The sequence below is a fragment of the Mustela nivalis genome, assembly GCF_964662115.1.
Source record: "Mustela nivalis genome assembly, chromosome: 17".
Classification (NCBI taxonomy): Eukaryota; Metazoa; Chordata; class Mammalia; order Carnivora; family Mustelidae; genus Mustela; species Mustela nivalis.
In genome coordinates, this window is record NC_139036.1 from 41,012,910 (window position 1) to 41,257,652 (window position 244,743).

A 244,743-nucleotide genomic window follows, 5' to 3' on the forward strand; every position below is an offset into this window, starting at 1 on the left:
GCAGATGCTAGAAGTGACTTAAGAAGGCTGGGGAGATGGCCGTTGGGAAATAACTGTTGGTAGTTGGCAATACTTCATTCCAGGGAGGTTGTGGCAAGAACTCCCTAGGCAGCAGACATCATGGATTTTCCTCCCTCTGGGAACCAGAGGTCCCTCCGTTTCTGGTCTGGATCCCTCAGAGACAAAGAAATTCATTCTCTCCCAGACCAGAGTGGGGCTGGTGGGGAGTGGAGGGGGTGGAGGGGTTAGAATTCTACCCCCAGGAAACACCCACAGGCTCAGACAGGAGCCCGAATCCTGACTCTGGTCCAGGAGGCTTGCGGGGCTGCGGGGGCCGAGGGGCCCCTCCGGCGAGGGCCGGGCAGGCCGCCAAGGTGCCGGGGGAAGGGACCGGCCAGCGGAGGCCGGGTACGTGGAGCGCTCGCTCGGTCCACTGCCCCGAAGGGCGCGTCTGCCTCCTGAAGCCCCCTGCCCTCTTCTACGCTCCATTCTCTCGCTCTCCTTTTTCCCGGCGAGCCTCCGCTTTCTCCATCTGCCCGTCGCCGCCCTCGCCCTTTCTTCCCTCCTCCTGACCCTCCCCCGGTCGCCCCTCCCTCGGCAGCCCACCTTCGCCGCGCTCCTCCGCGGGCTTCTCGGTCCTCGCCCCTCATCCCTGGCCTCCCCTCGCCGGCCCCCAGCCTCCAGGGCCCCCGAGGCCCCCTCCCGCCCCCCTCGAGGCGCCGGCGGCCCCTTTCACAATAGCGCGGCCCGCCTCCCTCCTCTCCGCTCCCGGTTCGCTCCCGCCCGCTCCCCGCCCGGCGCATGCGCCCTCCGGTCAGCGGCGGCTGCGGCGGTGGCGGCTGCGAGCGGCTCCGTTTTTTTAAAGGGAAACGCTGAGGCGCTGGGGGTGACTGTGGGGGAGGGGGACCCCGAGCCGCGGAGACCCCCAGGGGAGGCGACAGACCCCCTCCCGGAGTAGGAGGGCTTTGGGCGGACCCATCCCTCCCACCCCTCCTGAGGAGGAGCGGGGGGAAAATGGAGGCTCGGGGCGGCTGAGGCGAGCTCCGGGGCGGGGGGCCGGGGCGGGGAAGGGGGGGTGTGGGGTGGGGAGACGAGGCGGGCCCGGCCGGGCCAGGGGGGGCCGAAGCGAGCTCCGGGGATGAGCTCGGGGGCGGCTGGGTGCGAGCTCCTGCCTCTGAGGCGAAGGCGGCGGCGGCGGCAGCAGAGGCGGCGGCGAGGCCCCCATGGGCCGGCGGCGGGCCTCAGCCGCGGCCTCCACTTCTCCGCACGCCGGCGGGATGGCGCCCGGGCCCCGGAGGAGCCGCGCTAGCCAAGGCCTGCTGCCGCGCTGCTGAGGCGAGCCCGCCAAACTCCCCTCCCCCTCCTCCGTCCTCGACCCCCCACACCTCGCCCCTTCCCCACCCCCTCCTCCGTCTCGGTCCCCGGCGCTGCTCCGGACCACTATGACCATGAGATCCGCAGTGTTCAAGGCGGCCGCGGCCCCTGCCGGCGGCAACCCTGAGCAGCGACTGGACTACGAGCGGGCTGCGGCGCTGGGCGGGCCCGAGGACGAGCCCGGGGCGGCCGAAGCCCACTTCCTCCCCCGGCACCGTAAGCTCAAGGAGCCGGGGCCCCCGCTGGCCTCTTCCCAGGGCGGGAGCCCCGCGCCCTCCCCGGCCGGCTGCGGCGGCAAGGGCCGGGGCTTGTTACTCCCGGCCGGGGCGGCCCCCGGGCAGCAGGAAGAGAGCTGGGGCGGCTCGGTGCCCTTGCCCTGTCCGCCCCCGGCCACCAAACAAGCCGGCATTGGGGGGGAGCCAGCGGCCGCGGGAGCCGGCTGCAGTCCCCGACCTAAGTATCAGGCGGTGCTGCCCATTCAGACGGGCTCTCTCGTGGCGGCGGCCAAAGAGCCTACGCCCTGGGCTGGGGACAAGGGTGGGGCGGCTCCCCCAGCTGCCACCGCCTCGGACCCGGCGGGACCCCCACCACTACCTCTGCCGGGGCCGCCACCCCTCGCGCCCACCGCCACCGCCGGGACCCTGGCGGCCAGCGAGGGCAGATGGAAGAGTATGAGGAAGAGCCCTCTCGGGGGTGGCGGCGGCTCGGGAGCCTCCAGTCAGGCCGCCTGCCTCAAACAGATTCTTCTGCTGCAATTGGACCTCATCGAACAGCAGCAGCAGCAGCTGCAGGCCAAGGAAAAGGAGATCGAGGAGCTGAAGTCAGAGAGAGACACGGTACGGGAGGGGTTAATTTACGTTCGGGACGACGAGCGAGTTGTGCGCATGCTCGGGGGAAGGGGCTGTAGGAGGTTAAGGTATCCCTTGGTTAGGGGTAAGGGGGTTGGCCACCAGCAAAGGAGTATCTTAAGTGTCGGGTCCTTGGGAACCAGGCTCACAGACACGTCTGATTGGAGGGAAGGGTTAAAGGGCAACCTCCCAATGGGAGGGGGAGGGGAGGTTTCAGGTGCCAAAGGGTTAATTTAAAATGACAGTCCCAGACTTGTGGGAAAGACGTGGAGAGTGGGAAAAGACCTGATTTGTGAAGGGTTAAATATGTAAAGGTGGGATGCATATGTGGTGGCTTTATGGAAGGGGTTAAATGAAAGAGCTTTTGCGTTAGAAATGCATTTTTAGAGAGGGACAGAGCAGCTGTTGCACTGCTGTAGCATCTTTAGATAGGAGGGCAGTAGGCCTTTTAACTGCCAGAGAGGTAGAGGTGATCCACAGTGGAATTCTGTTTTAGTTTTCTTAAATGATATGAAGAGAACCACCGCCTTTGATTTCAGACAGTTTTGAATAAGAATCTGAGTTATAAAACATGACCCACTGACTAGCTAGCTCCCTTGTATAAGCATGGTGTTGAAGGGCTGGTAGATTTTAAGGCATCAGGGGAAAGTGAGTTTATTAAATGTACTAAGTAGACCCCCTCCCTCCAAAATCCCTGTTTTAGAATCTTAAGATAGTAGGGCAGTAATTTATTATTTCTTTGTAGTTCTGAGGAGCATGGCTATATAGGCTTGTTTTCACTGCAGCAGTAGTCAAGAGCACCTTATGCGTTAAAACATAACCTTTCAGGTACCAAGAAAGCTGTGTGTATGTGGGGGGGGTGGCGGTGGGTATTACTGTGCTAGCATACCTCACAGCTGCCTAAAAATAAACATGGTTTCTACAATTGTTGTGTTCAGGCTGCAGCAGTCTCTCTCTCTCTCTCTCCCTCCCTTCCTCTCCCCTTTTCTCTCTCTCTTTTTGGCGTTGTGTGCCTGCGCACAAGGGCTAAGCAGGGGAGCAGAGGGCTATTTATTTTCTTTGCTTTGCAAATGAATCGCATCAGCCATCGGGCTCTTTTATTGGAGAATGCATTCTGCAAGGTGGAATGGGAGCTGGGGCAGGTCTCATCAAAATATCTCATGGTCTTGATTTGTGGAAGTTACTCAACATGGAGGTGGCACTGCTCAGCTACTGTACTGCAGTGTAGGGGTGTGATGGTACTGTAATTACAACACATCATATCCTTACATGGGAAGGGGGGAGAGAGAGAAGGACCAGTGAAGGGGAAGAAATCAAGGAAATGTCACCCACAGACCATGGTTAAGTAATGTTAAGGCTGTGAATGAAAACAGAAGATGAAATGAAATGACAGTATGGCTGACAGGGGGGCTCTCTGCTAATTGTGGAGGTTTCTGCTGAGTTCCTGAGGTAGTGACCCCTTTGCAGACTTCCCCAGGCAGGAAAAGTGGGGTGAGTTAAGGATAGAGTATCAGTCTGAACTTGGCATTCACTGTTTCTGTTGTGTATTGCAGTCTTAGCATTGCTTAAGCTTGTTTCTCTTATTCCAGTTGTTGTTTGGCCTCTACTGAAATCACTGCAGCTAAGTAGATATAATGAAGAGAACATTAATATTGCTGTCTACCCAAATAAAGTTCTCACAGTAGTGTTTTAAATAGCATAGTTGGCACCTTTTCTCAGAACGTTCTAAATGTGAAGTTTTCAATGCTAAAGACGTCCATTTTCAGTTTGATTATGTAGTTCTCCTTTAATTAAAGTTAAAAGATTTGGCTTAATTAATATTTAGATAAATAGGTAGATTTTTTTCTCAAATGCAAAGAAATACGCATATTTCATGATCAGTGGGACTATGGGAACTGGTTATAATTCTTCCAGATTGAGTGTTCATTGTTTAAATGCCCTGTACACCCCTTTCAAATAACACTGCAATCCCTCATGGCACTATGACTGTGAGCTTTTCATTCCTTCTCAATATACTGTTTGGACTTTGCCCTTGTGTATAGCATTTTGGAGTGAAAGTAGAAAGGATAGGATTTGGAGAAACCTAGGGCCTCCTAAAAGAACATAAGGTTAATTCTGGAAAACTCCCAAACTGACTTGGAGCCACATGATTAGCAGTAGAGAGACCATGCCATTTGAAAGGCATGTTGTGGCCCCTCCCAGAGAAGAGGATCTTCTTTCAAAAGAATGAACTACAAATTCCCCCATGCCCCTCCTCAGTTAGGTTAGCCCTAAAATTAAGCAGAGTACCTCGTCTTCTGTATCGTGTTTAAGGAAAAACTATTGAGATTAATGCCTGTTAAAAATAAGTTGAATTACTATGGTCTAGGGAAAGAGGCCGAAGACCATACTGATGCCTAAATGGGGCTAAGTACCTGGGTATAATTTTTTTGTGTTTTAAGTCTGCATTTTGGCACTCTTTCTTTTAGCTCCTTGCTCGGATTGAACGTATGGAAAGGCGGATGCAGCTGGTAAAGAAGGATAACGAGAAAGAAAGGCACAAGCTGTTTCAGGGCTATGAAACTGAAGAGAGAGAGGAAACGGAGCTATCCGAGAAAATTAAACTGGAGTGCCAGCCGGAGCTTTCCGAGACATCCCAGACTCTGCCTCCCAAGCCTTTCTCTTGTGGGCGGAGTGGAAAGGGACACAAAAGGTGTGCTGATCACTTTGTTACACTGTCTGGACATGATGAGGACATGTGTTTCCAGTAACTAAGAGAAGGGGATTAGGATTTATGAATTAGTTTTAATACCACCGTATCCTGAATTATGAGGTCTTCCATTTCTGAAAAACTATCTTGAAACATTCTTGTAGGCTATAAAAATCTGTTAGGAACATTTCGGTCACAGTAGTAATTACAGAATGTAGAGTACATCATAAAGAGAATGGGCAACAAATGTGATGGCTGAGTTTCTTAAAACTATAGCAGTTCACTTCAAATTAGGAAGTGTTAAATTCCTTCATCATGTTAGGTAGTAGTGGATAAAGAAGTAAGATCTGACTGTCCTTGGACCCAAAGACATAAGTCAGACTAGTTGTGAAGGTGGTGTAAACTCGGAATTCAGTTGCAATAAAATAGGAAAGTAGGCAACGGTGATATAAACTGAGTTTTGTAAGATTCAGAGACATTAAAGATTATTCATTCTGAGGTAGAATAGTGAAACTTTAAGGAGGAGATGGATCTTGAAAAAGAAGTATAGAATTTAGGTTGGTAAAAAGAAAAGGAGGTGGCATTCTAGGAATAGTGGTGGAGGGAAGGAGATTGGTGGGAAAAAGCCAAAAGATAGCAAGAAAAAACAAATAGAGATTATAACTAACATGGTATAGAATTTGGGGGAAAAATAAGAGACTGGTCTCTGGTTGATAGGAATGAAATAGGCCACAGAGTAGTGGCACCTAATGTTAGCTAAAGGGTCTTGAATAAAATAGGAACCTTCTTAGATTTAGTAGGCAATAAGATACTATTAGAGGTTCTTAAGCATGGAAACTCACTTGTTCAACAAACACTTAACTGAGGGCCTGTTACATATACTGGTAAGCATGAGGCTGTTCCTGCTTGTGACTGCCAACTGAACCAGATGTTTAGATATTTAGATACCTGAACTTGTTTGTTCTCTTGCCCCCAAATGTAATCAAATAAGATTTTATCAAGAGTTAATACATTTTATAATGTTTTCTTCCCTATCTAATAGGAAATCCCCATTTGGAAGTACAGAAAGAAAGATTCCTGTTAAAAAGCTGGCTCCTGAATTTTCAAAAGTCAAAACAAAAACTCCTAAGCACTCTCCCATTAAAGAGGAACCCTGTGGTTCCTTATCTGAAACTGTTTGTAAACGTGAATTGAGGAGCCAAGAAACTCCAGAAAAGCCCCGGTCTTCAGTGGACACCCCGCCAAGACTCTCCACTCCCCAGAAGGGACCCAGCACCCATCCCAAGGAGAAAGCCTTCTCAAGTGAGATAGAAGATTTGCCGTACCTTTCCACCACAGAAATGTATTTGTGTCGTTGGCACCAGCCTCCCCCATCACCGTTACCATTACGGGAATCCTCTCCAAAGAAGGAGGAGACTGTAGCAAGTAAGGCATAGAGAACACTTGCTCTTATACCCTAGTGGTGGCGGTCAAGCTAACAAGTGTGAAAATGCCTTTGGCATTTTTAAAAAAGTGCAATCAATAAAGCAGAGTTCTGTCAAGAATGAGTAAGTTAACAGCCAGAGACAGACACTGTGCAGGCATTGCAAATAGATGGAATTACAGCAAAATGTGCTCAATGTATTTGCCTGCTTACAACACTGGGAGATGTGTTTGCCAGTAAGTTGCTCATCACAAGAGCACCAGACTTGGGGGTGTAATCTCCGGCAACTTGCATGCCCTCTGAAAGAAGGGTTTTCTGTGCTGTGAAATGCATAGAACTTATACTTTGCCATGCACGACTGTTCCTGCAATTGATATTGTGTGAAACCTGGGAGGGTGGTCTTTGGGTGTTCTCAGGGGCCAATGGTAATTTTTGGGTTGGGGAGCCAGCTTGGGGTGGGGAATTTCACCTGGGCCTCCGCTCTTTAACTTTATAAACATTTATCTGTATCTCTATGTCCCGGTCTGGGGGGCAGGAGGAATCTGCCAAAGACCAACAGTCTTACTTTATCTTACTATACTTCACAAAGGTTCTAAATGTGAAGAGTTTACTTGGATTGCAGTAGCCCATTGGTTGTTCATATATTTAAATAAAATGGTCTACAAACTATTTTTCAAACAATAAGGACTATCTTGGGATATCTGAGCTGCTTGGGGAGGGTGTCGGGTACGGGACCTTGGTCTTCATTCCCTTTTTTTTTTCTTTATGGCTTCCACACAGAAATGCTCCCCTATCTCCTACATCAACCAGTAACTGCAATGTGCCTTCAATTGTGTAATGTTAGTCTGTGACAGTCACTGCGGGCGCTCCGGGGTGATGGTGGGGGAAGTCTTCTTGAATAGAGCCACCGCCCCAGGTTTCTACCACTGTGTCTTGCCCTAGCAGGGATGGGGATGGGAATCCATTCCAATAAGACAAGAGCATTCTCCAGGCTTTGTTTGGCTGTTCTGATGACAAAATTAAGTGGGGGAAGATAGATTACTCTTCTTAACTATCTAAAATTCATTAGGCCTCACACTTGAATACATGAGCTAGACCAGGATCCTGATCTAGGTTCAGGTTTTTTGTTGGTTCAGTCAGTTGAACAGGTTCATCCTTAACGGTTAACTTTCTTGCTGCCATGGCAATGCTGTGTAACAACTTAAGAGAAACTGTGAAGCAACTTCCCATCCGGGATTGGGAAATGGCTTGGTCCAGAGCTGTTCTGTTTGACTGGCTGTTTTGAAAACCCTCTCTGCCCTAGTACAGAAAATCCAAACACTTCTGAGATTGTGGGGATAGCAGTACAGAAGGAGTCTGATTGGGGGGAATCCCAGCCCTTTGAGGAGCCTGAGTTGTGAATAAACGTGTGAATCCTTATTCTTGCTGCCCCTATCTCAAGAGGAAGCTCAATGGCTTGTTCTAAGGAAGCCAAAGTCTTTGTGCATGTTGTTCAGGCTGGACCAGCAAGGTAGTTTGTTTGGAGGGAGGAGGGAGCTGTTTAAGAAGACTACATATGTAAGTTTTGAGAACACTGATCTTTTATTTGAAAAATAGGGTCAACTTTTACTCACCTGCCATGTTCTGAGTTTAAGGTTTGATATCCTTGGCCATCAACTGTTGCAGGGAAACCACCCTAAATAATGAAGAAAAGAAGTCGTCTCAGTGTAAAAAAAAAAGTGGTGGGCTTATTTTCTTTTCTTTTGTCTGTTGTTCCCTCTTCCCCTCCCCCAGAGAGAAATTCTCAAAAGAGCAACTCAAAAAAACCAAAATGGCTTCCTAGTGAGAACTTCAGTGATGATCCTTTCCTCCATTTTGGGTGTGGGCTTTTTTTCTTTTTACACTGAGATGATTCTTCTTTCCTGCATTATTTAGGGTGTCTGATGCCATCAAGTGTTGCAGGAGAAACTTCAGTCTTGGCTGGTGAGTAGAATAGGAATTGTGCTGGCTGGGCCTGGGGTGGGGGTCGGTGGGATGGTGGATGGTTGGGAGCTGTGTTTCCCATCAGCTGGATGTGGGAGAGTGAGATTCTTTGGTGTATGATTACACTATAGACTTCAAAATGACTACAAATTTCAGTTGTTTTTCAGGAACTGCAATAGCATCCATTATATGAATTGTCAGGTATTGGCTTAGGGTTTTTTGTGCTCCTGTGTGTGGCAGACTGCAATGGCATTTTAGGTTCTTTTATACCATAGCGAGGACACTGAATGTGGCTTCAGGTGAGGCCATAGAATGGATTCCTATCACTTGGTAACTTTGTCCTATCTGGGAAGAGGCCTCTTGTCCTAGTGAATAGTAGGAGGGTTGTGTGACTTTGGATTTAAGGGTGGTTCCACCCCTCCTCCCTTTCTTTTTCTTTCTTTTTTTTTTTCCAGTTCCTTCTTGGAGGGACCACTCAGTAGAGCCTCTAAGGGACCCAAATCCTTCAGACCTTTTGGAGGTAGGTACCCAAGACCTGTCAGCAGAGGGAAGTGAGAGACAGAATAGAAATGGAGGTTTAACTTGAATGTGTTATAGTGACAGGATGGATGGGTTAAATAACTCTAAAGCCAGAACGGAACTTGAGCAATTATCTAGCCCAACTCTTGTTTATATAGAAAACTGAGTTGCAGAGTGGCTAAATGATTTATTCAAAAAGAAATAGCTAGGCATTGTTCAAAACAAAGTGAAATTTCATGCTAAGTAGAAAAGTTAGAATGTGCCACTCAGCAACAAAATTATGTCTTTCAGACTCATTTGACTCTTAAAACTCAGACTCTTGCAAGGCATGGAGGTAGGAAGGATTGCCTCCCTACCTCAAGCCTCTGGGGTTGTTTCAGTTTGACATGATTTTCACCTTGGAAAGTTAAAGAAATAATTTTTAAGTTTGGACCATCTGCAAGGGTGGGTGTGGGGAGAAGAGTATGTGTTTTGTTGATTCCGTTACCAAGAGGTTCCCATGACATCCATAGAACTTACAGACTCAGGTGGACCTGCAGGGAAAAGATCTGACATTCCTGGAAGCTGGAAATGAGTTCGTATACACATGTGTCACATGATGATAAATTGTTTATCAGCTGCTGTTCTTTACACAGAACCTGGATGACAGTGTGTTTTCGAAGCGGCATGCAAAACTGGAGCTGGATGAGAAGAGAAGGAAAAGGTGAGACGAGATACTCATCCTGGAACAGCTGAGCCCTTGGACCCTAACTTCTCTCATCCATGCTCTGAAAAGTCCTGGAGCCCTTAACACACTTAAATTACTGCCATCGCAATTGGTTGAGTATCTTCGTTTGAAATGGTAGTTGTAAAGATGTTTGGCTTCTTAAGTAAAGATGTTTGGCTTCTTTTTCTTTGTGTATGCCCTTCCTTAGTTCCACTCTCTGTGGAACATCAATGCATGATTTGGACTGCTGGACCTAAACAGCTCTTTCCTGACCTGGCAGCCAGTTCACTTTACTACCTCCACTCTCCCTACCCCATTAAGAAGAGTAAGCACAGGGGCTCTTGGGTGGCTCAGTCAGTTAAGCATCTGCCTTCAGCTTGGGTCCTGATCCGAGTCCTGGAATCAAGTCCCAGTTCAGACTCCCTGCTCCGTGGGGAGCCTGCTTTTCCTTCTGCCTCTTCCTCTCTGCCTATTTGTGCTCTCTCTGTCAAATAAATAAAATCTTTAAAAAAGAAAGAAAAGAGTCAGCACAGGTCTCCCTAATGTCTGGATTGTGTTAGTTGCTTTTATAGAGCAGGTTTTCAGTAATACTGGGTTTGTTTGTTTGTTTTGTCTGGTTTGTTTTTCCCAGATGGGATATTCAGAGGATCAGGGAACAAAGAATTTTACAACGACTGCAGCTCAGAATGTATAAAAAGAAAGGAATTCAGGAATCTGAGCCTGAGGTTACCTCATTTTTCCCTGAGCCAGATGATGGTAAGTTTTGTCTATCTAAAAGAGTAGGTCTTTCAAAGAAGGAAAAGGGTGCGAGGCTCTATGGTACAAACTTGCTCTGAATGAATGAACAGCATTTTGGAGCAGGTGTAGTTGCCAGACATTTCCCCTCTGTGTCACTAACAAGGTCCCATTTGGCTTTCTTCCATAGTTGAAAGTTTGATGATTACCCCCTTCTTGCCTGTTGTAGCATTTGGACGACCATTACCCAAATTAACTCCACAGTAAGTATAAAAGTTTCCACCCCCTCCTCCCTTCTCAGGTAGCCTGCACTTTATCTCCTTTTTAGAAAGGCTTTTATGAAAAAGCCTAGATATTAGGTGGAACAGGTGGCTCAGGAATAGCCATGACTTTTTGTCAGAAGAGTCTATCTGGGCAACTAACTCTTGCAGTGATAAAATAATTAGAAGGATTACTTTTTGAGTTAGAAAGAGATTATTTAGTCACTTTAATAGCACACTGTTTCTCTGGCTTTGAGACAGGAAAGACATTCTAAATTTGGAACTTGACAGTCAAGGTTAGGAGTGGTGAGGGGCAGAGTATCTTTTTAGAGTTAATCTTTTGTCCACACAGAATCCCTTCTTGTCTTCCAAGTTGATTTCCTTACCCTTTCTTTGCCAGGAATTTTGAGCTGCCCTGGTTGGATGAGCGTAGCCGATGCAGGTTGGAGATCCAGAAGAAGCAAACACCTCACCGGACGTGTAGGAAATAGCTGGGCTGGCAAGAACCTTCTGTCTTCAGATAGTTGTAGCATGCCGTTCCCAGAGAATGGCAGAGACCTGTATATGTGACCTATGTCCTCATGTATGTTATCATTCGCTGATAATGCCCTTCCATATTCCCTTGATCTTGTTTTGTTTTCATCGCTCTGATTTCACAAAAACTCTTTCATTGGGCTAATTGTGAATTATGGACGGTGATTGGGATTTCTTTTCCCTTTTTGGGGAAATGAGCTCTCAAGCTAAATCTATAGGATGGCAGATTCGGAAGCCTCAGGGGTCTGCTTCTATACATTTGCCTACGTTAGAGGGGTAAAAGGGCTCTCTTCATTAGACTTGTGGAAGATGAAGCAACCCCTGCCTTTAGAGCTGTGCCTGCATGGCACTCTTCTCGCCCTGGTATACCCTACCTTAGAGTCTGAGTATAGTGGTGTTTACCCTAAAACAAAACAAACAAACAAAAACTCACCATGAGCTTAAGGACCGGATGAGGAATAAAAAGTGAAGTGATGAAGCAAGTCATCTTCACAGGGTAGAAGAGAGATTGAAAAGTTGGCAGATAAATGTCCGAAAAGACAGTTATTCTCTTAAAACTATTCTGTGATAAAGCCATGTGGGAAGGGATTTGGGCTGTGATTATTTTCTTAGTTAATGGGCAACTGAATTTCTTCCCCCATTCCTCAAGAAATAAAATCCTTGGAAAAGAGAATGGGGATGGTTAGTTCAGGGCAAGTTATGACTCTAAACAAAAGCAGTTGACATTTGAGGATGGCATGCCAGAACCTGTATAGATGTCCTTGTGTCACATCACTTCTCAAGTATTCCTTAGTTGGGCTTTATTCTTTTAGCTGAGCTCTTGGTGGTGGGATAGAGATTTAGGGAGGGTGGGGGGGTGAATGTGGAAATATGTGCTTCCTTTGGCTGGCAAATGTCTACATCTTGAAACAAACAGATGTACCTAATGAGCTTCTCCATTCACTTTGTAAAAATAGATTTGTATGTATATCATCTTGGTCCCCCTTTCCCATTTTGTTAAAAAATTTCAGGACAGCACTTCAGGCCACTTTGGTCTCAGTGTAAGATCCCTGTAACTATCTGGAAGGAAAATAGAGCCAAGACCTCTGGTCTTAAATATATAGGAATTGCCTTTCTTTAGTCTTCATGACTATTGTGTGAAAACAAGTAGGGGTCTAATCTCCTAGAAGGTAGGGGCTTTTATCCTTGAAGAGAATATGTCCCCCAGATTATTAGCACTTTTAGAGGAGAAGCCAAGGTATGTAGGGTGTGTGGCCGGCCCATCAATGGAGCATGAGAGAATGGGGATACCATTGTGGGAAGAAAAGAAAAGTTCCTCAGGGGCCTCCCACTGCTAAAGATTTTTGTGACATGTTGATCTGTGCTCCCTGGGTTTGACTTTTAAAGGAATTATTCCGGCAGCACATGTAGTATTCTTGGATGATCTTGCTGCTTTTATTTCTCCTTTTGTGTGTGTGTGTGTGGCTATGGGTTTTCATTTGTAACTCCATCTGCTTAGGAGAGTGGGCTCTCCACAAGGGAACCTGCTGTGAACTTCACTGCAGTAAGAGTGTAGAGAGAAATAGGACTTACTCCACTAGGGGCTCTCATCTCACACCTTAAGGGGAGGAAGGAGATTTCTAGAAAAACTGGGCCAGATTTTCTTTGTTCTCCATCATTTTAATATGGCAAGCTGTTTGGCTTTCCTACTCTGACCTGTATTATGTTCCTTTATAATGTGCCCAAGAAGAAAAAAAGACCAATCAGTGTCTCTTTACATTGTTCCTGATTCCTCTCTTTCTTCTTGATTTTTAGCATTTGTCGGATTCCTAATTTGGATATGGGTTCGCAAATTTAACCTTTGTGCCCTGCCCAGGGGACTCCCCAGATTCTGAACTTGAGCTAAACTAAGAGGAATCCATGAGGTGCTATCTGGCCAGACTTAAGTGGATTCTATTTCCTTGGTTATCCCTCTACCTAGGACCGTTCATTTTATTGTCCCCTCTTCTAGATCAGTTCTCCTTTGATTTGGATATGTTGAGGTTTGTTGAGGAGGTTGGAGAGTAGATTAGCAAAATTCCAAGAGTGAAATTACAGTGTGTTAGAGTGTGGGGGGAAAATTAGTCTTATTTTTTCCCTACATGGGATACAACACTGTGAAATTCAATCTTCAGCAAAGGCCCTGCAATTCTCCTAAAACATAGTTCTTTGTTTCTTTCTTTAACAAAGTTTAAGCTAGTGTTAATAAATTAAAAAGAGAAATTGCTTGTCTGTCCACTTCAGCTTTGTTTTATGCCCATTTCATATTGTTGTCTGTGTTGTAATTCATACTTTTGATACCATTTCTGATGTGTAAAATTGGTTGTCTTGTAAATATCTTATAAAGAGTTCAATTGTAAATAAACTATTGTGGCTGTTAATTTTTGAACTTCTGCTTCAATTTATTAGATTTATTGGGAAGCATTAAACAGTTCTTGTAGATACTAAAAGATTAGAAAAAAAAATCATTTTCACAAAATAGAGAAATACACCATTTTCTTTTTTGTGTATGAGCACAACATATGTTTTTCATCCCTCTTTGTTCTGTGTTCTCCCTTACATATATGGTAAGTGGCAACTTTAAAAACAATATCCTAGGATAGGATATTCGGTGCCTGGTGTCTAAATGAATAAAACCTCATAGTTGAAAAGACCTTGGAGGTCATCTAGTCTGACCCTTAATACATGATTTCCCCTTTACAACATTCCAGACAAATGAAGTCCAGCTTTTGTTTTAATTCTTCATTTTTTTTCTATGCATTTTTTTTGAAGATTTTATTTATTTGACAGAGAGAGAGATCACAAGTCAGCAGAGAGGTAAGCAGAGAAAGAGGGGGAAGCAGGTTCCCCGCTGAGCAGAGAGCCTGATGCAGGGCTGGATCTCAGGACCCTGAGTTCTTGGTCTGAGCTGAAGGCAGAGGCTTTAACTCACTGAGCCACCCGGGCGCCCCAATGTATTTTTTCCTAAATGATAGAAAATCCTTTCTCACTGATAAAATCTAACTTCCTATAACTGCAACCCATTGGTTCTTGATTTGCCTTTCAGGGAGATGAAAAAAGATCCAATTCTTTCTCGTTGTCTCTTGAATAGTTAGATTGCTGTGGCTATCTCAAATCTTCTGTTCATGTAAACATTCAGAAAGCTTACACTTGTTCCTCAAAAGCAAGGATATTGAGTTTTTCAGTTCCCTCGAAGTGAACAAGCTTGCTCATGTTCATTTAAAAATTGAACCCAGACCAAACAACTGAAAGGTAAAGCATCAGATTATCACTTTCCTTATTTAGACACTAAACTTGGTGGCTTCATTTGCATCAATTTACCTTGAAAAGATCCTCCAGATCTTTCTAACACTCCATCCTCCATTTTGAACTCAGGCAGCTGGGTTTTGGAGCTGGATTTACAAGTTGTCACATTTGGCCATTTGTTTAACCAGTTGAGATCTTTTTGGATCCTGAATCTATATGAAGGCATCCAAAATGCCTCCTAGTTTCATATTGTCTATAAATTTGGTCAACATCAAATCTTTAGCCACACAACTTGTAAAAATAGTACAGAGGGCAGAAATCGATGCTATGCGATAGTTACCTTTCACCGTTTTATATATATTATTAACGTGCACTCCTATAGGCAAACTAATAACTTATCTTATTATGCATTTTGAATGTACTTGTTATGGTCCAAAGAAAAGAGACCTTTTTTTTTTTTTTTTTTTCTTCATTGCTGACAACCTCTTGCCAAAATCAAAGCATTCCCCTCATCTACCTGTCTGGTAACCCTTAAGGAGAAAATCATGCCAGAATATTGAACCAACGCCAGTTCCTATGATCATCTCTTTTAAAATCGGTTCCAAAATCTTCGTTAAGTCTAGCATCATACCAGCCTGCACTGTGGGAGAGATGACAGCCGGGGTGGGAGGATACAAGGAAGAGGACATGAGAAAACACGGTAGCGCTGCAACACTAAGTCCTCGAGCTTCACTGCAGACAACTCGCTTTCCCTTCACTCTTCAACTTCCAATGGGCTGCTGTGGCAAATGTGATGCAGCACAACAGCTTTAGAGGTTTACCTTGGCTCGTGATTTTACCAAGCAATGGAACGCAGTAAAATGATCTGCTTCAAACGCGGGTAGAAACGAGAAACGGAAACAGAAAACTATGAAACAGTCCCAATGCCGCAGTGAAGCTGTGACAAGTGGGCTCCTTCCCCTCGGAAGTCCCAAAATGGCTGGGCGAGGAACCGGGGCCTCAGCTCTCCTCGCCCCCGGCCCACCCAAGGGAAAACAGGGGTCGCGGCACGCCCCCCGTACGTCACCGGTTACGTAATCCCGTTCGCCGGCAAACGTGCCGCAGGGCGGCCGCCCCGCCTCTAAGCCCCTCCCCCTGAAAAGCGCGGCGGCTAGTGTTGCACGTGAAGCATGCCGGGACTAGCTCCGGAGCCTCCCGGCAGTCCCTGCGACGGGCGCGGTACGTCAGGAGCTGGCCGGCGGCGGCCGTTCTTCGTAAGATGGCGGATCGGCGGCGGCAGCGGGCTTCGCAGGACACGGAGGACGAGGAGTCTGGTGCTTCGGGCTCGGACAGCGGCGGCTCCCCGGCGCGGGGCGGCGGGAGCTGCAGCGGTAGTGCTGGAGGCGGTGGCAGCGGCTCTCTGCCTTCCCAGCGCGGAGGCCGAGCGGGGGCCCTTCATCTGCGGCGGGTGGAGAGCGGGGGCGCTAAGAGCGCTGAGGAGTCGGAATGTGTGAGTACGCGCGGGTGGGGCGGGCCGGGGGGCGGGGTGTAGGTGGTGATGGGAAGCTAGGAGTTAATGGTAGATGCTGGGGCATATTAGATGTTAGGGAAGAGAGGTACCCCAGTGCGTCTGGAACCCCAAGGGAGGAGGAGCTGTTAGGGGTTTCTGGGGGAAGGGCAGAGCCGCTGCACGAGAAAAGCGGATGTTTATTCAGGAATTGGGGCTGGAAGTGAAGGGGCCGGACCTCCCTTGGTTGCTACTTGTTAAAGATGTACCTTTCCTCATCTCCCGTTTCAAACATTCCGTGTTGAGTCTTCAGCTCCCCGCCCTTTGGAAATCAGGGAACTAACCCATGTCGTCTTCTTTCGTTCAGGAGAGTGAAGATGGCATCGAGGGCGATGGTGAGTAGCATCATTACAAGTTTTTTGACCGTAAACTCAGATCACCTATTTCCACCAATTGACATCCTCTCAAACTTAAGGATTTGGAGGAAGGTGCCACAACGCGGCTCTTTGTCGCACAGTGACAAAGACCTACGTCTTAGCAGTATGATCTTGGGCAAATCACTCTTTGACGCTGTTCCCCATTTGTAAGTGGGGACTATAATTTTATCTTTCTGGTAGGTTGTTGTCAGAATTGAATGAGAGTCTTAACTTGACTTAAAAAGCAATCAGGAAATGTGTTTCGAATAATTTCTGTTTATTTTCTTTCTTTACATATTTCTGTTTTCTTTCAGCTGTGCTGTCGGATTATGAAAGTGCAGAAGACTCTGAAGTGAGTGTGATGGGTTCTTTTTTGTATGGTATACAGGTTGGAAATTTTTACATGTGTTTTAAAAACATGGACGCACCTGTGGTTCAAAAGTACCCATGACCTACTTGTTATTTCTCCTGTGCATTCTTCATTTATGCTTTTCAGAAACTGTCACAAAAGGTCTTGTTTACTTAGAGTGAGGGAAGTTTGGTGCATGCCTCTTCAGGTTTCAAATATTTTTTTAAGATTTTATTTATTTATTTGACAGAGATCACAAGTAGGCAGAGAGGCAGGCAGAGAGAGGAGGAAGCAGGCTCCCCGCGGAGCAGAGAGCCCGATGTGGGGCTTGATCCCAGGACCCTGAGATCATGACTTGATCTGAAGGCAGAGGCTTTAACCCACTGAGCCACCCAGGCACCCCCAGGTTTCATATTTTTTAACCCTGTTAGTTCACTTTTCACCCTGTCTGAAGAAAATAAGGTTCTAAATAGGATGAGAACGTTCTGAAGCCCTTCACAGAATGACAGTTCCTTTTATGCTGCTTAGGGAATGAAACCAGCTAGTTGGATATTTTTCCCAAGTATATCTGAAAACCTTAAAAGGGCAGGATTCTGAGTGGTTTGTATCAGAAACACCCCTCAGTTTATAGGGAGCTTTCTCCCTCTTAAATTCAGGAGAAATTTTCCATAAGCCAAGCTTTTGTGGTCTTATTTGTGTTGGTTGGTGCACTACTGGAGATACTATGAGAATGGCTGCTTGTTTCCTGGAGTTGTTGAATAAAAAGGCCTGAGTTCTGGAATTTGGGTCATGAGTTTATGGACAGGAGGAATTGGATTTTATATAAACTTTATAGAACTCTTGGTACATTTTAGATTTCCATTAAGTTGTAGAGATGCAACAGTGAACGCTATACTACAATTTCTGTGTCTAGGAATGACTTAGGAAGTGAGATAAACATGCAGACAGTTATATGATGTGACAACTGCTTGGGGTAGAGTTAAGTAGGGTATTAGTGGCTGAGTACTGAATCTATCTTAGGCAATCAGAATAAGTTGGAGTCAGGTCATGTTATAGGCAGAGGGAACAACAGCTGTGAAAGTCCAGACATAGGAGAGAAGACTGATTATTTGGAAACTTGAAAGTAGTTTGGTGTAGCTGGAACATTGTTGGGACAGGATGGATACCAGAAATAAAGGCAAATCAGTGAACAGGGGCCAGATCATGAAGGGGTTTACTTGTTCCTTTTCTTCATTATGTACCTGCTCTGTGCCAGGAGTTGAACTAGGCCCTGAAATAAAAGACATGGTTCTCCCCTCCTGGAATTTGCATTTTGGGGGAAGACAGACAATTAAACAAGTTATTATAGTAATGTTTGATAAGTGTCACAATATCAGAAGCATAAAGTGTTTTGGGAGCACATGGCAGGGGTAGCCAACTAACTGTTTGGAAATGCTTAGAGGATGAGATGTTAAAATAGAGACTTGAAAGGTGAGTGGGCGTGAGCAGAGGGAACACTGTCTGGGAAGAGGGTCTTGAAGGGATGGATGGCATGACAAGTTGGAGGATATGAAAAGTTTGTGACTGGTGCTAAGTGATGGGTCTGAGTCCAAATCTTAAAATACATTGTGAACCCAATTAAAATGGATTTGTGTTTCTTCTAGTTTTATTTTTTAAAAAGATTTTATTTATTTATTTGACAGAGAGAAAGATCACAAGTAGACAGAGAGGCAGGCAGAGAGAGAGAGGGGGAAACAGGCTCCCCAGTGATCAGAGAACCTGATGTGGGGCTCAATCCCTGGACCCCGAGATCATGACCAGAGCTGAAGGCAGAGGCTTAACCCATTGAGCCACCCAGGCGCCCCCCAGAGTAGCTTTTTCTAACTTCATAGAGCTCTTTCTTCTGTTGTTTTCCTGTAGTCTTTAAAAAGAAAAGAAAAGAAAACATGGCTTGCTTTCTGAGATTTCCTGCTCTTGTTCCCTTTCCCAACATGTTTTGTAGCTTCTCTTCATTCCTCTTGCCCCCTCCTCAATTTGATCCTTCTCTCAAGTTTTTCTTTGGTGTGGGACCCTATCTAGAAGAGAGCCCTGTCAGTTGCTGTCAGTTGAAGGGAGCTGTCAGTTGCAAGATTTCAGAGGGGATAGACAGCTCTAGCCCTTTCAGAGCTTCTTACTGGAGGGGTCTCACATTCAAATGCTATTGGAGATACTAAGATCCGTCCTAGTTGCAACCCTTTGTCTTAGTTTAGCTTTCTATCAAATACCTGTTGATAAGTTCAGGCTTCTCCTGTTCTCAGTTCCATTTACTACCTGTTCTCAGGTCCATTTACTACTCGTCTCTCTTGAGTACGGACACTAGTCTGATGCAGGTCTTATGGGTCTTGGTGCTTTATTCCTGTGTACTCATATTTTGGCATCTGGGGGATACTTTGTAACCTAGTTTTGGTATAAATGTTGTTTTTAAAGGGTTTAAATGGGGTCACCTAGGTGTCTCAGTGGGTTAGGGCCTCTGCCTTCGGCTCAGGTCATGGTCCCAGAGTCCTGGGATTGAGCCCCGCATCAAGCTCTCTGCTCAGCAGGGAGCCTGCTTCCCTCTCTCTCTGCTTGCCTCTCTGCCTACTTGTGGTCTCTGTCAAGTAAATAAAATCTTTAAAAATAAAGGGTTTAAATTAGGACTTTGATTTTGCTGGCTAGAAGCCCTCATTTCATGTGGAGATTTGAAGGGGTCAGAAACTATGCTGCTCACTCTGGAAAACAACATGGAGGTTCCTCAGAAAGTTGAAAATAGAGCTACCCTACGACCCAGCAATCGCACTACTGGGTATTTACCCTAAAGATACAAATGTAATGATCTGAAGGGGCACATGCACTCAAATAGTTATAGCAGCAATATCCACAATAGCAAACTATGGAAAGAACCTAGGTGTCCATCAACAGATGAATGGATAAAGAAGGTGTGGTGTGTATATATACAATGGAATACTATGCAGCCATCACAGGAAATGAAATCTTGCCATTTGCAACGATGTGGATGGAACTGAGAGGGTATTATGCTGAGCGAAGTAAGTCATTCAGAGAAAGACAATTATATGATCTCCCTGATACAAGGAATTTGAGAGGCAGGGTAGGAGCTTGGCGGGTAGGGAAGGAAAAAAATGAAACAAGATGGGATCAGGAGGGAGACAAACCATAAGAGACTCTTAATCTCACAAAACAAACTGAGGGTTGGTGGAGGGAGGTGGGTATGGAGAGGGTGGTTGGATTATGGACATTGGGCAGGGTATGTGCTATGGTGAGTGTTGTGAAATGTGTCAGCCTGACGATTCACGACCCATACCCCCGGTCTGTGTTTTTGTGTAATGTGTATTTCCTGGGGGAAATAATACATTATATGTTAATAAAAATAATTAATTAAAAAAAAATCTATGCTGCTGCCATTTTCCCAGAATCTTCCAAGAGGATTTTTTTAAAGAGACTTGACTGTGAAAAGGAGGCTAGAGAGATGGTGGCTGGAAAAAAGACTGAGGTCAAGAGAGATTTTGGTGGTTATTTTTTTCACATTGGAGAATCAGGTATGGTTAAAAATTGAAGGAAGGGAGTGGAAAGGGAAAGAAAAGAGAGGCAGTAGATAATAAGTTTACTGGTGTCCTTGATTGGCTTTGTGAAAGGAAATAGGAAACAGCCAAAGGAAACATTTTCTTTGGTAATTATAGAGAGGTGGGAAGGAAAGGAATGGAGGAAGGAAACTGCTATTCTCTTCATTTTGTTTTCCTTATGAAATAGAAGGAAAGACATCAAGTAGGGAGGTTAGTGGAGGGAGGATCAGGGGAGGAATTTTCAGACTAAAGGAGGTTTAAGTAGTTGAGGTTGGAGGTGGCACTGATGTGTAAGCTTATATGACTTTTTTTTTTTTTTAAAGATTTTATTTATTTATTTGACACAGAGAAATCACAAATAGGCGGAGAAGCAGGCAAAGAGAGAGGAAGGGAAGCAGGCTCCCTGCTGAGCAGAGAGCCTGATGGATGCTGGGCTTGATTCCTAGACCCTGAGATCATGACCCGAGCCGAAGGCAGAGGCTTTAACCCGCTGAGCCACCCAGGTGCCCCTATATGACCTTTTTTAAAAATCCCTTCTTTGATGATTATTAGTCTGGTTGTAGACAAAAAAGGCAGACATTTTAAGTTGATCCGGTCCTTGGCACAGGGGAGTGGCAAGGTACTTGGTGATTGGAACTTATTAGTGATTGAAGTGAATAGGCCATGGAGACTGAAGAGAGAGGAAAGTTTTAAAAAAAAGAGAGGAAGGTGTGGAATAAGACTGGTAGGGAGAAGGTGGAAGGATCAAAGGAATGGATATCTTAAGTTGGAGATGAGAGGATAAGCGAATAAGAATAGGAGTAAAAGACTGGGGTTTTTTGGTGTGTTTTTCTTGTTTTTTTTTTTGTTGTTGTTGTTCGTTTTAACGTAAACTCTAGGGGCTTTTGGGTCGCTCAGTTAAGCATCTGCCTTCAGCTCAGGTCATGATCTCTAGGGTCCTGGGATCAAGCTGAAAGTCTGGCTCCCTGCTCAGCGGGGAGCCAATTTCTCCCTCTCCCTCTGCTGCTTCCCTTGCTCGTGCTCTCTCACTCTCTGTATATCAAATAAGTAAATAAAATATTTTAAAAATAAGATAAAAAAATGAATAAACTCTACTCTCCCAACACGGGCTTCCAACTCATGACCCTGACATTCATTGTGCTTGCTCTACAGGCTGAGGCAGCCAGGGGCCCCTAGGCAGGTTTTTTTTTTTTTTAAGCAGCTTTATTGAGATATAATTCGCATACCATACAATTTATTTAAAATGTACAGTTCTGTGGGGTTTTTTGTATATACATAGATATATGCAGTTATTACCACGATTAGTTGCAGGACATTTTCATCACATTGAAAAAAAACCTTGTATCCTTTAGCTGTTATTCCCCCTGCCCCTTAGTTCCTCCATCTTCATCCCCTGGTCCCTAAGCAATTACACATCTACTTTTTGTGTCTAGGAGTTTTCCTATCTTGGCCTTCCATATGAATGGAATCATAATATATGAATTTTTGTGACTGGCTTCTTTCACTTAACATTATGTTTTCACAATTTTCATCCATGTTGTACCATGTATCAGTACTTAATTCCTTTTTATGGCTGAGTAACATTACATTGTATGGGTTTACCACATTTTCTTTATCAGTTCATTCATTGATGGACATTGGGTTTCTATTTTTTTATGTATTATGAATAATGTTACTATAAATATTAGTGTACAAGTTTTTGTGTGGATGTGTGTTTTCATTTCTTGGCTATATATCTAGGAATGGAGTTGCTGAGTCATGGTAATTTTTTTTCTTTTTTTAAATGTTTTTTTTCCCTCAAAGATTACTTTTTTTTTTTTTTTTTTAAGATTTTATTTATTTGACAAAGAGAGACACAGCGAGAGCAGGAACATAAGCTGGGGGAAGGGGAGAGGGAAAGCAGGCTTCCTGTCGAGCAGGGAGCCTGATGTGCAGCTTGATTCCAGGACCCTGGGATCATGAACTGAGCTAAAGGCAGTCACTTAACAACTGAGCCACCCAGGTGCCCCAAAGATTACTTTTCATTTATTTATTTGAGAGAGAGAGACAGCAAGCATGAGAAGGGGGAGGGGCAGAGGGAGAGGGAAAGCAGATTTCCCACCAAGTGAGAAGCCTAAAGCAGGACCTGATCCCAGGATCATTGCCTGAGCCAAAGTCAGATGCCTCATCCACTAAGCTACCCAGGTGCCCCATGGTAACTATGTTTAATTTTCTAAGGAACTGTCCAACTGTTTGCAAAGCAGCTGCACCATTTTACATTCCCAACAGCAATATATGGAAATTCCAATTTCTTCATGTACTCACCAGCATGTAATTTTCTTGCCTTGACTTTTTGATTCTAGCCATCCTAGTAAGTATGAAATGGTGCCTCATTTTGATTAGCACTTCCCTAATGACTAATGATGTTGAGCAGTTTTCCTTATATATTTTCCATTTGTGTATCTTCCTTTGAAAACATGCCTAATTGGACTCTTTGTCCATTTTTTGTTTTTTTTAGATTTTTATTTATTTGACAGACAGATCACAAGTAGGCAGAGAGGCAGGCAGAGAGAGAGAGAGAGGAGGAGGCAGGCTCCCTGCCGAGCAGAGAGCCCAATGTGAGGCTCGATCCCAAGACCCTGGGATTATGACCTGAGCCAAAGGCAGAGGCTTTAACCACTGAGCCACCCAGGCACCCCTCTTTGTCCATTTTTTAATTGGGCTGTCTTTTAATTGAGTTGTAAGAAATTTTTTTAAGGTTTTTATTTATTTGAGAGAGAAAGAGAGAGAGAGCATGAGAAAGGGGAGGGTTAGAGGGAGAAGCAGACTCCTCCCCAAACAGGGAACCCAATGCCGAACTTGATCCCTGGACTCCAGGATCATGACCTGAGCTGAAGGCAGTTGCTTAACCAACTGAGCCACCCAGGTTCCCTTGAGTTGTACGAATTCTTTATAAAATATTCTAGATTAAAGTTCCTTATCACGGGGCACCTGGGTGGCTCAGTGGGTTAAAGCCACTGCCTACGGCTCAAGTCATGATCCCAGAATCCTGGAATAGAGCCCTGTATCTGGCTCTCTGCTCAGCGGGGAGCCTGCCTCCTCCTCTTTCTCTGCCTGCCTCTCTGCCTACTTCTGATCTCTCTCTGTCAAATAAATAAATAAAATCTTAAAAAAAAAAAAAGTTCCTTATCAGATACATGATTTGCACATCTTTTTTTCCCCTATTCTTTGGGTTTTCTTTTTACTTTCTTGATGGTGTCAGGTTTCAATTTTTATAAAGTCCAGTGTATCTTTTTTTCTTTTTGTTCTTGCTTTTGATGCCCTCAGAAGGCTTTTCTGAATCCTTGCCAAAACCAGAGTCGTGAAGATTAACTCCTATGTTTTCTTGTAAGAGTTCTATAGTTTTAGCTCTTATATTTAGGTTTTTGATCCATTTTGAGTTAAAAAAAAATTTTTTTTGAGAAAGAGAGCACAAATAGGAGGAGAGGAAGAGAGAGAAGTTGACTCTCCACTGAGTGGGGATCCTGACGGGCTCGATCCCAGGACCCTGGTATCATGACCTGAGCTGAAAGCAAACACCTAGCCTACTGAGCCACCCAGGTGCCCCAATTTTTATTAAGATATATTTATTTGAGAGAGAGAAACAGCATGGGTGCACGCAGTAGGGAGTGACAGTGGGAGAGAGAGTTTTTTTTTTTTTCAGATTTTATATATTTCTTTGACAGAGCACAAGCAGGGGGAGGGGGGAAGCAGCAGGCAGAGGGAGAGGGAGAAGCAAGCTTTCCACTGAGCAGGGAGCCTGATAAACTGGGCTTGATCCCAGGACCCTAGGATCATGACCCAAGCCAAAAGCAGATGCTTAACTGAGCACCACCAGGGAGAGAGAGGCTTAAGCAGACTCCTCACAGAACATGGATTCTGAAGGAGGGGTCAGTCTCACAACCCTGAGATTACCACCTGAGCCAAAACCAAAAGCTGGATGCTTAACTGACTGTGCCACCATTTTTTGAGTTAATTTTTGTATATGGGGTGAGGTAAGAGTCTAAGGTCAGTTTTTTGCACGTGGCAGTTTTGATCAAAGGAGTATGTAAGAGTTTTTAAAGAGAAGCAGGTCTACTTTTTAAAAAATGTACAGCATAAAAATGAAATGTATAGGGGTGCCTGGGTGGCACAGTTAAATGTCCTGACACTTGGTTTCAGCTTGGGTAGTAATCTCAGGGTTGTGAGATGGAGCCCCACATTGGGCTCCATGCTCAGCATGGAATCTGATGGAAATTCTCTCTCTCTCCCCCTGCCCCTCCTGCTTGTGCTTTCCCTCTCTCTCAATAAATAAATCTTTATAAATAAATAAAGTAAGTTAAGTAAAATGTACAGGATGGTTCTCCTGGTTGACTCAGTGAGCAGAGCATGCCACTCTTGATCTCAGGGTCATGAGTTCAAGCCACATGTTGGGTATGGGGCGTACTTTAAAAAAAAATGTAGGGGCGCCTGGGTGGCTCAGCCTCTGCTTTCGGCTCGGGTCATGATCCCAGGATTCTGGGATCAAGCCCCGCATCGGGCTTTCTGCTCGGCAGGGAGCCTGCTTCCTCCTCTCTCTCTCTCTCTCTCTGCCTGCTTTTCTGCCTACTTGTGATCTCTGTATGTCAAATAAATAAATAAAATCTTTTTTTTTTTTTTAATGTATAGCAGTTCCAGATTTGACTTGTCTGGAGTGTGGCTATGGAAGCAGATGCCTGTAGCAGAGGTGAAGACTGAGCACCTTGCCAGTCTTCTGGGTCAGTGGCAGGGTGGGCTGATGCAAGGCATAGAGGTGTGGCTAGGTGACAGGAGCTTCACGGGATTAGGAGTTTAAAGTGAGGCTGGAGAACTTAGATCTAGAAGAGATACTGTGAATGAGGAAGATAAGAACTCTACCTCATACCTCATACTCTTGAGATATGTAGGGAATGAAAGAATGGGCTAAAACTTCTGTGTGAGAATGCTACCAGGGAAGCAGTTGCTTTAGGGGAGAGCATTCATTGAAGGTAAAATCAGCAGTAGAGGAATTTGTCTCTGGAAAGGATTTTGGTGTCAGCTCTTGGCCAAAGCAGTGTGATCTTGGGGTAGCACCTTTTGGCTTCAGTAGGTGCCAGATTTTAACTCTAATTTGTAGTCTCCTCAGCATTACCCTGTTTGTATCTTTCTGTCCTTCCCTGGAAATAAAATTAGTTTCTCATTTGGAATAAAAGAGTTGCCTCATTTGACATTCCACCATGGACTGGACGGGGTAGAGCATAAAACAAAGTTCTTTCATTAATCATGCTAATACTATTTTAAGATGTTTGAATTCAGTCTGTGTGTGTGTGTGTTTGGTGGGGACTAATGAATTAAGGTCACATATGCATATCGAACAGGACTTGCAGTCTCGTCTTCAGAACATGCTGGGAACATAGAATCAGGGAAAGAACTAAAGGATTACTACCCATCTATCGCCATGTCCAGGAGAAGGATAACTCTTGACTGAGGGGACATGGGAAGAATCAAGGGTGCTTGGTTATTAAAAAGCTATGGGTAACGCACCTGGTGGCTCATTTGGTTAAGCAACTGCCTTCATCTCAGGTCATGATCCTGGAGTCCCAGGATCGAGTCCAGCATTGGGCTCCATGCTTGACAGGGAGTCTGCTTCTCCCTCTGACCCTCCCCCTTCTCATGCTCTCTCTCTTTCTCTAATTCTCTCTCACTCTCAAATAAATAAATAAGGTCTTTAAAAAAAAATCTAAAAAAAAAAAAAAAAACGGTGTGGGTAGGGCTTGCCTGGGTGGCTCAGTCGGTTCAGCATCTGCCTTTGGCTCAGGTGGTGATCTCAGGGTCTGGGGATCAAGCCCCACATTAGGCTCCCTGCCCAGTGGGGAATTCACTTGTCCCTCTCCCTCTGCCCCTCATCCCTGCTCGTATTCTCTCTCTTGCTTGCTCTGCTCTCATTCAGATAAAATCATACAGGGGCGCGTGGGTGGCTCAGTGGGTTAAGCCTCTGTCTTCGGCTCAGGTCATGATCTCAGGATCCTGGGATCGAACCCCGCATTGGGCTTTCTGCTCAGCAGGCAGCCTGCTTCCCCTGCCACTTCTGCCTGCCTCTCCTCCTACTTATGATCTGTTTCTCTCTGTCAAATAAATAAATAAAATCTTAAAAAAAAAAAATGTAATCCACTCTTTCCTTATTTGAGAGTAAATAGTGCCTTGAGAAATCATAGTGTTATTACAAAGAGTTTGCAAGTTCAGTAGTTGAGCTTATTATTTATAGACTAAGTCTATATTTCCCACCTTTATGTAGTACTGTTTTTGAATATATAAATTAATGCAATGTAAATTTATTTTGATGTATTGAATGTATAGTAGTTGTTTGTCATACGTTTTTTCAGTCAGTGGATATTACACCAAGTTACTGTCTAATGGAAATCCATGAAAATTAGAGAGCCTAAAAAGAAGGTCCACATAATCTAAAAGGTTGAGAATCTGCCTAAACCATTTTGAGATGGGAGAATTCACAACTTGAGTTGAAGTGTAATTTTTAGGCCCTGCATGTTTAAGAAACAATCCATGAAGATGGAGAGAAATTATTAACATCTCCTTCTGTATTCTAGGCAGTTTAAAGCCTCCCTTTCATATTTCCTGGGCTCCTTCCCCAGAGGCTACCAATGTTAACATTTCCTTCCATATCCTGGAAAACTTACATGTATCTGTATAAATGTATGTGCATTTATTTTTTCTATTGTGCTTTTTTTAAGTGCCCCATCCTTCAGAAATTTTAGTAAGGATATTGATATGTTTGTTTTTAATCCTTACATTATATTAAAATTTCATTAGAAAATGTTCACTTAAAGAATGGGGAAAAGCACCGTTTTGAACTGACAGGGTAACTTTTTTCAGGGTGAAGAAGGGGAATACAGTGAAGAGGAAAACTCCAAAGTGGAGCTGAAATCAGAAGCCAATGATGCTGCTAATTCTTCAGCAAAAGAAGAGAAAGGAGAGGAAAAGCCTGACACCAAAGGCACTGTGACTGGAGAGAGGCAGAGTGGGGATGGACAGGTCAGTGTTCACCAAAGGCCTCCACTTTGGGGGTCAGAATAAGGGCTCTTAACCTTGGAGAGAATAAGGAGCCCTTTATCTGTCTTCTAGGAGAGCACAGAACCTGTGGAGAACAAAGTGGGTAAAAAGGGCCCTAAGCATTTGGATGATGATGAAGACCGGAAGAACCCAGCATACATACCCCGGAAAGGGCTTTTCTTTGAGCATGATCTTCGAGGACAAACGCAGGAGGAGGAAGTCAGGTAACAGCCTCTTGGTGCTACTGTGTAGTACATATTTAGTGCTTACTATAGGGCAGGCACTTTGCTAATTTACTGCTCACAATACTTTAAGGTTATTATGATTATCATTTTTGTACAAATGAGGAAAGTGAGGCTTAGGGTCTTTGGTAACTATTGGTGGAGGAGCTGGGATCTGAATACATACTTCACTGTCTTCTTTAGTCTGAGGCTCAAGCCTCTGGGACATGAAGTACTTGTGTAAGTTGCTTTACAAGCAAGAGATGTTTTCAGGGTGCCGAGTAGTTTGAGGTAGTCTCCCCGTATTTCTGTGTGTGTTCTGTTTGAGCCCAGCAGGCCCTGCAGTGCTGTGATTCACTCTTGGTTTTGTGCGCTCCATCTGGGAAGATGGGGAGACCAGTGAAGTTCTTCCTGTTTCTCTGCCCAGCCTTCTTTTTTGTGTGTGTGTGTCTTTACTTGGCAGAGTCTGCCTACCTAAGATACTTCTCCCTGGTTTTATCCAGACCCAAGGGGCGTCAGCGAAAGCTCTGGAAGGATGAGGGTCGTTGGGAACATGACAAATTCCGGGAAGATGAACAAGCTCCAAAGTCCCGACAGGAGCTCATTGCCCTTTATGGCTATGATATCCGCTCAGCTCACGATCCCGATGACATCAAACCCCGAAGAATCCGGAAGCCTAGGTGAGAAAGTTTTGGTTTACACTGTTTATATTTGTAGAAAGAACTCTGCTATTTATTTATTCATTCATTCATTCATTCATTCATCCGTTTGTTTGTTTATTTATTTATTTACTTTCAAGATTTTATTTATTTATTTGACAGAGAGAGATCACAAGTAGGCAGAGAGGCAGTCAGGAAGAGAGATGGGGAAGCAGACTCCTGGCTAAGCAGAGAGCCCAATGCGGAGCTCGATTCCAGGACCCTAAGACCATGACCTGAGCTGAAGGCAGAGGCTTAACCTGTTGAACCACCCATGCGCCCCAGAACTCTGCTTTTTAAAATGCCATTCCAGCCTGTAATTCAGTGGATGAGGAATATGGGAAGTCTCCCTGACCCTCAGTTTAGATCTTTAGTGGTCTCTCTTATTATTATTTCTTTTCTTAAGACTTTGTCGTTCCATTTATTTAGGTTTGGGAGTCCTCCGCAAAGAGATCCAAACTGGATTGTTGAGCGACCAAACAAGTCCCATCGCCACCAGGGTCCTGGGGGCACCCTACCACCAAGGACATTTATCAATAGGAATGCTGCAGGGACTGGCCGAATGTCTACTCCCAGGAATTACTCTCGATCTGGGGGCTTCAAGGAAGGCCGTGCTGGTTTTAGGCCTATGGAGGCTGGTGGGCAGCATGGTGGTCGGTCTGGTGAGACTGTTAAACATGAAAGCAGTTACCGATCACGGCGCCTAGAGCAGACTCCTGCACGGGACCCATCTCCAGAAGCTGATGCTCAAGTGCTTGGCAGTCCGGAGAAGGAAGAGGCGACCTCAGAGATACCAGCTGCTGCTCCCGACACTGTACCACCAGCCCCTGACAGGCCTGTTGAGAAGAAATCCTACTCCCGGGCAAGAAGAACCAGAATCAAAGCTGGAGATGCAGTCAAGATTGCAGAAGAGGTGCCCCCTCCACCTGAAGGGCTAAACCCAGCACCTCAAGTCCCAGAAACGACCCCTCCTCCACCTGCTAAGACTGGAAACTGGGAGGCTCCGGTGGATTCTACAACAAGTGGACTTGAGCAAGATGTGGCACAACTAAATATAACAGAACAGAATTGGAGTCCCGGGCAGCCTTCATTCCTGCAACCACGTGAGCTTCGTGGTAGGTACTTTAGGGTTAGTGACTAGCTTTTTACCTTGTTCATCATTGGGTTTGTGGGTATGGGATTTAGGTCTCAGGGATATGGGGTCTGACAAATATCTTTGTTCTCATTGAAAGAAACAGAGGGATTCGTGGGTATATTCATCCAAAGACCTCAGAGAAGTTTTATCTGTTACCCAAGGCTACCCCTACTACTTGGCCTACTATTACCTGACTAGTCATTGATACGGAGCTCCTGCATACAGAATCTTTTACCCATTCTCTGTAGGAAAAGTTGGAAGATGGTGGCAGTAGTCTTATTATATGAGCTAATGGTTGAATGTTTGAAGGCAGAGACAGACTTACTTGAATTTGGATGAGAATTGTCTAGTCTCTTTGAAAGGAAAGCCTAAAGAAATTTCTTAATGGAGAACTAGGCTGCCCTATAGAACTTTCATAGTGTCAGAAGTTTTTGAATATTTGTATTGTGGCCAGAGTGACTGAGGAACTGAACTTTTAATTAATTGAGATTTAAATAATAATATGTGGCTACTGGATATCACAGTAGACAGCATAGTTCTAGAAGCTGGGACCTATTTACCATCGTTCTTGCCCATCTGTCTATGTCTCCCTCCAGTCAGGTAGATAAAAGGATTCTTTCCTTAATTTCTGAAATCTGATTTGAATTTAAAAATTGATAATCCTCATTTGGACTGGGAATTTCTTTCTTTCTCTCTCTCTCTTTTTTTTTTAAAGATTTTATTTATTTATTTGACAGAGAGATCACAAGTAGGCAGAGAGGCAGGCAGAGAGGTGAAGGGGGAAGCAGGCGCCCCACTGAGCAGTGAGCCCGATGTGGGGCTTGATCCCAGGACTCTGGGATCATGACCTGAGCCAAAGGCAGAGGCTTAACCTACTGAGCCACCTAGGTGCCCCTGGGACTGGGAATTTCAGCATCCTTTTCTGGTGTGCATGATTTTTGAATACCAAAAACCCGTGTAGCCTAAACTGGACCTGGAGTTAATCATAGGATGAGGACTATACCCTTCTACAGATACCTTATTGCCATTGGAAGACAATCTCTAAAATACCCTTTTTTTGTCGTGAGTCATTTTCAGCCAGAGAGGAGTGTCTTCCCAGACTTCCAGCCTAGAACTCTGTGGCCAAGAACAATTGGGCACATTCACAGAATGTCCAGTTGTTTCTCAAACTAGGGCTGAAATTTTTTCGATATGTTTGATAATGGACTGTGCTGATTATAACCTCCCAGAGTCTGTACTGGGAAATATTTAGTGGGAAAATTGCATTTTCTCATTGAAGTCCTTTTTTCCCCACATTTAAAGGCTTTTTATTGTTGTACTCAGCTTGCATACAAGTAGGGGCAAATTTCCAAATGCTATTGACAGGAAGCAGAGATACTTTATTATTATTTTTGTTTCTTTTTTTTTTTTTTTTTTAAAGATTTTATTTATTTATCAGAGAGAGAGGGGGGGAGAGAGCGGGCACAGGCAGAGAGAATGGCAGGCAGAGGCAGAGGGAGAAGCAGGCTCCCTGCTGAGCAAGGAGCCCGATGTGGGACTCGATCCCAGGACACTGGGATCATGACCTGAGCCGAAGGCAGCTGCTCAACCAACTGAGCCACCCAGGCGTCCCTCATTTTGTTTTTTAAAAATTTTTTTTATTTATTTGACATCATAAGTAGGCAGAGAGTTAGTGCAGGGAGAGAGGGGGAAGCAGGTTCCCCACTGAGCAGAGAGCCCAATGTGGGGCTTGATCCCAGGACCTTGAGACCATGACCTGAGCTGAAGGCAGAGGCTTAACCCACTGAGCCACCCAGGCAACCCACAGAGATACTTTAAAAGGAATTTTGTCAGTTTAAAAGAAGAAAGTAGTTCCCCATGTTGTATTCTTTAACTTGTCAGTTTTCTTGATGTTCTCTTTAGTCCCACGCATACCTATCTGCTCTTAAGCCGTGAATTTTGTTTTGCTGTGTCACAGGTATGCCCAACCACATACATATGGGAGCAGGACCTCAGTTTAACCGGATGGAAGAAATGGTACAGAAAGGGAGAGGGAGTAGTTGGGGGAGGGGGCTGCATGGTTTAAACTAAGCTAACATTTTGGGAGTCAGTGTTTCATTGATTTACCCATATTTTTTTTAATTTGGCTCTCCAGAAAGGGTAGCAGGGCCCAGGTTTAGATCTTGATGTTTCTCGTTGGTTTTTCAATTCATTTTGCAAATCCTCTTTTCTTTCCTCTATTTTTTTTAGAGAGAAAGAGTGCTCAGCAGAGGGTGGGGGAGCAGTGCAGAGAGAGACAGAGAAGGAGAACCTAAGCAGTTCCCCATGCTCAGCTCAGCACAGAGCCCAGTGTGGGTCTTGATCTTGTGACCTTGAGATCATTACGTGAACGAAAATCAGAAGTTGGACGCTTAGCCTACTGAGCCCAGGCGCTTCTACTCTTTCTTTCTTTCTTTTTTTTTTTTTTTTTCCTTTATTTAAGTAATCTCTATACCCGTATGGGGCTCAATCTCACAACCCCAAGATGAAGAGTTGCATGCTCTTCTGACTGGGCCAGTCAGGTGCCCCTCATTTTGCAAATACATATGCCATGTACCAGGTGTGTGTTTTGTAGCATCTGAAGGAAGGTGGAACTTGATATGAGAGTCAGCTCTCTTGGAGTCTTTTTGCTCAGACCTCTTTATTTCAGGGTGTCCAGGGTGGGCGAGCCAAACGCTATTCATCTCAGCGGCAAAGACCTGTGCCAGAGCCCCCTGCTCCTCCTGTGCACATCAGTATCATGGAGGGACATTACTATGATCCACGTGAGTTTTTTCTTATTATTGGCACACCTTTCTTGGCAGCCCAGAGTGAACTAAGAGACCAGCCTCTTGCCTTCTGAGTTTGCCTTCTGACTTCTCACAGTGGTTATCAGACATTGTCTGGCTGCTGCTTTCTTCACTTGGAAAATTGAGAACATCTTTTAAAGGGTTTGGGGGACAAGGAGATTTGTCCATGTGATATGAAGAGTGAGGGTTTATGAGAGTCCCAATGTGATATCTTACAGTGCAGTTCCAGGGACCAATCTATACCCATGGTGACAGCCCTGCCCCACTGCCTCCCCAGGGCATGATTGTGCAGCCAGAAATGCACCTTCCCCACCCAGGTAAGCTTTGCCCCTCTGCTTGTATTTTTCCAGTACATGAGGATATGTGTTGGGGGCTTCACAGACTCCATCGTTCTGAGCTCTATGCTGCTTGCTCACAAGGCTAGCCACTCTGGCTGCTTGGGCAACAAACTCGTCTTGAGTCCATCCTGAGGACTTCCATCCTGAGTCTGTGCTGAGCAGGGCAGCCAAGCCATCCCATGGAAATGATGCTGTTCTCTGTTTCAGTTTTTGTTTTCCTCTTCCTGTGCAGGTTTACATCCCCACCAGACTGCGGCACCTCTGCCTAATCCAGGCCTCTATCCCCCACCAGTGTCCATGTCTCCAGGGCAGCCACCACCTCAGCAGTTGCTTGCTCCTACTTACTTTTCTGCTCCAGGCGTCATGAACTTTGGTAATCCCAGTTACCCTTATGCTCCAGGGGCACTGCCTCCCCCACCACCACCTCATCTGTATCCTAATACGCAGGTGAGATGGCTAATGAGCCGATTTTTCTAGGTACACATCCTTTAAATCAGATAAGCATGTGGTATGGGGAGAATGCTCAATTTGAAAGAACATTTCATTGCCACTGATTTTGTGTGTGGCGCCAGGATGCCTCTTGGTGGTCAGGAGCTGGAAATGCAGCTTATGTAATGCCCATCATCTGTTTATTCTCTTTTGTTTGTTTGTTTCTTTCTTTCTTTTTAAAGATTTTATTTATTTGCGAGAGGAGAGAGAGTGTGTGCAAATGTGAGCAGGGGGAAGGGGAAGAGGGAGAAGTAGACTCATGGGACTCGATCCCAGGCCCCTGGGATCATGACCTGAGACAAGGCAGTTGCTTAACAGACTGAGCTACTTAGGCGCCCTCTTCGGTTTCTTTAATGGTGTTTCATTCAAGTGCTTCGGTATGTCTTAGGTGTCCATGTCTGCTCTTTATTCAGTTGAATGGAGAAGCTGTATTATCCTTACACTCCCTGTACTGCTTAACTCCCAACAGGTTGACACCATCCGGTGTGTGAAGTGTCACCATTGAGCTCAGCCTCTTCCATTTTTCAGTTGATGGTAGGAGTCAGAGAAAGCTAAGTAGTACTTTGAAAAAGTACAAACCAGAACATAATTAGGATATAGTAAGGCAGAAATGAATAATCACTTATTTTAAAGGGGAACAGCTTAGAGATTTATAAAATTCCTGAGTTCATTTTTTTACCTGAATAATGTTTCCTGTTCATCCTAGTTTAGGTGAATTTATCCCTAACTTTTTTCCTTCTACCTTATTGGGGTCACAGGCCCCATCACAGGTATATGGAGGAGTGACATACTATAACCCCGCCCAGCAGCAGGTGCAGCCAAAGCCCTCCCCACCCCGGAGGACTCCTCAGCCAGTCACCATTAAGCCCCCACCACCTGAGGTATGAAAGCTGCTTCCAACATCAGTGTGCTTTCTTTTCTCCTAGTTTTCTCTCCTTTTCTGGGTGTGTCTCCATGGTTGGTTGGTTGGTTTTTTTAATGACTGGTAACAAATTCGAAATTTCTTATTTCAGGTTGTAAGCAGGGGTTCCAGTTAATAGGAGTTTCCAAGTATTTTAAATCAAACATCATACAAAAGTAAGTATATGGGTATTACGATCTCATAATTTCTTTTTAGAGATTTTATTTATTTATTTGAGAGAGAGAGAGGGCAAGCATGAGTGGGGGGAGGGTCAAAGGGAGAAGGATAGTCCCTGCTGAGCAGGGAGCCCCATGTGGGACTCGGTCCTGGCACTCCAGGATCATGACCTGAGCTGAAGGCAGTCGCTTAACCAACTGAACCACCCAGGTGCCCTGCTTCTTATAAATTCTTAAAACTAATGCTCGTGGTTACTTGCTTAACAATCCCCTAATTAATGCTTCAAGTTGTAATCATGAGATATCTTATGGGGAAGCTTACAGGAGTCTCAAAATTGGCCAGCTGCTTTGTTTTGCAAATGCACTGAGCAGGGTTGAAGCAGAAATCATTGTTAACTTGGCGGAATTTCATTTGGGAAGCTGCAAGGAAAAAATGCAGGAGGATATTCTTTTTTAAGGAAAGGGGAAATACAAATTTGAGATGTTCGTAGCAGAGCTAATTTTAAAGGTCATAAAGAAAGACCATGGGGGTTTTCTGTTGATTTGTTAGGGACTTTATTTTAAAACACATTATTTAGAAAGGTGGCTTTTTGAAAATAGCTAATGCTTTGATGATTCTTCCCTTTTCCCCACCGCTGTTAGAGAACCCAGGAAAGAAGAGAAATACAGCTGGCTGTGTACTCCCAGGAGGGCTTCAAAGATATAGGGTGGCTCCTACCAGCAAGCAGCTGAATGAGAAGGAACCCTGACCTCCTCTGAGGACAGGCTCTGTTGGAGAAAGGGACAAACAAGTGGACTTCCTCCCCTCTCTACTCTTTACTGGAGTTGGCTGTGCTCAGAGGAGCAGAGACCCAGCCAGCTTCTGGGTCTACATCTAGAAGTCCATGTCTTTTACTCTTCATTTTTTCCTGGGAAATTGAAGTGTCTTCTCCCAGGGAAGCTCATTCCTGTTTGTTTTGTTTCTTAAGATGTTCGTTTTTAAAACCTGGCTTGCTATTTATTCATTTAGTTTCTTTATCTCTCTGCCTTTAAATGAGACAGGTTAATTCTTCTTATTTTCTAGCTCCTCTGCTTTCACTTTTGGATTTTCCCTGCATCCCAGATAATTGAAATTTTACCAGCCAGTTTTCCTCTACCAAGCCTGCAAAGAGGTGGCCTTTCATTTTTGGCCGTCCTTTGTTGTTGTATACTTGGATTCTCTTAATTCCTCTAACCCTGTGGAAGCAGAGCCGTCCACAGAGTGTTGTGGAGAAAAGCTCAGAGTGTGTGGTAGGAGCCCAACTTGACTTCTGTTTTCAGGAATCTGAGCCTCCATCAGTCCCTGTACTGTGGTAGGCATCAGTCCTCTACTTGAGGGCAAAGTCTCTACAGTGGAGAGAGATGGCAAACCAGATGCTTTTGTGAGAAAGGGAGAGTGGAGTAAGCCTTTGCCTTTTAGGGGACTATATTCATATAGTCCTCAGGGCTCAGTCTTTGAGGTAAGTGGAATTAGAGGGCCCTGCTTCTCTTCTTTCCATCCCTCCTATGACACCCCCTTTCCAGTTGCTATGGACCAATGCATCTCTCTAGAGGCAGATACTGTCCAGCAAGCTACCTTGTACTTTACGGTTGCTCTTCTTGTCTTTCCTGCTACAAGTGTTTTAGATGTTACTACCTGGTTTTCCCCAAGTTCTGCTCCTATCCTTGCAAAACATCTGGGCTTCAGGCCTAAGGAAACCAGTCACTTTCGGGGCAAGGGTTCCTCCCTCTTCCTCCCTATCCACGGCGCTGAACCACTCCCCTGCTGCCTCTGCAGGAGAAATTCCTGTTGCTGCAGCACTTGCGTCTGCTGGGAGTAACTTGGCCACTGTCCCAGTCCTACAGAACGTGAGGGAGATGGTGGTGGCTATGTCTCCCCAGGTAATGTCACTGTTTCTATTCCTTCTCTCCAGCAGCTAATCTAACCACTCTTTGAGTCACAGGTGTGGGGTGGGGAGTGGGGAGAGGCACTCAAGCTGTAGACTCCAAGGAGGAAATAACTAAGAGATTCTTCCAGGGGTGGCTGATGGTTGTGCCTTTTGTAGGCTGTCCCCTTTGCCTTAAACCTGAAGATGTCTCCACAAGCCTGTGGGCAGCATGCCCAGATTCCCAGACCTTAAGACACTGTGACAGTTGTCTCTGTTGGTCCACTGTGTTTCGTTGCAAGAATTTCTCCATGTGTGTTGTTGTTGTTGTTTGTTACCGTTTTAAAGGGTGCACATTTGTGATCAGCATTGTGACTTGGAGATAATAAAATTTAGACTGTAAACTTGGCTCCTTTGCCAGTGTTTTGCATGAGTCTTGATTTGGGAGGGATAGGAGAGGTCTTGCTGGTTCCCCAGAGCCACAGTCACAACTCCTGCCAACTCGGGATTTGTGAAATGGAAGCCCCGAGAGGTGAGGAGCCCACAGGTGTGTCTGTACTCCCCACTGGTTATCTTCTAACTCCATCGCCTCATAGACCCAGGATACCATGCAGTCCCTTAGATTGGAGGTGTCAAGGACAGAAAAACGAATGAAATGTAGTTATCCTTTTCACCTTTGTTAGTGTTTGGCCAGTGAGTAAATGTGCAACTGTACCAGGTCCTAAATGAGGGAGGCACAGGTGGTTAGCTTTCTTCTTGAAAAGTAAAGACACATTGGCACTAACGTACCAAGAACCATAGCCTAAGAGTGAGGCTTCGCTCAATCTTCGTCGAGGTAAAGAAAAGCAATTGAGACCATCAGCTGTCGCTTATCTTACCAAGGCCACTGGCTGGGCCTCTGACGTGCACAGGTCAGCTCCAAGCTTTGTTTCCTTTCAGATCCTGGGTAGGGCAGAAGTTTACTACAGAGGTTGATCCCAGTGTGTGTGGGGGGGTGCAGTTAAATTTTAATGTGGAGCTGGTGGCAACTGTTCTTGGGTACCCCAAATCCTTGTACACTGAGGGCATGGACATCCTAGTGTCTACCTTAAAACAGTTGGGACTCCCCCTACATCCTTTGGTACTGCTGCTTGAGCTGGCGGACCATGACTCTTAAACCCTATCCCTAATTCCTCTTCATGTCCATTTGCTTTCCTCCACAAGGTGATGGGTAACTATGGGCCTGATCTCCTGGGGTCATGCAAAGAATGCCAGCCAGTCTTGGTAGGTTACTGGGAGCAGGAATGACTGTGTTAAGATGCTTCCCCTTCACCCCTGCCTCTTGCTTCCCCGGTCCTACGTTAGATCCCATTGAGCTCTGTTGCCCTGGTAACAAGCTCAGGGAGAAGAGAAGAAACTCAAGCTCAGCAAAGCCCCCAGTTTGTCTACCCTACCAGCTTGCCTCTCGGTGGGCAGAAAGGGAGTATAAAGGGCAGACAGATCAGCTTTAGGTAGCCTTGCCCCATCCCCTTTTAGGGACTCGGAGTTGCTTTGCCACCCTCTAAACAGCTGTTAATCGTACCACTCTCCCACTATTTCTTCCATGCCAACCCCCATCCTCTGTGAAGTCAACACATAGGCCTGTTACCTTGTGAGTGACCCAGAACAGTAGGAACTTCAAATCTTGAAGTTGTCTCCCTGCATTGGCAGCCCACTCAGGTTGGATTGTCCCTCTGGGGCAGTGATCCTCAATCCTAGCTATTTGAATCACTTGGGGATCTTTTACATGTCATCCTTGTGCAGGGACCAAGCTAATCTATATAGTTCCAACTTCAGTATGTGTTCTGCTGAAGCAAGTACCACTTGGGGATCTTTAAAAAATGCCAGAAACATTGGCCTCGTTTTAAAGATTTAATTGCTTTAGAGTGTGACCTATGCATCAGTATTTTTGAGAATTTCCCCTGGATTCCAATGTGCACCTAGGGCGAGAACCACTGTTCTAGGAGGGCCATGACTCAATGCTGACTTTCCTTCCAGATTCAAGTCCTTGAACTTAGTCTCTGTCCAATATCCTTGAGTAGTTGCAGGGGTGGTGGGGTCCTAGTCCCCAAGCTTTCAGTTCCCAGAAGTGTCTCTGCCTCTTATTTCCAACCCCCACACCCTCCACACTCCCCAATTCTTCCCCCTTCCTAACCGACAATCCCAAATCCTGCCCAGAGAGGAGGTTACCAAGGCAACCAGCTTAATCTGGTAACTGTGGCATGTGCTGGGAGTGGAGCCCTCTCCTCTTCTTATTTGGTTCGCAAAATGCCTGGGGAGCTTGTAGCCACTCCAGCCGGTTTCTCCTCTTAACCCCAGGGATAGTGGGGTGTCCAATAAAGGGAACCCAGCAAACCAATACTTGGAGCTCTATTCCTGCTTCCTAGCCAAAACTGCTCTCTCCTTTTTACTGTTCCCTTTCCAAATCCACAAACAGATGGGTGTGCAAAGCTTTAGTTCTGTGAACACATGCTCTAGCACACATAGGACCAGATATGCACACATAGTGACATGTGTGTAGTACACACCCTGTTCAGTTCAACCACCACTCCCAGCCTTTAGCATTCCTGTCCCTGCCTTGTCCCTGCACAGTAAACAGGGGTGGGGCATTGTCCAAGGAGCTTCAATCCCTCTGGAACCTGGTGCCACTTCTCCACCTTGTTACTTTAACCTTGATGTGTTTACACTGAGTGTGTCTCTACACCCACCTCCTCCTTCTGGGGTAGTGTAGCCTTAGGGACAGAATGCTCCTGGCACAGGCATCAGGAATAAAGATCATTTAGAGTGCAAATTGGCACCACTTTCCCTCCTTCACGGCCATGTCAGCTCTGGAGGGGCGCTCTATGCTTAATGATGTTGGTTGGAAGTTCTAGAGCTTGTCACTCATCTCCATGACCCTGCCCTCCCCTGCTGCCAGGTGGGCTCAGGTGCCCTTGTACTCCTCATCTCCTCCCCACTGCCTCCTGTCTTTTCTCAGCCCAACTAGACCTGCCACAACCTGCTGCTCCCTGCCTGGCTCCTACCTGCCTGCCAGTACCTGCCTCTCGCAAGCCAGGCCCTCACCACCTATTGTGCCCTACCAGAAAGGGCAGATGGGCACCGCCCCCAGTGCCAATGCCAATTTACCCCAAGCCTTTCCAGCCCTTCTTATAGAAGGAACATAAAGACCACAAATATGGCAACAGACCATACTGTTGGGGTTGAGAGTGATGGACACCCAATCAGCAATCTTCATAAGCCTCACCTGGGTATAGGTAAACCCAAGCTGTGCAGGCCACATACCTGCCCTACTTCTTTGAAATGATACTTAAGAGCTCCTGTTAGCCCCCAAGCCAGGACTCACTCTCCGTTGGTAAATCACTGCATCACCTTTGCCCTTAATTCCTGCGTCTGCCCTGAAGCCAATCCCATTCAGCCCCTTACTATTTTCCTCGAGGCCAGCCCCAGCGCCCAAGTTCAAGCCTCGCGCGGCCCAGGGGGCGGGTCCAGAAAGGGCAGGGGCGGGGACTGGGCGGAGACTGGAGGAGGGGGCGCGGTCTCAATTCTGCCACCTTCCCCCGGGCCAGGAGCGCAGCCGCCGCCGCCGCCGCTGCTGCCGCCGCCGCCGCCGCCGCCGCCGCCGCCGCCGCGTCCTCTCTCAGCCTTGCGCTCCGCCCGCTGTCTCTGCCGCCGCAGCCCGGCCCAGGAGCGCAGAGCCCGGGGCACTGGCCCCGCAGCCTATCCGCCCTCCGCGCCGCGTGCCGGCTGCGACCGACATGGGGGGCCACTAAAAGCGAGCACTCTTTCCGTCTGGCACCTCCCCGGGCCATTGGCCACTGGACCCCGGCCAGCGAGCCTCGGGCACCTCTGGCCCCCAGTCCGGCGCCTGGCACAGCCCTCCGCTCTGCCCCTCCGGCTCTGAGCATCGTGTCCCCGCCCCCCCCCCGCCCGCGCCTGGGACACCTGGGTCCCCCGGCGGCCCCGAGGAGAGGGGCGGGGGGGGGGCATGAAGCCGTTGGAGAAATTTTTGAAGAAGCAGACGTCGCAGCTGGCGGGGCGAACGGTGGCGGGAGGTCCCGGCGGGGGTCCGGGAAGCTGCGGCGGCCCTGGCGGGGGCGGGGGACCTGGCGGGGGCGGCGGTCCAACCGGGGGACTGCGGCCGCTGCAGCGGCGTCAGAGCGTGTCTCGCCTGCTGCTCCCCGCTTTCCTCCGAGAGCCCCCAGCCGAGCCGGGGCTGGAGCCGCCCCCTGAAGAGGAAGGGGGAGAGCCGGCGGGGGTTGCGGAGGAGCTTGGCAGCGGGGGACCCTGTTGGCTACAGCTCGAGGAGGTGCCGGGGCCCGGGCCGCTCGGGGGAGGGGGGCCCCTGCGCTCCCCTTCCTCGTACTCCTCTGACGAGCTGTCCCCGGGTGAGCCCCTGACTTCCCCGCCCTGGGCCCCCCTGGGCGCCCCCGAGCGGCCGGAGCATCTTCTGAACCGGGTGCTGGAGCGGCTCGCCGGAGGGGCCACCAGGGACAGCGCCGCCTCAGGTAAGGCCCATCCATCCCGGAGTAGAGGGCTGCCACAGGGTTCCTCTTCCTTGCCCTTGGACAGTGGGGGGTGGGGTGGGGGCGCTCTTCCGGGAGCCTCGGTGTGGGGTTGAGTGGTCAGCTGAAGTGGGGCAGCGGCCTGGGAGGGGAACAGACCCTTATGCAGAAGGGAGGCGGCAGTGCCACCTTCCTCCCTGTAGCAGCCTCACCCACCAGCTGGAGAAGCTGAACCTCTTTCTCTCCTTAAGCCACCCTTCCCTTCTGGCTATTTTACCCACAGATTCTCATGGGTCCCTGATGTTGACTACCTCCTTCTTCGGTGGCCCCAAATTAAGGCCTGAAACACTAAGATGGAAGCTGCCCAGGGCAGACCCAGCTCCACCCCCCAACCCCCACCCCAAGAGGTGCTTTCCAAGACCCGAAAGACCTTCTAGGAGTCCCTGATTCTGTCTAGAAGCCCCAGAGCACAGGACTGGCCCCCTCAGTGGGGCAGTGCCAGGCAGGCTCAGGGCCCAAGCTGCCTTTTGGGCTCGGGCAAAGGGATGCATTGTCCTTAGCAGCTTGTGGGGAAGGAGGTGTTCTAGTTGGGGGCTGGTGCAGAAGTTGTTTGTCAGGGGAGAGGTGGCTGGACAGAGACAGACATTAGGACCCTGCAGCATCCCCGGGGAGGGGGGGTTCTGAGCCCCTCCAACTCCTGCCCTTCCCAAGGCAGGCCTCAGCACAGGCCTCTTTTAAAAAATAATAGCCACACCCTGAGAAACGTATTCCCTAAATGATGTTGCTATTTCACCACTCCCCACCAGCACCCCTACTAAGGGGACTGTGAGGAAACTGAGGCCCCAAACTGCTGGTTAGTGGTGGAGGTAGAAGAGCGATGACGGGTCTTTAGGTCTGCCTCTCTGCATTTCATTAAGCCCAGCAAGGTCTGGGGAGGGGATCCCTGCTTAAGGGCCCAAAGATGGGGGTTTCACACTTTGCTTTAGACCTCTGCGGGGAGCCTGGACCTAGGCTTATGGAATAGGACACTGCTCCCCTAGATTTTCCTCAAGACCTGGGTCCTCTTCTTGGCTCAGCTGTCGTTGCCCTGGGGAGCTGACACCTTTTGGATTTAATTAGAAAAATATCAGACACACACAGCTCTCCTAACCATAACTTCCCGCCTACACCACACACCCTGTGTCTCTATGACACATTCCCTGGGGAGGCTGTGCCTTGGACCAGAGCCTGGCTTGGAAGAGACAGACGCCAAACTGTAGCCCCCATAGCACCATCTCCCCCACTCTGCCCTGTGTTCCTCTTCCTTTGCTCTGGCTCCGATCTCCCATGAGATAGATGGGAAGGATATTGGGCAGCCCTATACCTCATCACCACCTTTGGAGCCAGGGGTCACGGCTGGGGCTCTCAGACTCACTTTAAGAACATAGCAGGGTAGCGAGGCAAAGAGGAAAGGGAGAACGTGTCCTTCCCCTTCCAGAGGGACCTGGTGCCATACACTCTGCCTGGTCTCTCATGGGGAAGGACTCTTGAATTGCTCGCCACCCTATTACCTGGGCTGGCAAGCTAGATCTGCAAAGTAACTGCTTTGGGGAACCTCAAACCAGTTCCAGGGTAAATGAGGATCACCTTAACATGCCACTCTGATATTCTCCAGTATAACCAATGTTCTCAAACCATCTTGGCTTCCTCCCAGAGTGCGTGGGAGGAGGGGACTTATAGAAGTTATCCTCAAACCAGTCCAAGGCTTGCAAACATCTAAGTAGCCCAATCTCACCACTGTGCTCTACCCTGACACGCTGCTTGCCTGGGGCATACTGAGAAAAGAACAAAGACTCAGGAGTCTGGGTTCCTACTCTGGTTCCAGGCAGGTGCCTCTCAGCTCTGGGCCTCAGTTTCTCATTGGTGAACTGCAACAGTTCAGTTAGAGGATCTGGTGTTGGTTCTCCTCCTCTACTTTCATGGCTAGAACCAAATGCCAGGGAGCCAAGGGACGTCAGAAGCCTTGGTTTTGTCCTGGGGCAGTGCCTGGGGACCTGGCCCTAACCTGTCCTGGTCAGGACACCTGGCTCCTGGCTTCCTCCCTGCTCCCTGCCTGTCTCCGTGTGTCAGGCTGCCCTGCCCCACCCCAGGGCTGGCTGCAAGTCAGGGCGACCTTGTACCTGGCTGACTGGCTGAGCCAGGCCCAGATGGGGGAGTGGAGGGGAAAAGAGTGGTGAGAGCCACTCCCCTCCACCCTTCCATCATTAACCCTTCCATCTCTGAGCATCCAGAGGACACAGGGCTTCTATTTAAAGGCTTTGGGATCAAAGAGATGGCAGTCACTCCCTCTCCTTTTTAATGGGGCTGGTTCTCACCTGCCCAGTTGGAACTCAGAGCTGTTATGTAGGGAATAGGGAGGGGAGGAGGGATACAGACATAGACACACACACACACACACACACACACACACACACACACCCCACTGAACTTAACCTCTGTGTTTGGAAGTTGTTTGTCTAGAGACACTTCTGTGTTCGACCTCTTTTTGGGGGCAGATCTCAATCTTGCCATATTATCTGACCAGCTTCCCACATACATTGAAGAGTAGTGGGCGTGGCCATCAAAGGGCGCCCCCTCCTTCCCTCCAGCTGCCTTGGCAGCTGCCAACCCCACCCCCGCAGCGGCTGCCCAGAACCTTCACACGTGTGTGTGCACGCGCTTGTGCAGAGCATGACGGGGCAGGTGGCTAGGGCTCCAGACTGGCAAAGGAGAACTCCGTCTAGGAGGCAAGAGGGGGCCGGTAGGGAGTGTCCAGTCGGGTCCTGGAAGTGCCCGCCTGACATCAGTGGCACCAATTGATCTCTACAGATATCCTGCTGGATGACATCGTCCTCACCCATTCTCTCTTCCTCCCCACGGAGAAATTTCTGCAGGAGCTACACCAGTAATATCCTTTTATGGAGCTTGCAATAGGGGAGGTCAGGAGGAAGCCACTCCCCCTACCCCACCTGTGATAGGGTCCTCAGCGCTTCCCTAGGAAACACACCTGGGTTTCAATTCCAGGGGTTTTACTCACCCGCTGTGTGACCTTGGGCAGACCACCTAACCTCCTGGGGCTTCAGTTTCCTCTTCTGTAAAAAGGGGGTAAACAGCACCTGCCTGCCTCCCTATGGGGTTGCTGGGGAGATGAATCTGATAGTAGATGTGGGAGCGCTCTGGAGACTGCAGAGCCTTGGGCCAACATAAGGTGTTATTATTCTATTAAGAGAGCCCTCTCCCCACTGAACTGTTGCTCTAAACATCTGGTTGCAAGTGGGTTATTATAGGGTCCAATGTAAACATCAGGTCAAGGCTGTGCTTCAGTGGGGTCTGCTAGAGGCAGGCCACAGGCCAGGCTCTTTGTAGGGTCTCATGTAAGCACAGGGCCTCTCACTGAGTTATTTTAGGATCTAATTGTACATGTCAGGCCACTGAGTAGAATACCATAGGCTCTCTTAGAAACACTAAGCCTTACACTGAGGTATGGTCAGGTTTGTGGTAAGCCCCCCTGGCCTTTATCGGCTCCAGGTTTTGGGCTGGTCAGGGGTTGGGTGGGTCCCGGAGGGATCTCTCCAAGTGAAATTCAAACAGGCAGGATGCTGTCAGATGGACATGGTCAAGTTGGGGCCATCCCTACCTACTCTGAGCAAAATCCCAGGCTGGGACATAAAGGGGTCTTGTCTCTAGGGACCCCTGCACCTCCCTTGTCCCTGGCCCCAGATTAGAGAATATTTGGGGGGGTTTAACCACCCACCACTTCTCATCTCCTTTCCCAGTTTCTTCTGGTCTGCCTGCCCAGGGATTTTTCTTAACTAAGGGGTCAGTTTTGTTTGGGCAGGAGGCATGGAGGGCCCCGAGGGGCTGGGCCGGAAGCAGGCTTGTCTAGCCATGCTCCTTCATTTCCTGGACACATACCAGGGGCTGCTGCAGGAGGAAGAGGGGGCCGGCCGCATCATCAAGGTGGGCCTGGGAAGAGAAGGCGGGTGAGCAGGCTATTAGAAGGGGACTCCTGTGAAGGAGCCATACTCCTCAAGCTGGGTACCTGGAAGGAGAAGATGCCAGTGGACCTCAGTTTATATGGTTCCTCTATGTTTAAAGACGTGGAGATGCTGCCCCAGCCCTTGCCAATAGCGAAGCTTGGGATGAGACCCCTGCCTTCACCTTCTCTCTCCTCTGCTCCCCAGGATCTGTACCTGCTGATTATGAAGGATGAGTCCCTTTACCAGGACCTCCGAGAGGACACATTGAGGCTGCACCAGCTTGTGGAAACAGTGGAGCTAAAGTGAGGGGAACGGGTTGGGGGAGGGGATAGGACAGAAGTCCCCCATGTTCCTCTGTTGTGGGGACTGCCTCTGGCCTTTTGGCTCCAGTGTGGTTTTATTTCAGCAGCTTTCTCTTGCTAGAGGGTAGCACAGAGCAAAGCCTCCAGTTACTGACTTGTCCATTCTCCTACCCATTTCTTTGTTAATCCAATGGTGTATGGGGACATATTTAACAACCAGCACTCTGGGGGTGGGGAGAGCCCCTATTTGTAGCTTTTGCTGATTCCCATGATGTAAATTCTCTCGCTGGCTGATTTCCAGCAAGGTCCTGTGAATGTGAATACTGAATGTGAACTTGGGAAGAAATGGGCAGTGGCGGGCCATTCCACAGTATTTTCAGCATACAAATACACGAGAGGAAAATAACACCGAGAGCATAAATAAGAGCAGGGCACCTGGTGGTTCAGTTGTTAAGCATCTGCCTTCAGCTTGGGTCATGATCTCAGGGCCCTGGGATCGAGCCCCGCATCAGACTCCCTGCTCAGCGAGAAGCCTGCTTCTCTCTCTCTCGCTTGCTCGCTCACTCTCCCACTCCCCCTGCTTGTGTTCCTTCTCTTGCTGTGTCTCTGTCAAATAATAAATAAAATCTTTAAAAAGAGCATAGATAATAGCAAAATGTAGTAAAACAGGATGCTACCTTTGGGGTGATAATTTGGGTAGATGTTCATAAAACATTTCTTTATATTTTATACTTTTTATATTTTATATGGCTATTTTAAAACCTAGAGGCAGAATCTCCCCAAATTTCACAATCTCTTCTCATGAGCCAATGTGAGTCAGCTTCAGGACTCCACTTTGTCCATCTGTCTGTCCATCCATCCATCCCTCTGACCATTTCAGTCTCTTTCCTCTCCATTCCCACCAGTGCAACCCTTGTTTCGACCTCATTAGCTCTCACCTGGATTATTGCCACAGCCTCCTGCTCAGGGCTTCAGCTCATGGTCTTGCATCCTCTCCTTCTTATGCTGACACCAGAGAGATCTTTCCAGTTTGACAACATCACGCTCCTATTCCAAAAACATCCAGGGCTCCCTATTGCCCACAAGACATAATTGCAACCCCCCCCTTTTTTTTTTTAAAGATTTTATTTATTTATTTGACAGAGAGAGACAGGGAGTGGGAGACGGAGAAGCAGGCTCTCCTGTGGAGCAGGGAGCCAGATGTGGGGCTTGATCCCGGACCCTGGGATCATGAACCAAGCCAAAGGTGGACGCTTAGCGACTGAGCCACCCAGGCGCCCTCAAATTATAACACCCTTGCAAGCATTCAACACCCCCGTCTTTCTGCCAATGCTTCCTGCCTCATCTCTCACATCCCCCAGCCCCCATGACACTCACTATACACCCCACCATTCCCTGAACTCCTGGGCATTCCCAATTCTAATTTCTTGCCATCATTTACATGGTTCACCCAAGAAGGACCACCCTGTACTCACTTCTCTTTCTGTTGTCCTTCAAGACCACGGTCAAAAACATCTTCCTGATGAAAGTTCCCCCTCCCTCTTGCCAACAGAACTCTGCTTGTACCCTTGTTATATCACCTAACACCTCCTGTCTCGTGTTAGAAGTAGCTGTATCCATGTCTGTCTTCCTCCCAGGCTGTAAAGTCCTTGAAGGCAAAATTCAGGAAACAGAGGATGACCTACGCCTACCATGTGCCAAGTAGTGTGCTAGGCCTGGAGGGTGGGGAAAAAAAAAATCTAAGAAGAAGTAAGCCCAGCCCTCAAAAGCTCTTAGTCTTGCAGAAGAGATAAGATACACACATGAACAAATATTAGCCCCGTGTCTTAGAGCAGTTGATGCCAAAAAGTGACCTTTCCTGGTGGGTGGGGTGGATCAGAGAATTCACGGAAGAGGTGGCATATGATCTGGGTCACTTGGACAGTCGTCCCATGCTGGTCACTGTCTCCCTTCTGACCTCTTTTACCACTTTCTGAACCTGGTGCTGCTGCATCCTTGACTCAATTCTGATAATCCCTTGCTTGGTGTTGCCTGCCTGGCGCTCCATATGCGTGACAGGACTTCCTGACGCCCAGCTGTGTCCATGCCAGGATCCCAGAGGAAAGCCAGCCACCCAGCAAGCAAGTGAAGCCACTCTTCCGTCACTTCCGCCGGATTGACTCCTGCCTGCAGACCCGAGTGGCCTTCCGGGGCTCTGATGAGAGTGAGTGTGGGCGTCAAGCGGGGCAGAGCTTCTGGAGCGGCTCAGAGGGCCCTCTGGGGCGTCTGGGTTTGAGGGCACCTTCAGCGGAGTCTCCTGGTGGAGTGGAACCTGTCCTTTTGACAGCCTCTTGCTCAGAAGCCAGCTGACTGAAGGTTAGGGGTGAGATGGGCTGGGAAACCGACATGCGCTGAGGGGGCTGTGTCTGTGCTGCCCTTCTGCCTTCTTATGCCAAGCCACCTCCCTGTCTCTGCCCAGTCTTCTGCCGGGTCTACATGCCTGACCACTCTTACGTGACCATCCGCAGCCGCCTCTCGGCGTCTGTGCAGGACATCCTGGGCTCTGTGACAGAGAAATTGCAGTACTCAGAGGAGCCTGCTGGGCGTGAGGACTCCCTCATCCTGGTGGCTGTGGCTTCCTCCGGAGGTGAGGCTTGGGAAGAGCTGGGTTGGGTGGTGGTGGGGGCCATCAGGAGAGGAGAAACTCAAAAGCCTGGTGCTCTGGGGCGGGGGTGCGGCCGAACTCTAGGCCCTGGCTTCTGGAAGTGTGGTTCTGGGACCAGTCACATGAGCACCACTGACCTGGGGGTTTATTAAAAGTGCAGTACCTCAGACCCTGCTCCAGACCCACCGATTCAGAATGAGCATTTTAACCAGATTCCCAGGTGATCCCTATGCATATTAAAGTTTGGAAAGCACTGGTCCAAGACACTTGGATTTGGATTCTGGTGCTTGCCTTTCCTCACTTTGGGATCTGGTTCTTTAACCCCCCAGACCATCTGAGGATGCTGTTTTTGAGGCTAAAAACACAGGGTGGGCCTCCAACTTCTATGGGAGGCAGGAAGCCTGCAATGTAGCCAAAACCTTCTCTTCCTTTGAGGCAAGGGGGGAAAAAGTCCTGGTGTCCCCCAGCTGATAGAATGAGAGAACTGTGGAAGAATATTGGGTCTAAAAAAGAGCTATGACTGCAAGAGAATTCATTATTTGAAAAATGTCAGGTAAATATGGCATAAACTGATGGTAACCTAACATGAGTCCCATTAGTCTAGAATGTGTCTGTGCAGGGTTAGGAGTTTCCAGGTGGGATGGCGACCGTGGCTGGGGTGTGTGAGGGTGCAGGTGGCCGGGGCCGAGGCAGAGCAGCTCGTTCTCCTGCAGAGAAGGTCCTTCTCCAGCCGACTGAAGACTGTGTCTTCACCACACTGGGCATCAACAGCCACCTGTTCGCCTGCACGCGGGACAGCTATGAGGCCCTGGTAAGAACTCTGTCCCAAGGCCTTGGCTGGGAGCCAGGGCCCAGAGGGGCTATGGGCAGAACCTCACAAGCCCAGAGTGGAGTCCAGCCCCTATGCCCCTGCCTGCCACCAGATGCCCCTCCCAGAGGAGATCCAGGTCTCCCCTGGAGACACAGAGATCCACCGAGTGGAGCCGGAGGACGTTGCCAACCACCTTACTGCCTTCCACTGGGAGCTGTTCCGATGTGTGCATGAGGTGGGGACTGTAACTAGTGCTGGGCTGGGGGGCTGGAGGGAGAAATGTGCCATTGTGGGGGTTCTGGAGACCGGCAGGCTGTGCAGCTGAACTTGGGGTTAGAAGACTGGCTGGCAGGGTGCCCTTGGGCAGTTCACCCCAACTCACCCCAGACTCTCTGAGCCTTATGTCCCCAATCTGGGAAAACAAAACAAAACAGCAAAGAGAGAGATCCCCTTAGTAAGGTGGGTCTTACATAGAACCTGATCCATGGTTACCCTCTTTAAGCTATTCTCTATTAAAGAAAGAAAATAAGGCAGTCACAATAATGTCTATCAGATGGTTCAAGGACCTGGCACCTAGTAAGTGCTCAGGGGATAGGAGAGTATTATTAATGTTGCTCCCTGCCCCCCATCTCTGTTGCAACCTGTCTTGTCCCTGTTTTCTTCCATTTGCCACCCTCCCGCCCCTGCCCTTCGGCCCTTCCCCCCGCCCTGTGGCCACCCGGCCACTTACATCCCCCCCACCTCCCTACATGCCCCCCTCCGCCCCCTCGCCGGCGGCCCTCCACCACGCCCACCGTGGGTGCAGCTGGAATTCGTGGACTATGTGTTCCATGGGGAGCGCGGCCGCCGGGAGACGGCCAACCTGGAGCTGCTGCTGCAGCGTTGCAGCGAGGTCACGCACTGGGTGGCCACCGAGGTGCTGCTCTGCGAGGCCCCGGGCAAGCGCGCGCAGCTGCTCAAGAAGTTCCTCAAGATCGCGGCCATGTGAGTGCGGCCGGCGGGCAGTGGGTGGGGGGCGGGCGCGGAGGGCCCCCTCGCCCCCACGGCACTCGCTGACTCCGCCTCCCACCCCACGCAGCTGCAAGCAGAACCAGGACCTGCTGTCCTTCTACGCCGTGGTCATGGGACTGGACAACGCTGCGGTTAGCCGCCTGCGGCTCACCTGGGAGGTGATGACACGGCTGCCCTTTCCTCTCCTCCCGCCTGTGCTGGCCCGGCTGGGGCGGGGGGCTGCGGCGGGCGTCCTTGGCCTCCGGGGTTCACCCAGGCGGCCGCTCCTGGCCAGTAGGGAGCCTTTGTGCCGAGCGGAGGGAGGCGCCCTCTTCTGGCAGGTCCAGCCCCCCCCCCCCCCCCCCCCGGGCGGGCACTCAGTTTGGCTAACGGACCCTGTCCTGTGCAAAATAGTAAAAAGCCGGAATCCCCGCCCGCGTGGGGCAGGCAGCCTAGGCCAGATGGCAAGCTTGGACCCTGGATTGCAGCTAGCACTCAGCGAGTCCCCTCGCGCGTGGCGTATACCTAAGCAGAGACTCGAATTCCCCCGGTGTAATTCGTTCCTGTGGGCTCTTCAAGCTCCCGGGACTGCATCAAGGGCTGACTGTATTTCCCCACCCACCAGCTGGCCAGCCCCCTGCAAGACAGCCAGGCCCTTTCCCCCTCTGACACCGGGGGATTAGCCAGAGCTGCCGTGAAACCCAAGGAGCTCCACTCTGACATTTCCTCTCCTTCCTTCAAACTCTCTACAGAAGCTGCCAGGGAAATTCAAGAACTTGTTCCGCAAATTTGAGAACCTGACAGTGAGTGGGTTCAGCTCTTTTATCTGCCCCTGGACTTGTACCCCAGAGGCCCTCTGTCCCCATAAGCCTGTTTCCTCAAGCTTCCCTTCAAGGTTTTTAGTGCCTGAGACTGTCTCCCACCCCCATACTGGGAAGGAAGGGGTGGGAGCATTGCTACCCCCTTTTCCTTGGAGGAGGGAGAAGGGTCAAGCCTCTTCCCTACTTCATCCCCAGCTAGACACCCATATGTATGCTCTCTGATCAGAGATGGATCTAGGGCAGGAGGATGAGGGAGTAGGACACATCTTTAATGTGCACTATCTGCCCCTTTACCTCTCTTCCCTGAACATCAGGACCCCTGCAGGAACCACAAAAGCTACCGAGAAGTGATCTCCAAGATGAAACCTCCTGTGATTCCCTTCGTGCCTCTGATCCTCAAAGGTGAGAGTCACTCCTGTGCCCTTCTGGCCACACTCTCCATGCCCCAGTTCTGGCTCTCAGCCCCTGGCACTCAACTCTGAGTGCCCACCTGGAGAGGAGCCCCCCAGTGAGAGGTTGTAGGGGAGGGGAAAGGCCCTTTGGACCTCCTTCTTCCTCACATGGGTTTCTTTTCCATTCCCTAGACCTGACTTTCCTGCACGAGGGGAGTAAGACCCTTGTTGATGGTTTGGTGAACATCGAGAAGCTGGTGAGTGGCACTGCTGACCGTGGCCTGGGCGTGGAGGCTGGCATCCTTCCCCCTCTCCTGGCAACCCCCTAAAGACAGCAGCCTTTCTCCTTAGTGCCCAGCTTGCCTGACAGACTCCTGACTGTCCCCGGTGGCATTGCCGTGGCAACCCGCCCACGGGTGGCAAAGCTGACAGGCAGCTGGGGAGGGATGGGGCGGGTGTGTGTGTGTGTGTGTGTGTACGCGCGCGCGGGTGCACGCACCTCTTTCTCTCCCCACAAGCCGGTTATACCCCTCCTTTGGTTCTTCTGAGACCCTCCAGGATCAGATCCTGGAGGGAGCAGGGTCAAAGCAGCAGAGCTGGAGCAGAACACAGCAAGGGGAGTATTAGAGGGGGGAGCCTCTTTCTGAGCCCTTTTTAGGGCTCATTCCTTGTCATCTCCCAGCATTCAGTGGCTGAAAAAGTGAGGACAGTCCGCAAATACCGGAGCAGGCCCCTCTGTGAGTACCGGGCTTCTAACAGCCTCCTGGGGAGAGCTCTGCCTGAGCGGGAGGGATCTGGGAGGAATCCCTGCTCACTTCTTGATTTCCTTAAACTTGTCAGCTCTCCACCCTCTCTCCTTAGCCTTCCCCGGAGCCCTCCTGCCCAGCACCTGTCCCAATTCACACCCCTCTCCTCTGGCCAGCGTGCATGGAGAGAGGGAGAGCGAGAACGCGGTGGGTGGGTGGGAGGCTGGGAGCCTGAATGCTTTTCTCTTGTCACACCCCCAGGCCTGGATATGGAGGCATCGCCCCATCACCTGCAGACCAAGGCCTATGTGCGCCAGTTCCAGGTCATCGACAACCAGAACCTCCTCTTTGAGCTCTCCTACAAGCTAGAGGCCAATAGTCAGTGAGAACAGAGGTTCCGGTGGGCGCCCCGCCGAGGTCCTCGGGCACCTGGCACTCAAGCACTTTGCACGATGTCCCAACCCACCCCTGACACCTTTCCGCTGGGGCAACTTCTTGCCCCTCAGGGAAGAGTCAGATGGACTTACCCCTGGACTCAGAAGCCTGTCTACCTTGCTGAAATCCTCTCTCCCTTGCTCCTTCCAGCCCACACCCCACTTGGCTGGTTTCTTCCCTCGCAGGGAAGGGGGCAGAGAGCTCCTTCCTCTGTCCCCTCCCATCAAGGTCCGGTGCAGAGATGGAGCTTCCAACCTCCTCCCAAGCAGGCAGGAAATCGGCCCACCCTCCTGTCTCACAGAGCAGAATCATGGGAGGGGTTGGCAACCTTCCTCTCCAGCCCGGTCTGCCCTCTCCCTGGTCAGAGCCGGGACCCCTGATGTACCCCACTGGAATATCACATCGCCCTTGTGTCTGTGTGCCTGTGTGCGCCTGTCCCCTTGAAGAAGCAGGAGTATATCCGGTAACTGCGGGAGGGTGTTTTGTATGGAGAGGTTCTTCTGTTTGGTGCTGCCCTGGTGTACTGGGCCCCGCAATGGTGTGGGGGTGCTCTCCCCACCCCCCCCACTCCCTGCTCAGCTCCTTTGGGTGCCCTGCATGCCCAAGCCTGTGGGCAAAGCCGTTCACAGGGCAGGGGGCATCCCGTCAGCTCTTGTGGGTCCCCCACTCAGGCCTCCCCAGGGTCTCTGGGTGGGCTCCAATGAGAGGGTAAGAGATGCTCAGGGAAACACAGGCCTTGGCTGCCTACCGGACGCTTCCTCCGCATTGCAGGGTGGGACGTGGCGCCATCAGGAGCCGGGGGTTCTGCTGCCCACACTCCTGCTTTCGGGGAGTCTGCTGCTAAGAAGGGAGCTGTCATCTCCCTTCTGGCTCTTCGGCGGGACACCAACCACATGGTCTCTATCCTTCTTCCTGTCTTGACTCCTGCTGGTCCTCCCCATCAGAGCTGGGGTGAGGTAGACCCCTGTACCTGGGCTGGCAGCGCCCGGGAGTGAGAGCAGAGGGAATGGCCAAGGCTGTCAAGGCAAAACCAGACTGTGTTGATGCCTTTCGTACCTCTCTGTCCCCCCACCCTCTCCCACGGGGGCCTCCAGGGCAGAGGGGCCCAGCGCTCCTGGGAGCTACTGGGAGAGGTTTCTGGGCACAGCCTCGCCCCCCCCCCTTCTGACACCACCTCTTCCCCTTCTGAAGAGGCAGCGGCGGCAACAGCAAAAGCAGCTGCTGCTCCTGCTCTGAGGGTGTACATATTTTTTACCAAAAGCTCTGGAATTGTAAATTTATTTTTTAAAACTCAAAGAGGGGAAGAGCCTTGTATCATATGTAAACATTGTATCATAGGTTATGTTGTACAGTCCCTTTTATACAGCGGTCTGTCTGGTTCCTGCCACAAAACAGTGTATATGGGCTCCCTACCCCCAGCCTCACAGACACAGGCACTGTGTCCCGCCTCCTCTATCCGCCCCCACCCCCCCCAGACAGTGACCACAGCCCGCCCCCGCCCTACTTCCTCCCTGCAGCTGTCCACGTGCCCTCCTCTCCCTGAGGCCACCTTTCCTCCTAAGCCTGCTTGGCAGCCTCCTCTTCTCAAGCACTGGGGTCCACTGGTCCAGCCTCATCTGCTGCCCGCCCCTAGCCTTGATGCCTGCCCCACTGCTCTCCAGCTTTGCCAGCGTGAACCGTGTGGACCGCAAATAGGCTCGGTTGTCTGCAGAAACTGCTGGGTGGAGAAAAAGCTGATAAAGTCTATGAATCAAGCTGCTTGCTGTTCTCCATTCTGTTCCTCTGAGGCTAGGGCAGGGGGTGAGGGAGGGAAGAGGGACCCCCCCCCTCTCACTGCACTGGGTCCCTCAGCAGGCTGCTCTGGAATGACTGGAAGTGTGAATGAGAGGGAAAGGTGCCAACCTCATGAGACTGGTCGCATGGTGTCTGGGACACAGACAGGTGCCACGGGCACGTGAGCTCGTTAAATGCTAAAGCCGTCAAGGCAGAAGGTGGAAGCTGGGAAGTCCTAGCAAAAGGGACAAGTCACAGGCGAGCGAGGGGACAGAACTGGGCCCCTAACTGAGATATGTCACTGCAGGCAGCGTGCACATCCCACCAGCCACTACTCAGACAGTGTGCACTATTCACACAACCGATGTCTACCACTTACAATAAGATGGGGAGCAGCTAGAGCCTAGTGTTCGGCCCTAAGGAGAACCTAAGCTTCAGGAGATGATACATATTCAAAAAGCCACACAGGAGCCCTCATCTTCCCACGTCACACACCTGTTACTCCCTGTCTTCTGCATCTCAGGAGATGCTCCTCCCATCCACCCAGGGTTTCAAGGCAAGAATGCAGCACTTGCCCCTCCACACCTCCCTCTCAGCTCTCCCTCATCTCATCGGCCTGTCCTGCTGGCTGCAATTCCAGAACATATTCTGATTGGTCCACTTCTCTGTGACTCCTCTGTGACCCCCCTGGTGCAAACCACTCGCCATTCTCCCCTGGATGACCACCCCAGTCTCCCACCTGGCGTCTCAGCTTCCTCTGTCCAGCTCGAACCTCATCCCTCCACTTGGTTCTCACACCGTAGCCAGGTTGCTCTGTTAAAAACCTGAATCAGATCATGAATGGCTAAAATTAGAAACAGTGAGGGATGCCTGGGTGGCTCAGTCGGTTAAGCATCTGCCTTCGGCTCAGGTCGTGATCCCGGAGTCCTGGGATCCAGCCCCACATCAGGCTCTTTGCTCAGCTCAGAGCCTGCTTCTTCCTCTGCCCCTCTCTCAGCCCCTCCCCTTGCTCTTTCTCTGACAAAATGTTTTTTAAAAAATAAAAACTGGGATGCCTGGGTGGCTCAGTCATTAAGCGTCTGCCTTCGGCTCAGGTCATGATCCCGGGGTCCTGGGATTGAGCCCCGCATCAGGCTCCCAGCTCAGCTTCCTCTCCCACTCCCCCAGCTTGTGTCCCCTGTCTCACTGTCTCTCTCTCTGTCAAATAAATAAATAAATCTTAAAAAACAAAACAAAACAGTGGCAATACCAATATCCGTGAGAATGTGGAGCAACTAGGACCCTTATAGGCCACTGGGGGGAGTGTGAATTGATACAATCACTTTGGAAACCTGCTTGGCAGTGTCTACCAAAACTGAATGTACACCTAACCTATGACCCAGAATTTCCACTCCCAAGAGAAATCAGTGCTTGTGTGTACTGAGAGACCTGGACGACAGTGATCAGAGCACTTTCATTAATGACAGTGAAACCGGAAAAAGCTCAGAGGTTCTTGGATAAGTGGAGTGTGCTATCTTCTCACAGTGGAATACTACATAGCAATAACAAAGAACAAATGCTACTGGTGTGAATGAAGCTCACAGACATAATATTGAGTTAAAAAAAAAAAAAAAAGCCAGACACATGACACTACAAATTGTAGGATTCTATTTAAGAGAAGTTCAAGAGGGATGCCTGGGTGGCTCAGTTGGTTAAGCAGCTGCCTTCGGCTCAGATCATGATCCCAGCATCCTGGGATCAAGTCCCACATCGGGCTCCTTGCTTGGCAGGGAGTCTGCTTCTCCCTCTGCTTCTGCCTGCCATTCTGTCTGCCTGTGTTCTCTCTCTCTCTCTCTCTCTGACAAATAAATAAAAAAATCTTAAAAAAAAAAAAAGAGAAGTTCAAGAGCAGACAAAATTAATCTATAGGGAGAGAAGTAAAAATAGGGATTACTTGATGGGGATGGGGACTATTGACTAGGAAGGGGCATGAAGAAGCCCTTTGTAGTGATAAAAATGTTCTTTTTTTTAAAGAAAAAAGATTGTTTATTTATTTGACGGAGAGAGACACAGCGAAAGAGGGAACACAGCAGGGGGAGTGGGAGAGGGAGAAGCAGCCTTCTTGTCAAGCAGGGAGCCCAATGTAAGGCTCGATCCCAGGACCCTGGAATCATGACCTGAGCCGAAGGCAGATGCTTAATGACTGAGCCAACCAGGCACCCTGATAAAAATGTTCTAGATCTTGACCTAGGGATGGTTGTGTGTGTGTGTGTGTGTGTGTGTGTTTTCACTGAGTTGTGAGATTTATACATTTCACTGTATGTATGTTATATCTCAACTAAAATAATTCTGATCATAACACTCCTGTTTCCGATAACACGTTAAAAATCAAAATCTTCCCTCTCTGGCCCCCCTCCTACCCCCTCTCCTCTCACTCGCCCTCCAGCTGCCACATTGACTCCCATTCCTCTCTCAGGGAAACACCTTTCTCTTTCCTGAGCTTTTCCCTGACCACGCTGACCCCACCTCGCCCACCCCTTCCTCTCTGTTTCCTGCCCCCTGTATTGTCTTCAAGGCTCTCATCAACCTCTGATATAACTGGGCTCAAATTCTTTTTTTTTTTTAAAGATTTTATTTATTTATTTGAGAGAGAGAGAGGGATCACAAGTAGGCAGAGAGGCAGGCAGAGAGAGGGGGGAAGCAGGCTCCCCACTGAGCAGAAAGCCTGATGTGGGGCTCAATCTCAGGACCCCGAGATCATGACCTGAGCTAAAGGCAGAGGCGTAACCCACTGAGCCACCCAGGTGCCCCAGGCTCAAATTCTTGCTAGATATGAGATTTGGCCTCTCTGTAGCTCTGATGAGAGCCTCCATGTATTTTCTTCATGCCTCCGCTCCTACAAGAATGTTAGCGCTTAGCTCTATGCTTGTTCACTATCCAGAGCCTAGACAGTACCTGGCGCAAAGAAGGCACTCAATACATGTTTGCTGAGTGAATAAATGAGGTTGGTTGAAATAGGAGCTGTAAGAGCACACAAGGCACAAGATGACAAGTGCTCTAGGAATGGAGCCAAAGAGATTCACAACTGGTCTGGGGATAGGGGTAGGGGACAGGAAAAGAAAGCTTCTTGAAAGAGATGATCCAGGACTTAAAGCAGTTTTGACGGCCGAAGTGTGGAAGTGGGAAGTCAGGGATGAGGTACTGGGAGGCACTGGGAGCTGTCCCTGCCCTGTGAACTGATCACCAGGGGAGCCAGATGTGTGGAGGCTGGACAGGTTCTGTTCTCCTCACAGGGTGCTGGTCTCACTCTGGAGGACTCCATGCCCTGGCCAGGTTCATAGGGGCCAGTCCCTTCTGTCCCTGCTCCTCTACCCCAGGAAGGGTAGGGAAAGCGGTATGGGTTTTTCCCCTTATCCCCATCTTGGCCATTTTCAGACCCATCAGTCATCTGCTCCCTTTCAGGGGTGATGATGAGAATTGACATTTGAAAAGGTGTCTTTTACCATTCACTATGCTTGCTTTTGTGTGCGTTCTTTCATTTCGTCTTCCTAACGAAGAGGTTGGCTCTATCAGTCTCACTTTCCAGGTGAGAACTGAGGTCACGAGGAATTTCTCATTAGAGCCACAGAGAGGCCAAGTCTCATATCTATCAAGAATTTGAACCCTGTTATTCTGACTCCAGAGCCCACAGTTTAAGATCTGCACAATCCTCACAGTTTGAATAACTAAGAAATATCTACCTTGTGTTTACCAGACTGCAGTGGCCACCTGACTATAGCTGGGGGGTGGGGTGGGGAGACTGTTCTTTCTGTTCCCTTCCACCACTCTGCCTGAATTCTGCCTCCCTGCGTGGAGAATGGCCAAGACGCAAGACGGGGTCAAGGGCTGTGGTCTGTGTGGGTAGAGGATGAACTCACTCAGTAGCCTCGCACAGCCCAGGCTGGTCTAGCAACGAAAAGGGTGAAAATCATTTGGACTGGTCAGAGGACCAACACAATCATATGCCCTCCTGATCAGGTGTGCAGAGAGGAGAGTGAAGAATTTAAGCAGTACCCCTTGAATCCACTAGGTGTCACCACCAAGACTACATTCTCTTCACACTTGGGGATAGGGAGGAGGGTAGAGTATTTCTTGAGGGAATAGTGAATCTCTCTTATGGTTTATCTGCAGGCAGGAGTCAGAAGTTCGACCATCCCTGACTTCCCATTTGTAGCTTTCATTCTATCTATCTATTTATTTATTTATTTGACATGGAGAGTGCGCAAGTTTGTTTGTTTATTTATTTATTTATTTATTTATTTATTTATTTGACATGGAGAGTGCGCAAGTTGGCAGAGCCATAGACAGGGAGAGGAAGAAGCAGGTTGCCCACCGAGCAGGGAGCCCAAGGTGGGGCTCCATTCCAGGACCCATCATGACTTGAGCCAAAGGCAGACGCTCAACTGACTGAGCAACCCAGGCGCCCCTCATTCTCCTCTTTCTGCTGGCTTTTTCCCATTTAGCATTTAAACCTTCTCAATTCCCCCATTAAAAAAAAAAAAAAGATTTTATTTATTTGACAGAGAGAGACACAGAGAGAGGGAACACAAGCAGGGGGGGACAGGAGAGGGAGAAGCAGGCTTCACTTCAAGCAGGAAGCCCAATGTGGGGCTTGATCTCAGGACCCTGGCATCATGACCTGAGCTGAAGGCAGCTGCTTAACAACTGAGCCACCCAGGTGCCTTCAATTCCCCATTTTTTTTTTTTTCAATTTCCCATTTTTAAAAACACTTTCCTTGACCCTACATGCCTGCTCTGGCTACTGTCTCCTCTCTCACTTCCCATTCAAGGCCAAACTTCTGGAAAAGATTGTCTCCACGTCCTCATTGCCCTTTCATTCTTTTTTATTTTGTCTTGTTTCCCTAACTTTTCATCATGAATCAACTCAAACACAGAAAAGTTTAAAGATTAGGACAGTGAATATCCTTAAAACTTTCTAGATTCTATAATTACCATTTTGCTAAATTGCTTTTGTTGATTCTTTCCCTCTTTTTCTCCCTTTTCTCTCCTTGCATACACACACACACACACACACACACACACACACACACACACACTTTTTCTTATGCTAAGCTATTTGAAAGTAAGTTACAAACATTATTATAATTTCACTGCTAAAAGCCTCAGTGAGAACCTCCGAAGGATAAGAACAAGTTCCTACATATCCACTACAGCATTATCACACCTAAGAAAGTCAGTAGGAATTCTACAATTTCACCTAATATCTTATTTGATTTTCCCTGGTTGTCTCAAAAATATCATTTTTTTAAAATATCTTTTTGGGGCGCCTGGGTGGCTCAGTGGTTTGGGCTGCTGCCTTTGGCTCGGGTCATGATCTCAGGGTCCTGGGATCGAGCCCCGCATCGGGCTCCCTGCTCCGCAGGAAGCCTGCTTCCCTCTCTCTCTCTCTCTGCCTGCCTCTCTGCCTACTTGTGATCTCCGTCTTTCAAATAAATAAATAAAATCTTAAAAAAAAAAATTAATTAAATAAATAAATAAAATAAATATCTTTTTAAAAAGTTAAAAGAAGAGGGGCACCTGGCTGGCTCAGTCAATAGAGATGTGACTTTTGCCTTGATCTTGAGGTCTTGACTTTTACTTTTTAAAAAATTACATCTTGGGGCGCCTGGGTGGCTCAGTGAGTTAAGCCTCTGCCTCGGCTCAGGTCATGATCTCAGGGCCCTGGGATTGAGTCCTGCGTCCGGTTCTCTGCTCCACACGGAGCCTGCTTCCTCTCTCTCTCTCTGCCTGACTCTCTGCCTACTTGTGATCTCTCTGTCAAATAAATAAATGAAATATGTTTTTTTAAAAATTACATCTTAAAAAAAAAAAAGGAAAGAAATCCTGATCCAATTAGGGCTCATGCTTTACATTGGGTTCTTACATTTCTTTTGTCTCTTTTAATCTAAAGTAGCTCCTTTGCTTTCTTTTTTTCCCCCAACAACATTGACTTTTTGAAGTCTAGGAGAAATGTCTTGTAAAATGTCCCATTGTCTGATTGTTTCCCCCACGCTCTTGTTCACTTGTACTTTCATCCCCCCTAGTGTAATTTACATTTTTCTTTTTCTTTAAGATTTTATTTATTTGACAGAGACAGAGATCACAAGCAGGCAGAGAGGAAGGCAGAGAGAGAGGGGGAAGCAGGCTCCCCGCCGATGTGGGGCTCAATCCCAGGACCCTGGGACCATGACCTGAGCTGAAGACAGAGGCTTAACCCTCTGAGTCACCCAGGCACCCATAATTTACATTTTTCTAATAGTCACACTTAAAAAGCAAGAAGAGGAGCGCCTGGGTGGCTCAGTTGTTAAGCATCTGCCTTTGGCTCGGGTCATGATCTCAGGGTCCTGGGATCGAGCCTGCTTCTCTCTTTCCCACTCCCCCTGCTTGTGTTTCCTGTCTCGCTGTCTCTCATTTAGTCAAATAACTAAAATCTTAAAAAAAAAAAAAAAAGCAACAAGAAACAGATGAATTAATTTTAATAATATATTCTATTTAATTCAATGCATACAAAATATTATTTCAACATGTAATTGATATAAAAAATACTAATGAGATCTTTCACTCTCTTTGTAGTAAGTCTTTGAAACCTAGTGTTCATTTTATACTTGCAACATATGTCAATTTGGACTAGTCATATTATTTTTTAATTTTTTAAAAGATTTTATTTATTTATTTGACAGACAAAGATCACAAGAGGCAGAGAGGCATGCAGAGAGAGAGGAGGAAGCAGGCTCCCTGCCAAGCAGAGTCTGATTCGGGGCTCGATCCCAGGACTCTGGGATTCTGACCTGAGCCGAAGGCAGAGGCTTTAACCCACTGAGCCACCCAGGCGCCCCAGGACTAGTCACATTTTAATTGTTCAATAGCTATATGTGGCTAGCGGCTCCGAAATTGGACAGCATATTTCGTTCTCAGGGATTTCTAGGGTTTAAATATTTTAGAGGAGAGCATAGGTGATGCTGTTAATAGCATTATACCAGGCTGCAAATAGTTCCAGGTTGGCTTGCATTAGTGAAGGCTGAGTTTGTCAGGGAGGGATTGCCAGATCTTGCCAGATCTCTCCATGAAAATGATACATTTGTTCTCTCTCTTTGTTGTAAGTATGTAGTGATTTTTGCATGTTGCAAATATCCTGTTTATCCCAATCATTCATTCCTGTTAGAAAGTTATTTTTAAATGCATCATGTAATTTTTCAGTGCAAAACGTTTAAAGACTAACATAATGAATACCCACGTCTCCACCATCCAACTTAAGAAATAAAGCTGTACCCTGCCACTGAGGCCCCAGGTGTCTGTCCCCAATCCTATCCCCTTCCATTCTCCCGAGAGACAACCGCTTTCCTGTGTGCAGTATCTTTTCCTTGTGTTTCTGTGAATGTTTACTGTGTACATAAACATCTCAAAACAATATAGTTTTTGCATTCTGGGGAGTAACAATTTTATTGAGATATACTTCACATACACTAAACTAAACTAAAGTGCACAGTTCAATGACTTTTAGAATAACCACAGAGCTGTGTGACCATCACCACAATCAAATTTAGAACATGTTCATCACCTCAAAAAGACATTGTACAAGACTGTTTTTTTTTAAATTTTTTTTATTTGTTTATTTGACAGAGATTACAAGTAGACAGAGAGGCAGGCAGAGAGAGAGAGAGAGGGAAGCAGGCTCCCTGCTGAGCAGAGAGCCCGATGCGATGCCGGACTCGATCCCAGGACTCTGGGATCATGACCTGAGCCGAAGGCAGCGGCTTAACCCACTGAGCCACCCAGGCGCCCCTGTACAAGACTGTTTTTAGCAGCATTTTTTTTTTAATCGTCGAAAAGTGGAAACAACTCAGTGTCCATCAACTGATGAGTGGATAAACTAGAATGTGGTGTATCCATAAGATGAAATATTATTTGGCCAGAAAAGGGAGTGAAGGGCTGATACTTGCTACAACATGGATACACCTGAGGGTGCCTGGGTGGCTCAGTGGGTTAAGCCTCTGCCTTTGGCTCAGGTCATGATCTCAGGGTCCTGGGATCAAGCCCCACATCGGGCTCTCTGCTTAGCAAGGAGCCTGCTTTCCCCTCTCTCTCTACCTGCCTCTCTGCCTATTGGTAATCTCTCTCTGTGTGTCAAATAAATAAATAAAATCTTAAAAAAAAACAACACAACACATTGAAAACATTATGCTAAGTAGAAGAAGCCAGGAACCAAAGCCCACATATTGTATGAGTCCCATTCACAGGAAATGTCCAGCATGGGCAAAGCCATAGAGACAGAGAGGGGATTAGTGATTACCAGAATATGGGAAGAAGGCAGCACTGGGAGAGGCTATTAACGGGTATAGGGTTTCTTTTTGAGGTGATGAAAATGTGCTGGAATTAGATTGTGGTGATGGCTGCACAAAACTGAGAATATACTAAAACCTGTTCACCTGTCTACTTCATTTTTTTTTAAGATTTATTTATTTATTTATTTGACAGACAGAGATCACAAGTAGGCAGAGAGGCAGGCAGAGAGAGAGAGGAGGAAGCAGGCTCCTTGCTAAGCCGAGAGCCTGATGTGGGACTTGATCCCAGGACCCTGAGATCATGACCTCAGCCGAAGACAGAGGCTTTAACCCACTGAGCCACCTAGGTGCCCCCACCTGTCTACTTTAAAGTGAGTAAAATGGTTTCCAGTTATGTGAATTTTATTTGCTTGCCTTGTACACAAATTCCTGCAATCTCTGTCTCTGTCTTCACATGGTGTCATCCCCGGTGTGGGTGTGTGTCTGAGTCCTCTCCTCTTCTTGTAAGGACACTAGTCATTGGATTTAGGGCCCACTCTAATCCCCTCCACCTCCTCTTGGTCTGCTTGACTTCAACTTAACTAAGTTTATCTGCAAAGACCTTATCTCCAAGGAAGGTCAACTTCTGAGGCTCCAGGTGAGTGTGAATTGGGGGAGGGCACTGTTCAATCCACTTCAAGATCCTGTACCTATTGCTTAATTCGGTTGTCTTTTTATTCCTGAGTTTTTAATATTCACACCTTTTAAAATTTTATATAAATACTGTCCTTCCAGGTATAGTGTTCCAGCAACTTTCCCCCCTCAACATTATGCTTGTGAGATTTACCCAGGTAAACACATGTAATTATTTTTATTTTTAAAAAGATTTTATTTATTTACTTGACAGACAGAAATCACAGGTAGGCAAAGAGGCAGGCAGAGAGAGAGGAAGGGAAGCAGGCTCCCCGTGGAGCAGAGAGCCCGATGTGGGGCTCGATCCCAGGACTCTGGGATCATGACCTGAGCTGAAGGCAGAGGTTTTAACCCACTGAGCCACCCAGGAGCCACAAAAGTTGTAATTCTTAAAAAGAAAAAAACAAACAGACAAAACCCAAAACAAAAAAACCAACAAACCAAACAAACAAACAAAAGAAAACAGAAACAAAAATCAGAACTCCAGTTTGGTTTTGTTGCTTTTCCATTCTTCAATACACTGCATCCGTGGCCCGCCCTCAGGACTCAATGAAACTGTTCTTGTCAAGGTCACGGACACCCACGTTACCATACTTATCTATCTAATCGTTCTTTTGCTGGCATTTGATATTTTTGACCACTCTTCCTGCCTGAGCACTTATCACCGCTTATCCTTGACAGGATTTCCCTCCATCCCGCTTATCTCCATCTCCCTTGCGAGCCTTCTCCCTCAGCTTGGTCCTGGCACGTGGGGTGCCTTCGCTCTGTCTTAAGCTCTCTTCTCATTTCACTCTACACCTGGGCTTAGAGTTCATCCATTTCATTCTGCTCAGGGATCTATCACTGCCTATCTATCACTGCCCAACTGACTATTCTAAACTTAGTGGCCTAAAACAACCACTATTTTATAACTTCTCATGATCCTCCAGGTTGATGGGGGCTTGGTTGGACATTTCTGCTGTCTTATTTGGGGTGTCTCATGTGGCTGAAGTCAGAAGGTAACTGGAACTGGAACGTCCATTGACAGTTGGTTCGCCTGTTTCACACTCTGGTGGCAACGACTGGAATGCTGGGATGTCTGGACCTCTCTGTCTCCATGTCAAATCTTTTCTCTCCAGATGATCTCTGTAGCAGAGGAGCTGATTTCCCACATGAGAGTGGAAGCTGCTGGGTCTTCTTCTTCTTCTTCTTTTTTTTTTAAAGATTTTATTTATTTATTTGACAGACAGAGATCACAAGGAGGCAGAGAGGCAGGCAGAGAGAGAGAAGGAAGCAGGCTCCCTGCTGAGCAGAGGGCCTGATGCGGGGCTCGATTCCAGGACCCTGGGATCATGACCTGAGCCGGAGGCAGAGGCTTTAACCCACTGAGCCACCCAGGCGCCCCGCTGCTGGGTCTTCTTAAAGCTTGGTCCTGGACCTGGTTCAGCAGGACTCCTGCTGTCACAGGTCAGCCCAGATTCAATGACTACAAGGAGTTCTGAGTGTAAGGGCCATCTTTGGAGAGTAGCTACCCCAGTTTAGGAGTCCCAGATTGCTAGGATTTCTCTTCTAACTTCCAGCCCCAAACATGCGGCGGCCTACTGGACCTCTCTTCCCTCCCTCCTCACCAGGCTCCTCAGGCTCATTCACAGCCCTGGTCACTCCAAGCTAAGCAGCTAAGTGTCAGTACCACGTGCACATAGGAGGTTAGCCAGAAGCTTGGGAGTCATCTTTGGCTCTTCCCTGTCCTTGGCCCTCACATTCCATTCCACTTCTTAAGTATCTCTAGAATTATTTCTCTCCATCTCTACTGCTCATACGTAATAATGATCATGGCTAAGATTAATGGGTGCTTTCCAAGTATGCACACACTTTGGACACATTCCACCCAGTCTTATCTCCATTTCATAGATGAGAAGCCTGAGGGTGATAGAGGTTGAGTAACTTGCTCAAAGTGTCACCCTATTCAGGAGTGGGGGAAGACCTGAAACTTGAGCCCTTTGGCTCTGGAGACAGGAAGTCTTGCCTCCAAAGCCTTTGTGTCTAGCTGGTGCCCAGCTGCTACTCAGCACAGGCAGCCATCATCTCTCACTTAGATGTCCACAGCAGCCTCCCAACAGGTGCTTCTGCCTCCAGTCTGGCCCCATCTAATCTATCCTCCATCGTGCAGAGGGATTTTTCTAGAAGGCAAAGGGGGTCATGGCACTTCTCTCCTTAAAGCTTTCAATGGTTTCCCTCTCACCTGGAAGATAAAACTAAACTTTTCACAACAGATAATAAAGTGCTTCACAAATTGGCTCCTGTGAACTTGAGAGTGTGCCTTGGGGCAGTGGTTTTTCATGGGGGCATTCTGGAAATTTGTGGAAGCTTTTTTGTTTATCACCACGATAAGGATGTGCAGTATATTAGGCTTCCGGTAAGCAAGAATCAGGGATGTAAGAGTGCCACAATGCAAGGGAAGGATCCATGCAACCAAGATCCTGGGCTCCACGTGGCTTTCATTTTTTTTTTTTTTTAAGAGTTTATTTATTCATTTGACAGAGACAGATCACAAGTAGGCAGAGAGGCAGGCAAAGAAAGAGGAAGGGAAGCAGGCTCCCTGCTGAGCAGAGATCCCGATGTGGGGCTTGATCCCAGCACCCTGAGATCATGACCTGAGCTGAAGGCAGAGGCTTTAACCCACTGAGCCACCCAGGCACCCCTCCACGTAGCTTTCAATGTCTGTTTGGACACTCCATGTGAAAAATTCATGTATTAAAAAAAAAAAACAACACCTTTCTAAGCCTATAATCTATATCTCCATTAACACTATTCCCAAGGAAGGAGGGGACAGGCTTATTTCTGATTCACCCTTACCAGAAATAGAGCCCTGTATTCCTTTGGGGGTCCCATCTTTAGGACGGAGAATCTTTTGTTAAAACTTCCCGGATGAGGAGGTTCTGAGGTGTTTCCTTTTTCCAGGAGACACTGACAAAAGCTCAGGTTCACCTGGTCAGGCAAATGTCCTCAGCAAAAACCTGTCTCAGTGTTTTGCTTTGTTTACTTTGTTTTGCCATCATTCCTTAGTCTTTCATCAAAGCATTTAAGATGTTTTTCAATATTATTCTTTTGTTGTTTATTGGGAGGTCTCCCAGGTCCTATTATCGAAAAGGCAAACTACAAACATGGAATATTTTTTGCACAAACTTAATATAACCTCTCTTTTTAATGAATACAACCACTGTGTTGTTTTGTGTTGTTCAGAACTTGGCCAATTCTTTCGCCATTTTGGGAAATCACATCACAAACGACAATGCAGGGTCATTTGGTATGGGCATTAACAGCAGACTCTGGAGACAGTTCTATGTTACAAGGTATGTGACTTTGGGAAGGATGGTTAATCATGCTGTGTCTCCGTTTCTTCATTTGTAAGATTGGGGGGAATACTACTTACCTCAGAAAGTTATTATGAGGCTTAAATGAATTATGACATGTGAAGTTATACCCATGTTACATAGTAACATGATGTTAATTAAATGTCAGATGTTACGATGACTTCGTTGACCTAATTTCTGATAATTTTCCCTATCTCATAAGTTCTAGCTAGAGCTCTAGCACATCAAAATGCTTTCAGTTTTTGGAATGTGCCATGATTCTACCTTCCCTCTGCTCTGGAATGTTTTTCTCTGTCTTCTGCCTCTGCCCAATTCTTATTCTCCCATCAGGCCTCACTTAAATGTCACTTTTCTTCATGAAGCTCTCACCTAGTTCCTCAGGTGAGATGTCCCTGTATTCTACCTCTGTGGTTGCCTTTACCATAGAGTGATGTTATAGAGAAGGGCCGGGGGAGCTGACACAAGCTACAGTGGGCAGGGAATGCCTCTGAGGACAAGACATCTGAATGAAGTCTTATAAGATAAGAGAGGGGCAGAGGAGAGCCAGTACAAAGGCCTTAAGGAGCCACTTGGTACATTGCAGTGATAGAAACCAGGTCCACGGGGCACCTGGGTGGCTCAGTGGGCTGGACCTCTGCCTTCAGCCTGGGTCATGATCGCAGGCTCCTAGGATCGAGCCCCTCATCGGGCTCTCTGCTCTGCGGAGAGCCTGCTTCTCCGCCCCCCCCCCCACCTCTGCCTGCCTACTGTGATCTCTCTCTCTGTCAAATAAATAAATAAAATCTTAAGAAGAAAAAAAAAAAAAAAGAAAGAAAGCAGATCCACACGGTATATGGTGAGCAAGGAGGAGACATGATGTACATGAAGTTGAAGAACTGGGAGTTTGGGTCTACCATCTCCCTGATCCAATCAACCCACCTTTAGACACGCAGGACTGCATACCTGAAAATCTTTACCTTCGCACCCACTGATCCCTATGCCTGGAATGTGTTCCCTGCCTTCTTTGGTAATAAAATTCTACTCATCCTTCAAGGACCAGTTCAAAACCACTTACGAAACCTTCTCCCATTCTTCCGCAGGAGTTAATCACTCCCTCTTTGACCTCTCACAGCACATATGTCCCCATGGCACTAATTACATGCTGACTTGTATCTCAGCTAGCTGTTTACATGCCAGTCTGCCCACCACACAGAGAGTGCCCGGAGAAGATAGGCTCTTAGTCACCTCTGTAACCATCTGATGGTGCCTAGCCCACAGCAGGTTCTCAATGAACGCTGTGACACTGACTAGTGGATGCTGCCCAGCACTACTCATGGCAGAACAGAAGGAAAACGAAAATAAAACACCTTATGAGTTATCACGTCTTCGCAATTGTTACTTGATTTGAGCCCTCCAATAACTCTATGAAACAGCTGAGAGAGGCACTATGCCCCATTTTACAGATGGTGCAGCTGAAGCCCAAGGGCACACAGCTAGTGAGTAGTGAAAATTAAAAATCCCAATCCTGTCCCTTACTTTATATTCAACTCAAGGAAGGATGACAGAGAGACGCAAAGAGCGTTTTGAGGATATAAGGCAATGGGGTTAGCAATAGTGGAAAAGAGCTTCCGTGAGTGGACTAGGGAGAGATCCTTATTCAGCTGGAAGGAGTTAACAGCAGGGAGGGCACAGTATTCCTCTCCCGAACCCAAGCAGCTGGAGGAGTCAGCAGTACCATCCGCCAGCCCTGGAAGCTAGGGAACCCCCCCCCGCCCAGCATCCCCCAACCTCCCCCCAACCCCCAGGCCCGCGGAAGAGACGGGTGTTAGGGTCAGGTGTCTAAGATGACGTTAAGGATGACATGTTAGCAATGTCTCTCTGTTGCTATGACAACAGGAGCTTGACTACTGGGCCTTGCAGGGTTGGCTGAGGCGAGTCCTTCGTTAACTCTAAATTAGGGAAGGACTTTTACCGGGTGGGTGTGTGCGCGCGCGTGCGCGCGGCAAAATAAAGACGGGAAAGGTATGTTCAGGACTCTAGCTCATTCTCGCAACACGTTAGCTACACCTGCGCAATTTTAAAAGACTCGATGCGTAGGCCATACCCCAGACCAATTAAATCAGAATCTCTAGGCTTCAATATCTGTTTAAGTCTTCGCCGATGACTCCAATTGCAGTCCAAGTTGTAAACCCCGCTATTAAAAGGCAGGCGGAATCCTAGCGACCTTCCCAAGATGGCGGCTACCTTACGGCTTCCGCCTTTACGAGCGCCGGCAGGGGGCGGGCTTCCCAAGGAGCGCATGCGTGTAGTTCTCTTCGCTCCCGGCTACCTCCTCCTCGCTCCCCCGCCTCCATTTTGTTCGCGGACGCTGGGGACGGTGGGAGCAGATCCATTTCCGGGTTGGCAAAAGGGGCGGCGGCGGCGAGAGAGGGAGATTGCCGGGGAGCGAGCAGGACCGGACGAAGCCGGAGCGGAGGTGGGGGAAGATTCGCTCCCGGGGCTGCTGCGGCTAGGTCGGAAAGAGGCAGAGGAGACTGGGTACGTCGCTGAGGTGATCTGTGGACCTGAGTGGGAGGGAGAGCCGCGGGAAGGGGGGATTGGGGCGGGGCTTGAAGAGAGAGGGTATATTGGGGGAGGGGCCTGAGGGAGCGAGGGGTCCTAGGGGGCGGGGTCTAAAGGGTGAATGGAACGGGGGGGCTGGGTCTGAAGAGCCTGGAGTAGGGCTTGGGGAATCTAAGTGGGGAGGAGTGGTCGGGAATTGGTGTGGGGAGAGCCCTGACTGAAAATGGGAAGAAAGGTTATTGAAAGACAGGAAATAAGGGATCCTGAAGGGTTGGGTAAGGTGAGTAAGACGGCAACTCAAGAGTGAGGGACAAGTGACCGTGCGCAAAAAGGGAGATGGGGAGGGAGGACCTGTTGTGGACAGGTAATTAACAGGATGCTCTGAGTGAGGAGGCCCCTGTGACATTTTGGGGATTGAGTTGAGTGAAAACCAATGGCTCAGAGGATGATTCGGGGAAACTGCTTACCGTTGAGGGAATCCAGAGAGCCGTTGGTTGAGAAGGAATCAGAGTTGAGTTAAAGGTTGGATTGAGAAGTGCTGAGTTGCTCACGGGAGCAGCCTAGAGTTGAGGGTTCAGATTGGAGTGGTGTGAAGTGAGGGCAGATGGATATCTTCAAGTCTTCGAGGTGGGCAGTGTGTGGTGTTGAGTTACTGATCAAGAGGAAAATTCTTAGAACACACGGGTGAGGAGCTGGAGGAAGTTGGTGTGTGCTGGAATTCGTATTTTTAAAGGGATTTGAACAATCTGTTACTGCTTTGGACTCCCTCCCCCAACCCCAACCCCCAGGAACCACCAGCTTCTTTTTTTTTTTTTTTTTTTTTTTAAAGATTTTATTTATTTATTTGACAGAGAGAAATCACAAGTAGGCAGAGAGGCAGGCAGAGAGAGAGAGAGAGGAGGAAGCAGGCTCCCTGCTGAGCAGAGAGCCCGATGCGGGACTCGATCCCAGGACCCTGAGATCATGACCTGAGCCGAAGGCAGCGGCTTAACCACTGAGCCACCCAGGCGCCCACCACCAGCTTCTTCATGGTGTTATTTTTGCCTTACTGTTTTTTGGATGACTTACTGAAAGTTTTTACTAACCTTTTTCTCCTCTTACAAACCAAAAGAGAACCTCAGGGAATAAGGACTGTTCTAGCATACCTATGGATTTACTGAGTAACTTTGAGGCAAGTCATTAAACTGTCTCTCTCTCTCTTTTTTTCCCCTCTTTGAAAGACAGGATTGGTTCCTCTCTGCCTCTAAAAGATTGTGTTAACTAAATGGGATCTTTGAAGTGGTTGCAAAGAAGTAATCTTTGAGAATATGATTGGCGTATTGATATTTAGAAGACGTGTGTTTCTCAATTTCTTCTTCTCAGTCTTGCTGCATATGTTCTGCCAGGGAATAGATGATTTTTGATTTTTTTTTTTAAGATTTTATTTATTTATTTGTTGGAGAGACACAGCGAGAGAGGGAACACAAGCAGGGGGAGTGAGAGAGGGAGAAGCAGGCCCCCTGCCGAGCAAGGAGCCCAATGTGGGGCTCGATCCCAGGACCCTGGAATCATGACCTGAGCGGAAGGCAGACGCTTAACAACTGAGCCACCCAGGCATCTCTAGATGATTTTTGATTTGATACATGTTCAGTTTTGTAACTTTTCTCAATGTCAACTTTTAGTAGCCCCAAATTTCATATTATTATGTTACATTGTATTGACTCTCATTCAGATGGAGATAGGCAAGTTAGAGCTGGCGCTGAATGAGGTTGATTGATGTGAGAGAATGCAGTGTTTGATTTTACTTTTGCCAAACACTAACTTTTCTCATGAACCCTGAGAAGTCACTGAATAATCATATTCTAGACATACTCACTGAAAAATTGTATTCTAGAAAAATCATATTCAAGACACTGAAAAATCATATTCTACATATTCTAATTCTTTTTCTTTGGCCCAGGCACATTGGCCTCATTGCCAGGTGGTGGGGAGCAGTGTGTTTGTGGATAGTTTTAGCTTCTTTATTATTATTATTTTTTAAGATTTTATTTATTTATTTGACTGAGATCACAAGTAGGCAGAGAGGCAGGAGAGAGACGGGGATGGCGGGGGAGCAGGCTCCCCACTAAGCAGAGAGCCCAGTGCTGGGCTCGATCCCAGGACCGTGAGATCATGACCCAAACCAAAGGCAGAGGCTTAACCCACTGAGCCACCCAGGCTCCCTAGCTTTTTTATTGTTAATATTTTGAAATCTTGACTATTCCAACTTTCTCTTTGGGCATAATATTCTAAATACTTTGCCTGTAGGTGGACTTATTTAATTTAGCTTAGAAGAAGTGTTCCTGAAAGTCTTGGCATATCTGAGATCTGACGTGGATTTGCTTAGGAGGGGGCAGTTTCCAGTTCTACCTCATACTTGATATGAGAGTAGTGTTTACTTCAGTTGGTACTGATTAGTTATGTGATGTCAGCACAAATTGGAAATGCAGGGGAAGGTGGAAGGTAGTGAGAACAGTGGATTTTCCAAGTTTTATTAATGGCTTTTAAGAGGGAAGAGAGAAGCCCTGTTCCTCTTGAAGAGAAATTTGTCAGATGTTCTTTCTTGACCTCTTCTTTGGGAGAGTAACGTAGTGTACTTGAGTCTGTTTTTCTCTTGCTCTGAAGTGATTCTGAAAATCATGGGCCGCTGGTTCAGACTGTTTGAACAAACCCTAGTCTTCCTCCTAACCCCAGCAAGAGCAGGAAGGGCTTCAGGCTATAGAATATGTACTATATACTTATTTGGGGGTAAAAACCTGCTTAATATTTTGCTGTTATTCAGCCACAGGATCTCTTTTTGGTTTATTTTTCAGAGGGTTTGGGAATAAGTTATGGGGGCTCAGAGGTCTAGGCAGGGTTTTGGCTTAGCCTACTTCTTTAACATAGGATTTTCCATTTTTCCTATCCTGTCACGTTTTTCCATTGATCTATTTGAGCCAGTCCTAGGTGGAAAATGGCAAATTACTATTTCCCCCCTCCTTTTTAGCCTCTGCTGGACATGTTGTCTCTGTCACAGTTTGATACCTCCAAAGTGAAAGGATTCTTGACTGCTTCAAATAGGGAGGGTGACAGAAGCTGAGCCGGGTTTTCTGGGCAAGAGAATGAATTCTGTCAGAGCAAAGAATAGTTGGAGAGACACAAACTGGGACCTTAAGCTGTGACTAACATTTTGGCAACATGCTTCCCTTTGCCAAATAACTTCTTTTCTTCTCGAGTGTGATTGTTGATCTCCTTCTCAAAGTAGTCTCTTGTTGCTACTGTTCTCCACACAGCTCTGGAGCAGAAGTTGGCAGAGTTCCGGTTGACGGACTGTCTCTTGAGGGATATGCCCCGGATTAGAGTAGATGGGGTGTTCCATGTCAAAATGAGGTTCTTTGGCAGATCCTGAGGGCTGCTGTGCAAGGGAATAGAGGCAGTACTCTTTTCTGAGTGTTCTTGCACCCCTTTATGCTTTTTCTAAATTCAAACCTGTTTCTTATTCATCTGCTGATTAAATGCAGAGTCCTTGCCTTTGCCTAGCTTTCAAAGTCCACGGCATTGAGGAAAAGAGAAAGAAAGAATTTACCACTTTTTTTTGTTCCACTCTCACTCCCAAGCCTTTTAGCCTAGGGAGCCACAGGCTAAACTCATGAGCACTTATTGGTAGTATTATAGAGGGGTATTTTATTGTGTTTTTTATTTTTAGAGAGAGAGTATACATGAGTGGGGAGGGGCAGAGGGAGAAAATCAAGCAGGCTCCACACAGAGCTCCAGACCCAATGCAGGGCTCGATTTCACAGGCTTGAGATCATGACCTGAGCCAAAATCAAGAGTCAAACACTTAACTGGCTGAGTGGTCCAGGGGGTATTTTGAAATGCTGAATAGAACTTTACGGAGATGGGTACCTAGGTGGCTCAGTCAGTTTAGTATCCAACTTTTAATTGCAGGATTGTGAGTTCTAGCCTTGCGTTGGGCTCTGTGCTGTGTATCGAGCCTATTTTAAAGAAATAAAACTTTATGGAGAAAAACAGTGTTAGTAGGGAAAACAGGTGATTCATTTGCTAGTGTCTGTGTCAGTCTTAGATCTCTTAAGATTTTGGCTTAACATGCAGAAAGAGCATTTGGAGGCAAGTAAGTTATCGAATTTGAAAGACAGGAATTGGCTCCTAATTTGCCATATACCATGGCAAAGTTATGAGAATTTAGAATGGCTATACTAAGTACTTGGTTCTACTTAGTAAATGCCTTTTCAGTGTATTCTACTTAATAAATTTTTGTTTTTTAAGGGATAATTAGTTGAAGATAACTTTGTCTCCAGTAGGTCTTGGGATGGATTATGAAGATCATTTCTTGCAGTGGCCCTTATAACATTGGAGATAACCCCAAAACAAAGCTCTCTGGAGGCTCTGGATTCAGCTTCCTCCTGTCATCGTTAGCCCAGAGTATTCTGTTCTCCATATTCGGGTTTGGGAAACGAACAGGTTCAGATCCAAAGGTTTTGACTCTGATCCAGGGCTTTGACTGTGGTAACAAACAGGATTATTTGGAGTTGTGTTTAATCTTGTCTCAGATATTTCTTTACTGAAGAATGTCTTGAAGTTTGGCAAGTCTGTCTATCTGAGGAATGTATATTGATTTCCTCACCTTTCTTACAATTGGTTTTCAAATAAATTTTTAGTTTTTTGAACTTTGTGGATTCAGATTAAGCTCCATTTAGATTTTGAGGCCCTCTCTGAAAATAATTTAGTTTTAGTCAGTGTTTATGATACTTCTTCAGTACAATTCATCGACCTACTTTCTAAGCTTATAAAAATGCTGAATTCAATAAACCATTTTTTTCTCCCAGTAATCCCCTCTGACTATGAAAACATTCTCCATATGTCCAGATTGGGACAATTAGTTGCAAAAAAAAGGTGGAAATTTTCTTCTGAAGTGGTATCTAGTATGGGACAGGTTATCTGAGATTTGTGGATAAGTGAGTTTTCCTTCTATTTCCCCCTCCTAGTCGGTGCTCAGCTAGCAGGTGGGATCACAACGTCATTTAAACTCCATCACTGTCTTAGAAATAAGGATAGGACTATCTTCAGCAAATTTTATTTATTTATTGTACAAAAAGCTTAATTTTATTTTTAGTAATGTCTATACCCAACGTGGACTTAAACTCGTGACCCTGAGATTAAGAGTAGTGCACCTTTACCAACTGAGCCAGCCAAGGTGCCCCTGGCAAATTTTATTTTTTAAGTGGATAATACATTTACATGGTTCAGAATTTGAAAGTTAAAGCAAGCATACTGAATAGTCCATCTTTTCTGCTTGTGTATTCATCAGTCCAGTTTGTCTTCTTAGGGACAGCTGATGTGTTCAGTTTCTTAAGATCTTTTCCAGATAATATGTTCATATAAAGTATGTATATGTGTATGTGTACACATTTTTTGCTTTTCCTTATAAACAAATGTAGCATACTGTTAGTACTATTTGCATTTTTTAAAAACTTGCTTTGACAGTCATTCCATATAAGCAGTAAGGAGATTTTGGCACCTGCCCTAAATTGGTAGACATTTTAAATATTTCCAGTCTTATCCTATTACCAATTATGCTCCAGTGAATGACCATATATATTTGGCCCTTAGCATGAGTGACTGTATCTGTAGGATAAATTATAAGTAGAATTGCCAAAGCTGATGTGTTTTTAGCCCTGTTACTCATTTATTTGCCAAGAATTTTTGAGTTCTACTTTGTGGCAAGCATTGTGCTTCATCAGTGAGCAGAACTGACTCAGCCCTTGCACTCGTGCAGCTGTATGGTCTGGTGGGGAAGACGTCCATTAAACGATAATTAATTACTGCTGCTGTAAATCCTGTGGAAACAGCTAATGGGAAGCCTAACGAGGCTGATTGAGAAACAGGGCAATGAGGGAATGTCCTTAAGGAATTGACATTTAAGGCGGAAACCTAAATTAAGGGGGGCAGACCAAAGAGTGTTGCAGATGGAGAGCCTGGCATAGGTGAAGGTCCCGAGGAGGGAAAGAACATGGCTGTTTTGAAGAATTGAAGGAAGTAAGTGCCAGTGTGTCTGGAGCTTGGGGAGCGAGAAGTAGAGAGGTAGGAGGTAAGGCTTCAGGGTTGTGAGGTCTCCAAAAAAACCATGTAAATAACAGTGAAATTTGAACCAGTCTTTACAGGAGAGATTTTTTTTTTTAATATTAACATATAATGTGTTACTGGTTTTAGGGGCACATGTCTGTGTTTCATTAGTCTTAACTCAATACACAACGCTCATCACAACGCATACCCTCCCCGTTGTCCATCACCCAGCCATTCCATCCTCCCACCTCTCTCCCCTCCAGCAACCCTTAGTTTGTTTCGGGAGATTAAGAGTCTCTAATGGTTTGTAGGAGGGATATTTTTTGTCAGGTTTTTTCACAGATACTAGTTTACTAGTGTTAATTCTGAAATCATCAGTATCATAAATCTGATGCCTGTACAATGGAACTTTTTTTTTTTTAAGATTTTATTTGACAGAGAGAGAGATCACAAGTAGGCAGAGAGGCAGGGGGAAGCAGGCTCCCCACTGAGCAGAGAGCCTGATGTGGGGCTTGATCCCAGGACCCTGAAATCATGACCCGAGCCGAAAGCAGTGACTTAACCCACTGAGCCACCCAGGTGCCCCACAATGGAACATTTTTCAGAACTTTTTTGGGGTGGCTAGGTGATGGACATTGGGGAGGGTATGTACTATGGTGAGCGCTGTGAATTGTGTTAGACTGATGAGTCACCTGTACCTCTGAAACCAATAATACATTATATATTAATTAAAAATAAAATAAATGGAGGGGGAGGAAAGAACTTTTTTGAATAAAGGCTATTTTATTTATTTTTGAAGATTTTGTTTATTTATTTGACAGTGATCCCAAGTAGGCAGAGAGGCAGGTGGGGGTGGGGGGAGCAGGCTCCCCACTGAGTGGAGAGCCTGATGCAGGGCTTGATCCTGGGATCATGACCTGAGCTGAAAGCAGAGGCTTTTTGACCCACTGCCCCAAGTGGGTTTAACCACTTTAACCCAGGTGTCCCAAGGCTATTCTTTTAGTCTTGATTTCTTCTAGGTCCAGCAAATTAAATTTGCATGGCTGGGTTAAATCTTAAAATTTTAAGAATCTTCTAAATTGATTTGGAAGTTAGTGATTATTGGGGAACCACTCTGAGATTCTGGGGGATGATGAGTCTATGGCCATACTACCCTGACCACACCCAATCTTGTCAGATTATGGGGGATGATGAGATGGTTAGTTTGCCAGACCTGCTCTTTAGGAAGAGAAAACCTATTTACATCTTGAGAATATTGACTGTTTTTTGTAAGCCTCATACGGCTACAGAGAGAGCACAGATGTTCTCATTATGAACTGGTGACTATAATACTCTGTTGTACTCGTCATCTAGGCCATATGTCTTAACATGATGCATAACTCTTGTTGGGCATGCAAATGAATCAGTAGTCCAAAGGCCATTATAACTCTGAATATATGAAAGCATTTTTATCTGCAAGTGCATTGACTTTTGTTCAGAAATCACAGTACTCTTGCTCAAAGCCCAGATAGCCCTGTTCGATTTAGTACCTTTCTTGTGTAATTGGATCAGCTTGCCCTGTTTTCATAACTTAAAGTAGAATCTTGGTTCAGCAGCCCAACACTAGTGAGCAAGGAATGAAAATGTGCAAATTTTTCTAGCATTTCAGCAAGAAGCGTCTTTGTATCTGCTGGCTTAAGGGCATTAGAGCAGGAGAAGAGACTCCTCAACAATGAAAGTGACAGCTTTGTTATTAGATTATCTGTGGTGAATTGGGACTTAATATATTATCTCTGAAATGAGGTGTGACACTTCTCTCCATGTGAAGTCTGGATCAACGTTTTATGGAGCATCTGTTTAAGTTTTCTTTCAGGACTTTTCTAATGGAGACTGTCATCACTGGATTTGCCTTACTTCTGACTGTTGTCCGTATAGGCTTTTCCACTTGTCTGTCTGGGATGTGCGAAATGAAGGCTGGCACATGGAAGCTGAGGCCTGGTCACGTAAGACCTGGCTGTGCTACAGTGAGAAGAGCTGTTTTATGTCATCATTAACTCGGTTTCAGCCTCCCTTGTAAGCAGCCTTGTAATCTAATTAACAGTTTCTTTAAAACAAATGATTTCTTAGAACTTCTAAAGATTTTTTTTTAAAAGATTTTATTTATTTGACAGAGAGATCACAAGTAGGCAGAGAGGCACGCAGAGAGAGAGGGGCAAGCAGGCTCCCTGCTCCCTGCTGAGCAGAGAGCCCGATGTGGGGCTTGATCCCAGGATGTCCTGGCCGAAGGTAAAGGCTCAATCCAATGAGCCATCCAGGTGCCCCCTTCTAAAGATGTTTTGACCACAGATGTTGGTTGTTTTTGTTTTTCAGTTAGTTGTGTTAAATTGAAAACAAAACCTAAAAAAGGAGCTAAGGTAATTGATTTTAAGGTCTGTCTCTCTGTTTTTGTGCCTACGTTTGAAGTTAATTTTGGTCACAATTTGTTATAGTGGCCTGGAAGTTCCTCACATATCTGACATGTGGTAGAGTAAACTCTGTGGTGGTGAATGTTGTTAGGTGTGACACCATGCTGTGGCAGAGATTGAGGTCACATTAGGCACCCTGCTTTCATTAGAGTTAGAGTTGAATTGGAGGCGCAGGTTTCAGAATTAAGCATAATGGCCTTTTAATTATTTTGGTTGGTTTGGGATTTTCTGCTGTTCTTAGTTACACTGGTAACAGATCCAGTACAGACATTATGTTTTGGAATTGTGGTCAGTCTGAGGTTTGGTTTTGCTTATACAGTGTTAGGATTTTTGGGGTTTTAGTAATTAAATGTTTGGATTTTTTAATTTTCACAGTAAGAATACATAATTTAAACAGTCAATAGTACTAGGAGACAGATTAAGAGAAAAAAATAGCTGCTCCATCTTTCCTTAATTGTCCCATTACTTTTAGTACTTTTTTTTCTAATGCATATTATTTCCATATTTTTACATAGTATGCTTATACTATACTTATACAGTTATGCTTATACTGTTATTTCTTGGTCTTTCCAGTCTTAGGTATTATCTGTTGAATTTCTACTATGGAAGATGATTTGGCATTTTTTTAAAAAAGATTTTTTTATAAAGATTAATGTATGTATTTATTTTTTATATAGCAAGGGAGGGCACACATGTGCAAGTCATGGGGGAAGGGCAGAGGGAGAGTGGGAGAAGCAGACTCCATATTGAGTGTGGAGCTCAACACATGACCCGTGAGATCATGACTCAAGCTGAAATCAAGAGAGGGTGCCTGACAGAGCCACCCAGGTGCCACAAAGATTTTTTTATTTTTAAGTAATCTCTACACCCAGTGTGAGGCTCAGACTCAACCCTGAGATCAATAGTCACATGCTTTACCAACTGAGCCAGCCAGGTACGCCTGATTTTGCATGCTTACACTCAACCCTACCCTTGACCCTTCCTGCTGTCCTCCTAATACAGATCCATCACAGTTTTGATTAAATCAACATTTTGTATGTTTTCATTTTTATTTTTTTATTTTTTAAATATTTTATTTATTTATTTGACAGAGATCACAAGTAGGCAGAGAGGCAGGCAGAGAGAGAGAGGAGGAAGCAGGCTCCCCACGGAGCAGAGAGCCTGATACGGGGCTCGATCCCAGGACCCTGGGATCATGACCTGAGCTGAAGGCAGAGGCTTTAACTCACTGAGCCACTCAGGCGCCCCTGTTTTTATATTATATATCAGAGTTCAGTCAGAGAAACAAACCATTATTTTTTTTTTAAGATTTTATTTATTTATTTGACAGCGAGAGATCGCAAGTAGGCAGAGAGGCAGGCAGAGAGAGAGTAGGAACCACGCTCCCTGCAGAGCAGAGAGAGCCCGATGTGGGACTTGATCCCAGGACCCTGAGATCATGACCTGAGGCAGAGGCCTCAGGCAGAGGCTCAACCCACTGAGCCACCCAGGTGCCCAAAACAAACCATTCTTGATATTTCAAAGAGGATATTAGATGCTGACAAAATTATTGGAAGGTCATGGGAACACCACCTTGCAGGGATTCTAAGAAACTGCTGGTATAAATAATCTTGGCTGTCCAGGCGCCTGGGTGGCTCAGTCAGTTAAGCGTCTGCCTTTGGCTCAGGTCATGATCCCAGCATCCTGGGATCAAGCCCCGAGTCGGAATCCCTATTTAGCAGGAAGCCTGCTTCTCCCTCTCCCAGTTGCCCTGTTTGTGTTCCCTCTCTCACTGTGTGTCTCTCTCTGTCAAATAAATAAAATAAAATCTTAAAAAAAAAAATGTAGTCTTGGCTGTCTTAAATACCAGAGTAGGCAATATGTAGAATATTGTAAACTTGCAAAACCACGTATCTGTCATCTGCTAGAGACCATGCATTTGCTTATAGCTGCTAGAAGAGCGATAATGGCACATACCTTTCTTACATCTTCTAGGTCTTGAGTGAGTGACTGTACTGATGGAATTTAAACTACAACCTCATTGACACAGCATTCTGGGAAATGTAGTTTTCCAGGTTTTCGGTCTCCCCTTCTGTCCCCATGAGCCAGAAGTGGGGGTAGAGATAAATGTAGCCTAAAGAAGAAAAATTAACATCCAATACAGTATCTGTCTGTACTGTGATTATACAGTGATTATACTGTATTTCCTTATATATTTTTCTTTTAAATAATCATTCTCATTCTTTTTTTTCTTCCTTCCTTCTGCTTGATTTATTATCAATCACTAATTCATCCCTAAACTCGACTAAAGTATAAATCTTTTCAGTACAAATACTTTAATGGAGCTTCTTTGGGAGGCTTTATGAAAAGGTTCCATTGGAGGGGGCATTTTGGGGGCCTTGCATGTTTTGCCTGCACGCTGGTTGGACGTTTGACTAGATATAAAATGTTATATTGGTGGGGCGCCTGGGTGGCTCAGTGGGTTAAGCCGCTGCCTTCGGCTCAGGTCATGATCTCAGGGTCCTGGGATCGAGTCCCGCATCGGGCTCTCTGCTCAGCAGGGAGCCTGTTTCCCTCTCTCTCTCTCTGCCTGTCTCTCCGACTACTTGTGATTTCTCTCTGTCAAATAAGTAAATAAAATCTTAAAAAAAAAAATGTTATATTGGTGATGGCATTTCTTTGGAAATTTTAAGCCTCGTTTTGTGGTCTTCTAACTTTTAATAGTCATATTGTGAAGTCTGATTTTATTCTGATTCTGGATTTTTTGTATGGAATTTGTTTTTTCTTTGAAAGATTTTAGGGTGTTGTCTTTACCCCAGGTATTCTGAAATAGAATGATATGTGACTGTGTACTTTCGTGTGACTATTCTAAAATTCATCCGGCTTGGCATTCAGTGGGACTTTTAGTCTGAAGCTTATTTTGATTTTCTTGTGTTATATTTTTGATAATGTATTTTTTTGATGGTTCTCTCCTTTGTCTTTCTGGGAACCCTTGTTATCCAGATGGTGAAATTCCTACACTGGTCCTCTTGATTTTGTTTTTTTCCCCCTCATGATTTTGTCCTTTTATTTCCCCCCTCATTTCGTTTTCAGATATTCTGAGCTTTTTCTTCTAGCTCTTCTGTTGTACTTTTAATATTTGCTATCAATGTTTTAAATTTCCAGGAGCTCTTTTTGTTCTCAGAACTTTAAGATTTTTACACGTTGTTAGAAATTGTTTTGTTTACTTTGATTCCTGTCTTTCCTTGTTAGAGATTTTCTTCAAATGTCTGGTAATTTTTGGCGGTTTACTTTTAGGAATGAGGCACTCATAAGCTCTGAGTGTGGAGCCCTGGCTCATCAAGTGGTAGGCATCACTGTAGGGTGTACTGGCAGCTGGTCATTCTCCCTGGAGAGGACTCCTCCAGTCTTCTGCCTAGAGAAGACAAGCCCAGCAGCAGGTGTTTTGGAGCCAAATGGGGGGAACAGAGCTGGGGAGGGAAGAGGTCTCATCAGTGAGTAGATAGACGTTACTCGATCTCCCTATTTTCAGTATGGTACTCCTGCCCTAGGCTGTAACTGCTCACTTGGTTCAGAGGTCCTCTGCCTGGCAGCATGGGCAAGGGGAAGAGGGGATCTCTTTCTTGTATAAACTTTCATCAGTTCTCCTGTTTTAGCCCCTCCAACCACCCTTTGTTCAGAGGTACCAGGTGCCTTCAGTTTCTGAGTTTTTTCTGAGTTTCTGTGGTGGGAATTTACCTTGTGCTGGAAGCGTTTAACTTTTTCCTTTCTGTGAGGTTACTTGTCACCAGTGCATGTGCCTTCCAGCTTTCCAAAATTTTGTTGACATCTTTCTGCTGTTGCATCCTTTTCCCCCTCCCTCCCTCCTTCTTTGTTTCTTTTTCTTTTTTTCTCTCTCTTTCTTTCTTTTTAAGGCTTATGCCTTTAAAAACCTCCCTTTGCTGTCATTTTAATGGTGTTTCATGAGGGAACACTGATAAATGCCTGCCACACATTTATGTTTAACCAGTATGTTCATCAGCTTTTTCTTGCTGCTCTCCATTCAGTCACAGTAGCCTGGGTGTAATTGAGTACTAATACTCCTTCAGAACAATGTTTTTCAGACTTCCCTAACACCAAGAATTACTTAAGGTGCTTGTTGAATATACAGGTCTCTCTGCTGGAAGATTTCTGATTTTAGTAGTTCTGGATTAGGGCCTAGGAAAGCGTGTTTGTTTTAAAGAGATGCCCTAAGATGTGTCTTATCTTCAGGCAAGTTTGGAAACTCTGTTTTAGAAAGGTTTTCTAAATCTTTATTGCTCCCAAGTCTCTGAGGCAAACTCCTCAGGCTTCAACTAATATTGCTTTTGTATTCAGAATGTGTTTTAGTCTGTCTGGCTTTGGTCTGGATTTCTAAGTTAGAGTGTGTGTCCTTCATCTGATTAACTGCCCTATTCTCTGGTTAAATGCTGGCTGATGGTAATAACGTTGGCCTTATGTGACTTCTTTTTTTTTTTTTTTTTAGCCACCATTTCTAGACCCATTGTGTGGTTGCGTCGTTCCTGGCCTGTGTGGGTGGAGAGGAAATATTAGTTATGAACATTGAGCTACTCTCTGCATCATTTCACCGTCCAAATCCAAGAATCTGGTAAATTTTTTTTTGTGAAGTGGAAAATTGACTCAGGCTTTGAAAACAGTTGTACTAATTATCTGCCTTGGATTTATGCAGCATCATTTTTGGAGATATTAAAGGTGTGATTTGAAGTTTGTTTTTAACTTCCATAATATGAAAGGGCACATTCTCTTCTCCTTTTTGTATTATGGATCCCTAAGGCCCGGAAAAGCAGAATGGTGTACCTTTTACTACCCGTCTGTAAGGCATCTGGAAATGAGGTGTTCGCAGCTTCTCCTTGGTTGCTTTGTGTTGTGTGGCAGTCAGGAACCAAATAGTACATGTCTTATGTTGTAGAGGCCAAGTGTAGGCTCCTAGTTCTTAGTTCTTGGAAATCTTGTGGCTGTTACTAGCTAAAATGTAGCCTGAGGAAGTCATGTTGGCTCTGACATAGAGCTGATTTCCATTCTAAGGCAAACAGCTCCATAGAAACAGCTCTTAATATGTTTTTGTAAGTTCCTTTGAAACAGTTTTGGTGAATGAAGTCACAAAAACAGTGCGAAATCTAAAGTGTTACTGTCTCACAGAGTATTGATTACTCTCCATGTTATGAAGTATTCCTTTGAACTGTTGCTGATTTACTGCAGTTGACTGTTTCTGTACACCTTTCCCCACCTTTCCAATACTTTAGTGTTTTCAGGTTAACAGGATTTTCTCTTTGCTTAGAGGGGTGTAATAGGGGCTGGTGATGTTTGGTGAGGTCATTCCCTGATCTCTGTTTAGGATGATTTTCAGACAGTTAATTTACAGTTACTCTTTGCATTAGTTAATCTGTAGCCATCTTTTTAAAGAAGCCATTCTTTGCAGCTGTGGTTATTTAATTGAACATAAGAGTAGACTTCTCATTGATTTGTCATCATTTTAGATGTGAGGACGTGGCTCCTGGGTATTTGGGAATAACCCATGGTTTCTCATATTTACTACATCAAGTAGTATGTGAATAAGTAGACTTCTGAGTTTATGTTTTTAGGGCTTTATTTATATGTTTGTTTATTTTTTATTTATTTATTTGACTCAGACAGGCAGAGAGCACAAGTAGGGGAAGCAGCAGAGGAAGAGGGAGAAGCAGGCTCCCTGCTGAGCAGGGAGCCCAGTTCAGGGCTCAGTCCCAGGATGCTAGGATCATGACCTGAGCCGAAGGCAGACACTTAACTGACTGAGCCACCCAGGCACCCTATTTATTTATTTTAAAGATTATATTTATTTACTTGAGAGAGAAAGAGAGCAAGCACAGAGGAAGAGGGAGAAGCAGATGCCCACTGAAGAGGGAGCTCAATGTGGGACTTTGATCCCAGGACCATGGGATCATGATCCAAGCCAAAGACAGGCACTTAACCAACTGAGCTACCCACAAGATTTTTTTGTTTTGTTTTTTTAAAATGATCACCTATTTAATTTAATTTTTTATTATTTTTTTAAGACTTTATTTATTTATTTGACAGAGAGAGATCACAAGTAGGCAGAGAGGCAGGCAGAGAGAGAGGAGGAAGCAGGCTCCCCCCTGAGCAGAGAGCCCAATGTGGGGCTCCATCCCAGGACCCCGGGATCATGACCTGAGCCAAAGACAGAGGCTTTAACCAACTAAGCCAAAGAGGCACCCCTGTTTCTAGGGTTTTAAACAAATCTAGGTCAAGAGGAAAGTGTCACATTAGGAGGAAAAGCTGTATCGTTGGGATGTATACTTATGTTTCTTATTAGAGAAATAATATTGAAAGAATTTCATTGTACAGTTACATATCTTTATTCTACCTCTTTTTCTCTTTCAGGGTTGTGTGCTGATTTTAACAGTGAAAAGTTATTGATGTGGAGAGTAAAACATTCAGGCTTAGTTGTAGGAGTTGTAGGATTATCAGTTTAAATATTCATGGTGCATATGTGATTTTTTTTTTTTTTTAATCACCTGTTTTGGGTCATTCAGATTTGCTGCGTAGTTGAATTTCCATGATGGAAAATGCCTGCAGTTGGAAAAATGATTCTTTCCCCTTCGTGGAGTAACCTTGGAGTTTTAATTAATTCCATCTATGCATGACAGAAATGTATTTCACCAGAGGTTTGAGTGAATTGAATTTCAAGGGGGAAGGTAGCACCTTTTCCATTGAGAAAAGAGGGCTGTGAGTTATTTTTAAACTATATAAAGGTTTTTTTGCATGGGTTGAGGAAAGGGTGATGAGATACCTGTAACATGAAAGTTATTGTCGTCTGTTTCTTTTTATGTAGAAAACTAAAATGCTTTAGTGGAAATCCTCCAGTATATTCTTTCCTAGAACACATAAAGGCATGTTCATAATTCTGTGTTGACATCAGTTCCCACGTAATTATAGGAACCTGTTTGGCTCCTTCTGTTTGTTAGTCTCCTCGAGTGGCTGTGAATACTCTTAGGTAGCTTCTGGCACTTCTCCCATGTTGGGTTCTTTGGTTTGGGAACTGGATGCCATTGTGTTTACTGTGGTAATGAACTCCTAACTCGCCATGCTGTACTGCTTTTCAGGAGCAAAATTGAAGGGCAGGTCGGCAGGCAGACATGATCATCAGATGATTTTTTAACCTGGAAGGCTTCCGGTTAGTATCTAGGTCCCTAGCTGTGCTTAAACCAAGTCATCAATGGCAGTCTGTGGGATGAATGAGATAACTGATTGAACTTGTTTACTTTGGGCGTGGAACTGTTAATGGGTTTAAACTTCTTTCGTATAGGCATATTGGATGGGGAAGGATACTACTTTTAAGGGGTTTGGAGCATGGCCTGTAAGGTCTCAGAGTTCATCTTCTACCACTCTTTTCTGTACTCTGTTTTAGCTACCTTGGCTTTCTTACTAGTTCTCTGACTTGTCAAGCTTGTTCCCATCTCGGGCTTTTTACTGGCTGTTTTTTAATTCTTCTTGGAGTGCTCTTCCCCCAGATCTTCATAGGGGTTGCTTTACTCATGGAGAGATTTCTTTGTGAAGAGCCATCCCCCCTCCCTGCAACCCTATCTAAGAGAACACTCCTGGCTCGGCTGGGTGGCTCAGTCGTTAAGTGTCTGCCTTAGGCTCAGGTCATGATCCTGGAATCAAGCCCTGCCTGAATTGGGCTCCCTGCTCAGTAGGAAGCCTGCCTCCCTCTCTCTCTGCCACTGCACTGCCCCTGCTTGTGTTTCCTCTCTCACTGTCTCTCCCTGTCAAATAAATAAAATCTTAAAAAAAAAAGAACACTCCTCCATACTCCTACTTTCACCCTTCATGATTCTTTTTTTTCATTCTTTTTTTTTTTATGATTTTATTTATTTATTTGACAGAGAGAGATCACAATTAGGCAGAGAGGCAGGCAAAGAGAGACAGAGTGGAGGAAGCAGGCTTCCCACCGAGCAGAGGGCCCGATGCTGGGCTTGATCCCAGGACCCTGGGATCATGACCTCAGCAGAAGGCAGAGGCTTTAACCCACTGAGCCACCCAGGCACCCGTTTTTCCATTCTTTTTATCAGTAATTGAGATGCAAGATTTTGTTTCCTTGTTTATTTCTTCCACTAGAATGTAAGCTCCAAGATTGTAGAAACTTGTTCAGCCTCTAGAACTGGGTTTATCAATCTCAGCATTAATGAGATGAGATGATACTTTTTTGTGGGGGGCTGTCCTATGCATTATAGAATGTTTTCTGTTCATTAAATGCCAGTAGCAGGGGCGCCTGGGTGGCTCAGTGGGTTAAAGCCTCTGCCTTCGGCTCAGATCATGATCTCAGGGTTCTGGGATCGAGTCCCGCATCGGGCTCTCTGCTCAGCAGCGAGCCTGCTTCCTCCTCTCTCTCTCTCTGCCTTCCTCTCTGCCTACTTGTGATCTCTCTCTGTCAAATAAATAAATAAAATCTTAAAAAAAAAAAAAATGCCAGTAGCACCCCCCCCAGTCATGATAATCAAAAATGTCTCTAGACGTTGCCAGATGTCTTTTGGGAGACAGAATCATTCCTCTTAGAACCATTGTTATAGAACATTGCTTTGAACCTAGAGCGTGCTTAAGAAAATACTTATTGAGTGGATTAAGTGATGGGTGCTCAATAAATATTCACTGGATGATAAATAAATTCAGCAATGAATTGCTGAATGAATGAATTCAGCAAGTTAAAAACTTTTGGAGCACTAAACCAAGCACATAGCCTCTTGTTTCTTCCTTTCCTTTTTTTTTTTTTTTTTAATTTTAGGTATTTGTCAAAGAGAGAATACATGCACACACAAGCAGGGGGAGCAGCAGGCAGAGGGAGAAGCAGGCTTCCTTGATGAGCGATGAGCCCGGTGTGGGGATCAGTTCCAGGACACTGGGATCATGACCTAAGCCTAAGGCAGACCCTTAAACTAAGCCACCCAGGCAGGCACACCTCATTTTGAACTTGTTTTTTTTTTTTTTTAATGGTTTAGAGACAGGGAAATAGGTTTCTTTTTTCTTTTTAAAATTTTACTTATTTATTTGACAGCGACACAGCGAGAGAGGGAACACAGGAGTGTGTTCTCCTTGTGCGAGTGAGAGAGTGAGGAGTAAGAAAGGGAGAAGCAGGTTCCCGCTGAGCAGGGAGCCGGATGCAGGGCTTGATCCTAGGACCCTGGGATCATGACCTGAGCTGAAGGCAGATGCTTAACGACTGAGACATCTAGGCACCCCTCGAACTTGTTTGATGTGAATATTTTTAGGGTTTGTTGTTTGGTTATGAATATTTGATTCATTAATGGGTTTTAATGTTTATGCTTGGAAAGTTTGCCACCCACCTACCTGAATTATTGAAACCACATTAGGCAAGGCTGTATTAAAGTTCTTTCTGTCTGGGATTAAGTACTCCACAAACAAAAACCTCATTTTGCACCGTGACTTTCTTTGTTCCAGAGCAACTGGCTTTCCATTTCTGCTAAACATTTATGTTCTGTCTCTGATACTATTAGGTTTATTTTGATTTGAACTGTTGAATAAGAATTCCATTGAGGGGAATGTCTAGAATCTTTCCTCTTGAAGACAGAAGTCTTCTCTAGATTACCTGGAGAGAAGCTTAGTCAGAGTTATTGGTCTTTCAGAGAGGATCTTGAAATGCCTCTTTCATCTCTCTCTCTCTACTTTAAATTTATTTATTTGAAAGAGACAGAGCACCAGTAGGGGGAGCGGAAGGCAGAGAGAGAGGTAGAAGCAGACTCTGCACTGAGCAGGGAGCCTGGGGCGGGCCTCTGTCCCAGGACCCCAGAATCACAACCTGAGCTGAAGGCAGATGTTGAATCAACTGAGCCAGCCAGGTGCCCTTCTCTGTTTCTTTATATTGGGGGGAGGTTTAATAGGATATTAAAGACTTGAACGTGGGGGCACCTAGTTGGCTCAGTTGGTGGAGCCTGTGACTTTTGATCTTGGCATTATGAGCTCGAGCCCATGTTGGGTATAGAGATTACTTAAAAATAAAATCTTAAAAAATAAAAAATAAAGAATTGAACATGTATTTCAGAAAGGAGAGAGGGGTGCCTTGGTGGCTCAGTCAGTTAAGCATCTACCTTTAGCTCAGGTCATGATCCCAGCATCCTGGGATTGAGCCCCACATCAGGCTCTCTGCTCATCAGGGAGTCTGCTTCTTCCTTTCCCTTCCTCCTCCATTCATGCTTGCTCTTTCTCCCTCTCTAAGATAAATAAATAAAATCCTAGGGTGAGCAAAAAAAAAGGAAAGAAAAAGAAAAAGAAGGGGCACCTAACCTAGCTGGCTTAGTCAGTAGAGCATGTGAATCTTCATCTCCGGGTCATGAGCTTGAGCCCCATGTTGGGCATAGAGAGTACTTAAAAAAAGAAAAAAAGAAAAAGAAAGAGAGAGAATTTTCTTTTCTTTCTTTTTATTTTTAAGGGAAAGAAAGAGGAAGCATTTTTTTTTAAAGATTTTATTTATTTATTTGACAGACAGATGACAAGTAGGCAAAGAGGCAGGCAGAGAGAGAGAGAAAGGAAGAAGCGGCCTCCCTGCTGAGCAGAGAGCCTGATGCTGGGCTTGATTCCAGGACCCTGAGATCAGGACCTGAGCCAAAGGCAGAGGCCTTAACCCACTGAGCCACCCAGGTACCCTGAGAGAGAATTTTCTTTTGATTGGTTTGGTATAGCAATTTCCTACTATTTTCACCAAATTCATATTCATATAACTGATTCTTTTTTTTTTTTTTTTTTTTTTAAAGATTTTATTTATTTATTTGACAGAGAGAAATTACAAGTACACTGAGAGGCAGGCAGAGAGAGAGAGAAGGAAGCAGGCTCCCTGCTGAGCAGAGAGCCCGATGCGGGACTCGATCCCAGGACCCTGAGATCATGACCTGAGCCGAAGGCAGCGGCTTAACCCACTGAGCCACCCAGGCGCCCCAATATAACTGATTCTTGTAAGGTAAAACTAAAGCCCTTGAGACTTTGCTGAGGGAGAGAGCCTGCTTTTTAAGTCAGTTTTTTTTTTCTCCCCTATGGGATTTTATTGGGTACTTCAGTACAAAAACTAATTTACTTGGTAATCAAAGTTGAGATGAAAGGAAAGTACTGTTACCTAAGGTCTCTTAGCATGAAAGTAGATAGCATTTAGATTTCGAATTTAAAAAATTTTTTTCTTTTAAAAAATAACTTGCAATTGAAACTTGAGTTATATAATAGCAGAATGCCATTTGAATAAAGGCCCCAAATGGTAGTGGTAACTAGTATACTTTTGAGATAATTTTAAATATATGAGAAAAGCAACAACTAAATTGGATTCTTCATTTATCAAATGTGAAAGGTCAACATCTTTGTACTTGGGAAGTCTCCTGTTCTTAAAATGTGGGAATACATATTTGGAATGAAATGTTAGGAAATTGAATAGAAAAATAGGTTTTGTCTTTTGAGGAATAGAAGAGAGTGCTTTTTGAAAGTGCATTGCTTGAGTTTTATGAAGACGTCTCTGAATTCTGTGATAAATTTGACATTAGGAAGATATGAAATAATGCTCTCTGATCTTGCTTTCAAAGAAACTGACTCCTGAGGATGTGAAAAGCTTATTCCATCATGGTTTCTACGGTAGAAGGGCTTAAGAGGGGAATAGGAATTGGTGTGTTGCTGAGCTGGAGGCAGCCTCACAATATTTCTGAAAATCAAGGTCTCTGAAGAACACAGATGGTGAGGTTTGTAGTTCTAATTTAAAAGATCAAAAAGGAAAGACTTAAAATTCTGTAAAGAACCCTTTTCTTTCTTCTTAGGTTTAATCTCAGAAATGTTACTTTTTAAAAATTGCAGTACACAGTGCTTCCTGAAAGCCTGAATTTGTCCTTTGATTAAAAGTAGTCGGTCACAAAATTTATCATTCTGTGGGGTACCTGGGTGGCTCAGTTGGTTATGTGTCCGACTCTTGATCTCAGCTCAGGTCTTGATCTCAGAGTTGTGAGGTCAAGCCCTGCATTGGACTCCATGCTGACCACAGAGCCTACTTAAAAAAAAAAAAAATTGTCATTCTTTTATAAAACTTTATGAGTGTTTTTGGTTTGCTTGTTTTTAACTAAAAGTAGTTTTCAAAGCAGACCCTCTGCTTTGGATTAGTGACTGTATCAACATTAAATTGGTTTGAATAAAGGTTTGGGGATTTGCAGCAGAAGGAATGTTGTATTAATGTAAATTTACTGAAGTTGGGCTGCTCTTGGGAAACACAGAGCTGTTTATATTCTACTAGTAAAATAAAAATTTGGGGTGGGTTGAATTTTCATTTGGTGAAAATAGTAGGAAATTGCTATACCAAACCAATTTCCATCACAAATGTTTTTTTGTGGTGATTAGTGAAATAGCAGGGGATCACAAGATCTAGATTTGAGTCCTAATTCTGCAGTTTACTCCAGAATGATCTTGGGCGGTGCCCTTAGATCATTCTCTTCTCTAGTGTGCACGCATGCAATTGCATTGCACCTGGAGCTTTAGTGTCCTTGCCTGTAAAATGGGAAGCAGTGATCCTCTACCGTAGATCCTCTACCATGTATCATCGTATACACAGTGTCACCAATAGGAGCATGTCACTCATGCAGCCTTTGTGGAGGCAGAAGAAAGGTTGAGAAGCACTGCTGGTTGTTAGCATGAAAGCCTGTCCATTAATGGTGGGTTTTGTGTTTTTTGTTTGTTTGTTTGTTTTAGTGCATCTGTTTTAAAATTAGAGTTTGAATTGAGCCTACTTTAAGAAGGCATCTGTAACTGTGTAATATATTAGTGGACTTTTCCAGTGGATTGCTTAAAAAAAAAAAAAGATTTGCTTTGCTAGAGAATTACTGTTTTGCCTTATTAACGGTGTTCACTGTTAGGCATAAGGTTGTTCCACTAAGTGATTTCGTACTTTGTAGCATATAGGTTGGATCACCCGTGGATAAGAAAAGAATTAGGGACTTACCTGAATCTCTTTTCCTAGTCATTTTTGGAAACAGTTTCAGTCCTGGCAATGGCAAAGGTGTAGGTAGTACTGGAAACTCAGAAAAGACAGGAACTGAGGTGACTGGAATTAGTTGAAAATGTTTGTTTCTGGATAGATTATTATTTTTCCTATTGTTTTCTGCCATTATTTACCTATTTATTTATTTATTTATTTATTTTTAAAGATTTAAAGAGCACACCAGAGGTAGAGAAGGGGGAGAGGGAAAGGGATAAGCAGATTGCCTGCTGAGCATGGAACAATGGTCTCCATCTCAGGACCCTGATCATGACCTGAGCTGAAGTCAGGTGCTTGAACAACTGAGCTACCCGCGTGCCCCTCTGCTAGCTTTTTAAAAAGGTGCTTTGGTGTAACTGACAGAATGAACCCAGAGAATTCAAAAAGAATAAAGTTTTTTATTTTTCTCTTTATCTTCCTTTTATTTTAAATTTGCGTGCTCCTCCATTATAGATTGATCATGAAGATTTACTATTTTGATCAGTTTTTTTCCTTTCTTTCTTTCTTTCTTTTTTTTTTAAAGATTTATATATTTATTTATTTATTTATTTGACAGACAGTTTACAAGTAGGCAGAGAAGCAGGCAGAGAGAGGCGGGGAAGCAGGCTCCCCACTGAGCCCAATGTGGTGCTGGATCCCAGGACCCTGGGATCGTGACCTGAGCCGAAGGCAGAGGCTTTAACCCACCCAGGCACCCCAGGTTTTTTTCCTTCTTAAGATTTTATTTATTTGAGAGAGAGAAAGACCATGAGGTGGGAGAAGTGTCAATGGGGTGGGGCGTGGGGGGAAAGCATGGCTCTATCCCAGGACCCTGAGATCATGACCTGAGTCAAAGGCAGACACTTAACTGACTGAGCCACCCAGGTGCTCCTATTTTGATCAGTTTTTAAAGTCTAGTGTGTTAGATCCCTGGCAAAGAAAAACTAAACTTAGCTTTGAAACCAGACATCAGGAGGTATTTCCTTTAAAGGATGGTCAGCTGCTCAATTTGTGAAGTGAGTTCAGACATCATTCCCCATGGGAACCATCTAGCCGAAGTCTAGTTGTCCGAAGTCTGTTGTCCAATTCTTTGTGATTGGAGCAAAAAGCTCTGTTGGGCACCCAGCTTATAGTGGTATTATTGGAAAGGTTGGGATTGTGAAGGTCTCACAGTTGTGTTTCTGATCAAATTCTACCTGCCTCTAAAGATTCTTGGTTTTTAGAACCTTTGGAATATTTGCCCTTTCCGTTCATCATTGAGAAAGTGTTTAAATGGTTTTGGGAGCATTGAGGGAAATGTTAAAGTGGGTACTCCTTTATTCACAGGGAAATTTTGTTCAGAACCAAACTTCCTCAGTGGATTGCAATGCAGGTTCCATCTTTTAGGCTTGTTTTGGTACACGTGGTCTTTCATTTGTGCTAGGGGCTACCTGTGAGATTTCCTGTGTCCTAATCTCATTAATCACCTTGCTTGGAAGCAGTTCTTCCCTGGATTAATTTGTGAAGTTGATTATCCTGTCTTGAACCTTTCTTGTTGTCTGTAAGTTGCACTCCCAGTGATAATGTTATTTTGGCTTTGATTTTTTGAGGGGAATAGGGGTGTCAAGAAGTGGGATTCCCTTGGAATAGCTTTTTGGATGAATTAATTGTTCTTGACGTTTAGTTTTATTTTTGCCCCCTACTTTAATGTCTTAGGGCAAGAGAGTTCCCTGGTTTTAGTCTCATTTGTAAAGTGAGGATCTCTTACAGACTGTAACAGGAGGACAGCTATAGTTTTTTTTTGTTTTTTGTTTTTTGGTTTTTTTTTTGGTTTTGTGTGTGTGTGTGTGTGTGTGTGTGTGTGGCCTGATAAATAGCTAAATTCTCACATGGTATTTATACTCTGATCAGATTCCAAGGATGTGACTATACTGGGAGTCAGTAAACTATGGCCCACAAGTCAGCTCTGGTCCATGGTTTGTTTTTATAATGCCCATGAACTATGAATGGTTTTACATTTTTTTTTTTAAGATTTTATTTATTTGTCAGAGAGAGGGAGAGAGAGCGAGCACAGGCAGACAGAATGGCAGGCAGAGGCAGAGGGAGAAGCAGGCTCTCTGCTGAGCAAGGAGCTTGATGTGGGACTCGATCCCAGGATGCTGGGATCATGACCTGAGCCGAAGGCAGCTGCTTAACCAACTGAGCCACCCAGGTGTCCCGGTTTTACATTTTTAAAATGTAAAAATGTAGTTTTAAAATGTAAAAATCCAGAGAATGAGAAGATGGGCCATGCATTGGGAGAAGATATTTGCAAAAGACACAGGTGATAAAGGATTGTTATCCAAAACAGACAAAGAATTCTTAAAACTCAACAATAAGAAGACAGTCATATTGAAAACTGCAGAAGACCTAAACAGACACCTCACTGAAGAAAATATACAGATGGGAAGTGAGCATATGAAAAGTTAAACTTCATATGTCATCAGAGAATTGAAAAATTAAAACAGTGAGATTGCACTACTATAGACCTACTAGAATGGTCAAATTCTACAACACTGACACCACCAAATGCTGGCAAGAATGTGCAGCAGCAGGAACTCTCTTTCATTGCTGGTGGGAATGCAAAACCTTACAACCACTTGGAAGACAGTTTGACAGCTTATTATACAATGTAACTCTTACCATAGGATCTGGCAATAAGTACCATCAGTGGTACTTACTCAGATGAGCCAAAATTTATGTTCCCACAGCATTATTCATAATTGTTAAAACTTGGAAGCAACCAAGATGTCCTTCAGTAGGTGAATGGATAAATAAACTGTTGTACCTCCAGACAATGGAATATTACTCAGCACTTTAAAAAAAAGGAGCTGTCACGCCCCGAAAAGGCATGGAGGAAACTTAAACGTGTACTACTCATTGAAAGAAACCAATCTGAAAAAGGCTGCATATTATATGATTCCAACTATGCGACATTCTGGAAAAGAGGAAACTATGGGGACAGTAAAAAGGATCAGTGGGGAAAGGAGGAATACATAGGCAGAGCATAGATATTTTAGGGCAGTGAAGCTATTCTATGACGCTACAACATGTAGTTGTCATTATACATTTGTCCAAACATACAAAATAGAGGTTGGCAAGAGTAAGCCCTAATGTAAACTATGGACTTTAGGTGGTAATGAGGTAGCGATTGTATCAAATGTCCAACCCCAGGATGTAGATAGTGGGAGAGACTGTGTATGTGTTTGTGCAGGGGCAGCAGGAGTACATATGGGTATCTTTTTGCACTTTTCTGCTAAGTTTTGCTGTGAGCCTGAAACTACTTTTAAAAATAAAGCTTATTCTTTGATTTATTCTTTGATTTGTTTTGATATTTTTAGAATAATTTTTTAAAATGTCAAAACAAATCAAAGAATAAAATATGACAGAGACTGTATATGGCCTGTAAAGCTTAAAATATTAATTTTTTTAGCGGGGGAGGAAGAGGTGCAGAGGGAGAGAGAGAACCTTAAGCATGCTCCACACCCAGCACAGAGTCTGATGTGGGGCTTGATTTCACAACCCTGAGTTCATGACCTGAGCCAAAATCCAGAGTCAGACTGAGCCCCTCTGGTGCCCCAGTATTAATATTTATTATCTGGCCATTTACAGAAAAAGTTCACCAAGCCCTGGACTACTATCACAGAGGAACTAGGGGATGAGTTTCTCCTTCATGTCATGCCCAGTCTTCTAATTCTCCTGGGTGTCTCTGATGGCAGAGTTCTCATTGAATTTCCATTTCATTTGCAGGTATATGAGTGACCTAAAGCTGCAAAGTGAAACGGAGAGAAAGCAGTGCCAACTGCGAGCAGGGCAAGGATGCCAATTCCTCCACCCCCTCCACCGCCGCCTGGTCCTCCTCCACCTCCCACTTTTAATCAGGTAGGTAGTCTTCGCACCTGTATCTCAAAACCTTAATGGATACATAGGGCTTCCTGGTGTAGGACATACTGTACTCAAAGATATGTGGTATAGAAACAGAATAAGTAAAGTCTCTCTTCATTAACTAGTTCTGATTTCTGAGAGGTCCTCTTGGGACTTTAATGGCTTATCTTGTTTTCTTGGTCTGATTCAGTCTAAATGGAGATTTGTTCAGGTTACATCAGAGTAGTCTGATGTCTAGTCTTTTGCCCCTAAAACTATTTGTTCTATAAAGGTCAGTACAGCATTTCTCTGGCATCATTGAGGAAAGGGACGGTAAATCCTAGTGGTTGTTTCTTGCTACTGTTTCATCTCCTTCTCTTCTCTTCCAAACCAGTTCATCCTAAAGCCAAGTCTTTGAAGTCTACCAGCCCATCGAAAAAAGGAGTTTCTGGAAAATACTATTAAGAAGACTTAAAGGTTTAATAATGGGAGGGAAAAGCAGTGTGGTTTCTGAACCAAGGAGGCAACCACTTTTACTATATGTGGATTGTGACATCTGGTGTCACATGAGAAAGAAGCAAACTGGGTGCTTTATCGTTCTATTATTTTTTTTTTTTTTTTAAGATTTTACTTATTTATTTATTTAATATTTTGTTTATTTGTGAGAGAGAGAGTAGGGGGAGGGGCAGATGGAGGCAGAGAATCTTAAGCAGACTATGTTGTGAGCACAGAGCCTGACACAGGGCTCGGTCTTGTGACCCTAAGCCAAAATTAAACTGGGCAATTAACTGACTGAGCCACCCAGGGACCCCTTAAGATTTTATTTATTTATTTGTTTGTTTGTTTGTTTTAAAAGATTTTATTTATTTATTTGACAGAGAGCGAGAGAAGGAACACAAGCAGGGGGAGTGGGAGAGGGAGAAGCATGTTCCCCTCTGAACAAGGAGCCTGATGCTGGACTCAATCATAGGACCCTTGGATCATGACCTGAACCAAAGGCAGACGCTTAACAACTGAGCCACCCAGATTCCCCTTAAGATTCTATTTTTTTTTTTTTTTAAAGATTTTATTTATTTATTTGACAGAGAGAGATGACAAGCAGGCAGAGAGGCAGGCACAGAGAGAGGAGGAAGCAGGCTCCCCGCCGAGCAGAGAGCCCGATGCGGGGCTCGATCCCAGGACTCTGAGATCATGACCTGAGCCGAAGGCAGTGGCTTAACCCACTGAGCCACCCAGGCACCCCCTAAGATTCTATTTTTAAGTAGTCTCTACACCCAAGTGGGGCTTGAACTCACACCCCAAGATCAAGAGATGCATGCTTTACTGACTGAACCAACCAGATGCCCCTGTTTTATTCAGTTTTGTAAAATTTAGAAGTGAAAGGAACTTTAGGGAATGAATACCTTGGTGGGGGAATTGTTACTTAACAGATGAGAAGTACTGCCTTACGGGGCGCCTGGGTGGCTCAGTGGGTTGAGCTGCTGCCTTCGGCTCAGGTCATGATCTCAGGGTCCTGGGATCGAGTCCCACATCGGACTCTCTGCTCGGCGGGGAGCCTGCTTCCCTCTCTCTCTCTCTCTCTGCCTGCCTCTCCATCTACTTGTGGTTTCTCTCTGTCAAATAAAAAAAAAAAAAAAAAAAAATCTTAAAAAAAAAAAAAAAAAAAAAAAGAAGTACTGCCTTACAGAGGAAAAGCAACTTGCCTAGCTAATTTATTTTAGAACTTCAGGTCTGCCAACTTGGTTTTTTCTCTAAGTTCCTATTTTTAGACATTTTGTTTGAGGATATATATGAACCCCCTTTCTGGATGAAATTTTATATGGAAGTCCAATAAGTGCAGTAGATAAAAGCAGAGCTGCTTTGGTTATAGTGGGATTCAAGGACCCAAAATATATCCATGGATCTCTTCTGATGATGCCCTGCATCATGCTGTCTTAGTCATTTACTCAGTAGCCTTTTGTTGGGGCTTACTGAGTATCAGAGACTTGATTAGGCATATAACTTAGAAAATCCAGATAATTGGGGCACCTGGGTGGCTCAGTGGGTTAAAGCCTCTGCCTTCAGCTCGGGTCATGATACCAGGGTCCTGGGATCGAGCCCTGTGTTGGGCTCTCTGGTCAACGAGGAGCCTGCTTCCCTTCCTTTCTCTCTGCCTTACTTGTGATCTCTCTGTCAAATAATTAAATCTTTAAAAAAAAAAAAAAAAAAGAAAGAAAAGGAAAGAAAATCCAGATAATTTTACTCTAAATTTCTGTATTTCTCGAGTCTTTCCCAGTAAGCTTTATTTATATAATTAAAGAGAGGCAAAACATGCAGATAAGAAAAAGAAGCAAATAAAAATAATCTGTAGTATCATTGTCCAGAAATGAGACAGTTTTGGCCTTCAAAGGCTTCCAGCACAATGGGCGAGATAGACAAGTCAACAGGGAAATTCCATGCTTTGCAGAAATAAATGAGGCCACAAAGAAGCATGGCTCAGTACTGTCTGGAGGGATTGGAGGCAGTCAGATAAATCTTCGAGCTGTGAAGTGATACTTGAGCAGAGTTTTAATCTATGAGTAGTGTTTAGCCAGAAGGAGAAGACAGAGGGCAGGCACTTGGTATTGAGGAAGTAGAATGAAAGGGTGCTGATTTGTGGGAAAGCATACCCAGGATTGGATCATTGCTTGAGGGGCCTGGTGGGAGATGAAGCCAGAGGCTAAGGCTGAGGGTTTTGGCTTTTCCTCCAGACAGTGATGAGAAGATAGTGTACTTTATGGGGCACCTGGGTGGCTCAGTGGGTTAGGCCGCTGCCTTCAGCTCGGGTCATGATCTCAGGGTCCTGGGATCGAGTCCCGCATCGGGCTTTCTGCTCAGCAGGGAGCCTGCTTCCCCCCCTCTCTCTGCCTGCCTCTCCGACTACTTGTGATTTCTCTCTGTCAAATAAATAAATAAAATCTTAAAAAAAAAAAAAAAGAAGATAGTGTACTTTCAGCAGCAGGAGTCACCTGACAGGGTATGTGTTAGAAAGGTCATCCTTCACAGTGTGGAAGTGGTTTGGGGTTGAGGCTGGAGGCAGGGAAGTCAAGACTCGCAGATAGAAGCCTGTTACAGCTGAAAATCTGAGAGTTTGCACTAAAGCCGTAAGGATGGGAGAGATGTCTACAAGAGACACTTAGAAAGTAAAATCTTACAGAGTTAGTGACTGATGCAAGGAAGAGGAAGGAGGTTGGAACAACTGTAGTTTGGGAGATTGAATGATGGTGCCATTTACAAAGTGAGGTTTGTGGAGGAGGATGTGAACTCAATTTTAGTGATGTTGAGTAATGTTTTAATAATTTTCTCTTTGCAAAAGTAATATATTTCAAGAAATTTATGAACTATGGTTGGGGCACCTGTCTGGCTCATTCTGTAGAGCATGGGACTCGTGATCTCAAAGTTGTGAGTTTGAGTTCCACAGTGGGCATAGAATTTACTTTAAAAAAAAAAAAAAAGAGCTTTATGAACTGTGGGTAAGCATAAAGGAGCAATTATCTGTAATCCAGCCATTCACAGTAGTTTTGTGTATATCCTTCTCCTCCCTTCTTCCTTTTTTTTTTTTTAAGGTTTTATTTACCTAATTATTTATTTGACATAGACACAGCAAGAGAGTGAACAGCAGGAGGAGTGGGAGAGGGAGAAGCAGGCTTCCGGCCAAGCAGGGAGCCTGATGCTGGGCTCCATCCCAGGACCCTGAGATCATGACCTGAGCTGAAGGCAGACACTTAATGACAGAGCCACCCAGGCGCCCCTCCTCCTTCCTTCCTTCTATCTCCTACTTTTTATAAAAAGGAGGCTGTGCCATATGTACCTACTGATTTTTTTTCTCCCCCTCCCCCTATCGCCAGTGCTGCTATGTTATGAGTTCTAATCTGCTTAGTCATTAATACATCGTGAATGGCTTCTTACATCATTAAATGGTTAGTGATATTAAAATTTTTTTACTGTACTAAAAATGTGGCAAAGATTAGAGAATGCCAATAAAAATAGAAAATATTAAGCTATTAATAATTAATCTTTGTTAACATTTTATGTTTTACATATTTATTATAGGAAAACTAGAAAAATAAATATAAAGAATTACTACCCAAGGGGCACTTAGGTGGCTCAGTAGTTAAGCATCTGTCTTCAGTTCAGGTCATGACCCCAGGGTCCTGGGATCAAGCCCTGCATGAGGCTCCCTGCTTGGCAGGAGGACTGCTTCTCCCTCTCCCACTCCCCCTGCTTGTGTTTCCTCTCTTGCTATCTCTCTCTCTGTCAAAAAAGTAAAATCTTAAAAAAAAAAAAAAGAATTATTACCCCAAATTAACTTCCGTTGATATTAGCATATATCCTTCTGGAATCATTTGGTATGTATGTACCTTTTTTTCTTTCGGTAGAACTACTGCTTATTGAGCACCAGGCACTGTGCTAAGTTCTTGAAAAGTGTTGTTTCATTTAATTTTCAGAACTACCCTGTGAGATAGGTTCTGCTTTAATCTTGTTAAATGTTTTGTTTGTAATTTTTTTTACTTGATTGTGTCAGACATTTGCTATCTAAAGACACTTAACTTGCACATCTTTAAGAGCTTAACTGGCATTCCCTTCTGTGCTTGTGCCATCAGTATTCCTTTTGATTGAACTTTTATATTATTTTTAGATAGTTTTATGCTATTAATAACATCTTTGTGGGGTGCCTGGGTGGCTCAGTGGATTAAGCTTCTGCCTTTGGCTCGGGTCATGGTCCCGATCAGGGTCCTGGGATCAAGTCCTGCCTCGGGCTCTCTGCTTGGCAGGGAGCCTGCTTCCCCATCTCTCTCTCTGCCTGCCTCTTTGCCTACTTGTGATCTCTCTCTGTCAACTAAATAAATAAATAAATAACATCTTTGTGTACTTTTCTAGTTGTTTTCTTAAAGTTAATTCCTAGATAGAATTCTTGTGTAGACTTTTTAAAGTTTGATACAAGGGACGCCTGGGTGGATCAGTCAGTTAAGCGTCCATCTCTTGGTTTCAGCTCAGGTCATGATCTCAGGGTGGTAAGATACAGCCCCGTGTCGGGCTCTGCATTTGGTGTGGAGCCTGCTTAATATACCTTCTCTCACTATCCTTCTGCCCCTCACCAGGGTCTCTCTCAAAAGAAAAAGAAAAAGAAAAAGTGGAAGGAGGAAAAGGGTGTTTGATACATAAACTTCTTTCTGGAAAGATCATACTATTTAACTTCCTCTGGATAATACAAAAGAGTATCTGTTCCCTTAAATCCTTATGACCACCATAAGACAGTTATGTATTCTACACATTTTTTTGAATACCCCCCCCGTGTGCTAGGCAGCATACAATTGTCAGTGGACCCTGCCTTTATGAAGCTAAGCAGTCTCCTGTTACAGTTCTAACTTTAGCCAGTTTTATTGGTAAATAATGATACTGTGTTTTAGCCTGCATTTTTAATTTTTTTTCCATATTTGCTGGCTTGAGGATTTCTTTTACACAGTGTTTATATCCTTTGGTTATTATCCTGTAGATTTATAAGTCATCTTTATGTTAATGCTGTATAGAATTAGGACACTGCCTTTGTGTGTCAGATGATTTTTTTCCTTCTGGTTTGTCATCTGCTTATTATATTCCTAAGTAAATAACTTAAAATAAACAAGTCTTCAAGCCTTTCCCTATATTTTAGTTGTCATGTCCTTTACCTTACTTGCTTTTTTCATTTGGTTACTTCTTTGGGTTTTTTTTTTTTTATATTTACATTTTATAACTCAACTAGAATTTGAGAGTAAGCTATAAGGTAGGGATTTAACTTGTTTTTTCTCCACACTTAGCCAGTTGTTATTGGTAGCTTATATTTATTTATTTTTTTGAAATGGGAAGAAGTTATTTTATTTTTTTAAAGATTTTATTTATTTATTAGAGAGACCGATCACAAGTAGGCAGAGAGGCAGGCAGAGAGAGAGAGAGGGAAGCAGGCTCCCCACTGAGCAGAGAGCCGGATGCAGGGCTCGATCCCAGGACCTTGAGATCATCCTGAGCCGAAGGCAGAGGCTTTAACCCACCGAGCCACCTAGGTGCCCCGGTAGCTTATATTTAATGATCTGTGCCTTCTGCACTGCTGAAATACTTTTATTATTTTTTTCTTCTTTTTAAGATTTTTAAAAATTTATTCATTTGAAAGGGAGAGAGAGAGAGAACTAGTGACAACATAGGCAGAGGGGAGGGTCAGAGGGAGAGGGAGAAGCAGACTCCCTATTGAGCAGGGAGCCTGACACAGGCCTTGATCCCAGGACCCCGGGATCATGGCCTGAGGCAAAGGCAGATGCTTCACTGACTAAACCACCCAAGCACCCTCATTTTTATTATTTCTTATATAGATGTAGGTTTGTTTATGAACTTTGTATTTTATTCCATATATCTAGCTGTCTGTCCCTGCGCTCCTGTTGTAGTTGGTCCTAGCTTTTGGGTGGTACTAGTTCCATTCTCTTAGTTTTTCTACTATACTTAATCTTCCAGATAGATTTTAAGATCATTTTTTTAATGGTTTCCAAAAAATTCCACTGTGGTTAATTTAAAAACCTCTACATTTAAAAATTGTGTAAGGTATATGGTATGATGTGTTACATTTTCAGTACATGTGGGATATTCACTTAGAGATGTCCTGTAGACATTGGCACATAGGGGTGTGAAACCCAGGTCCAAGAGTGGCGACGAGATGCAAAGATTGGAGATACTTGGGTTTTTCAGCAGTATTCAAACCCTGTGACTGGTTGAGCTTGCTCAGGGAGATTTAGATGGAGGCTGAGGATAGGCATTTAAGAGGTAGGTGGAGGGCGAAGAACTCAAAAAGAAATATGATGTTGGAAGAGACCATAGGGTAAGTGGGAAAGGCATGGACTTTGACACAATCAGAACAGCTCTGCATTTACTAATCATGTGACATTAAGTTTTTGAAACCTTCATTTCCTCATCTTTGGAATGAGGATAATATGGGTTATTTTCTTTTATTTTACTTTATTTTTAAAATATTTTTATTTACTTATTTATTTGAGTAAGAGTTTGTGCATGCAAGCAGGAGGAGGCGCAGAGGAAGAGGGACAAGCAGACTCTACACTGAGTGTGGAGCATGCCATGGGGCTTGATCTCACAACCTCGAGATCATGACCTGAGCTGAAACCAGGACTCGGACATCTAAGCCACTGAGCCACTCATGTGCCCCAATATGGTCTACTTTGTAACATTGTTTGGGAGATAAAGTAATAGGGAAGCAATGAGGTCTGTTAGTTGAGATAAGGTAGCCATTTTAGAGTCAACTGTCTGGGTTGGGTCCTTGCTTTACTGTTTACTGGGTGCATGGCCTCAGGACACTGTTCAACTATTTGCACTTTCCAAATGGGTAATGATAATAATACCTCTTTGATAAAAATATTTCAAGATTTAAATGAGATAATGGAAGTAATATGCTTAGCCTGAGGCCTAGCAGGGACTCAGTCAGTGTTTGCCTTCACACATGTAAAGCTTCTAACACAGAAGCCCAGCACACAGGTACTCAGTAACTATTAGTTAAGGCCCCCCCACCTTTTTTTTTTTTTTAAAGAGAGTCGGGGTGGGTGGGTGGGGAGTGTGGGGAGGGAGAGAGAAAATCCCAAGCAGGCTCCACACCCAGGGCCTGATGTAGGGCTTGAGCTCATGATCCCAAGATCATGATCTGAATTGAAATCAAGAGTTAGACCTTTAACTGACTGAGCCACCCAGGTGCTCCAGGTAAGGCCTTTCAGAAGCTGTGGACTAGGAGAGGGACCTGAACCCTTCACAAAAGGCACAACAAAAAAAGGACGAAGAAGAATGAGAGCACACATTGGTACTGATACTTGGAGCAGGATCTGATTAGGTTAGAGGGGCATTAATGAAATCCAGCTTGGTTTAAGGTATTAATCCCAAGCTCCTGGTAAAGGGAACTATTTAGGATGAATAGTTACCTTCTCCCCTCTTCCTCTAGGCAAACACAGAGCAGCCCAAGCTGAGTAGAGATGAACAGCGGAATCGAGGTGCCCTTTTACAGGACATCTGCAAAGGGACCAAGCTGAAGAAAGTGACCAACATTAATGATCGGAGTGCTCCTATCCTTGAGAGTGAGTCTGACCTTCATTTCCTAGTGGGCCACCAGGGACTGACTTGGAGACTTGGCTGGCCTGTCATTTTTATTGTTGGGCCTTGAGTGGGAAAATTTTTGTCCTTTAAGAAAGTTTTCTTTGAATACCTTAGAGGTTTCTTTTTGACCTTTGGGATGTGTTCTCTGGGGGAAGATTCCCAACTCCTGCTGTAACTAGTGCTCTCATTAGAGCACATCCTTGGCTGTTCTCTGAGGAGACCATCATGTTACTAAACCTCTAAGCTGAAGCTAGTGAAGATTTTATAATTGCCACAAGTGTCCATTCTGTTAGGCCTCTGGAGAGTTTGCTCATACCTGGATCCCTAAGTCCCTGGCCCCCTTACCGTCTGGGTTTTGGAGAGGAGAGCCCAGAGAACTCTGATGAAGGTGTCTTGATCCTGGTTTTCTCTTTGCATTTTCTTAATAAGGGAACTGTGGCTCCTTGTTGCTTTTGTTTTTTTCTGTTTCATCACAGTGAAGATGTGGAGCTGAGAGGCCTAGCCTTTTCTTGCTTTCTTTTCTTTTTTTTTTTTTAAATGCAAAAGCAAGATTGGTATGTTTAGAAATTAAAGCCCAAGTAGAGGAAGGGTTTCTCCTCAGGATTGACTTGGTCACCAGCTCCCAGCATGTGAAGTGAAAACCCTAATGGTATGCTTTCCAGAACCAAAAGGAAACAGTGGTGGTTATGGCTCTGGAGCAGCTGCCCTGCAGCCCAAGGGAGGTCTCTTCCAAGGGGGAGTGCCGAAGCTCCGACCTGTGGGAGCCAAGGATGTTTCAGGTATCTGATCAGTACTTTCTTAGGCTATTTTCCAAGTGTGTTAATTTCTGACTAGTCCCAAGTGAGTCAGTTAGGGTTAAGGTATCTGGTAGAGGTGGGAGGAAGGAGTGGAAGCAGGGGAGGAGTTACAGAGCAGAATAAAGCCAAAGCTGAGGGATTAAGTAAAAATGTGTTCAACTTGTATTGGCAGTATTTGTCAGTTGGCCCTGAGCCTAAAACCAGAGTAAAATCCAGAACTCCACAGGCATCTAACCTGCTACCATGCAGGTTACACTAAAGAGGCTGGGTGAAGCAGAGGTACTAACATGTATCTGGCTCTGTTGATTGAGTGCTGTCTGGTGTGTTTGTAGAGAACCTAGCTGGTAAGCCAGCCCTACAAATCCCCAGTTCTCGAGCTGCTGCCCCAAGGCCACCAGTGTCTACAGCCAGCGGGCGCCCCCAAGATGATACAGACAGCAGCCGAGCCTCACTCCCGGAACTGCCCCGGATGCAGAGACCCTCGTTACCGGACCTCTCTCGGCCTAATACCACCAGCAGTACAGGCATGAAGCACAGCTCCTCTGCCCCTCCTCCACCCCCCCCGGGGCGGCGTGCCAATGCACCCCCAACACCTCTGCCTGTGCACAGCAGCAAAGCCCCAGCCTACAACAGAGAGAAACCCTTGCCGCCCACACCTGGACAAAGGCTGCACCCTGGTCGCGAGGGACCTCCTGCTCCACCCCCAGTCAAACCACCTCCTTCCCCTGTGAATATCAGGACGGGACCAAGTGGCCAGTCTCTGGCTCCTCCTCCTCCTCCTTACCGCCAGCCTCCCGGGGTCCCCAATGGACCCTCCAGTCCCACTAATGAGTCAGCCCCTGAGCTGCCACAGAGACACAATTCTTTGCATAGGAAGACACCAGGGCCTGTCAGAGGCCTAGCGCCTCCTCCACCCTCCTCAGCCTCTCCATCACTACAGAGTAATAGACCACCTCCCCCAGCCCGGGACCCTCCCAGTCGGGGAGCAGGTAAGTGCCTGGAAGCACCTTTTTTCCCTCTTAGAGAATTGAGTTTATCTTCTCAGCCTTTTCTCCAAAGCCTGCCTTCAGCAATTGAAGGGAAGAATTCACTTATTCATTCAGCAGGTTTACTGATTGTCTTTTTGTGTGTCACACTCTGTTTTTAAGGAAACAGCAATCAATAGAAAAGACAGAAGAGTCCTGTTCTTTGGACAGTCAAGCAAATAATGCAGATGGAGGTATAGGTATATAGATAAAGACATAGTATGTAGATGCTTTAGAGAAATCCAGAGCAGAGGAGAGGAACAGGATATCCAGGGGTGTGGAGGGTAGTGGTGGTATTTTCTGTTGCAGGGATGGGGTGAGAGGAGGGTTAGGGAAGGCCTGACTGACTGATAAGGTAACAATCAGGGAAGACTTGAAGAGAGTGTCGGAGTGGGCTAAGCAGTTATCTCGGAGAATAGCTATTGTAGACATTCAGACCAGCAAATACAAAAGCCCTGAGACTGGGGACAGCAGGACTGGAATGAGTGAGGGGGGAAGAGTGGCAGGAAATGGAAGTCAGGAAGCTAGATTTCCAGAGGAGAACACTGTAGGACTTTGTCAAGATTGGCATTTACTTAGATGCTGAGCCACTGGAGGCGTTGAAAGAAGCTTTGCGTAGCTCTTAAAAGGATGACAAACTTGGGGTGCCTGGGTGGCTCAGTTAGTTAAGTGTCTGCGTTTGGCTCAGGTCATGATCCCAGAGTCCTGGGATTGAACCCCACTGGACTCTATCTCCCTCTGCTGCCCCCCCTGCTTGTACTCTCTCTCTGTCAAATAAATAAATAAGATCTTTTAAAAAAAAATCAAAGGATGACAAACTCCTATGTTGAAAACAGACTTCACAGGGACAGAGGTGGCAAGGGAGACCACGTAGGAGGCTGTTGCAGTCAACCAGGCAAATAGGTAGGACCGTAGCAGGTTTGGGAGAAGAAGACAGGTGTTTGCTTTGAAACAAGTCAAGTTTGACATACCTGTTAGCCAGACACCAATTCATTATTTTCTTTTGGATGTCTGTCAGACCCTGAAGTTGAGGAGAAAAGTCTGGGCTAGAGAAATTTGATACTAAAGACTGTATGCTGGATGAGCTCACCTAGGGAGTCAGTCTAGGTAGAGAAGAGGTTGAGGCCTTTATATTAGAGCTCAGAGAAATGAGAGTAGCAAGCAGGGGAAGCCAAGAGCCCCTAGTGAGGAAGAAAGAAAATAAGGATGCTGGAAGGATGCCAAGATCGAGTGATCGGCTCTCTCCAGGACTGAAAACTGAGAATGACAGTGATCTTAGCAACATGGAGTCCTTTAGGGGAACCCCCAAACAACATGATATCCTTTTGGTAGTTTCAGTAGAGTGGTGGAGGATGAGGGTGAAAGTCTAATTGACATGTGTTTGGGAACTTGGGGATAGGAGGAGAGGAATTGGGATAGCAACGTAGAAGTCTCTGAGTTTACTTAAAGGGGAGTGGGGATGGGGGTGCAGATGAATGGGTGCTGCAGGAGAATGTGGGATTGAGGGTTGGGATCCCTCCTCTCCAAGATCTCTTTGTACACTGAGGAAATGATACAATATAAAGGGGGGAAATTGCCTGAGTTATAGTCCCTAGAAGGCTAAAAGGAATGGAATATTATTCCTAGGTAAGGGGTTGACCTTAGATAAGAAGAGAGGTAGTTCTTCCATGGTAACAGGAGGGAAGGCAGAGTGCCTAGGCATAGGTGCATGTGCAAAGTTTCTTCGTTTTTTTCTTTTTCTTTTCTTTCCCTCCCTCCCTTCTTTCCTTCCAGCCTTCTTCCTTCCTATATTTATTCATTTGAGACAGAGAGAGAGAGAGAACAAGCAGGGGGGGAAGGGCAGAGGGAGAAGCAGGGTCCCTGCTGAACAGGGAGCCTGGACATGGGGCTCTATCCTAGGACCCTGGGATTATGACCTGAGCCAAAGGCAGGTGCTTAACCAACTAAGCCACCCAGGCACCTCTGCTGGTTTGTTTCTTATTGGTGAAATAGAAAGCAAGGACATCTATTAATGAGGGGAGGAAAGGAGAGGGGCAAGAAGTGGTCCTTGGGGAGTGTGGGAGAGTGAAGAGGGTGGGGAGGTGTGCTGGGCTAACCAACAGCACGAAAGGTCCTCTCAGGATTAGGAGCCGTATGCTCAAAGTGAGATTTGCACACTGTCTGTTCTGCATGTGTCTGTTTGCAGGTACTGCAATTTATGTCTATATGTTTGCAGGGTGCTGAGTAGGGACAGCATGGTATTTAACCAGGGTTACCTTTTTTAGACAAATGGGTCACTAAGGGAGAGTGGGGCAGGGGAGCTAAGGGTGTAGGTCAGGGAGTGATTGTAACAGTGGACCATGAGCCTAAACTGGGTGAAGAGGGGAATAAGGAGCTCTAAAAAAGTAGAAGAGGTTGTGTAGTCTTTACAAAATAGCATGACTGAAGATAGAGAGTTAGAGAGACCTGAAGCTCTCTGGAACCTTCTTAGACCGAGGAATTTTGACTCCCATGGCCTCTTGTATCATTGAACTTTGAGCCACATCCTCTACAAATGGCTTTTGAGCTTTTAAATAGTTCTTGCAGGCTTGAATCATTAAGAAATTAAGTCAGTAGGAAACACATATTGAAAGCCCATTAACCTGCGCTGCTACTTGGTGAAGTACATGGGGATTCGTATTCTAGGAGCTGGCAGTTCAGCATACAGCAGTCGTCAGGTAACCTGGTACTTTCCTGAGCCCTTGTCTCCCTGGCTTTAGCCGTAAGAACCCTAGCCCTAAGGTGGCCTTTGCTTCTATAAAGTTTAGGTTAAAAATTATTTAACTTAGGGATTTTTTTTAAAGATTTTATTTATTTATTTGACAGAGATCACAAGTAGGCAGAGAGGCAGGCAGAGAGAGAGGGGGAAGGCAGGCTCCCTGCTGAGCAGAGAGCCCGATGCGGGGCTCAATCCTAGGACCCTGAGATCATGACCTGAGCTGAAGGCAGAGGCTTTAACCCACTGAGCCACCCAGGAACCCCCCCCCCTTTTTTTTTAAGATTTTATTTATTCATTTGTCAGAGCAAGAGCACAAGCAGGGGGAGTGGCCGGCAGAGGGAGAAGCAGACTCCCTGCTAAGGAAAGAGACCAGTGCTGGGCTTGATCCCAGGACTCCAGGATCATAACCTGAACCAAAGGCAGACACTTAACCAAATGAGCCACCCAGGCATCCCAAGGATTTTTTTTTTTTAAAGACTCTTTATCAAAGCAGAACCCAAATCTTTCTAACCCTATCCAAGGAATAGAAGTGGGAGGAAAATGTAATTTCTGTGGGTTTAACTGAGTAGTTTATTTATTTATTTGACAGAGATCACAAGTAGGCAGGTAGAGAAGGGGAATCAGGCTCCCCGCCGAGCAGAGAGCCCGATGCAGGGCTCGATCCCAGCATCCTGGGATCATGACCTGAGCCAAAGGCAGAGGCTTAACCCACTGAGCCTTCCAGACACCCCTATTTTTCTTTAACTAAATAATTTACTATTATTATTATTATTATTATTTTAAACTAAGCTGTAGGCCTTATATGGGGCTTGTAAGTAGCAGCAGTTCTTAGAGTGATAGCACTGAGAGAAAACTGAGATATTTTAATCAGAGATCTTGTCAGTATTAGCTCTCTGACTTTGGGCAGATAGCTCTGATTCTCTGAGTTTGTTTCCCTCATGTGTTCGTAGAATCTTCAGTTGTGGCTGTAAATAAAAGTATGTATGAAAGTGCTTTGTAAACTGTAGTATGCTGATAACTGTTAGTGGTTTTATGCAAGGGTTTCCATGTAGTTCATGGATTATCTCTTATTAAACCATATTATAACAATATTACATGATAATATACTTTTGTTTCTATATTAAGTATTTATATTTGAAAAAGTGTGGAGTCTTTTGTCTTCCCAAGGTGCTCAGGGACCAATTTTATTGGTCCGTAGGTTTTCTGAATTTTTTCTTTGCAGAGTAAAAAACACTTTTTTTTTTTTTAAAGATTTTATTTATTTATTTGACAGAGAGAGATCACAAGTAGACGGAGAGGCAGGCAGAGAGAGAGAGAGGGAAGCAGGCTCCCTGCTGAGCAGAGAGCCCGATGCGGGCCCCTGAGATCATGACCTGAGCAGAAGGCAGCGGTTTAACCCACTGAGCCACCCAGGCACCCTAAAAAACACTATTTTTAAGGGATTTTTTTTTATTTTATTATTATTATATTTTAAGGAATCAATATTACATGCTCAAAATTGGGTTTACCTAGGTTTACAAAAGGTGATCTCCCACCCCAGGTTTCTTTTACAAACTGCTTCTTTCTTATGGTCCTTGGGTTCCAGCTCTGTCACCTGAAACGGTCTTAAAACTGTATGTGACAGGGCGCCTGGGTGGCTCAGTGGGTTAAGCCGCTGCCTTCGGCTCAGGTCATGATCTCAGGGTCCTGGGATCGAGTCCTGCATCGGGCTCTCTGCTCAGCAGGGAGCCTGCTACCCTCTCTCTCTCTCTCTGCCTGCCTCTCCGACTACTTGTGATTTCTCTCTGTCAAATAAATAAATAAAATCTTTAAAAAAAAAAAAAAAAAAGCTGTATGTGACAAAGAGCCCAGAAACTTACTGGAGATGGCAGAACCTTGGGACGAGCATCCCTGGGGGAGGGCCGCGAAGGAGCAAGCAGGTTGCTCTTGGTCCTGCTCTATTTGGCCAGTCTGGTTTGGCTCTAATCACTGCCACCTGTCCAGTGTCTAGCTGGTATCCCTTTTTTTTTTTTTTTAAGATTTTATTTATTTATTTATTTATTTGACAGAAATCACAAGTAGATGGAGAGGCAGGCAGAGAGAGAGGGAAGCAGGCTCCCCGCTGAGCAGAGAGCCCGATGTGGGACTCGATCCCAGGACCCTGGGATCATGACCTGAGCTGAAGGCAGCGGCCCAACCCACTGAGCCACCCAGGCGCCCCAAGCTGGTATCCTTTTGAGCCTAGCTAACCCTGGCTGTCTTATAATCCCTGGCCCTCCCCTAGAATAGATACAGACTCTCAGGGTCCTGAGAAATCGGGGTTTTAGGGAAATATTTTGAAGGTGACCTAAAAGAGCTTTGGTTTGGGAAGATTTGGGATGAAATCAAGGTTTGGAGATCTGTGAAATTACTGCTTCCAATAACACCTGTTCATACTTAAACCTTGAAAAGAGTGAGGGAGACATTCAGAGTGCATCTTAGGGGAACCAAAAACTAACATTTACTGGGCCTACAGTGCTGATCCCCTTGTCTACATAAATCATCCCATTACTGTTTCATTCATAACTGTGGTCACTCTACAGAAGTTCCAGCAGTAATTTAGAAGGAATAAGAAGATACACTCTTGGGGGCCTGGGTGGCTCAGTTGGTTAGGCAACTGCCTTTGGCTCAGGTCATGATCCCAGAGTCTTGGATTGAGTCCCTCATTGGACTTCCAGCTCCACCATGAGTCTGCTTCTCCCTCTGACTTTCTCTCCTCTCATGTTCTCTCGCTCTGTCCTATAAGTGAATAAAAACCTTAAAAAAAAAGAAAAAAAAGAAGATACACTCTTGGGTGCCTCGCTGGCTCAGTCAGTAGAGCATGTGACTCTTGATCTCAGGGTCATGGATTCAAGCCCCATGATGGGTGTAGAGTGTACTTACAAAAAGAAGAAGAAGGTGATAGATGATGCACTCTTTATCACTAAACCAGTGTTGTCTGTTAAGCCAAGTAGTCTCTCCTGTATTATTTAGGAAACAGCTACTTATGGGACATGGCGTTGGTACCACAAACTTCCGTCTGTGGGTTATACATTTGGGGGGAAGTTAATATAGTACTTGGGATAGTTATGAAAAGCAGTGTGGGCATAGTGGAAAGAGCAGAAGTGTGCTGAGCCTGTTAGATCTGTGACCTCATATAAACAACCTGAGTCCCAGTTTCCTCATTTGTGAAATGGGGATAATACCACATACTTTGTGGGAGTGGCGGGAGAATTTTTAAAGTGTAATGCCTATAAAGTGCCTGGGACCAGGCCTGGAATATAACAGAAATCAAACAAATGGTGGCTGCTCTTTTTGTTAGTTAATGAAAAGAATAGAACATAATTACAAACATCTTACTTAGAACCTATTCCAGTGACGTTGCCATGTCTTCAGACACGTTTTTGATGTTGCTTTCTACTTGGTGGTGCATTTTGTCTTTTTTTTTTTTTTTTTTAAAGATTTTATTTATTTATTTGACAGAGAGAAATCACAAGTGGGCAGAGAGGCAGAGAGAGAGAGAGGAGGAAGCAGGCTCCCCGCTGAGCAGAGAGAGCCCGATGCGGGACTCGATCCCAGGACCCCGAGATCATGACCTGAGACGAAGGCAGCGGCTTAACCCACTGAGCCACCCAGGCGCCCCGATTTTGTCTTTTTTTTAAAGATTTCATTGATTTATTTGAGAGAGAGAGTGCGTAAGCAGGGGCATAGGGAGAGGGAGCAGGGAGCCTGACTCAGGGCTTGGTCCCAGAACCCTGGGATTATTACCTGAGCTGAAGGCAGATGCTTAACCGACTGACCCACCCAGCACGCCACATTTTTAAATGGGCCTTTAGGTGTGAATTTTATTTTTGAAATGTGGAGTCAGATGTAAGTATGAATATTTTTATTGATGGTTATGTGACCTCAGAAGTAAGATATGAAGGGCACCTGGGTGATTCGGTCAGTTGGCCATCTGATTCTTGGTTTTGGCTCAGGTCATGATCTTGGAGCCGTGAATCAAGCCCCATGTTGGGCTCCATGCTCAGCACAGAGTCCGCTTGTCCCTCTCTCTCTGCTCCTCCCCCAAGCCAGCGCACATGTGTGCATGCACTCTTGTAAAACAGAGGGAAAATCTTTTTAAAAATCTTTAAATCTTTTAAATCTTTAAAAAAAAAAATTAAAAAGAGGCACACCTGGGTGGTTCAGTTGTTAAGCGTCTGCCTCTGGCTCAGGTTATGATCCTGGGGTCCTGGGATTGAGCCCCATGTCAGACTTCCTGCTCAGCGGGAAGCCTGCTTCTCCCTCTCCCATTCCCCCTGCTGTGTTCCCTCTCTCGCTGTGTCTCTCTCTGTCAAATAAGTAAATAAAATCTTAGTAAATAAATAAATAATAAAAAAGAAAGATGTGAGGGAGAGAGGGAGAAAATTTTTTTTTTTTTTAAAGATTTTATTTATTTATTTGACAGAGATCACAAGTAGGCAGAGAGACAGGCAGAGAGAGGGGAAGCAGGCTCCCCACTGAGCAGAGAGCTGGATGCGGGGCTCGATCCCAGGACCCTGGGATCATGACCTGAGCCGAAGGCAGAGGCTTTAACCCACTGAGCCACCCAGGCACCCCGGGAGAAAATCTTTTAAAAATTTTTTAAAAAGGGGCACCTGGGTGGCTCAGTGGGTTAAGCCTCTGCCTTGGGCTCAGGTCATGATCTCAGGTTCCTGGGATCAAGTCCTGGATTGGGTTCTCTGCTCAGCAGGAAGCCTTTTTTCCTCCCTCTCTCTCCCCCTGCTTACGATCTCTGTCAAATAAATAAATAAAATCTTTAAAATAATAATAATGAAATAAAAAGGAAATGAGATGTGAACATCATATAATATTTATGGGTCTGTCTGGTTAGAAACTGGGTTTGGAGGCAATTCCCGAAGAGGCATTCCCAGTTTTTTTTGAGCAATGAGCCTATCATTGGAGATACGCAACTTTTGCAGATGAACCTACTATACATATTTTGAGAATCACTCATTTTAGTCTGTACTACTACGTGCTAGAATAAGTGACACAGCCTCTAAATGCTGTTGGAGAATAAAAAAGGAGGGGATTAGAATAGAGTGCATTGCTTGAGGAAAGCCTGGAAAAGATGGGCTTGAGTCAAATCTTAAAGGAGAGGTAGGGCTTGGTAGTGAGGGAAGAGGGATGGCATTTCCGCGTCTTTTGGGGGAGTCACAAGAGCAAAGCATATATCGTTTAGTTTAGCCAGCACATGATTGTGTGCCTGCAGCATGCTGTACGTTTGGCTGAGCTTGGGAAGTCGGATGACTGGACACTGCCCTGACTTAGTGTGCTGGGGGAAGAGACACATAGCATGAAAAATTATGATACAGTATGATAGTGTAGTAGAGAGATACAGCGGCGACAGTGGGATTCTCAGCCTACGGAATCAAGCAAGGAAGAGGAGAAGGTGAGATCAGACTGCCTGGCATGGTAAATTGCTGTGTAAGAAAGTAGGATGATGGGGTGTGGCACAGTTGGGGTAGAAGCCAAGGATTTGAAACTTCATGATAAAGGAAATGGAAAAGTTTGAGCAAGTATTTTGGAGGAGATTAGTGAGCTGGTATGCAGATGGATTGGAATGGCAAGAGATGAGAGAGAACATTTGGGAAGCTTTGTGCAGTGGAACAGGCTAAATATGAGAAAGCCTTGAACTAGGATTGTGGAGGAAGGCAGGGAAAAGATCAAGAGCAGGCAGAATTCTTGATTGACTTGTCACAGAAAATGAAAAGGGTCACACATTTATTCTGGACCTTGGGATCTGGAAGAATGTTCCCGCTGTTGAATAGGAGTGAGAGGAGGGTGAATTGGATACCTGACATGCTGCCTAGAGGCTCCCAGAGCCCGGCTCCATGGGAAGGCGCCAAGGCGCACTCCTAGCTTACGTCTCTCAAATTCCCCCAGCCCTTACCATCTCTGTATCTCAGCCTAACTGCTTTGGATTTTCCTTGCAGCTCCTCCACCCCCGCCACCCATGATCCGAAATGGTGCCAGGGATGCTCCCCCTCCCCCCCCACCGTACCGAATGCATGGGTCAGAACCCTTGAGCCGAGGAAAGCCCCCACCTCCTCCCTCAAGGACGCCAGCTGGGCCACCCCCTCCTCCTCCACCACCCCTGAGGAATGGCCACAGAGATTCTATTACCACTGTCCGATCTTTCTTGGGTGAGTAATAGCTGGGTAACAGTAATCGCTGTTTCAGTCTCATAGTTCTTGTGGTGACTTCACTAATTCCAGTGGCCACTCTAGAGCAGGAATGGTCACTAGGTATCCTTTGTTCACAACAGTTCCTCTCCTCACTGTCCCTCAGACTTCTGGGTCCCCTCCATTGACTTCCCTTGCCTTATATGAATTCTAGGTATGATTGCTTTAGACGAGTTGGAAGTAAAATCGGTAGGTGTTGTGCTAATAGCCCCAAAGCTACTGTCTTGCTCCCCAAGGGTCATTTGTGGTTAGCTTTTGGGTCAGAGACTATTTTTTTCAGGATTATTCAGACAGGAATGATGTATCTTCCTAGGAAGGAGAGGGCCTTTCTGGACCTTTAAAAAAACAACAACAAAAACCCGTGGTACGCAACATTAATAATACAGAGCCACGATCTAGCAGTGCTCCTTTGAGGAAGTTACTTCACTTCTCTGGGCCTCACTTCCCTCATCTGTGAAATGAGGAGGTTGGTGAGATCAGGAGTGTATCAGATTTAACTTTTCCAAGGTCATAAATGAGTCTCCAGCCTCACTTTAGAGATTCTGATTCATTGATCCTAAGATGGAGCCCCAAGCAAAGGTTGTGCATAGGGTTTCCTCAGATCCTCTGTTAAGGATTCCTAAAAAGATCTGTACAGTCTCCTTCAAACCTGACACTCTAGATTCTTGAATCATTGCCTCTTCTCCGCCCCCAGTCTCATTTTGTTCCTAACTGGTGGACCAGGGTTTTTGGAATGTGTTTGAGCTACACCATTTGAAAAATCTGAGCCGCCTTCTAGAGGGGCCATGGAAAGGGAGCGGAGGCCATGAGATGGCTGTCCCAGTTCTGTGGTAGTGCTAAATGAGGGTAACCTGGGCCCTAGGGGAATTATCTGGTCAGATCTCTCACTAAGCTGGTGATAGAAATCCCCATTTTAAGTTAATGTCTACCAATCTGTGGATTCAGTTCAGTTGGTTTCCCATGGTGACAGCCTCTAAGATGGCTTTTAACTGAAACAGAACTGTATTTCCTTCTCTTCCTGTGTAAACAGCTGGGCTCCTTTCCTGTTAAGTGCCTGATTTTTGGTGGAAAGATTTACAGAACTAATTCAAAGACTCATTCCTTAATGTAAAGAGCCTCTGAGCATATCCTCTGTGCATGCAAAGTGCATAGAAAGATGCTGTTGCTGGCCTCAGGAACCTCAGTTTATGGGCCAGGCAGGCCCTTGTGGCCCATCAGAATTCGGGGGAGATCAACAAGGGGTGGAGGTCAGAAGTGGTACAAAATATGTGGGAGCACAAGAAAGGAGGATTTGACTTAATATTCTGTTCCTTTCCCAGATGATTTTGAGTCAAAGTATTCTTTCCATCCAGTAGAAGACTTTCCTGCTCCAGAAGAATATAAACACTTTCAGAGAATATATCCCAGCAAAACAAACCGAGGTGAGAAGAGTAGTCAATGAAAGTTTTTCCATAATTCTGTAGGAAGTAGAATTGGTCATTTTTTCTTAGATTTAAATTTGTTTCTCCTCATCTGCATTTTCTTAAGAAAACAAGGGAACAACAGAACCGGTCCCTAAATTTTAAAGGTTAGCTTAAAGAACCTGTCTCTCATGTCAGGAATGTTCAGGTTATTCAGGGTTTGGTGGTTGACCTTATGAATGTGGTTTTTATTTTTATATTTTTCAGCTGCCCGTGGAGCCCCACCTCTGCCGCCCATTCTCAGGTGAAGCCTGGCTTGGTCCTGTTCCTCAGGAAAAGGATGGACCCTCTCCTCTGCTCAGATGGTCCCTTCCATTCCCCTGAAACCTGCATGAGAGCTCCTGAAGTGTTTCTCCAGTGCAACCCATCTCTAGACACCAAGCGTCCTCCCCACTCACCTCCATCTATGCATCTCGTCTCTAGACTTGGTGATTGGACTCTTTATATTGACAGTAGGGTCTCAAACCCTGCATCCATCCCTCCTCTTGCAAGCCCTGCTAGCCAGATGAGGAAAACGCTTCCATGTCTCCTGCCTTCCTCTTGGGGAAAGGTGCCTTGTTATGATGAATGAACTCATTGTTGGGGCAGGGTGGAGAATTGTACTCCTACTTTCTCCTACCCACTGTGGGGGAAGCGTGGCAGTTGTACTATATTTCCTCATTTAGGAGGCTGGCATGGCCAGGACTTCTGGGGGAGTGGGCATTTTTAGTGAAACAGGAAAGGAATTTGCAGAGAAGTGATCTGTTTTAAAGGTCAAGTTTGAAGAAAAGGCAAAGAAATGGGTCTGCTTTCTGTTTAGGGGTATTTTGGTTTTGCTCTCACCCCACCCCATGCCACCACCCCAGGGAGAAGTTGGATATTATAAACACTAAATACTAATCAGTTGAACTAAACATCTAATAAAAAGAGGGTGAAATAAACTGGGGATCCTTTTAGAGCTAGTCAGTTTCTCTGCAGCAAAGGGGCCAGGAGCCATTTGTGCCCTCTGGGACTCCCTGCCCATTTGCCTGTTTCCTCAGGGTGCTGAAGCTGAGGGCTGTTATTCCTCTCTGCACTGCCCATCCCCTCAAGAGACAAGTCACTTTGATTCATTACAGATTCACAAACTCCCAAAAACCTGCAGTGGGAGATGGAAAAATAGACTGTTGGCCTTGACACCAATTAAGTCTTTTCTGACTGGCCCTGGGGGCCTGCTCAGAGACCTTAGCCCCTGATGGGTGCCCCGGAATGACAAGGGAAGGTGAAGCACCTCGTGGAAGGGTCAATTCTGTGGGTTATGAAGGACTTTAAGGCCCATTTGTTCCAAAGTTCACAGCCCATCTGATTTAGCAGGTACTTCTGTTCCTTTCTCCACTACTCTTCCCTTTGCAAGACTGCAGGGGTTAATATAGCAGAATAGAGAAGGGTGAGGAAGGTTATGGGGACAGTCAGATTCCTCTGTGCCAGGAAGCACAAAGACTTTGGTGAAGTGTGCCTCAGTCCAGTTGATCTTCCTTGGCAGCCAGCAATATGTTTTTTCGTCTTCCAGGTCCTAGTTCAAGGACGCAGGGGAAATAGAGGGTCCCAGTCTAGGTAGAAACTGAGCTTGTATAATGGGATGGGACTTCACCATTCTCTCACAGCAGGATGGAGCTCCTGGGCTCTACATATGGATGGTTTGGTTTGCTACAACTCTTGCTGAGTGCAGAGATTGCTCAAAGCTTGGAGTGAGAGCAGGGGAGGAGCCAAGGCTATTCCTTGAAGTGGATGGGGAAAGCCAAATAAAAACTTTCACCAGGTACATCACAGGCTTAAATTGCCTTTGGGACCTCTCCAGTCTGTTGGATCACAGACTAAGGATCTGTGCATGGTGCCCAGAGAAACCCAAGTCTTCCCATGCAGGTGGGAGAGCTCTCAGCTTGGGTTCTTTATTCAGGGTCTGCTATCCTTTGCCGTTCCCTGGACTACATTGACTCTTGGGACAAACCATGATGAGGTCTGTCCCCAAACCTTTTCTAATCATTCTCTTTATTGTTTTTATTTTCAAATCTGTTAACAGTTGTCTCTCAGCAGTATCCCCAGCATTCTGAAGCCAGTAGTGCTGAGACAGGGCGTGAGTGGAGGGAAAAAGAATACAAGAGTTAACCCTGCAGCAGAGTTCCAGGGGAGATGCTGACCAGTTACTGAACTTGGACTGTGAAGTCCTCCCATTTGTTTTTGAAATGGGAGTTGATGCCTTTTGTATGATATTATCAAAGTATATCCCTTTTTCCCCCTTTACTCAGACATAGAGCTTCAAAATAAGTATCACAAGTAAAAGCCAAACCCCAGCTTTTCATTGGGGCTGATATGTTCCTCCTCTGTGACCTGCTGCCTCTCCTACTCCCCAGCATTTGGACTGTGTCACATAGGTATTGATAGTATTCTAATTTTCTTGGCCTCATGAAAAAAATGCCTGGGCCTAGATCTAATCAGAGGGATTTTCTTCTTGAGAGCATGTTGATGGCACAGTACCTATTTAAATGTCTTTGCCTTATTGTCCCTCTGTTAATAACAGATTTATTATCATGTATATTTACTATTGAAGAATGGGAATGTGATCCTCATAGTTATTGATCTATTTTGTATGTTGTAAAAAGCTTGTACTATAGATTTAAGGTGGGCTGGCTGCAAGAGCACTAAAACTTCTCACCTTTTAGCCTGCTCTTCTTACCTGTTTGTGGGAGTGCTGTCTCTTCAGTGGGAGATGGGGTGGTCTCATGTTGAGACTCTTACCCAGTCCCCTTAACCCCCTTAATTCCCTCCCAGAAGGAAGAGACATTGCCCAGCTAAGCATCAGGAAGCTGTGTTATAAGCCTCTGGGTGGGTTTGGTTTTATGTTTTTCTCTAGTGGGAAAAACTTAATTTCTTTCCACCCTTTCTGGGAAGCAGAGCAGTGGCTTCCGGGTTTTTAAACGAGCTATATGCCCCTCTTCCCCCCTCTTCTTTGGTCACCAAACTTGGATCAAATCATTTTGATATTCCAGGTGTGGTCTTTCTGGGTTCTTCTGGTTTGGGGGATTTCCTCCAGCTGCAGAGCCCCATCATCCTCACGGCCTGGGCTCCCAGAGTGAAGGTGCTTAGGGCTACCCCACCTGATGGATGTGAGACTACTTGTCTCTAGAAATGCATCCCAGCCCTCCCAACTGGCCAACACAAGGAGACTAGCCACTGGCCATTGCACTGGGGGCATCCCCTCACCCCACAGCTTCCCAACTTGAAATCCAGATTTACCTCCAGGGAGAGGTGAGAAAAATTGTAAATAGACTTGCTACAGAGCAACTCAGGGTTGGGGTGTGTTTTAATTCTCCTGATCACTTGAAATAATCTGTAGGCTGAGTGCTTATGGGAGTGGGGGAAAAATGTGACTCCAGGGTCCTTTCCTTCTGCAATGCTCTGGGGGTGGAGTATAGGGCATCTGAGGCCCTTTGATGGCACTACACTGAGCTGTCTGTCCTTCTGGAAACCCAATCTACAGTCAACTGCAAATCCAATTCTTCACATTCCAGTTGTAGCCTTTCTTTCCCTACTGAATCTCAGTCCCTGGCAATGTGGTCAAGGTGGCTTTCTGTAAGCCACCCTGATTTAGGGAATGGAAGGCATTACAACTCTGCCTTCAAGACTCATCTCTTAAAAGCAAAATGAAACAGAACTACAGCCACCTTCCAAACACATAAAAAAATTTGAAAGATAATTGTTAAGCTGAAGGAAGGATTTGGTTCCATTCAACTCCACGGTCATTGTGCCTTTACTTGTGTTAGATTTCTGTGCTTTCTTCCTCTCTCTCTTTGAAGCAATTAAAATCCTCCTTGATAACTATTTCCTTCTACTCTTGTTTCTAACACCTTAGTGGGTTTCCTCTCGAATTGTCTTAAATCTCATTCCACTGGTGGCAGAGGGGCCAAGCCTTCTTTTCTCATGTCTAACCTTTGTCCTTTCCCACGGGACCAGCATGGAAGTCCTAGTCAACACTGAATAAAAGACTAGAGTGATGTGTGCAGTGTGTGTGTGTGTGTATGTGTGTGTGTCCATCTTTGCATGTGGATCAGTTTATTTTCTCTTAAAAAAATAATTTATTGTATGATTTATTTTGGAGATATATTCCAAATTCTCGCTACAAGGATGGGGCCTGTCTCCCTCCTAATAAGCAGTGATTCCTACCCCCCACCCCTCTACAATGTATAATCTGGTCTCAGGTTGGATTCTTTGGTACACTTCTTTCTTCTGGAAGCCGTGCAGTTTAATTAAACCTTGCTTAAAAACAAAAACAAACACCTGAAAACTGTGTACTCTTGTCTGGAACACTGCCTCCAGTGGTGGCATACGGAGCGGAGAACATTTGTTGCTTCTGTTGAGTGTGGTGGTTTGACTCTAGAACCTCTAAGAAGGTAGCTACACTGACTTGGGCAGAAGCATCTGCAGCTTCCCAGGGGTCTTCCCTCCTCCGTTCCTGCTATATTTTGAATATCACAGTTCTTGTTACCCATGCTCACCTGGGTGACTCTGGTAGTTCTGGTCATCATTTATGTTTGCCATCTTACCTTCCCGATGCCCATGATTTCAGGGGACCCAGGAGGCGCTCTGGCCTTGTGTCCTCTCCTCACATCTCTTAGGATTCTTTCTACCTGTGTTGCATGGCAGATTGTCCCACTGAGGTATGGAAGAAAAGGGTGGGGACAGCAGATGGACTGTATGTGTCTATTGTTATTGTGGGTGTTGGCTTTTTTTCTTCCCTGATTTTTACGTTGCAATCTTGGCTGGCTTTCTTGAACTTCGACTTGGGGTGTGAAAAATGAACCAGACATTCTCTGCTTACTGTGGTCAGCTGACATAATCACCACTAAGACTTAATGAGCTCACCTTGCGCTTTCATCGCTAGGAAAGATTTTGAAATTATTTCCCATACTGATTCATAATGGGTGTGTGTATGAATCACTTTCATGTAATTTAGATATAAAAACTTATGAGAGGGAGGGGGGAAAAGGCCTCCTTTCATTTTCATCCATACTTCCCAGATTGGCTGAATCCCTGATTATTTGACCCATCATTGTTATTAATATGATTAATAAACTACCTATTTATTGATTTAATTGTTCCTCCTGTGACTTTAGCCCTCAAAAGGAGCTTGCCTGAATGACCCTCAATTTCCTAAACCTGTAAGGTTTCTCTGTCCTGTTGGGGTGATACTGCTATTCATGTGTGTGTGTGTGTGCATGCATGTGTGCACACATACACAAAAGTATATTGGACAGGCCCTTCCATTGTGATTTGATTCCTTCCCTCATGATACTGTGTATCAGTTAGCAGGTGATAAGGACACTAGTCTCATTATTACTGAGACACAGCTGCTTACTGTGAATGTTCCTGTTTTAAGTATTTCCTGGCCCAGCACAGCCACACTGTGACTCGCTACAAGGATGGGGCCTGTCTCTGACTTCCTGTTACTCTGCAGACAGAGGTAAGAGAACTAAAATGTCAACCTCAGGATCCTAACCACCCCAGAGGATAACTACAGAGAAACGCTTCACATCTGACATCATTGGAGCCCAGTCTGGATCGCTTTTACACGTCATCAAATTCATTTTCCACTCCTAGGTTTAGGGGTGTGAGATTTAAAAGACTATATGCTATCCAACCACAAAGTGTTCATGGGAAAGGTGGAAATTCATTTGGCAGGGATGTCCTCTCCATTCCTGCAGCAATTATTTATTGCCCAATTCACTCTGTGCCCCAAGCATCTGTTATTTGAAGATGAATAGGACTGGTCTTTGCCTCCAAGGAGCTGAGTCTAGTAGAACGCTTTAGGACAGCCACCAAGAGAAACCTATGTAGGTTATTAAAAGGCTTAATGGCAGTTAGCCAGGGAAGGTGGATGGAGTGTGGCATTCCAGACAGAGGGAACAGCAAGGACAGAGGCCAAGAAGCAAGACAGTCCAGTGGCATGTGCAGCGTGTTCCTGTAGTATCAGAAAGGGAGAGCATTGTGTAGGTAACCTGGTAGAGACCCTTCAATCCAGACCTCCTGTGATTCTCTGCCTGTTTCCACAGTGGTCATCTAATCCTGTAGGCTTACCTTGGACTGGTCCTTTTCTTCTGGTGAGTGTTTTCTTTCATAGGCTCCAGGATGAATACTAAGTACTCATTGCTTCCTGGGCTTCCTCTAGCCCACTGTAACCAAGGGAGGTTTTCACCACTATCCCTTAAAGCTGGCTGGACACATGTTACCACTTCAAGTTATTAAGGATGGTTTTTAGGTGCCTAGATTATCAAAATAAATGAACAGTAAAGATTGCTTCCTGGGTTCTGTTGCTCTATTAAGAGCTCAGAAATACCATCTGGTCTAAAAACCTCCATTCTCTGGGAACATTCTTCCCATTCACGACTGTGAATGCTGATATCTACTGCAGATTTCAGCTCCTAGAGAACCTTCCCAAAATGTGCTCCCTTAATGTCTCTTCCTATTTATTTATTTTTAAAGCTTTACTTATTTAAGTGATCTCTATACTCCATATGATGCTCAAACACGCAACCCCAAGATCAAGAGTCGGATGCTCTTCTGACTGAGCCAGCCAGGAGCTCCTATCTCTTCCTATTTAGAAGTGTACAGAAGGCTTCCTATTTAGGACCTGTGTCTGTTAATACTTCCACCTATGTTTAAAGTGGTCAAGTGTTTGAGCTGCTGTCAGACTTCCCAAGTTCAAATGCCAGCTCTTCCACTTGCTGGTTGTGTGACCTTGGGCAAATTTAGTCAACCCCTCTATTTCAGTTTCCTCATTTGCAAAATGATAATACCAACTTAATTCAGTGCTTGTGAGAATGAGGTGGAATAAGTAGAATACTTGAGCTCTGTGCCTGGCATACACTTGAACACTCAGTATTTGCTCCTGTATGAACTAGCTACAATTAACTGGTGATTGTAATAGCATTGTTTTCCTGTTTCTCAGCTTCATTGTTCTATTTCATTTGAAACTGAAGGATGAAAGATAAATGCTTGCCATCCCCTAGAATTGGATTTTGGCCTTCGAGGGAACCTGAGGCTTAGCTAGGTTATTAGCTTTGGAGGCTGGCCTGTAAATTACCGTTCTAATTTATATTTTTCATTAAAAGCTCAGCTTGCCTCTTCTTCTATAGCAGTCTTCCCTGGCCCTGAAACCCTAGTGTTTAGCCATAAAACAAGGTTTTAAAATTAAGAGGCCATAATTCTCTCAACTCCCCACAATGTGTGGATTAATGGAATTAATGATAAGGTGCACAGAATATTTTTATTTTTAACAAAAGCAAAGACCTGCCCCTATTTCTTACGTTTGAAACACAAATCAGGGAGCTACTGTGATCAAGGGTAGTGTATTTATGTGTAGAACTTGACAAAAAAATTGGGTATTAGGAAATCTGGGTCCTAGGCTCCCCACCGCCAGGAAGTTGCTGAGACCTCTAACCCTCTTCACGCTGGCTTTGTGTTTTGCAGGCTTGAACATTAGGTAAATAATGCCTAATATTCTGCCTGGCACCCAGAACCGCCTCCCAAATGATAGGTGTTATATGGTAGCTCACTTAATATGTATCCCATTAGGGTAATACAAATGGATACGTTCGGCCAGAAAAGGCAACCACACTTCCGCCCCCTCAATGGAAAGAAGGGCGTGGAAACAGAGTTGCGTGCAGCTGAGACTACATCTCCCGCTGCCCTTTGCGGTGATCCTCGTTCGCTTTACCCAGAATCGCTCCCACTGCAACCTTGCGTCTTTCCGTGGGGCCCCGGATGTAGACTCCCTCTTACTCGGTGGGCGTGGTTTCACAAGGGCTCGGAGACCTGGGGCTCTCTTATTGGTTGTGGTCCTTCCGACTGGATTGGACGCGAAGGAGGGGGCGGTGGCCAAGGCGCGCAGTGCTGTAGCGACAGCCAATCAGAAGCCTGGTCGGCCTTTGGCGGGAGGTAGTAAAGCTGAGGCTTTGCAGATTTGGCGCGAGCGCGGTTTGGCTTTACTGCTGCTGGTGTGTAGTTTATTCGGGAGCTTGACTGAAGAATCCCTGAAGCCCTGTGCGAGAGACGTGAGGAAGAGCAGGCACTGAGGTGACTCTGCCTTGTGGGGTGGAGAGCAGATGATTGCTTAGGGAGGCTTAGGGTCTGGAAGGCAGCGGAGTTGGGAGAGGGGCGATGGCTAGGGCCGCAGCCTCCCTTGAGGTTCGAGGGGAAGTGAGGGAAGAGCTCAGATCGCGGGAGGTCTGAGGTCGGGGTAAGGGAAAGGAATAGGCTGGCAGTCGTGCGTGGAATAAAGGGGCTGAATGTTGTAGGAGGGAGATGTTCCTGGGTGGGGTTGAGAGGGTGTGGGGTGGGGACCGAGTGCCAGGCGGAGGGAAGACTGTAAATGTGGTCGGGTCCTGGGCTAAGCTGGTGATAAAGACACACCCCGTGCCTGGAGTGAGGGAATTAGAAGCACTGTAGAAATCTGTTAAGATAAACTTATTAGGGGCGCCTGGATGGCTCAGTGGGTTAAAGCTTCTGCCTTCAGCTCAGGTCATGATCCCAGAGTCCTGGGATCAGCCCCACATCTGGCTTTCCGCTCAGCGGGGAGCCTGCTTCCTCCTCTCTCTCTGCCTACTTGTGATCTCTCTGTCTGTCAAATAAATAAATAAAATCTTTTAAAAAATATTTTAAAACTTTTATTAAACTTATTGCATCACTCAAGTGGTTAAGAACTTGAGCTCTGGAGCCAGAAAACCTGGTTTGCTATGACTTTGGGTCTCTGTGCCTCTTGAGTTTTCTCATCCCTAAAGTAAGGATAAAGTAAGGATAGTAAGAGTGCCAACTTCTAGGGTTGTCTTAAAACTTAAATGATTCAGTGCCTTAGGGGCACGGGCCTGAATCATTTGGTAGAGTGTGCCACTCATGATCTTGGGGTCGTGAGTTCGAGCCTCACGTTCAGTGCAGAGACTCCTTAAAAAAAAAAAAAAAGAATAAAAGAAAATGCTTATAACAACAGTCATCCACATAGTAGGTAGACAAGTGTTTGTTATTATTGCTCAGATTTGGCTGTGAAGCAGAACTGAATGCTAAAATATGTTTATAATTTACTTATGAAATGTTGATCATTGGTATAAATTCCTTGTTCGCTATTTTTCTGTCCTCTTAGATATTGACTGGCTGTCCTGTTCTCTCTTTTGTACCCAGCCGTGTTCCCATCATGCCTCAAACCCGATCCCAGTCACAGGCTACAATCAGTTTTCCAAAAAAGAAGGTGTCTCGGACATTGGACAAAGCTAAAATCTCTGGAGACACTAAACTAGAACTGACCAATCTCCAGGCCACACGCCATTCTGTAAAAATTCTGCCTCTAAGCCCCAGAAAACGTCTCGGTAAGATATCCATTTTATATATGAACAACTTTTTGACTTGTAGATATTGACCTCTCTTTCCTCAAAAATAAGATGCCTCGTCCTTTGAAGCAGCTTCCTAAGTTCATTTAAGACCACTTTGTGGGCGCCTGGGTGGCTCAGTGGGTTAAGCCTCTGCCTTCAGCTCAGGTCATGATCTCGGGGTCCTGGGATCGAGTCCCGCATCGGGCTCTCTGCTCATCGGAAAGCCTGCTTCCATCTCTCTCTGCCTGCCTCTCTGACTACTTGTGATTTCTCTGTGTGTCAAATAAATAAATAAAATCTTTAAAAAAAAAAAAAAAAAGACCACTTTGTTCACTTTGGTTATTTTCAGAATGATTGCTGTGTTCATTTACTGAACTTCAGAGTTAAGCGACTTGTTGAGATTACCTTCTGAATTGCTTTACAGTTCTGGTGTTCAGTTCCTTAATTTTGAACTTAGTTGTCAGTATTGTGACTTTGCAGTTAGCTATCTAGTATTTTGAAGCTTTCACCTAGTTAGTGGTGAAATTAAGAGAAGCAGGTGATATTCTTGTTTTAGAACACTGGTTGGTAGGGGCGCCTGGGTGGCTCAGTGGGTTAAGCCTCTGCCTTCAGCTCAGGTCATGATCTTGGGGTCCTGGGATTGAGCCTCGCATTGGGCTCTCTGCTCAGCAGGGAGCCTGCTTCACCCTCTCTTGAGGCCTGCCTCTCTGCCTACTTATGATCTTTCTGTCTGTCAGGTAAATAAATAAAATCCTTTAAAAAAAAAAAAAAGATCACTGGTTGGTAATCCTTTTTTGCTTTAGATCATTTGTTTTTGTTTTTAAAGATTTTATTTATTTTTATGAGAGAGAGAAAGAATAATAATAAGCAGGGGTGAGGGACAGAGGGAGAAGCAGACTGTCCCCTGAGCAGGGAGCTCAGTGGGGACTCAATCCTAGGACCTGGGATCATGACCTGAGCTAAAGGCAGATGCTTAACCAGCTGAGCCACCCAGGTGCCCAGATCATTCGTTTTTAATGAAGGGTGATGTGGCAGTACCAGAGACATTTTTGGTTATCACAACTGAGGGAGTGCTACTGGCATAATGGATATTATGTCCTGCCAAACATTTTACAATGGACAGGACAGCCTCCAATAAGAATTATTTGGTCCAAGATTGAGAAAAACACTCTTAGAACAATCTTAGAATTTTCATCCCACTAAAAACCCCTTTGCTGGGGCCCCTGGGTGGCTCAGTGGGTTAAAGCCTCTGCCTTCAGCTCAGGTCATGATCTCAGGGTCCTGGGATCCAGCCCCCCATCAGGCTCTCTGCTCAGTGGGAAACCTGCTTCCTCCTCTCTCTCTGCCTGCCTCTCTGCCTACTTGTGATCTCTGTCTGTCAAATAAATAAATAAAATCTTTTAAAAAATAAAAAAAAAATTTTTTTTAATTAAAAAAAAAAAAAAAAACCTTTGCTTTCTCCCAAATAGTTGTAAGATTCAGTGGTGCCATCTGGTGGCCAATGTTTGCTTCTTGAGGAGAGGCCGTCTGTTTTGGTGGTTTTAACTATAGAAATTTGCCTTTTGGGGGACCTGGGTGTCTCAGTCAGTTAAAAGTCTGCCCTCTGCTCAGGTCATGATCCCAGGCTCCTAGTATTGAGCCCCACATGGGGCTCCCTGCTCAGCTGGGAGCCTGCTTCTCCCTCTCCTTCTCCCCTCTGTGTTCTTTCTTTCAAATAAATAAAAGAAGGAAGAGAGGAAGAAACTTGCTTCTTTCTGGGAAAAGCAGAGATCTTTGCAAGTCCTTTTACTGTCCTCTACTATGAATGACAATGTTTTGATTTTAATGTATTTCAGGTGATGACAATCTGTGCAACACTCCCCATTTACCACCCTGTTCTCCACCAAAGCAAGGCAAGAAAGAGAATGGCCCCCCTTGCTCCCCTTCACCTAAGGGGCGCAGATTGGTATTTGACAATCAGCTGACAATGAAGTCTCCTAGCAAAAAGGAACAAACCAGAGCTCACCAAAACAAAATCCGTTCGTCAGGCAGGAAAGATCAAGAGATCACAACAAATTCTGAGCAGAGATGTCCACTGGAGAAAGAATCTGCATGTGTGAGACTGTTTAAGCAAGAAGGTTCGTTCTTATATGGCAACCATTAATGCAGCCTTGAAAACAAGGCTGGTGACTCCAGATGAAACCCAGTGGATCTTCTCAGTCACCTCTGTTGTATCTAATTGTCCTTTCACATCTGACACAGGCACTTGCTACCAGCAAGCAAAGCTGGTCCTGAATACAGCTGTCCCGGATCGGCTGCCTGCCAGGGAAAAGGAGATGAATGTCATCAGGAATTTCCTGAGGGAGCACATCTGTGGGAAAAAAGCTGGAAGTCTTTATCTTTCTGGTGCTCCTGGAACTGGAAAAACTGCCTGCTTAAGCCGAATTCTGCAAGACCTTAAGGTACACTGAGAGTCTGAAATATGCTGCTCTTGCTAAAATGACACTTGGTTATGAAGGGTTAAGAAAGGTGGATGTGCTTAGGGGATTGAAGTCTCCCCTCAAATAAGATGTTTTTAGTTTCTTTGTCCAAATCTTTCCAAATGAAAATAGAGCTTATTCTCTTATATGCTATTAACTCCTCAAAGACACTTCAGGTTCCATCAAACCTTTATCTGGGGGCGCCTGGGTGGCTCATTGGGTTAAAGCCTCTGCCTTTAGCTCAGGTCATGACCCCAGGTCCTGGGATCGAGCCCCACATTGGGCTCTCTGCTCGACGAGGAGCCTGCTTCCTCCTCTCTCTCTGCCTGCCTGTCTACTTGTGATCTCTCTCTGTCAAATAAATAAATAAAATCTTAAAAAAAAAAAAAAAAAAACCTTTATTTGAAGGCAAAATATCTCTCATGTTTGCATTTTTCTAGAAGGAACTGAAAGGCTTTAAAACTATCATGCTGAATTGCATGTCCTTGAGGAGTGCCCAGGCTGTATTCCCAGCTATTGCTCAGGAGATTTGTCAGGAAGAAGTATCCAGGCCAGCTGGGAAGGACATGATGAAGAAACTAGAATACCATATGACTGCAGAGAAGGGCCCCATGATGTAAGTAGTGCTTCGCTGCATGTTATTCTGTGAAAATCTGCAAGGTCTGCTGCCCACAAACTCACATTCTAGTCTCTTGAATGTATCCGTTTGTAAGAGAAAAGAACATTTCCTGTGTTGGCTGTACAGATAGTTTCATATGCTTAAAGGGAAAGAAGAGAGGAAAAATACACATTCTGATTTTAAGTTGGAAAAAGTGTTCTTAGGCTAATCGCTTGAAAAACCTGTATATTACTTCTGTGTCATGGTGGGGGTATCATTGTAACAGTGACTGCAGAGAGGACAGATGATGACCTTCAAACTGGTGTCAGCTGTAGGAATGTGACCTGGAGTCGGCCCAGATCTAACAGATGGGAGAGTTAAGGAGGTCAACGTAGATACTAATTGTTTCTCTTTATACTTAGTGTGTTGGTGCTGGACGAGGTGGATCAGCTGGACAGCAAAGGGCAGGATGTATTGTACACACTCTTCGAATGGCCATGGCTAAGCAACTCTCGATTGGTGCTGATTGGTTAGTGCTCCATTGCTAATGTCGATGGGTCTAAAGAATTCTTTTTTTAATCGCTTCATCTTACTTATCACCTATTTTATCTTAAGCCAACTTTCTGCTTTCTTATCAAAATGAAAAAAGTTATTATAAAATAACAGTAGTTTTCAACTAAAATCAACTTTGTTAAGTCTGAATAGAATTGAGATAATACTTCATTTCAGAGACAGTTGATTTTTGGAGTGTCTGGTCCTGCTTATCAGTGAACAATTCTAAACCTAACTTGGAAAGAGCATTCTCGAATGACTACGTACATCTTACCTAATAAGTGTGGGGGTGGGGTGGCGAGTGGGAAGCAACAGTTGGAATGCGGGATTATAACTGGAAATTATATTTAGCTTTCAAAGCGTTTAATTTTCCTTTGAGATGATTTGACCATGATGGTTGATAGTATTTACCTTCTCCTCAGGTATCGCTAACACCCTGGATCTCACGGACAGAATTCTGCCGAGGCTTCAAGCTAGAGAAAAATGTAAACCTCGGCTGTTGAACTTCCCACCTTATACCAAAAACCAGATAGCCACTATCTTGCAGGATCGGCTTGATCTGGTAAGTGCCACCCATTGTACCTCATTATGTGTTCCTTGGATCACCTCTGGTGGGGAAACCTAACAGTCTTTCTAAAATATTTTTGTTTAGAGGGGTGCCCGGGTGGCTCAGTCAGTCAGTTGAGCATCTGACACTTGATCTCAGCTCAGATCTCAGTCTTAGGGTTGTGAGTTCATGCCCCACATTGGGCTCCACACTGGACATAGAGCCTACTAAAAAAAAAAAAATTTTTTTTCTTTGCTTTCCTCAGCAGGGAGATCCTGTGGGCCAACGTGAGAACATTTTTATATGAATTTCCATCCAAGGCTCCATTTATTGGATGCCTCAGGGTTGGAATAAAAATAAGAGAAGAGGGGCACCTGGGTGGGTCAGTCACTGACCCACTTGAAATTGAAATTGAGTACGCCACTCAATTTCAGCTTGGCTGTTGATCTCAAGAGTTGTGAGTTCAAGCCCCACGGTGGGTTCCACAATGAACATGGAGCCTCCTTTTAAAAGGGGAAGGGTGGCACCTGGGTGACTCAATCGTTTAAGCCTCTGACTCTTGATTTCAGCTCAGGTCACCATCTTAGGTCCTTGAGATCCAGCCCCCTACGGAGCAACGTGTCAGGCTCCACACTCAGCGAGGAGTCGGCTTGTCCCTCTCCCTCTGCTCCTCTCTGCCCACCGCCTTTGACAACTAGGTGCTCTCAAATAAATAAATAAATCTTTTTTTGTTTGTTTGTTTTTTCCTTCTTTTAAAGAGAGGAATCACTCAATAATTTTTTTTTTTTTTTAAAGATTTTTTTATTTTATTTATTTGTCATAGAGAAGCGAGAGCAAGCACAGGCAGACAGAGTGGCAGGCAGAGGCAGAGGGAGAAGCAGGCTCCCTGCCAAGCAAGGAGCCCGATGTGGGACTCGATCCCAGGACGCTGGGATCATGACCTGAGCCGAAGGCAGCTGCTTAACCAACTGAGCCACCCAGGCGTCCCAATAATTTTTTTTTTTAAGTTTATTTTTAGTAATCTCAAACCCAATGTGGGGCGCAAACTCACAACCGCAAGATCAAGAGTCACAGGGTCGGAATGCCTGGGTGGCTTAGTAGGTTAAAACGTCTGCCTTCGGCTCAGGTCATGTTTCCAGGGTCCTGGGATCAAGCCCCAAATCAGGCTCTCTCTGCTCAGCAGGGAGCCTGCTTCCCTTCCTCTCTCTCCATGCCTGCCTTTCTGCCTACTTGTGATCTCTGTCTGTCAAATAAATAAATAAATCTTTAAAAAGAAAAAAAAATCTTCTTACTGCACCAGCCAGGTGCCCCTCAATACTTTTATAATGGCCTGTAACAATAGGACCTGTGAAAAAGCTTTCTTTTGAAAATGACCAAATAGGGTTGCCTGGGTGGCTCAGTGGGTTAAAGCTTCTGCCTTCAGCTCGGGTCATGATCCCAGGGTCCTGGGCTCAAGCCCCGCATCTGGCTCTCTGCTTAGCAGGGAGCCTGCTTCCTCCTCTCTCTCTCTGTCTCTCTGCCTACTTGTGACCTGTCTATCAAATAATTAAATAAAATCTAAAAAAAGGAAAATGACCAAATAGATTTTAGTTTAGTTTTGCTAATATCTGGTTGCTTTTTTCCCCATTCATGAGTCTCTACCACATGCCTACAAAATGTTTAAATGTGTTAAATTTCCATTTATTTATGAGCAGAAAAGTCATCTCTTAGACCCTAAAGAGTGGCCAGTCAAGTTTAGACTTAATGTGAAAATATTTATGTCTGGGACCTGAATTACAGTAAAGGGGGAATCTTATAGTTCATGCTGTCATCTCCTATGTCTTGTCCAAAGGTGTCCGGAGTTCAGGTTCTGGACCATGCTGCAATTCAGTTCTGTGCCCGAAAAGTCTCTGCTCTTTCAGGAGATGTTCGAAAGGCGCTAGATGTTTGCAGGTGAGTTATGGCACTGTTGGCTGCTTTTATTAAAAAAAGAAATGCTGTTAATTGTCTCATGTAACTCAAGTGAATGTGGCTTAAGAGGCTGCATTCTGCCACTTTTTACACTCAGAAAGGAGGACTTGTTTCTCAGTGGGGAGCTCTGCATTTCCACCGTGTTAATGTCTGAAACATTATCAGTCCATTACCTACAGAGGGAGAAACAAATGAGATGTTGCTGGCACTCCCTGTGGTGATTATAGATTGGTTAATTACATTTGTATTAAAAAAGACTCCAGTTTACTTTTCCATTAGCTGATCTCAAGCAGGTTTATTTATGGACCTGAACCATCTTTGCCTTTAGACTTTTTTTCCTTCCTTTGCTTTTGTGAGCACCCCTTCCTCTGGTTGGTGGTCCCCCACACTTGTACTCCAGACCTCTCTCTCCCACTTCCCATCCTCTGCCCCTCCTGCTGGGGTAAGCCTCTGTGCTGACTGATGAAATCTCTTCCTTCCCAGTAGGGACACTGGGTCCATTAAAATGATACTTGCTGTGCTGGCCCGCTGGTCCAACCTCCCCCTACTGCCATGCAAAAGATCCAGGTCTGGCTTATGGCTTCCTGTGGGCAAAGTGCTTTGGAGACAGCAGTGGGAGAGGAAGCTCTTCCTATTGCTAGATGGCATGATCCTGGATTTGAAAGTTTCTCCTAGTCAGCAAACTACTTGAGTAAAGACTGTAGCTATGAGCAATGGTCATGTAGGCTGGTGTGGTTTAGCCTACACATATCATATGTATATAGAACTGAGGACTCCCCTTTTAGGTCCAGTGTGTATGGGTGGTACTGGCTCTCTCTGTAGGCAGTCACCCACCCACATAGCCTCTCTGCTGTCCATGACATTTTTTCCTCCTTCAAAATGTTATTATTGGCTTAATGTATGATGACCTACTTGGCATCTATAAGAGGAAACCATATAGTACTGAAAGTTTCTCAGATTCCCAGGTCTGTGAATTGTTTCAAGGTAACCAAGTCCCCTTTAGCTGAGACATAACCCAGTTTTGTTTGGGGGCTTTAAAATTATAAAACGTGTCTTTTTTCAGCTTGGTGGTTTGGTGTGGTGTTTGGTTTGGCCCAGCATAAATTAATTTTAGAAATACTTTTTTTATAGGAGAGCTATTGAAATTGTAGAGTCGGATGTCAAAAGCCAGACTGTCCTCAAACCGCTGTCTGAATGTAAGTAGTTTATCACTTTCCCGTCTTCCTTTATAATTGGAAGCTTAACTTTTCTGAGAAAAGAGGTAGAAAGACGAAATGAATGTAGTTAAATCCATACTTACCCTTTTCTGTATGTCTGTGTTTTTTGTCAGTTTCATCTACTTTATTTCGGTCTGGCCTCTCTGTCCTATAGTCCATGCAGGCTGGAAACAAGTTCCCCAGGGTGTTACATAAAAGGCTGGATCATAGTAAGTTTTCTTTCTAAGCTCTCAAAATGAAAATTGTGGACAGTAAGGCTTGATCAGCTTCTCTCTGGGTTCTTCCGTTGAGTTCACTTTAGGTCTTGAAATAGGTGAGAGGAAAGTAAATAAGAGTCAGACAGTGAAAGAATCCGGTTCAACTTGGGATATCTTAAGCCTTTAGCCAAGTCTAGGAGGGTGGAGGTACGAAGATGATGTTGCTATAGGAGGCTGTTAAAAAATGACAAAATGGGGACGCCTGGGTAGCTCAGTTGGTTAAGCAGCTGCCTTCGGCTCAGGTCATGATCCCGGCGTCCTGGGATCGAGTCCCACATCAGGCTCCTTGCTCAGCGGGGAGCCTGCTTCTCCCTCTGCCTCTGCCTGCCGTTCTGTCTGCCTGTGCTTGCTCTCCCTCTCTCTCTCTCTCTGATAAATAAATAAAATCTTTAAAAAAAAAAATGACAAAATGATTTTCCTTTCTGTTAGCCTTGTTCTCTTAGTCATGGCAGATGTAAAATGGCCATGAACTACTTATCTTTTCGGTATTTAATATCCAGTGTTAATCTTTAGAAACAGGACAGTCTGATTTGATTGTTTCTTTCCTCTTTCACTCCTGCACTGGTTCAGAGTTATCAAAATTGTTTCTAGGACTGTAGAAAACATTTTCTCTCTTCTTTTCTTTCTACCTTCCTTTCTTTTCTTTCTTATCAATTTGTTGAAAGAAAATTAATAAAAATATTTCAGAAGCAGCCAAACTGACTGCTTAGGCTGATGGTAGGTAATATATACCAGTGTAAAGATGAGATACTCGTTTTTCTTTAACTTTTCAGATTATTCCCGTTTCTCCTACCAGTGACATTTAGGGTTGTCAGTGTTCCTGTGAGCACAGCTGGCACACACGTAGCTAAAGGAGGTTGTAAGTTTCTGGCATAAATTATTAGACTAACCTAATTCCTATCTTTTGACCTCTGGTATGTGTTATTAGATTTGGATGGTTCTAGAAAGCTATACGGAGTCTGACTTCAATTAAATACAAGAAGACACTTTTTTTTTTTTAAGAGAAGGGGAGAGAGGGAGTCCACCAGTGGGGGGAAGCAGAGGAAGAGAGAGAGAATCTTAGGCAGGCTCCACACTTCAGGGCTTAATCTCACAACCCTGAGCCCAAATGAAGAGTAGACCCTTAACTGACCGAGCCACCCAGGCACCCCAGGATGGCACTTTCTAATACATAGCACTAACTGGGCTTCCTTGACACATAGGCAGGTTCCCTAGCTTTGAAGCTATTCAAACAAAAGCTGAATAGATGATTACTAGTTGGGATTGTTTTGGGTAGGGAGCAAGAAGGAAATTCCTTTCAGCTTTAAGATCGGTGGTCAGTGGTCTCTAGTTTTCCTACTCCCATTAGTTCTTTGCAGCATCCTGGTTATGGTAATGAAATAGAAGCAGATTGCTTTGGGGCAACTGCTCAAGGTCTGAGGAAGTAATTGAGGCAAAAGTTGTTACAGAGCAAATCCCTCCTCTGTCTTGCAATTCATGCATCTCCAAACAATGAGGCCATAGTCCTAGGCATCTTAGCTGGCAGTTCCCCAGCCTCCGGCCTCTGAGATGGTGCTATCTGCTAAGATATCCAGTGACATTTTCTCAAGTGTTGCTCTGTTGTGGATGTCTTAGGCAAGTGAACCGAACCTCAAAGGTCATTTGGAGAAGCTATCTAGAGGACTTATGTAGGATTCACTTTTCTGTCCACGTTTAGTCACTCATTTCACTTTTTTTCCTTTCTTGATAACCAGGCACACTCCTCTTTGCTTCGAGGTTCTGTACTTTTTATCTTCAAGATACTGAGAATTTCCAAGGCAGAATACAGTAGTCCTCTGTCTAGTCCTCCTTCTTTCATGAGGTGGATTTTGTCTCTCTGACATTAAATTGCATTCTACAGGACAAAATAGCCTACCATTCTGCCCAGAAAAAGGATAACCCTATTTTCCAAGTCATCATCTTTCTGAAGATAGATAGCACTGTCTCCCATCCTTTGGCTTCTAGTTACAGAGTTGGAACCTCTGCTTTGGCACCACATGACTGCGCTTGAATCGCCTTCAACTAAGACTTAGCATCATCTGTCTTGATGTACACAATACTTAAAAAAAATCTAATGAAGCCTGATTTATTTACTTTTTAGGCAAATCACCCTCTGAGTCACTGGTTCCCAAGCAGGTTGGTCTTATTCACATATCCCAAGTCATCTCAGAAGTTGATGGTAACAGAATGAGTTTGAGCAAGGAAGGAACACAAGATTCCTTCCCTCTTCAGCAGAAGATCTTGGTCTGCTCTTTGCTGCTCTTGACCCGGCAGCTGAAAATCAAAGAGGTCACTCTGGGGAAGGTGAGTGGAGAATCCCAGCAGATGGAGCTGGGGTGGAGACAAGAATGCTTTGTGGAGCAGATATTGTCCAAAGGGCCTATTATTATGCTCCAGCTGATAGGAATTAAAAGTGGTTTTTAACAGTAAGAATAAATGCTGGTCCCATATAAAAGGCAACTGATTTTATTTCCCTTGGGTTGTGGTTGAGAATTTCCTATTCATCTCCTCCCCTTCATTTCTACCTCTCCCTGTGAAATACATAAAGCTCCTCTCCTGCCTTAGGTTTTGGCAATATCTACAGAATCCTTCAATGGTTTTATTGAGAAGAGGGGAAATTGTTGTATTCAGATAACTTTTACAAACGCAAATTCATATTTTTAAGAGTCTACAAAGTTGGGGCGCGTGGGTAGCTCGGTGGGTTAAAGCCTCTGCGTTTGGCTCAGGTCATGACCCCAGGGTCCCAAGATCTAGCCCCCACATTGGGCTGTCTGCTCAGCGGGGACCCTGCTTCCCCCACCCCCCGCCCAACCTGCCTCTCTGCCTACTTGTAACTTCTGTCAAATAAATAAATGAAATCTTTTTTTTTTTTTTTTAAGATTTTATTTATTTATTTGACAGAGAGAAATCACAAGCAGTCGGAGAGGCAGGCAGAGAGAGAGAGAGGGAAGCAGGCTCCCTGCTGAGCAGAGAGCCCGATGCGGGACTCGATCCCAGGACCCTGAGATCATGACCTGAGCCGAAGGCAGCGGCTTAACCCACTGAGCCACCCAGGCGCCCCAATAAATAAAATCTTAAAAAAAAAAAAAAAGAGTCTACAAGGTTACAAGAGATAGAAGTTTTAAACAACTTTTGTATTCTCCCTTGTTTCTCCCAGTTATATGAAGCCTATAGTAACGTCTGTCGTAAACAGCAGGTGGCAGCTGTGGACCAGTCAGAGTGTTTGTCACTTTCAGGGCTCTTGGAAGCCAGGGGCATTTTAGGATTAAAGAAGAACAAGGAAACCCGCTTCACAAAGGTACAACTAACTGCCTCTTTGATAATGCTTTTTTAATTGTCCTGTTTTGGAGAGATTATCTGTTTTTGTTAAAGATTTAAGCATGACCACAGTTAGGTCAACAATTTGTTTTTTGTTAGATAGAGTTCAAGATCTGTTGAGGATGGGACTGGAATGAAGGAGGTCTTTTCTGCAGGCCATTGAAAAAGCAGTATTTAACTTGCTTGCCTCTTGGGATGAAAGTTCAACATGATAGAAGTTTACATAATACAAACTTGGCTTTTGTGAGTTCTCCACGTGAAAAGTCTTTTTCTCTTCTTTCCAGGTGTCTTTGAAGATTGAGGAGCAGGAAGTAGAGCATGCTCTAAAAGACAAAGCTTTAATTGGAAATATCTTAGCTACTGGATTGCCTTAAATTCTTTTCTTTTCTACTAATATGCTACCCAGAAGTATCCCACTGGCATTTAGAGAGCTCTGGAATCTTCATTTTAGTACTTTATCCATTCAGGCCTGAAAACTAATATGACCTTTTTTTTTATTTTTCTTTTTTTCATTTTATTTTCTCTTAAATAATCTCTACACCCAGCATGGGGCTCAAACAAAAGTTGCATGCTCTTCTGACTGAGCTATCCAGGTGCCCCGAAATACGACCTTTTTTAATGGGAAACTGATAAATTTTAATCTGTATGTTGATGAATATTATTAACACAGAGTAATAATTTTTGGTCTTATTTTTATGCATTAAAAATCCACCAAGTAGACTCTTTAATTATATTCACTACATCCACATCTTGTGTGTCTCTAACCAGTATGCTTGTATTACAGCATATAGGATTTATATGGTGGACTATGCCTCTTATATGGAGGACCATTTACCTCTTAGTTTCTTCAGACATTGGTGTGTTTTATAGAACTTTGGGGCTAGAGTAAGAAGAATGAAAAAGGACGTTCCAGGGAAAATAGCAAGTCTACATGGAGATCTGGAGGACACTTTGATCAAAGAATTTTTTTTTTTGGGAGTATACTGTGTTCATGTTGCACATACTTCCACATTGCGACATTTTAAAGACTCACTGAGTTTCTTGGGCACTCCCAAAGGTTGTGGGGGTGGTAAAGGGAATGTAACTGTACGGTCTGTGAATATATTTATTTCCAAGTTGCATTCTTTGTCTTTGTAAGCATGCACATTTCAAGAGAGCTCAAACTTTCAGCAAACAATGTGAAAATTTCCCCCAGACTGTCCCACAGTCTTAGCTGCCCTCAGATGAAGCCACTTGTTTCCAGATGGCTTCATTTGGGTTTGGATTTTTCATCTAAACCTCAGATTTTTCCAGTCTTAATAGATAAATTAATCCATATGGCTACTCAAGTCTCCCCTTTTCTGGGTTTGGTTTCCAGTGGCATTCAATGGTAATTTGTGGCGGGGACACCAGAGGGCACCATTATAACACTAATAGCCTTGAATGTGCAGGCAGTGGGATTGGGGTAGTTTTGAGGGAAGTGGAAGAAAACTTAAGTCTGATCCTTTGGGGAGATAGCTATACTTTTAGGACTCAAGCAGATGCTTGGAGTGCAAACCATGTGTGATAGGAAATGTCCAAGAGCCAGTGGCCAAGTCTGTGCCGCTCCCTGAGCTCTGGCCTCTCTGACGTGTCTTGAGTTTAGGAACTTGATAGTGTACAAATGATCTGTTGGCCACTGTTTCATTCATGCTGCCCACTGTATCCTTGCAATGTGATCTGGACCGCAGCAGATGGTATGGGATAGAAGGACACACAGAGAGAGCCCTCTGAAATGGACACCACCCTCCAGTGGGTGTGGCAGAGCAGAGTCTGCAGCCTAGCCCAAGGTCTGAGTCTGAATGTTCTCACCCTGTCACCTTGACTAAGAGCACTCACTCCCCCTGAGGGTCACTTTTGAGTGGAAAACAGTCCATACCTAGAAGCCCAAGAGTGTCTGGGGCTACAAGGGTTAACAAGCATAATTGCAAAGATTGTCCGAAGGCTGATGGAAAGCAGAGACTGAATGGGATTGAGAACAGATGCGGGGCTTGATTTAAATTACATTTTATTGGATGCTGCAGCCTTAAGAGACGTGACTGCTTTACAGTTTGTTTCCACACTGTGGGCAGCTGCTGTCTGTTCTGTGTCCACAGTAGGATCCTGCCCAGAAAGGAGCGGCCTCCCCACCTCGTTGTGTTTGAGGCTTGGCGCCTTCCTCTTAACTAGGGCTTGAGTCAGGAACATGGCTTGACTCGCAGTGGGGCTGCTATGTATCCTCCATGGCTCAGAGCCAAGATCGCATTTACAGATTCGAAAGGGCCAAATTTCTTTCCCCTCTACCTCTTTTCTCTTCCTTTCCCCTGGTATTTGGAAATAGGGTTTTCTCTCTACTGGGTTGTTGGTTTCCTTTCCTTCAGTTCTCCCCCCACTGTCAATTTCTAGGTCATTGCTGCTCTTAAGACTTCAGCAATTGGAACAGGGTTGGTTCTGTCAATGATGCGTGAAGCCGACTTAGAGTCCCTGCTTGGCTTCCGCTGCCCTTGTGGGAGCAAAAGCTGATGTATGTTTGTCAGTGAAGTCTTAAGTGTAATTCAGACAGCCGGGGAGCAGACAGAAGAGGAAGAAAAGTCCTTTTCTTGCTGGCTTTTCTCACTGAAGCTGAGAGCTATGGGAAGGTAGTGGGATTTTTAGAGGGATGGGCTGGGCTTGTGGTTACTAGTTTCTGCCAGGATTGTAGCTGGTTTTCACACAGAGTAGAGGCAAAGATGCTGACCCACATTCTTCCTCGTGAAGGTGGTGGGAGATATGTCTATATCTTGATTTATTTTTCTTCAAAGAAGCAGATGAAACTTCCATAGAGTTTTAGCCAGTATTGCCATGGAAAGAACACAGACACAATAAAATTTTGGTGTGAGTTTCAACCCTAGAGCTGCTACTGACATTTCTGGCTCAGTGAAGACTTGCCTGTGGCTAGTTAACTAACTGGCAAGAGTGTGTGAGGTCCAGGCTTCCCAGAGATCAAAAATGTTGGCAGAGTTCTATTTGCTAACCCCCCCCAATCCATTGCTCCCTGCCTTTATTAAGTGCCCTTTTAAGATCTACCAATGAGACCTGGAAGGGAAGATGGAGCTACATCTTGGGAATTTTCAAAAATATCTATTGAGAGGTGTTGCCTTGACTACCGACGGAGACCAAAAGAAAGAGCCAAGTTTGAGATGTTACTTACATTTGTGTCTGTCCCCAGCACTTAGGACAGTGTCTGGGACCTGGGAGGTATTCAGTAAACAATGTTGAATGAACGGACAAATGAACCGAGGAAGGCACTCCCTTTCTCTCCATCTCCAGGTCGGTTCTATTCAGGAGGCACACATTGCTGGTGTCTCTGCACGGAGGTGGAGCGGGGCGCCTGTAAAGGAAGGACACTGCATCCTACAAGATGTGTCTTGACACATTGCGGAGCGTTTATTGGCCTCACAGATGCGTACCCATGGTACCCATCATTCCTTCTGATGTCTTGGCATTTTGCTTGAGGCAACTTCCATGTTGCTTCCAGGAAGCCTTGGGTTTGGGGAGAGAGTCCTAGTCCTACCTACGGGCTCGGAAGATGGGGGACCTGTTTGGAGGTTCCTAGTGTTCCTGGGGATGGGCCAGAAGCTGTGTCTCTACTTGGCAAGGGATTGGAGAGGAATACGCCTTTGGTGTCCCACCTTTCAACTCTGGAGGAAAGTTGTGATCTCGGGTTCCTCCTGAAAGTGCAAAGTGCCCTCTGATACATTCTCTTGGAAAGCTGCAAACAGTGCAGGTCTCCCTCTTCTCAGAAGTGCGATCTGTAGGGGGAGAAGGTGTGCCCTCTGGCCTCCCTTGATTTTCAACCCCAGCCCCAAGGCACTGGCAGTAGAAGCTAATTGGGTGCAAGAGGCCTGGGTAGAGGCTGTCTGAAGACTGGCTAAAGGAGAGAGCCAGCTCCTTTTTTAAAAAGCTCTAATTGAGTTCTGAATCAGCCTCCCTCTCTTTGATCCCTCCTCTGTTTCCCACACTGCCTGAAAGAGCCAGATCAGCACTTTATAACAAGGGTGCGCCTGCTCCCCACACAGCCCCCCTCTCCCCGACGCTCTCCGCTGCCGCCATCCACTGCTTGTCTCCTTCAGTTAAGATAATGAAGATGCTGAGAGATAAAATGTGTATTTAATAAGGGTGGGGGTAGGGAGGCGGAAAGGGGCAGCCAGGGCCTTCCCTAGTTTGGGGCCTAGCCAAGACTCAAGCTGAAAGCAAAGCTGGAGTAAGACTTGGCCCCAGGGTGTGGGGGTTTCTGGGCCTCAATCCAGCTGACTTCACTGCCTGCTGTTTGCCCTAAATTCCCCCACCTCCACCCTCTCACCCCCACACTCCTTTCTTTCCTCTCTCCTTGCTCCCAATGGGGAAAGGGAATCTTGCTTCTACTTTATTTTCAGCTGGTAACTTGGCCTTTGGTTCGGTGCCCCCCACCTCCCCACCCCCGAGTCAGCTGCAAGGTCGGGCTAGGGCAGCCCCCTCTAGCCTAGGTCTGTAGAAGCCATGGGTTCGCCGTGGGGGGTGAAAAAAAGCCAGAATTAATGAAGACCAGCTGCTAGTCTGGGTTCTGCCTGCAGTTAGCTGGAGGCTGGCCCTTGGTGGTGGTTGGAGGTACTGGGGTGCGTGACCTCCATCCCTGGGCACCAGGATATCCTGTGGCAGCTGAAGCTTGTGCTACTCTGTGAGCTCGGTTTTATCCTCAGTTTGAAGAGAGTAGTCTGTTTCCCTGTTGCCTACTCCTCCCCTCTCCAAATAACACTGGGCCCTTACTGGGCTTTACAACTGTAGTGGCGGCCCAGCTGAGATCTGAGGATCTCCAAGTTCTTTTGTAAACACTCATTAACTGCCTGGGAAGAACCAAGAGCCCTGGTTAACAGCTGGGAGGGAACTGAGGCACGTTAGGGAGAAAGGCTTGACCTGAGCTCACCCCATGGACTCCACCCTGGGGCCTCCATCCTTCCTGTCTAACTCCTTTCCTCAGTTCTCCCTGAAAGATGGAGAAAGAGGTAGATGCGATACAGCTGCCCTCTCCCCTTCTAGGAAGAGGCCATGCTTTCTCCCTGGCCTCGGGAATCAGTCCCTGATTTCCCCTGGCCCTTCACCCCATGACACTTTCCCTGCTCTGCTGCTGCTGGAGATCTGTGCAACTCTCCTTGCAAAATCTCACTCCAGCCCTCTGCAGACCTCCCATCACCTCCCACCCACCTTTCTTGGCCCACCAGACCCAAACCCCTGTGCCTCCTTTGGAGCCGCTGCGTAGCTCACCTATCCTAAATTGGGTCTGTAGCCTTGAAGTTGATCTAATTGTGCTAAGAGGCCCCTCTGACCCCTAACCCCCTAGATTTACCCCAAATGGTACCTGGGAAAATATTCTCTTTCTTTACCGTATTCACTCTGGTAAAGTTTCAGGATCCTATTCAGGGCTGGGTAGCGGCACTAGGACCTTAGCTGACCCCTAGGTTCTGAATTGTTCTTCCACTGACAATTGCTCTTTCTAGTGATGGGTGTAACTCGAAGTCCCCCAGCTCTACCTGTTCACGCTCTCACCTGTATGTGCATGTCTGCCCACCTCGGCACAGTCCCAGGTCCACACACCCCCCTGCCAGGGTATGAAACTCGACCGGTCTCAACTGCTATCCATGTTTTGCCGCCCTGTTATTTGCTGGGGGGGTGGGGGGAATCCCCCTCCTCCTCCTCCCCTGGGTGGCCTCCTAGGTATTTAGGAATAGTGGGAGGGAGATCCAGAGACCATGCTATGTCTATGAGGGGGCAGACAGGAGTGAGCACCTGTCCAAAATGAATGCCTCTATCCCCAAATTCTCAATGGCTAGGTGGCTTAGCAAGAGTGCTAAGGGAATCTTAACCCCCATCTTCAGCACCAAAGCCCAAATCATCCGCTGGGGATGGGCAGGAAGAAATGCCTTTTTCCTCCTGTCAAATATTATCCTATCCTTGGCTAAAGTCATTCCCCATGCTGTGTATTTGAGACTGAGGATTGTTCTGGTCCCCAGCCCGTGACTCAGATCGCCGGCTTTCTCCCAGTGAGTTCCTTCTGCCCCGTCAGTCAGCTCTGCACCCGCTGACCCAGTCAGGGCTGGTGGAAGAGGGCGGGGAGAGCCTACTGTTTGGTGAGTGGGCTTTAGGACCCAACGGGAACCCGTGCTTCTTGCAGCAGCCTAACCCAGAAGCAGGGGGGAATCCTGAACCGAGCTGAGAGGGCTTCCCCGGTTCTCCTGGGAACCCCATCGCCCCCCTGCCAGCACGCACCTGAGCAGGTAGGACCGCGCACACCCCTTCCCGATTCCCCCTGGGCCGCCTTCCGCCGGGCTTTCCCGCTGCTGATCTGGTCGTTTCCCTCTCGCCAGTTCAGGCTTTCCCCATCCCTCCTCCCCCACTGCTCACTGTGGTCCTGGGAGGTGGGGGCCTGGGAACAGTGGGGTGTCTGAGAGCTCGGAGCCCCCGCGCCCCACAGCGCCGTTCCTGCACTCCCCCCAGGCACTGCCCGATCTCAGGCTAAGAATGGAAAGTCGGGGGAAGGTCTGCCCAGGCCCCACGCCCTTGCACCCTCCTTTGCAGCGTTGCTTAATGCCCCTTCCCCCACCTCACCTCGACGGGAGAACTGGCAGTGTCGGGGCGGTAGCGGAGGGAGCGGGAGAGGGACCTGAGCCTCCCTGGGGGATTTCTCCGGCGCTTCCTCCTGGCCTCCAGTCCCCCAGAGCTCGGGACTTAAGCACCCCCCACATCCCGCCCCTGCCCCCAGATCCGTACTCACCTTGTAGGGGAACGAATGCCCCTTTCCAGGCTCCTCTTACACTTGGGGGGCTAAAGGCTTTGCTGGAGGGTAGTGGAGGTTGTGAGTGGTTTTTGGTGACCTGTTCCTCTAGGGAAAGTTCTTTCAGCTTAGAACCCCATCCCTGCCACGACCTCAGCACCTATTGCAAAGACAAGCCCCTCACCCCAGTGTGTGTGTGTGTGTGTGTGTTTGTGTGTGTGTTTAGACGATGTGGTTTTAAGATCTATAAGCTTTGCATAAAAGGTGGCTGTATGCATGGAAGGGGAGAAGTCCCAGAGTGTGGCCCAGGCCAGAACAGGCTCAGCCCAGATGGCTGGGGAAGGGGGTGTAGACCAGATCAGGGAGGCCACCCCGCCGTGCCAGCTCCCTGGATGCCTTGCCTTCCAGAGTCTCAGGCTCCTGGTGTTACCCCCAAGCTCCTGCGCGCCTGCAGGCTCTCTGGGAAAGGGCTGAATGGCACCCACTGTTTACAGCGGCTGATTTTTCCCTCCAGTCGGGGGCTGACAAAGCCTGCTCTCTGAAGATCTAGGGCATCTCATTCTGGTTTAGTGGGTTTGCAGGAGGGCCGTATGACTTGTCTGAGTAACTGTGTGAATGTGTGTATCGCCTCTGAGCGTAGCTGACTGAGGAAGAGAGTGATAGGAAAGACTGGTCACGCTTTGGGGGAACCCCTCTAGCTCTGTGTCTGGTGGAGTGGGCGGCTTGTCCCCATCTGGTAACTCCCTTGAGGTGTGGGGTGTGCTTTGCTCTTCTCCATGACTCCCCAGGTCCCCTAAGGGTTGGTTTTGGAGGAAAGGGTGGATAAGGGAGTGACTTCAGACTTAATTCTGCTCTTGACCCAGGAAGCAGAGCTTCTGAGTGTGAGCGGGTGTGTGATTTACCCTAACGGCTTAGTTTGTTCTTTCTTTCTCTCTTTCATCTTTCCTTCCTTTCTTCCTTCCTTCCTGTCTTTCTCTCCCTTTTCTTTTGTTTTCTTGTTTTTGCTGTTTTGGTGAGACAAGAAAAGAATTTATGTCAGTGAGGCCAACACCAGGAAGACAGCAGACTTAGTTTCTTCATTTGTAAACACACGGCGGTCAGTAGCAGGCCCCACTTGCCTGATAGGAACACCTCTATAAAGACCCCGTAAGACAATGTATCCGACAGCTAGGTGCAAATGGTAGTTATGAGGGGGCAGGGGGGGTTCTAAGACAAGATTCTTTTCCTAAATCTAGGTCAGTCTCCCTGCCTTGGCTTTCCTTCCCCCCATCCTTGCCCATCTGTGGGAAGGCAGAACCAGGCAGGCCATTGCCCCCAGGGCTGTAGAATTACCCTAATGCAGGGGGTAACTGTCACCAGAGAGCCTGTGGTCAGAGAGGACAGAGCTCTCCACGAGGCTTTTCTTCCTCTGGGGCTCCACACCTTCTCCCCTGAGCCCTGTCTCCACCTTCCTTCTGCCATCCCTGCTCAGCGTCCTTGTCCCTGTCTCTCCCCTGCCCAGTGGCCTCCTTGTCCGGCTCACTGGACAGGGGCCCTAATCGGATTGGACAGCTGAGATCTGTGTGACGGCTGAGAGCAGGCGGGAGGGAAGCCAGTGGGAGGATGGCACAAGGGCTGCCCCTGGCACTGTCCGGGCATCCCAGGCACCACCTTGGGCCCCGTGGACTCCTGGCTTGGCTTGGCCCCGGGGAAAGGGTGCCAGAGGAGGCTAGGAATGAAGAGTAGGGGAAGGGGAAACCCCAGGACCTCTTTGATCTTTGGTGGCCCTCATGTCACTATCTCTGACTGTGACCTGGAGGAGAGGACAGCAGGTGAGAGCCAGGCTTGTCCTGCCCCCTCCCCCATCCCCATGACCCCACTTTCTTCTCTCCTCTTGTTGGGAAATGTGTTCACTTTCCCCGCCCAGCCCCTTTGGCCAGTTCCCCCTTACGGGTCACATCTGGGAGCTGCTGGGGGCACTGTGTGTCTGCCTCACTGTGGGCTGTTTCCTCCCCTCCAAGGTATTTCTCTCACTCACTCTCTGGGCTGGGAGCCAGGACTCCTGGGTTTCCCGCCTGCCTCCTGGTGCAGGGCTACCCTGCAGGCCTCCAGAGAGTCGCTAAGCTGGTTTCCTTCTTCCTGCGTGGGGAGGGCCTTCTCCCTGGGCTGGGAGGTATCAAGAATCCCAGGTGGGCTGGGGTGGGGGCGCCACAGCACCCCGGCTCCTCCCTTCTCGCCTCTGACTCAGCTGGGGGGCAGCACATGCCCTGCCTGGCAGGCACAGCCGGTTCTCGCCTCCAGGCTTCCATCTCTGCATGTGGGCAGCCAAGATCTTCTGCTCTTCTTTTTAGCTTCTTTTCCCCCATGGTATCTGGGGGTGGCCATTGAAACCCCTCCGTACCCACACATTTTGGGGAGCAGGGGATTAGCATAATTGAGGCTGGGGGCGCTATTTTGTCTTCTCTCCAGCTGGGCCAAGATGAAGGAAACCAGCACAAACTTCCCCATGCCAATTCCTTCTGCCCTCAAAAGACCAGTCAGCGGAGCCAGGCCCTGCCCTCGCGGTGCCCACAATGTGGTTGGCACTGATTTGTCAGAAATTGGGAAGGTTTCCCTCTAGACTGCCTGCCTCCTCTCTCCTCCTCTTGGAGGGCAGGGACAGCTCTAGGATTGTAGGCACTTATGGGCAGGCCTCCCCCTAGGGAAGGGGTGTGGGATGCCCCTGAGATGGCCAAGTTGGCATGAGCCCCAGGCTGGAGTGCTGGACTTGGTGTGGAGCTGGGAGTTTGTGGGGGAGAGCAGGCCACGGGCCTCCCTGCCCCCCTCATTTCCTGCACTTTGGGCAGCTGTGGGCGAGAAAGGCTGCAGGGACTATTTTTAGTTGGTCTGTCCCCTGGCAGGAGGGACGTGCAGAAAAGCACGGGGCAGCAGAGGGGCTGGCCAAGGTGAGGGTGAGCAGGCAGGCGGAGGAGTGAGGAAGAGCCAGAGGGGCAGCAGACAAGGCAGAGAGGCGCATTGGGCTGGGGCAGGGCCTTGCTGAGAGGGTCCTGACCCATGTAGATGGGCCTGGCTGGGTAGGGGAATCCTGGGGACCCCCCTCTTGGGGATCTCTGTCCTACTAGACTTAGAACCCAAAGGGACTTTAGAGACCACCTAGACAATCCCTCTTCCTCACAGAGGCCTACACAGGGAGGCAAACAGAGCCAAACAGGCCTACACAGGGAGATGTCACTTTCCGTAGGACACTCCGCCAGTCATTGGGCTGCACTGGGGCCCCAACCCAGACCCCTTGCGCCAGATTTTCTCCCATCAGGGTCCCTTGCCGCACCTGGTTGTGCCTCCCTCCCCTACTGGTCTCTTTCCCTCTGCTTGTTTATGCAGGGTCTCTGGTAAGCCCCAGCTTGGTTTGCTTATAAATCTCCACCATGTGGAGAGAGAGCCTGTGTCCAGGCTGGAAGGAGGTCAGTGTTGGGGTTTGTTTAGGTGGCCTGTGGCCACTGGTGTGAATCCAGGTGCTGGGCGTCTTCCAAACAGGCTCACAGGCTGATGAGCTTGGGCTTGGAGACACCTTAGGGAAGGGCCATCCGGTCTCATTCCGTCTTAGAGACCCAGAGAGGGCCTGGATTTGTCCACAGTCCTGGGATGAGTTGAGGACAGACCAAGGACTAGGATTCAGCTTTGCAGGGTCTCCAGAGCCCCCATCCTGCCCCACCTAGATCCTTCTTATTATTTGCCAATGCCCCCAACAAAGGAGGGGAGCAGGCAGGAGAGGAGGTAGATTACCACAGGCTTCCAGTCAGAAGTGAACCCTCCTCCAAGTCCTGGGGGCAGGGACCATTGGCTGAACTTCAGGAGGAGAAAGTTCAGTGAATTATGGTCCATCAGAATACAGTCTCTTGCCTCAGTCTCATCCCCAGGGCCGGTATGTTGCACACAGACTCTGCTGGGAGTGGCGCCCCCTGGAGTTGTTCAGGGCTCTGTCTACGGAACCAGATGTGGTGCTTCTGTCCCCCACCTTCTTTCTTCCAGTCAGCGTCAGATGCAGCTGGAAGGAGGTGTTCCAGGGGGGCTTGAATCCAACACGCCCTCCCCCACCCTGCCTCCTGCCACTAGGCGGCTCCTAGTCCTCTGTTGCCCGCTCCCTCCCCACCAAGCCAGGGAGATGGGCCACTAACCGGGGTGCAGGAGCCCCTCCCCCTCTCTCCACTCAGTCTCTCTGTCTCTGGGGGGCTGATTTATCATGCCCCCCCCCATCAGGCCTGCTGCAGTGTGTGAGAAATCAATAGTGCAAATGGATTGAGGTTGTTCAGCCTGTCGACTCCCCTTGGGCCCCCCCAACTCTCCTGGGACTTGGCGAGTTACTCAGTCCCTTTCCAGCTCCGACCTCCACACCTAGTGGTTGCGGCTGGAGCATGGAGCGCAGGAATGACCCTTTCTGTCCATCTCTGTCTCTGTCCCTCTCATTCTCTTTCTCTCCTAGACTGGGCTGGCCTTAGCATGACAAATAACTCTTGAACATTTATTTTCTAGCCTGGGTGGGGTGGGGGTGGAGGGGCTTAACAGGGAGTAGGCTGCCAGCCAGAGGTGGGGGGAAGCAGGTGGGTGAGGGAGGCAGTGCCCAGGGAGGACTAGCTGGGGAGGGATTGGGTGACAGCCCACCCCGGCAGCCTCTGGTAACCCAATCCCTGCACCCCACCCTCCCGAGTCCCCTCCTGTTCAACAGCTTCAGCAGCTGCTGGCAGAAGCAGGGCTGGCAGAAGTGTGTGTGAGTGCATGTGTGTGTGTGTGTGTGCATATGTGCGTGTGCGTGTGTGTGTGTGTGTGTGTGTGCATGCTGCACGCGCTGGGGGTAGAGGGGGCTGTGGGGGTTGGTGGTGCTGCCAGGACATGTTAAAGGAGCCGCAGGGGCCTGGGTACAACTTGGGTGGCAGGAGGAGGTGGGGCCGGTGGGCGAGTGGGTGGTGAGTGACGGGCAGGGGGCAGGCCGCAGGGGGGCAGGGCAGCCCAGGGGTCTCACAAAACTTGTCTGCACTGGAACAGGGCCTGGTGAGCTAGGGGTGGGCGGTGATGGGGGTGCCAGGGGCGGGCACAGCCCCAGCTTGTCCTGGGATGCCTGTTCTTCACCAGGGGGCGCAAGTAGCCATGGAGGACACGGCCTGCCCCCGTCCGCCATCCCTGGGCTGTGCCTGCTGGGCATCACAGTCTTGGTGACTAAGTCACTTCTGTCCTGGGGCTGGCAAGGTGCCAGGCTCAGCTCTTCTCGGTAGGTGAGTCACTGCCCTGGCATCTCCCCCGGATGCAGCTGAGTCACCCGGCCATGCCTGCTGGGCAGGTGGGCACCATGCTTGGGGTGGGGTTTGGGGGGGCATGTGTGTAGCCCCCGGTGTCTCCTCTGATCTGTCTCTGGCATGTCCCGGCCCCACTCACAGCCCTGCATCGTGGTGCCAGGATGGTGTTTGTCCCCTGTGCTCTCTGGAGAGGGTAAAGGACAGGGCAGGAGGCAGCAGGGAGCTGCGTGGAGATGTTGGATTTGGAGCAGAGCGGGGGCGGCCAAGGAGGGGACGGTGGGTCAGAATTTCAGCTCTGCTGCTGGCAAGCTGGATGACCTTGGGTGAGGCAGTTTCCTTTCTGCACCTCAGCCTCCTAATCTGCACAGTGGCAACAGGGTTCCTGCCCCCAGTGACCCTTCAGGACTGCAGGGCAGGAGCATGCTTGTGGAAGGAGCTCCCCTTGGACTGAGGGGTTTGGAGGGCAGCCAGGGAGGGGATGAGAAGTCAGGCACTGGGCAGGTGCCAGCAGACCTCTCCCACCCCGCCTGCACCCGGGGGGTCCTTGGAGGGCAGTGCTTCCCGTCCTCTCTTCAAGCTACCAGGGCTGCTGTTCTTTAAGAGTTCCCCAGAGGCTGTGAGAGGGAGGCCTTGTTTTGCTGGAGGTGTGGACCCTCCTGGGGGGTCGCAGGGCTATTTTGTATCTCCTTTGGCTCCTGGATGCTCCCTTGGGTTTCCTCTAGTTTGGAGAAGGATCCCTGTCTGGGGAAAACAGTGGCTCAGGCTCCTTCCCCAGCCCATTGCCTTCTGTGTGTGGGAGGGGAAAGGCAGGCCCCAAGAAAGTGTGTCTTTCCTAAAGAGGAGCCTGTGGGCCTGTGGCTTTTCTCGGTCTCCTGGCCTTCTTTTGCCACCTGCACTTTTCTCCCCTTCTGTGGGAGGGTCTCTGCAGGTTGGGGGTGGGGACCCTGCTGTGGGTCCGGCACAGCTGGAGTTCAGCGGCTGCAGACTGGGGACTCCTGGCCTCCCACCTGGGAACCTCTCCTGTTTCCTGGAGTCAAGCCAGGGTAGGGCTAGACACTGGGTCCCCTGAGCAGGGGGTTGGTGCCCCAAAGGCCGGTGGGCTGTGTGCTTATACCTGTGGGTATCTGAGGGTCTGGCCCCCCCCATGGGGAATGGGCATGTGGGGGCATGAATTTCTTCCTTCATCAGCACATGGCCCTATTGCTCTGTCTGTTCAGGAGTGTGCCCCACACTCTGCTCTGTGACCTTGTGTGTGCACAAATGCATCTTTTATGGGCTTGTTCTGTTCTACAAAAAAATGTGGATACACGTGTGCCCTGCGTGTGCACGTGGGGGTGTACACATGTGTGCTCTGAACGTGCACATGGGTGTGCATATATGGGTGTCCTTCGTGTGCATTTACACATCTGAATCTCGTGCACACGGGTGTATGTGACTCCTCTGCGCTGGCCCGTGTATGTGAGGGCTGCCCTTCTCGGGAGGCAGCCTACAGCCTACCTGTGTTTATGCATACTTGCATTTTTGTGTTCGTGGTCCTTTCCCTCTAACCTTAGCTGGAAGGGATACTGGTGTAATCTGGGGCAGGAAGAGCCAGTGCGGGCTAGGGGTGGCTGGTGCAGAGTCCCCTCCCAGGCTGGTCTCTCACCCGGGTGACGCCCCCTGCTGCTGATTAGGCTCAGGCTGGAAGGCCTGGTTGCGCGGGGGAGGAGCGCTGGGGGGGAAGGGGTTAAGCGTCGGCGTCCACATCTGGGAGCCATTGGCGCATTCCTGCCCGCTGAGCGCATGTTTGCGGATGGATCTGGACGGGACAGGACGGGAGGGGCTGGGCGGGCGGTTCGCACCGGTGGACGGAAATCCAGAGGAGAGCGAGAGACAGCCAGGCCTGGAAGGCGGGAAGGGGCTTAGGGAAGCGCTGCCTGGGCACCCTTTCCTTGTGCCGGGCCTCAGAGCAGAGCGTCCCAACGACCCGGCTTGTCCTACCTACCAACGCGGGGAGGGGCTAAAGCAGGAGGGAGGCAGTCAGATACCCCACTTCTGCACCCAACTGTGCAGCCAGTGCGATAGTGGACGGAACCCCCGTGTCCTCTCCCGTCTTCCCACCTCCGGTTCCTAAGCGGGGACCGTCAGGCCGGTGGCTTTGAGAGCTCTGCCAGCCGGATCAGGCTGAGAGTCTCCTCACTGGGGTTGAGGCCTGGGAGTGTGACACTTCCCCTTCCAGTGGGAAGTCCTGTGGGGGGACTTGTGGTCACTTCTGGGGGTGGGGGTTGTTCCTTAGTGATTCTGATTTCATCCCCCAGGAGGCTGCTAGAGGTGGGGACATGATCCTTCCAAACGCAATGGCAGGCTCCGAGGCGGCCTGTGGCTGTGTTGGGGACTGGGGTCCCTGCGGATGGAGAGGGATTAGATCCTGGCCCCCTAGAACCGGAGCGTGAGCTTTCCTGGCTCCTCCAGCTGGGGCCACAAGAGAGACGCTTGAGTCTGATAGTCCTCTAGCACGGGAAGGGTGCTCCCGAGCGCCCCCTGCTAGCCTCTTGGAAGATCCGAGGGTCCTTGCCCTTTTTGGGGAAGGGTACATGGCGCCGAGACGCTGGGGATTGGGTTGGGCCCGAGTTCCTGCGACCCGCTTGAGCTGGCGAGGTGTTAGGGGGAAGAGGAGAGGAGTTATTACTCGAGGGAGGTCTACTTACTCTTGCACTTCCTTTTTTTGCAGATGAGAAAATTAAGATTCAGAGAAAGGAAGGGACTTACACAAGGTCGCACAACTCTCAGTTCCAACTGATCCCTGGAGGATTATAACTATGGGAGTCAGGGGCTTGATAACCGGGGCCAGAATCAGTGTATTAACTTCCATATTATACCGCCTTACCTGGCTTAAGAGTGGGGCGTGTGTGTGTGTGTGTGTGTGTGTGTGTGTGATCTGTGCCCCAGCGAGTGTGGGTGTGTGTGGTTGGGGGCAGGGGATTGCGACACCACACACTGTTGTCCTTTCTCTACAGAGCCCTCTTTCCATTCTTTCCGCAGAACTTCTCTTAGTACTGAATCTCCTTTTGGGGTAGAGGGAGGGAATTCTCCCAGATTCCCACGGTCCGGCCTTCTACCAGGCACGGCTCCTTTAAGACTCGCCCTTCCCTGGTTCTGTTAAGGGAGGGCGTGATCCTGTGGGCCCGCCCCTAGCTGGTGATAGGTCAGTGGGCGGGCGGAGGCGGGCCTGGGGGGGGAGAGGGCCTCCCCTCCTGCTCTGCACCCTCCGCGCCCCCCCCCCCACCCAGTCTGGGGCTCCGGGTAAAGTTTCAGCCTCCGCACGTGACTCGCCATGGCCGCTGCCTTCGCCCCGCGCCCCTGAGCCTCGGCCCCCCAGACGGCTCCTCTCCTGGGACCCCGTACCCCTGACGCTTAGCAGCACTGAGGCGCAGGGTCAGGGCAGACGCCGAGCCCGCGGGCGCCCTGGACGGATTGCTTCCTCCCGCTGTGAGGTAACCTCTGCCCCGGGGATTTTGGAGAGCTGGGTCTCCCGCCGGCTTCGGAGCCCGGTGGCCTGCCCCAGATAGGAGCTGCGGGCGGGGATCCGGTGCCGGGCGGGTTCCGAGGGGAACCCGGGGTTTCCTGGGCTTCCTACTCCGCGGCGGCGGAGCCCAGGGTGGGGGAGCCCAGTCTGTGCGTATGTCTGCGCCGGAGTGTTCGCGCGCAGCCGTGGGGCATCTGGGGCCGTCTGCCGCGCGTGTCCCCGGCGCCCGAGCTGTGGCAAAACCGCCGCTGGGAACTCCTACTCCCTCTCTTTTTTCTCTTCAAAAACAAACAAAACAAAAAGACTTTCAAACCTGTTTGGGGAGAGATCGGATGCCCAACGGACTAGCCCCCTCCTTTCCCTCCTGTTATCTGAGCTGCCCTGTGGTTTGGGGAGAATCAGCCCGGAGGCCCACCCCCACCGGAGCAGCCGGCTGGGGGGCGGGGCCCGCTCAGCTGGTGTCCCCCGTGGAGTGAGGGAGCCGACTGAATTGGGTGCGGAGTCAATGCAGTCAGGCGAGGCAGGTCTCTGGGTCTGTTGCTACTGTGGGGTTGTGGAAGCTTTTTGGGGTGAGGGGAGGACGGAGTGGACTGCTTGTCTTTGCTTTGCTGAGGTTGTATGGGACCTAGTGCCACCCACGAGGAGGGGAAGCTGCTAGCCAGATGTGTATGTGGAAGGGGGGGCGCTGGAGAAATCAGCTTGGCTGAGCCCTCCCTCTTCTCTGGGCACTGCCCTATTGTCAGGCTGCTCAGTGGGAAGGGGGGCAGGCCACCAGTGTGCTAGGCTGGGGATGAGGACCAACTTCTGTGAAAATCAGATAGAAAAAGACCCGAAGCCTTCGGAGAAAATTTTCTGCCTCTGTCCATCCTCTCTTGGATAGGGTTCCAATGTGCTGGCATGGTGGGGTACCCTCCGCACTCACTTGGGGCCAGCTCCCTTCTCTTTTGCCACATTGCCTTCTGTCTTCGGGCTGTGTGCACATGTGTGTATGTATATGTTCTTAGAGGGTCTTGGTCTTGTTCCTGACAACACTACCCCGCCCTGGAGCTTTGCTCCTGGCCGCCATCCCTCCTCCACTTGCCTGGGTGGGAGATTCAGTGATGACTCTTGTCCCCTTCCCTGACTGCAGTGGTCACCCGGCAGGGTCGCTCTAGGGAAGTAATTCAGTAAGGATGCCAGGTCTTGCTACAAAGTGGGCTCAAGCCCCAAACTCTCCTCCAGGGCCTTGTGCTTGATGGGGAGGCTGGGTCGGGGAAGCCCCAGATTGGAGTGGAGATGGCTTGGCACCTTGGGGCTTCCCCTGTGGGGGGTGGAGATGAGTCTGGGGGAAGAACAAGAGAAAGAGTATTTGGAGCTGGAGGAAGTTGGTGAGGGGGAGGTCAGGGAGTTTGCGCTATGAAAGATCTTAGTGCACTGGGAGGGGCTAGGACATCAGTTTGCTTGGGAGTCTGGGTCATGTTGGTCCTGAGATGGAGCGGTCGCTTGAGTCAGACTGCATTAGGCCCTTGGGAGCTGAGGACCTTAGCTTTAGAGCTTGAGGGTGTGAGTGAACGTGCATGAAATGGTCACGGCAGGAATTTCCCCAACAGACTGGTGAGGGCAGTATGGATGAAGGAGCAGTTCTGAGAAGACCCTGGGCTTGGAATGGCTGACTCCTGGCCATCTCCTCCTATAAGTCCTAAATTTCCATCCTTTGTTTGACCCTAAATGCCCCTGCTACCATTCTGGGACACTTTTCTGGTCCACCTCCTACTCCCAACCATGTGGCAGCCTGGCAGGAAGCTAGCCGTGGGCAGCCCCCTCCTGATCACCCCTGTGCCTCCCCCACTGGGCACAGTCACCCACATGTGCCATGACGTGGTTCCTGCTACCTCGTCTGGTGTGGGGGAGAGGACACGGTCTGAGTGGCCCTTCAAATCTGTTTTCGGGGCATTGACCTAGACCCTAGTTAATTACCTCCCCTTCCCTAAATCCTTTGGTCTTAGAAGCTAGCTTTGCACCCCCCCCACCACGGACCTTTCCCCCAACCCACTTCTTGCTCAGATTCCAGGTTCTTTAGTGGGGTAGTTCTCAGAGCTGTGCGACTTGAAGGTGGGACATGCTCCAGAATACAAAAGCTCAGTGCCCAGTTCCCTGTCCTTTGGGTGGTATGGGCTGGGGCAAGGCAGGACCCGACCTGGGCTGGGCTGAGGGGTGGCTGTATTCGGCCTTTCTGGAGGTCTGTTTAGGAGCAGTGTCCTGGATCTAGGATGGTAGGCATCTGGGGAAGGTAATCCTGTCCCTGTGAAGAATGAACGTGGTAATCTCTGCTTGCCCAGTGCCCCACACCCCTTTCTGGTGGCAGTGGTTTGGGGAGAGTGGGAAGCTGGCAGGGTCCCAGGCAAGACGGCCAGGGTAGTTTTGACTTACTGGGTTTTGGGAAAGGAGTGTAGCAACTGATACCCTAGCTCCCAGGGCTTTGGCTGCGCATCCCCTCTGATGCCTGCTGTCTTCCCTCCATTCCCCTCTCCACCCTCTGGCTGCTGTCTAGAGCCCACACGGTTTGTAGGGGGATGGAGGGTGGGGGCGAGGGCCTGGATCTCTGTGTGTGTCCAGGGAGTGTGCTGGGGATTGGCAGGATTGGCTGAGAGTGTCTGGGTGTCCCTACAGGGTGGGCGGCATGCGGGGACCAGGCCCAGAGTGTGAGAATGTGTCAGCAGCGGTGTTTCTGTCCCCGTCTGGGTCTGGCTCGGGTGTGGGTGTCTCTTGCTCGTCTGGATCTTGCCTCCCGCTCCAGTCCCCGCCCCCCCCACCCCCCAGCTGGGACCGCCTGCTTGCTCTCCCTCTCTCTCCGCAACTGGAGCCTCCCTTGCCTGTTCCTGGAATTTGGAGAGGAGGAGGAGGAAGAGGCAGGCAGACAGACCTCCCACACTCTAGCCCGCCCGCCTGGCATCATGGGGAAATGAACTAGGTGCTAGAGAACTCAGGTTTCCCTGCCTTCTCCAGACCCACTGACAAACGTCACAGAGTCTAGGGAGCCGGGTCTTACAGAAGGGCCTAGAGCTGCCGCCGCCTCCACCTGCCTGGCAGTCATGCCTCCTTCTCCCACCCAGCATCCTGCCTGCCTGGCCCCTGCTGGGACCTCCAGACACCACTGTCAGCCCTGGGGAGCGGGTGGGGGATTAGACTGCTGCCAGGCTGGCCAGCACCTGTTGCCAACCCCCAGCCCTGTAACTGGAGCTGGCCATGGAGGGGGCTACAAATGACAGGTGGAATTTCCGCAACCAGGCACCCCCGCCCCCTGCACTGGATATGCTTTTCCCTTCCGGCCCCGGAACAAGGAAAGCCTGCCCCCCCAAGTGTCAACCTGATCTCATGGATGATGTCCCAGTCCTGCCTGTGGGGGCAGGGCCTGAGAGGTGGGCAGAGGAATGAGTTTATTGCTGTTTGCCCAGTGACCCCCCTACCCCATTCTCTGGCTGCAGAGCTGGGCTGGCCTTGTTTAAGTTAACTGAGCTCTGCTGCTCTGGGAGGGCTGGGGGGCATGGGGGTTGTGGATGGGGGTGGTTCTCTGTTAATGTTTTAATTGCATAAAAACTGGGAGCTCAGCTCCCGACCAGTGGGGAGTCTGGGTCTGGCTAGCCGCCCAGTTTGGGCTAAATATAGTCTGGGACATCTGCAGAGAAGGGGAGGGGGGGTGGAGGGAGGTTCCATTCCCCCCACCTTCCGCCAAGGTGCCCTCGTCTGGGCGGGCACCTTGGAGCAGGGAGGGGGGATTCCTCAGCACAAAAGGCAGCGGAGAGGCGGCGGGGGCTGGGTACAGTTGGGATCTCGCCTGTCTGGCGGCCAGCAGCTGCCTGAGATGAACCCGGAGGCTCAGGACAGAGCTGGAGTGGGGCGCACAGGCTGGATCCAGTGGCTCTGCTCCCCTCCCCCTAGAGCTGCTTGAGGTCAGGCAGTCTCTGCATGTCACCGTGCCCGGCCTGTGTGTCACTATGACCCACTCACTGTGGGCCTCTGTGTACACACCTACCTAGGCGTGGCTCCCTCCTGGCCCCTCCCCCAGAGCCTCTGTCCCCTGGGTCCTACCGCAGATCCCCAGCCCTCCTTCCTTCTGTCCCTTGGCCCACAGTGAAACCTCCAGCCCAGGAATCGAGACTTGAGAAGGGGAAGCTGCGGTGGGGAGTTCTCTGATCTCTAGTCACGGCAGGAAGTGGAGGGGAGGGGGAGCCAGGGGGAGAACCGTGAGTGGCAGGCTGGGAGGGAGGGCATGTCAACCCTGCGGAAGGGGGTGGCCACCCTCCTGGTTGGCCCCCTTCCCTCCCGCTCTGAGTGGGGGAAGCTTAGGGGACAGCTGATTCTCCAGGGGCTGCTAACAATCATTATCACCCCCCCACACTGAAAAAAATGTCTTCCTGTCACGTGCCTGTCACTTCCTGTCCCACTGTGGTTCCCTGGATGTTTGTTGTTGGTTACCATGGAGATGGCTGCCGTGGGCACTACCCTGGTTCTTGTGGGGAGGGAGCTGCCCCTCCCCCCAGACCCATAGTTGTTGGGGGGACTTGGGGGGGGCCTGCCCTGGGGGCTGTTTCAGGCTGAGTGTGTGTGGTCTCTGATGCCCCAGATCCCCCAGGGCCCCCCAGACGTCTATCTGTGGGAAGGAGTCACAGCCACCTACTTAGACCGAGTGTTGGGGAGAGTGTGACCATGTCAGGCTGTGCTTAACTGTGGCTGACTGTGAGTCTGACCCCTTGTGCAGACCCTGTCCCCTCCAGCCTGGGTCATGTTCCCTTAAAGATGTTTCACAGACGTTTGAGTAACCTCTGCTCCCTATCTCTTTTTACCCCTGGAAGCTTCTCCCATCTTGTGTTCTCATGGAAACTGCCTTCCTCGGGGAGCTTCTGTGATTTCTTGGGGTTCAGGCTGGAGTAGGAGGAGGCTCTGAGCAGGTTGTGTGTGTGTTTTCGGTGGTGGGGAGGTGGGGGTGGTGGCCTACGGACCATCCTCACCCCTGCACACAGCCTGTACGCCCAGCTTCTGTCTGGGCGTGCAGGCGCCCTGTGCTTTAAGGGGAAGGCCACGAGACTTTGTGACCCATTTTTCCCACCCCCTGTGGGCTTCCCTCTTCAGCCAGGGATGGAGAGGAGAAGAGATTCCCCCTAGTTCTAACCCCCAACTGGTAGGTGGGTGTAGAGGAGGAAGTTCCTGGGGGGTTGATGGATGGGGGGGTGTGGGGCGGGGTACAGTCTGACTCAGGCCTGGTCTGGGGTCAGAGCCAAAAGGATATCCTGAGGCAGGAGGGAGGGGGGCGTTTCCAGCTTCCCTGCAGTCTGGGTCCCCAGGGAGAGGTGCTGGGAGGGGACTGGTAGTGCGGTGTCCTGCTGACTGTCTGCCCTGGGATTCAGAATCTCGCAGTCTCAGCTTTAGGGCAGGCTGAGGGGATGAGCGTGGTGGTGGTGGTGGGCTTGCCGTGCGCGCGCGCGTGCGCGCACACACACACACACACACACACACGCACTCCCACTCTGTGGGAGCTCTGTGCTCCTGTTGTGAGAGAGCTGTGCTTCCTGCATGGCAGAGTGGGCAGACGAATGGTGAGGGGGCAGTTGTCAAGGGGAGGGTGGGGAAAGCCCCATGCCAGACTGGGTCTAGGAACGGTGGTTTCCAAGCTGGGGGGTCCCCTTTGTCTGTGCCCCTTTGGTCCCCCACCCAGACAGAGGTGCCTTTGTTTGGTCCACAAACTCCTGTGGTCTGGCTGTGGCTTCAGCAGGCTCATCTCTTCCTCTTCCTGTTTTCTTCCTTCCCCGTGGGTTGCTCCCTCTCCCTGAGGCCTGGGCTGCCCCCTGCCCTTTCACCTACTCCCTGCTCCGAAAGAAGACCCAGTGGGTTCTGGGAGGCCCCTCAGCACCCTGATCTTCGGAGGTCCTGAGCACCTTTCCTGGGCGCTCTGGGGTGCATTCCCCGAGGAACACAGGCATTGGAGGCGCCATCGTGCCCTCTGCAACTAGCCTTTCCTTCTCCCAGAACCTGGTCTGTCCCGGGCTTGGGCTCTTCCATTCGCCCTTTCTGCTTCGTGTTCAGTTGCTGCCGAGTCTGTGGGCATGTGCAGGTCTGGTGACCCTGGGTAGCTGGGGCAGAACCCTGGGCCAGGCCCACTGAGGAGACATCAGATGCATTCTCCTGGGGCTGAGTGCTGCATCTCGAGGCAATTGGCCAGTGACAGCCTCCAGAGGAAGATGTTAGACTTCAGCCTTCCCTGAACCCCCTCTGAGGATGGGCTCTGGGCCTGCACAGGTTTGGGGCAGGTTTTCAAACAAGTGCTAGCTCCAGTGAGGGAGGCCTGGGGTCCCACAGGTCTGGTAGGGAAGAGGTGCTCTGTACCTGTTCTAGTATCATCCAGGTGATCCTACTCAGGCCCCCCGGGGTGCTGATCTCTTTCCAAGTGGGGCTGGCCTTGCTGGCTCTCTGCAGCTGGGACCCTGGTGAGCAAAAGGTAAACAGAGGACCAGAGTGGCCAGACTGTGGGCTTGTGGGGGAAGAAAGGGGTGAATGCCTCGGACAGAGGAACCTTTGGAAAAGGGAAAGAAGGAATAGGGGTCATCACTGTTCCCCAAACCTTGCTGAAGATCTGAAGAACTTGGAGGAGGGGAGAACTGTGGCTGTGTGTGTGTGTGTGTGTGTGTGTGAGTGTGTGTGTGTGTGTTTTCCTGGAAAGTTTATAAATAGTTCCAGCCCACTCTTCTGGTTTGAAATCTGCCCCCATCCTACCCTGCCCTGCCAGCTCCTAGTAGGGTAGGGGGTCCTAAGGGGCAGGTCTTTGTTTTTACCAGGGCTCACGTTCTGTGTATCCCTTTGCCCCCACCCAAGTTGAGCTGAACTTTGGGTGTCATTTGCCTATGATTCACTGACTGTCTAGAATGTTTAGGAAAGCCCCTGTCTCCCCTTCTTTTAAGTTCCCCGGTCCTGATCCCCGTCTGTCAGCCTCTCTGGGACTGCCTGCCTTCTGTTCCTTGGGAGCCAGTGTTGCAGGGGAGCCTGGGGAGTGGAGAGGAGGGAATAAATGAAGAAGGGAGGCTGGGCCAGTGGGACTTGGGGACCCTGGCTCCTCTTCCTGGGGATAGGAAAGAAAATAAGTCTATTTCTCTGCCCCTCCTCTCCTCCCCAAATCCAAAGGTTTCCCTTTTTTGGTTTGTGAAATGAAAGAAGGGAATTTGGGAAAGTGTTGCGGTTGGGCTTCCACCCACATCCCTGTCCTCAGTCTGGGGGGAAGCAGACCCTGCAAAATGGGTAACTCTCTGTCCGGGGCCTGTCCACAGACACCAGCCGCGGCTGGGGAGAGGGAAGGGAGAGCGGACACATGATCCAGGGAAGCACCGGGGCTGGTGAGAGGTGTGGGGACAGGCTCGGTTCCCTAGTACCTCCTGTATGCCCAGTGCTGTGCTGTGTGCTTTCCAGACTTGTCTGTCTGAAATCACACCCCCGGTTGTTGAGGGGTGAAGCTCACAAGCAAGTAAACAGATACTTTAAGAGGTTAAGTGACATGCTTATGGTCACCCAGAGTGGCAGAGGTGAGATTTGACCCTTCAGACCTCTTGCTCTACCATCTTCATGGCTCGGTCAGCTCTTGCCTTGTTCTCTAGGGATGTGAGTCTAGGGACATAAGGACTGGGCAGCTGGGGATGTCTGACAGTGGAGAAGGTATCCTGGCACCTTTTGGGAGTGAGGGAGGCTGCAGTGGACTGGGTGTGTGGCTGGTGGTGGGCCCTCCAGCTCTCACCCCCTTCTGCTGTGCCCAGGCGAGACAGCGTATTGGAGGTGTGGGCCTGTGGTTTTCTCCTCTTGCAGGAGGGTACCCATGGGCCATGAAGCTGGCGGGTATAGGGTGGAGGTTGGATGTGGGTAGTTTGTTTTCCTTTTCTTTGGTGCTGGTTTTGATTCTCTGACAGTGTCTTCTCTCCCCCTGGGTGCAGGGTGCTGGGGCCCAGGTACCTCCCCAAGGGTCATGGCTCCAGAGAGATGAATCAGGGCCTGTGCCCTTTGCCCCTGCCCCATCGTGCCTGACCTCGCCCATCCCTGTTCCCTGGCCAGCCTGGCTCTTGGCCCATTTCTCTGAACTTTACCTCCTCCTATGGCTCAAGGCCCTACCCGGGGAGCTGAGTTACTCTGTACCAGAGTTTGCAGGCTGAGCTGGATTAAGGATAGCGAGGCTCTGATGGGGTTGGGGAGGCATTTCAGTATCTCCTTGGGGTGTGGGTTTGGAGGCGGGGGGTTTGAGGCTCGGTCCAATGTCTGACTCCTCATGGGCAGAGTTGAGGCGTTAGTTCTCTCTCCTCTGGGGGTCAGGCTGGAATGCCAGGGGTCCAGACAGGACTGACAGAATCTACCCTTTGCCCCCAAAAGCTGGGTCAGGAGGCCTGGGGTCTGGAGTGAATGGCATTCTGGACGTCAGCCTCCTGGACCTTACCTCAGGGAGGCAGGCGCCTGTATGACGTGAACCCGCCCGAGTGTTTGTCAGGGGGTGCCCCTCAGTGTGTGTGTTTGGGGCTGGGCCCTCAGGGAGGCAGATGCAGAGGCCAGGCCTGGCTGTGGGAGGGCCAGGGAATGTGCAGCTTGGGAAGCTGTGGGGCCGTGGTCGTGTGTCTGTGGGGAGGTGTGTCCTGGGGCCGGGGCACACCACCCCTGAACCATGTTCATTGTGTGCTAAAGCCAGGTGTGGAGAGATGGTATCTCCAGGTTTTCTCTCCTCGCGTGCGTGCCCGCACACACACAGGCTGGGGCACGCAAGCATGCTCTTGCCCACCCGGACACGTTTCCATAGACCTACGTGTGTGTGTTTCTGCAAGTGTGTGTGTGTGTGTGTGTGTGTCCGACTGTCAACGCTGATGAGGCTCAGCCAACCCCTCCTTCCCTTCAGCCTGGATCCCTCAGCTCGAGAGTTCCCGTTGTGTAGGGCCCCACCGGGGTGGGGGGGGGGCTGGGGTGGCAGCTGGCCCGATGGGTGGGGCCCCTGTTCCTCTGACCTCAGCCTTCTCAGCCTGGGAGGGAATCGGCAGGGGCCTGGGGAGGGAAAGGGGCACCTCATTCAGGAGTAAGGAGAGAGACATTATGGTTCACTTCTGGGGGAGCTGCCCCCTTCCCTAGCAAGTACCTGTCCCTACCTCCCCCTCCCTCAGCATGGCCCAGCTGGGCCCAGAAGTCCTGGCCTTGTCCACAGTGGCCTTGGCAGGAACTCCTCCATCCTAGGCATGGTGCTTGGCCAAACTCTGGCTGTGTGCTTGTCCCCTGGACTCCAGGTCAGAGCCTGAAGCCTGGGGCTTTGGACCTGGCATGGCCTGAGCTTGGGCAGGGGGAGGGGAGTGGAGAGGGAGGAGGAAAGTTACGGGTTGGACACAGAGGCAGTCCTTAGTTTGGTTCTTCGGGACCCCGTTTTTCCTTTTTTCTCTTTCCTTTCCCCTTCCTTTCTTCTTTTTTTAATATTTATTTTTTATTTTTAAGTAAACTCTACTGCCAACACGGGGCTCAAACTCAAGACCCAGACATCAAGAGTTGGCATGCTCTGCTGACAGAGTCAGCCAGGCGTCCCTCCTTCCTTCTTTTTAAGAGCTTTATTGAAATGTAATTCACATACCATAAAATCCAGCCACTAAAGTGTACAATTCAGTGGTTTTTGTATATGCACTGCTTGTGCGACTGTCACCACAGTCCATTTTAGAAAATTGTCAGCACTCCCAAAAGAGCCCCCCTAGCTCTCAGCAGTCACCTCCCGTTTCCTGTAGACCTATGTCCTAGCCCCTGGCAACCGCAGTCTACTCTCTGTCTTTACAGATGTGCTTACCTTGGACATTTCATATAAATGGAATCATCAGTATGTGGCCCTCTAGAACTAGCGTAAGGTTTTTAAGGTGTACCCATGTTGTAGTAGTGTATCTCAGTACCACATTCCTTTCTGTGACAGAATAAGCTTCCATATGGCGGCACAACATTCCCTTTACCCATTAGTTAATAGATATTTGGGTTGGGTCTACTTGTTGGCCATTTTATGAGTAATACTGGTATGAACATCCATGTACAAGTTTCTGTGTGAACTTGTTTTTATATCTCTTCTTGGGTAGATACCTGGGAAGGGAACAGGCTGGATCCTAGGGTAACTGTTTAACTTTTGGAGGAACTGTCACACTGTTGCCCAAAGCAGTTGTCCTATTTCATATTCCCTCCAGCCTTGGAGGAGGGTTCCAATTCCTCCCTTGTTATTAGTCTTTTTGATTATAGCCACCTTAGTGGATATGAAGTGGTATCTCACTGTGGTTTTATTTATTGATTTATTTTTAAACGATTTTATTTACTAATTTGACAGAGAGAGACCACAAGTAGGCAGAGCAGCAGGCAGAGAGAGAGGGGGAAGCAGGCTCCCGGCTGAGCAGAGAGCTTGATTGATCCCAGGACCCTGAGACCATGACCTCAGCCGAAGGCAGAGGCTTAACCCACTGAGCCACCCAGAAGCCCCTCACTGTGGTTTTTAATGGCTGTGCTTCTTTCTGTCTGTCTCTTTGCTTTGGTCTTTCATCTAGGGTTTTCACGTATATATAATGCCGTGTATATGCCATATGTGTGTGTACCTACATTCATATAGAAATACATTCACGCACAGGTATTTGTGTATGAATATCCTGTGCCCCAAGAGGGTTTGATTTGAAGCACCCTCTTGTGGATGCTTCTCTTTTCCCCTTTCTCTCTGCTCTTGCTGCTGCCTCCCTGTCTCACTGGGTCCTGGGAACTCCGGGTTCATCTCTGTCTCTGCCCCACAGTGCTATCAGTGCATGTCCTCTGGTCCCAGCTGTTCAGACAGGTACAGATCTGTGTCCACACTGTTGGGGGGGCCATCTGGTCCTTCATCTTGTACCCACTTCCCACCCCATCCAGGAATGTGGTTTCTGCAGACCGTGTGTGGGTGAACTGTTTTTTTAAACTTTTTTAAAAAAAGATATTTATTAATTTATTTATTTGAGAGAGAGAGAGAGCACAAGCTGGGGGGAGGGTGGTGCAGAGGAAGGAGCAGGCTCCCCAATGAGCATAGAGTCTGATGTGGGGCTCGATCCCAGGAGCCTGAGATCATGACCTGAGCCCAAGGTAGAGGCTTAACCAACTGAGCCCTCCCAGGTCCCCTTGTGTGGGTGAGCTTTGATCAGTCCCCCCGACCCCTTCATTTGCTAGGGATAGGGGGCATCCTCTCTGGGCAGTCACTGCCCTCCTGATGGCCTGCTCACGGGTGGCCCACCCTGCTGGTAAGCATCAGAGGTGACACCCAGGAGTCCTGGGTTCCCATTTCCCTATTTGTGTGTATGGCAGCGGGCCTCCTCCCTGGGCCTGTGGGACAAACCCATCTGGGGTGCTAGGGCTTGGATTTTGGGGGGAAGTGGTATAACAGGGGCCCCCTGGCCTAGGAGTCATTTTTCTGAGAAGTGCCAATGCTTTAGGGAAGCGGCTTTTCCTCCCCACCCCACCACCCCAAGCACACGGTTCTTTGCATCTTGACCTCAGGTAACCCATGCTGGGGGGAGGGGGGCAGCTGCCTGCCTCTGCTACAAGGATCCTCTGGGGTGGCAGACCCTGACCTTTCCCCTCAGGACTGTGGGTGAGAGGCCCTTTGTGGCTCTGGGCCCTATCCTCGTCTCCCCAGCCTGGCTGTGCTGTCCTACCACCCCCAGCAGTGTCTGGGCCCTGCTCCCAGGCTGTCTCTGCCAGCCAGGCATAGTGCCAGCTGTCTGCTCAGCCGGGTGCCACGGGAAAATCTCCGGCCGCCCAGGTTGGGGAGCTCCACGGGGAATGCCCAAGTACCCACTCCTCGGTGCCCACTCACCTGTCTTTTCTTTTTCTGCAGTGCCACAGGACATGGCCCCCCCAGCTGCCTAGCCAGGGCCCATCCAGGAGAGGCATCCTCTTCAGTGTCCTGAAGGCCAGCTCTGGACCTTCCCAGAAAAGTGCCAGCTCACAGAACTGCTTGACCAAAGGACCAGCTCTTGGGACATCCCCCAACCCACCCGGCCCCCAGCTTGAGTGGGGGATCCAGGAGGCTGAGATTAGCCTGCTGGCCTTGGACAGCAGCTCCAGGACAGAAGGGGGGGGTGGGCCAACCACCCAAACCCCTCTGGGCCCAGGGCCCATGCCCCGAGGAGGGGCAGCCTGAAGCCCGCCAGAGCCTCCTGCCAGACTGTCTGCCTGCCCTTCTGACTGTGGCTGCTTGGCATGGCCAGCAACAGCAGTTCCTGCCCAACACCTGGGGGAGGGCACCTCAATGGCTACCCAGTGCCCCCCTACGCCTTCTTCTTCCCGCCTATGCTGGGCGGCCTCTCCCCGCCGGGCGCTCTGACCACTCTCCAGCACCAGCTCCCAGTTAGCGGCTATAGCACACCGTCCCCAGCCAGTAAGTGGGGTGGCGGGAGGCTCGGTGGGGGGGCATTGTGGAGGGCAGCAGGTTTCGGGGCTGGGCCTCTGCCAGTGACACCTTCTCCGGATGAGGAGGACCATCAGTGTGTGTGTGTGTGGGGGGGGACAGGGGGCTCAAGGATGAAAGGCTTGTAGGCTGATCGCAGTGGTCCTGTCTGGTGTTGGGGGCAGTAGAGAGGAGGGCAGCAGTAATGCTGTTGCTTGGGGCTCCTGGTGCCCTCTCTTGAGCCGTGCTGTTGAGGGCCTTATAAATAGCTCCAAGGACTGGACACAGAGGCCGGAGGCGGGTAAACAAACCTCTTGACATTTGGTGGAAATGGCAACTCTAGTGAGAGTGGCACCCCACCTCCGCCCCACCCCAGCCAGTGCCTCTGAGGGAAAGGGCTTGAAGGAGCAGCGGGCCAGGGCGGCAGGACCCCCCACTCCCTCCCCCAGCCAGCTCCGCCCACAGCTGCCTGGCGACCTCACTGTGTCCCAGGAAGGGGCGCTGGGCCTGGACTCCGGCAGGCAGCGGCGTGCTGGCCTGCAGGCTCTTGGCAGGGCCTGTGTTTCCTCTCTGACTCCACCCTCTGCCATGGGGGTCGCCTGCTGGCAGGACGGGGGTCTCAGTACCCTTCCTCGGCTGGCCGAGCCAGGTAGTGGGAGGCGGCAGCAGCTCTGGCCAGCTGGCAGAGTCCAGGCCTCGGGCCTGCCAGGCCGCTTACAGTAACTCTGGCCCCCAGGGCCTGGCTGGGCACCAGGCCAGGGCTGGGGGGGTGGGGGAGGGAGCCTGGGCCTGGCCTGGAGCAGGAGGGGTTGGAAGCTGCAGAATGGGCCATGGACAGCCGCTGGCCAGTCAGCTGCTGACCTGGGAGACGTGTCCCACCTCTCCTGGCGGGCAGGAACTGAACACCCTGCCCCGGGCACCCACTGCCCCTCCCACGGCCGCTGGCAGGCTGCCTGGCACCACTGCCCTGGGCGCCCGGCTGGGCTGGGTCAGTGTCCCCTTCTCAGTGTGGGGGCAGCACTCTCTCCCCGGAGCCAGGGAGTCTCTCTGTCCCTGGGGCAGGCCCTGGCCGGGCGCCTCGCTGCCCACACTGGCCGTCTGCCCACTGCCACCACCGCTTCCTGGACCTCCTCCTCTGGCTGTGCCACAGCCCCTCCCTCCCAGGCCCCACCGGCTGTCGGAACAGGGGCTCCGTGTCTGTGCCTCACCCTTTATGACCTGGGACCTGGGGCAGGCAGGTGCCGCTGTTCCCACTGTCATGCCATGCATGCACCATCTTCCGTGCTGCCTCTCTTCCACCCTCACACAGCAGGGGCGCATGGCACAGTGACCTGGAAGTTGGGGACCTCTGATTCTGGTCTGGTCTTCCAGTCTTCTGCTAGGGGACAGGGAAGGCCAGTCTCTGGGTTCAGAGCTGCTGGGGAATGGGTGGGCATGTCTGTGGGTCCATGTGTCTACAGGGACTAGAATTTGTATTCTTGGTGGGGGTAACTGAAACGCCTGCTTCCTGCCAGGGTGGAAGAAGTCGGGGCCTTATAACTTGGTACCTGTGGATAAGTTGTCCTTCCCCAGGTGATGGGAACAGAGCCCCGGGCACTGCTCAGAGTTGGAGGGACGCAGGGTGTGGCCTGGGCTCTTGCCCACCCTGGGTCAGATGAGCAGATGCCATGCCCTCCTGTAAATGTTGCAAGCTTCTTCCTCTTTCTTAGAGGTGGGGAGGGTTTCCGGGTCCTCCACTTCCCACCCTGGTAACCTTTTCTCCCTAGGGTGGGGTACTCCCATTTCGGGCAAGTGGAGCCTTCTCTGGCTTTCCCCACCCAGGTTAGGCAATGCCCCTTTCCTGCCCCCTCCCCCTGTGAGTGTGTGGGTTTCCCTACCCCTCCCCTCTTCCTAGTAAACAACTTCTCTTCCTATCCAGAACCTCAGCTTCTGAGCTTCTCCTTGAGCTGCTCCTTCTCTGTGACCAGAGGCGGCCATGGGCCTCAGGGAGCCAGGCATCTCCTCCTTTTTGTGTGGGCCTGGGTGGCCTGGTGACCCAAGCTCCTCAGTCCTGGGCAGCGAAGCATGACAGATCAAAATTCACGCGTTGGAGATGGAGGCAGCCTCATTACCCTGCTCTCCCTGCCTAGGGGCTGGTGCCAGGGGTCAGGCAGTTCCTGGGAGGCCTAGGTGGCTCCCATACATGCACAGAGCAATGGTCACCCTTTTTGTAGGAAACCTTCCAGATGAGGCCCTTTCCTCCCACTTCCCACCAACAGAGGTGTTTGGATAATCGCCCATTTCCCATCCCTCTTCCCGTGTGTGGAGGAGGCTGGACCTTGGGCATTCTGGGTATCCCTTTCAGAGATGTGGTGGTCTGTGGAATGACAGGTCCAGGTCACTGTGGGGAGGGGTGGGTATTTGTCCTACCCCAGTCTGGGAGCCAGAGGGGGAGGCCTGAGAGATGGTATAGGATTCCCTCCCCACCTCCCCAGAGCCCCTGGGGCTTGATCTCTGAGGACTAGTATTTACTGTGGAGGGTTGGGATTCTGTGTGCATTGTGGGGAGGGTCAGGGTTGTGTGTGTTTTAGGGGTATGTGGGGGGGCCAAGGGGGGTCAAGGCTGAGTGTGTGTTGGGAAAGGGGGTTTGTATGTATGGGGTGAGAAGGTCAAAGGGTTGAGTGTGTTTTGGGAGAATCAGATCCAGAGCTGGAGAAGGGGTGTCTGTTTGTCTGTGTGCTGGAGGGGGCGGTGACTCAGGGTGTAGAGGCTCTAAAGCAGGAGGTCTATGGATTGTGTTGTGTGTTTGGGGAGGTGAGGGTCTCTCCTATCACCATTCTAGCCTGGAGGGGAAACTGACCTGTGTTTTTGGTTGCTTACTCCCGGCTTGCAGGTGGGCTGGGGAGTAGGCAGGGTAGCTGGAGTTCGGGCTTTGCCACTTCCTACATAGGATAACCTCTCTTGAGCGTGATTCCTGGTCTGTACAACAGGGATATTACCAGAACCTCCCTCAAAGGCCGAGATTGGCAAGATCACTGATGTCAGGCCCTTCGCTCTGCCTCTTGCTTGCTGAATCCTTCCTGTGTCATTGTGTACAGTGAAAAGGGACTCGGGCCCCTTCTAGGTAGGAGTGGGAGAGAATGGGATGCTAACATTGTGCAGCACCTACTGTGTGCCCCAGCTTTATCTCAGTTTCACAAGCCTTAATCCCTGTGATGCTGGGAGAGGGTCCTTATTCCCATTCACACGAGGAAACAGCGTGGCTGGAGGTGAAGAGACTGCGTTAAGTGAGTGGTAAAGCCGAATCTGTTTTCCATCATCTAGATAGGCAGCTGCAGGAGGGTATTGTGGGGGGTACTCCTTGGTGGGGGGTTGGTGGCCAGTGCCAAAATTGAAGCCTCCTCCCCCATGGCTGAGGTCCACTCCTGCCCAAGGACCTCCTGCCTTCCCCCAGTAGGGGGCGCGGGTAAGGCAGCCAAGCCACGCCCCCTCCTCTGTGTTTTGGATCCTGAAGGCTGGAGGGAAAGAGCGCTAAGAGGCCTGGGCCAGATCTCCATCCTGTCCTGGAAATTGCGGATGCAATCTGTTCACACCCATCCCCACCCCCAAATCGGCCTCTGCAGCGTACAGGAGTTTGTAGAGCTCAGGAGGCACCCCCCCCACACACACTCACACACTGTAGGAACAGAGTGTAAAAGCCACAGTTCTTATTTTGTTTCGATTTGTGGGGTGGGGGCAGGGAAGTTGGAAGCAGTCAGTAGAGGAGTCCGAGATGGGAGCCCCTTTCTGTCCACATATTGGTAGTGTGTGTGCCTGGAGACGGGGGAGAAAGGGAGGTGTGCCCCTCCCTTCCGCTCCTCTGCCACTCCCTTCCCTTAGTCTCTGCCATCCGTCTCTCCTCTTCACTGTGCCCTGGATGATAAGAGGGACAGCTCAGGGAGACAGGGTATTGCCAGTGACGACTTTCCTGGGGTCTGAGATGCAGAGTCAGCCAAATGACTGGTGGATGGGGTTTTGAGTGAAAATGGGGCCCTTCCCCTTTTATCTGGTAGCACTGATGATGCGTGGACTCCCTCTGGCAGGACTCCGGGAAGGAAGCCTGTCCTCTTGGACTGGCCAGGACGTGAGACATTGGGTCCACCCCTCGCCATGGCCTGTGTGCCCATGGAGATGTGTGAGTGCAGGCCAGGACTACCCTTTAGGGGGTCGCATCTGTGGAAAGAGGAAGCGTTGCCCTTCTCCAAATCACTCGGGGGCGGTGCTCACACTACCTCCTTCCTCCTCCTCCTCCTCCCTGGAGTCAGGCACAGCCAGTGGAGCTGGGTCTCCCCGGGTAGGCCGACTAGATCAGCCTCGGCTAGGTCAGCGGTAGAGGCCCTCCCCTCCCCGTTTTGATTTCTGGGTTGCCGGGAACCTCACCCAGCCCACAGACCAAGGCACCACGGGCAGAAGTCTTAAAAAGGATAGCTGTTCCTGTGCGGCCTTGGGCAGGTCACCCATCCTCTCTCTGAGTCTGTAGCCTCCCCTTTAAAGCAAGACTCTGAATGCGTTCCTGGCTGAGTTGCTCTGAGGCCATGTTGACCTGCTGGCTGATGAGAACCCCAGTGAGCTTCAGCTATCCTGCAAGAGCCTCAATGCCCAGGTGGGTGGAGCCAGGCACTATCCTGGGGGATGGCCACCCTGTACTGGGACCCAGTGTCTGGCTGGCTCCAGGAGTCCTGATTTCCTGTTTGTCATGCCCTCCAGTTAGGGCTGGGGACAGGAAGGGGCCTGGCAGAAGTGGGGGCCAGTTCAGCCCACACCTGCTAAGGGCCTGCTAAACACACAGCCCTGGGGGAGTGGTGGGGAATGTGACAAAGGAGCAGCAGAGGAGGATGGGGCCTCAGGCCTGCAGCCAGCTGATGGCGTTCTTCCTCAGCCAGCAGAGCCTTCCTACCCCCTCTCTTCTCTCACTGCCCAGAACAGGTATCTCCTCCTTCTCCAGCTTCAGAAAGCCTATCCACCCTTTAAGGAACATCCTGAATGCTGCCTCTTCCCAGAAACCTTCACAGCCATTCCCCCTTCCTCACGACACACTTGCACCTTTGAATGCCTGTGGATCCTTATTTCTTTTTTTCTTCCAACACTCATCTCTCTACCACAGAGTGACTTCTTCCCACCTAGCTCCTGCTGTGAGCTGTAATCATTTGGGAGATCTTTTCCCCAGTTATCTGGTTTTTGATCGTAGGGACAGTCTCAGATTCCTTAGTACCTCGCAGCAGTGAACACAGAGCCTCACACATAACTGGTGCCCGGGAGCTAGGTCATTTGGGAGGAGAGATACCAAGGGCCGTGGCAGCAGTCTGCCCTCTTCCCCGCACTCATCCACTGCCAAGTCTTGCACATGTGTCCCAGACCCCAGTGTTCCGTCTGCAGCCCAGACTACACTTAGGTGAGACCTCACTTGGGACTCCTATAGCCCACCTGTCCACCAGGCCAGAAGACGTCTCTACTTTGCAGTCTTGGGGACTTTGCCATAAGCCAAACACCAGTCATCTTTGCTGCCTCCCCCTGCCCTTTTGTGCTGCCTGGACCATTGTAGTAGCTACTAACTGGTCTCTCTTGCCCTTCTACAAGTCGTTTTTCACACAGCTGCTCGAAAGATCTTATACCACTGTAAATCAGATCTTGCTTCTCCTGTGCCTGGAAGCTTCCTGTGACTTCTCCTTGCATTTAGGATAAAATCCCAAAGTCATATTAAGGCCAACAAGGCCACCTGGTCTGGCCTCAGCCCACCTCTCCAGCCTGGTTTTGCATATGTTTTCCTCTTGAATTTTAAGTTCCCACAACCTTAGTCTTATGTCAATACCTTGAACGACCCCCTTCCCACCCGCCCAATCTCTAACCCCAGGGCCCTTGCACAGGCTCTTTCCTTTACTGGGACCACATTCCTTCTTACATTTTGCCTAACTTCTAAGCTTCTACTCTTTTTTCAGGTCTCTGCCTTGAGGTCCTCCCTGAGTCTTCAACCTAAAATTAGGTACCTACATTAATTCTTCTTCAAAGCATATTATAGTTGTTTCATAATACCAGTTACCTCAGTTTGCAATTATATTTACATATATATTTACGATTATATGTTTAATGGCTGTTGCTCCTTAAGGTCTGCAAGAAAGGCTTACCACGGTATCCACATAGGAGAGGTTCAGAAAATACTTCTTCTGAGTCAGGCTGGCATGGTGGGAATATGGGCTTTGGCAGCAGAAAGTTCAAATACTCAGGTTACCCTTTATTAGCAGTGTGAACTTGGGACAACCCACCTAGCTTTGCTGAGACCTTAGTTTCTTTATGTGTAAATAGGAATAACGCCCATTTACCTCTTGGGAGTTGCTCAAGGATTAAATGACAAAAGGGGTTAAGAACCTGGCTTCTAGAGGAATATCCTTGGGAAGCCTGTCAGTTCCTATCCCCTTTTAGAGAGAGGGAGCTCTGCTGCAGGGTCAGTGGGAGTGACAGGATACCCTCTCCTCTAGGGATATCCCCCTCTTTCCTGGGCCTTCCCAACCTAAGCCTTTCTTCTACTGAAACAGGCATCCCGAGGGCTTCCGGGAGGAAGTGGTCAGCTGGAAAGCGCCACCCCCTCCTTTAAGCTCTCCCAGGTTGGACTGCGCGGTGGGGGGCCGATCCTGGTTCCGCGGCTGGGAGACACCCTGGGCGGGGTTTTGCTCGCCGGAAGCACGCAGATCTTGGGGGTGGAGAGCCCCCTCTGCACGCGTTTGTGCCAAAGCATCCGCGCTGCCGCGTCGGGTTCTGACGGGCGGGCGGCCGGAGTCACACATGATGTCACAGACAATGACACAAGCCGGGTGTCTCAACCCTTTCACAGCGCCTGAGCTGCACAATGTCACACCCGGGACACCCAGCACGCCGTGTTCGTGGCGCAAACACTTGGCCCCGCGCACCCTGGTCTTTTGCGTCCTGCGGCCACTCTCCGCGACTCCGGGGGCGCTCACCCTGCCCGGGGGGGGCCGGGGGCCGGCGGGGGAGCCCCGAGGGCGGGCTGGCGAGCGGGTGATGTCACGGGCAGCGGTGGGTGGGTCACTCGGAGGTGAGGCGCCGCCAGGCGAGTTCAGCGAGAGTTCAGCCGCATTGCATTAGGCAAATGAGGCCCGGGCCGGGTGGGGGGGTTTGTTGGGGGAGGACACCGGGACCACCTCCTCCTCCCCGCCCCATCACCTCTCCTCCACCAGCGCCAGGCCGTGGACTGACCAAACCACAGGGGAGGCTGGGAGCCGGAACCGGGATGGGGGAGACTCCCGCCCCTCTCCCGTCCCTGCCTCTGCGTGCAGCCCCCACCTCTCCGCGTACCCTGCCTCCGTCCGTCCTCTGCGTACTCCTCTGGAGCATTTTCCCCTGTGAGTCCCCTCCTTCTCTCCTCCCCCTTCCCAGGCTCCCCCCACCCGCCCGCCCCAGCACGCCTCTCCCAGTCAGTCCCCTGCGTTTCGCCTGCCGCAGTCGGTCCCGCACTACGAGGGTTAAGTCAGGGGCGGTGCCTGGACGGGACTGGGCGGAGGGAAGGGGGTGGGGCTGCCGGGGAGGGGGCGCGCAGGCTCGGGGCGGGGGGCAGCGGCGCGCACCTCGGAGACCCAGCGTCGGCCGGCTGCCCCCGACCTGGCGGAGGCGGAGCCGCGCGGGGTCCCCACCCCCACCCGGAATCCTCGCCCCGGAGAAGCCCGGGAGCCCCGGCGGGGAGGAGGAAGTGCCCGGCGTGCCCCCCCGCCCCCCCACCCCGCGCCGATCCCGCCCCCGGCCGGCGCACTTGGGGAGCCGCGGGACTCTGCCTCGGACAGCATGCGACTCGAGACGGGATCCCCCTCGAGGTGGAGCCGCTGAGTTCCCGGGCCTCGGCCGGACGTTCCCGGGGTGGGGGAGCCGAGGGACCCCCTCCTCCCCCCAAACACAACTTCCCCGCTGTTCGCCTGCGACTGGCGGAGCGGCCGGCCGACTTTGAACAGGGACTTCGGGCGACGGGCGGCCCCCGAGCTCGGGTCGCCTGTCGGGGCTGGGGGGTGGGGGGGGACGTGCCCCTCGCCCCCAGCTGCTCTCCGCGGATGGCGCCGCCGACTGAGTGAGGGAGGCGGCGCGCATGACTTCCCCGCCCGGACCTCTTGTCTTCGCGGGGAAGATGTACGAGAGTGTGGAAGTGGGGGGGCTCACCCCCACCCCCAATCCCTTCCTTGTGGTGGATTTTTATAACCAGAACCGGGCCTGTTTGCTCCCGGAGAAGGGGCTCCCCGCCCCTGGTCCCTACTCCACCCCGCTCCGGACTCCGCTTTGGAATGGCTCAAACCACTGTAGGTACCGGCCTCCTCTCTCCCATTGTAGGAGCTGGGGCTGAGGGTGGGCAGTGGAGCTTCCACTCCCACCGGGGATGCGGGCCTGGGGCGTGGGGGATGGCGCTTGTGTCTACTCTTCACTTTCCCGTCTCTCTTGCTGGAACTCGGGTGCCCTTGCTGGACAATTGGACCCTACCGAGGAGCCTTGGGCGCTCTTTCTCCTTACATCAGGGCTGAGGAACTTTGGGGGGTTCTCCCTTCAGGAAACGTTTGTTCATCTGGCCTGCTACTTCTGGCAGGGGAAGTGAAGCCCCTGGCCCCCAGTTTGTATCTTCTTGCTTGGAATCCAGTGGCTTCAGCACAGAGTGGTCCTTTCTTCCACCCTGCAGGATGTGGTAAAGGCCGGGTCTGTGGGTTTATCTGCTCGGAGGAGGAGGGGCCTCCTTCCCAGATCCCACCCGTGTGGAAGCCTGGGGGAGAGCTCCCTCCTGTGCAACAGCTGCTGCCCCCAGCCCTTGCCCTTGTGTCATTAGAGTTGGTGTCAGGGGACCACTCGATGTCTTTGGTGTTGGCAGTGTGGTGTGGCAGGAAGGGGCAGCTTCATCTGACACCCGTCTGCCACCCTAACCAATCCTTCCATCCTGCGGGGGGGCACCTGTCCATAGGAGGGTTGCTCTGGCCCTGGACACCTGGCTGGCATCTTTGAGGTTTCTGTCCCAGGAATGGGAGGAGGAGCGCGGCTGCTGTGGGGGGAAGGATTGCCCTCCTAATCCTAATCGGGTTTGCTCTCTGGGGGAGGAGTTTGTTTTGTTGTGGGTCTGGGCTGCTCTGGAAGTGAGGGGAGCATCCCCTGCCACTCCAGCTGTGTCCTTTTGTTACCCTGTTTACGCTTAGGGATAGGGGCAGGCACTGGGTTGTCCCTAAGAGCGGTGCTGAGGAGAACTCTGGAGTCAGTCCTGGGAGCCTCCTCACCCTCCTGCTGTCCTCCATCTGGGTTCGGGCTCCTCTGGAAGGGAGGGGCTCTGTGCACCCCCGGGAGCTGTGAGCGCCTGGAGTGCACACCTGGGTGTGTTTGAACCCAGCTGTGAGGTAGTGTACCTGAGTGGGAGGGAGCCGGCGCTAGGGGCTGTTGTTACCTGGGTCGGGTTTCTTCCCTTTCTCTGCCGGCTGCCTCCCTCCTGCCTGCCAGGGAGAAGGGGTGGGATGGGTCCCTGGAGGCCTGACAGATTGGAGAAGGTTGAAGGGTAACCCCCAGACTCTTTGGTCTAGGAAGAGGGAGACCTGGAGTGGAGAGACACCCCACCACTGCCCCCAAACCCGACCCAGAGCCACCTCATCCCCAGCCTTTCCTATTGTCCTGCCCCTTGACCTTTGCCTCTGGGGCCCAGTGGCCAGGAGGCTGCAGACTCAGACCGTGGGAGGCAAAGAGGGAGGGGTGTGAGTGTCGACTGACTTTAGCCGAAGGGGAGAGGTAAGAGGTGTGACACCAGGACCCTTCTTCCCACCCTCCAGACCTGGAGGAAGGTGTTTCTCCCCAGTCTAATCATTGGGGGCACAGCTGCCATGGTCACCCCTGTCACCACGTTGGCCGCTTTTGCCAGAGGACTGGGGGAAAGCTGGAATCAGAGACCCTGGGCTCCAACCCTTTCTCTTCCTTCATTGCATGGGGGCAGCTCAGCTCTCCCTGGCCCCAAACTGGTAGAGGAGGAGGAGTATGGAGTCCAGCAGGCCTTGGGTTTGGTGAGGCTGGTGATGGGGAAGTGGAGGCCTGTTTCCCACGCTCTGTCTGGAGTTGGGTAGAGCTAGAGGTCTGGGCTCCCCTGCTCCCCTAGTTGCCGTGTAGGTGTGTGTGTGTGTATGTCATTGGCATGCCAGTGGGGCTCAGCCCCAAGACTGGGGGCTGGGAGTGGTGGGTGTGGGAGTTGTTCTGAGGCACAGGAAGGACCTGGAGGCTGCTGGCCCCAGGGGTCCTTGACCCTGTCTAGTGTACAGGGGGTCACCACCCCTGCCTTGGAACCCCTTGCTGTATGTGGAGGTCCTGTGGGGATAGGAGGCCTCCGGCTCTCTCACCCAGATCCTCCTCTGCCTCCCACCACCTGCGCCAAAGGTGGGAAGAGACAGCAGGCTTGGGGTGGGGGGTGCTTTGGGTGGAGACCCTTTCAATCCTGCAGGGCCCTGGGAATTTTGCCTCCTCCCCCAGAGCCCCCCTTTGGGGGCACCGGAGGATGGGGGGGTCCACAGGATGTGGCTCCCCATCTGTCCCCCACCAATCTCACCACTCACGCCTCCACCCGCTCCCAGACGTCCAAGAATGTGAAGCACGTGGATGCTCGTGGTGGGGGGAGGGGAGAGATGCTTATCGGGGCGCTGGGCTAGGGGCCTCCTTCCGCTGCTACTCCCAGAGCTACCCCACCCTGCCCCTGGGCGGGGTGTGGGGGGAGGAAGGGCGGTTGGGGGGGCCCCGCGCCCCCTCCCCACCCCTTCCCCAGGGCCTGTGAGGGGAGCTGAGGAGGACCGGGCGCCAGCTGGATTGGGAGGGGAGCTGCTGGCCAGGGGCCCGGCTGATTTCCTGCTGATCTCCTCCAGGAAACTGGCCTCTTCTGTGAGCCTCGAATGGCTCTGGGGCATGGGGAATCCGGAGCGCCCGTGCCTCCTGCCCCCTGACTCCTGCCCCCTGCCCGCCAGAGGCCGGGGGAGGGGAACCTGGCCCCGCTGGCAGGAGGGGACGCCCAGCTTCCTGGGCTGGTTCCAGCCCTCCGCAGGGTGCTGGGACTTGGAGCGGAGTAGGTGTGGTGTCCCTGCAGCCTCCTCCTTCTGCAGGAAGACGATAGATTTGTGGGCTGGGGCCTCTCGGGCCGGGAGGTGAGCAGGGAGGGGCCAAGCCCTGACAGTCCTTCCCCCAGAGGTTGGGTGTGCAGGGTTAAGGCTGAATCCCAACCACTGCAGAGGCTACAGGGGGCCCAGAGTGCCCTGGGCTTCCCTAGGCTGTTGGCTGGCCGCCTGGGGAGGTGGGAACTGGGCCAGGGCTCTGGGTTCAAAGGGCACAGGGCAAAACCTCAGGGCTGTTACCTGGGTGACAGGTGGGGATGTGCTGGGGGGGGGCATGCGGAGCACCCTAGAGCCTCAGAGGTGGTCAGCTGCGGTGGGATGGGCTGAAAGGAAGCCTCACAGCCCAGACTAGCTCCCACCTCAGCTCATCTCCCCTCATCCTGCCAAAAACCATTTTAAAAAGCATATGCATTAAGTTCTATGAACACCCTCTGGACTTTGCCTTAGCTCCAAATTTCTATGGGTCTTTGCCCCTTTAGTCAGTCTCTGGCCTTGGAGCTGACTGTCCCTCGTCCCAGTAATCCTGTGGGTCTCCCCATGCCCTCTCCTCCATCTGCCCCACTCTGTACCCCAAAGCTCCTCCTGTCCATTTTAGAGGTGGGGGATTGGAGGGGTGGGCCCGGGCAACGGGTGGTTGGGGAGGGCAGGGGAGGGAGGTCAGTGCCTTCATCCTCTGCTTATTGGAACGCTGGCTGGGATTCTAGGCCATGGTCCCCCCACAGCCCCTTGTCCTTGACCCCCCCACACCAGTCTGGATTGTCTATTGTTACTCCTTTTACGTCTTGGAAAAAGTTAGCACAACAAAGGCCTTCTTTGTCGCTCACCCTTCTGCCTCCTGGCCTCACCCAGGCCCCCCAACCCCACCCCACCCCCCAGCAGCTGTTCTCTGGCCTCTCTCCTGTCTGATTTGCTTGTCTGGCCTCAGGGAGGGTGAGGTGGGGGAAGAGCCTGGCCAGGGTAGTTTAGAGTTGGGGAGAAGCAGAGGGCCAGGGGAGGTCAGTGAAGAGGCTGTGGACTGGTGGGGGTCTAGGCATCCACTATCTTCTGCTGCAGGCTGGTCTCTGAGTAGAGACGGGGGTGGGGGGCACAGGGCCACAGCGTCACAGGCTGACGAGGGAATTGGTGCCCGGGCCCACTGAGAGCCAGGAAGGCCCTGCCAAGGTTATTGGCCTGGTTCCCTGTCGTCATTGCCTGGCAGTTCCTGGTGTGTCTGCAGGTAAGGGGGAGGGGGGTCGTATGCAGCCAACCCCCACCCCCACCCCTCCGTCTAGCTGCTGCTTTTCTCTGTGCCTGCACTTGGGGGCTCTGTGATTCGTGGCTTATCAGGTGCTTGGACCAGGAATTCTGGGACTCTCTGAATTCCAGAAGCTTGTGTGCTGGGGTTTTGGGGGGAGAGTGGGTAGGGTTCTGGGGTATGAGGGAGGCTGGGATCTTCCTGCTCAGGGAGAAATCCTTGCCCCTCCTTGGCTCTGGACGAGTAGACTTGTCAAAGGCCTCTGGACACTGCCGGGTGGTACCTTGGGCATCTGGGATTGCCTCAGTCCTAGTTCTCATCCAGCATGATATACCCCAGTTCCCCTGGCTTTGGGCACAGTCAGCCCCCACCCAGCCCAGCTCTGTTCTGCCTGGGGTGATGGGCAGGGGGCCAGGCAGTGGGGGGGGATTTGGCTAGTTGGGGCTGCCCCTGTTGGCTGGGTCACCCCTCTTGGCTGCCCTCTTGGAGCTGAATAACAGGAGGGGAGGAGGGTAGTAACCCGGCCATAGTATTGAGGGCAGACAGACAGAGCATTGATAGAAACAGACCCCCCTTTGTCATGCTGCTTCCCCCCAGACGGGGTGCCCAGAGCCGTGGGCTTCCGGGGCTCAGAGGGACTCTACTCCCTGTCTCCAGGGGTCCGTCCCCCTGCTTATCTAAGGGGAATCTACTCTGCTCTGCTACAACCTTTTCGAATCTTATTTGCACACCCTGCCTTGGGTCCCTAGCCAGGGGTTTGTTTAGGTGGAGGAGGGGCTGTGGCTACTGGTGGGGGGGGGCAGGGAGCGGAAGCAGAGGGGGTGGGGGAGTGGCCGCTTTGAATATCCTGTTGACCCCAGTTTCCTCTGCCCCCAGCTTGTGTCCTCTTCCCTCCCTCCTCATTAGACCTTAACTCCTTCCTAACTCGGGGGGAGATGGGGCCAGGCTACCCTGTGGGGCAGGGGCTGGAAAGCCAGGCCAGCTCCTCCCCCAGTCCCCATGCCTAGTCCTGTCTGCATGCAAATCTGATGGTTTATCCTCTGATCTTTCTGGTTTTGAAGGTGGGGTCCTGGGGGAGTAGGCAGGAGTGATGGGGTGCTGGAAGCTTCGTTGGCAGCTCATTGTCCAAGTCTGGCTGAGAAGTCCCAGCTTTCCTGAGACTGTCCCTGCCCCAGACTGAGAGTCCTGGTAGCAGTGGTGAGGCTGGGAGGCTCCTCGGGGAGCTTGTGAGGCAGGGTGGGTGCCGTGTTGGGGATGGTGGCCTGGGTCTCTAACCGCCCCTCCCCTCTTCTCTCTCTAGCCATCGAGACCCAGAGCAGCAGTTCGGAAGAGATAGTGCCCAGCCCTCCCTCGCCGCCCCCTCTCCCCCGCATCTACAAGCCTTGCTTTGTCTGCCAGGACAAATCCTCAGGCTACCACTATGGGGTCAGCGCCTGTGAGGGCTGCAAGGTGAGTTGACAGGGTCACTGGGAAGGACAGGCCTGATGAGATAAATGGGATGTCCCCACTGCCTCGTCCTGCAGCATGCCCTTTGCTGGGGGGATGTCTCAGAAACTGCTGCTCTGGCTTCCTTCCCTGCAGACGGTGGCAGAGCCGTGGAGGAGAGGAAGCCTGCATTAGATGACCAGGGACCCCCAAACCAGAGGTCCCCTTCCTGCTGGAGCCCCTCTCCCCAACTCCATCCTCCGGCGGGCAGGGCAGGCACCCGCCCTGCTCCTGCTTGCTACCTGGGTTGTCATAGTGAGCTGGCTGCCAACTGGCTCTTGGCTAGGGACCCAGGAGGCCTGCCCCCAATGGCCCTGCCTGAGCCTCACCATGGCTGCCTGGCAGAGGTGGTTAGGAGCAGGTGCCCTGATTGGCCTCTCCTTCAGGTGCCCGGGCTGTGGGATCCCCAGTGTCTGACGGGGTTTCCCCGGGCCCAAGTTAGACTCCAGGGAACGGACATGGCTGCCACCTTCCCAGCAGCTGTGGGCCTGGCTTCTTCCCTTCTCCCCAATGCCTGAGCCTCTGTTGTCGGTGTCTGCCCTGGGGATTGGGGCGCAGAAGCTGCTCAGCTTCGGGGCTCGGCTTCAACGGGCTGCCCCTCAGCGGGGAGTGGCTCTCCCCAGGTGTGGGGTGGAGACCAAGGCCAAGCACAAGGCTTTGGACTCTTTGGGTCTACCTGTCCTATCTGGTTGTTCCCAGTTTGTCTCTGGTCGGCCTGTGTGTAGACCCTGACCAGCCCAGATCAGCCTGTTACAGTGCCCGTCTGCTGGGTTGGTGAACGTGTGTCCTGCTGCCTTACTCCAGATCACGTGTGCCTCTCCACCTCTCTGGCTGGCCTGTGTATGGCCTTCTGTGGCCTCTTCCTCCTGTGCTCTGAGCCCGGGGATGTGGGTTCCAGAGCCCTGCCTCTCTCCCATCGAGTCCCATCTGCCCCTCTCCCTGATTCACTAGCAGCCCTGAGGTCCTTTGCCCCCGGAGGGCGGAAGCCAGAATGGTGGCAATAATAGGTTGTGGGAAGACGGCTGTCCGCCTGCCGTGTTGAGGCCGGCACTGGCATTTTCGGAGGGGGCTGTCCTTGTAGGTGGACTGTTTTCTTCACCTTGTCAGGCCTGCCCAGGTGGGTGAAGGCCAAAGGCTTGAGACAGCAGCTGGCCTGGCCCCCTGCCTCCAAGGCTGAGGCTCCAGGCCAGCCCTGCTCCCGTGGTGTGGCTGGGACACAACCACGGGTGTGGCTGACCCGGCTCCTTTTCCTCTGCACCCAGGGCTTCTTCCGCCGCAGCATCCAGAAGAACATGGTGTACACGTGTCACCGGGACAAGAACTGCATCATCAACAAGGTGACCCGGAACCGCTGCCAGTATTGCCGACTGCAGAAGTGCTTTGAAGTGGGCATGTCCAAGGAGTGTGAGTGCCCCGGGCCGGGGGGCTGCCGGGTGCAAGGCAGCGCCTGATGCGCTCCTCAGAGGCGGGGGATGTAGGGACGTGGGGTTGGGCTCGTGGGGATGGGGGTGCCGTGGAGCCCGCTGCGTGGTATGCAGGCTTATGGTTAAGGATGGTTTGTGTGTAGCTGCGAGGACCTGTCTGTCCATGTGTGTAGCCAACTATACATCCGTGTGTTGGCATGCTGTTGGCTGTGTGTGCTTGCACACGTGTGTGCATGTGGTGTCCGCTTCCAGGCCCTGCTTGGCTTTGGGGTGGGACTCAGGGCATACCTGAGGGCCCCTGGATCATGCCTCTTGGGGGAGGCTTGCACTGGGGGGTGCTAGGTGCTGTGTGTGTGTGTGTGTGTGTGTGTGGCAGTGGGTGCTGCTGGCACAGGGATCTGAAAGCCATTGTCTGGTGAAGCCAGGGATCTAGAGTTGGAAGAGAGAATTGGGACTTCTTAGATCCCAGAGGAACTGGGGGTTTCCAGTTTGGGCTCAGCTGAGGCCCGATGGAGGGAGGGAGGGAGGGCTGGACAGGGAGACCCTCTTGTGTTGAATCATGGGTGTTGCCGTGGTGACCGGTGATTGATGATGTCAGAGATAAATGACGCTGACAGACGCCTCCTTGTCTGCGTGGCCGTTGCCATGGAGCCTGAGCCTTGGGGGATGGGGTGGGGGAGGGGGGCTGCAGGACCCCCTAGCCCTTTGTGGGGAGGGCAGTGGAAGAGGGGGGTGGGGAGGGGATGTGGGGAGACATGAGGAGTCCCAGACGAGCAGAGGGGCCCTGCAGCAGCCTGCTGCCTCCTGCCACGGGAGGCGAAGGACGGGGGTCTGGCGCCCAGGAAGTGCTGTTGAGTGGGTGTCAACTTGGGACCCTTCCCTTCAGGGCCCAGTGCCACCTCCTCCCCGTTGCTTCTGCCGCCTTCCAGTCCCCGAGCTTTTTAGCGCAGAGGGACCAGGGTGGGGACCTGGTTCCCTCCCACCACCGACTCCCCCGTTCCCTCCCTCCATCTCCTCTCCGGCTGCTCTGTGCCCCGGAGCTGAGCAGCTGCCATTTCAATAGAATTAAAGCTTCCGAATGATAAACGTCTTGTCACAGCTGCAATTTTCTCTTCCCAAATTATCCCCCCCACTCTCCCTCTCCCTCTCCCCCCTCTCCCTTGCACTTTATTGAATTTGCAGAATCGACATGAGTGATCTCCAAATTATGCCGGCTCCCCCCACCCCCACCCGCTGCCCCCTCCCCAGGACCCCACCCCCACCCTGTCTTCCTCCAGCGTCAGCAGCCGCCACCACTGGCCCCGTGAGTGATTGTGTGTCTGGGATAATCGGCTGGTAACGACCCCATCGCTTCTTTAAAGCCGAGTGGTGTGTGCCGCTCTGTGCCCCTGGTGATTCGTCAGCTCCCCCAGCTAATGGGCCGAGAGATTCTCCCGCCTGGCCCCCTACTTTCAGGCTGGGGAGCTGCTCTAAGCCAGTCCCAGGGACCCCCAGAGAGACAGCTGCAGAGGGAGTGGGGGTGGGGGGCAGGGGAGGCAGAGCACAGAGGTAGGCCCCCTGCACACTTGCTCTCAGCCGTGGACACCCGTGCTCCTGGAGTGTGGGCTTGTGTAGATGTGTGGGGTTCTATGTGGGCCGGCCAAGGGGTGTGTGTGTGTGTGTGTGTGTGCGCGCGCGTGAGCATGCATGCGTGCAGTTTTGACGTGCTGGGGCCAGATTCAGCATTGGGGTTGCTGGGCATGGAGGGGTGGGCCGTGCGCAGACACCTTACCTGCCCGTGCCCTCCTGTGTGTGCACTCACACGTGTACTCCCGCGTGTGCATTCCTGCGCGCGTGCACGAGGCCCGGCCAGGTGACGTCCTTGGCAGCCGCAGAGGCCTGTCTGCGGGAGGAGCTCGGGTGGGGGTGGGCCGCCGCACCTGCTGTAACCCTGGCCTCTGCCCTCCACAGCTGTGAGGAACGACAGAAACAAGAAGAAGAAGGAGGCGCCCAAGCCCGAGTGCTCCGAGAGCTACACGCTGACGCCTGAGGTCGGGGAGCTCATCGAGAAGGTGCGCAAAGCGCACCAGGAAACCTTCCCTGCCCTCTGCCAGCTGGGCAAATACACTACGGTATGGTTCCCCCCAGCCTGGTGGGGCGGGGAGGGGGGTGCACCCAGTTACACCGGGCCCATCTCCCCCTCCTCACCACTGCCCGGGCTTCTGGGTCCTTTCTCTGCTTCTCCCTCCTCCTTCTGCTTCCTGATGAGGGAGCTCTCAGGAAGCGAAGAGGGTGGAGGGCGGGCCTGTGGGGGCGGCAGAGCCAGGCCAAGAAGGGGCACATGAGGAGAAGGCCCTCACTCTGCCCCGTCCTCCCAGAACAACAGCTCAGAGCAACGTGTCTCTCTGGACATTGACCTCTGGGACAAGTTCAGTGAACTCTCCACCAAGTGCATCATTAAGACTGTGGAGTTCGCCAAGCAACTGCCCGGCTTCACCACCCTCACCATTGCTGACCAGATCACCCTCCTCAAGGCTGCCTGCCTGGACATCCTGGTGAGGGTCTGCACCCCGCCCCCCCGGCCACTGCCCCCGAGTCCTTGGAGGAGTTCCTGGCATTCAGATAGCCTCCTTCCCCAAACACACATCTGGAATCGATCTGTCCGAGTGCCCACCACCCCAATGTCCACCCTTCCTTTCCCCCACGTGACCGCCTGTTCCCTCAGCCCCTCCGCATCTGGATGTACACTGCTTCACCCGTTCACCCCCACACACATCCATCCACGCTCACCCCATCCTTCCATTCAGCCTTTCGCCCTGCTGCCCATCTGCCCGCCTCTTCCGTCTAATAAAGATTCACCTAGGACCCTGGGTGGCCGGGCCTTGAGCTAAGTGTCAGGAAACGGAGGTGAACACAGCGCCGGCCCCTCTCTCGAGAAGCTTCTGTGGGTGGAGGCAGCAGATACGTAAACAGAGGTTACCAAACCGTGCTGAGTGCTGGCCGGAGATGGGGGCGGGCTGTCCCTTCCTTGTGTGAGAGAGAGCCACAGCTGCGGGGCCCCAGCCAGGCATCCCAGAGGAGGGGGCACCCTGGGTTGTATAGAAGGGGGATGTGAGACGGCCCTAACAGGAACAGGGTATGACAGGCCGGAGGGCGTGAGAGCAGCTGGATTCCGGGGACTGCAGGGCATTTGGTGGGGCCGAGGGTGACCAGGCCAAAGGCTGGGTGTGCTTGGTGGGAACTGCCAAAATCAAGGCTGGAAGGACTTTCCTTGACTTCCCTGGTGGGCTCAGCCCACTTGTCCCTTCTTGGCCACTTCCAGGGCAGGGAACCTGCAAGGTGACAAGGCTGCAGCTTCCTGGTAGGGGTGGGACGGGAGGAGCAGGGTGTGGCATTTCTGGGGAGCCCGCTATTCCCATGTTCTAGATGCAGGAGTTTCAGACCTGAATCAGGGTTTGAAATGGTTGAAGCTGGTACACATTTCATGGAGTTCTGCTGTGTACCCAGGCCTGGACTGGAGACCCAAATCTGCTATGGTCCTTGCCTTCTGAAAATTCTAGTTTCCCTCTAGGTGATCTAGATCTGTGTGCATGGGACAGTAGCTGCTTGCTGTGTGTGGCTCTTTGAGTTTAACTTAAGAGTAAATTTAGTTCAGTTCCTCAGCTGCACTAACCACATTTCCAGGGCCCAATGGCTCTGCTGGCCGATGGTTGCTGTTTGAGTGCTGTGTAGACATAGACCGTTTCCATTATTGCAGAAGGTACTATGGGACAGCACTGGTCTGGCCGCCTGCCTGGTGATCCCATGGGGCCGCTGGTACTGGAAGTGCTGGGGAGGTGGGGCGAGTCCCTGAACCTGTGCACCCTCTGCACCCAGATCCTGCGGATCTGCACGCGGTACACGCCCGAGCAGGACACCATGACCTTTTCCGATGGGCTGACCTTGAACCGGACCCAGATGCACAATGCCGGCTTCGGCCCCCTCACGGACCTGGTCTTCGCCTTCGCCAACCAGCTGCTGCCCCTGGAGATGGATGATGCTGAGACTGGGCTTCTCAGTGCCATCTGTCTCATCTGTGGAGGTGGGCAGGGGGGCCGGGGCTGGGGGGCCAGGCCCGGGGGTTGGGGTGGCCCCCGGAGTCTCTGCCAGGGAGAAGCCCAGGGTCAGATCAGAAGGGGACCTTGGCCTCGATCAGGCCCCTCTCAAAGGGATGAACAGAGAATGCAGAGGAGGGCAGGGCCTGGTCGGCTGCCACACAGCAAGGGAGTAGAGGCAGACGCCTGATGTCTGCTTCCCTGTTGGTGGGCTGTGCCCCTTCTGGGGGGGCTTAAGAGTGCGGGCTTGAGGGTCAGGCCACCCAGGTTCAAATCCTGGCCAACTTGTGACCTCGAGCAGGTTGCCGAACTTCACTGAGTCCCTATTTCTTTAAAATGGGGCAGTAAGGGTCTCCACCTCATAAAGTTGATGGGGGGACCAAGAGGGCAATAAGTGAGGCACAGTTTGCCTACAGCAAGGCCCGGTCATTGTTGGCTGCTCTGATTATTTGATTGTTAAGAGCTTTGATATACTGAGCTGGTATCCTTAACGGGAGTGAGACCTCCCTGGGCATCCTCCGTTTGCCTGAGGACAGCACCGCCTGTGTTCAGAGGTCTCGCCCCTATGAATTGGGCTGCCAGAGAGGGCTGCGGATGACCCTTACCCCAGTTCCTCTCTGCTCCCATTTAAGGGCCTCTTAGGGCCTTTCTCACAGCACACAGACCCCAACCACTGCACTGGATGGGGCGAGGTCCCAGCCTCAGAGATCCTCAGCCCGTGGCCGGGCCCAGCGCGCACCCTAGTGGCCTAGGCTGGGAGTGCAGCCGTGTGCCTTGCTTGCCGGGGCTGCTGCTCAAGGGGCACCTGCTTCCTGCTTCCTCAGACCGGCAGGACCTGGAGCAGCCAGACAGGGTGGACATGCTTCAGGAGCCGCTGCTGGAGGCGCTGAAGGTCTATGTGCGGAAACGGAGGCCCAGCCGCCCCCACATGTTCCCCAAGATGCTGATGAAGATCACAGACCTGCGAAGCATCAGTGCTAAGGGTGAGGCTCGTGCCCTTTGTGTATGCCAGAGCCGGACCGAACACCTGGCCCCGGACCCCCTGCCCGTGCCCAGAGTCAGGCCACCCACGTGGGAGCCAACAGCCCATGTCTTTGTGCCCAAGGTGATGCCCCTTCCCCGGGGCCCGGTGACCTCCTCCTGCCTGGGAGCTCTGAGGGGGGCACTGTCACCTTTGCCTGGTAGTTGAGGGCTTGGCTCTGCAGCGTGTGTTGAGCAGGTCCCTTCACAACTCAGCGTCAGTTTCCCACCCGAGGGATGGGGATCGTGATGGTGTTTACACAGTTGTGTTGGAGGTGTCAGTAGGAGAACCCATAACACAGAGTATGCAGGAAGGGCCCTGGGTCAACCCTTGGCAGTCTGACCCCAGAGCCTGGATTTGGAACCACGGCTGCCCCCTAGACCCAGGGACCCGAGAGAGCCGGCTTATGTCGGAGAACCGAGCCCTGAGTTCAGTCCATAGCGGATGCTGATATGAGTCGGACCAGCCTTTCCAGCCCCACACCCTCCTTCCTGGAGCTTCGTGAGGCTGGGGGCCCACGGGCTGACCTCTGCTCCTCCTTCCTGCCAGGGGCTGAGCGGGTGATCACCCTGAAGATGGAGATCCCGGGCTCCATGCCACCTCTCATCCAGGAAATGCTGGAGAACTCGGAGGGCCTGGACACTCTGAGCGGACAGCCAGGAGGCGGGGGGCGGGATGGGGGTGGCCTGGCCCCCCCACCCGGCAGCTGTAGCCCCAGCCTCAGTCCCAGCTCGAACAGAAGCAGCCCGGCCACCCACTCCCCGTGACTGCCCGTGCCCCGTGGACACAGCCCTCACCCCGCGCCCTGGCTTTTCTTTGCCTTTCTACCAACCATGCGACCCCCACCAGCCCTGCCCCCCCACCTGTCCTCTCTTTCCTCGGGGACAGGAGGGAGGAGGCGACGACTCTTCAGAGGGAGGCCCGGGCATTGGACTGCCTGCTCCTGCCTCCTGGGCTGACGTCAGGGGCAAGGTCGTGAACTGAGTGAGGACCCCTGGTCCTGGGCCTCAGGATGGAGCCTGGGGGCCTCGTGTTCATCAAGACAGCCCTCTGCCCCCCTCGCCACATCTTCATCACCAGCAAATGCCAGGACCTGGCTTCCCCATACTCAGAACCCGCAAGCCATTGCCCCCCGGTCGGGAAGCCCCCCCTGCCTCGGTTGGTGACAGAGGGGGCGGGCCAGGGGTGGGGGGTTTCCCCTGTACATACCCTGCCATACCAACCCCCAGGTATTAATTCTCGCTGGTTTTGTTTTTATTTTAATTTTTTTTTTTTTGGTTTTGATTTTTTTAATAAGAATTTTCATTTTAAGCACATTTATACTGAAGGAATCTGTGCTGTGTATTGGGGGGAGCTGGATCCAGAGCTGGAGGTGGGTGGGTCTTGGGGGAGGGGAGCGGCTCAGAAGGGGCTCCCACTCTCTCTCCACGTCCCTGCACCCCCTGGCCCTCCTCCCCAGCCTTTTTCTCCTCAGTTTTCTCTTTAAAACTGTGAAGTACTAACTTTCCGAGGTCTGCCCTCCCCTTCTCCCTCTGCCTAACCACTGGGCGTGGACAGTTTCAGGCCGCCCCCAGAAGGAGGGGGCCCACCATGAGAGACAGGGCAGGGGGCAGAGGAAGGGGACTCTCAGAACATACTTGTGTGCTTGTGTGTGTTTCTCAGTCCTGTGGCCTTGGCAGAGCTGCCTCTCCATCGGGGCTAACACCATCCAAGCCCTCCAGCCCCCACTGTGAAGGGGCTGGCCAGGGAGTTCAAGCTGCCCCTGTCCCCCAGCCTCACAGCCACCAGCACTGCCCACAAGGTCCCCAGACACACACACACACACACACACACACACACACACACACACACACACAGTGGACCGATGGGCCAACAGACACACTTGGCCTGAGTTCCTCCGTTTCCCTGGCCTGCCCCTCCCACTGCTCCCCACCCCATCCCCGTGCCCCCTCCTTGCCCCGCAGGACGGGCCTACAGGGGGTTCCCTCCCCTCACCCCCTGCACCCCCAGGCTGAGGGAGCTGGTTCTGCCCTGCCCTCCTTGCCCCGGGGTTGGGGTCTCATCCCCTCAGAGCCCGCTGGTGCACCTGTTACTGTTGGACTTTCCACTGAGATCTACTGGATAAAGAATAAAGTTCTATTTATTCTACACATGTCTCAGAGTCTCACTGCCTTGCTGCCTTCTCCCGCTGAGTGGGCAGGTATCTGGGGTTGGGGGGTCAGGTATGAGCCCCGGGGGCCAAGCTGCCTTTGGGACCTGCCTTGCTGTGCTGGGGTCTTCGGTGGAACAAAAGAGGCCTGTTTTTGGGAAGCCCTCTGTCTAGGGGTCTATATAGCCCGTGTCAGAAAGCTCCAGTCTGGAGGTGGGAAGGGGAGAGGAGAAACTGTTCCCACCTTCAGGAATCCCCATTCTGAGGGAGAAAGCCAGCCCCAGCTCTCTGGGAAGCTTGGTCCGAGGGAGGAAGCCAGTGTCTGCCTTCAGAGAGTCCTGAGCCCTTGGAAGCCAGAGATTAGTCTGGGGGTCACTAAGTGGCAGAGTTCTATTCTGGACTTGCCCTTCAGGAGAGGCAGTTGGCATGGGTACCCGGATCGGTAGCCCTTGGCAAACAAGAACATGGGATTGGGATGTCAGCTTAGAAGGCCAGCCCGTCCATCCCTGTGCCTTCAAGGACAGTCCTGCCCTCCCCGGCCCACCCCCGAGGTCACTCTGTAGGCAGGAGGCACAGAAGACAAGTTGCAAGGGAATTTGAGAGGCTGAGAGGATCAAGTGTGGCAGGCCTGTAGTGGCATCAAAATCCACCCTTCCCACTACACATCAAGGCCCAGAGAGGGTAGTGCCCTTGCCCAGGGTCACAGAGAGAATTAGTCACAGATGGTGGCCCAATACTCAGGGCTTCCACCTCTCAGCAAGAGGTCTTTCCTGGAACCCTGATGCCCCCAAAGAAGCATCAAGCACTGAGGTCTAAGGACTCCAGGGAGGTGGCAGTGGAGGCTGTGTCTGGGGTGGGTTGGCAGGGCTCCTGGGCAAGGAAGAGAGATTTTCTGGGCAGGAAGAGCTCCTTCCGCAGGGGTCTACCTGCCATTTCTATTTCAGCCACCAGGTGGCGGCAGCGCCTCACTTATTTCGCCACCTGGCTGACCTGAGTGCGCGTAGGGACAGGAGTTCTCTTCCTCCAGCAAATTTTTTTCTAACATTTTGTTTATGTATCTGACCGGAATTTAACATAACATACCTACCCACGTGCTTTACAAAAATCGCTATGCTATCACACTGTAGTCTAAAGGAGAAACGGAGGGAAAGGACTGAATTTCAGCGTGTTAATGCACACAGCTGCGTGGCAGTAAGGACAGGGTCCCATGATTATTTCTACCTTTTAATTAATGCATTGGCATTTAAAATAAGTGAGAAGGAGGGCGCCTGGGTGGCTCAGTGGGTTAAAGCCTCTGCCTTCAGCTCAGGTCAGGATCCCAGTGTACTGGGATCGAGCCCCATGTTGGGCTCTCTGCTCAGCAGGGAGCCTGCTTCCTCCTCTCTCTGCCTGCCTCTCTGCCTACTTGTGATCTCTCTCTCTGTCAAATAAATAAATAAAATTAAATAAAACAAGTGAGAAGGTTGGAAGCCATTCTGTACAGGAAACTTAAGGAATCTGGGGGAATGTTGAAATAAAAGCTGACAATGCCACCTGACCCCCCACCCCGCAAAATCCCCAAACAAAACCCTAATATTTTACATGTAGAACAGAATCAGGTTTTATGCTCAGGTAATTATGGAGAGGGTTTTCCCTTTGTGACTGTCCAGTTGAACATTCTAAAGTCATGTGTGACGATTCTTTTTTTTTTTTTTTTTTAGCTCTGCACCTACTGTGCAGCTTGAACTATCCCAAGTTCGGCCCATGTTTCTCTGACTGAGCCACGGGCGCCCCCACGCGTGCTAATTCTGTATTGCAGGAGGGCATCTTGGCATTTCTAGTGTCTGCCTACCAAATGCTGAGAAGGCCACCCTCACTGTGGCGACTAGAGCAGTGGTTCATTATTTAAAGAGTGCCCCCCACCCCGGGGTAGTACCTTTGACCCTGGGGCTTGAGGTTGCCCTCGGTGGCTCACAGCTCATCGCCGCTGAGCAATTTCTCGACCATGGTGTGACATGTGCTTTGCACTGGGTCTGGCGCCCCTCCTCCACAGAAGAGACTGACCCAAGGATGGTGACTGGGGTACAACCTGGGGAAAGCAGTGACTAAGTCTTGAGCCTATGAGAGCACTGGTCATTTAACCAGGCCTGGGGCAAGTTTCAGAAGGCTTCCTGGAAAAGGTGCTCCCTACCAGCCTTCTGAGAGTGTAAGGGGACGAGTTAGCCAGAGGGGATAAAGCTTCATGCGGTCAGAAACTGTCAGCTAGGGCACCTTGGGTGACTCAGATGGTTAAGTGTCTGCCTCTGGCTTAGGTCATGATCCCAGGGTCTTGGGATCGAGCACTGCATCCGGCTCCTTGCTCAGCGGGAAGTCTGCTTCTCCCTCTCCCTCTGCTGCTCCCCCTGCTTGTGCTCTCTCGCTCTCTCTGCCAAATAAATACATTAAATATTTCTTTTTTTTTTTTTAAAGATTTTATGTGTTTATTTGAGAGAGAATGAGGGTCAGAGAGAGAAGCAGACTCCCCACCAAGCAGGGAGCCCAATGCGGGGCTCGATCCCTCGACTCTAGGATCATGGCTAGAGTCGAAGGCAGTAGCTTAACCAACTGAGCCACCCATGCTCCTGTAAACAAAGCCTTAAAGAGGGGCACCTGGGTGGCTCAGTGGGTTAAAGCCTCTGCCTTCAGCTCAGGTCATGATCCCAGGGTCCTGGGATCGAGCCCCACATTGGGCTCTCTGCTCAGCAGGGAGCCTACTTCCCCCTCTCTCTTTGCTTGCCTCTCTGCCTATTGGTGATTTCTGTCTGCAAATAAATAAATACAATCTTTAAAAAAAAAAAAAAAAAAAAAAACAAAGCCTTAAAGAGAGAGAGAGAGAGAGAGAGAAGAGAAAAGAAAGGAGAAAGAATGAAAGAGGAAAAAAGAAAAGAAAAGAAAAGAAAAACCAGCATCACCAGCTCTCTCTCTGCTTTAACTTTTTTGGTTGGAATGCTAGAAGAAGTTAAGTTGAAGAGGCTGGGGTGGGCTCAGTCCAGGGCTGGTTCAGGAGCTGGACTTGACCCTGTGGGCGATGGGAGTGAAGGATTTCAAGCCAGCGAGTGAGCTATTCGGATTGGAATTGCAGGAAACAGGGCAGAAGCTGTGGGAGCACTCCAGGCCACCGATGTCAGGGCTGACTCTGGGCAGCCTCTGAAGGGGTGAGAGTGGGTAAAGGGAGGAAATGCTTAGGTAGCAAAATGGGAGGATCAGGTGATTGACAGGACATTGGAGGTGGGCAGGAGACAGGCTCTTGCTGTAGTGGGTGGAGATGGTCAGGGTGGATGGAGACAGCAGCACTGAGAGGGGGAACTAAGGCAGTTGGGGTTACATTTGAGGTGCTGGTGACCCCCCCTGATCCCTTACTTCACTCTAGCCACCTGGGCCTCCTTGCTAGCCTCTAACACCCCCAGTGTATTCCTGCCTCAGGGCCTTTGCACTTGCCATTCCCTCCACCCAGAATGCTCTTCCTGGAGCCAGCTTCATGGCTAGCTCTTTGCTGCACTCTGGTCCATGTCACTCCCCAGCAATAGTAACTCTCTCATCTTACTCTGAGTGATACCTGGCATATATTCTATTGCCTGCCCTTCCCACCAGAATGGAAGCTTTGTGAAAGCAGGTTTTATTCACCCAACATCTGGATCTGCTCTGTTCAATATAGCAGTCACTAGCCACATGTGGTGACCGAGTCTTAAAAATATGGCTGGCCCAGGGGCACCTGGGTGGCTCAGTAGGCTGGGCATCAGCCTTCTGCTCTGGTCGTGATCCCAAGCTCCTGGGATCGAGTCCCGCAGCTGGCTCCTGAGCAGGGAGCCTGCTTCTCCCTCTCCTCCCCACTCATGCTCTTTCTGTCTCAATCTCTCAAATAGATAGATAAAATCTTTTAAAGAAATGTGGTTGGTCCATATTGAGATGTGCTCTGAGCATAAAATACACACTAGATTTCAAAGGCTTAGTACAAAGAAAGAATAAATAGCTCTTTAATTTTTTTTATATTGATGATGTGTTGAAATAACATTTTGGACACAATGGGTTAAAGAAAATATGTCATTAAAATTAATTTCATCTGTTTCCTTTTACTTTTTTTAAGTAGCTGATGGAAAATTTTAAATTACACATGTGGCTCACATCCTATGTCTACGGAACAGTGCTGATCTTGAATGTTGTATGGCGTAGCGTATGTGCTCAACAAATATTTCTTGAATGAGTACACCTGGAAAACAGCTGGAAGTCCACATCTGAGTTTTTTCGTGGCCCAGGTTTTGCACACATACCTGGCCATCATCAGAGAAATGCTGTTGCACACCACGGGCACAGACAGGTAAGCCCTGGGGCCTCGGGGACAACTTCAGCTCCTCATGAACACAGATTTACTAAGCATCTCCTCTGGGCTGATGGGGGGCAGTGATGCCATCCAGCAGGTGTGCTCTGCCTGGGGAAGTAGGGGTGCCATAGGCATCTAGATGCACCTTGGGGGCAGGCACTGTGAGGGAAGGGACCTGTTTGTTCCCAAATGAGACCAAAAGGTAGGTATTAGCTAGGGTGGAAGGCAGGTTGCACCAGGCCAAGAAACAGCATGATCAAACTTCTGGAAGGAGATGGGTCCCTGTGTCTGGCAAGAAGAGAAGACGCAGTACGGTTTGGAGCACAGATACCGTGGGAAGCCTGCAAACTGGGGCTGGGGCAGAACAGGACAGGGTGAGACTCCAGAAGCCTCTTTCCAGTGCTGGCCTTACCCTGATGACAGGGAGTCCCTGAGGGCGTGAGCAGGTGGACTAGGAGATCAGGCAGGCAGGGTAGGGTAGGTGGGGGTGGCCTGCTCAAGGAGGGTTGGATAAAGACCAGGGCAGGGTCAGATGGGGGCCCCTGAAGGTCACTTAGGTCCTGGGTGATCTTAGGGAGAGCAACCCCACTGCAGGGGCAAGGGAGGAAGACAGATGGGAGTGGAGAAGAAACAGGAGGAGGACAAGAGGCAGCCACTAGGTAACTCTTGTATCTCCTCAGGAGGGAAGACGGTGGTGGCTGCAGGGAAGTGCGGGGGCGGAGCACGTTTGGGGGCAGATTTCTTTCCATGAAGGAAGGAACTTGGGCATGTTTATGGACTAGGGGAATAGCAGCAGGGGTAGGGAGGGAAGCTAAGACAGAGCCCTGCCCTCCAACCCTACTGTCCACCCCCACAAAGGGAGGCCTTGGCCACAGTGCCCAGGTCACCCCGGGAGGGTGTGGGTGGTACCCATCAGCCCAGCCGCAGGGAGGCCTGCCCAGGGTGAAGGGGCACCTCTCTTCTCCCTGAGTGGGCTCCATCAAGAGGGGAGAACTTCCTGCAATGCCCCCGAAGGTAAGGAGGGAGCCACGGTGGCTGTCGCTGGCACCTTACCAGCTCTCTCTCTCTCTCTCACACATGCAGTCAGTCACCCAGGGCACACAGATGCCTGTAATACACGGAACCCACATGGGCACACACATGCGCACACAGCGAGCCCACACAGGACGCACCCGTGCCCACACACTCGTACACACACAGCTCACACAGGATAAACGCACGCGCGCACACGCAGCTCACACTGGACAGAGGTGTACATGTGCGCACGCACAGAGAGAGCCCACACAGGGGCCACACCCAAGTGTGAACGCCGAGAGGCCCGCGGGAAGCTGGTGTCACCACGACTTTTTCTGGGCACCACGCGAACCTCCACTTCCCTCTGTACTATGTCCTCTGGGGCGCTTTCTCTCGGTCCGGGGCCTCCGTTCCTGCCCCGGACCCCCGGGCCACCGACAGCCCCCGGGGAAGGGCCCGGGCAGCGCCCTGGGCCGCCTGCCTCTAGATGGCCAGGTCCTGGCGGACAGTGGCCAGAGACGCCTTGCTGCGGCCGCTGCCGCCCTCGCTGTCGCCGGCGGGGCCCGGGTGCGCGTAGGCGGGCGGGCCGCTGGGGTCGTCGGGGCGCGGGCGGCGGGAGGGCGGGATCGGGGGCAGCAGCGGCGGCGGCGGCGGCGGCGGCGGGAGCAGCTGCTGCGCCTCCTCGTGCGCTCGGTGGCGGCGGCCGTCGCGCTCGGCCCCCTGGCGACAGCGCCCGGCGCGCGGGCGGCCCTTCCAGAGCAGGTGGCCCAGCTCGGCCACGCTGAGCAGCGCCGAGAGCAGCCCCACGGCGAAGTAGAAGAGCACGAAGACGGTCTTCTCGGTGGGCCGGCTCACGAAGCAGTCCACGGTGTGCGGGCACGGCGGGCCGGCGCACGCGAAGTGCGGGGCCACGCGGAAGCCGTAGAGCAGCGCCTGGCCCGCCAGGAAGGCCAGCTCCGCCAGCAGGCGCAGCGCCACGCTCAGCAGGTAGCAGCGGCGGCGCGGCGGGGGCCGGGGCCCGGGCCCCGCGTCCGCGCCGCCCGCCTCCTTGCCGGCCCGGTGCACCGAGTAGATGACGAAGAGCACGGGCGGCGCCGAGAGCAGCAGGATGTGGAAGAGCCAGAAGCGGTAGTGGGAGACGGGGAAGGCGCGGTCGTAGCACGTCTGGCGGCAGCCCGGCTGCAGCGTGTTGCACACGAACTCCTCCTGCTCGTCCTCGAACACGGCGCCGCCCACCGTGGCCAGCACCAGGATGCGGAAGATCAGCATGACCACCAGCCACAGGCGGCCCACGAGCGGCGACTGCAGCTGCACGGCGTCCAGCAGCGAGCCCAGGAACGCCCACTCCCCCATGGCGCTGCGGACGGACGCGGGGGCGGCCGTCAGCGGAGGGTCGGCCTCCCCCCAGCCAGCCGGTGCGGAGAGATCCGCTAGCCCTCCTCTAACCTGGGGGCTCCGCGAGGCCTGGGTTTAGCTGGGATTTTGTGGGAACTAGGGAGTCAGCAGGGGCTGGGCAGGAGAGGTCAGGAGATTCTCCACTGTAGGTGCCCTTTCCCTTGGGACCAGCAGGTACCGGGGAGAAGCCCCTCCCTGGCGCTCTAGCCAGACACCCAGGGGCCTGCTTGGTTGGACCGTATGTTCCTCCAGAGTCCAGATCTGTAGAGAGTGAGCTTGGACTTCAGGAAGGGCAGCCACCCACCGCATTGTAGAAGTAGAAACCCAGGCGTGACCTTATGGGGTCCAGGATGCATTCCGTGGGCAACCGTGGGGCCTCCAGCCCAGGACTCCAGACCCGAGTTGGTGCCCCTGGGAGAGGCGGGAGCCAGCCGATCCAGAGGGACCGCACCTGCTTCCTCTGCTCACCATTTCTCTTGCCCTGCTTATTGCAGTGAACTCCTCTCAGGATTGTGGGGTGGACACAAAAGTAGTCCCACTTCCTTAACTCTATCCTTTGTTCTAGGGGTCCCCAGCCATCCCACCGCAGAGTGGCAGGAATAGGGGCCCAGCCCTCTCCATCTCCTCCCTGGTGTCCCTCAACTTCCAGCCTCCCACATCTCCTGAGAACCTCCCCCAACACACACACACACCCACACAGGTCCCACAGCCCCCCAGATCCTCACCTGACCCCACTCACCCCGGAGCTGGAGCTGAGGTATTAGAGCTGAGGGAGGGATCCTGGAGGATGGCTGGGACTTGTTCCTCCCAGGCCCTCTTTCATTTTCCCTTTTGGATTTGGCCAGAATGGATGACAGGACAGAGTGGCTGAGAGGGGCTTGCTCTCCCCCTTCTCTTAAAGGGACAGGGTGGCCCTGCTGCCTGGCTCCACCCTTGGGAACAGACACAGGGCCATGCCCCTTGCTGGGCTTTGCCAGCCCTCCCTTTCTCCCTAACCCACTCCTACCCCCATCCCACTGCTGGGTGACCTGGGAATGGGGGAGGGGGTTAACCAGAACCAACTGCTTTTGGGGGTGTGCTTTATGGAAGCCCATGGAACAGACTCCCTCACATTGGAAGGCCTAGATGCACTATCAACAGACTGGCTCCTTGGAAGATGGAGAGAAGTTTGGTGTTGAGTTGGGGGCAGCAGCTCTGTCACTGCTGGCTTTGGACAAGTCACTGAGCTCTTCTGGGCCAGTCTCCTGGCTTGTCAGCTGAAGACACTGGGTCATGTGACCCCAAAGTTTCCTTCTAGCTCTATGTCTTAAAGCTAAGGTCCTAGTCATATTACGGAGAACAAAGAAAACCTGTGCCTGGAAAAAAGTGCCATATGGAAACCATTAAGGCATCAAGAGTGATCAGCATTGGTGGTTAAATAAAAGCTTTTGCTTTTTTTCTGCTTTTCTATAATTTCCAGATTTATTACAATAAGCGTGTTATTTTATAATGGGAAAAATAAATAGACTTCTCCTAGAAGGCTCTGAATCACATCCTGTGACTGTAGGTGGCAGGAGAAGCTGTCCCTTAGAAAAGTTAGGATGACTCATGGTGGACCTGAGTGGCCAAGGGGGAGGACACCTCCAGGCTGAGACACTTTTTTCGTTCCCTGTAGGCCTTTCTAGGAATCTGCCCAACGCACACACCATTCCCCTCCCCCTGGGCACCTCGTCTTGACCGGGCACTACACTGAGCCCATCACACAGATTAGTTCATTTAGTCCTCTTGACTACCCTGATGGGAGGAAAGCTGAGACCGGGAGGGTCTCAGCCACTTGCACAGTCACACAACACATAAGTAGCTGGTCCCTGTCCCATGCCGGGCTTGACTGTTTGGGGAGCCCGTGCGCTTGAGCCCATCATGGAACTGCTTTCCCTCTGGCCTGCTTGGTTTCCCAGGGCTTTTGTTGGGCCTAAGTGGACCATGCCTGCCCGATTCTGAGTAGGGAAGCCAAGACTCTCCTCCTCCACATTTCTTCTTCCCTTCAGCCACGGGAGCCTGTATAGTTTTCCATGTGTTGATAGGGACCCCCTGGCCTGATTTCAGGAAGGGGTGGGCAATGTGCCCTTCACTCACACTGGCCCAGGGGCTCAGCCCAGCCTGGAAAACCCCTAGGCTAATGATGGATGTGCTGGGGAACGCTGCCCACCATCATGCAGAGTTCCTCTGGGAGTGGGCCTGGGTGGGGAGACACTGCCTTGGACAAAGTCCAAAGGAAAGTACATGCTAGGGCCCCACATTTCAAAAACAGGATGTGGGGTGGGAGGCATGGCTGACTTTCCCAACCCTGACCTCTGCCTGTTCCTGACAAAGCTGTTCCCCGACCCCCAACCCCCAGCCCCAGTCATGGGGGCTCAGAGACACACCTCATCTTTCCTGACTGTCCAGGAATGGTCCCTGCCCTGTCCTCATGGCCCCTGCTGGGTCAGGCCACTGGCCCAGCCTGGAAAAACCCCAGCAGACCGTCTGCCTGTCGGGAGTGGAAAATGGCAGAGGTGGTGGGCTTGGGTGGGGTAGGCGCGTGGTCACCCTGCGCTGTCCCCTGATGCTACAGGGCCAGACACGGGAGACTCTGCAATCTCTGGGGCCCAACCTCCTTCTCAGATAGCGTTGTCCAGCCAGAGAGGAGGTGTCACTGACGCTGTCCAGGGCTGGTGACACATGGCCCCATTCTTGGCCGTACTCAAGATCGGGAGCCGGGCTAAGAGGCCCAACCTGCACGGGGTCCCACTCAATCCCTGTCCCAGGCACCTCGCCCTAGCCTGTGGGGCTGTGGAGCCAGTTCCCATTCTGTCACACATGGACACACGTGCTGCCACAGCACGGTCGTACCCAGTAAGTGACATCATCAAGACACAATTGTATTTCCTCCTTCCTGTTGCGCCTCTGACAGTTTTTAGTCTTCACAGAAGTGTTGCCTTTTAGTGAGGCCTTCCCTAGCAGCCCTCGCTGGAATTAACCCCTTCCTTCCTGTCCCCTTTCTCAGCTTTATTTCCTTCGCACTGGTCACTACCTAACATACTTGGTATCTTTTTTTTTTTTTTTTTTTGATTTGTTTATCCTGTGTGGCACCCAGCTCCTCCATTAGTATGTCAGCTCCATGAGGGCAGGGCTCTGGTGTTCTGTTCTCTGCCCTGTGTCAGCACCTATGACAGTTCCTGGCAGATGCTCAGTAAATATTTGCCAGGGGGATGAACAAAGGTGGGGGGTGGGAGGATTGCAAAGGGTGCAGGTCATCTGCACCCCAAGACCATGATCACGTTGGTGGGTCTCAAGCCTCAGTTGCTCACTCTGCTCTCCTCTAAGGCTTGCGATCACTGAAATGGCCGATTTGGTCCAAGATCAGTAATCAGAATGTCCAGTCCTGAGTAGAAATGAAAATGCCACAACGGGTTAATGGCAAAATTCCTCCCTCACTTTCCTTCCCCCTTGCCATGGGTGGGAAAGGTACCGGCCTCAGACGGTGGGTGCGTTCCTTTCTGATTACTGGGTGGCACCTCCCTACCACCCCCCACCCCTTCCTAGCATAGTGTCTGACCCTTCAAACCCTTTCCCGGCCCGAAAACCCTCCGGATAAGGGACCTTCTGTTCACAGGTGGTCCCCGCTCCTCTCTCTTCTCCCCCCACCTTCAGTCTGTGGCTCCCAATACCTGTACCCTACGGCTCTGCGTTTTTGTTTTGTTTTTTAAAAGATTTTATTTCTTTATTTAACAGAGAGAGAGAGAGAGATCACAAGTAGGCAGAGCAGCAGACAGAGAGGAAGGGAAGCAGGCTCCCTGCTGAGCAGAGAGCACGATGTGGGGCTCATCCCAGGACCCCCGAGACCATGACCTGAGCGGAAGGCAGAGGCTTAACCCACTGAGCCACCCAGGCGCCCCAGGCTCTGCGGTTTTATCACCCATGAGGACCTGCCAATCCGCTACCTCCTCCCTTGGCTCTGTAACTAAGATTAGGTTCGGCTGTAACAGCAAAACGCAAAAACAGTTGGCTTAAACAAGGGAGAAGCTTGTTTCCCTCTCATTTAATAGGAGGAGGCTGGTGGGCTGTCCAGTGGTATCGGACAGCGCTGTGCTCCAAAGTCCTTAGGGGTGCAGGCTCCTCCCAACCCCTCCCACGTTGTGGCCCACGTTCTCCACCGTCGTGTCAGCCGCGCTCCAGGCCGCGCACGAAGCGATTAAGGTGGGAGAAGTAAGTGCTAAAACGTCTCTCTTGGAAAGTCCTTGAAGCTGCCACGTGACCGATGTTCACATACCATTGGCCAGGATGCCCTTCCGCAAGGAAAGCTGGGAAATGTAGTCTTTTTTTAAAAAGACCCCCTCCCCCTTTGGCTTTGCACGCAAGAAAGGGGGAATTTCAGCTTCACTATCACAGATCTGCTTCTGTTATTTGAGGTGGGGATTCAGAGATGGGGATTCAAAGAAACTCAGCTTCCCCAAGTCTGCTTCGGCCCCCTGAATAGTTCTATTCAGGTTCTCCGGGGTTTGGATGATGCCCACCCACATTGTTAGGAGATCTGTACTCAATCAACTGATTCAAATGATAATTTCTTTTGGAGACGACACCCTAAGAGACACACACAGCTATCTGGACATCCCTTAACCCAGTCAAGTTGACACATACAGTTAACCATCACATCCTCCTCATATTTGCAATGGTGCCTCACATGACTGAAAGACACAGGAGACTGATTCCTGGAGTGGTTCAACTTCAGCATCATATTAGAACTGGAACCCACATATTACTTTTATAACCTGGAAAAAATTATGGTTATTTTCATTTGGAAAGTAGACATGTAACATTTACTATTTTTATAAACTATAGGAAGATGCAAAAAAGAAAAAAATAAATCACCCATATCTCATTCTCCAAAGAAAAACATGACATTTTGCTGCAACTTGCCGTTGGCCTTTCAATGCACATAGCGTTGGACTCTAACTTCAGGTTGCATTAGAATTAAATGGAGTCAGTCCGTCCGTCCGTCCTTCCTTCCTTCTTTCCTCTCTACTGGCAGCATGGAGCCCAGCATGGGGTTTGCACTCAACAACTCTGAGATCAAGACCTGAGCTGAGATCAGGAGTCAGACTTAACCAACTGAGCCACCCAGGTGCTCCTTAGTGGAGCCCTCTTAAAACAGGTGATTTTGGGGCACCTGGGTGACTCAGTTGTTAATCATCTGCCTTCTGCCAGGGTCATGATCCCTGGGATCCTGGGGTAGAGACCTGCATTGGGCTCCCTGCTTGGCGGGAAGCCTGCTTCTGCTTCTCCTTCTCCCACTCCCCCTGCTTGTGTTTCCTCTCTCGATATCTCTCTCTCTGTCAAATAAATAAATAAAATCTTTAAAAACAAACAACAACAAGAACAAAAGGTGCTTTTAAGTTACCCAGTTACCCATTTCTGGAGTGGGCCTGATAATTGGAATTTCTAACAAGCTCTCAGGTCATGCTAATACTGCTGCTCTAGGGACCATACATAGAGAAGTACTGGTATGTAGTTTACACCTTCGCTTTTCCAAGTTGGGTCTCCAAACAGCAGCAGTGACATCACTTGGGAAATTGTTAAAAATGCCACTTTAGACTCCACTCCAGACCTACTGAATCAGAATCTGCAGTTCAACAAGATTCTCAACGGATTTTTTTTTTTTTTAAGATTTTATTTATCTGACAGAGACACAGCGAAAGAGGGAACACAAACAGGGGAACTGGGAGAGGGAGAAGCAGGCTTCCCGCCGAGCTGGGAGCCCGATGTGGGGCTCAATCCTAGGACCCTGGGATCAGGACCTGAGCTGAAGGCAGACGCTTAATAACTGAGCCACCCAGGCACCACACCTCACCTCAATGGATTTTTAAGTACAAGTCTGAAAAGTACCGGTTTATATTTGAACCTTACACTGTCTAAAAGTTAGCATTTTAAAATTCATTATTTTTTAAAGATTTTATTTGAGAGAGTGAGCAAGGTAGAGAGCACAAGCAGAGGGAGGAACAGAGGGAGAGGGAGAAGCAGACTCCCCAGTAGCAGGGAGCCCCACTGCTGGGCTGGTTTCCATGACCCTGGGATCATGACCTGAGCCCAAGGCAGCTGCTTAACGGACTGAGCCACCCAGATGCCCCTAAAGGTTACCTTTTTTTTTTTTTAAGATTTTTTATTTATTTGTTGGACAGAGAGAGAGATGACAAGTAGGCAGAGAGAGAGGGTGAAGTAGGCTCCCTGCTGAGCAGAGAGCCTGATTCAGGGATCGATCCCAGGATCCTGAGATCAGGACCCTGAGATCACAACTCCAGCTGAAGGCAAAACTTAACCCATTGAGCCACCCAGTCGCCCCTAAAGGTTACCTTTTTATTGGAGTGTTTCTCACAGTAAAATGCACCATTTTATAATATAATCCAATGAGTTTTGATACATTATACAGGATAGGTTTTGTATCTTTTTCTCCCTGCTACCCAACATGACTTTCCTGTTGTTAAATGTTCTGGGAAAATAAGACTTTTGATGACTGTAATATATGGTAAGAGTGTACTAGTTTAACCAGTTCTTCCACTGTAGGACACTTATTCCGTTCCCAATTTTTCACCAGTGTATATAATGCTACAATGAATGCTTTTGGACACAAGCTTTTTGTTTTTTGGACTTCAGAATAGTTTTCCAGAAGTGGAATTATTGAGGAAGGGGACACTGGGCAGGTCAGAACAGATATCCATCACTCTATAAGCCAAAGTTAATGAATTAAAAAAATTTTTGTCGGGTGCCTTGGTGGCTCTGTGAGTTAAGCCTCTGCCTTCAGCTCAGGTCATGATCTCAGGGTCCTTGGGTGGAGCCCCACATCGGGCTCTCTGCTCAGCAGGGGGCCTGCTTCTCCCCCCTCTCTCTCTGCCTGCCTCTCTTCCTACTTGTGATCTCTGTCAAATAAATAAAATTAAAAATATTTTTTGTCTTTGGGTTTTAGGACAAAATGGCCAGAAACCACTTAAAAAATTCCCTTGCAGCAGAAACAGTGGGATGCAATATGTTTTAAAAGGCTTAGTAAGCTTATTGTATTATTTATCCATGAATGCAAGCTTTGAACACCTTTTCTCAACAACTGTTCTTTTGTAATTCTAACTGATGTAATATCTATTTATCTGAGCAGTGTTTCATGTGTAGGAAATAGCTATTCTATAAAGGATCTAAATGTACATAACCAGGTTGATTAGCACTAGAATTTTATCTTCTAGAATGTCAGTTGGCTTAAGGAATGAAGTCAAGAGATGTATTCATTTGGAGTCTTAGCAAGTGCTTTACTGATCAGGAGCAAAATTCTACTTTTTTCTTTTAAGATTTTATTTATTTATTTGACCAAGAGAGTTCGAGAGAGCACAAGCAGGCGGAGCAGCAGAGGGAGAGTGAGAAGCAGGCTCCCCACTGAGCAGGGAGCCCTACTCAGGGCTCAATCCCAGGACCCTGGGATCAAGACCTGAGTCAAAGGCAGTCCTTTAACCAATGGAGCCACCCAGATGCCCCAAACTTCTACTTTTAAAAGGTGAATGTCTTGGACTTTTTTTCTTTCTAAGGAGTGTTTATATGCTTTCCTTCTGTCAACAAATGCATACTTAACAGACAGGGACTTCACCTGATTCGTAACCTGCTTTCTTCACTCAGTAAGGGTATCTTTTCATGTTAATCAGTAATCTACATGATCTTCTTAAGGAGTACCTGATAGTCCTCATTGTACCATAATTTGTTTAAACTAATTGTTTTATCTGACGTCTCTTGTTTTTGGACATTTAGATCACTTTCAATTTTACTAGACTTCAGCTAGCATCTTTGTATGTGGCTTTTCTTGAGATAATTATAGATGTACATGTAATTTTAAAAAAGATTTTATTTGAGAGAGACAGAGAGAGCGAGAGAGAGCATGAACTGGGGGAGAGACAGGTGGAGAGGGAGAGGCAGACTCCATGTGCCCCTCTCTCCCCTAATGGTAACATTTTGCAAAATTATGTGACTAGTATATTGAGATTTCCTGTATTTCTGAGCATTTACAATACTTGCAAATGTCCCAAATATCTTCTTAAAAAAGTTTTTATAGGGAGGAGAGAATCTTTTTTTTCTTTTTTAAAATATTTTACTTATTTATTTGACAGACAGATCACAAGTAGGCAGAGAGGCAGGCAGAGAGAGAGGGGAAGAAGCAGGCTCCCTGCTGAGCAGAGAGCCTGATGTGGGGCTCGATCCCAGGACCCTGGGATCATGACCCGAGCTGAAGGCAGAGGCCCAACCCACTGAGCCACTCAGGTGCCCCGGGAGGAGAGAATCTTAAGCAGGCTCCACACCCAGTGTGGTCTGCCGTGGGGGTCATCCTCATGACCCGAGGTGAAATCGAGTCAGGTGCTTAACCGACTGAGCCATCGAGGTGCCCCATGTCCCAATTTTTCTCTTGAACTACGTTTCTTAAAGTGAGAATTGTTAGGACAGAGTTAGACCTTTTGGACCAGATTCTGATGAGAGCGCTCATTTTTCCAGATCTTTCTCAACCCGTGGGGCTAGGTTTAAGATCTCCCTCTGTAACTCAAAATTCCTTTTCTTTTGGTACATTTTTAAAATGGTTTTGTTTTTGACATTTTAATCTTGTCTGTTTGAACTTAAACTTTGGTATAAGATGTGAGGGACTGGATTTATCTAACATTCTAACATTTCTTTTTCTTTTTCTCTTTTGACAGACAGAGATCACAAGTAGGCAGAGAGAGAGAGAGAGAGAGAGAGAGAGGAGGAAGCAGGCTCCCCACTGAGCAGAGAGCCCAATGTAGGGCTTGATCCCAGGGCCCTGGGATCATGACCTGAGCCAAAGGCAGAGGCTTTAACCCACTGAGCCACCCAGGCACCCCTAACATTTCTTTCTTTTAAATGATTGTCCAGTTGCCCTAATGTCATTTACTGAGACCCTCAGGTAGTTGTCCTGATTATCAAAATTGTTAAAGAGATCATTAAAAAAATAAAACAAAAAAAGCCAACCACACACATATTTGACACTACTTGCTCATGGGGGGCCAAGGCCTTCTGATGTGAAGGAGAGGGAGAACTTTGTACTCATGTATAAAAACCCGGGAAAAACCTGACTGGCTTTGATTAGGTCATGATGCCTATCTCAGACCTATGACTAATGCCAGGGGCTGTTAGGTAGGTACATCAGCAAATGATCAGAATTTCCCTTCCCTCAAAGGGAAGTAAAGGGGCGCCTCGGTGGCTCAGAGGGTTAAAGCTTCTGCCTTTGGCTTGGGTCATGATCCCAGGGTCCTGAGATTGAGCCCCTCATTGGGCTCTCTGCTCAGTGGGGAGCCTGCTTCTTCCTCTCTCTCTCTGCCTGCTTCTCTATTAGTGATCTCTGTCAAATAAACAAAGTCTTAAAAAAAAAGGGGGGGGAAGTAAAGACGAATATATTTTAGAGTAAGGAAAAGTGTATACTGCAAGAGAAAAAAAGACAATCAATGGGTTGCTATGTTTAGAACATTTTATTAAAGTAAAAAATTTTTAGAATTAAGTGAAATAGAAAAACATAGTAAATATTTACAAAAACATTGATAACACTACTCAAGTCACACACATGTAAAAATGCAGAAATGTTTTACAAAGTTTGTAAATTGATAATTATGGAGATTTCTCAAAATGGATATAACCGCTCACTATTGAGTATGGATGGCAATGATATAAGATCTTTGAGTGAATGTTGCCCCCCACTTTTTTGCAATCCAATGGTCCCTAGAAATTTGCTCTTTGGGAGATTTAAAGTTGGAAACTGCCTGAGGGGACAAGTCAAGAATTGAGATGGTCACAACACTAATTTTCTTCACCCTCTGTGTTGAGGTTATATGGACAGTGTTGAGATTATATGGACACAGCCAGGCTGTTTTTCCTCAGCCTCTGCTAATATTCAAAAGGATATGAAGAATATGAGCAATTTTTCATTGCCTGAGCAAAAATTCAGCACATAAAAGGCTGAGTGGGGATTATTTGTACTAGAACCATAAAGTTCTATCTGATGGAAAATTACCTATAAAACTAAGGTAAAAGAGAATTAATGATGCTCTATCTCATATTTACTGAGAGTAGGAAAGGAGGCAGAGAAGACATTTATAAGAATTTTAGCTTAATGAGTGGTCAATAAACTATATTATGCTGAAGTGACCACACAACTATCTCCAGAGCTCAGAAGAATTTAAAAGCAGATTCTAAAGACAAAAGAGAAGACACTCCAAACATAGACAAAGCAGAGAAGAAAACAATGCCCATGAGGTGATCACTACTTAGACAGTAATAGTGGGCTTGACACACTTCACTTTGATGGTTCTGGATTAAAACCACCTTCCCCAAACAAAATTCAGAGAGAAGAAATTAAGGGACTCAGGTAACTCTAAAACCAGTCTTGGGCTCAATAAGACCATTACTTAAAATAATCACGTTTTAGAACAGATCATCTTCATCTGATTCTTCGAGGTACTTTATAGGTTTCTTTGCCCGTCCTGATTTGGCCCGAGGAGCCACAGCTGAGTCTAAGTCCAGATGGAAGTCCTCACTCTCCGCCTTGGATTTCTAGAAGAGGAAGACCAAGTAATTTGCACAATGTTAGTTTGACAGCAACATTTCATTGTAAAAAATATATCAGTAGACTACAGTTCAAGGAGTTTCTCTCCTTCTAATAAGTACTAAGAAATAGATCTAAGGCAACTCTCGTTGACTAAGTGGTACATATATATACATGTATATATATATATTTTTAAGATTTTTATTTATTTGTCAGATAGAGAAAGCACAATCAGGGGAAGTGGCAAGCAGAAAGAGAAGCAAGCTCCCTGCTGAGTGAGGAGCCTGATGGTGGGACTCAATCCCAGGACCCTTGGATTAGGACCTGAACTGAAGGCAGATGCTTAACCGACTGAGTCACCCAGGTGACCCATAAGCAGCAAGTTTTTAAGTGTAACTTGTTACAACTAGTAAAAGCTAAATAAATTAGGAGATTTATATTTCTTTCTTTCTTCTTTTTTTTTTCTTTAGATTTATTTATTTGAGAGAGTGAGAGAGCATGAGCGGGTGGGGGGAAGGGGCAGAGAGAGAGGGAGAGGGAAGCAGGCTCCCCAATGAGCAGGGGGCCTGACATAGGGATTGATCCCAGGACCCTGAGATCAGGGTCTGACCTGAAGGCAGACACTTAACCATCTGAGCCACCCAAGTGTTCCTACATTTATTTTCTTAAAAAGTGTCAGTTTAGTATTATTTATTTTTAAATCGATTCTTTTTTTTTTTAAATTAAAGACTTTATTTGACAGAGAGAGACACAGTGAGAGAGGGAACCCAAGCAGGGGGAGTGGGAGTCGGAGAGGGAGAGGGAGAGGGAGAAGCAGACTTCCTGCCGAGCAGAGAGCCTGATGAGGGGCTTGATTCCAGGACCCTAGAATCATGACCTGAGTCAAAGGCAGATACTTAGCGACTGAGTCACCTAGGTGCACCCTAAAATGTGTCAATTATTAAGAACAAGTCTTGGTTATTTTTTAAAAACACCTATAGAGAAAGGACTGGCTAGGATAAATACCTTGTTTGTGACTGTTTTAGAAATCATTTTCTCAAAATTAGAGTCAGAATCATCAGAAGTGGATGGTTTCCTTTTGCGGCGAGTTTTGGTTTTGGGGGGATCAGGCTTTTGAGGTACATCAGAATTCAAGCCTGGATCCTTTTTAGTTCCTTTTGGTGCAGCCCCTTTCTTGGCACCTTTAGTGGAGGTGGAAGACTGACCTGCAATTCAACACAGGCATTTATCATGAGGCCACTCTTAGACGAATCGTTCTCACTGTGAACTTTCTTTAGTAAGCTATTGATTGCTTATATTTAATATAGAAAAAATCTAATAGAGCTGAAAATACATTAGAGAATCAAAGTATTCTTAAGCATCTAATTTTTTTTATAGGTTTATGTTTTACATTAAACTTTTGCACTGTTTATAAACTCTGTTCCTGTCACAGAAATGAGCTAGAGAATGCCTGCCATTTTGAGAAACATGGCGATTTTAAACCTTTTGACCACCAATTTTGATTATAAAGAGCTAAATATTTGCTTCCATTTGGAAAAGGTTTTTAACTCCAATATTAATAGTAACTTTTGAGAGTAAAAAATTAAAATTGACTTGTGGAAGCCAGCTACTTAATCCCAATATTAACCCATGTCAAAGACTGAAGCTCACTTTTTCCAGCTATCTTCTTCACCACCACCTTCTTTTTAGCAACAGGGTTTAGGATTTCAGTTTCAGTTGAGAAATCAGCAGCAGGAGAACCTGGAGGAAGTGGTACACTGTCCTCGGCATCATCAGCATCAACGTCCATTACTTCGAACGGAAAGGAAAATAGTACATATAAGCGACACGTAAAAATCTGTTTCCTGCTCAGAATTTCCATTTAAACGCCAAGTCCCTGACTCTTCTAGAATATTTAAAACATACTCTTAGAACTTTGATCTAATTTCTGGATTCTTCATCAGCAGTTATTTTTTGTACCTCTAGGACCCAGCACAGTAAACAGTAAGCACGAGATGACTTCCAGTATATGAAGTGTAGAACCCCTTTCTGTGAACTAACCCTCAAGAATACCATCAGTGTAATGCTAATAAGAACCCACTTTTATCTTCTAAGGCAGGACTTAGATAATGTAGTCAGATTAGAACCCAGCAGGAACCGAGCGTCACAGTGAAACAGACGTTTCTATATTTTTACTTAAATACATACCTGATGTGGCACTTTTCTGTGGTTTCAGTTCTTTGGTAGCATGTCTGGAAGAAAAAAACCAAAAACATCCTGACAACCAATTCTAAATGTGTCAAGTAACAAAGACCGTATCATTGATCACTGGCAACAATCATGATAAAATCCATATTAGAGAACATGCTTACTTTGGGGAAGCTTTGGTCTTAAGTGGACTAACATCTGATGATGGGACAAAATCTTCATCTTGAGTTTTTTCATCAAAATCCGAGAAATCGTCATCTGAATCCAAATCCACTGTGAATTTGGTTTTTGCTATAAAAAACATACGTAGAGCAAAGAATATGAGGGTAACAGAAATAATATTTAATCCACAGATTGATAAAACATTTCATGAAGATCCCAGCTTTAGCTTAATCTCCTAAAAGATATGTCCATTTTTCAAAAACTTAAAATAATTACTGCTCTAAGATATAACAATTTCTGGGATTAATGCCTTGAAATACACTGGCCACTCAGATCTTTCAGCACATTCAGCACTTTTCCTTACTTGCTGCTCTCCGTGGCTCTATCTCTCGTGGAGGGACATCAAAGTTACTTTCATTACTGCTCATATCTGATTCTGAATCAGACCAGGGGTTTCTCTTCTTTCCTTTTTTGATTGGTTTAAATGACAATGTAGTTTGCTTCTTTGTCTTGGTACCTAGAAGCGAGATAAGAATTAACCACCTTTACATGTTCTTTGACTCACTCTTCTCCATCTATTAACCAACCGTCTTTCAAATATGTATTGAGCTCTGTGCTAGTATTGGGAATACAGTGGTGAAGAGAAACGGACATAGTGCCTCTTCCTGTGGAGTTTATAGTTTGGTCTTCCAATTCCATAAATAAATTGTTGTCACCTCTAGTTATGTAGATGTGCACCTACACTGATCTCACCTTTCTCTCAGTCCCACAATGGCTAGTATATACTGCTTTAATTTCCTGTTCTTGATAAACCCCTTGAAGGTAAAAAGCCATGCTCTCCCACTTCTTGTGCCCTCACATTATTTGAGAGTAATCAAACTCATGGGAACATGAAGGGTCAAAATACTCAAATGATTCATTGGTTTTATATGCTAAAAGATCGCTAGCTAGGTTCAAAGTTAAAGGTGTGCTGCATTCAAAGGTCAGTCTATGACTTTGCACAGTATGGCATACTTTTACGATTTCTTTAGTTTAATACTAAGATGTTTCCATTAGTTTTATTCATCTTTGTATGCCCCACAGAACTGAGCACATATTACCTATTAAAAGTAGATACTCAAGTTTAGACATATAGATCAATCGATGCAATAGAGTTGAGAATCCATAAACTCTAAAATTTATGGGCAATTGATTTTTTGACAAGGGTGAAGACAATGTAATAGGAAAGAAGATTTTCAGTATGATGCTGGGACAAGAGGATATCCACATACAAAAGAATGAGGTTGGACTCCTTCCTTATGCCATATCCAAAAATTAATTCAAAATGTATCACAGATCTATAAGAGCTAAAACTAAAACTCTTAGAAGAAAACATAGGGGTAAATCTTCATGACCTAGGATTCAGAAAAAGATTAGACATGATACCAAAAGCACAAGCAACAAAAGGGGAAAAAAAGATAAAATTAGACTGCATCATAATTAAAAACTTGTGGTTCAAAGGACACTATCAAGAAAAGAAAGAGAGGGCACCTGGGTGGCTCAGTTGTTAAGTGACTGCCTTTGGCTCAGGTCATGATCCCAGAGTCCTGGGGTCAAGGCCTGCGTCGGGCTCCCTGCTCAGTGGGAAGCCTGTTTTTCCCTCTCTCGCTCCCCCTGCTTGTGTTCCCTCTCTCTCTGTGTCTGTCAAATAAATAAGTAAAATCTTAAAAAAAAAAAAAAAAAAAAAAGAGGGGCACCTGGGTGGCTCAGTTGGTTAAGTCTTCAACTCTTGATTTTGGCTCAGGTCATGATCTCGGAGTCATGAGAGGAGATTGAGCCCTGTGTGGGGCTCTGTGCTCAGGGTGGATTCTGCTTCAGATTCTCTCTTTCCTTTTCCCTCTGTTCCTCCCCGCCTTACATACCTGTGCTTTCTCTCTAATTAAAATAAAAATCTTAAAAAAAATTAGAATACATAAAGAAATCTTACAACTAACTCAACAACAAAAGATAAATAACCCAATTAAAAACATGGGCAAAGGGTCTAAATAGATATTTTCCTAAAGAAATATGAATAGCCAATAAGCACATTAAGAAGATACTCAGCATCATTAGCCAATAGGGAAATGCAAACTAAAACCATGAGATACCACTTCCTATCCACTAGTATGGCTAGAATGAAAAAAAAAAAAAAAAAAAGACAAGGGATTAACTGTGCTGCTGAGGATATGGAGAATATGAACCCTCATACATTGCTGGAGGGAATGTAAAATGGGGCAGCTGCTCTGAAAAACAGTGTGGCAGTTCCTCAAAAAGATAAACATAGAAAAAATCATATGACCCAGAACAATTCCATTCCTAGGTATCTACCCAAAAGAAATAAAAACATTAAGTCCATATAAAAACTTGTATATAAATATTTCTAGCAGTGTTCACAATAGCCAAAAAATGGAAAAAAGTCAAATACCTATGAACGAATGAAGAAATAAATAAAAAGTGGTACATCCATACTATGAAAAACTATTTGGTGATAAAAAAAAGAGTGAAGTAGGGGCACCTGGGTGGCTCAGTGGGTTGAAGCCTCTGCTTTCCGCTCAGGTCGTGATCCTGGGGTCCTGGGATTGAGCCCTGTGCAGGGCTCTCTGCTCAGTGGGGAGCCTGCCTGCCTCTCTCTCTCTCTGCCTGCCTCTGCCTACTTGTGATCGCTGTCAAATTAATAAATAAATAAAATCTTAAAAAAAAAAAAAAGAGCAAAGTATTGATACATGTCACTACATAGGTGACCCTTTAAGACATTATGCTAAGTGAAAGATACCAGGGAAAAAAAGACCAGCTATTACATGATTTCATTCCTATGAAATGTCCAGAAAAGTAAATCTAGAGACAGAAAGTAGATTAATAGTTGTCTAGGAGGAAGGGAAGCTGGTAGGCAATGGGGAGTGACCATTAAACAGGTAGAGTGTTTGTTTTTCATGGGTTGAGCATACTAAAATGATGGAATGGCACATTTTATTTGTTTTAAAAAGATTTTATTTATCTGACAGAGAGAGAACAAGCAGGGGATGCTGCAAAGAAAGAGGGAGAAGCAGGCTCCCCACTTAGCAGGGAACATGACATGGGACTTGATCCCAGGACCATAGGATCATGACCTGGGCCAAAGGCAAATATTTAATTGACTGAGCCGTCCAGGTGCCCCTGAATGGTATACTTTAAGTGGATGAACTTGGTATGTTAGTATCTTATTAAAAAAAGTAGATACTCAGTAAAGGTATAATCTATAATTCTATTTAATTTACTGAGTGCTACTTATATTCTAGGCATTTTGTTCAACTTTAGGGATAATACAAATGTGACTAAGATGTGCTCACTGTTCTCAAGAAGCTTTATATATTAATATAGAGCCTTATAGTTGGCTAGAAAAGTGGAATTTAATAAACTGTGTTTTCTTTAGATCCCAACTAAGAAACTCAAATTGCCAAATTAACAAACTATTTCAAAATGATCTCTGTCTCTTTTTTTAAAAAGATTTTATTTATTTATTTGACAGAGAGAGACACAGCGAGAGAGGGAATACAAGCAGGGGGAGTGGGAGAGGGAGAAGCAGGCTTCCCGCCGAGCAGGAAGCCCAATATGGGGCTCGATCCCTGGATGCTGGGACCACGACCTGAGCGGAAGGCATGAAGGCAAAGGCTTAACCCACTGAGCCACCCAAGTGCCCCTCAAAATGATCTCTTCTAACATAAATCATATCCAAGGACAGTATTAGGGAGGTTCAAGTAAACTTTAGATATAGCCTTCCATCATGTTACTCAGTAAGGACTTACTAAACATCTATGTAGAATGTACTTGGTAACAGACACAACTTAATCTCAATTCTATACCATTTTACTTAAAATTTTTTCATACCTGGTTCTCTTTTCTGTTTTTTCTCCAACCTTTGTTTCAGACCTTCTGGTTCAATACTGTCTTCTGGAGGGTTCCCTTCAGTGTTTTCATTCTAAAAAAGAGCAAGACAAAGATGGTCAAGTTCTGGTAACTTATAATTTGGAATAATGTAAGGTCAAATATACAAATATTTATCTGGTCAAAGAGTGATTTTTTTCTTTAAATTTTGGTTAAGAGCTCTGAATAAAGGTATGGGTATGACTTTTTCAAGATACTTAAACATCTTAAAAAAATCAGGCACATAGGAAAGCAAAGTTATGATTAGATACAGGATTAACTACAAACTATGGGATTAGAAGTTTTATATCATTGTTTAATTTTAAGCCAAAATAAGTCTTAAGTATTTATGTATAACTTTTCAAGAGTAGTACCTTAATTTTCTTTTTAATTTTCTTTTCTGCCTCTGCTTTCATCTCTATGGTCACTCGGGGGATGACTCTTTTCCCACACGGAGAAGGCAGAACTTCAGCCATTTGTGTTTTTTTCCCCTTTGCTTTCCCCCCTTTCCCAGGAAGTCCTATTTGTTCTTCTTGTTTTTCCTTTGTTTCAACAGCCTACAAAAGGGATAAGAGAAAGAAAGTTTATAAGTCAACAAAGACACTATAAAATCTAGGCTACTTTATAGAAATAGAATAAAAGGCTGGTTAAACTGATTTCAATTTGTTACATTTTAAGATAAAATTTTTTCTTTAATTTATGTATATATGTAATCTCTATACCCAGTGTGGGCTTTGAACTCACGACCCTGAGATCAAGAGTTACATGCTCTTCTGACTGAGCTAGACAGGCACCCCACATCTTAAATCTGTGAATAGCTGTGCCACAACAAAGTATGCCATTGCCATTGAAGATATATATAATTAAGGCCCACTTGATAAGTGTGGACACAGAAGACTGGGTTCTACTCTTGATTCTACCATTTAAGTTTTCTGAAAATAAAAAGGGGAAGCTGTGTTAGGGATAAAATGCATAGATTTATATACACATATTTGTAAACTCAAATTAAGAAGTGAAAGGATGGCATTGGGGAGGGTATGTGAAATGGTGAGCGCTGTGGAGTGTGTAAGCATAACGGTTCATAGACCTATACCCCTGGGGCAAATAATACATTATATGTTAAGAAAATAATTTAGGGTGCCTGGGTGACTGTGGGTTAAAGCCTCTGCCTTTGGCTCAGGTCATGATCCCAGGGTCCTGGGATCGAGTCCCACATCAGGCTCTCTGCTCTGCGGGGAGCCTGCTGCCTCCTCTCTCTCTTTGCCTGCCTCTCTGCCTACTTGTGATCTCTGTCTGTCAAATAAATAAATAAAATCTTAAAAAAAAAGAAGTGAAAGGATGGGATTCTACTTGTACATCCATACTAAAGTGTAATAATATAAAACTGCATGTAAAACATTTTAGTTTAATTTATGAAATGCTTTTTTTTAACCTTAAAATAATGTTAGAAAACAAAACATTAGTGAGATTTAGATAACAAAGTATCTTTTGAAATTGATGAGCTAGCCCTGAAGGTAAACATCTTTGTCCTTTTAGATTGAGTTGGGAGATTGGGTTGGTCTTTTTCCATATTTAAATAAATATTCTTATTCCATACTATTCCCAGTTAGTCAGAAATCAACTCCTACCCTTTTCTCTTTTTGTCCAAAAAGTTCTAGTAGTGTGCTTCTGGCCATCATTTACTTTATTCTAACAATCTGTTCTTTTATGTGTTATCTTGGAATGTTTTCTTATGTCTTATTCTTTCTATTGCTAATCGTGAAATGTCTTTTTTTTTTTTTAAATTATTATTTATTTATTTATTTTTATTTAATTAATTTATTTGACAGACAGAGATCACAAGTAGGCAGAGAGGCAGACGGCGGGTGGGTGGGGGGGGGGGGGGAGCAGGCTCCCTGTTGAGCACAGAGCCTGATGTGGGGCTCAATCCCAGAACCCTGGGATCATGACCTGAGCCAAAGGCAGAAGCTTTAACCCACTGAGCTGCCCAGGTGTCCCAAAAGGTCTTTTTTTTTTTTTTTTTTTTTTAAAGATTTCTTATTTATTTATCTGACAGAGAGAGATCACAAGTAAGCAGAAAGGCAGGCAGAGAGCAGGGGAAGCAGGCTGCCCAATGTGGGGCTTGATCCCAGGACCCTGGGATCATGACTCAAGCGGAAGGCAGAGGCTTTAACCCACTGAGCCACCCAGGCACCCCCCCAAAAGGTGTTTTTAAAAAGATTTTATTTATTTATTTGAGAGACGGGGGTCGATCCCAGGACCCTGGGGTCACAACCTGAGCTTAAGGCAGACGTTTAACTAACTGAACCACCCACGCACCCCTAATTGTGAAATTTCTTGACCAAGAGGTATATTGTTAGAATGTACTATTTCACTAATAAAAACTCTAACATTAGCAATTATAAACTACATACCTCCAGCTCTTCAATAAAAGCAGCCAAGTCTTCTCTCCACAAATCTGATGGACTCTTTCTCTTTAATGTTTCTAGCTCTTGCTCCTTCATAAGAGAGTCAGAAAATTAAGAGTTAATTTATGGGTTAAATAGCATAAATTTTCATGAGGCACAGTTTTTACTTTCACCACTTTAACAACTGAGCATTGTTACCCTCCACCAACAACTCACTTTTTCATTTCTCAGCTTACACAGTTCATCCTTCTTCTCCTTAGTGAGATACCAAAGAGGCATATCAAGAAGGTAGTTGAAGGTTGGCCCAGAATCTCTTACAGAGTCACTCTTTTCAGCTTCATTTTCATTGTCACTCTCTTCATTCTCTTCTTCATCTGGTACCTAGAGGAAAAATTAAAATGTAGCTTTAACAGGAAATTTGAAACAGAGACATTAGATTCTACATAGTCTTCGATAATATAGAACATGCTAACCGAGAATTTACCTTTTGCTGTGCCTCTTTCCAAGCCTTCACGGGATCTGAATCGTATCCCCTCTGAATCAGAACTTTAATTAATTCTTTCTTAGGCTTATTTTCTATTAAAAAATGTAAACAGAAATAATGGTTTTGAGGAATATTTTAGGAAAGGAATAGGTTTTACCATATGAATTCAAAAGACTAAAACTAAAAATTAAACTTTATCTTGCATAAATCTATACATCCTGGTTTACAGAGAAGTCTTTTTCCTAAACCACTGACAAATGTAAATTACCACAATTGGGACAGTCAAATCACATTATGAAATTGTTGATCTAATTATAATTTTTTTTTTTTTTAAAGATTTAATTTATTTATTTGACAGAGAGAGAGATCCCAAATAGGCAGAGAGACAGACAGAGAGAGAGATGAGGAGAAGCAGGCTCCCTGCTGAGCAGAGAGCCCTATGCGGGACTCGATCCCAGGCCCCTGGCTGGGATCATGACCTGAGCTGAAGGCAGAGGCCTAACCCACTGAGCCACCCAGGCGCCCCATCTAATTATAATTCTTAAAAGAACAGGAGGCAATCAAACCTTTATTTCTGATAAGTCTCTACCTCAGTTATGCTCCCTTTTCAAAATTTTAACATTAATTGGGCAATAATTTGTGCCACCAATCCAACTATGTTATACCCATTCCCTTTTTCTAGAGTACCTTTCTTCCAGTGACTACTGCAGTCAATTTATTACACTTTGAGGGATATTGAATTACTAGCTACAAGGTATTTTGGGATGAATTTCTGAGCACCATTTTTTATCAATTAATTTGATACAGATTACATGTGTAGGCCCCCTACATTTTTATACTCAAGACTGCATAGTCCTATTATTCCCTAAATTCTGGTAAACTAGACACAAATCTTACTTTCTGTTTTCTTTGAATCATGTCCATTATCACTCATTTTAGCTTTGCTTTAAGCAATAATTCTAAGAAATTAAGGAGTGCTTATGCTAGTGTTGTTAAAAAATATTCATGTATTTGAACATGTAACTATCAAGTTAAACATTTTTGTGTACGACCAGAAAATTATTCTGTGATCACCAGGAATTCATGTTGCCATGTTTTGGGACTTGCTACTATGACCCATAAGTTAGTTGCCTAGCCTTCCTAGTTAGCACTGGCCAGTGTTGAGTTTTTGTTTTTTTTTTTTAAACCTCCTTACAAGCCAGCTTTTATCAAAACTGTTTCCTTCCTGGTAACTTAAACCCTGACTTAGTTGCTTCTAGAATGTCTTTAAAAATAAATAAATACATAAAAACCCAAGACATGACTCTTTCAGTCTTCCAGTACACAATTTAGCTGTAATATAAACCCTTTATAATCTTCCTTCTGGACTTTTTCTCCCCTCTCAGACTTAATAATTCTTCTCTTTATCAGTTTACACAGGTACCTTTCTATCTCTCTATTCTCTATCTACATGTCAACTAAATCTTGATTTTTCAAGATGTTCAATCTAAGGAAAGCTATATTTTCCAAACTGTAAATGACTAGGTATTTAAAAGAAATGTGTAAAGTTTGGCATAATTGTAGTTTTAGTACAGTTATTGATCTAAAAACATACCAATGATTATTTTGCCATCTATTTTCTCTAAGATAAAGCGAGCCTGATTGTTCAGTTTAGCAGATTCAGCACCAAGCATTCCTAGAAGCCATTCTTTTCTTAATCCATAATATTTAAGCCTGAGTTCAAAGAAGTCTCTTAGAATATCCAACACCGTGTCATATTTCTTTAAACATCCTACATGGTCAAAAAGCACCTAGAAAAGAAAAACAAGATTATAAAGCCAAGAACAGATGAATGGTTTTAGAGAAAAGACTTTATTCTTCAAAAACATAAAAGTATTCCAGGATTTCCTTTTAAAACTGATATTAAACTTTAATATAAACTGAAACATGGGCACCTCTCATAAAATAAGACATACCAGGGACGCCTGGGTGGCTCAGTTGGTTAAAGTGGCTGCCTTCGGCTCAGGTCATGATCCCAGCATCCTGGGATCGAGTCCCACATCGGCTCCTTGCTTGGCAAGGAGCCTGCTTCTCCCTCTGCCTCTAGCCTGCCACTCTGTCTGCCTGTGCTTGCGCTCTGTATCTCTCTCTCTCTCTCTAACAAATAAATAAAAAATCTTAAAAAAAAAAAAAAATAAGACATACCATAGAGTTGCATGTGAGACTAGTTTGGAGTTTGAAAACTTTGTGTAGTCCCACTCTCTCTGCCTCTGCCAGTTTCTCTTCAGTCATTTTCACAACAAACTTCACTGTAGTGTCTGTATGGTATTCCCTATAGTCTGTTATGAGAGGTGGAGTCTTCTCAGTTCCATTCAACATGGGTTCTAGAACCTGTTCTTTATATGTCTAAAGAAAGAGATAATCCTTTTAAAATACAGGCTTAGGAGTATACATCAAGTAGTACAAAGTGTTTCCCTGATCACAAAAATCGAAGAAATCCACAGTAACTTACCTGGGTCCATGTTCTGATCGGAAGCTCTGAGATTTCAATGGTTGTGGAATTAAGAATAGCCACTTCACCACTGATCACGTACTGATTTGGAGCCAGTTCTTCGATAGTACCCTTGAAGTTCTTGTAACTTGGAAGCTAAATTGGTATTTTAAAGAAGATTGGGTTTTTAAAATGTGACATTAAAAACAGAAATCCCAACAGTATTAAACAATAAATCTGATAAACATTAAAGAAATCCCAACAGCATTAAACAATAAATCTGATGAACATTAAAACAATAAGTTTTCTATGTGTCCTCTGACTATATAGTCTACTGAATTGAAGCCAGAGGAAAATGAGGGATCCCAATATACACAGAATAGTTACCATTGGCAAAGGTTCTTCTCCATCCATCAAACGCCTGATATTATTTACAACTTCACGAATATCAAAGTTGGGGATTTTGCAGGACCACCCAGTACCAATTCCTTCAGCACCATTTATCAGCACCATGGGTATAATAGGAATATACCACTCAGGTTCAACACGCTGATTGTCATCATATAAAAACTTCAATGTGTGATCATCTTTTGGTGGAAATAACAACCGAGCCAAAGGGCTAAAATAAATAATCAAAGAATGTTATTTTATAAAAACACTGACTTTGTACTTAACTTGTGAAAAGGACATGTGTTAGCTCATATCTATGCATGAAAATTACTTTGGCTTTACTTGCTGGCTGTAATCATTTAACAGTACTTTCTGTGCCCTTTGTATGTGCCAGTTACTGCAGACATAAAATCTCTAAGGAGCTCACATACATGGAGATAGACAATGTACATACATTTTGTCAGGTGGGGTAAATGCTAAGGAGAAAGAAAAAATAGAGGTGATTGAATGATTGGAGGTGCTAAGGAATGGTAACACTTTCTGAAAGGATGACATTAAAGTGAAGAAACTGAGAGGATGAACCACCATGTGGTTATCTGGAGAAAGTATTGTAAGCAGAGGGACCAGTAAGTAAAAAGCCCTGAGGAGAGAGTGTGACTGGCATGTTTGAATATAGGCAGAGGTCAGGTGTTTTTGGACCAGAGACAGTATGAGATAGAGTCAAAAGATATGGGGAGTGGGCACATAGATCATGTAGGTCCTTTAGATTTTACTCTAAATGAAAAAGTTGGAAGGTTCTGAACCAGAATGATCTATTTAAAAATATTAGTTGGCTGCCATAAGAAAGCAGGATGGTATATTATAGTACTTTAGATAAACGGGGTGCCTTAGTAAATATTGAGAGGGTAGTCAGCTATAAGAGATTCAGGATTGGAGCTGTTGAAACTAGATGAATGGGGCGTGCCTGGGTGGCTCAGTGGGTTAAGCCTTTGCTTTTGGCTCAGGTCATGATCCCAGGGTCCTGGGATCAAGCCCCACATTGGGCTCTCTGCACAGCAGGGAGCCTGATTCTCCCCCAACCTCTCTGCCTGCCTCTCTGTCTACTTGTGATCTCTGTCTGTCAAATAAATAAAAATCTTAAAAAAAAAAAAAAGAAAAAAAGAAAAAAGAGAAAAAGAAACTAGGTGGATGGGTTATCATCCATGGATGGAAGTGAGTATAGCTAGTGGAAAGAGAACAAATGAAGGAGCTTTGGGGCAGGCCAGTAGTTAGAGTCTGGAGAGATGAGAGGGACCCAGGAAAAATGATAAATAAGGAAGAAAGCCAACAGTTTTGTATCTTGGAGGCCAAAGGCCAAATAAAGAAGAGTTTCAAGGAGGATGAAGTGATTAACTAGTTAATGCTGCTGAAAGTTTGAATAAGATGACCGCAGAAAATTGACCATTCATAACGTACTTTCCATAGAGTAAAATTTCAATTGCGGTATTTAGGAAGAATTAAGCTCTTCTTTACTCTGGTCCCAAGTCTACAGCAGGGTTTCTCAACCTGGGCATTACTGGTATTTTGGGCCAGATAATTCTTTGTTATGGGAGCTATCCTATCATTGTAGGGTGTTTAGCAGTAGCTCTGGCTGCTGCCCACTAGACGTAGCACAGCTCCCCTAGTCATGACAATAAAAATTGTCTCCAGACATTACAGTCTCCTGGGAGATGGGGTGGTGGTGCAAAATCTACCCTGGTTGAGAACCACTGCTCTGTATAATTAAAGTGAAGAAAATATAAGAAATTGAAGTAAAAACATGTAGTTTGGAAAGGAAACAATATTTCTCAGAAATTCAAAGGCACAGCTATCAAACTGAAATAGAATTTATGTTCTGTTTATTATAAGAAGTAGCATAATTAAATTTAAGGAGCTAGTTTTTAAAAAATTAATACTGTAAACATCTACATCAAAAGTACATTTTCTGATTAGTTGAATTAAAAAAAAAAGATTTTATTTATTTATTTGACAGAGAGAGAGATGGACAGTGAGAGAGGGAATACAAGCAGGGGGAGTAGGAGTGGGAGAAGCAGGCTTCCTGCTGAGCAGAGCCAGTTGTGGGTTTCGATCCCAGGACCCTGGGATCATGACCTGAGCCAAAAGCAAAGGCTTAACTGACTGAACCACCCAGACACCCCAGATCAGTTGAATTTTTATATTTTTGGTCAACTAAATGTCACATTACTTCAAAATTGCTAATGGCAATTCACTAGAATTTTTTTTTAAAAAGTTCAATATATATATTTTTATTATGTTCAGTTAGCCAGCATATAGTACATCATTAGTTTTTGATGAATTCACCAGAAATTGTAGGCATACCCACCTGAGCATTGTGAAGATGTATCGAGGACTAGCAGAATCCTTGCCACCATGCAGCCTAGTACCAAATTGACCAATGGGCTGCAAGAGGTTCAGATTATTGCTACCCACAAAATTCTGAGCCAAATTGATAATGGTCATCATTAGTGACATCTGGGGGTGGAAAAAGATTAATTAATCTAAGCTGTAGGCTTCTAATAATATATATCCATTATTATGACTAAGCCTCACTATAATCCTGTAAGGTTTTATGAGATATAGATGTTTATTGACTCTTCCTAAGTAATTACATGGCAGATGGCAGATATACCTAAACTCAAGCCTCTGGCTCCAAGTTTAGGGGCACTTGACTTCTAATAATTTCTACCAAGTCCTATTCAACCTTGAAGGCATAGCTCTTCTCTTCACCCTCAGCAGAATGAAATATTTCCTTTTTTGTGTCTAATACTTTACTCATTTCTTTTTTTAGATTATTTATTTATTGTCACTGAGAGATAGCAAGAGAGAGCACAAGCAGGGGGTGGGCATCAGGCAAAGGGAGAAGGAGGTTCCCTGCTGAGTCACTTTGATAGTTGTGTGGGTTGGCTGATTAAATTGTGATTATACCTTGAGAAGGAGCTTATTTGATTTCTTTATATACCTGGTACATGGTAAGTATCTGACAAATGTTTGCTGTGTGAACATTTACTACATGCCCACTATGTTTTGAATGAAAGCAACAAACAAGACAATCATTACATTTAAAGTTCTAGAAACCTATAGACAACCTAGTTCTTTAAAATACAATGAATACAAAAAACAATTTAATCCCAAAATTAAAAAAAGGAATATATGATTATATAAAATCAAACAACTGAGAAATACAAAAAATTGAGAAGTTGTCCTTTTTAATCAACAGAAATCACCAAAATTAATAACTTCGAGCAAACCCTTCTAGGTTTTTGGTTTAAGTAATGTTCTGGCTCTTTTTCTCCCCACTGACAATAGATTATGGATATTCTCAATGTTAGTACACACAGATTTACTTCAGTTATATAACTGATTCCAGGCATAGATGTATCATAATCAATGACAATTTTCCAGTTGATGGACATTTTTGATGTCTAAATTTTGGCATCACAAAGATATATTAAACATCACTATAGATCTTTGAACATAGATCCTTATAGACTTATGAGTCTCCTTATTGGAATATTATTTTTAGAAATAGATTTGTTAAGCCAAAGGTAAGCATATTTATAGTTTGACAGATTTTACCAGATTTCACCAAATTGTCCTCTACTATGGATGAACCAGTATTCATGTCACCAAGTACTCTCATGATGTGTTTGGAAAATGATTTTGCAGGTATTATTGCTATAATGCTTTCTAAAAACATTATGGATTGTATGGATTGTGTGTTTACCTCACCATGATGATAAGAGGACATCTCAGCCACTGACCCAGCTAACTGGGCAACCTTCACCTCTCGCTTGTCATTCCGTTTGAAACAGGTAAACAAAACCTTTCTTTGACCTGGTTTCAAGCCTTCAAAATGGAAGAAGTACAAATATTAGTATCCTCAACTTAATCATTTATGGACATTGATTTCTTTTTTTTTTTTAGCCTATGTTTTTTCTAGCCTTTTTTTTTTTTTTTTTTTAAATTTATTTGTCAGAGAGAGAGAGAGAGCATGAACACAGGCAGACAGAATGGCAGGCAGAGGCAGAGGGAGAAGCAGACCCCCTCCCGAGCAAGGAGCCCGATGTGGGACTCGATCCCAGGACGCCGGGATCATGACCTGAGCCGAAGGCAGCTGCCTAACCAACTGAGCCACCCAGGCGTCCCAATTTATGGACATTGATTTCTATGTATGATAAAAAAAAAGGCTAACATAGTGGAACTTACCATCCACCATAGATGGGATAGATCTCTCATTATCAGAATTTGAGAACAGGATAAGTTCCTTATTTATGAAGTCATTGTATGTCAGATATGTGGTAGTTTGTCCATACAAGTAATCCTGAGGGACCAAAGAGAGTTATTAGATGATCTAATTTTAAAAAGTTCATTGATCTTAACAATGCTTAACACCAAAGGAATCAATCTTTCAGCATATCAATTCTATGATAATTCTTAAGTCCCTCAAAGACACAGATTTATGTAGAAGTATTTTACAGGTTTTTTTTTTTTTTAAGATTTTATTTATTTATTTGACAGAGAGAGAGATCACAAGTATTCAGAGAGGCAGGCAGAGGGGGAGGGGTAAACAGGCTTCCTGCTGAGCAAAGAGCCTGAGTCAGGGCAGGATCCCAGGACCCCGAGATCATGAACTGAGCCAAAGGCAGAGGTTTAACCCACTGAATCACCCAGTCGCCCCTACTGTACAGGTTTTAAAGATAAAGCAAATTTAATTGTTGCACAATTTGGAAAAACTGCACTGCCTTTTAAATTTTTCAGTTCCCATACATTTATGCAGCAGTCTAAATAAGCACATTCATATATAGTTACATATTATTAAATTTTCTTCTGGAGCAATCAGTCATTGTGTTGTAGGATATATAAAAATGTTTTCTTTTAGATTGAGAGAGAGAGAGAGAGAGAGAGAGAGAGAGCGCGTGCAAGCGTGCGGGTATGTGAGTGGGGGTGGGGAGAATCCCAAGCTTCCAGCACAGAGCCCCACAGATTTCATGACCCTGAGATCACAACCTGAGCCAAAATCAAGAGTCAGACATGCCTAACTGATTGAGCCACCCAGGTGTCAAGATGTATAAGATTTTGGGGCGCCTGAGTGGCTCAGTGGGTTAAGCCGCTGCCTTCGGCTCGGGTCATGATCTCAGGGTCCTGGGATTGAGTTCCACATCGGGCTCTCTGCTCAGCGGGGAGCCTGCTTCCCTCTCTCTCTCTCTCTCTGCCAGTCTCTCTACCTACCTGTGATCTCTCTCTGTCAAATAAATAAATAAATAAAATCTTTAAAAAAAAAAAAAAAAAAAAGATGTATAAGATTTTTACCTCAGGAAGGCCAAGTAACTTCCGTTGCCTTCTATCCTCCATGAAATGAGTTAACCATTCTTTCCGATCATCTATCTGTTTCTTGCTAAAGGCCTACACATTGGAGATAAAAAAGATGTCACCAGTATGAACAGTCTCCCAAAATCTGTTGTATAAAAACTAAACAAACAATAAACTGAGTTTCCTAAAACAAATGGTCCCTTTCTCTATGATATGCTTATTAAAAACATTCTATATTCTATAAAACATTTTATTATATAAAAATTTATATGTTTCAATTGACTAACTATAATAGTGATTTAGAAAACTAGAATATATCTATGAAATAGAACTCAAACTGACCAGGCTAATGGCAGCATCATCTTCAGGACCAGAATATTTAAACTGAATACGATGTCTTTTCATATCTGCAAAGTATTCTTTAGCTTCTTTTGATGTGCTGGTGCCCAAACCTATACAACCAAGAATATCAAGTTACTCCATACAATTTTGTATAATAGTATATAACAAAATGAGAAGTACTTGATGGGTTTCCCCACAAACCTTTGTAGTACTTGACTTTCCATTTTTTATGATTTGGAGTAGAACTCTTCCATTCTTCAAATTCAGGAAGACTATAGAATGCCATTTCTTGTTTGTTTTTAGACACCTGTGGTAAAGAACATGTTGCTGTGGTTTTGCACACTGCTGAGTCCCCCCTTTACCATATATCACTGGGATTATATGCATATAAAACATTGAGTAGGGGTCTTAAAATATCCATTATGGTAATTTAAAAGTTAATATACCTTTACAATGGGAGTGATAAATTCTTCCAGAAAACGATGCCGTAGAAGAGAGGGCCAGTTATGATGGATAAAATTAATCAGCAGGCCTTTGATATGGGAACCATCTTGGTCCTAGAAATATTTGGAAAGCCAAAACACAAAAGAATTATTTAAAAACTCAAAAAAATTATGATTGACCTACTGGTGATTTCTCTAAAAATTTTCTATGGGGATTAAAAAAAAGAAAAAGGCTATTTAAATCCACTCACTTAATCTGTATATGTAACACACATGTGATGAATAAAGCTTCAAGTTAAGTAATTTCCTTCCACAGCATGAAAGCAATGCAACAATTAAGACATGTTTAGTATAACAATCTAAAATATTTGAAAGCAAATCTAACCTGATCTGTCATAATCATTATCTTTCCATAACGAAGAGTCTTCAATGAATCTTCGTCTTCATAGTTTTTCTTGTATTGAAGACCCACAATCTTGATGATATTGTTAATTTCAGCATTTTCCATGATCTGAAATGGACATATACCAAAAAAGGTAACTTTTTTTTGTAAATTTGTAAAGAAATAGGGCAGTTTATGTTGTTTGGGTTTTCTTGAGCTCCAGTATTTTCAGTTATTATTAGCCTACATTTTAGTCAGAAAGATCTATTAAAATATGCTACAGTGTACCCAATTTCTTAAAATAATAACAATAAACTAAAACATATTTCAAAATGCCCAGTGAGGCAATGAAACACAAGTATGAAATCCTGCATTATAAAACTATATTTAGATCCTAAAGATGCCTCTACCTGTTTATGAGAAGCTTCTCGAACATTGAGTATTTTTCCTCTAAGTGGGAAAACCCCGTATTTATCTCTCCCAACCACACCAAGTCCTGAAACAGCCAAAGTTTTAGCTGAGTCTCCCTCAGTCAGGATGAGTGTACATTCATTGGAGTTTCGACCCCCTAAAATAAAAATACACAAATTAATATTGGCACATTTAGTTCAACCTCAAAAATACTAACTCAAATGTGCTATCAATAGTTTTGTGATAAAACCATATAATAGATATTAGAACTAATGTTCATATTAAAAAAACAAAAAACCAAAAAACAAACCTAGTTTCTTAGACTATTTTTTTTTTTGAAAGAATTTATTTTTGGGGCACCTGGGTGGTGCAGTTGGTTAAGCCTCTCCCTTTGGCTAAGGTCATGATCCTAAGGTCTTGGGATCGAACCCCACTTTGGGCTCCCTGCTCAGCCAGAAGCCTGCTTCTCCCTCTCCCACTCCCCCTGCCTCCCTCTGTTAAATAAATAAATAAATAAATAAATAAATAAATAAATAAATTCTTTTAAAAAAAGAATAAATAAAAAATAAAAACATTTAACATTGGGGCACCTGGCTGGCTTAGCTGGAGGAGTATGTGACTCTTGATCTTAGGATTGTGAGTTTGAGCCCCACAATAGGTGTCGAGATGATTTACATAAATAAAATAAAAACAAAAACAAAACATTTTTTTAAAAAGATTTTATTTATTTATTTAACAGAAAGAGAGATCACAAGTAGGCAGAGAGGTAGGCAGAGAGAGAGGAGGGGGGGAGCAGGCTTCTTGCTGAGCAGAGAGCCCGATGTGGGGCTCGATCCCAGGACCCTGAGACCATGACCTGAGCCGAAGACAGAGGCTTAACCCACTGAGCCACCCATGTGCCCCAAAAACAAAACATTTTTTTTTTTTTTTTAAGATTTTATTTATTTATTTGACAGAGAGAGATCACAAGTAGAGAGGCAGGCGGTGGGGTGTGGCGAAGCAGGCTCCCCGCTAAGCAGAGAGAACCCGATGCGGGGCTAGATCCCAGGACCCTGAGACCACGACCTGAGCCGAAGGCAGAGGCTTTAACCCACTGAGCCACCCAGGCGCCCCAAAACAAAACATTTTTAAGTAATCTCCACACCCAACATGGAGCCTGAACTCACAACCTCACAACCCTGAGACCAAGAGTCACGTATTCCAATGACTAAGCCAGACAGGCGCCTCTTTTAATTTCTTGTGACAGTTATACTGTTGCTGAACATTCTTTTGATCATATTATGTTAAAAATATTTGTTAATAGGTGCCTGGGTGGCTCAGTCCGTTAAGCGTCTGCCTTTGGTTCAGGTCATTATCCCAGGGTCCTGGGATCGAGTCCTGCATTGGGCTCCCTGTTCAGTGAGAGTCTGCTTCTCCCTTGCTTGTGATTCCTCTCTATCAAATAAATAAAATCTTAAAAAAATTTTTGGTTTTTTTTTTTAAAGATTTATTTATCGGGCGGGGGGGGGGGGGGAGAGCAAGCACAGGCAGACAGAATGGCAGGCAGAGGCAGAGGGAGAAGCAGGCTCCCTGCCGAGCAAGGAGCCCAATGTGGGACTTGATCCCAGGACGATGGGATCATGACCTGAGCCGAAGGCAGCTGCTTAACCAACTGAGCCACCCAGGCGTCCCCCCCAAATTTTTGTTATTAATGGGGTTTAGAACACACTACCTCAAAACAGAGCACTTTGCATATTGAATATTTTAAGCTAAGGGAGTTTGAGAAAATGCTAGAAGCAAGTTCTCTCTGACCTCATCCCCCAGCCTTCTACCCTGAAGTAGGTCACAAGACCCTCATGTGAGAAGTGTCCTCCATATACCACAGAGGAAGGGAACATTCTTATCTCTCAGAGTGACACTGAAAAGAATGTGAATGAACAGGCCTCGTTAAGTTTACCCCAGTTTACTATACTTAGTTCATACTTTGCCCTTATCATATCTTTCCACTCTTCCTCAAACCTAACAAAAACACTCAGGTTTAACCACTTCTTTGGGTATTCATTTCCCTATGAAAGGCCTGTCAAGTAAAATTTATATTTAAATAAATTTCTATGTTTTTCATCAATTAACCTATCTTTGTCAGTTTAATTTTCAGACCCAGACAGGAACTAAGAGGGTTGAGAAAAATTTTTCCTCCCCTATCTTAGGTAATAGATCACTACAGATCCCTACATATTCTTCTTCTTCTTCATTTTTTTAAAAATAGTCTCCACACCCAGCATGGAGCCTAATGCAGGGTCTGAACTCATGACCCAAGATCAAGACCTGAGCCGAGATCATGAGTTAGTTGTATAAGCAACTGAGTCAACCAGGGACCCCAGATCGCTACAAATTCTTATTTTATACTCTTAAAAAAAAATTATTTATTTGATAGACAGAGATCACAAGTAGGCAGAGAGGCAGGCAGAGACAGAGAGAGGGGGAAGCAGGCTCCCCACTGAGCAGAGAGCCTGATTTGGGGCTAGATCCCAGACCCTGGGATCATGACCTGGCCAAAGGCAGAGGGTTTAACCCACTGAGCCACCCAGGTGCCCCCTTATTTTATATTCTTAGTCATCTCAACATTACTATAACAGCCCAAAATTAGAAATGATCTAAATGTTCGATAACAGTAATTGGTTGATTTTTAACCATGTAAAAATATTCTGTTGAATATTACATGTTGAGGGGAAAGTATCCACGGTATGCTATTAATGAATAAAACAAATAACTGAACAAGATTAAAAGTTTAGAAGCATTATTAAATGTGTACCTGCATCATTGGCATCATCAAGTTTGGGAATTCCCTTGATTCTGTTATGTTTTACAGCTGAACACTTCTTGTTTAATTGGATTTGGGCCTTAAACTTCACCCAGTTTAGTATACTTTCCACTATACCACAGCCAATTGCCTGAAAATGAGAAGATTCATGTTAGGGAAGAAGAATTCTGTCAGAAATACAGAATACAGATGAGCTCCTATAAAAGTAATTCAAAGTTTGAAAAGAGGTAAAAAAAAATATTTTTTTTTTCAGACAAAGGTGACATGTCTTCCTGTCTTAGGTTATCATAACTGAGGGAACTGGTTCCCTTGAGTTCATTCATTCAGTAAATATTTACTAATTACATATTTACGTTGTGTTAGGCACTGAGATCCATGTTGGAGATTAAGTGGTTAAAACAAGTTGGTCATGGTCCTTGACCTCATGGACTTTAAGAAAAAAATAAAGAAGGTGGAAATAAAATGAGAAATTGCAAGTGTGATGAGTGTTTGGATAAAAGTATGCTACATCTGATAACATATATCTAGAGAGAAGGGTAGAAAGTAAAGGCTTTCCTGAGGAAATGACGTTGAAGATCTAAAGTAGCTAAGTGAGAAGCATTTCAGATAGAAGGATTACCACATGGAAAAGCTCTAAGGAGGGGAAAGAGTACAAATGCTTCTGGGTAATCTGAAGGCAGTAGGATCGAAGCTTAGACAACACAGGAAAAAGTGGTACTAAGATGAGGTTGGAGATGGCAGGGTCCTGTAGGCCACAAGGAAGAATTTGGATTTAAACATTTTTTTAAAAAAGAGCTTATTTATTTATTTGACAGAGTGAGAGCACAAGCAGGGGGAACAGCAGAAGCAGAAGGAGAAGCAGGCTCCCTGCTGAGCAGGGAGCCCAATTCGGGACTAGATCCCAGGACCCTGTGATCATGACCTGAGCTAAAGGCAGACACTTAACTGACTGAGCCAGCCACCCAAAACACTTTTTTTTTAAATTTTAAAGACTTATTTTTTAAAAAAGATTTATTTATTTATTCGAGAGAGAGAAAGAGTGTGTCCAAGTTGGGGGAGGGGCAGGGGAAGAGAATCCTAAGCAGATTCCCAACCAAGCACAGAGCCAATGTGCAGCTCCATCTCACAATCCATGAGATCATGACCTAAACCAAAAATCACAAATCAGACACTTAACCAACTGAGCCATCCAGTGCCCTTGATTCATTTAAAAAAGAAAAAAAAAGTTTTTAAAATTTATTTATTTGACAGACAGAGAGTACAAACAAGTAGGCAGAGGAGGCAGGCAGAGAGAAGGGGGAGCAGGTTCTCTGCTGAGCAGAGAGCCCGATGTGGGGCTCGATCCCAGGACCCTGGGATCATGACCTAAGCCGAAGGCAGAGGCTTTAACCCACTGAGCCACCCAGGTGCCCCGATTCATTTTTTTAAAAAAAGATTTTATTTTTAAGTAATCTCTATACTCAACATGGCGCTCAAACTTACAACCCTGAGATCAAGAGTCACTTACTCCACCAAATGAATCAGTCAGACACCTCTGGACTTTTTTTCTAAGAGTGGAAGTTACCGAAAGACTTCAAAAAGAGACTGAAGACAAAAATGTGTGCTTTAAGACAAGAAGATTACTTAATAGCATTGCAAAGAAAGGACTGAAAGGTAATGAACATAAAGAATCATTATGGTAGGGGCACCTGGGTGGCTCAGTGGGTTAAAGCCTCTGCCTTCGGCTCAGGTCATGATCTCAGGGTCCTGGGATTGAGCCCTGCATAGGGCTCTCTGCTCAAGCAGGGAGTCTGCTTCCTCCTCTCTCTCTGTCTGCCTCTCTGCCTACTTGTGATCTCTGTCAAATAAATAAATAAAAATCTTAAAAAAAAAAAAAAAAGAATCATTATAGTAATACAGAAAAGAGGTAACAATGAGAGGCTATTGCGGCATCCAAAAGATGAGTCTTACTGATTGGATTACGGGCGGGGGGGGGGGGGGGGGGCAGGGGTAAAGAGAAAGCTCCCAGCTTTGTTTATGCTACTTAGGTTGGTTGGGGCATTTTACTAAGACAGGAAACAGTTTTGTTTTTGTGGGGTGGGGAAGGTCCTCGTGTAGAGGTCAGTGAGTATGGAGAGAACTAATTCAGTGTTGATAGGGAACCAACTTTAGGCAATGTTTGGAAAGCAGTGAAATGGGCTGAATTCAGAAGTGATCCAAACTGAATAGTGATAATGTAATGGGGAAATATAGGCATATGGATGGTAATTAAGTCTGTAGTAAGAGCAGTGAGGTGAAAACTATTTCCTATTTCCTTTTCAGAGGCAGAAGGCATGTGGGAGGAATCTTGGTTTTTGCAGAGCAAAAAAAAAAAAAAAAAAAAAAGGCAATGGACAATGGACAATAAAGTAAGGTGCTTATATTTCTTATGTCCCTGTAAGTATTTACAGCCTTTTTAAAGAGAAAACAAGCATGAGCAGGGGAGGAATGGAGGGAGAGGGAGAAGCAGACCCCCTGCTGAGGGGCTCAATCCTGGGACTCTGGGATCATGACCTGAGCTGGAGGCAGACTCCCAGTAGACTGAACTACCCAGGGGCCCCAGTACTCACAGCTTTGATGAATTTTTCACTTAAAAGGCATGTTGATCCAAAGCTCTTGACTTGCAAAGTCATGTTTTCTTTTGTCTGAGAGTCAAAGGTTGGGTTCTCAATTAAGGCATTCACAAAAATCCACATGTGATTTTTCACCTGCAGGAAAAGTTGATATTACTAAATTGCTAAAAACTCATGCTTTATTTATAGCCTTTCTCTTCTTCCTTGACTTTGGAAAAAGAAAACTGTGCTGAAATACCATACCTGATGCGCTTTTACTGCAACACCACCCTTGTTCTTCTTCTTCACGACATCAACAAGTTTAGTCACAATCTGATCAGCTATGTAATCAACATGTCTGCCACCCTAATAGGGAAAAATACCAAACTGTAAAGCTCAGGACCCCTCAAAATTATAATGATCAAATATTTTAAAAAATCTAATTTAGCTTTCTTTATGCCAGAGCAGCCAAATATTCAAGTTCATTTTATTTATTAAAAATAATAACACTTTTATGTAAAGATAAATTATGATTAATACAAAAGCAAAATTACCTTGGAAGTAGCAATGCTGTTGACAAAGCTAATTTGCTGAAAGCCTTTTTCACTCATTGTTAAACATACTTCCCACCTGGGGTTTACTTGTTCATGGATAACTTTCAATGGATTGCCAGTTTCATCTACCTTATCCTTCAAATACATATCTACATAGCTACGAAATCCTTTTACCTGTACAGGAATTAAGAGTTATGGTATTAGAAAAAAGTTATAAAAAGTGTTCGATGATAGACCACGAGGATTTTTCAAAACTAATGAAATGACATTTACTGATGGGCATAAGAGAATGGTCATTAAAGGGCACAAAAGTATTCATTTAGGAGATTGTTTGAGAAAGACATTTCCTTTAGTGAGTTTAAAAGAGTTAAGTAAAAAAATGTGGCATACTGTTTTCTTTTCAGGAATGTATCTGAGAGGTGATAAAAAATATATGGGAGGAAAAAAAAAAACAGTTTTGCCTCTGATAGTGATCATATAAATTCCCTCATTGCCCTTAACACCCGGAAAATGCTTACCGGCAGCTTATTTCCATTGAGAAAGACTTTGACATCTTTAGTGGATCCAGCAATATCATATGCTCTTCTAACCATCAGTGCAACAATATCTTTATCTAGGCTTTGCATTTTAAACTTGGACAAGTCAGGCTGGAATGTAATACATGTATAATCTTCACCATTAAAGGGCTTGAGTTCCATCTCACCAGCTCTCCCCATATTATTCATCCATGTCTGTGGAAGTAAAAAATTCAAGTTTATTCACAACAAACTAGAACTAAACACAAATTTCTAAGTCCTAAAAAATAACCTAATGTATATTCATGAATAACTTTCCATGATTTAATAGCCTATAAATTATGTTAAACCAATCACGAAAACTGTTATAAATTGTTAAAGTACAAGTTATAACTGAGGCAAAAGATACAGATTTACTTGCCTGTTTGAACATTTTCTTGTATTCTCTACTGGCTGTTTCCACAGTAAATTTGGTACTGAATATGTTACACAGTTTGGCTCCATAGCCATTTCGACCACCTAAGCAAATAAATTTAAAATACTCTGTTATCACTGGCAATGCTAATCAATTATAGAGATTTATTTCAGTGTTTTAAACATTTATGTCATAGTCATTTAAAAGATGTGTTTTTTTTTTTTTAGCAACAAATGTGTTATTTTCCTCCATACTCTACCTGTTACTTTCTTTTCATCATCATCATAGTTACTAGAAGTTAGGAGCTGTCCAAAGATGAGAGCTGGGACATACATCTTCTCAACTTTGTGTTCAACAACAGGAATACCTTTCCCATTATTCCATATACTAATTAAGTTATTTTCCCTAAGAAAAGAAGAATGAAACTTTTATTGTAAAACAGATGGTAAACTAGTGCTTAATATTTTCTATACTTAAATATAATTATCCTTAAAATATAGAAATTCACAAGTCTCAATTTCTTTGACTCTCTCATACATATTTTCTGAAATTCAGCATCAACTACCTTTCCCACCATGCTCAGTTCCTGATAATCCTGAAATAGAAGCCAAGAGGGGAAAAAAATTAATCCTTTTCCAACACCTGGGCAGACACTGATAATGCTGAAAAAATACGAAATTTTAAAATGTCAGGGTAAACAAAGGGAAATGATTTATGCCCAATGGAAAGGAAAAATTTGGAAATTATTTATTTATTTATGCTTGCTTGCTTTCTTTCAAGATTTATTTATTTGAGAGCAAGCAAGTGACCATGTGTGCTTGAGTGGGATGGGTGGGGGCAGAGGGAGAAGGAGAGAGACTCCTCAAGTAGACTCCTTGGAAGGCGGAGCCCTATTTGAGGTTCAATCCCAGAACCCTGAGATCATGACCTGAGCTGAAACCAAGATTCTGACACTTAAATGTCAGACACACAGGTGCCCCTATTATACCGTTTTCAGAGGATTATCTATCTGAACTGTCCTAGCTCCCTTAGCTTTCTCACCCAGCAAGGCACATTGCAAAACAAATATGAAAGAGAAAAACATTACCAATTGTAAACTTCCCTGCTTGCCAAAAAAGAGCTAAAAACTTATTTGGATTTATTTCTCTTAGTTATTTTAAGTTAATTCTCATAAGATAGTACAGTTTAGTTATAACTAGAAAAAACACTATGGATTTTATTCCAAGTAGTGCTTAGTATTATCTACAAAAAAAGACTAAAACTAGCTGGGGGGCGCCTGGGTGGCTCAGTGGGTTAAGCCGCTGCCTTCGGTTCAGGTCATGATCTCAGGGTCCTGGGATCAAGCCCCACATCGGGCTCTCTGCTCAGCAGGTAGCCTGCTTCCCTTCCTCTCTCTCTGCCCACCTCTCTGCCTACTTGTGATCTCTCACTGTCAAATAAATAAATAAAATATTAAAAAAAAAAAGACTAAAACTAGCTCAACATGTTTTTAGACTAGGATATCAAGCCCTTAGGAGCATTCAACTACATCATTAACACACTTCTGCCAAAGAAACTAAAACATAGTTTACGCCGTAACTGATCAGGCTAATAAAAAGGTGATACAAGCATCCTGTGTATCCACAAAGGGACACCCAGCATTTATAACCAGAAATGTTAGATCCAATTATTCTCTATCACCATCTGCTGGTTTACTATTTGAATAGCATCATGAGAAAAAGTAAAAGCTCTAGACTCCTGAATGCTTATTAGACTGAACAATTATTGGAGATGCTTAAAGATGATATGTTATAATGCCTGTAATTTATTTCGAAGTGACTCAAAAAACATAGATGGAGCAACTATGGTAAAGCATTGATAACTGCTGGATCTAGGTGGTAGGTATCATAGATTGTTCATTTTAGCATTCTGCTTTTCTGTGCTTTTGGAGAATTTCATTACTTAAAAAGGCCAATATTAGTATAAATCAAAGTAAATGCAACTAACAGTAACAATGAACTATAACAAACAAAAGACCATTCAAGAGACTTACGGGTCAATTGTGACTCTAATACAAGACATTTTTGGGTCCCTTTGTTTGTTGTCTGCAGCATTGACTGAAAGAAAATACACATTTGTAAGAAATTAAATTTAAAAAGAAAACATTAAGATATAGAAAGAAAAAAGTCAGATTAACAAGGCATTAACATTTATTCACAGTACTGTTTCTAGGAAAGAATTCAACTTGCTAGACACCAGTAAATTGCTCCACCTTGTCAACTATTGTTTGAAATGATAGGAGCTCTGGTTATAGAGGGTTTGCTAGAAATAATACTTCTTATGAAGGATTTTACTAGTAGATCTTTATGTGAAAGAGTTTACTTACCTAGAATCTCATCAAAGATTTTGTACAACCCAGGGACAAAGGTGACTTCCCTATAGTTAATGCCAATATCTTCATCGTAAACCCACATGTGCTAGAAATAAGGCAAGGAGATATAGTTACTTTTACCTTATTTATTCTGTTTTGTCATCATCATTACTGTAAAGTCTTCTGGATTAAATACTACAATATACATATGATAGCGTAAGGCTTGTTCCAGTGACATTCAGAGTATGTGGACTATATAGAAAATTAACCTGGAAAAGCATACATTTTAACTACTTCGTAACTGCATGTAATTACTTGGTTTTACCTGGGTCACTAATTCCACAGAGCCAATGTAGGTGTCTGGGCGGAGCAAAATATGTTCCAGTTGGGTTTTCTTTTGATAGATTCTTTCAATAGACAATCTTTTCTTGGCATCTTCATTTTTCTTTGTTTTGCTGATTTGCATATTTTCATTTACAGGCTAGCAATGTTGGAAAATTGTAGAAAAGGGATATTTAATCGGAGGTTATATTAAAAACTATAAACAAATCACCCACCGTAATGGCTTATGCACTATGTGTCATCACACATAGTGATGTGCAATCACAATCTTTTATCAGGTATTGGCGGAGTTTACAACGTTTTGTTGAAACACGGCAATTTAAGCTAACAGCAGCCAAGTTCCCAGGTGTCAGTTTGAATAAACATGTATTATCTCATCAAGTGCATGTAACATGGAACTATTTTCCTTGAATGTTTTGAATGTCATCAATAAAATACACACACTCCTTTCAGACATTCCGCAAATATTTACTGAGTGCATGCTATGTCCCAGGCACATAACAGATTCTAGTCAGCAGCAGTTTGGGAGCTCATCGAGTCAATCCTTTCTTTGGCCACCGTAACGTTTTGAACAGAGGAAGGACATATTTTGAGTAACTCGGGCCTGCCGGCTCCTCACTTGGAACATCGGGCCATGCTCTGCACCTTCCAAGGTCAGGGGCATTCAATCCCGTTTTCCGTCGGAGGGTAGGAACGTATCTGTGCTGCTTAAAGTCACACGCGGGCCATTAAAATATAAGCCAGTTGAGTACTGGCCCTAGAAACAGTAAAACAGAACCCAACACCCCAGAAGCCACTGTAGCCGATAATATTTCATTACTAGCACCATACGGGGGGGGGGGGTATCCTCCTCACGATCACACCGAGTCCAGAAGACCCGGGACCACCCGGAAGACCGGCTCCCAGCCGGCGGCGATCGGACCACAGCCCAGGAGTCTAATTCTTCGCGGGCAGCCAGAGAGATGCGGGGCCGCGCTGAGGCTCCACGACCCGCCCCTTCCGCGAGCTGTACCTGCAATGGTGACACCTCCATGGTGACGGTCGTGAAGGGGCTCGAGAACCCTGCAAGCGACTAAACCGGCGGGACCCTCGAGACCACCGTGGAGCAAGACGCTTCTCCACAGACGCTCGTCGGTTAGAAGAACGCCTCCCGTCCCAATTGAACTTTCCTGTAGCCCGCCCAAACCAAGTAAGCCAATCTCTGACTCTCTATCACCGGCTCCGTCCCGAAGAACCAATCGTATCTGTTTTTTCATATTCACCAATGAACGCCTGAGTTGTCGGGGGACTGTTTGAACAAACCAATTAGGCAAGGGAGGCGGGACTAGAGGCTTTTCAAAAGGCACCACTCGGAGTCGTCGCGGAAAGACCGACAGGGAACCTGGCCAATGAGGTGGGGGCTATTTGTTCTCTCGGAGCCGACTGCTCTGAAGAGACTCGCGATGCTAACGGGAAAGGGTTTTCTGAGAAGCTTTCTCGGGTGCAAGGAACGTTCCTCAGGAGCTGCTAACTTATTTCAGATTGCTGAAATCTATAAACTGTCTCCCGTCCTGAGGCTTTTAAAGAGAGAAACAGGAGTCCTAGCTTAATTTTCCTGAGGAAATTTGAGCGCCGGCTTTCTGGACTGGCAGCCAGGCGATTTGGTGAAGTGAACAGATTTCTAGCGTCTGCCTCAACCTTCCCTCCCAAGAACTTATTTTCGAAGAAACGGAAGCGCCGCAGTTGTGCTTTGGGGATATAATAGAAGGATGTGGCGGGGCCACTCAAAATAGAGAGCAGCATTCAAGTCCCCCTGCAGAGCGGCGTTGGGCGCCCCAGGCTGGTGGGTCAAAAGGAAGAGTTTGTAGTTCCCGCCTCAGGAGCGGAGGATGGGGTTTAGGGGCCATTCTAGGACAGAAACTTTTCCCTCAGAAAGCGAGAATTCCCTGAATTCTGCTGTCCAGAACGAGAACTTGCCAAAGACCGAAGTTTTTTTTCTTTTTTTTTTTTAAATTTTTTAAAATTCTGCCGTATAAATGTTCGAGTGGGTTTATTCTGTCCTTGTCAATCCACGATGTTAAATGACAAAAGAATGCACCCCTCCCCCACAAGATGCTTGAAAAAAGAACTGCACAATTTGAATGACTGCTAATTCTGTCATCTGAACTACCTCCTTCAATCGTTATTACCTGAGTGTCTGTCCCTGCGGGGCAATTGGCCAGTCCTGTGGTCTTGATGGAGGCAGGCTTTTGGTGCTTTTGTTTTCTCTGATGAAAAAAGAAACAAAAAACGGTAGTGCCTCAGGAGCGCCTGGGTGGCTCAGTGGGTTAAGCATCTACCTTGGATCTCAAGAGTCCTGAGATCCAGCCTCGCCTCCTCCAGCTTCCTGGTCAGCTGTTTCTCCCTCTCCCTCTGCCCTTCCCGCCTCCCACCTTTTGCTTGCTCTCTTCTGTCTCTTGGGCTCTTTCTCAAATAAATCTTAAAAACAAAGCAAAAAACCCCCAAACAAACCCAAAACGTAGTGCCCAAGAACTGTGTGAGGATTACCCTAGATAAATGTAAGGTGTTTAGAGTAGTAGGCTAACAGTAACAGAATCAGGAAGCAGGAATCTTCCTTAGGCTGGCGTGAAAATTTGTCGTTTTAATTTTTTTCCCCCTTTCTAAAAGAAATCAGAGGTCAACCAATTATTAAATCACCCCAGCATATCTAATGCCTACTCTGCCCTAGAGGGCCAGTGTGGAGGCTGGGGGTGGAGGGATGAGGAGTGGGGTGGTGGTGGTGGTGGTGTGACAGGAAGTCAAGCATGGAGGTAGCCTATGGGCTAGGGTGATTTTTTTCACCTGGCCTCCAGTAATTCCAAGTATTTCATTTCAATCTCCTCACCACATGTGTTGATACAGATAAGGTAACCTCCAATGCACAGGATCACCCACAGTCTCAGAGCAGTTGCAGGGAAGCCCACCCCATCCAGTAGCTTCTGCCCATCCAAACGGCTGGCCACGCCTGGGCTCCAGGGCATCCTCTCATTCTCCGTAGTCTCCCCAGAACAGAAAGTGACCATGACAGAGACCAGCTATTCTACCTTCTGCCTCCTGGAACACAGAGACCCCATATGGTAGGGGGAGGTGGGCATGCTTTCCCAAGGATGACAGCCCAGCCTCTGCCTTTCTTGGCCTCTACCCTATAGCTCATCTCAGTCTGCAGTACCTTGTAAGACTCATCTGGGGATGAGGTAACAGAAATTTAAAAAACAGTTCCAGTCCTATTTTCAGGGACCCTGCTGTTGAGCTGGATCCTGATTATGTGAGGCTCTGTTCCAAAAACCCAGAAGAACAACTGTGGAGTCAAAAGGACTCTGGAGTCACACATGCTTGAGTAAAGCAAAACCAAACCAAACCACCACCACCACCACCACCACCACCACCACAACACCCTTCCTGAACCTCAGTTTTCCCATGTCTTCATCCTTTATTAAAAGTACAGAGGGCTATGGGGCACCTGGGTGGCTCATTCAGTTAAGTGTTTGCCTTTGGCTCAGGTTCTGGAGTCCCAGGATCCAGCAAGCAGCATCAGGCTCCCATATCGGTAGGGAGTCTGCTTCTCTTGCTGCCCCTTATCCTGCTGTGTTCTCTTTCACTCTCTGTCTCTTTCCCAAATAAACAAAAATCTTAAAAAAATAAAAAGTACAGGGGCACCTGGGTGGCTCAGTGGGTTAAGCCTCTGCCTTCGGCTAAGGTCATGATCCCAAGGTGCTGGGATTGAGCCCCGCATCGGGCTCTCTGCTCAGTGGGGAGCCTGCTTCCTCCTCTCTCTCTGCCTGCCTCTCTGCCTCCTTGTGATCTCTCTCTGTCCAATAACAAATAAAATCTTTAAAAAAAAAAAAAAAAAGTACAGAGAGCTAAATGAGATACGGAAGCACTTGGGACAATCTTCCAGCCCTCTAGCAGGATGGTCTTGTGGGAGGTGGAGTTGGGCTTCTTTTTTGGACTCAAGCTGTTTGTCAGCCCCTCTCCTTTCCAGAGACTATCACAGGGTGTTCTACAGGACTTTTGGGGGACCACTAGGATGTCTGAGATGGGTGGGCCTGGGAGGTATTGTCCACAAAGAGGGAATTCCAGGTGCCTGCTAGCCACTACTCCTGGGAGGCAAGAAGGAATTGGGAGTCAGTTCCAAGGGCTTTGGTGGGCTGAGGGAGCAGCTACCACATCCTTATTACCTTCCTCCAACTTTACTAGCTACTCTTTGCCTTTGCCCCAACCCTACCCTTTCCTGGGAGCAACATTAAACACTAGAGTCAGATTCCTGGCCACAGTACTTGCCTGGCTGTATGACCTTGACAAGTCACTCAGTCTTAGAGTGTCTCCATTTCTTTACCTAAAATGAGGATAATGAGAGTACCCCCACATAGAGGAGATAACATGTGTAAAGTGCTTACGGTATTGCTTGGCAAATAATAAATGCACAAAATATTTTAGCAGTTATTACCTCTACTCCTTTTCAAGACTCCCTCCCCTTCCCACCTTTCCTTGTTGATTCTCCAAGTCCTCTCCTCCAAAACCAATTCAAAATTCCCCTAGTTCAGGAAGTCTTCTTAGACCTTTTTTCCCAAGGCTTCCTTTAGTTGTTTGGAGTACATTTGCAAATGTGGATGAGTTCCTTTGATAAATATTTTTTTGGTTTTCTTATGGGTATTTATGTTTTCTACCTCTCCACTCAGCAGCAGGGGAAGGGGGGGGCGGTCCTAAAGGAGGTGTGTCTCCATCCTCCACCTGGAAGTTCCTCTTGAAAGTGCATTATTTTTTCCCTCTAGCTGGCTGATGAATGCGGCTGGGCTGAAAGTGTGGCTCTGGATTTGGGAGGTGGAGCTGGTTAGGCTGGAGCTCACTGGGAATTTCTGAATGAGGCTGGGCTGGCCCAGGTCTGGGGTGGTTAGGGCTGTGCCTACAGGCCCTGTTTACCTTGAGGTTAATGACTGGCAGGGTCCAATCAGTCATTTTTACCAGGGATACCAGCTTTGGGTTGGAGGAGGCCAGGAAAGCCCAAAATGTCCCATAGAGCTCAGCCTCTCCCTGCTGGTGGCACTGCAGGTCTGTTTCTTGGACCATTAATGGCCCCAGGCAAAGGGACAATGAGGGCCACCAAACAAAGCTGAGAAGAGAGCAAAGGAGGCTACCGTGGGGAGGACCTCAAGACCAGAGATTAGTCCCCAGTAAGTCTACTCAGGGGTATCCCTCATCAGTCTGGCAATACAGTATCTATCAAACTTTTTAAAGTGTACACACCTTTTGACTCAGTAATCTAACTTCTAGGAATACTGATACACTCCCACAACTGTGCGCGTATATAAAATTATTGCCATATTGTTTTTGTTAGAAAAGAACTGGCAGCATGGAATGAAATGATATTGTGAAAATTAGTGTAAAGGGCATCTGACTCTTGGTTTGGGCTCAGGTCATGACCTCATGGGTCATGAAATTAAGCCTTGCATCAGGCTCCACATTCAGTGGGAAGTCTGTGTAAAGATTTTTTCTGCCCCTTCCCAACTTGCACTCATGCGCTCTCTCTCCCTCTCAAAAATAAATGAATGAATCCTTTAAAAAAATAGACACATAGATCAATGGATCAGAATAGAAAGCCCAGAAATAAACCCATGATTACATGGTCAATTAATCTATGAAAAAGGAGACAAGAATATGCAGTGGGAAAAAGTCTCTTCAACAAATGTTGTTGGGAAAACTGGAACAGCAAAATGTAAAAGAATGAAACTGGACCACTTTTTTACACAATATACAAAAGTAAACTCAAAATGAAATAAGACCTAAATATGAGACCTGAAATATAAAAATCCTAGAAGAGAACACAAGCAGTATTTTCTCTGACATTGGTCATAACAATATTTTTCTAGATAGGTCTCCCAAGAAAGGGAAACAAAAGCAAAAGTAAACTATCTGGACTACATTAAAAAAAAATTCTCCACAGCAAAGGAAACAATAATAAAAAAAAAAAAGACAATCTACCGAATGGAAGAAGATATTTGCAAATGATATATCTGATATGAAGTTAATATCCAAAATATTTAAAGAACTTACACAACTGAACATCAAAAAACCCCAGAATAATTCAGTTAAAAATGGGCAAAATATATTTCTCCAAAAAAGACATACAGATGGCCAACAGACACACGGAAAGATGCTCAACATCACTAATCATCCGGGAAATGCAAATCAAAACCATTATGAGATATTATCTCACACCTGTCAGAATAGCTAAAATTGAAAACACAAGAAACAACAAGTGTTGCCTAGGATGTGAAGAAAAAGGAACCCTCGTGCACTGTTGGTAGGAATGCAAACTGGAGTAGCCATTGTAGGAAACAGTATGGAGGCTCCTCAAAAAATTGAAAATAGAGCCATATGATTCAGTAATTCCATTACTGGGTATTTACCCAAAGAATACAAAAACACTAATTTGAAAAGATATATGTACCCTATGTTTATTGCAGCATTATTTGCAGCCAAAATATGGAAGCAACCCAAGTGTGCTATCTATAGAAGAATGGGTAAAGAAGAGGTGGTACACACACACACACACACACACACACACACACACACACACACAGAGGAATATTACTCAGCCATAAAAAAGAATGGAATCTTGCCATTTAAAACAACATGGATGGATCTAGAGGGTATAATGCTAATTGAAACAAGTCAGTCAGAGAAAGAAATACCTTATGATTTCATTCATATGTGGAATTTAAGAAACAAAACAAATGTTCAAAGAAAGAAAAAGACAATTTTAGTATATGTGCTGCTGAAGCGAGCACAAAGAAAGAAAGAGACAAAAACCCAAACTCTTTACTATAGAGAACAAACTGGTGGTTACCAGAGGGGAAGTGAGTGGGGGGATGGGTGAAATAGGGGAAGGTGGGGCACCTGGGTGGCTCAGTGGGTTAAAGCCTCTGCCTTCGGCTCAGGTCATGATCTCAGGGCCCATATTGGGCTCTCTGCTCAGTGGGGAGCCTGCTTCCCTCTCACTCTCTGCCTGCCTCTCTGCCCACTTGTGATCTCCATCTGTCAAATAAATATATAAACTCTTTAAAAAAAAAGAGATAGGGGAAGGAGATTAAGAGTACACTTATTGTGATGAGTACTGAGTAATGTATAGAATTATCGAATCACTATATTGTATACTTGAAACTAATATAACACTCTACATTAATTATACTGAAATTCAAAAAATTTAAAAATTTAAAAACAAAGAATTTTGACCTGGTAAATACACATTTAGAAAAGTAAGGAAGTATTCTAGTTCAGGATGGGAAAAATCCAGGATAAGATTTGTCTTTGGTAAGACAAAAAATTGTTCCTATAAAAAGGAACAATTAATAGGAGAGGTGTGTTGATATAAGAAAGTACCATGTGAAGAAAAAGTTTCCAATTAGAGCTATGCAAGAATGGACATTCTGAGGACATAGGAACTTCTACCACTGGAATGCTGAAGAGTCTAGATGACCACTTTCCAGATATGTTGTAAGAGAGATCTCTCCAGAGTGAGGGTTGGACTCAATGAGCTATAAGATCCTTCTGACTTTAAGATGTTAGGGTGAGGGGCGCCTGGGCGGCTCAGTGGGTTGGGCCTCTGCCTTCGGCTTGGGTCATGATCTCAGGGTCCTGGGATTGAGCCCCGCATTGGGCTCTCCGCTCAGTGGGGAGCCTGCGTCCCTCTCTCTCTCTGCCTGCCTCTCTGCCTACTTGGAATCTCTGTCTGTCAAATAAATAAATAAATAAATAATTAAAAAAAAGATGTTAGGGTGATTTTACCTAGGAGTTTGTTTCCATAAATCGTGCTCTAAATTGTTTATCATATTCAAACATTGTCTTATTTTTTATTTATTTATTTATTTTAAAAAAGATTTTATTTATTTATTTGACAGAGATCACAGTAGGCAGAGAGAAAGGAGGAAGCAAGCTCCCCACTGAGCAGAGAGCCTGATGCAGGGCTTGATCCCAGGACCCTGGGATCATGACCTGAGCTGAAGACAGAGGCTTTAACCCACTGAGCCACCCAGGCACCCCTCAAACATTGTCTTATTTAACATTAATATTTTACTTATTTAACAAAGAGTGATTTTTCAGAAAACATAACCAAGCAGAAAAATGTGCCATTGTCCCTCTCTGGAGTAGTGTCTGCTTGAAATGACCTCTGTGATGGTTAATTTTCTATGTCAACTTGGTTAGGTTATGGCATCTAGTAGTTTGGTCAAACAGTAATCTAGATGTTGCAGTGAAATTACTTTGTAGGTGTAATTAGCATTTAAAATCTGGTGACTTAAAAAAAAAACTTCTAAGAAAAAAAAAGAAAAAGGCTTGTAATGCCCCTATAATGCCTCTGTAATGTTGATGGGCCTCATCCAATCAGTTGAGGGCCTTAGGAGAAAAAAAAAGGAGGTTTGTCAGAAAAGAAAGAATTTCGGGGGTGCTTGGGTGGCTCAGTGGGTTAAAGCCTCTGCCTTCGGCTCGGGTCATGATCCCAGGGTCCTGGGATCGATCGAGCCCCGCATCGGGCTCTCTGATCTGCGGGGAGCCTGCTTCCTCCTCTCTCTGCCTGCCTCTCTGCTTACTTGTGATTTCTCTCTGTCAAATAAATAAATAAAATCTAAAAAAAAAAAAAAAGAATTCTGCCTCAGGACTGGAAGAGAAATTCCATAAGTCTCCAGTTGTCAGTCTGCCTAGAGATAGCAGACCTGCCAGACCCCACTATCAGAGCCAATTCCTAAAAGCAAATCCTATTACATATAAATTTTCTGAGTGCCAATTATGTACTAGACACAGTATTAAGCACTCTACATAATTTCCACCCTAATCTTTATATCAACACTTTATACTGAGGAAATTGAGGATTAGAGGGGTTAGGTAATTTCCTCAAGGTTTTAAATTTTTTTTTTTTAAAGATTTTATTTATTTATTTGAGAGAGAGCATGAGAGGGGAGAAGGTCAGAGGGAGAAGCAGACTCCCCATGGAGCTGGGAGCCCGATGTGGGACTCGATCCCGGGACTCTGGGATCACAACCCGAGCTGAAGGCAGTTGCCCAACCAACTGAGCCATCCAGGCGCCCAAGATTGTAAAGTTCTACTTATCTTTCTTTTATTTATTTATTTATTTATTTATTTATTTATTTATTTAAAGATTTTATTTATTTATTTGACAGAGAGATCACAAGTAGGCAGAGAGGCAGGCAGAGAGAGAGAGGAGGAAGCAGGCTCCCCGCTGAGCAGAGAGCCCGACGTGGGACTCGATCCCAGGACCTTGAGATCATGACCCGAGCCGAAGGCAGTGGCCTAACCCACTGAGCCGCCCAGACGCCCCTCTACTTATCTTTCAAGACACAGATTCAACATCACTTCCCTTTGAAGTTCTTCCTAACCACCCACTCTGGGCTCCTCTCTGTTTTCTTGGCATCTAGAACATTTCTCTGTGTTACATAATACTGATCATGGTGGGTTTACCTGCAGGTCTCCCTCTTTGGCTCACAAGCTCTTCTGAAGGCAGGGATTTGTCTGCCCCTTTGGAAGCCTCAACACCTAGTTCTTCAATGCCCCCTCCCCAAGACTCTCTGTGAATGCTATCAGTAATATCATTGTCCACCTGGGGGGAGCACACCCAGCCGCAGACCCCCTTATGCAGGATGCACAACTTTGGAGGGATAGCCTAATAAAGTCAAACTCCAAAGTGAAAGGAAAGGTCCACACATGCCTCTGTTTACTACCCGCTGGAAGCTGGGACCCACTGTACCAATAGTTTGCACCATCCCTTTGGGATTCAGTTGAAGACTGAGTAGCCATGGTTGACACTAGCTGGGCTGCCCTTGGGGACAATGGGACTGTCCCAGGGCTTTTGCACCTTGAACTCAAAGATTCAGTGAGAGAGCTGATGGAATGAAAACCCAGAGGGGACAGAAAGGATCAGCTGCAAGAGTTCTACTTGAGGAGACTGTTCTGGAATAAGGCTGTATCCCCATGAGGTGAAAGGGGAGGAAGAGAATTCTGCACTAGGCTGAATGAACCCTGCTCCCAACTGGAGTGGGTAATGAGAACGTCCAAGCAACCTCATTCACAAGCCCCTTACTTCCAAACCTTCTCTTGGTTGTTCTAGTCTTCCTATATCACTTCTAGGGATAAGGTGAGCTGGGGGTATGGACAGGTGAGGGGCTCCTACATCAGTGTGTCTAACCTGAGCTCAACACAGAGATTTTAGACCAAGTCTCTGTCTGTAGTACAGACAGGGCAGTCACAGAGGGTCTCTGCAGATACTCTCCTACTTCTCTTAATTGAAGCTACCAGGAGGCAGAAAGTATGTCTTGGGCGGGTGGTCATGGCAGTACTGGGGGCAGCAGGGAAGAGGCAGGAGAGAATCCAGTCATGTCAGAGCACTTTGAGAGAGGTGGAACAGGGGAAGGAATGAGGGAATGACACAGTATTGCCGATGACTTAAATTTTGAGCAAACAGATGAGAGAAGAACAAGTAAGGGAGGCACCTGGAATCATTTATCCAGAGAAAATAAAAATATTTTCATAAGCTTCACTGACATATAAGAAGTGACATGTCCAAGATTACATGCAATTCCCAGTCTTTTGACTATACACACTGCCTCCTCAAAGCTAAAAGAATTAATGATGGAAGGTGAGACTTAAGAGGCATATGAGGATATTCCTTCAGGGAGGAAAAGAAGTAAAAGAGAAAGAGGAAGAACAGCCAAGAAGGAGAGATGCTCTGGCCTCTTCTCTCAGGAAGAGCCGTCTAAGCATGGATCCTTTTTCCCATTTGGACCTGGGGCTCTAGGAGGCCCCTGCAAGTTTCTTTCTCCAGGCAAAACTGGGCCACTTATTGAGCCTCTCTTTCCCTTTTGGCTCTGTAGTAGGAAGTGGGGGAAGGACATAGGATGAGACAAATGATTAGCTCTAGTGGAAGACCCCTAAGGGGAGAGAGATACAAGCAGAGGAGGGGTAGAGGGTCAGTGAATCAACGAGGGTAATTGAGTATATATCATGTGCCAGCCCCAGACCACACAGGATGTATGAACACTGTGTCTTCCATGTGAGCACATTTATTATAGGAAAGGGTGTAGGGAAGGATGGGAGAGGGGTTGCTAAAGAAAAGGACAGAGGGAGTAAAGAAATAGAGGGAAGAAGAGGAAAGAAGTGCAGAGTTGTTAACGTCTAATAACTCACATTGTAGTTATAGCAATAGGGCAGCTGGCTAAAAAGTGAGCATCCCTGGAAAGAAGTTAAAAAGAATGTTTATGGAGGATGCAGGAAGGCCTGGAATAGAGGAACTGGGCTAGGGTGGGTTTTCTTCTCCTCTTCTTTTTCTTCTTCTTTATTTTTTATAAAAGAAAGGAGATTTGATGTTATTTTCTTTAAATAGGCTCCACACCCAACATGGGGCTTGAACTCACAACCCTGAGATCAAGAGACATATGCTTTACTAACTTAGCCAGCCAGGTGCCCCTAGAGTGGAACTTCTTCTCACCTGTGGACCAGGCTGGGTTGGCTGGTCTGGAGGAGACTGTTCTTTTTTTTTTTTTTTTTTTTTTTTAAGAGAGAGAGAGAGAGAGAGAGAGATGGGGTCGGAGGGGCAGAGGGAGAAGGAGAGAGAGATAATCCCAAGTAGGCTCCACTCCCAGTGAAGAGCCTGACTTGGGGCTCAATCTCATGACACTAAGATCATGACCCAAGCTGAAATCAAAAGTCAGAGACCTAACTGATTGAACTACCCAGGTGCCCCCTGGAAGAGATCCTTACGCAGAGGGTCGCACTGGTCCCTGAGCTCCATGGGAGCCGATCTGGGCCTGGCAACCTTGAAGGGCCAGGGTAACCCCAGGTCCAGGAAGGCCCAGTGTCCCTGGGGTTCCTTCAAGCCCATCAGTCCCAGTCCCTAGGTATCCACAGTGGTCTTGGGAGTCTTCATGGCAAGGAAGTCCTGAGGTCCTGGGGGTTCTGGAAACCCTTGGCAACCAGGGGGACCAGGAGGTCCAATTCTATCTTGCTCCTGGAATGAGAGGCAGGAAGGATGGTGGTGAACCACAGAGCTGGCAATGTATATTTTGGGTGTGGGGGACTCTTGTAGGGAAAGGCAATGCAGCCAAGCCAGAAACTGTGATGGAATAAAATGTGTACATGGGAAAGTGCCCGTGGCCCTGGAATTATTTAGAGATTTTTGAGATATCCTGGGGGAGAGACATTAACTGAATCACCCACAGAATCATTAATTCTGGGTTCAAGGCCCTATTACAGTACTTGGACACACATATAGAGGATGTCTTAGAAGGAATCTGGGTTCTCAGTTTGAGATTCTCGTTGCCAACTTTGCCCCAGCCCCTGACTCAAAGGACTCAACCAGCCTTCTACCCAAAGAACATTATCATTTCTCATCCATTGACCACTTACCCATTACTTTCTCTACTTACTTACCATTCATCTAGCCCCATCCACCACTTACCCTCCCACCCACGAACCATCTACCTGTTTTTCCACCCACCCCACCGTCTACTTACCACTCACCTCCCACCACCCATACACCGTCTACCCTTTACCTCTGGTCTGACTTCTCCCTTCAAAAATGAGGCTGATCTGGGGCTACAGGGATGTGCTAAGAGGCTAGGGATAGCTGGGGGCCCTGGAGGATTAGGGGGTCCTGGGCTCTCCATAGGCCCCTTCTCATCAGTAGAGCCAGGAGTCTAGTCCTATGGTGCTCCTCTCCCTTTGCTTTCCCTGTTGGGACAGAAGGGCACGTAGTAGAGGTAGAAGTGGGAATGGGAGAGTGAGTTTTCTAGGTCTGTCCAGTTTCTCAATCTTCCTTCTGTTCCCCTATCCCACCCCCACTGTCATCCCCAAAGTTCCCAGAGTTCCTGAAATTCCTACCCAGACAGGAACTTACCTGACATTCAGGGGGTCCAACAAAACAGACACATCTAGAATATATGACAAGAGCAGAGTTGGATCTCCTTGGAAGAGAGGAGATTCAAACTGGCTCTTAGATTACCAACCTTCTCATTGTACAGATGGGGAAACTGAGGCCCAGAGAGAGATATAACTGCAGGTGGCAGCAATGGGGCAACAAGCTGGTCTGGAGGATGGGGTGAAAAAGTTAGTATGTCTCCTAATGTGGTGGGGAATGTGATCACCTGGACCAATCACATTTTTTTTTAAAAATTTTTTAAATTTATTCATTTGAGAGAAAGAGAGAAAGGGGAAGAATGAAGGAGAGGAAGAAGTGACCTGGAGCTGGATCTCATGACCCCCAGGATCATGGCCTGAATCGAAGGTAGACGCTTAATGGACTAAGCCACTCAGGCACCCCTGGACCTGTCATCTTCTACACAGTTCTGAAATTGGCATAAATCCCAGAAAATGTCCTTGGGAGGTGTGATGTTGTGATAAGAAATATTTTGGTCTTTCTTTGATCCTGGCACAGAGCTAAAACGCTTGGAATTTCCGAAGCGATCAGAGCCATAAATGTGTCTTTTGTTATGTTAATGAGGCAACTTTTAGAAAGCCCCTAGGTAACCTGGGGATGGGGGCTGGTTGCCAGGGAGCCACCCCAGGGATCAGAGAGTGGGAACTGTTCCAAAACCCTACCTCTGAGGAGGGGAGAGGTGCTGGAAATTGAGTTCAATCACCAATGGCCAATGATTTAATTAATCATGCGTCTGTAATAAAGTCTCCATAAAGAATGGGGTTCCTCCACTGTTTCTGGGCCCCACCCGAAAGTCTTCTATGATTCCGATACCAATTCTGATGTGTGGGTTTTCCAACACCATCAAACAATGAGTTCTCTGAACCTTGTCCACTGGGATCCCTGTCCCATTCCTTAATGAGAGTCAGGGTGGGGGTAGTGGGGGAGGACAGACATTCCTAGGAGATAGCTGCTTCCCTACCTCTGACTTTGGTTTGTTAACCCCAGGGGTCTGATCTGAGGAAGAGGTTCACCTGGAGCTGCAGAATGAGTGAATGAAGGAATGAATGAATGGAGAGGGGGAGTCTGGACTGCGAATCTTTGGTCTCATAACTATCTATAAATCTCTCCCATCTCTCCAAGTTCTTCATTTCATCACATCTACTCATCTTTCTCTGCCTTCCATCTCTGTGTCCTACTCCTTATTCAGTCCCTTCCTCTCTTGGCCTTATTCTCTCCCCTTCTTTCTATCCTTCCACCTCAAAGGATCATAGAATCTT

At 47.5% G+C, this 244,743-nt stretch overlaps 8 protein-coding genes across 28 annotated transcripts; 6 read left to right on the plus strand and 2 right to left on the minus strand.

The window, feature by feature from the left end:
* Window positions 1–218: 218 nt before the first annotated feature.
* MSL1 (MSL complex subunit 1) lies at window positions 219–13,449 on the plus strand. 2 transcript variants are annotated; one of them, XM_082704931.1, is made up of 9 exons: window positions 219–2,210; window positions 4,691–4,914; window positions 5,954–6,336; window positions 8,249–8,296; window positions 8,752–8,816; window positions 9,451–9,518; window positions 10,153–10,277; window positions 10,447–10,519; window positions 10,917–13,449. In XM_082704931.1, exons 1-9 carry the CDS (start codon window positions 1,443–1,445, stop codon window positions 11,005–11,007), a joined length of 1,845 nt encoding a protein of 614 aa, XP_082561057.1. In that variant the 5' UTR covers window positions 219–1,442; the 3' UTR covers window positions 11,008–13,449. The 2 variants fall into 2 exon arrangements, with proteins under 2 accessions (XP_082561057.1, XP_082561058.1); XM_082704932.1 differs by lacking the exon at window positions 8,249–8,296 and having other exon boundaries at window positions 221–2,210.
* A 1,992-nt stretch (window positions 13,450–15,441) lies between these two features.
* Window positions 15,442–36,258, plus strand: CASC3 (CASC3 exon junction complex subunit). The gene is made up of 14 exons (XM_082704928.1): window positions 15,442–15,803; window positions 16,168–16,195; window positions 16,531–16,568; window positions 27,026–27,184; window positions 27,275–27,426; window positions 27,927–28,103; window positions 28,551–29,236; window positions 31,214–31,272; window positions 31,925–32,039; window positions 32,282–32,380; window positions 32,634–32,848; window positions 33,649–33,771; window positions 33,904–33,967; window positions 34,610–36,258. Exons 1-13 carry the CDS (start codon window positions 15,573–15,575, stop codon window positions 33,925–33,927), a joined length of 2,106 nt encoding a protein of 701 aa, XP_082561054.1. The 5' UTR covers window positions 15,442–15,572; the 3' UTR covers window positions 33,928–33,967; window positions 34,610–36,258.
* Window positions 36,259–39,445: 3,187 nt separating this feature from the next.
* RAPGEFL1 (Rap guanine nucleotide exchange factor like 1) lies at window positions 39,446–53,263 on the plus strand. 2 transcript variants are annotated; one of them, XR_014304401.1, is made up of 15 exons: window positions 39,446–40,373; window positions 43,218–43,296; window positions 44,213–44,348; window positions 44,573–44,670; window positions 46,761–46,873; window positions 47,129–47,296; window positions 48,028–48,125; window positions 48,238–48,360; window positions 48,931–49,109; window positions 49,204–49,294; window positions 49,741–49,918; window positions 50,251–50,338; window positions 50,521–50,585; window positions 51,011–51,065; window positions 51,336–53,263. XR_014304401.1 is itself a non-coding variant. In XM_082704929.1 (15 exons), exons 1-15 carry the CDS (start codon window positions 39,854–39,856, stop codon window positions 51,458–51,460), a joined length of 1,989 nt encoding a protein of 662 aa, XP_082561055.1. In that variant the 5' UTR covers window positions 39,447–39,853; the 3' UTR covers window positions 51,461–53,263. The 2 variants fall into 2 exon arrangements, 1 of the variants encoding a protein (XP_082561055.1); XM_082704929.1 differs by having other exon boundaries at window positions 39,447–40,373; window positions 49,868–49,918.
* Window positions 53,264–67,894: 14,631 nt separating this feature from the next.
* On the plus strand, window positions 67,895–119,042 carry WIPF2 (WAS/WASL interacting protein family member 2). Of its 7 annotated transcripts, none has more exons than XM_082704953.1 (10): window positions 67,895–68,124; window positions 81,157–81,279; window positions 88,265–88,417; window positions 93,445–93,576; window positions 101,543–101,675; window positions 102,357–102,473; window positions 102,824–103,480; window positions 112,226–112,435; window positions 113,794–113,895; window positions 114,142–119,042. In XM_082704953.1, exons 4-10 carry the CDS (start codon window positions 93,514–93,516, stop codon window positions 114,180–114,182), a joined length of 1,323 nt encoding a protein of 440 aa, XP_082561079.1. In that variant the 5' UTR covers window positions 67,895–68,124; window positions 81,157–81,279; window positions 88,265–88,417; window positions 93,445–93,513; the 3' UTR covers window positions 114,183–119,042. The 7 variants fall into 7 exon arrangements, with proteins under 7 accessions (XP_082561079.1, XP_082561078.1, XP_082561077.1 ...); XM_082704955.1 differs by lacking the exon at window positions 67,895–68,124 and adding an exon at window positions 76,149–76,281; XM_082704952.1 differs by lacking the exon at window positions 88,265–88,417.
* Window positions 119,043–121,862: 2,820 nt separating this feature from the next.
* Window positions 121,863–135,343, plus strand: CDC6 (cell division cycle 6). Its single transcript, XM_082704942.1, has 12 exons — window positions 121,863–122,022; window positions 123,121–123,305; window positions 125,144–125,425; window positions 125,550–125,749; window positions 126,208–126,383; window positions 126,788–126,894; window positions 127,340–127,479; window positions 129,296–129,396; window positions 130,546–130,610; window positions 133,008–133,210; window positions 134,064–134,204; window positions 134,509–135,343. The coding sequence occupies exons 2-12, from the start codon at window positions 123,134–123,136 to the stop codon at window positions 134,596–134,598; spliced, it is 1,677 nt and encodes a 558-aa protein (XP_082561068.1). The 5' UTR covers window positions 121,863–122,022; window positions 123,121–123,133; the 3' UTR covers window positions 134,599–135,343.
* A 4,964-nt stretch (window positions 135,344–140,307) lies between these two features.
* RARA (retinoic acid receptor alpha) lies at window positions 140,308–184,697 on the plus strand. Of its 12 annotated transcripts, none has more exons than XM_082705025.1 (9): window positions 140,308–140,511; window positions 161,638–162,180; window positions 175,847–175,995; window positions 177,294–177,435; window positions 179,406–179,566; window positions 179,813–179,989; window positions 181,311–181,515; window positions 182,353–182,511; window positions 183,099–184,697. In XM_082705025.1, exons 2-9 carry the CDS (start codon window positions 162,003–162,005, stop codon window positions 183,314–183,316), a joined length of 1,389 nt encoding a protein of 462 aa, XP_082561151.1. In that variant the 5' UTR covers window positions 140,308–140,511; window positions 161,638–162,002; the 3' UTR covers window positions 183,317–184,697. The 12 variants fall into 12 exon arrangements, with proteins under 12 accessions (XP_082561151.1, XP_082561150.1, XP_082561152.1 ...); XM_082705024.1 differs by lacking the exon at window positions 140,308–140,511 and adding an exon at window positions 149,471–149,748; XM_082705026.1 differs by lacking the exon at window positions 140,308–140,511 and adding an exon at window positions 150,246–150,300.
* A 3,969-nt stretch (window positions 184,698–188,666) lies between these two features.
* Window positions 188,667–192,864, minus strand: GJD3 (gap junction protein delta 3). Of its 2 annotated transcripts, none has more exons than XM_082705032.1 (2): window positions 192,169–192,864; window positions 188,667–191,405 (listed from the first exon to the last, which is right to left on the minus strand). In XM_082705032.1, the coding sequence occupies exon 2, from the start codon at window positions 191,399–191,401 to the stop codon at window positions 190,532–190,534; it is 870 nt and encodes a 289-aa protein (XP_082561158.1). In that variant the 5' UTR covers window positions 191,402–191,405; window positions 192,169–192,864; the 3' UTR covers window positions 188,667–190,531. The 2 variants fall into 2 exon arrangements, with proteins under 2 accessions (XP_082561158.1, XP_082561157.1); XM_082705031.1 differs by having other exon boundaries at window positions 192,183–192,863.
* Window positions 192,865–200,949: 8,085 nt separating this feature from the next.
* Window positions 200,950–231,737, minus strand: TOP2A (DNA topoisomerase II alpha). Its single transcript, XM_082705033.1, has 35 exons — window positions 231,539–231,737; window positions 230,510–230,665; window positions 230,200–230,290; window positions 229,867–229,930; window positions 228,094–228,239; window positions 227,841–227,938; window positions 227,423–227,635; window positions 226,905–227,078; window positions 226,615–226,716; window positions 226,369–226,506; window positions 223,772–223,910; window positions 220,980–221,137; window positions 220,573–220,698; window positions 220,191–220,301; window positions 219,946–220,051; window positions 219,745–219,854; window positions 219,403–219,495; window positions 218,299–218,413; window positions 217,817–217,938; window positions 216,416–216,564; window positions 214,051–214,282; window positions 213,685–213,819; window positions 213,378–213,578; window positions 212,788–212,983; window positions 211,194–211,285; window positions 210,926–211,090; window positions 210,716–210,799; window positions 208,676–208,858; window positions 208,266–208,356; window positions 204,748–204,900; window positions 204,386–204,512; window positions 204,222–204,265; window positions 203,685–203,825; window positions 203,040–203,239; window positions 200,950–202,042 (listed from the first exon to the last, which is right to left on the minus strand). The coding sequence occupies exons 1-35, from the start codon at window positions 231,557–231,559 to the stop codon at window positions 201,914–201,916; spliced, it is 4,605 nt and encodes a 1,534-aa protein (XP_082561159.1). The 5' UTR covers window positions 231,560–231,737; the 3' UTR covers window positions 200,950–201,913.
* Between the last annotated feature and the right edge of the window lie 13,006 nt (window positions 231,738–244,743).

Coding starts and splice junctions, on each gene's coding strand:
- MSL1 (XM_082704931.1), top strand. CDS start 1,443: ATGACCATGAGATCCGCAGTGTTCAAGGCGGCCGCGGCCCCTGCCGGC. Junction 2,211..4,690: donor TGAAGTCAGAGAGAGACACG/GTACGGGAGGGG, acceptor TCTTTCTTTTAG/CTCCTTGCTCGGATTGAACG. Junction 8,297..8,751: donor AGAAACTTCAGTCTTGGCTG/GTGAGTAGAATA, acceptor TTTTTTTTCCAG/TTCCTTCTTGGAGGGACCAC.
- CASC3 (XM_082704928.1), top strand. CDS start 15,573: ATGGCGGATCGGCGGCGGCAGCGGGCTTCGCAGGACACGGAGGACGAG. Junction 32,040..32,281: donor GGGACATTACTATGATCCAC/GTGAGTTTTTTC, acceptor GATATCTTACAG/TGCAGTTCCAGGGACCAATC. Junction 32,849..33,648: donor ATCTGTATCCTAATACGCAG/GTGAGATGGCTA, acceptor TTGGGGTCACAG/GCCCCATCACAGGTATATGG.
- RAPGEFL1 (XM_082704929.1), top strand. CDS start 39,854: ATGAAGCCGTTGGAGAAATTTTTGAAGAAGCAGACGTCGCAGCTGGCG. Junction 48,361..48,930: donor TGTTCCGATGTGTGCATGAG/GTGGGGACTGTA, acceptor CCGTGGGTGCAG/CTGGAATTCGTGGACTATGT. Junction 50,586..51,010: donor TGGTGAACATCGAGAAGCTG/GTGAGTGGCACT, acceptor GTCATCTCCCAG/CATTCAGTGGCTGAAAAAGT.
- WIPF2 (XM_082704953.1), top strand. CDS start 93,514: ATGCCAATTCCTCCACCCCCTCCACCGCCGCCTGGTCCTCCTCCACCT. Junction 102,474..102,823: donor GGGAGCCAAGGATGTTTCAG/GTATCTGATCAG, acceptor GTGTGTTTGTAG/AGAACCTAGCTGGTAAGCCA. Junction 103,481..112,225: donor CCCTCCCAGTCGGGGAGCAG/GTAAGTGCCTGG, acceptor TTTTCCTTGCAG/CTCCTCCACCCCCGCCACCC.
- CDC6 (XM_082704942.1), top strand. CDS start 123,134: ATGCCTCAAACCCGATCCCAGTCACAGGCTACAATCAGTTTTCCAAAA. Junction 125,750..126,207: donor GAATTCTGCAAGACCTTAAG/GTACACTGAGAG, acceptor GCATTTTTCTAG/AAGGAACTGAAAGGCTTTAA. Junction 127,480..129,295: donor TGCAGGATCGGCTTGATCTG/GTAAGTGCCACC, acceptor TCTTGTCCAAAG/GTGTCCGGAGTTCAGGTTCT.
- RARA (XM_082705023.1), top strand. CDS start 170,294: ATGACTTCCCCGCCCGGACCTCTTGTCTTCGCGGGGAAGATGTACGAG. Junction 179,567..179,812: donor AGCTGGGCAAATACACTACG/GTATGGTTCCCC, acceptor CCGTCCTCCCAG/AACAACAGCTCAGAGCAACG. Junction 181,516..182,352: donor CATCTGTCTCATCTGTGGAG/GTGGGCAGGGGG, acceptor CTGCTTCCTCAG/ACCGGCAGGACCTGGAGCAG.
- GJD3 (XM_082705032.1), bottom strand. CDS start 191,401: ATGGGGGAGTGGGCGTTCCTGGGCTCGCTGCTGGACGCCGTGCAGCTG.
- TOP2A (XM_082705033.1), bottom strand. CDS start 231,559: ATGGAGGTGTCACCATTGCAG. Junction 220,052..220,190: donor TTATCACTCCCATTGTAAAG/GTATATTAACTT, acceptor TCTTTACCACAG/GTGTCTAAAAACAAACAAGA. Junction 208,357..208,675: donor AAATTAAAAAGAAAATTAAG/GTACTACTCTTG, acceptor GCTCTTTTTTAG/AATGAAAACACTGAAGGGAA.